At 52.7% G+C, this 244992-nt stretch overlaps 7 protein-coding genes across 8 annotated transcripts; 5 read left to right on the top strand and 2 right to left on the bottom strand.

Moving 5' to 3' along the window:
- The first annotated feature begins 2160 nt into the window (after window positions 1-2160).
- Window positions 2161-16863, top strand: RAB13 (RAB13, member RAS oncogene family). The gene is made up of 8 exons (XM_077321415.1): window positions 2161-2558; window positions 7962-8022; window positions 8242-8302; window positions 10454-10531; window positions 11243-11332; window positions 13731-13796; window positions 14077-14127; window positions 16089-16863. The coding sequence occupies exons 1-8, from the start codon at window positions 2435-2437 to the stop codon at window positions 16161-16163; spliced, it is 606 nt and encodes a 201-aa protein (XP_077177530.1). The 5' UTR covers window positions 2161-2434; the 3' UTR covers window positions 16164-16863.
- Window positions 16864-21124: 4261 nt separating this feature from the next.
- Window positions 21125-28992, top strand: JTB (jumping translocation breakpoint). Its single transcript, XM_077321390.1, has 5 exons — window positions 21125-21268; window positions 25350-25390; window positions 26381-26466; window positions 26872-26945; window positions 28271-28992. The coding sequence occupies exons 1-5, from the start codon at window positions 21207-21209 to the stop codon at window positions 28425-28427; spliced, it is 420 nt and encodes a 139-aa protein (XP_077177505.1). The 5' UTR covers window positions 21125-21206; the 3' UTR covers window positions 28428-28992.
- An 870-nt stretch (window positions 28993-29862) lies between these two features.
- On the bottom strand, window positions 29863-40550 carry LOC143829870 (cocaine- and amphetamine-regulated transcript protein-like). The gene is made up of 3 exons (XM_077321403.1): window positions 39751-40550; window positions 31642-31725; window positions 29863-30165 (listed from the first exon to the last, which is right to left on the bottom strand). Exons 1-3 carry the CDS (start codon window positions 39898-39900, stop codon window positions 30058-30060), a joined length of 342 nt encoding a protein of 113 aa, XP_077177518.1. The 5' UTR covers window positions 39901-40550; the 3' UTR covers window positions 29863-30057.
- Window positions 40551-48917: 8367 nt separating this feature from the next.
- Window positions 48918-65445, bottom strand: CREB3L4 (cAMP responsive element binding protein 3 like 4). Its single transcript, XM_077321378.1, has 10 exons — window positions 65298-65445; window positions 63744-63919; window positions 62036-62288; window positions 61384-61496; window positions 58671-58778; window positions 57509-57615; window positions 56600-56668; window positions 53086-53170; window positions 51299-51395; window positions 48918-50281 (listed from the first exon to the last, which is right to left on the bottom strand). Exons 2-10 carry the CDS (start codon window positions 63915-63917, stop codon window positions 49983-49985), a joined length of 1305 nt encoding a protein of 434 aa, XP_077177493.1. The 5' UTR covers window positions 63918-63919; window positions 65298-65445; the 3' UTR covers window positions 48918-49982.
- Window positions 65446-71167: 5722 nt separating this feature from the next.
- On the top strand, window positions 71168-89267 carry SLC39A1 (solute carrier family 39 member 1). The gene is made up of 5 exons (XM_077321368.1): window positions 71168-71327; window positions 75545-75672; window positions 78715-79116; window positions 82239-82369; window positions 84415-89267. Exons 3-5 carry the CDS (start codon window positions 78888-78890, stop codon window positions 85114-85116), a joined length of 1062 nt encoding a protein of 353 aa, XP_077177483.1. The 5' UTR covers window positions 71168-71327; window positions 75545-75672; window positions 78715-78887; the 3' UTR covers window positions 85117-89267.
- Window positions 89268-97301: 8034 nt separating this feature from the next.
- CRTC2 (CREB regulated transcription coactivator 2) lies at window positions 97302-150525 on the top strand. Of its 2 annotated transcripts, XM_077321345.1 has the most exons (15): window positions 97302-97574; window positions 112349-112450; window positions 117091-117207; window positions 117441-117502; window positions 122113-122181; window positions 126915-127018; window positions 128746-128775; window positions 130714-130796; window positions 132842-132891; window positions 133423-133667; window positions 133997-134032; window positions 134677-135149; window positions 140057-140320; window positions 140930-141143; window positions 148116-150525. In XM_077321345.1, the coding sequence occupies exons 1-15, from the start codon at window positions 97344-97346 to the stop codon at window positions 148316-148318; spliced, it is 2283 nt and encodes a 760-aa protein (XP_077177460.1). In that variant the 5' UTR covers window positions 97302-97343; the 3' UTR covers window positions 148319-150525. The 2 variants fall into 2 exon arrangements, with proteins under 2 accessions (XP_077177460.1, XP_077177471.1); XM_077321356.1 differs by lacking the exon at window positions 122113-122181.
- Window positions 150526-154667: 4142 nt separating this feature from the next.
- On the top strand, window positions 154668-232985 carry DENND4B (DENN domain containing 4B). The gene is made up of 28 exons (XM_077321330.1): window positions 154668-154825; window positions 182941-183257; window positions 190975-191227; window positions 194174-194243; window positions 197129-197298; window positions 200460-200701; window positions 201252-201318; window positions 201882-201940; window positions 202087-202231; window positions 203397-203572; window positions 205421-205521; window positions 206825-207040; window positions 208817-208962; window positions 210720-210859; window positions 212347-212470; window positions 213789-213995; window positions 215345-215473; window positions 217589-217742; window positions 219286-219465; window positions 220330-220757; window positions 220852-220956; window positions 221522-221697; window positions 223747-223936; window positions 224987-225232; window positions 226599-226704; window positions 228113-228278; window positions 230790-230854; window positions 231654-232985. The coding sequence occupies exons 2-28, from the start codon at window positions 182959-182961 to the stop codon at window positions 231797-231799; spliced, it is 4506 nt and encodes a 1501-aa protein (XP_077177445.1). The 5' UTR covers window positions 154668-154825; window positions 182941-182958; the 3' UTR covers window positions 231800-232985.
- The last annotated feature ends 12007 nt before the right edge of the window (window positions 232986-244992 follow it).

Here is a 244992-nt window from a genome sequence, read left to right as displayed (position 1 = left end):
ACTATACACTGCCTCTGACCATGGAAGTTCCATTTTGAGTGGCTGTCATGGAGGGATGACAGTTCTGCATACAACTCCCTAGGGCAGGGGTAGTCAAACTGTGGCCCTCCAGATGTGCATGGACTACAATTCCCATGAGCCCCTGCCAGCATTTGCATGCACATCTGGAGGGCCACAGTTTGACTACCCCTGCTCTAGGGTTACCGGGTTCCCCCTGGCCACTGGCCGCGGATGGGGATGCAGGGTTGCCAGCTCCAGGTTGGGAAACTCCTGGAGATTTGGGTATGGAGCCTGTGGAATACAGGGACCTCAGCTGGATATGATGCCATAGACAGGGGCGGCCGAACGGTGGCTCTCCAGATGTTCATGGACTACAGTTCCCATGAGCCTCTGCCAACACACCCTGGGGCTCATGGGAATTATAGTCCATGGACACCTGGAGAGCCAGTTTGGCCGACCCTGGCACAGAGCCCACCCACCAAAGCTTCCATTTTCTCCAGGGGAACTGATTGTGTGGTGGTTGGGTTCTGCTGCAAGATGGCTGATACAAAATGGTCGCTGCGGGAGGCGTAACCGGCAACAAAATGGCTACCACTATTACGTTTGGTCACTCAGTGAAGAGCTGCATTGCTTTTGTGGCAGGTGTCACCGCAGCACATTTTTTAAAAACTGTGCAACCAAGCGAATCTCCAGTGGCCACTTAGAAGCCTTGCTGGGATCCATACCTGGCTCCGTACATTTCAATATAGGGGTTAGGCACATGAGCACCAAGTTGGAGATCCCTCTTATAACAAGATCAGAACCATAGTCTGGTGACCAAACTGGCTCTCCATATGTCAATGGACTATGATTCCCATGAGCCCCTGCTGGCATGGCTAATTGGCAGGGGCTCATGGTAAGTGTAGTCCATTGCTACCTGGAGAACCACACTTTAGCCACCCACCCCTGGATAAATCCAAAGTGAAAGCCCTCCCAAAATTGCCCCTTCTCCACAACCACTGGCAGATGTTTGTGACCTACAGGGAAAAGAAGTGTTCCCTTCTTATGGCACTTTAAAATATATTAATAGCTTATTTAATAAATATATGTGGTGATATTTTTGTATCCATCAGCCTAGTGGCTTCTCACTACCCCAAAATATCCAGGAATTTCCCACCCTGAAGTTGGGGAACCTGTAAATGTCATTTATCTACCTACTCAGAACTCTCTCATCCCCACCTCCCTCACAGGGTGTCTGCTGTGGGGAGAGGAAGGGAAGGCGACTGTAAGCCGCTTTGAGACTCCTTTGCATAGTGAAAAGCAAGGTATAAAAGAAGAAGAAGAGTTGGTTCTTATATGACGCTTTTCTGTACCGGAAGGAGTCTCAAAGCAGCTTAAAATTGCCTTCCCTTTCCTCTCTCCACAACAGATACCCTGTGAGGGAGGTGAGGCTGAGAGAGCCCTGATATCACTGCCTGGTCAGAACAGTTTGCTCAGTGCTGGGGGGAGCCCAAGGCCACCCAGCTGGCTGCATGTGGGGGAGTGCAGAATCGAACCCGGCTTGCCAGATCAGAAGTCTGCACTCCTATCCACTACACCAAACCGGCTCATAAAACTGAGCCTTGAGCCGGCTGGCTGGGAGGACAGTATAGAAACAAACTAATAATAACCCCCTTCTTCTAGTTAGGGAGAAGGAATTCCTCACCCCAAGGCATGGTTTGGAAACAGCTTGGGGCTTCTCCGGCATATTCCAAGGTTTTACTGGCTTAGCATATTCAGGGATGCCCTCCTTATTTGACTTCGAGTCACTCTGAATTGTGGGGAGAGGAAGGAAAGGCAATTGCAAGCTGTTCTGAGACTCCTTCGGGGAGTGAAAAGCAGGATATAAAACGAAACTCTTCTTCTTCTTCTTCTTCTTCTTCTTCTTCTTCTTCTTCTTCTTCTTCTTCTTCTTCTTCTTCTTCTTCTATCCATCCCCTTTCCCCTTCCTGCTTTATCCCTCTGTTTCCCGCACCTCCTTAGGAAAACACCCACCCCAGTGAAGAACTGGATCTCAACTCCACGGGGAAAAAAAAAGTTTTGTCGACGTTGGAATCAAGTTGCGGGCGCCGCTAAACTTCTGCGCTCAATCCGATCCTCTCTTTCCCTTCCCTCCAGATCTCCTGGCCAATGGAGGGGCCCCAAGATTCCTGGGGGATCTGGGGGTGGTCCGGAGCCCCCGAGCCCAGAGCCGGGGACCAGCCCCTCCCTGCCCGAGGGGAAGGTCCCTCTTCTCCCTCCCTCTGCCCCTTCCCCGGCCCGAGTGGGAAGGCGGCGGGGGAGTGGTCTGTCCGGCCGCCGGAGAGCAGGAGGAAGAGGCGGCGGAGGCGGAGCCAGCCCTGGGCGCTCCCAGCTTTCGGGCCCCGCAGTCCCCTCGCCAGGCCAGGCCAGCCGTGCCAGGAAGCGGGGCCCCGCCATGGCCAAGTCCTACGACCACCTCTTCAAGCTGCTGCTGATCGGGGACAGCGGCGTGGGCAAGACCTGCCTCATCATCCGCTTCGCCGAGGACAACTTCAGCGGCACCTACATCAGCACCATCGGTGAGTGGGCGCCCGCGCCTCGCCCGCCGGGTCCCGCATGATCAGGGCTAGGAGAGCGCTTGGCGCCGTGGCTCCGCGGCAGAGACGCCGCTTGGCGTGCAGAAGGTCCCCGGTTCGATCCCCGGCATCTCCAGCCAAAAGGGGTCAGGCGGTGGGTGATGGGCAGGACCTCCCTCCGCCTGAATCCCTGGAGAAGGACTGGGGCTCAGCGGGGGGAGCCTCTGCTTTGGCAGGCGCAAGTTCTCTGGTTCAGTTCCTGGGACTGGCACTGGGAAAAGATAATCAATAAGTCAATGATGCCAAATGCTGGGGAGTTGCTGCCAGCCTGAGTCTTGAGACCCTAGAGAACTGCAGCTGCCAGCCTGAGTAGGCAATACTCAGTGGCCCAGAGGTTTGATTCAGTCTAAGGCAGCTGCTGCTACCTTTTTATAAATGAATATATTCATTGAAGTATGCATCCCCCCCCATTTCTTCAAATAATCTTAAAACTTTTAAAGCATTGAAACAGGGATTATCTATCTATCTATCTATCTATCTATCTATCTATCTATCTATCTATCTATCTATCTATCTATCTATCTATCTATCTATCTATCTATCTATCTATCTATCTATCGGCTCAGGGCGGTTTATGTGAGACAAGAAAAGGATACAGGTAACATCATTTATAGCAGGGGTAGTCAAACTGCAGCCCTCCAGATGTCCATGGACTACAATTCCCAGAAGCCCCTGCCAGCAAATGCTGGCAGGGGCTTCTGGGAATTGTAGTCCATGGACATCTGGAGGGCCGCAGTTTGACTACCCCTGATTTATAGTAACAGCAAGGTGAATAACAACAATAACATTAACATAATAATAACAACAGCAATAACATTAAATAATTGTGTATACTGTAAGGAGCCTCAGCTCAGCTCTTACTGGGACCCAGTGGGTTGGTCAAATTCGTAGCAGTCGTAGTAGGAGGGGGGAGGCTTGGGGGGCCAATGGGAAGCGATGTCTTTGTTGTTATTTATAACCCACTCAGGGTTCAGGGCTAGTCACAACACATATAATAATAAATCATTTCTTTATCATTAAGCCCTCCCAGAAGGTTGGGAACGTCTCCCTCTCGGCACCTTCCAGCGATCCTTGGCGTTTGGAGATACACTGCCTCAAAATAGGGAGGCTCTGTTGTCAGTCATCCAAGGGAACAGCCTAAGAATCGCTTTGGTGAGGGAGACCTTCCATGGCTTCTTATGCACAGGGGTTTCCCCCACAAGCATAATGTGCCTGACTTCCCATAGCGGTCAGCAGGATGCTTTTGGGAAGTCCAAACATTGGGAATGGAGCTCAGATTGCCCTCATAGAATCATAGAACCATAGAGTTGGAAGGGGCCATACAGGCCATCTAGGTTCAATGCAGGGTCAGCCCTAAGCATCCTAAAGCATCCAAGAAAAGTGTGCATCCAATCTTTGCTTGAAGACTTCCAGTGAGGGGGAGCTCACCACCTCCTTAGGCAGCCTATTCCACTGCTGAACTACTCTGACTGTGAACATTTTTTTTCCTGAGATCAAGCCTATATCATTGTACTTGTAGTTTAAACCCATTACTGCGTGTCCTCTCCTCTGCAGCCAACAGAAACAGCATCCTGCCCTCCTCCAAGTGACAACCTTTCAAATACTTAAAGAGGGCTATCATGTCCCCTCTCAACCTCCTTTTCTCCAGGCTGAACATTCCCAAATCCCTCAACCTGTCTTCACAGGGCTTGGTCCCTTGGCCCCAGATCATCCTCATCGCTCTCCTCTGTACCTTCCTTTTAATACAGTAACTCCCCCATTGACCAGTGTTCAGAAATGCTCGGCTCCTGAAAACAAATTTTCCCTTTTGCTTGCTGACTCTGTGAGCTGCCACCCCCACCCCCACCCCCTATCTAATGAGAATTCCTGGCCTAGCAGTCTTCAAGCAAAGGTTGGAGACACACTTTTCTTGGATGCTTTAGGATGCTTAGGGCTGATCCTGCGTTGAGCAGGGGGTTGGACTAGATGGCCCATATGGCCCTTCCAACTCTATGATTCTATGATCCTGCATTGAGCAGGGGGTTGGACTCGATGCCTGTATGGCCCCTTCCAACTCTATGATTATATGATTCTAAAAGAAATCCACCCTCCATCCCCGAACCGAGCCTGAAAATCCAGCAGTCAGAACCACCAGAAGTTAGGAAAGACCATATAACGTGGTAATTGTAACGTGTATCCTAGGCGTGACAGAGCGGGAAGTGGAGGAGGTTCTACCAAACCAGTTTCCTAACTAGGCCAGGGGTACATCGTCAAGGCTGCTAAAATAGGATTAATGACTCCATAACGCAACTGGGACAGGGTAGGGCTGGTTCAGGCCCAGTACTCTGATCCCTGCCTTGGCCAGCTCCAAACCAAACCCTTGCTGGCTGCAGGGCCTTGATCCGTGTCGTGTCTGTAGATCCGCCGAGGACCGAGCTTGAGGTCCTCGGCAGGATCCTACCCTGCACAGTAATCAGCCAGCGCGTGGCTTCATCCCAATTGCCGGATCCAGTCAGTTTAACCTGGTGGGAAGATCTACTGTTTTGTCTTGTATATAAGTCGAGGATTTTGGAGTTTCGGTTCAGTTTTAGTTCTCTGTACTGTCTAGCTGGGGTCACAATAAAGCGCTGAAATGCACTCACAGCGCCCAGGTCTCCGAACCCACGGAGCTAACCATTTGTGTGGGCAGGATGGTGTCCAGCATGGTGTGGCGGTTAAAAATGGCAGCCTCTAATCTGGAGAACTGGGTTGGATTACCTCTTCCTCGTTCATGTGCAGCCAGCTGAGTGACCTTCACCCAGTCTCAGTTCTCTCAGAGCTCTCGCAGCCCCACCTCCCTCACAGGGGAGAAGAAGGGAAGGCGATTGTAAGCTCCTTTGAGGCTCCTTTGAGTTGTGAGACGCTGGGTATAAAAACCAACTCTTCTTCTTCTGCAGGGGAGCATTTTTCAAAGGGACCTGTAGTAAGTAAACTTCAAGTACAACGATATAGGCTAGATATCAGGAAAAAAATTTTCACAGTCAGAGTAGTCCAGCAGTGGAATAGGCTGCCTAAGGAGGTGGTGAGCTCCCCCTCACTGGCAGTCTTCAAGCAAAGGTTGGATGCACACTTTTCTTGGATGCTTTAGGATGCTTAGGGCTGATCCTGCGTTGAGCAGGGGGTTGGACTAGATGGCCTGTGTGGCCCCTTCCAACTCTATGATTCTATGATTCTATAAGGGAGCACCTTTATAATAGGCCAGGATTCTGTAGTAACCATTCTTCTAGGATTCATTTGCTTTTGCCTGCCTTGTACCTCCTATTCCACTTCCCGTATTCCTTATCGTGTCTCTGCTAATCCTGTAATCCTGGTCTCTTTGCATTACTCACCTCCAGCCTTGTGTTCTCAGATTGCTTGGTTTTACATCCCATAATCCACTTCGCGTCTCAGAGAGAAAGGAGGATGATAAATGAATACATTCTCATGGCTGCTTCATTTAGTCGCTCGGGTGTCTTGGCTGGAGCATCGGTCCTGCCACCAAACGTTTGTAGGTTCCCTTGATGGGACTTTTCACACAGAGAGTCACGAACCTGTGGAATTCATTGCCACAGGAAGTGGGGGCAGCTACAGGCACAGACAATTTCAAGAGGGGATCAGGGAAACGTCTGGAGCAGAGGTCCATCAATGGCTCTTAGCCACAAGGAATAGAGAGGACACGCTGTCTAGAGCAGGGATGCTCTGTCTTTTTGGTGCTTGGGATGCCACGGTGGGATGATAGAATTAGAGGATCAGAGGATCATAGAATCGTAGAGTTTGAAGGGGCCTCCTGGGTCATCTAGTCCAACCCCCTGCACCATGCAGGACACTCACAACCCTATTGCTCATCCACTGTCACCTGCCACCCCCTTGAGCCTTCACAGAATCAGCCTCTCCGTCAGATGGCTCTCCAGCCTCTGTTTGAAAATCTCAAAGGAAGGAGAACCCACCACTTCCCGAGGAAGCCTGTTCTACTGAGAAACCGCTCTGACTGTCAGGAACTTCTTCCGGATGTTTAGGTGGAATTTCTTTTGAATTAATTTCATCCCATTCGTTCTGGTGCAAGAGAGAGCAACTCTGCTCCATCCTCTACAGCAGTGGTCCCCAACCTTTTTATCACCGGGGACCACTCAACGCTTGACAATTTTACTGAGGCCCACTGCCCTAACGCTCTCTGACTCTGGTCGCTATGGTAATGTTTAAACATCCCTTCAAAATAAGATACAGACACGCCACAACAGTGAACATAAGGAAAATTTTATTTTCATGGAAATTTTAACTCATGACAATGACAAATCAATGGGAACCCTGAGCTTGTTTCTCTGCAACGAGATAGTCCCATCTGGGAGTGATGGGAGACAAGGACACCCGAAGTGTGTTGTAAAGGGCCGGGGGGGGGGGGGGAGAAGGCGTTCTTCGCGGTCCACCTCCAATTAGTCGATGGACCACATGTGGTCCGCGGCCCACGGGTTGGGGATCGCTACTCTACAGGGCAGCCTTTTAAATACTTGATGGCTATCAGATCCCCTCTCAGTCGTCTCCTCTCCAGGCTAAACAGACCAAGCTCCCCCAACCTTTCTTCATACATCCTGGTCTCCAAACCCCTCACCATCTTTCTTGCCCTCCTCTGGACACGTTCCAGTTTGTCAACATCCCTCTTCAACTGGGGTGCCCAAAACCGAACACAGGACTCCAAGTGAGGCCGAACCAGAGCAGAGTAAAGTGGTACCATCACCTCCCTTGATCTGGGCATGATGTTTCTGGAGTTCTGACTCGGCTGTTTGACCTCCTGATGGCCCCTGGGTCCTGGCCACTGAGTGACACAGAGTGCTGGACTGGACGGGCCATTGGCCTGACCCAACATGGCTTCTCTCTTGTTCTTATGTCTGAGGATCATGCAAGAGGAAGATTCACCTGGCCCTGCGACATCCAAACAAAACCCAAATTACATGGCAGACAGTTAGGTCTCTGTCTCTCTGTGTCTCTGTCTCTCTCTCTCTCTCCTTTTTCTAGACAAAGTTTCCTTTTCTTCTCAATGAAACTATTTTGTCCTTTTGAGCTGGGTGCTGGACTCCCCTTGGTCTATTTAAACTCTGCCCACAGAGAACCCGATGGCCCTGCAGTGGTCTCGGGCCGTTTGCTTGCAGTGTTTCGGGAAAGGTTGCGGGAGGCCGGAAAAGGAGACACCCACCGCCCCATCCCCGTTTCCACTTCATCCCTGCCTTGGTTGCATGTGCAGTGGAGCTCCGACTGGGGAGGTGGGGCGTGTGCACAATGGAACCGGATTAATTAAGCAGGGGCAAAAGGCGTGATCCCCTACGTGTAGCCTCTAACGCCTTCTCTCCTATCTAGGGATCGATTTTAAAATCCGGACGGTGGAGATAGGGGGTAAGAGGATCAAGCTGCAGGTTTGGTAAGTGTCGGGAGCGTGTTTGTGTGTGTGTGTGGGGGGGGAGAGGGGCTCCAAAGGAAAGTCCCTGCCCCAAGGCGCTTCCCGACGGAGTGTTCAGTTGATCCCGAGGACGTGGTATTGATTCGGGATGAGGGTGAGGAGGAAATGAGAAACGGGATTGGAGGGGAGGTGGTTTTATGGCCTCGAATCGGGGTGACTTTGTATTTCGTTTCCTTGCAGGGACACGGCTGGGCAGGAACGCTTCAAAACCATCACCACGGCGTACTACAGGGGAGCCATGGTACGGAATTATCCCCTGGTCCCCCTCGAGAGCCAGCGTGGCGTGGTGGTTAAGGGCGGCAGCTTCTAATCTGGCGAGCTGGGTTTGATGCCCCGCTCCTCCTCCACGGGCAGCCAGCTGGGTGACCTTGGGTGACCTCTGGCTGGTCACAGCCCTGATAGAAGCTGTTTTCACAGAGGAGTTCTGTCAGAGCTCCCTCAGCCCCACCTCCCTCACAGGGCACCTATTATGGGGAGAGGAAGGGGAAAAAATCAGGGTATAAAAACCAACTTCTACTCACTGAGAAAGAATCTTTCCAGGTGGGTAGGGGATCTCATTTTCACAGGGAAGGGTCTTGAGAAAGCCCCCTATCATCCAAGCTCCGAAGAACAACCTGTCTGTCGGACTGACACCTAGGACCACCTGGGCGGGCTTTCTGCTGCCCCTGCACTTCCCAGAAGCCTGAAAAGGCCGAAAGCCTAGACCTCTCATTTACTTTGTGTTTTCAAGCAAATAGTGGTTGAAGGTAGACTGCCTTGGGACTGGCAGGCTTTTCTTTGCTCGCATGGCTTCAGTCTGTAACCACCCATCTTTTCCCCCCTGGATCAGTCTTAACCCGTTTGTAAAAGCCAACCGAGATAGCAGATCTCTGCCACAACTTGTGGCAGCATCTTCTATGAATTTCATTCTGTTTTCTGCAATGTTCTCTCCTGTCCCCTGAATCTCTCACTGACCTTACTGCTAGAAGACATTCCATGCCTGGCACTTTCTCCAAGCCATCCCTGAATCTTGACCATTCATCGGTGTGTTTTAGCCCACCCTTCCTGGAGGAGCTGTCTGTCTCTCCCTTCCTTCACTTTTATCCTCACCACAACCCTGCAAAGTAGACTGGACTGAGAGGGGGCTTTTGGCATAAAGTGAACCCAGTCAGGTTCGTGGCAGGGGGCACATTTGAAGCTGGGACTCCCCGATCCCAGGCTGGTGATAATAGTTACGTCAGGCTGCAGGAGCAAAATTAAAACAAGGTTCCAGGGGCACCCTAAAGGCAAGGAAATTTATTCCTAGCTTTTGTGAGTCAGAGCTTTACTGATGACACAAGCGCTCCTGCATCTGATAAAGTGAGCTCTGACTCACCCTGGCTTCTGATGAAGTGAGCTTTGCCTCAGATGTCACTACTACAGAGGAAGGCTTAGGGCCTATTAATCACGGGTGTTTTCCCTGGTTTTCCTCCTGCATGTCTGTCGATCTGCATTGATTTCCCTCCCTTTAGCACTGAGAGAGCTCAGACAGAACAGATTGGCCCAAGGTCTCGTAAATCTCAAAGGGGCTTACATTCACCTTCCCTTTCCTCTCCCCGCAAGAGACACCCTGTGAAGGAGTTGAGAGTGAGACGCTCTGACAGAACTGCTCTGTGAGAACAGCTCTAACAGGACTGTGACTGTTCTCCAGTCACCCGGCTGGCTGCCTGTGGAGAAGCAGGACATCATACTTGGTTCTCCAGATTGCAGGCAGCCAATCTTAACCACGGCATCAAGCTGGCTCTGAATACAATTATACAAAAGTAATATTACAATAATAATTCCAATACGATAACAATAATAGAATGCAATAAGCATAAAACAAGAATCAGAAATTTGAAGCAGAAGAAGAGTTAGTTTTAATATCCCACTTTTCAATACGCAAAGGAGTCTCAAAGCAGCTGACAATTGCCTTCCCTTCCTCTCCCCACAACAGACACCCTGTGAGGGCGGTGGGGCTGAGAGAGCTCTGACAGAACTGCTCTGTGAGAACAGTTCTAATGGGACTGTGTCTAGCCCAAGGTCACCCAGCTGGCTGCATGTGGATGAGCAGGAAATCAAACCCAGCCCTCCAGATGAGAAGCTGCTGAGCTCTTAACCATGACACCACACTGGCTTGTGTTTATTCAATAAAAGCAGAAGCCACCCAAGTCTCTTGATGGGGACGGCTGTGATTGTTATGAGAAGCATCCTGAAAGGCACAGAATACAGGCCGCACTTCAAAAGGATAGTCCGGAGAATGGTAGAGCCCAAAGGGGTGTGGGGTTTGGGGGTATTCAAGTGCGTGCCTGGGCAGATAGTGTCAAATGGCAAGGAACGAGACCATTCCTTAACGTGGAGCTTCCTCCCTCCGTAATTCATGCCTTCTCCTCAGGGGATTATCCTCGTATACGATATCACCGACGACAAATCCTTCGAGAACATCCAGAACTGGATGAAGAGCATCAAGGAGGTAAGTGGTCAAGAGCAATGGAGGAATTATGGAAAGACGGTTAAAAATTGTGCATGAAAAGTGGGTGGTTGAAAAGAAGATGGTAGCATTCATGTGGCCACCCAGGCAAGAGGTGGACTTCCCTGATGGAATATGCAACATCTGGGGTGTGCATGATTCAGCAGCATATGTGAAGAATACCCTAGAGGGGGCATCAGAGGAGATATGTAGTTAGCATATTCAGATTAGGGCGCCTTCTCTCGCCTTCAGTGTCTTGATTGGTTCAATTGGAGACTTCCGGCTCCTTTGAGCGCACCTCCTCTCTAGAATCATAGAATCATAGAGTTGGAAGGGATCTCTTGGGTCATCTAGTCCAACCCACTGAACTATGCAGGACACTCCCAACTGTATCGCTCATCCACTGTAACCTGCCACCCCCTTGAACCTTCCCAGGATCAGCTTCTCCGTCAGAGGGCTCTCCAGCCTATGTTTAAAAATCTCCAAAGATGGAGAACCCACCACCTCCCGAGGAAGCCTGTTTTCCCTGCTTTCCTCCAGAACAACAATTAGTCAGTTAGACTGTTAGGCCTATCCCTCTCCCCTCTTCTTCACATGGCTGTTTCTTCTTGTTGCTTCTCAATAAAACGATGTCATTCCTTAAGCAGTTGGTGCCCTGCTCCTCCTTTGCATACTTAAGCTCTGCTGACGTCCCTTTCTGTGCCTCTTTCACAGAACGCTTCTGCTGGCGTCGAGCGCCTATTGCTGGGGAACAAGTGTGACATGGAAGCCAAGCGCAAGGTGCCCCGGGATCGAGCAGAAAAGGTATCAGCACATGGTCGAAAGAGGATATCAGGGTGGGAGAACAGGGTTTCTTTGAGGGGCAGAGTGTAAATGTTGAATCTATACGCACATTTATTTACTTACTAGATTTAAAGCCCGTTGCATCTGTAAATACAATGGGCGCTAGCATCCCCTTTCCTCGGTCCCCCTCCCTGAGCAGCCCTCCCACCAGCACTCCCCTCTGGTCCGAAAAGGCCTCCCTTGGTCTCTCCAAGCCTTGGTGGGCCTTTTGGGGGCAGGGAACTCCCTTCTCCCCCCCCCCCCGGCCAGCTCCACCAATCTCCTCTCCTGGTGGCGGTCAAGGGCAGACTGACCCTTGCCAGGTTCATTGGGGTCCACTCCAGCCTCTGTTTCTGGTCCGCAGGGCTATCAGGATGTGCACAGCAAAGCACAACAAAGCTGTGCGCATCCTGATTGGACCGTGGACTAGAAACAGAGGGCGGACTGGCTCCACCCAGGAGGCCTGCTCAAATATTAAATATTAAGAGAAGCTAAGTGTTAATATATTTTTATTAAGAGAATATTAAGAGAAGCTATTAAATATTAAGAGAAGCTAAGTGTTAAAGATGTGTTTGTTTGTTTTACATTTATATACCGCTTTCCCCTGAGGCTCAGGGCAGTTTACATAGAACTTAATGGAACAGGAACAATACAGAAAAAGATGGCTATAAATAACAGTAATATTAAACAGTAGATATCAATAAACAGTGATATAGTAGAACAATGGAACAGACATGAACAGTAATTCAGCTGCAGTATACTGACGGCCCTGTGGCTGGACAGTTCAGTTGATGATTTACATGGGAGGGAGGCTCAGGAGCCCCAAGGAAGGTCATGGTTCTGGTCGACCTCAACCAAATGCCTGCCGGAAGAGCTCCCTTTTGCAGGCCCTGCGGAACTGTTCTAGTTCCATCAGGGCCCTGATCTCCTGTGGAAGCTCGTTCCACCAGGGGGGGGCCAGGACGAAGAAAGCTCTGGCCCTGGTTGGGGTCAAGTGAGCTTCCTTGGGGCCCGGGATCACCAAGCAGTTGGAAGCAGAAGAGCACGCAGCTCTTTGAAGGGTGTAGGCAAGGAGGCAGTCCCTCAGGGACACGAGGCCCAGACTGGAAGCTGCCTTACACCGACTCGTGGCACAGGGCCATCAAGGTGGCTCTTGTCTCCTCTGACGGGCAGTGGCGCTCCAGGATCTCAGGTCGAGGTCTCACACATTGCCAGGTAGCCGATTATTTAACTGGAGCTGCTGGAGGCCTTCCATCTGGAAAGCAGGGACTCCGCCATTGAGCCTCACCTAAATAGCGGTGGTAGCGGAGATGTTCCTTCTTGATCAGGGAACGAGGCCGACACGGAGGAGGAAAGTGTTGCTGAGTTGTAGCCGACTTTGGACAACCCCTTATGGGGTTTTCGGGACAAGAGGGGAACAGAGGTGGTCGGCCCTTGCCTGCCTCTGTAGAGCAAGCCTGGACTTTTTTGGTTCGCTCCCATCCAAGAAGTAACTCTTCTTAATTTGTGAGCTCTGACAAGATCAGATTAGCCTGGGCCGTCCAGCTCAGGACTCCGCAGCAGCAGTATGGAGGTCCCTTCTTGCTCACTGGAGGAAGAAGAAGAAGAAGGAGAGTTGGTTCTTATATGCCGCTTTTCCCTACCCGAAGGAGGCTCAAAGCGGCTGACAATCGCCTTCCCTTTCCTCTCCCCACAACAGACACCCTGTGAGGGAGGAGAGGCTGAGAGAGCCCTGAGATTACTGAAGAAGAAGGAGAGTTGGTTCTTATAGGCCGCTTTTCCCTACCAGAAGGAGGCTCAAAGCGGCTGACAATCGCCTTCCCTTTCCTCTCCCCACAACAGACACCCTGTGAGGGAGGAGAGGCTGAGAGAGCCCTGAGATTACTGAAGAAGAAGAAGAGTTGGTTCTTATAGGCCGCTTTTCTCTACCCGAAGGAGGCTCAAAGCGGCTTACATTCACCTTCCCTTCCTCTCCCCACAACAGACACCCTGTGAGGGAGGTGAGGCTGAGAAAGCTCTGAGATTACTGAAGAAGAAGAGCTGGTTTTTATATGCCACTTTTCCCTACCCGAAGGAGGCTCAAAGCGGCTTACAGTCGCCTTCCCCTTCCTCTCCCCACAACAGACACCCTGTGGGGTGGGTGAGGCTGAGAGAGCGCTGATATCACTGCTCGGTCAGAACAGTTTTATCAGTGTTGTGGGGAGCCCAAGGTCACCCAGGTGGCTGCATGTGGGAGAGAGCAGAATCGAACCCGGCATGCCAGATTAGAAGTCCGCACTCCTAACCACTACACCAAACTGGGATCCAGGATGCGGGTTTAGTTTTGCCGAGGGGTTAGCGGGGGTCTGGCTCTGAGCGTGCCCCGCTTCGTTCCCCACAGCTGTCCAAGGAGCATGGGATCCGGTTCTTCGAGACGAGCGCCAAATCCAGCTTGAACGTGGAAGAGGTGAGTCCCAAGCGCGTGCAAACCGCCGGGTGGGCGAGGGGAAGATCCTCCCTAAAGAACCACGGCTATCCCTTGGGGTCAGCCCCAGGCTGTGCTGCCGATTAGGGCTGCCAGATCCAGGTTGGGAAATAGATGCATAGCGCTGGAAGGGGCCATAGAGGCCATCTAGCCCAACCCCCTGCTCAGGGCAGGATCAGCCTCAGGCAGTCATGAGAAGCACTGCCGCTTCACTGAGCCCCTCCTGTCTTTCTTTCCCCCTCCTCACTTCTTTTTCCCATAGGCCTTCAACACTCTGGCCCGGGATATCCTTCTGAAAACGAGCAAGAAATCGGTGAGCGGCCATTTCTCGAAAAAGTTTCTCAGTGGGTGGCCCAGCCAAGCCGGGTAGGGGAGAAGCAGGGAGGACTTTTGAGATTATAGAATCATAGAGTTGGAAGGGGCCACACAGGCCATCTAGTCCAACCCCGTGCTCTACGCAGGATTAGCCCTAAGCATCCTAAAGAATCCAAGAAAAGTGTGTATCCAACCTTTGCTTGAAGACTGCCAGTGATCCGACCCTCTGGGTTAGATCAATGCTACCTGAATCGCAGCAGCAGAAGGTAAGTGCCTCAAAAGGCATCTCCCCAAAGTCCAGACTGGTCCTCGGGCTCATTCATTCAAGATTCCATTGTATTGAATGGGCCTTACTCCCAGGTAAGTGTCAACATGCTTGTTTCAGAGGGCAGCCGTGTTTATCGGCAGTGAGACAGCTGGATTCAAGTCCAGGTGGCCCTTCAAGACCAACAAGATATTCCTGGGCATCAGCTTTCAACACTCAAAGCTCCCTCCGTCCAGTTAAATGATCAAGGAAGGACGGCTGTATTTTTTCTGCCCCCCCCCCCCGGAGTCCAGGAGTGACCAAACTGTGGCTCTCCAGATATCCATGGACTACAATTCCCATAAGCCCCTGCCAACATGTGTGGCATGGTCTCGTGGGAATTGTAGTCCTTGGACATTTGTGCTGTCCAGCATGTGCTGTCAGGGGCTCATGGAAATTGTAGTCGATCGACATCTGTGCTGCCCAGCATGTGCTGGCATGAGCTTATGGGAACTGTTGTACTTGGACCTCTGTGCTGTCCAGCATTTGCTGGCAGGGACTCATGGGAACTATACTCCATAGGCATCTGCGGTCCAGAAAGTGCTGGCAGGGGCTCATGGGAACTGTAGTCCATAGGCATAGTCTGAGGAAGAGTGCTTGCCCTCGAAAGCTCACTCCTTGAATAAATCTTTGTTGGTCTTAAAAGTGCTGCTGGACTCTGGACGTCTACTCATTTGAATCTATCGTACGCATCTATCATACACATCTTTGTGGTCCAGCATGTGCTGGCAAGGTCTCATGGGAACTGTAGTCCATTAGGCATCTGGAGAGCCATAGTTTGGCTACCCCTTCTCTAGGTTTCGAACCGCACCACTCCACAGTTGGATCCAGACGACAGATAATCTAGCCTGGCCAAGGGGAGACAAAGCAAACTCAGGTGACAACCATCCAAACTGATCACAGAAATACTGTGGGGTGGGGAGTGGTTCCTCAATAGGCCTGCAAATGAATATTCCGGGGATTGTGTGAACTAGGCTGGAGATCCATCTTAAAATGCAGAAGAATCAGCAAGGGAGAACCAGCCACCATAGGGTCAGAACCCGATAACCCTTTGTGGCATCAGGGATTTTCCTTCCTGCTGGAGAGCTCAGAATTCCAAAGCATGCCAGCAGTTCTTCAACAAAACTGTACCTGCCGTTGTGATCTGGGTAGCCCAGGCAAGCCCGATCCCGTCAGATCTCCTCAGAAGCAAAGCTGATCCTGGCTCGTATTGGGATGGGTGCCCTCCCAGGATTTGGGCTGTCATTCCTCCAAGGAACCTAGGGTCATGACACAGAGGCCAGGCAACGATAAATTATCTCCGAACTATCCTTGCCCAGCTGCCAGACCATCTGCCGATCTCCTGGCTGCACCACCCAAACGCCATCCTACGATAAATAAATAAATGGTATTTGTTTGGTGTGGGCAGGGAGGCTCTGAACCGGGCAAAGGTCCTTGTCAAAGCAGTCGTAAGCTGGTCTACTCAGAGTGCTTCTGAAGTGTACTCCATGGGGCTTACTCCCAGGACGGTATTCTTAGGATTTCTGTGCTGGGAGCTCAAATATATTCTCTCCAGAGGCAGATCACGGCTGATGGGGCCTCCTTGTAACATCGCATTGCTTCCCTGCTACAGCTTGGATCTCACTTCGATTTTCTTTCCCCCTTACCTGTTTCAGGGTCCAATCAACAAGGGGCAAGTGGAACTGAAAGGATCACAGAAAAGCACCAGCAGCAGATGTTCCTTGGTGTAGCGGCCGGCTGCTCAGAAGCTGCTGTTTGCTACTCTACGGCACCTGGGGCCTTGGCATCGGGCACCCGTGTGCCAGTCACTCCCTTCCATTCCAAACGCCTCCAGGTTCTCCCCGGGACAGCACAGGAGGCTAATTTTTTGCTTAACAAAACCTCAGAGCTTGCCACCCAGTTTAGGGCTGGATCTGAGATACTGGCAGATACTCCAAGTCTGGGACTTCCTCCCTTCAACATTCCCTTCTGCTTCCTCAGTATGCCTGCAACTGAATATTGAGGGGGTTGTGCGAACTAGGATCGAGATCGATCCTAAAATGTGGGGGAATCAGCCAGGGGAAACCAGCCACCACAGGGTCAGGACATAGGGGGCTGCAAGTGAACCCCCGGGATTGTCCTCTCTTGTCCCTTAAGCCTGCTTATCTGCTTCTTAGCAGGGTGCCTTCACACCACAGTGCTATCGGGAGAATTTGTTCACACTACAGTTAGGCCGTGTCCTGCACAGTCCATAGGAAAGACTTTGACCTGCTTCTGGATCCTTCAGGGGAGAGGACCAAACTGACTTCTTCCTAGAAAGTCTCTCCAAAAGGATCCTCAAACATGTGCCTTGGAATCCTCAGAAAATGTAACCGCAGACGTGTCGTCTCTTGCTCTCCTTTTGTAATTCGTTGACAGTATTAAATATTTGCAGTTACTTCTGTGCCGAAACCAGTTGGAACCGCAGCTTTGGGGTAGGTGGGAAGAAACACCCCCCCTCCCTTGACTGCTCCTGACAAGAGCTGAGGGAGGGGTTTGGGTGTGTTGTGGAAACAGCATAGCAAGAGGGCGAGGCTAATGCAAAGAGGGGGTTTAATTAATAATTATCTTGTTATTTCCACCACACTGCTCAGAGCATGAATGTTTGGAAGTTTTTTAAAGGCACCTTAAGGAGCTTTAAAAACAATAATAAGACGTTTTTCTTTACAAAGAGCACGCTCAATTCAATCAGTCTTTTTAACGTTGCGGGACAGTTTCAAAAGGAAAAGGTGTTTGCTCAAAGCCATCATCATAAAACAAGGGGTTGTTAGGTGCGAAGTTGTGTCCGACCCACTGCAACCCCATGGCCAATGATCCTCCAGGCCTTCCTGTCCTCTACCCTTCCCCGGAGTCCGTTTAAGTTTGCACCTACTGCTTCAGTGACTCCATCCAGCCACCTCATTCTCTGTCGTCCCCTTCTTCTTTTGCCCTCAATCGCTCCCAGCATTAGGCTCTTCTCCAGGGAGTCCTTCCTTCTCATGAGGTGGCCAAAGGATTTGAGTTTCATCTTCAGGATCTGGCCTTCTAAAGAGAAGTTAGGGCTGATCTCCTCTAGGACTGACTGGTTTGTTCGCCTTGCAGTCCAAGGGACTCGCAAGAGTCTTCTCCAGCACCAGAGTTCAAAAGCCTCAATTCTTGGGCACTCGGTCTTCCTTATAGTCCTACTTTCGCAACCATACTAGGAATACCATAGACTTGACTAAATGCACTTTTGTTGGCAGGGCGACGTCTCTGCTTTTTAGGATGCTGTCTAGATTTAACATAGCTTTCCTCCCCAGGAGCTAGCACTTTTAATTTCTTTGCTGCAGTCCCCATCTGCAGTGATCTTGGAGCCCAGGAAAATAAAATCTGTCACTATCTCCATTTCTTCCCCATCTATTTGCCAGGAATTGAGAGGGCCGGATGCCATGATCTTTGTTTTCTTGATGTTGAGTTTCAACCCAACTTTTGCACTTTCCTCCTTCACCCGCATCAACAGGCTCTTTAGTTCCTCTTTCTGCCATTAGAGTGGTATCATCTGCATATCTGAGGTTGTTGATGTTTCTCCCTGCAATCTTGATCCCAATTTGTGACTCCTCTAATCCCGCCTTTCTCATGATGTGCTCCGCATACAAGTTAAATAGGCAAGGCAATAGCCTTGCTGAACTCCTTTCTCAATTTTGAACCAATCAGTGATTCCATGCCCAGTTCTCACTGTTGCTTCTTGACCTGCATATAGGTTTCTCAAGAGACAAATAAGATGCTCTGGTATTCCCATCTCTTTAAGAACTTGCCACAATTTGTTGTGCTCCACACAATCAAAGGCTTTAGCATAGTCAATGAAGCAGAAGTAGTTTTTCTGGTACTCCCTAGCTTTCTCCATGATCTAGCGTATGTTGGCAATTTGAAATCTAGTTCCTCTGCCTCTTAGAAATCCTGCCTGCACTTCTGGAAGTTCTCGGTCCAAAAACAAAGTGCCGTTTTTAAAAAGATGAGAGGCATTCTCTTCTCTGGGCCAAGTAGGAAGGGAGATTGAAACATTCAGATTAGAGGGTTTACAGACAAATGCCTTGTCCAGTTCCACATCCAAGAATTGGGACATGAGGTCAAAAGATAACGCACAAATAAATTTGTGCAAAGAAAGAGACCACCAGACACATGGCTTCCGTTGATCTCTATCTAGCAATGCCAGCACAGATTTTTATACTACTTCCTGTTCCTTGTCTTCAAACTGGAACTTTTGTTTGGCCATCTAAAGGCCACATATGATATTAACTAGTTCTTATCTATAGAGCATCATTCCGAAAGCATGCGTACAAAGCAGGTTAGAATCGGCTAAGACAAATCTCTTTCCACAGGCTTTCCCATGGCCTTCGGTTTCAGTGTTGTTTTGTCTTCCCCTCCTCATGAACATCTTGATTACAGGCATCTCTTTCTGTGTGCAGGATCGCATGCTCTTAGCTCATGGCCTTTTTGTTAGCAGTTAATAGTGACTCAGTGCAGGATCAGCCGAAAGCATCCAGGATCAGCGTAATACGTCAAAGTGTGCATACATGTGAAAGCTCACACCAAGAATACAACTCTGGGTGGTCTTCTGCAAACCAATATGTCCCCAACATCACAAGATGGTTGCAAAGATGAAAAAGGGGACCGTTAGTGCCTGCTCAGGTTCCTTGGAGAAATGCAAAGAGTGTATCTTTCTGTATCCGACACATGCTTAGGTCTTTTTAGCTTAGGGTTGCCAGCTCTGGGGGGGGAATGCATGGGGATATAGGGGTGAACCCTGGGAAAGGTGGGCTTTCACCAAGGGAGGGTATAATGGCGACAAGCCCCCCCTGCCCACCCCCCCAAAGCTGCTATTTGCTCTGGGGGAACTAATCTTGGTGACCCGGAGAGCAGTCCCAATAGCTGGAGAGCTCCAGATGTCACCAAGGGGTTTTCAACCCTACTTTGGCAGCTGCTTTTAGCAGAAGAAATGCAACCTCACTGTGTGACGGCTCAGAGACACATCCCCCCTAATGCCAAGATTTTATTCAGAAGCCCAGATTTAGTAGCCTTTCTAATATTTCCTGATGGAAGCCCATGTTGACTGGCAAGGGTAAGTAGCAGGAATCTTTACTCCACTGAAGCCCCTCCCTGCCCCAAGCCCCGCCCACTCCCAACTCCACCCCCAAAGTCTCCAGTTAATTCCCAACCCAGAGCTGGCAACCCTAGAGGTTTGCAGGGGAAGGAATACAGTTGCCAACTCTGGGTTGGGGCATTCTTGGAGATTTGGGGGGGGGGAGCTTGGGGGGGAGGGGCCTCAGTGCCATAGAAGCCCCACCCTCCCAAGCAGCCATTTTCTCCAGGAGAACTGATGCTCCCTGGTCTGGAGATCAGTTGGACTTCCCAGAGATCTCCAGGCAGCAGCTGGAGGTTGGCAGCTTGACAGAGTTGTTGAATAAGACCTCCCATGCCATGCAAACCGGCTCGTTTTACCGGTGGCGCATGCATGTATTCAAATTTATGCTAATAGGAAAGGCGTTCCCATTGACTTTTCTAAAAAGGGCCAGCCAAGGGGCGACCACGCCCCGCGGCCTCCGCCGCCATGGCAACGCGCGCCTGGCTTCGAGAGCGCCTATCGGGCGGAAGAAAAGAGGAAGCCCTCCCATTGGCTCGACCCGGGGTACGCAGAATGTTGCCGCTCTATTCGACGGCATCTCTATGGTGGAATGCTTCGTTCATGAAATCTGGAAGGTTGTAGAGATACAATCGTAGTTATTATCGACAGTTCCGGTTCGAAACCGAAATGTGTTCCCTGTACCTGGTAAATAAAAAAAAAAGGCCATTTTCTCGCTAACTAAGCTCCTTTCAGCCCATGGGGGAACTAATCTTGATGGATCCTCCCTGTTTTCTGTAAACCGCCCTGAGCCCTCAGGGATAAAGGTAAAGGTATCCCCTGTGCAAGCACCGAGTCATGTCTGACCCTTGGGGTGACGCCCTCCAGCGTTTTCATGGCAGACTCAATACAGGGTGGTTTGCCAGTGCCTTCCCCAGTCATTACCGTTGACCCCCCAGCAAGCTGGGTACTCATTTTTCCCACCTCGGAAGGATGGAAGGCGGCTGAGTCAGCCTTGGGAGGGCGGTATATAAATATAATAATAAAAATACAAATAAAATAAATGGAAAGCCTGAGGCAACCGTGGGTCCGAACTGCGACCTGAATTCACCCTTTCATTCCTGTGTGGTCAACTTTTATTGCAATTGTGCTAAGACAATATACAGGCTTGGGCTTCGAACGCCGCAGCTGGCTGTGCTTTCAAGACAACAGTTCAACAGGTGTGAGACTCTAGGATGGAAAGGGGAGGGCTGTACCTGGTGAATGCCAGCTTGCACACACCCTCCCTCGGAAGGGCCATGTATATGGCCATATTCTCCGGTCCTTTCCCTCTATGTGCCTCGATTTGCGCAGCTGTATAAAAAAAAAGGAGCCTGTTGGTTCCAACTTTTCGTGCCGGGCTTCTCTTAAACTTCGGTGCAGTCCTTACATAAACTTCTATGTATTTCTACCACCTATGCCCCGCCCATGGCGGCACCCACACGCTGCGATCGGGGACCGGAAGTCGTTATGTGGCACCATCTCTATTGTCCCCCTTTGCGAGACGGCCCGACGTAACCGTTCCTCCGCTCGCGCCTGCGCGGCACCCGATATCCCAGCATGCTCTCTGTCGCCCAAGATGGCGCCGCCCGTGGAGTGAGGCGGAAGCGAGTCGGAGGCGGTCCCGTCTGCAGCGACGATGGGGCCAAGATGGCGTCTCGTGGTGGCGACGCTTGTGGGGCTCCTCGCTCCGCCTCTCGGGTAAGGGGCGCTGGGGCGGGACGCAGGAGGGGCTCAGGGCTCAGGCAGGCGCTTTCTCTTAGGCACCACGGAGGGAAGGTAAATGGGGGGGGGGGGGGTCAGGGGATCTCCTCTGTCGCAATTCATATTGTATTTAGTCGCTTTTTCTCGGCCCGGAGAGCCTCTCCTCCGTTTTCTTTTCGCAACAACCCTGTGGGGTAGGGTTAAGCTGGGAGGGTGTGCCTGGCCCGAAGATGCCCAGTGACAAAGTGGGGATTTGAACCTGCGTCTCCCATAGGGTTGCCAACTCTGCACTGGAAAATCCCTGGAGATTTGAAGGATGGAGCTGGGATTTAGGGCAGGGAGGTGCCTTAGTGTAGTGCCTTAGTGTAGTCAAACTGCGGCCCTCCAGATGTCCATGGACTACAATTCCCAGGAGCCCCTGCCAGCGTTTTGGCAGGGGCTCCTGGGAATTGTAGTCCCTGGACATCTGGAGGGCCGCAGTTCGACTACCCCTGGTGTAGTGTAATGTATGGACCATTCAGAGTAGCCATGTTCTCCAGGGGAACTGATCCCTTAAGTCTGGGGATGAGCTCTAATTCCCGGGGACTGGCATCTCTAGTGTCATGGTTAAGAGGGATAGCGGCCTCTGATCTGGAGAACCAGGTTTGATTCCCCACTCCTCCACATCCAGCCAGCCGGGTGACCTTGGGCCAGTCACAGTTCCTCTTCGAGCTCTCTTAGCCTTACCTCCGTCACAGGGTGTCTGTTGTGGGGAGAGGAAGAGAAGGCCCCATAAGCTGCTTGGAGACTGTTTGGGTATTTAAAAGCGGAGCACAAAACCCCTTTATCTTCCTCTCCTCTTCCAGATCCTAGTCTGACTCTTACAGATCCACTGTGCTGACCTGCTTTATTTTATGAGAGAGATAACCCTGGTCTTAATTGAGTCTGTACATAAATAATAGGAAGTTGCTTGACCTATGATATTTTAAAAGCTAATTGTTATACTTTAGCGTATGCCTTTGTGCCTACTTTGATACATAAAGTTGGTAATGGGCTTGTAAACATAGAAGCCACAGGATGCAGCTTGTGGTGCTCCTTTGCAAAGCTCAAATTTATATAAGATAAATGCAGCGACTGTATAGTAATTAAATATTTGCTAATTACAGTAGGAGACAAATTAGTGTAATGACTAGGAATAGTACTAGGTTTTCTGGTGGATTCTAATTAACAATTGCAAGTCAGAATCTTCCTTAGAAATGTTTGTTGTTGTTGAAGGACTGGGACTTTCATATTATCCTAAGAAATTGAAATGTTCTCACTGGTTTCAAATTGTGGCTGTTTTTTGCATCAGATTTTCGCTTCTAGCACAGGCCTCCTTGCTTGGTGTCAGCTTAGTGTCATGGTCAAGAAAGGTAGTTTCTTATCTGGCGAGCCAGGTTTGATTTCTCTCTTCTCCACTTGCAGCCAGCTGGGTGGCCTGGGGGTAATCATGTAGGGCTGTTCTGACTGAGCAGTCCTGTCAGATCTCTCTCAGCCCCACCTACCTCACAGGGAGTCTGTGAGGAGAAGAAGGGAAGGTGATTTTGAGCCACTTTGAGACTCCTTTGGGCAGTGAAAAGCTGAGTCTAAAAGCCCACTCTTATTCTCCCCTTGCTCTGTGTAATCCACAGGTGGGCATAGTTGGATAAGAGAGGCCCTAAAAGGTATGGCTGATGTGATTCAGGCCTCTGATTTTGTGTCGTAGAGTAGATATGGAGTTGGCAGCCAGCCCCTGAGTTTAGTTAGATGGTCATTTAAAGGCAAAGGCACCAGGATGGGTTTAGTTAGGTGGTATGTGTCAGAATCTTTTGATTACTGCCATGATCTGTGTTTGACCTCAGTGACTCCATCTTGTATTCGTGCATCTGTGTGCCTAGACTTTTCTTAGCCATGTAACTCTGAAATGCTTGTGTAGTGATTTAGTAACTGTTACATTTCTGCCAGACTGTATTATCTCTGCAAGTTGAAATTGTGAAGGTCTCAAAATTGAAGATGGGCCGGTTATCATCCTTGGCCCACCGCCCGGACTGGCACCTGCAGGAGGGGGCTTCGGGCCTCTGGGAACACAGCTGGGTTTGGGTAGGAGATTATATGTGTAAAAGGGGATGCATTTCAACTATTGATCAGATTCGACTTTGAAACATCTAAGGATTCTGAACTGCTATGCAATAAAGCTTTCTTAAAATCAGAAGTTTTGTTGCTAGACTGTCAGTTCCTGACAGTATTTTGGGATTGGAGATCTGTGGGGGTTGTCAGTAGGTGAGGGTACTGCTAGGCTCGTGAGAAGGCAGGAGCGTTGCCAAGACAATATGTTGGGATGATTATATCTGGGAGATGTCACTGATAACAAAAAATGTTCTCTTTGGTGATTGTTTTCCAATGCATGTCGGAACCGCCCCTATCTGGCAGCCAGGCAAGGGATGTTGAGAGGTGATTTGCCATTGCCTGCCTCCCTAGAGTTCCTTGGAGGAACCACCTCCCAATCTTCGGAATTGGGCCATCCAAATACCAGTGCTGCTCTTCTGCTTAACACCTGAGAATGCACTTTGAATGGAAGTTGGGCAGCACAGAGTGCTGAAGAGTGTTTCACAGTGTGGTCTCCATATTAGACATTTTTATATACAATACATATCAGTTGGGAGCTTCACTGTCTAGATTTTTTAACCGCCTTGCAAGCCCTAATATTATAGATTTCTGTACTGTACTAGTGCATTTAAACTTATTTGGCCACTGAGGTTGACCCCTTAAGTGGTCGAAACATGTCTGGTTTTTGGTCCTCTGTGTTAATGTTGATTCTGTACTTGGGAGCACTGTACAGTCTATACAAATGAGATTCTTTGTGTTGTTAACTTGTATTAAAGGTAAAGGTATCCCCTGTGCAAGCACCGGGTCACGTCTGACCCTTGGGGTGATGCCCTCTAGCGTTTTCATGGCAGACTCAATACGGGGTGGTTTGCCAGTGCCTTCCCCAGTCATTACCGTTTACCCCCCAGCAAGCTGGGTACTCATTTTACCGACCTCGGAAGGATGGAAGGCTGAGTCAACCTTGAGCCAGCTGTTGGGATCGAACTTCCAGTGGACAGAGCTCCAGACAGCATGTCGGCTGCTCTACTACCCTGCGCCACAAGAGGCTGTGGGTAACTTGTGTTATGTGCACATAATTACAATTACAAGAGCCTCTTGTGGCAGAGAGTGGTAAGGCAGCCGTCTGAAAGCTTTGCCCATGAGGCTGGGAGTTCAATCCCAGCAGCCGGCTCAAGGTTGACTCAGCCTTCCATCCTTCCGAGGTCGGTAAAATGAGCACCCAGCTTGCTGGGGGGTAATCGGTAATGACTGGGGAAGGCACTGGCAAACCACCCCGTATTGAGTCTGCCATGAAAACTCTGGAGGGCGTCACCCCAAGGGTCAGACATGACTCGGTGCTTGCACAGGGGATACCTTTACCTTTACCTTTATATTTGGTTTGTAAACACAATTTTTGCAGGTCAGCCTTTAGGTTCCTAAACCCTCCATATGCTAGCCAGGGCTGGCCCTCCTTAGCTTCTGAGATCTGATGGGATCAGGCAGGCTATCCAGTTGGGGCTGACTGATGAATAGAGTTGTAAATGGTTGAGGGATTCAGCTGTTCTCAGCCTGGAGGGCTCAGATTCGTTAGTATTTCATATATGTATGAATCGATTTATGTACTGACCCCTCTTGGACTCCCCGTCTCAGAGCAGCGAAGAAAAAGTCAAATTGCATTTAACAGTAAGACGATAATAAAACAATCATCAGCAAGCTTAAAAGCATAATTAACTTCTCCAAACAGGTGGCTCCATGATCCAAAAGTTTCTAAAACTTTTCTTTGTTTGGTGGATGGTTGTTTTTTCTCTCCTTCCAATTGAGGCCCAGTTGAGTCGTGCTATAAGTAGCATGTCCCTTCAGAGAGTGGACACCAATGGACCAAATAATTTCCATGCAACGATTCTCCTATCTGTGCAGGGATGAACTGGCCAAAGAGCCACTCCTGTTTCCCGCAATTCATCTGATGTCTCCTGACCTGTTTGCTCTTCCTTTGCAGATCAGCTGCGGTGGCTTCGGAGAGTGATGGGAAAGTGACAGGTGAGGGGCGGCCGCAAGGTTGCCAATTTTCCTAGGGGGGGGGGTCTGAAAAAGTCTTCTGGTATTACCTCAGAGAGCCAGACTCCAGAGATCAGTTCCCCTGGAGAAAATGGAAGCCAACTGTTTGCCTCCTCTCCCCGTTCCACTTAAAAGATGCCCGCCATTTCACACTCCCTCCAAAGCCTGGTTGAGGCAGGCAGGCCTTGCAGCCAAGATCAGCAAGAAGGTCCCTCTTAGCTCTTCAGGGAGCCTCTCCCACTGAGCCCGAAAGGACCCCCCTGGGATAGATGACCGATAGCTGCCTGATGACCCTAGTTGGTGCTCAGGGATATATGAACACACGAAGCGGCCTTATCCCGGATCAAAGTGTTGGTCCACCAGGGTGAGTATTTATTTACTCAGTCTGGCAGCCAGTCTCCGGCAGAGGTCTTTCCCATCAATTACTGCCTGGTCCTTTGAACTGGAGATGCTGGGGATTGAACCTGGGACCTTCTGCACCCCAAGCAGAGGTTCTCCCACTGAGCCACAGCCCCTGCTGAGACTAGCTGCAGCTCTCCAGAGTCTCAGGATCTGAAGTGGCTCTTTCAAAATGCAGCAACCCAAACCGGGCAAGCAGCTTTCCCATCACCCGCTGCCTGTTCCTTTTTTTAGCTGGAGATGCTGGGCATTGAACGGGGGACCTTCTGCCGGCCAAGCAGGTGATCTGCCCCTGAGCCACGGCACCTTCTGGGACTAGCTGCAGCTCTCCAAGGGCTCTGGGGGAGGTCTTTCCCATTACCTACCGCCTGGTCTTTTTGAACGAGATGCCAGGGATTGAACCGAGGACCTTCTGCAGGCCAAGAAGAGACTCTGCCCCTAAACCCCTCCCCGAGGAAAGAGATAGTCCAAAGCTTCAGGCAAAGCATGGCCTGAATTAATAGGTGTTATTAAAAGTAAAAAAAACCTTTGGGGTGTTTTCAGGAAGCTGAGCTGCTGTTCTGATTCCCACAGTGAACGTATCCAAGGCCCCTGTGTGTTGGCGGACCGAGGACTTTGAGGTGACCCAGCCGTGTGCTCCGTGCTCCAGTTTTGAGGCGGTGAGTGGGGCTTTTCCAGGCTGGGGGTGGGGGAGCACACTGACCACAGTCAAGCAGCTCTGCTACGCAAAAGTTTGCCTCTGCGATCCCTGCACGGACTCGACGGCCGCAGTTTGCTCGATCCCAGGCGAATTCAGAGCTCAGGACTCCCTTGATCAGCCAGAGGAGCCCCAGTCCTTCCCCTTCGTTGGCCTGCAACAAAACCCAGAATCACATTGAGCTGGGAGATACACCAAAGGGCCATCCGGTCCAGCCCCCCACCTTTGTGGGGACTTAAAAATCACACCCTCCTGAGAGGGGCTCATCCAGTCTCCTCCTCAAAATGTCCGATGAAGGCACTTGGGTCTCTTTGCTGCAAGTGTTAATTTATTGTTGTCATTAATAACTACATCCTCTTGGTTGCAGAGGAGGAACCCCGAGTGCCGCACGACCGGCTTCATTGAGCACATCAGCTGCGGCGGGAAGCAGGAAATCAAGAGGTGAGTGCAGCTACCGTGGCTTCCGGCAGCCCTCCGGTATCCTGTCTCTGGCAGCGGTCAGCAGCTGTACTCATGAAGGTGCAGATTCGGGAGCTGCTGCACTGAAGAGAGGCAAAGGGTGATCTCTGCCAGCACTCAGCCAGCCTTCCAATGAAATGAAGGCCCTGGTGCAGCGGTACGCTCTGCCAAAGGAGATCGGAGCCTGGTGGGGCCTCATTCTCAACCAGGGTTATATATATTATATATATACTAGTAAGAAAGCCCATTGCAACCAGGAATGCAATGGGTGCTAGGACCCAGGGGACATCAGCAGGCGCAGATCTCTCTCTCTCTCTGTCACAGCAGCAGCCATAGTAGGTAATCAGGGCTGTTTGTAGCAGGGAATGAGGGCTCGTTTGGGTGGCTCTCTCTGTCTCTCTTTCTGTCTCCCTCACAGCAGGAGCGATAGCAGGTAATCAGGGCTCGTTTGCGGTTTGGCAGGGCTCTCTGTGTGTCTCTCACACACACCCACTGGCTCCTGCAGCATCTAAGAGCAAAGCGGCTAGTCTCGAGGGAGGGCGGGAGCTGTAGGTGCAGGGCCAATCAGGGTGCGGCCAGCTTTGCTAGCTGCACCCTGATTGGCCCTATTCCAACTCAGACAGCCAGGACACTCTCCGTCCTCAGGGCTACAGTGGCCTTGTTGAATTCATTCACAGTAACCAAGGAATGGGAGGGAAGAGCTGAATCTGCCATACTCCCCCTTTTGCTCCTCCTATCCCCCTTACTTAGAAGTTCTTCTCAGAGCTCCACTGGCAGAAAATGGCTGGAGGAAGGCCGTTGCAAGCAAATTATTCCAGTATTCAAGCAGGAGAGGACTAGGTCCAGTGCCACGGAGAATTAATTTGAATTGAAAACATTAAAAGACCCAAAATAAGTATTAAAATTGCCCGTAGTGCTTGTTTCTCTCATGAAAAAGCGGGGTATAAAAACCAACTCTTCTTCTAAGTAATGCTAAAGCACATGAATTAAGCTCATTTGTACTACATCCTTTGTACGCTTAATTAAGCATTACTGCACTGTTGTATTAAGGGGTACTCAAGTCTATGGAAACGTTGCACTCTCTATGAACTGTGTTACGTGCTTTAGCCTGAATTCCATTTGCATTGTAGGGCTAGTCTTTTGTTGTAGACATGGAGACCCTCTCTTTGTTTACTACCTTACACCCCTGCCGTACAATGCACAGTGCAGCTGCCGTGGCTCAAATGGCCGGTATCATCACACACACACAGAAGGTTTCTCCGTGGCCTCTCCCCGGCCCCCTGACTCTTTCCTTCTTTCCTTCCCAGCTGTCGCTCCGTGGAGATGGAGGCCCACGCCTTCTGGAAGTTCGAGGGGGCCATGATCGGCCTGGCGGCCTTCTTCGCCCTGCTGGTGGTGTACCGGCAGCGCATGCTGGACCGGAAGGCCCTGGAGAAAGTCCGCAAGCAAATCGAGTCCATCTAGCCGCCCTTGCGTTTCTCTCGTGGCCGAAGGCGGCTCTGGCAAATCTTCCAGTGGACTTCGGAAGGTGAAAGGGGACCCGTTTCCTTCTTGCAAAGAACTCCCCTTGTGGCCACCTGGGGGCGCCATTCCCACATGCGCAGGGACTCGGAGTTTGAACTGGCCTTGTGAGGGCCTATGAGAACGGACACCCCTGTGCCCCTCCAGAGGACTGCAGTGGTTTCCATCACCGCCCCACCGCACCAAGGGACGAGAACCCACCGCCAAGCTGGCCTGGCGCACGCTTCCCTTGCCATGTTGGCCCTTCTCTGCTGTACCCCCATCCCTATTTATTAAAGCAAAGACCATTGGGGGGGATCTGACGCTTGTCCCTACATTCGGAATGGGAAACGGGGCAAGCGGCAGGTCCTCGTAAACCCAGCTCGTACCGACATTCACCCTTTCAGCGTCCCAACTCGTATCCCGTGATTATGGTGTTTCCGCACAGTATATGAAATGAGCTTCCTCTCCGTCGTTAAGATGTATGCGATTCAAGGTGATAAAACGAATGCTTTGGAGTGGCTCACGAGCACCCAGGCTCCGCTAGCCTGGTTTTTAGCTGTGTGTGTGTGTGGGGGGGGGGGCTTCCAGGGACCCCTAGAAGAAAGATGGGATTGACATGCCCTTATAGAGGGGAGGTGTCCTCATTTATCTCCCGAATTTGAAACCCTCCGGTTGGTTATCATTCCGGGCTGGAACACATCAGCTCCTTTTGTGAATGAAGCTGCCTCATACAGACTGGGTCAAACCCTTGATCCGTCGAGGTCAGTAATGTCTGCTCCGACTGGCAGCGGCTCTCCTCCAGCCTGGAGATGCCAGGGATTGAACCGGGGACCTTCTGCATGCCAAGCAGATGTTCTAGCACTGAGCCACAGCCCCTCCTCATGGCTCTTAAGAGTCTCAAGCAGAGGGCTTCTGGTTGACCTCCATCCTGGTCCTTTAACTGCTGGAGATGCCTGGGATTGAACCAGGGACCATATGCATGCCAAGCAGAGACTCTGCCACTGAGCCACAGCCTCTAATAGACGGACAGCCCCTATTCTGGGTCTAAGACCAAGGTCTTTCCCATCACTTCCTGCCTGGTCCTTTTAACTGGAGAGGCCAGGGATTGAACCTGGGACCTTCTGCATGCCAAGCAGAGGCTCTTCCACTGAGCCACGGCCCCTACTGAAACAAGCTGCAGCTCTCCAGGGTCTTAGGCTGAGGACACTCCCATCACTTCCTGCCTGATCCTTTTTGTCTAGATATGCCGGGGATTGAACCTGGGACCTTGTGCATGCTGAAGAAGCTCTTCTGCTGAGCCTCCTCCTCCTCCTCCTCAATTCCCCTCTCCTTCCATCCCCCACCATCATTGACAACGTGGCCCTCCCCTTCCTAGAAAGCAGGCAATGCACGCTGCACATGCTCAGAGCCTTTTTCTTTTATTAATCTCCATATCCAAAGGCTGCGGTTCAGGAATCCGGGGAAGCCCTCCGTAGCCTTTCAGTCCCAGGGGCGAAGGCGTCACAGTGACTCTCGGAAGTGGGAGAGGGGAAGGTGTTTGGGAAGGGGGACGTCGTGAGACCCATCTCCGGTTGGCTGGCCCCTGTTTTTTTCACAAGCACTTCAGGAGGAAGGTGTTGCAGGCGGAGGCGCGGGGGCAGTCGCATAGCTTGCCGATGCGGGCACCTTTCTTGACAGCACACGGGTCGCCGAAGGAGCACTGCGAGGGAAAGCAGAGCGTTAAGACCAGTAAATCCATGAAATCGTCAGCCAAGAAATCAATTACATTCACAGTACTTTAACCGGGGATGGGGGGGATTGAACCAGGGACCCCCTGCGCACCAAGCTGATGCTGTACCACTGAGCCGCTGTCCTCTCATAAGAACCAGCTCTTGGCACATTTTGACACATTCTTCAGACTTTGCAAAGCTTCAGAATTGGTGCGATTGTGCAGAATGTGGTTGGGAACCTTCTTCTTCCTCCTCCTCCTCTCCATTTGCGTTTTCGCACTGGACTTGGCCCCGGTATTAGGGTTTTGATCGCGGAATGTTAAAATTAATGCTAGGGCTGTAAAATTAAGGGGTCTAGAAAGCAAAACATAACTTACAGGCGGGATCTGTCAGCCACAGTCATTATAGCCAGTAATGGAGCCTCCATGTGCCGTGTGGCTCTGAGTGGAAAATGCCACATACAAATGGGACATGACCACTGTTTCCCTGGAAGGTTGGGATTATCTTCACAAATCTTTTGAGACATTGGTTGGGGGTAGGAAATGTTTTTTGAGAAGGCAGTGCAGTATGGAGGTTGGTTCAGCCTCTTTTTTTACCATTGAGAAACTTTTGACACATTCTTCAGACTTTGGAAAGCTTCAGAATTGGTGCGATTGTGCAGAATGTGGTTGGGAAGCAGAGCTGTGGACACGCCCACCCAGGACCCCTCTCCTTCCCACTCCCCTCCAGGCCCATCATTGGCCATTTGGGGAGGGGGCGGGCAGATTGACATGGCCGTATATCGTCATATCACCCGATAAATTTTTAACAATTAAAAAAAATATATTAAAAATTAATTAACTTCCACAAGCAGGCGGCTTGTGTAGCCTGGAAATCCGGGGATTGCCTGGCAGCAAGGCAAGGGATGTTCGGAGGTGGCCTGCCTCCATGTTCTGACCACTTGCAATCTTTGGAAGAACACCACCCAAATCCCTGGAGGTCTCCCATCCAAATACGTGCCAGGGTCTGACGAGATGGGGGACTGGCTGGGGTATCCAGGTCAGGGCGGTAGGGGCTGTGGCTCAGTGGAAGAGCCTCTGCTCGGCATGCAGAAGGTCCCAAGTTCAATCCCCAGTGTCTCCAGTTAAAGGCAGCAGGTGATATGAAAGGCCTGAGACCCTGAAGAGACGCAACTAGCCTCAGTAGGGGCTGTAGAATGCAGAAAGGACCAGGTTCAATCCCCAGCATCTTCAATTGAAGAAGACCAGGCAGTCACTGGTGAGAAAGAACCTCGCCTGAGACTCTGCAGAGCAGCTGCCAGCCTGAGCGGGCGATACAGGTCTTGACAGCCCCAAGGAGGCCTCAGTGGAGGGCAGCTTCACGTGTGAAGTCAATCGGCAATGCCCCCCGCAGAGTGCTCCCCCCGCCTCTGCCCGTGTCTTCTGTTTCGTCTCCCGCCCCACAGCAGCAGCAGTCGCCTCCCCTACCCTGGGGACTTGGTTGAACTTCTTTTCCCACGTGGAGACGGTCTTATGCTGGAGTTTCTCCAGTACGTTCTGCAGTTCTGCCAGCTGCATCAGAGAGAAAATCAAAAGTTCCCGGGTTAGTAAGCCAGAAAGAGGCCCTGCCAGCCCGTTTGGCATGATGGGCGTGAGCTTTGCCCTCCGCGGTGAGAAGGGGCAGCTTGTCTGAAGTCATTTGTTAGTTACGTACTTAATTTATAGTTCGTCTTTCCTATGGAGACTCAAGGCGGATTACAGAATTATCCAAACTGCTGTTGCACCTGATCTAGAGCGTACGGCACGCAGCGTGGTGCGATGGAATCTGGGCATTTAAAAACCACAAAATCAAAACTAGAGAGGGATAAATTGAGGACAGTATAGTGTGGGCCCATAAAAAGCAACAGCATTGAACTGTAAAGTGGAAGAAGAGAGTAATGCAGTTATAAAAGGGGGAAAGGCAGTGTGATCTAACCCAATTAGAAGGTAAGCTAGGTTGGTAATTGGAGGAGAGACCACCAAGGAAGGCTCTGCAGAGGACGGCTGTGGCCAACCCCCTCTGCTTCTCGCTCACCTTGAAAGCCCCTTGCTGGGCTTGTTATATGCTGGAAGCTAAGCAGGGTCAGTACTTGGAGGAGAGATTACCAAGGAAGGTTCTGCAAAGGGGAGGACATGGCCAATAATCATGGTTCCTGTATATATTTGTGAAACAACCTGGGGAGGGTCGAACGTGTCTGGCTGACCAAGTTAGAATATGGCCAATCAGGGTGCAGCCAGCAAAGCTGCCTGCACCCTGATTGGTCCTGCCCCTGCAGCTCCTGCCCTCTGTCCCTGGACTCTAGCCTCTTTGCTCTTAGACGCGCCTCAGTGCCTGGAGCTAGCAGCAGGTAAGGGGAGAGGGCCCTGGGCAAAGGATGGTGGTAGAGGGCCTGCTAATGAGGGCGTCTTGGCCTGCTAGGCTGGGCCTGCTAATGAGGGCGTCTTGGCCTGTTAGGCTGGGCCTGCTAATGAGGGCGTCTTGGCCTGCTAGGCTGGGCCTGCTAATGAGGGCGTCTTGGACTGCTAGGCTGGGCCTGCTAATGAGGGCGTCTTGGCCTGCTAGGCTGGGCCTGCTAATGAGGGCCTCCCGGCCTGCTGACTGCCTGCTAAGGAGCGCTGTGAGCCTGCTAACGAGATGGCCAGTCCCGCCCCGCACCACTTGATCCAGCTGTAGCCCAAAGCCACCTTAAGCTGCCTGGCTGGGGGCCAGGGGAGGACACCCTTTCAAGGCCCGTTCTTAAGAACGGGCTATCATTCAAGGACTGTCCTACAGTGTGATTATTTTAGTACATTGTCAAACAGAATTGCCCACAAGTAAATTGAGCAGTAGAAACCTGGCCTTCGGGGAGGTGTGCCTGTACACTTCAGAACACCTTCCCCCAGGAGGACTCCCCCACTCCACCCCGGTCGCCCCAAGTCCCTGTTCCTTTAAGCACCAAAGAGGACCGCCTTCCTCCCACACTTAATGCCCTCCTGGAGTGGGATTCATCTATCTCCTACAGAGTCACTCCCGCCTAAGTGCTTTGATGATCTTCTGACGTGCATTAAGGATGTTACTTTTATCTGCTCGCTGCTTTTAGAAAATTGATATTCATTTGATCATTTATTCTGCCTTGAAGGCTGAAAGAGGTGGGACGCAATTAATTCCCAAGTGTCATCCCAGGCAGATCTGCCTCAAATCCTACTCAGGTCTGGGCAGTGGGGTTTACTTCTGGGAAAGCATTCAGCGGATCGCACGGTTAAATGCGTAGATAAAGGTAAAGGTATCCCCTGTGCAAGCACCGAGTCATGTCTGACCCTTGGGGTGACGCCCTCCAGCGTTTTCATGGCAGACTCAATACGGGGTGGTTTGCCAGTGCCTTCCCCAGTCGTTACCATTTACCCCCCAGCAAGCTGCGTACTCATTTTACCGACCTCGGAAGGATGGAAGGCTGAGTCAACCTTGAGCCGGCTGCTGGGATCGAACTCCCAGCCTCATGGGCAGACAGCTTCAGACAGCTTTTCTGCTGCCTTACCACTCTGCGCCACAAGAGGCTCTAAATGCGTAGATACATAACCTTATTCTGCTGGTTCAAGTGGAAGAGAGAAGAATTGAGGTGAGTAAGTTGCCATCTGACTTAGCCACTGTGATCCACATGACGGTCACCTTCAGGCTAGACTACTGTAACTTGCTCTGGGTGGGGTCGCCCTTGAAGCTGCTTCGGAAGTTTCAACTGGCCCAAAAAGCAGTTGCACAGGTGATTATGGGGACCTAATGAAGAGAGCATATTTAACCTGTGTTCTTCCAGCTGTGCTGGCTCCAGATTGAGGACTGGATCAGGGTCAAGATTTTGGTTCTCATCTTCAAAGCCCTAAACCGTCTGGGACCTTCACACCTACGGGACCTCCTCCTCCATTGTGTGCCCCCCCCAAGACGCTTAAGCTCTAGAAAGCAACATTTAAGATCCCCAGCCCCATATAGCAGGGGTAGTCAACCTGTGGTCCTCCAGATGTCCATGGACTACAATTCCCATGAGCCCCTGCCAGCGTTTGACTACCCCTGCCATAGAGGTTAAATTGGCCTCAACTAGGGCCAGGGGCTTTCTATCTTGGCCCCAGCCTGGTGGAACGCTCTACACAGCAAGATCAGGGCCCTGCAGGATCCAGGACAGTTTCACAGAGCTGCAAAATGGGGTTGGTCCGCTAGGCCTTTGCTTGAGGCCTGAAATAATACCAAAATTCTAGCCTCCCTGCTCAAAACACATCAAATTATCTCAGCTTTGAGCCCAGGGCCCATTCCACACACACTGTATAATACACTTTCAATGTACTCTTGCAGCTGGATTTTCCTGTGCGGAACTGGAAAACCTGCTTCTAAAGGGCATTGAAAGTGCATTATCCAATGTGTGCGGAATGGGCCCAGGATCCCCTTAAAGACTAGCAAGATTTTTGGTTAGTATGAGCCAAACTCCATCTTTCAGACATCTGAACTCAGCCGTTGTTATTCCCTGGCTGCAAATAAAGTTGGTTTAATGTGTCTCCCCTCCCCCCTCCTCCCCTTGGACCATGTAAATGAATTATATACTCCAGCCTTTTTCAACATTTTGACCATGGTGGAGCCCTTGAAATAAATTTCCAGGCTTTGAGGAGCACCGGAAGTGATGTCAACTGGCCATGCCTCTCTGCCACACCCCCGGAAGTGATGTACCATCTGGGGTGATGTCACCGCTTGTGTTAACAGGCAGGCTTGAAGAGGACTAGGGGGAGACTGGAGGTGGTTTAAGGCAGGGGTAGGTGGGCAGAAACCATGAGAGACCTCACCCGTGCTTGGGAGGGGGGGGGAGTCATGGAAACAGCCAATTCCCTGGCTTGTGGTTGAGTCCATTAAGGTGGGAGGGTGAGGGCCATGGACTCCCCATTGGGAATCCCTTGTGTAATCTCTTGTCTCAGCTTTTGAGAGCTCGTAGGGTGGAAGGTAACCCCAAAGTAACCATGTGACCGAAACAGTTCAGTGTCATGAGAGGAGTTAGGCCAGGGATTCCCAATAGTTTATCAGCTATTTGCTATTGATCTAGATCCCCTGGTGGCTTCAATGGATCCACATAGAGAAACCGTCAATGGGTAAGGTTGCAAACTGATGATACTGTAATCTTTGAAAGTAATATAAAGAATTCGAGCAAGATGTTGGCGGATAGGGTAGAAGGATTTGGCAATATTTCTGGTTATAAAATTTAGCATTGTTAAAAAGCTGAAGAAGAGAAGATGAGTTGGGTTTCTTTTACCCCGCATTTCGCTACCCAAAGTGGCTTACAAAGCGGCTTACAAAACACCTTCCTCTCCCCACAGCAGACACCCTGTGAGGTACGTGGGGCTGAGAGAGCTCGGAGAGAACTGCTCTGCAAGAATAGCTCTTGAGAGAACTGTGACTAGCTCAAGGCCACCCAGCCGGCTGCATGTGAAGGAGTAGGGAAATCCATTCCCGTTCTCCGTATTAGAGTCCATCGCTTTAAACCACTAAGCCGCACTGCGTGCTCCTGTACAAAACACAGTCTATAACAGGGGTAGTCAAACTGCGAACCTCCAGATGTCGATGGACTACAATTCCCATGAGCCCCTGCCAGCAAATGCTGGCAGGGGCTCATGGGAATTGTAGTCCATCGACATCTGGAGGGCTGCAGTTTGACCACCTCTGGTCTATAATTTAAACAGCCAAAGGTGCAAACATATCTGGAAACCATGTTTCTACAGTTCTTCATAGAAGCACCTAAACCTAATACAAAAGACAAATGTTCAAAGGTTAAAAAGCACAAATTATGTCCATAGGCAGGAACCAAACAAGACTTGGCGAATAGTCTTACCTCAGGCTAATGTGGTACAGTCCTGCACCACTAATGCTTGCCTTCCTCAGCCGAAGGCATCTTCCCCCAATGTATTTAGTTACTTGTTTGTTTGTTGTATTTATATACCACCCTCCCCGAAGGCTCGGAGCGGTTTACATGAAACAACGAAAAAGTACAGGTAATATAATACTGGTAACAGTAAGCCTCTTGTGGCGCAGAGTGGTAAGGCAGCCGTCTGACAGCTTTGCCCATGAGGCTGGGAGTTCAATCCCAGCAGCCGGCTCAAGGTTGACTCAGCCTCCCATCCTTCCGAGGTCGGTAAAATGAGTACCCAGCTTGCTGCTGGGGGGTAAACGGTAATGACTGGGGAAGGGAATGGCAAACCACCCCGTATTGAGTCTGCCATGAAAACGCTGGAGGGCGTCACCCCAAGGGTCAGACATGACTCAGTGCTTGCACAGGGGATACCTTTACCTTTACCCTTAACAGTAAGGTGGTAACAACAATAACATTAACATAATAACAATAACAATTAAAGGATGGTGAAACTGCAAAGAGCTTTAGCTTGACTTGCCTCTGGTGGAAGGTTCTTTGTGCAGGGCACAGCTGCCCACTGGAAGCAGGGCCAATCTGCCAGACCCGGCCCAGTTTACGGAATGACAAAGGGGGGCAGAGTTTAATTCCAACGTTGGGAGTATGATACAAATTCTCAAACTGTTTTGCTTGTTTTAAGCCTTGGCGGTCTCTCCAGGAACCCACCTTATAAAAGAAATGTGTTTTTTAAATTAAAAGATTAAAAGCCCAGCCTTGAATGAAGAACAGACCATAAAGAACAGACCACTGAGAGCTTAAATTAAGAATTTCCAGACTAGTGTTAAAAGATCAGATCCTTTATTAAAAGCCTATCAATATAAAGAGTCATCAAATTCCAACAGACTTATGGTGACCCCCATTCTAGCAAGGCCAATGAAAAACAGAAGGGGATTGGCCATGGCCTTCCTTGGTGGCCTCCCCTCCAAGTACTGACCCTGCTTAGCTTCCAACTTATAACAGCCCCAGCAAGCAGCTTCCAAGGCAAGCGAGAAGCAGAGGGGGTTGGCCATGATCTTCCTCTACAGAGCCTTCCTTGGTGGTCTCTCATCCAAGTACTGACCCTGAGTAGCCTCTGAGATCTGTCAAAATGGATCTGTTTACTGCCTTCTCTCTTTGTGAAAGGGGGCAGCAGTGTGTGGACTTGGTGCCTGAAAGGGAGCAATGAAGGTACCCGGCAAGCCAGAAGGGGAAGGGCATTCCACAGGTAAGGTGACAATCTTGAAATAACTTTTCTTCTCTTTGCTGCCCATCCTTCCCTCTGAAGGCGCCGCACAGAAGGTAGAGCTGCTGAATAGTAGAACGTATAAACATATAAACATAGAATCCTAGAGTTGGAAGGGACCTCCAGGGTTATCTAGACCAACCTCCTGCACCATGCAGGAACTCACAACTACCTGCCCACCCACGCGGACCCCAATTCCATCCCCAAGTGATTCTCCCCTCAGCATAAATCTCCAGAATCCAGCCTGGCCTGCAGGAAATTCTCCTATCATTCCCCAGTGCCGATCAGCAATTCCCTGGAAGGGCCACAAGAGACAAACACTGGCACATCCCTTCCTGCCCAAGTTCATAAAATCTGCCTAAGTTCATAAAATCAGCATCTCTTTCAGATGACTCTCTAGCCTCTGCTTCAAATCCTACAAAGAAGGAGAACCCACCACCTCCCACGAAAGCTGAGGAACTGCTCTAACTGTCAGGAACTTATTCCGGATGTTTTGCCAAAAATCCTTTTGAATTAATTTAAACCATTAGTTCTGGTCCAGCCTTCAGGGAGGAAGTGATTGCTCAAGCGCCCAGGTGCCAATTCCGGGCTTTCAAAGAAAGAACCAGCACTTTGAATTGCATTGGATCCAAATGGGCAGCCCACTGAAATCTTCCAGCTCTAGAGGGATACAATCTGTCTCCCGGCCTCCTGCCCCTGACGGTAGTCCGGCCGCTTCATTTCGGACGTGCTGAAATTTCCGGACCATTTTCAAAGGCAGCTGCACAGAGGCTGGGAGAGGTTAGCTCATCCTGAGTCAGCCGGCTGGCTTCATGTCTGAGATGGATTTGCCTGTCTTCTGGCCGGGCTCCAGTAGTCTATTATCATCAATCTGTCCAAGCAGCTCCTGTCCTTCAAGGAGATAGGAGGCCCATTTCCCTAAGTGGACTCAAACAGCTCAAGTGAGAGTCCTTTCTACTTGTCCTGAGTTCAATCTCCGGCACCTCTAAAGAGAGAGAAGAGGCCGGTGGGCTGTGAACCCTGCTGGCTTAATGCAAAATGAAATGAAAGACAAAAGAAGAGCTGTTCCTTGTTTTGTACCCCGGTGTTTACTACTCAAAGGAGTCTCAAAGCATCTTACAGTCATCTGCCTTTTCCGTCCCTGCAACAGCCACTCCGTGAGGGAGGTGGAGGTGAGAGAGCTCTGAGAGAACTGGGACTGGCCCAAGGTCACCCAGCTGGCCTCATGTGGCTCAATCGCTGACCCTTCATCTCCCCACAGCAGCCGACTAATGAGACAGGTGAGAGAACTCAGAGAGAACTGGGACTGGCCCAAAGTCACACATCGAGTCTTGTGCATCTCAAAGTAACTGACTATCACCTTCTTCTCCCCACCACAGACACCATGTGAGGCTGGTGGGGCTGAGAGAGCTCTGAGAGAACTGGGACTGACCCAAAGTCACCCAGCAGGCTTCATGTGTCTCAAGATGGCTTCCGATTGCCTTCCTCTCCCCACAGCAGGCACATGTGAGGTACGTGAGGCTGAGAGAGCGCAGAGAGAACTGGGACTGGCCCAAGTTCACTCAGCAGCCATGTCTGAGGATTTAAAGCACCATAAGAAGCCATTATGGGATGGATGGGGCAACTCCTTCATAGGTCAGCTTTCTACATTCTCCCCCCTCTTATGTCTAAGGGGAGGAAACAGGAAACAGCTCCCAATAAGCAAACATATCTGGGTGTTTAAAGTCTGATCCAAAAAAGTGTGAATGCCATTGGATGGACATCAGCTGTGCAGTGCCCTATGGGCACTTCAGCCCATCCTGCCCCTTTATGCTTCCCTCAGCCAACTCAGGAAGCTGCCTTACATTGAATATACCTTTGTCTATCAAGGACAGTTTTGTCAACTCAAGAGGGCTTCCCCATCCCCTCCAATCTAATCCTTCTAACTGGAGAAGCCAGGGATTGAACCGAGGACCTTCTGCACTCCAAGCAGAGGCTCTCCCACTGAAACACAGTCCTGACTCAGACCGGCAGTGGCTTTCCAGTGTCCTGGGTAGAGGGTGCATGACATTCGCTATTATCTGGTCCTTCTAACTAGAGACACCGGGATTGAACTGGGTACCTTCTGCATGCCAAGCATATGATCTCTCCTTTCCTCCGCCCATCTGTTTTGCAGAATTGGCACCTGCCCTCTGCCAGGAGTGGCATCCTTGGCTCATTTTGTCCCCCTCTAAACATCCTGTCCCTTTTCCAGGGTTTTTTCTTGTGGGGAGAAGACGGGGAGGTGAATCTCCACAACTGTGGGACTCCTTCAAGCAGCGAAAAGCTGGGTATAAAAACCACAGCTCTTCTTCTTCTTCCCCTTATGAGGTGGCATGTCCCAGGGGGGCCATCAGCACAGATAAAGTTGGGCACAAGGATCCCAGCGAACCCACGTTTACTCACCAGCTCCTTCTCGTGCGCCCGGAACGAATGCTTGGAAGGAAACTCCTGGGGCGGACGAGCGGCCACGTCAAAACCTCCGTGAGCTGCCCAGAGCAGTAAAAAAAGCAGGACCACAGAACCCAAGTGGGACCCCCTCATAGTGGCCGGCATTCCGGGAAACACAACTGAGACCAACTGGGAGCTGTCCGCGGTGCTGAAAGGTGAGTCCCGTCTGCTTCCGACTGAGCTTGGCTCAACAGCCACAACTGAGAGCAACTGGGAGCTGTCCTTGGTGCTGAAGGATGAGTCCTGACTTCCGTCTGCCTCCGACTGAGCTTCGCAAAACAGCCTTAATCTGCCAGCATCTCACCCAGCTGGCTGTGGGAGGGGCCTCCTCTCTAGCCCCGCCTCCTCCCCACCCAGGGGTGCCTGTCCACAGCCGACGGAGGCAGAAACATCGGGGCGGAAAGCTGGGCGCGAGAGAGGAGTCAGCCAGCCCCTCGGGGTGCTTTTCGCGTGGGGGCTGCAGGACAAATCTTGATGAGCAAGAGGTGGGCATTTGGCAGAAGGAGGAGAGGTGCGAAAAGAGAGCGCAGATCTTCATCCATCATCACGGGCCAGACCCAGCAACTGCCCCGAGCAAGAACTCTTCAGGAAGACTCTTCATCTCTGTCCAATTATCTTGCACTCTCCCTGGGTTGTGATCGCTGCAAATCTAATTACAGGCAAGTTTTGCTTATTGGGAGAATTAATCACTCCAGCAGGACATTTTCAGGGCTCAGTAGCACTTTGCAGATTTTTACGGAGTCCTGCTTTGGCCGTGGGTCTTTCTAACCTCTCCCCATCCCATTCTGAGTGGGGGAGCGATCCTACAGAGAGGTAGGTTGGCCTGATCCATGTTGAAATTAAGGGGATTGTTCTTGAGTCCCATTTCTACATGCAGCTGCCTTGTACTGGATTAGACCCTCAAAGAATCATAGAATCATAGAGTTGGAAGGGACCTCCTGGGTCATCTAGGCCAACCCAATACACTATGCAGGACACTCACAACCCTATCGCTCATCCATTGTAACCTGCCACCCCCTTGAGGCTTCACAGAATCAGCTTCTCTGTTTAAAAATCTCCAAAGATGGAGAACCCACCACCTCCCGAGGAAGCCTGTTCCACTGAGAAACCGCTCTGACTGTCAGGAACTTCTTCCGGATGTTGAGATGGAATTTTTGCATTAATTTCATCCCATTGGTTCTTGTCCATCCCTCTGGGGCCAGAGAGAACAATTCTGCTCCATCCTCTATATGGCTGCCTTTTAAATATTTGAAGATTTTTAATACTTGAAGATCTCGGTCTATTAAAGTCTGAATTGTATGCTCAGGCTAGCAGTAGCTCTCCAGGGTCTCAGACTGAGATCTTTCCCATCTCTTCCAGCCCGGTCCCTTTCAGTGGAAGTGCCAGGGATTGAACTAGGGACCTTCTGTGTACAAAGCAGATCTTCTGCCACTGAGCCACAGGCTGTCCCATCCATGTGGATGGAGATTCTGCTGGAGAATTTCTGCATAGCTCCTGTCCACGTGCAAAGTGCTTTCTGCCTTTTCCCTCATTCCCATCCGTTCCTCTTCTTTCCTTTATTTCTTGCATATGCTGAAGGCACTTAAAGGGGTCTGGTACTATGTTCCGGTATGGCTTGTTAACTTTTTATTTAAGAAGCTGTTATAAAACACTCCCTCGGTATGTGACTGTAGATCCCACTCTTGAAGCATTACACAATTCATTAGTTGACATCACGTGGCAAGACAACCCCTCCTGGCCATGGTGACTGAGGGAACCTCCTCATCCAGAGGCAGTTAACCTATGAATCAAGTTCAGGGGAAGGCCTTGGTCTCCCTGCCCTGTTGCTGGCCCTGCAGAATGACTGACTGTTTCTGTGTCTGTTGTGGCGAGAGCTGTTCTTCTGGTCAGGGAAGAACTCCCCGTCCTTCTTTGCACAAGAGAGATCTTTCCCACCCTCCCTATCTGCGCTGGCAGCACATTCCTGGTGTCTCGCGAGTAAACCTTTGCTTCCACCACAACTAGCAAGGGGAAGGTGTGGAGCTGATCTTTGCCAGGTTGCTTCGATGCCCTTCATGTTTTGGCACTGCTAATCCCACCAGCATCCTGAAGTGTGTGTCTCATTATTTTTTACGCCTAACTGGATTTCCTGATGAGTTACGCCTGCCAAAATCAACAATATCTTCTTGCGCACATCCTGGCAGCTATTATAGAGTTGGAAGGGACCTCCAGGGTAATCTAGGCCAACCCCCTGCAGAGTGCAGGAAAAATTCATGATTTTAGGAAGGGGAAGGGCTGTGTCTCAACGGCGGAAGGTCCCAGGTACAATCCCCAGCATTGGCAGCTAAAAAGAGCTCTCCAAGCGGCTGATGTGGAAGACCTCCCTGCATGAGACCCCGGACTGCCTAAACAAAGCTGAAGTGGGTGGACCAAGGGCTACAGAGTGGCTTCTTCTGATCTGACTGGAAAGGAAAGTCATAGAGGGAACACAACTGGGGAGGCACAAAGAGGTTTAATAAGAATATATGATGTAAGGTAGGAAGAGCCCTGCTGGGTCAGACCAGGGAGGGTCCATCCAGTCCAGCCAGTTCCTTTGGAAGGCTGTGGCCTCCTCTTGATGTTACCCCACTTTTCATTCCCCACGGGAGGAATCTCAAAGTGGTTTACAATCGCCGTCCCTTCCTCTTCCCGCAACAGACTCTCTGTGAGGTAGAGAGAGCTCTGAGAGAAGTGTTCTGCGAGAACAGTTCTGAAAGAGCCGCGACTGGCCTGAGGTCATCCAGCAGGTCGCATGGGAAGGCTTTCCAGATTAGAGGCCATCACTCTTAACCACGACACCACCCTGGCTCTCAAAGAGAGAGCGAGAGAGCTCTGAGAGAGCTCTGAGAGAGCGGTGACTGGTCCCAGCAGCCTTAGTGGGGAAGAGGAGGTGGGGAAATTAAAAGGAGGGGGAAAGGCCGCACATGTCATCCAAAGAGTGGGAATAAAGGGGAGAGATGAGGATCCCAGGGTTGTAACAATACACACCAAAGATTTCCGGGACCTCATCAATATACCTTCCTTCATGGTTGGCTTCTCTGCATTCCCTGCCCCGCAGGAAGGGGTGTTTGCAGGGCTCTCTCTCTCTCTCCCTCTCTGACTGACTCATCCGCAGGGAAGGAGGAGCTCCTGCCAGGAGGATGAGGATATTAATCCTAATTCCCCAGTCAGAAAATGGGATTACAATCCAGCCATTGCTTATGTAACCCTCCACGTGTCAGTGGCACGCCGGAGAGGGGGCCTGGAAACAGATCAGGGCTCCATTGGGGAAGGCTCCGGCAGAGGATACCTGCTGGACAGGTTGCAACCTTCACTCCTGTTGGCAGGACAGTGGCCTCTTGACGGAGGCAAGCAGGAATTCAACTGGTGGAGCTCTTTGACCCAGCGTGGAATTGCAGCGATGGGAGAAAGCTTCACCTGTTGAGGCTGGGCTGGACTGGCCACTGGGAAAGTCACAAAAGCCCTGCGGGGATCAAAAGAACCCCGTTTGTTCCCCGATTGTGGTGTATTGTCAGCCTTTCCTCACAGGGTGGGTCCCCAAGCCCCGGCTCATCCTCGTTGCTCTCCTCTGCCCACTCTCAATTATATACTATACAAAAGATAGGGGACGTTGAGTAGAGTTCTTTCACTCTTTGCTTAGGCCTTTTGTAGCCTTGCTCAATGCACAAGGGGCCAGCCTCCTGCAGGGGGGCCACAATCCTAGAAGGTTGTGAACGGCAGCTCTAGCACACACCAGCTATTCTATGCTAACCCCAAATATCCCTTCAAGTTGACAAAGAAACTGGAGAATATAGAATCATAGAGTTGGAAGGGGCCTCCAAGGTCATCTAGTCTAACCCAAATGCAGGAACTCACAACTACCTGCTCACCCACAGTGAACCCAATTTCATGCCCAAGTGATCCCCCCCAAAAAAAAATATCTCCAGAATCCAGCCTGGCCTGGAGGGAATTCACCTAACATCCCACAGTGGCAATCAGCAATTCCCTGAGTATGCAAGGAAGGGCTACAAGAGACAAACACTGGCACATCCCTTCCTGCCCACCCACTCACAAACTGCCTAAGTTCACAGAATCAGCATTTCTGTCAGATGACTATCCGGCCTCTACTTCCAAAGAAGGAGAACTTCCAAAGAAGGAGATGTCAAAATTGTACCCAGTTGCCAATATAATTTCATGGATGCTGAGTAAGCAAAGAGGACCTTAAGTACAACCTGCTCTGGGGATGGATCAGGGGTCACTGGGGGAGTGCAGGGGGAGGAAGCTGTGGATTTCCGGGGTCAGTCTAGATGACCATTGGGGGAACCTTCCGGCTCAGTGTTTCTAAGTCTCTTGTGGCACCAGGCAGAGATCAGCTGGACGGAGACAAACCACTTGCACCTCAGTGGATTCTCATGCTCTCTGTGGCTGGCAGTGTCAAATCCACATTAAACATAACGTCAAGAGTTTAGGACAACGGTGGATGTTAGTCTGGATGGATGACCTTGGGCCGGTCACAGTTCTCTTAGGACCGTTCTTGCAGAGCAGTTCTGTCAGAGCTCTTTCAGGCCCCATCGACTTCAGATGGTGCTGCTTGTGGGGAGAGACAGGGTAGGTGGCCGTCAGCTGCTTTGGGACTCCTTCGGGTGGTGAAAAGCGACATAGAAAAACCCATCCCTCCTCGCTTCTTTCCTTTATCAGCTTAGCCTCCCTACCTCGCAGGGCTCTTGTGAGGATAAAGTGGAGGAGAGCCATCAAGGCTGCTCTGAACTCCTGGGAGGAACGGCAGGATAAACGCTGCTGCGCCAGCACGGGGTGTCTCATTAACGTCTTTGATGTCGCTGCTTTTGCATATCAAAGAGGGCTGCAGCAGCACAGAAACTCAGCTCGTAAAAATACTTTGCATAATTGCACAGTTGCACAGAGAAGATTTGGGGCCTTGCTGGAGTCCTGGATGGCCCAGGGTAGTCTGAGATCTCGTAAGCGAAACAAGTTTGGGCCTGCTTAGTGCTTGGACTTTAATTCGTTTTTCTTTTAAAGATACTTTGGGTCTGCTTCATAATGAGCAGAGAAGCCGCGCGCAAATATTGAAAAGGAATAAAGGGAATTTGCTGGGAGGGTTTCGCCTCTGCAGCGGACAACAGGCGACGGGAAAATAAAGGTTGAGAGTAGAATATTATCAGCGCTTTTTAACCGGGGCACAATTGCAGGGAACGTAAGAAGCCAGGAAGAGCTGGGCTGATGAGGCCAGGGGTGCCTGCAAGACTCTTTGGCGATCCACAGGGCCTGCAAAATGGAGCTCTTTCGCTAGGCTTATGGTTGAGGCTGGGGCAGAGAGAAAGATCTGATTGGGTCCCCGATGATAAGCTGCAGTTTACTATGCGTCACCTGTGCCCCCTCGTCCTACTTCCTCTGTCAGATATTGCTGGGGGGTTTGGAGGGTGGGTTTCTCCACTGTGTTCTTTGGGATTTTTGACTTCTTGTTATGACTTTTATGTCCTAGTGAGTTTTAAGGTAAAGGTAAAGGTATCCCCTGTGCAAGCACCGAGTCATGCCTGACCCTTGGGGTGACGCCCTCTAGCGTTTTCATGGCAGACTCAATACGGGGTGGTTTGCCAGTGCCTTTCCCAGTCATTACCGTTTACCCCCCGCAAACAAGCTGGGAACTCATTTTACTGACCTCGGAAGGATGGAAGGCTGAGTTGACCTTGAGCCAGCTGCTGGGGTTGAACTCCCAACCTCATGGGCAGAGCTTCAGACAGCATGTCTGCTGCTTACCAATCTGGGGCTTTATTATGGACAATTGTACCCCGCCACGAGCCGGTTCCAGGATTGGCGGGAAATAAACTGAAATAATAATAAGAAAAAGAAGAACACAGGAGAGCCCTGCTGGGTCAGACCAGGGAGGGTCCCTCCAGTCCAGCCTCCTGCCTCACACAGGGGCCAGCCAGTCCCTCTGCAGGGCCAGCAACAGGGCAGGGAGGCCGAGCCTTCCCCTCATAAGGACACAAGAGAGCCCTGCTGGGTCAGACCAGGGAGGGTCCCTCCAGTCCAGCCTCCTGCCTCACACAGGGGCCAGCCAGTCCCTCTGCAGGGCCAGCCACAGGGCAGGGAGGCCGAGGCCTTCCCCTCATAAGGACACAGGAGAGCCCTGCTGGGTCAGACCAGGGAGGGCCCCTCCAGTCCAGCCTCCTGCCTCACCCAGGGGCCAGCCAGTCCCTCTGCAGGGCCAGCAACAGGGCAGGGAGGCCGAGGCCTTCCCCTCATAAGGACACAGGAGAGCCCTGCTGGGTCAGACCAGGGAGGGTCCCTCCAGTCCAGCCTCCTGCCTCACCCAGGGGCCAGCCAGTCCCTCTGCAGGGCCAGCAACAAGGCAGGGAGGCCGAGGCCTTCCCCTCATAAGGACACAGGAGAGCCCTGCTGGGACAGACCAGGGAGAGTCCCTCCAGTCCAGCCTCCTGCCTCACCCAGGAACCAGCCAGTCCCTCTGCAGGGCCAGCAACAGGGCAGGGAGGCCGAGGCCTTCCCCTCATAAGGACACAGGAGAGCCCTGCTGGGTCAGACCAGGGAGAGTCCCTCCAGTCCAGCCTCCTGCCTCACACAGGGGCCAGCCAGTCCCTCTGCAGGGCCAGCAACAGGGCAGGGAGGCCGAGGCCTTCCCCTCATAAGGACACAGGAGAGCCCTGCTGGGTCAGACCAGGGAGGGTCCCTCCAGTCCAGCCTCCTGCCTCACACAGAGGCCAGCCAGTCCCTCTGCAGGGCCAGCAACAGGGCAGGGAGGCCGAGGCCTTCCCCTCCTAAGGACACAGGAGAGCCCTGCTGGGTCAGACCAGGGAGGGTCCCTCCAGTCCAGCCTCCTGCTGCACACAGGGGCCAGCCAGTCCCTCTGCAGGGCCAGCAACAGGGCAGGGAGGCCGAGGCCTTCCCCTCATAAGGACACAGGAGAGCCCTGCTGGGTCAGACCAGGGAGGTCCCTCCAGTCCAGCCTCCTGCCTCACACAGAGGCCAGCCAGTCCCTCTGCAGGGCCAGCAACAGGGCAGGGAGGCCGAGGCCTTCCCCTCATAAGGACACAGGAGAGCCCTGCTGGGTCAGACCAGGGAGGGTCCCTCCAGTCCAGCCTCCTGCCTCACCCAGGGGCCAGCCAGTCCCTCTGCAGGGCGAGGAACAGGGCAGGGAGGCCGAGCCTTCCCCTCATAAGGACACAAGAGAGCCCTGCTGGGTCAGACCAGGGAGGGTCCCTCCAGTCCAGCCTCCTGCGTCACATAGGGGCCAGCCAGTCCCTCTGCAGGGCCAGCAACAGGGCAGGGAGGCCGAGGCCTTCCCCTCATAAGGACACAGGAGAGCCCTGCTGGGTCAGACCAGGGAGTGTCCCTCCAGTCCAGCCTCCTGCCTCACACAGGGGCCAGCCAGTCCCTCTGCAGGGCGAGGAACAGGGCAGGGAGGCCGAGCCTTCCCCTCATAAGGACACAGGAAAGCCCTGCTGGGTCAGACCAGGGAGGGCCCATCCAGTCCAGCCTCCTGCCTCACCCAGGGGCCAGCCAGTCCCTCTGCAGGGCCAGCGACAGGGCAGGGAGGCCGAGGCCTTCCCCTCATAAGGACACAGGAGAACCCTGCTGGGTCAGATCAGGGAGGGTCCCTCCAGTCCAGCCTCCTGCCTCACCCAGGGGCCAGCCAGTCCCTCTGCAGGGCCAGCAACAGGGCAGGGAGGCCGAGGCCTTCCCCTCATAAGGACACAGGAGAGCCCTCCTGGGTCAGACCAGGGAGGGTCCCTCCAGTCCAGCCTCCTGCCTCACTCAGGGGCCAGCCAGTCCCTCTGCAGGGCCAGCAACAGGGCAGGGAGGCCGAGGCCTTCCCCTCATAAGGACACAGGAGAGCCCTGCTGGGTCAGATCAGGGAGGGTCCCTCCAGTCCAGCCTCCTGCCTCACCCAGGGGCCAGCCAGTCCCTCTGCAGGGCCAGCAACAGGGCAGGGAGGCCGAGGCCTTCCCCTCATAAGGACACAGGAGAGCCGTGCTGGGTCAGACCAGGGAGGTCCCTCCAGTCCAGCCTCCTGCCTCACACAGGGGCCAGCCAGTCCCTCTGCAGGGCCAGCAACAGGGCAGGGAGGCCGAGGCCTTCCACTCATAAGGACACAGGAGAGCCCTGCTGGGTCAGACCAGGGAGGGTGCCTCCAGTCCAGCCTCCTGCCTCACCCAGGGGCCAGCCAGTCCCTCTGCAGGGCCAGCAATAGGGCAGGGAGGCCAAGGCCTTCCCCTCATAAGGACACAGGAGAGCCCTGCTGGGTCAGACCAGGGAAGGTCCCTCCAGTCCAGCCTCCTGCCTCACCCAGGGGCCAGCCAGTCCCTCTGCAGGGCCAGCAACAGGGCAGGGAGGCCGAGGCCTTCCCCTCCTAAGGACACAGGAGAGCCCTGCTGGGTCAGACCAGGGAGGGTCCCTCCAGTCCAGCCTCCAGCCTCACCCAGGGGCCAGCCACAGGGCAGGGAGGCCGAGGCCTTCCGAATGAGAAAGTTCCCTTTAGTCTTCATGGCTTGTGGCTCCCGAGAGGCCTCTCCTCCGCAGAGGTGAGTAATCCCTTTGAAAGTGGACTATTCCTTTGGCCACATCCTCTGACAGCAATTTCCACATGCTAATTACTATGGGCCCCTGGTTTTCCCTCTACCTGGCCCGCATTGCAGTGTTGTTGTGAGGCGGAAACAGGGACGAGGAGGAAGGGATTGTGTCTGCCTCTCCAGGATCCTTAGTGGGAGGGCAGGAGAGGCTGGATGGAAAAAAGTTGTCTCGTCTGGAGTCCTTCCTGTCCCTTCCCTTGGGAAATAACGTCATCTTGGCGGCTGGGTCTGCCGGCCGATCACTCCTTCTTCACCCGCTCCCCCTCCCTGGTAATCGACACCGATTTTGCACAATTAAAATATATTTTCTTCTTGATGCGTTACAGCCAGAAGCAGAAATGTTGCACGAACGCCTGAAGTTCGGCGGGGAAAACCAATGTGTATTCATCAGTCCAAGCTGGGGGAATCTTTTCCAGGCTGTCCGGGAAAACAAGACGAGTCTCTGAGCATGTGCAGAGTGCAGCATCTCATCCTGGCTTGTTTGCCTGGGAAGATGTCATGTGTCATGCGGGGCTGTGCACATGCTTAAGAGCACTCTTTATTAGTTCACACATTTCAGGGCTCACGGTAATTGCAGACTGATCAACGTATCTTAGAGGAAATCAATTATGAGATTCTAACGTCCCAACTCTCAGCTCCAGCGTCCCTCTGCCCTCTCCTCAAACCCTGGAGCACATTGCCCACAGCTCAATGCCGTCTGTGAGACTCTTTTATTCCATAAAATCCTGCCGCACGTTTGCAAATCCAAGGAAGGGTTTGTTTGCGGGGTTAAAGCATTGCCAGGCGAAACAAAATTGCATGCAATCCCCCGTTCAAAACCCGTTTCATTGGCCCATAAGTGGCAAGGCAAGGCATTACAGCTAACCTTAACCTTCATGCGCACGCATTTCCATGAACAATGCGCCTTAAAGGCAAGATGCATCCACCACAACCGGAACTTAACTCCTGGAGGCAGACCCCAGAAGACTGCAAATCTGTGGAACACAGTTGGAACAACCTTTTTGCCAAAAGGGAAACAAAAACCAGGAGTGTGATTTATTGGGGACAGAAGCCAGAAAATTAGAATCATAGAACCATAGAGTTGTGAGGGGCCCTCCAGGCCCTCCAGTCCCACCCCCTGCTCAAGGCAGGATCAGCCTCAAGCATCCAGGATCGGTACCTATCCAGCCACCACTTAAAGACCACCAGTGAGGGGGGAGCTCCCCACCTCCTTGGGCAGCCGATTCGGACGGTCCCTAACAAATAGGGAGAGGTGGAGTGTGAATAATCCAGTGTGAAATCTCTACCTGGAAGCAGGCTCACCTCCTTCGAAAAAAAAAAGAGATCTTTTTGCTTCACCGGTTGCCATACATAAAGTTGGATGGGATCCCAAAGGGTCATCTAGTCCAACCCCGCAAAACGTAGGGAATTCACAGCTTTTTCTTCCTCCCCAGTGATCCCTGCTCTTTGCTCAGAGGAAATCATTTACAGATGCATTTCCAATCGCGACAGCCTAGGAGGAACTCGAGTTGAAGTAACGGCGCCAAAATGTCCCAGGTGGGATGCTTCGATCCTTGGACGCTTTCCATAGACGCTCTCTAGCTATCACATCTCATCCGCATGTAACTGCTTGGCTGGGTCTCGGTCAGGCCTGGACGTCTCTCTAGCCGGCTGTCCCTCTTTCGGCTCCGTCTCGGAGTTCCCGAGAAGACCCGGGGCAGACGCGTTCCCCAGTCTCTCCCCCGTGCTCTCTGGGACCCCTTTCTCTCTGCGACTGGCATCCGGATCCTCTGAGCCTTTCTGGAGCGGTCCAGTTTCCAGAAGAGCTGGTTCTGGTTCGTCAGCACTGGGGGGCTCCTCTGGGTCAGAGAGTCCACCCTCCGTCAGGATCGTCCTGGAGATGACTGCGGGAGAAGGAAAGGAGCATGAGGAGAGACAGTGCGGGGTAAAGGCCAGACTTTCAGACTAGGATCCAGGTTCAAATCCGCACTCTACCATGGAAGCTCCCTGGGTGGCTTCAGGACAATTAAGTCCTTTCAGCCGGCCCTAACTTGCAGGGTTGTTGTGAAGAGAACGAGGAGGAGAGGAGAACGAGGTAAGCTGCTTTGGGGTCCCCAGTGCAGAGAAATAAGTGCAGTGCAGAGAAGGAGCCAGTTTGGTGTAGTGGTTAGGAGTGCGGACTTCTAATCTGGCATGCCGGGTTCGATTCTGCTCTCCCCCACATGCAGCCAGCTGGGTGACCTTGGGCTCGACACAGCACTGATAAAACTGTTCTGACCGGGCAGTGATATCAGGGCTCTCTCAGCCTCACCCACCCCACAAGGTGTCTGTTGTGGGGAGAGGAAAGGGAAGGCGACTGTAAGTCGCTTTGAGCCTCTTTCGGGTAGGGAAAAGCGGCATATAAGAACCAACTCGTCTTCTTCTTCCTTAGAGGGCTCAGTCAGGGAACAGGCATGGTTTGACAAATGGAGCTTTAGTCTTGAACGCTCCTAGTCCCAACAATCTTGGTCTCTAAGGTGCTACAGGCCTCAAATCTAGCTAGGCAGGGAAAAGAGAACTTGGTAGATTGTCCCCAGATCCTTGCCAGAAACGTAGAGCTGGAAGTTATCCCCAAGGGTCATCTAATCCAACACAGAGAATTGACAGCTACTTCCCCCCACCTTCCCCATTACCTCTGCTCTATGCCCAGATTAGTAAAAATAGACTGCATGGATCGAATAAGAATCTCCGCAGGGCCAAAACCCAAACTAGAATTATTTCTGAATGAAATCCAATTTGGTTCTTTGACTGGTCCAGAATTCTGCCTCAGAGATGCCCTCGGAGATACTCAGAGGTATACTGCTCCTGCATATGGAGGCTCTACCTAGCTTAGCGAGAACCCGACGCCTCTTCCTCCTGCCTCTCCTTCTCCCCCACGTTACCTCCAGAGGGACGGTACCCGTCCTGGCTTATTCGGGTCCCTCCAAGCAGGGAGCTGCAGCTGGGGAGGATGAGAAGTCCAAGAGAGAAGATGAGGATCTGTGAGCAGAAGAGAAAGTTTGAAAAATAATCCTGAGACATCGTAGAACAGCGAAAAGAAAATGAAGAGTCCTGTGGGACAAATTCATTGCAACACGGAAAAGCAGGCGGTTCTAAATAAATATCCCAACAGAAAAAGAGAGAACCTGTCCCAGGCTGTCAAAATCAGTTAACAATATATTTATTTATATAATATAATCTCTATTTTAATGATAAATGAAACAACCAGAACGGACTCTAGATTTTGTTCCGTTTTCAAAGTAGACCTTTCATCGGTGCTTGTTTCCTTCTGTGATTTTGAAACTTATCCTAGAAGTTTTCAATATGTCAACCAACTCCAAGTTGGAATCAAAATTCTATGCATATAATACCGGCCTTCAGCTCGCAGTCTACGGGAGAGCTTTGTCCAGATAATTAAAATAGAGATTATATAAATATATTGTTAACTGATTTTGATAACCTGGGACAGGTTCTCTCTGGACAAATTCATTGCAGCAGGTGCTTTCGTAGGCTAAGGTCCATGAAGGTCTTAAGGCACCCTCCCTGGTAAAATACCTCTGAGAGATCAAGATACTAGGCCAGGGATTCCCCACAGGGGTTCCCCGGCCTTTCCCAGTTCTGGTGGCCACCTGCCATGGTGTGGTTGGTGGGGGGGGGGGCACTGAACAGGGGCTCATGCTGTGTTGAAGATGCCTGTTCTGGGTTAGGAAACACCTGGAGATTCGGGGGGGGGGGAGATGGAGCTTGAGGAGAGTGGGGATTGGGGAGAGAAGGGTCTTCAATGGGGTCTAATGCCATAGGCCACCTTCCAAAGCAGCCCTTTTCTCCAGATGAACCGATCTCTGTCCCTGGGAGATGACTTGCAATACAGAGAGGTCTCTCACCATCACCTGGAGGTTGGCACCCCAAGCCATGCAGATTCATTGTGGTTCTTGGGGATCTCCAGCCCCCCCCTCCCCAAGATTGGCAACTATTATTCCATTAATACCTGACAGTCAAATGTTAGTGGGGTGGGCTTAGACACAGCCATTCAGGCAACACAGGATGTGATGCGGCAGTGGGAGCGGCCTCGTCACATCCAGTGGGAGGGTCTGGGTGACATCACTTCTGGGGCTGTGGCAGGAAGGCGTGGAGTTACCCGGGGACATTCTGCGTGTCAAGCAGAGGATCAACCACTGAGCCATACTCCGTATTTGTGCCAAGCAGAGGCTCTGCCACTGAGCCATGACCTCACCCTACACTGATCCTCCCCTAGGGGTGTAGCCATTGCAGTTCATCCAGATCTGAGCCACGAACTCTCCCTACTGGAGATGCCGGGGATTGAACCTGTGTGCCAAGCAGAGGCTCTGCCACTGACCAACAGCCCCTTCCCTTGAAAACACACATGAAGCTGCCTTGTACTGACCCACACCACTGGTCCACCACAGTCAGTATTGTCTACTCTGGCTGTCAGCTGCTTTCCAGGGTCTCAGGCAAGGGTCCTTCACATCACCTACTGTCTTTAACTGGAGATGCCGGGGATTGAACCGATGACCTTCTGCATGCCAGGCAGATGCTCTACCGCAGAGCCATGGCCTCACCCTATGCTGATCATCCCCTAGGGGTGTAGCCATTGCAGTTCTTCCAGATCTGGTTGTGCAACTTTGACCATGTTCAGCAAGCTCATGGTCTCTTCACACACCCAACTTACCACAAGGCACGTACTGGTCTGGGCGGCCTTGGTGGAGGTCTGCTTGATGAGGCCCTGGAGTCTCCGGAGCTGGCTGACCAGGGACCTGTGGGGAGAAAAAGCATAAGGGGTAGAGGACAGGATGGACCTTCCCTCCTCAGGGTTGCCAAATCCGGCTTCGGAAATTCCTGGGGGATCTGGGAACGGATGCCTAGAGAGGAGAGGGAGGTCAGCAGAGATGGCATTCCATAGAGATTGTCTTCCAACGCTGCCATTTCCTTAAGGACGTAAGCGGACAAAAGGGAAACCATGTTGGATCAGGCCAAATGGCCCATCCAGTCCAACCCTTTGGGTCACACAGTGGCCAAAACCCAGGGCCATCAGGAGGTCCAACAGCAGGTCCAGAACTCCAGAAGCCCTCCCACTATGGCCATCCAAGCACCAAGAACAGAAGAGAAGCCATGTTGGATCAGGCCAAATGGCCCATCCAGTCCAACCCTCTGGGTCACACAGTGGCCAAAAGCCTAGGGCCATCAGGAGGTCCACCCAATGGGGCCAGAACTTCAGAAGCCCCCAAGCACCAAAGAGACAGTGTATCCCTGTCCAAAGCACAAGAACAAGAGAGAAGCTATGTTGGATCAGGCTAGTGGCCTACCCAGTCCAACATTCTGTATCACACAGTGGCCAAAACCCAGGGGCCATCAGGAGGTCCTCCAGGAGGACCAGAACTCCAAAAGCCCTCCCACTGATCACTACCCCAGGCATAAGAACATTTAGAGAAGCCATGTTGGATCAGGCCAGTGGCCCATCCAGTCCAACCCTCTGGGTCACACAGTGGCTGAAACCCAGGAGCCACCAGTGAGGCCAGAACTCCAGGAGCCCTCCCACTGTAGCCCCACCAAAGAAGACAGAGCATCCCTGCCCCAGACAAGATGTTCCCTGTATTGATTCCCTGCTCCTCCACATGCAGCTAACTGGGTAAACATGGGCTCATCACAGTCCTGTTAGAGCTGTTCTGACAGCAGTTGTGTCAGGGCTCTCTCAGCCCCACTCACCTCATAGGGTGTCTGTTGTGAGAAGAGGAAGGGGAGGCTATTGCAAGCCTCTTTGAGCCTCCTTCTGGTAGCGAAAAGTGGGGTCTAAAAACCAACTCTTTGTCTTCTTCAAAAAGACCATAACACAAGACCGCTTGTGGTCTCCTACAGCTCTCCATTCAAAGCAGTTCAATGCACCATCAATGACCTACAACCTTTGCTCACAAGGACTGGGGGTAAAGCTACACACTGGATGAGCGCACGTTCTCAGACGTGGCCAGGGAATGACATACGCGAGAGGCAAAGGAGAGGCAAAGCAGTAAAATGTGGCACTCTCCTGTAACGTTGTCGTTTCTAAAATAACAACTTGATTAAATTCTGGCAAAAGCTCCCTGGGGACACATTGAAACGAATTAGCTGGCTGGAGTAAAAACCTCAGCTGCTTGAAATGAATCCACAAAGATTCATTTCTGAATGGCTTTGTATGAGCCAGGATAGCTAAACAGAACCTTCATGTTCTGAGGCAGTCTACCCCTGAATCTCAGACACTGGGGACAGCGGAAATCTCCTTTGTGTGTGCGTGTGTGTTATTGCTGTTGTCTTTTCCCATGACACGTCCCAAAGATCACTAAGATCACAGAATCATAGAATCATAGAATCCTAGAGCTGGAAGGGGCCATACAGGCCATCTAGTCCAACCCCCTGCTCAACGCAGGATTAGCCCTAAGCATCCTAAAGCATCCAAGAAAAGTGTGTATCCAACCTTTGCTTGAAGACTGCCAGTGAGGGGGAGCTCACCACCTCCTTAGGCAGCCTATTCCACTGCTGAACTACTCTGACTGTGAAAAATCCTGATATCTAGCCTATATCGTTGTACTTGTAGTTTAAACCCATTAAAGGTAAAGGTAAAGGTATCCCCTGTGCAAGCACCGAGTCATGTCTGACCCTTGGGGTGACGCCCTCTAGCGTTTTCATGGCAGACTCAATACGGGGTGGTTTGCCATTCACTTCCCCAGTCATTACCGTTTACCCCCCAGCAAGCTGGGTACTCATTTTACCGACCTCGGAAGGATGGAAGGCTGAGTCAACCTTGAGCCGGCTGCTGGGATTGAACTCCCAGCCTCATGGGCAAAGCTTTCAGACAGCTGCCTTACCACTCTGCGCCACAAAGAGGCTCTTTAAACCCATTACTAGCGGCCAAAATGTGTTCAGGGTCCCAGGCCCAAAGAGGTGAAATTGACCTCAACCAGGACCAGGGTCTGGTGGAACACTCTGCCGAACATGGCCCTGGGGGACTTCAGACAGTTCCGCAGGGCCTGTAAGACGGGGCTGTTCCGACAGACCCACAGTTGGAGCCAGAAATAACACCGAGAAGATGCTGGCCACCCTGTTTGATAGTCTACCTGCAGGCAACATAATATAATCTTTAAACCGCTCCTGCGGAGCGGATTAAATAAAAGAGTAAGGGCTGTCTGGGAGGAGTTAGGGCGGGGCCTGTCTGGGATAAAAACTCGGAGGGCCCAATCAGCTTCGCGGCTCCTGATTGGGCCCTCCGATTGTCCATCCAGGCCCGAGCAGCCAATGGTGTGTGTGGGGGGTGCCTGTGCCGCCTTCTCCCGGCCATTGGGACGGCCGGGATCAGGCCGAAGATCGCCACCGCCTGGGGGGGGGGGCTGCGACTCTAGTGCCCGCTGTATTAACACTACAGCGGGGTTTATTTCTAGTATATAAATAATGATATCTTAACACTTGCAGGCAGAAATCCATCTTAATACTTATGTAAGAAGAACAGGCCATAGGTTTTTGCAATGGGACTAGTTAATTTTAATACATTTTAGATTTTAAACCTAAACTATTTAATTTTTTAAAAAATTACTTTGTAATTAAATAATTAAATTAGTTAATTATTGAATTTATAATACTGACTTCCAGCAGACCGGCTCGGGGCTGGATCCATCCTATTGTCCAACATCAAGAAAGCTAAAACTGTTAAAATCTTTGTTGTAAGGCGCCCTGAACCCTTTTGGGGAATGGCGGGGTGAAAAACTCAATAAATAACTGTTGGATCTGGCTGGTTTTTGGTCCAGTTTGACAGCTCTCTTCTTGTTCCTGGTTTCCAAGTGGGAAATGCAGAGCAGAAATCTGGTCTTTTTGAGCAGGAATTCCAAAACCACCTGATGGCCACAGCTGCAAAATGGCTGCTACAGGAGGTGGAGCCAGTTACAAAATGGCTGCCGCAGCTTACCTTCAATCACAGGCCCTTGTGCTGGAGGGGCAGCTGCTGCCAAAGCAGCGTTTTTCAAAATCTGCACAGCCAATCAAATCTCCAGGGGCCCAAAAGACTCACCCTGCCTCACCTACTTCCTAAAATAATTGCTGGGCACTGGAAAGGGCGTTGGCGGTTGTCATGACGCCTGTGCGCACCACGTTGGGGATCCTTGCTGCACAGAGGAGGCCCAGGCGGCCATGGTTACTCTATGAGAATAACGACACAAACTCACACATTGTGTGTTTGAAGCTCCTGCAGTTTCTTTTGCAGTTCCTGGTTCTGGGCTGAATATGCTGCCACCCTGTTGAGGAATGAACAAAGGAAACAGATGGTTAGGATTGGCTCTGCCCGCCAACAGAGGACCCTCAAGTGGACAAGAAGGTTGCCACCCTTCAGGTGATGGCTGGAGATCTCCTGGGGTTATAACTGAACTCTGGGCAACAATAGACGCATCCCTCCCCTCAGTCAAGGTCTCTTAGAAGCTCCCTTCACAGCAGGCCTGAAGGGAGGGGAGGGGGTGGAATTCTGAGGAAGGGCAGCAACAGGCCCGGGGGGGGGAGTTTCCACCAATAGGAACCTTCGGAACCTTCACGGTGACGATTTTATGTATATAGATATCCTTAAGACTATTTCGCTCCCGTATATATTTGGAAAACAGCCTCGGAGGAGGAGACTGTCCGGGGCCCTGTCCATCCAGGTCCACCCTGATTGGCTCTCCCCCTCCAGCTCCCGCCTTCCTCCCTCCTTGCCTGCTAGAAGCCTTGTGGCTGCGGCCTCCATTGCTGCCCACGAAGAGAGAGGCAGCGACAGGCTTGGCGGCCTGCAGGTACGCTCCTGCTGGGAGGGAACCGGGGGGGGGGGGAGTTTGTGGCCTCAATGCAGGTCGCAAAGCCCTGTTGCCGCTGCTGGGGGGGGGAGCTTCCCACTCCCTTTAGCCCGCTTTGTGGCCCAAGGGGAGCCGCGGCCACGCTCTCACGCCCTCCTGCCTGCCGCCCCTTTCAAAGCCCATTTTTAAAATGGGCTTTTATACTAGTAGTTACATAAGTCTGGTTCTTTTCACATGCTTGAAAACTCCTTGAAAAATGTACATTTTTAAAACCAATAAAGCAGAGACAAGATCGCTCCCCCGGTCTGCTCTCACCGGGTCTCCAACCCATCGATATACTCCTTCTTCCGCCGCCGGCTGTCCTGAGCCGACTGCTTGTTCCGAATTTTCCGCCGCACTTTCTTCAGGACCCGCTCCTCAGCCTGTGCGGGTTTTGGGGGAGGGAGGGAAGAGGAGAGAGAGGGTCTATCATTCACGGGTCCCAGGCTGAGGCATCCTGGAGGACGCTCTTGAATTCTGCACAGAGGCGCCGCTTGCTGGCTGTTCATATGGCTCCCCACCCATGTCCACGGGCAGCAGTCAGCAATGGGGAATCACTGCCGGCTAATGGCAACTGCCTCCTGGTGGTTTTGAGACCAGCGATGTTCAGAGGTGGTTTGACGTTGCCTGCCTGATCAGAAGGGGCTACCCTGGGCCATCTGAGTAAAGGAAAGAGATGCAGAGGTAGTTTGCCATTGCTGGCCTCTGCGTAGCAACCCTGGGCGTCTTCAGTGGTTCTCCTATTCAAGGACTAACCAGGACTGACCCTGCTTAGCTTCCGAGATCTGATCAGACTGGGCTACCCTGGGCAATCTGAGTCAAGGGAAAAGATGCAGAAGTAGTTTGCCATTTCTGGCCTCCTCACAACAACCCTGGACGTCTTCAGTGGCCCTCCTATTCAAGGAATAACCAGGACTGACCCTGCTTAAATTCCGAGATCTGATCAGACTGGGCTACCCTGGGCCATCCAGGTGAGGATAAAAGACATATAGAGATGGTTTGCCCTTGCTTGCCTCTGCTTAGCAACCTTGGACTCTCTTGCTTGTCTTCCATCCAGGTACGAACCATGGCGAACCCTCCTTCCCTTCCTAGAGCTGATGACATCAAGATGACCTGAGCCATCAAAGTCAAGGCAAGATACAGGCAGAGGTAGCTGACTACTACCTGCCTCTGTGTAACTACCTCGGACTTCCTTACAGGTCATCCATCTAAGTACTGACCAGGGCTGACCCTGCTTACCTTCCTAGGGCTGACGAGGTCGAGGTAGCCAGCCATTGCAATCTATATCCTATAATTAATTATTGATTAAATTATTTCTGCAAGCAGAGGAGATGCTCTCTGCTGGGCCTCAGCCCCTTTCTGCCCTGGCTCCACACCTGGACCCTTCTGCATCCCTTGCCCAGCCCTGGCCTCCTCCCTTGCTGGCACGGCCTCTTACCTTCGAGAGGGGCAGGTTACCTTGCAGCGACACGCCTTCCTGGCTCATCAGCCGCTTTTCCTCGTCGGTCAGGGAGAAGCCGGAGCGGTGATGCTGCAGGAAGGAGCCCTGTCCCGCCCACCCAGAGGCAGAGAATGTTAGCCGAGGCATGGAATGGAATGGCATCTCTGGCCACTCTAGTCTGCAGTTCAAACAGCCCTTAACATTGACCAGTTGGGTCAGTGTATCTCAACAAGGACCTTACAGAGCTGAAAGCAGCCTGGAGGAGGGGAACTGAGATGATGAAGGGGTTGGAGCACGTTCCCTGGGAGGAAAGGCTGAAGAGTCTGTAGGAGTTTTTAAGCTACATATGAGCACACGGTGTGATGCGGCAGCAAACAAGGCGAATGTCGTTATTGGGCTGTGTCAGACCCCACCTGGATTCCGGGGGACTGGCTGGCCCCTGGGTGAGGCAGGAGGCTGGACTGGAGGGACCCTCCCTGGTCTGACGCAGCAGGGCTCTCCTGTGTCCTTATGAGGGGAAGGCCTCGGCCTCCCTGCCCTGTGGCTGGCCCTGCAGAGGGACTGGCTGGCCCCTGGGTGAGGCAGGAGGCTGGACTGGAGGAACCCTCCCTGATCTGACCCAGCAGGGCTCTCCTGTGTCCTTATGAGGGGAAGGCCTGGCCTCCCTGCCCTGTGGCTGGCCCTGCAGAGGGACTGGCTGGCCCCTGGGTGAGGCAGGAGGCTGGACTGGAGGGACCCTCCCTGGTCTGACCCAGCAGGGCTCTCCTGTGTCCTTATGAGGGGAAGGCCTCGGCCTCCCTGCCCTGTTGCTGGCCCTGCAGAGGGACTGGCTGGCCCCTGTGTGAGGCAGGAGGCTGGACTGGAGGGACCCTCCCTGGTCCGACCCAGCAGGGCTCTCCTGTGTCCTTATGAGGGGAAGGCCTCGGCCTCCCTGCCCTGTGGCTGGCCCTGCAGAGGGACTGGCCGGCCCCTGGGTGAGGGAGGCTGGACGAGGGACCCTCCCTGGTCTGACCCAGCAGGGCTCTCCTGTGTCCTTATGAGGGGAAGGCCTCGGCCTCCCTGCCCTGTGGCTGGCCCTGCAGAGGGACTGGCTGGCCCCTGGGTGAGGCAGGAGGCTGGACTGGAGGGACCCTCCCTCGACTGACCCAGCAGGGCTCTCCTGTGTCCTTATGAGGGGAAGGCCTCGGCCTCCCTGCCCTGTGGATGGCCCTGCAGAGGGACTGGCTGGCCCCTGTGTGAGGCAGGAGGCTGGACTGGAGGGACCCTCCCTGGCCTGACGCAGCAGGGCTCTCCTATGTCCTTATGAGGGGAAGGCCTCGGCCTCCCTGCCCTGTGGCTGGCCCTGCAGAGGGACTGGCTGGCCCCTGGGTGAGGCAGGAGGCTGGACTGGAGGAACCCTCCCTGGTCTGACCCAGCAGGGCTCTCCTGTGTCCTTATGAGGGGAAGGCCTCGGCCTCCCTGCCCTGTGGCTGGCCCTGCAGAGGGACTGGCCGGCCCCTGGGTGAGGCAGGAGGCTGGACGAGGGACCCTCCCTGGTCTGACCCAGCAGGGCTCTCCTGTGTCCTTATGAGGGGAAGGCCTCGGCCTCCCTGCCCTGTTGCTGGCCCTGCAGAGGGACTGGCTGGCCCCTGGGTGAGGCAGGAGGCTGGACTGGAGGAACCCTCCCTGGTCTGACCCAGCAGGGCTCTCCTGTGTCCTTATGAGGGGAAGGCCTCGGCCTCCCTGCCCTGTGGCTGGCCCTGCAGAGGGACTGGCCGGCCCCTGGGTGAGGCAGGAGGCTGGACTGGAGGGACCCTCCCTGGTCTGACCCAGCAGGGCTCTCCTGTGTCCTTATGAGGGGAAGGCCTCGGCCTCCCTGCCCTGTGGCTGGCCCTGCAGAGGGACTGGCCGGCCCCTGGGTGAGGCAGGAGGCTGGACTGGAGGGACCCTCCCTGGTCTGACCCAGCAGGGCCTTATGAGGGGAAGGCCTCGGCCTCCCTGCCCTGTGGCTGGCCCTGCAGAGGGACTGGCTGGCCCCTGTGTGAGGCAGGAGGCTGGACTGGAGGGACCCTCCCTGGTCTGACGCAGCAGGGCTCTTCTTATATTTTAATGTCTTACAGAACTCACAGCCACAAGATGGGTTTCGATGGGTTTAAAGGGGCAAAGACCAATTGCTGGTTTCAGAGGCAGAAACTCAAAATTGCCAGGGACTGGGAGGGGGGGCAGCCAAGAAGGATGTCTGCTGTCTGTGGTGTCCCTCTTTGAGGGCTTCCTTGCAGCCTTTGAATCATAATTCTTATGTTTGTTTCAAATGCTTAATTTTATTTCACCTCACGAACTTTAGGCCCTTGAAGCTTGCTTTGGAACCTGTCGGTCTGTAGAACTGGAGCTTTCTAGACTTGTGCCATTTAACTTTCCTCCCTCCTCCAGGCATGGACACAAGAGCTCCCCTGACCATGTACAGAATGCCCTTTCCATTGAGAACCCCTCATGTCGCTCTTAGGGTTATGATTCTTCCTGCCCATAGCTGGAAAGAGATCAGCTTGTGCACTACCACCATCTCCTGGCGAAAGGAGGGTGGTACAGAGAAATCAGGCTGACCAATAGGGGAGGCTCTTAACTGTGATAGGTCAGAGCAGGTCACGTGGCACTCCATGGTCGTGGCAGGTTCTCGGTTTGACAGCCTGAGATTTGAGACCTCTCTAGGGCATTTTGAGCCTCTGAATCTTACCTGGTCCTCGGTAACCTCTGCCGTAGTGGGTGGTACCACGTTCTCAAAGAGGACAGGTGAAATTTCGCTTGTAATGTAGGCCTCAGGAGGCATTACTGGGGGGCTCCAGTTTTCTGGGGGAGATCCAAAATGAACAAATTAAATACATAAGCTACTTAATCTTTTCAAGCTGCACAAGGCCTGTTTAATGATCTGGGGGAGAGAGAATCACTACCTCCCTTTTAGAGGGGGTTACCTCCCTTTTAGAGGGGGTCTTCTAAGTTTCTATTATTCCTTTGTGCGATGATATAGGATTAACTTTTTCCTGTTGAGTCCGCTGTAGAAGACACTTTGCCAAACAGGATTCTACCAGATCCTTGTTTGGACTTCAATCTGAACTAACTGCTGCACTACACCTGTTGGACGTCTGCTTTGACTTATTTTGTTGTGGACTGCACCTGTTGAACTTTTACATACCAATGTGCAAATGTATACATTTATTGCTTCTTCTTGCTTAATTAGATTTGATAATTTTTTTTTACAACGTGCGGGGTGGTGGCTGGAACTCTCCTAGTGTTACAATTGACCTCCAAGCTCTACCCCCAAATCTCTAATTATTTCCCAGCTCAGAGGGGGCAAACCTTGTGTGCCCCTTCACCTGCCCCATGCCTACCTAGGTGGCTGGAGAAGATGTTGAGAGGCAGCGTCTCCCCCTCCATCAACCCGGAGTCGCAGATGACCTCGTAAATGGCCCTGGGGGACAAATCCAGGGAGACGGTCTCGTTTTGCAAGGGGGTGTCTGCACGGGGGTCGTCGGAGATGCCGCTGTCACTCTCCGGGGAGGCCAGGGGGCTCCTTGAACTGTAGACGTCGTTGGGGTTGATGAACATCTGCAAGAGGTCTTCCGGGTCACTGTCATTCGGGACCTGGAGCAGGGAGACAAGGTAAGAGGGGTGGACGGGTCTCGGTGGGGTGGCGTTGGGGAGAGGCCATTGGTCTCTGCTGACCTCCACAAAATTCCAGGACCACAGATGGGTAGGAAAGAATCATAGAGCTGGAAGGGACCTCCAGGGTCATCTAGTCCAACCCCCTGCACAATGCAAGAAATTCACAACTATCTCCCCCCCCCCAACAGGGACCCCAATTCCATGCCCAGAGGACAACCCCACCAAGAAAACCAGGATCCCTGGACCTGCCGCACATGTGCGTTTGTGCTAGCAGCCGCGATTCGCTGTCCCCGCCCCCGCTCCCGCAAAAAGAAGCTCGCTGGGCCGCAAGCTAATTGGCCGCTTTGGCGGCCGCTTTGCTTGGGGCCTGGGAAGTTTCTCACTGCAGGAGGGTGGGTGGGGTGAGGGAGCAGCGGCCCGGTGCCGGGGCCTTTGCGCCCCGGCACCGGAGTACGGCCCGGCGGTTGGGGACCACTGATGTAGAGGCTGAGGGAGCTCTGAGAGAAATGCTCTGTGAGAACAGCCCTGAGAGAACTGGGACTGGCCCAAGGTCCCCCATCTGGCTGCATGTGGAGGAAGAGTGGGGAATCCAACCTGGCTCTCCATATTAGAGGTTGCTGCTCTTCAATTGCTACACTGCTATTTGACTCCCACACTGAATCATAGAATCATGGAAGGGACTTCCTGGGTCACCTAGTCCAACCCCCACTATGCAGGACACTCACGTCCCAATCACTCATCTACTGTCACCTGCCACCCCCTTGAACCATCACAGAATCAGCCTCTCCATCAGATGGCTATAAAGCCTCTGTTTAAAAATCTCCAAAGATGGAGAACCCACCACCTCCCGAGGAAGCCTGTTCCACTGAGGAACCACTCTAACTGTCAGAAACTTCTTCCAGATGTTTAGATGGAATTTCTTTTGAATTAACTACGGATTATGAGCCCAGCCTCCCTGGCACGTGCCTTCCCTTTGCCTCCACAATCACTGTTCCTCCTCCTCCTCCTCTTTGCTCCCCAAAAACTCCTCGGTGGGGGGGGTCTGATTTTAGGGCTCCCCACTAGGATTGTCAGGTTTCTCCTGGCAGGGTATGAAGGGGGGGTAGGGTTGCCAGATCCATCTTTGGAAACGCCTGGAGATTTGAAAGTAGAGCCTGGGGAGGACAGGGACCTGTGGAAAGTACAGTGCCCCCCCCCCAAAAAAAAGCATGCATTTTCTCCAGGGCAACTGATATCTGGAGATGAGCAGTTATACCGGGAGATCTCCAGGTCCCACCTGGAGGCTGGCATCCCTACCCCGAACACCTGGAGCCACCCCTTTGGCCAGACTCCACCCCTTCCCAGCATTCCCAGGCCCGCCTTCTTTACGATCTTTGGCATAACCGCCTCGTGCATGTCCCTGAAATGCCCCCAAGATACCTTCACGCAACTCACCTGTTCCCTGCTGGGCGCCCATCTCTCACCAGCCTTCTCCAAGACGCATCCGTAGGCGTGGTCTTGAAGAGGGCAACTGAGGCCGGGCTCTGCTCTGGAGAAGGCGCTGCCGAGGAAGAGGTCTTCCCGTCGCTCAAAGAGAACATCCAGAAGGTCGGAGTCGCCGGGCTCCATGGCTGGAGACACCCAGAAGTCATGTTAGGGGACGCATGCAGCTTAGCGGCTGAGCAACTGAGCTGAGCCACCGATTCACAACTTGGAGTTTCTCTGAGGCTTGCTCCGGTCAGCCGGCGAACAAGCCAGGGTCATGAACCAAGGCTACTCTCTCGTACGATGCAAGACAACTGAGACATTCTTTATAGCAGCTGTCCCCAACCCCCGGTCCAGGGACCGGTACCGGTCCGTGGATCAGTCGGTACCGGGCCGCGGCTCCTCCTCGTCCTCCTCCCTGGCTGCTGCCTCGGGGGCTGCCCTGCCACTCTGCTGCTGGCTCCCATTTGGTACTCTCCAGCGGCCGCCATGGCTGGGGCTCCCCCTTGGCATGGCACTGTGCAGCTGCTGCTGGCAGTGCCCCCCAGTGGGTGGCAGGAAGTCAGGGGCGCTGGCGGGAAAGCAAGTGGAGCAGGGGCTCAGGCGGCGTTGGCAACGTCCCTCGGCGAAAGACAACCGCCCCCCCCGGGCCTCAGTAAAATTGTCAAGCGTTGACCGGACCCGGGTGATAAAAAGGTTGGGGACCACTGGTATAGTATACACCAGTGGATCTCAATCTTCCTAATGCCGTGACCCTTTAATACAGTTCCTCATGTTGTGGTGACGCCCAATCCTAAAATGATGCAAGGGTTCTTTCACAGAAATTAAACCGAAACTGATAAATGGCGTAAAGATCCATTGTTTATGATTGTATATAAATTAGTTTTTTTCCCCCAGGGTTTCTCAGTTCAGTTCTGCCTCTTGTCCCACCATGCCGATCTCGATCTTTTCCGCTGCTCCATCTCGATCTACCTCACAAGACTGTTGTGTGGATTTCCCTGCCACGACCCCGGTGAAAGGGTCGTTCGACCCCCAAAGGGGTCCCGACCCCCAGGTTGAGAACCACTGGTATACATGGTACAACAAGGCTAAAATAGATTTTATCGCTTCTTTTTTAAATTTATTATTAGATTTTTTAGACCGCCCTCCCAGGAAGACAGCTCACGGCGGTGTATGAGGTTTGTATGAAATACTATAATTAAAACAAGAAAATTCAATTTTCAAATTAACGTCAACAAATGACAACAGGTGAAAAAACAGCAGCAGTTCCATCTATTCGAGCCCTTGGAATTCTCCCCAAAATTTCAAGCTGACCTGGGAATGAATAAACGAAAAGACAGATGGACAGGCAGATAGATGGGGACATAAATAGATCTTTTATCCTTTGAGAATAAAAAATAAAGTGTTTTTTTTTCGGGGGGGGGGGGGAGATACTTGGTTTGTTTCGGCCCCAACAGATTAACGTAGATTTCCTGGTGACAAGACGGATCTCCCAAACAAAAAACATCTCTCCCTCTTACTTACTTCTTCCCTCAGTCTTTTTGCACCCCTGAAATGGAAAGGGGGTTCGTCTTGCAAAGCCCAGCGTGGCCCTTCACCTGCATCGTAGGAGGAAACATCGGACGCTTCCGTACAGGATCTTGGCATCCTGGAATGCCCAGGCAAGACCCACCCCCGGGACTTCGACCAATTAAAAGGGCCAGAGGAGAACAGGTACATACCCAGCTCACCTGCTGAGATTGGACAGGACAGGACAAGCATAAATCTACCTGTTTGTGTGCCTTTTCCAACAGGTATTTTTAACAAGGCCTGTTTCCTCAGGGGGACACCCCTTTTAATTCAGCAGAGCTTGTTTCTGAATGAATGTGTCAAGGACCAGATTGTAAGGAACTTGGTTTCCTAGTTTCTCCACCCTCCCACCTGTATATGAGAAAGGAGATTGCAGAAGAGGAGGTGGGAGGGTGGGTGCCAGCTCTGGGTTAGGAAAAACCTGGAGACTTTGGGGGTGGAGCTGGGGGAAGGCGGGATTTGGGGCAGGTAGGGACCTCAGTGGAGTCTAATGCTAGGGAGGCCACCGGGTTGGCACGCTGGGAGGGGTTGGGTGTAAATCAAATTATCAAATTAATTTAAAAATATATATATAAGCAGCTGTTTTCTCTCTGTCTCCTAGAGATGAGCTGTAAAACCAGGGGATCCACAGGCTGCAGCTGGATTAAGGTGACCAGATTGTCCCACTTTTGGAGGGACATCTGGGGGCACCTGGCAAATTGTACGTATGTATAAAAATATATATATATCACAATACTATTTTTGCGTTCTATGCGTTCTATGAAAAATTGTGTTGCTCCATATAGACCAAATTTTAAGCAAGAACCCCCCCTCCCCTCCGGTCAATGGTGTCCCGCTTTACCAATGTTAAACTCTGGTCACCTTAAGCTGGATACCGGCATCCCTAAGTGAAATTTTATGTGAACTTAGGCAGATTGTGAGTGGGTGGGCAGAAGGGATTGTGTCTGAGCCAGGTAGTTGTCCGTTCCTGCATTCTGCAGGACGTTGGAGTAGATGTCCCTGGAGGACCCTTCCAACTCTATGATTCTATGAATGGAAAACAAGAAACTAAATGGAGATTCCACACTATGTTGCAGTTCTACAAAATGTAAGGTGGGACGCCCAGTCTCAAATGCTATCACCTTTCACAATGGCTTTACTGAGGGGGGGGGGGAATAGTGCATGCCTGCAAACTACAGTTGCCAACCTCCAGGCAGGACCAGGAGATGTCTTGGAATTACAGCTAATTTCCAAACTCCTTAGTTCCCCTGGAGAAAATGGACACTTTGGAAGGGGGATTGCATAGCAATAAACCCTCCCCTCCCTAAATTCTTCCACACCAGGTTTGACACTTTAAGCTCTACCGGATGGTTAGCCGAAAATTCTTTTGAATTAATTTCCACCCATTGGTTCTGGCCCGTCTGTCCAGGGCAAGAGAAAACAACTCTGCTCCATCCTCTTTTAAATGCTTGAAGATGGTTATCAGATCCCCTCTCAGGCTAAACAGACCTACCTTTCCTCATACATCTTGGTCTCCAAACCCCTCACCATCTTGGTTGCCCTCCTCTGGACACGCTCCACTTTGTCTACATCCCTCTTCAACTGTGGGGCCAAAAACTGAAAAGAGGAGAGAATCATTTTGATAAACTGATGAAGCCTTTCTGACTGTTTCGTTGGTCTTCTGCCTCCCACAATTCTGACAGGCCACTTTCTCTGTCACCAGCGGGAGGTTGGCAATTCTTCCTTGAGACTTAAGCCTGTATGTTGGAGGTGAGGCAGAGGAAAACCACTCTGCACATGTTCAAAGGCTCACTCAGAAAAATATTATTACACAGATTGCGAGGCTGAGCTTCAACCTAGGCTAAACACTGTCCCGGCCGTCTTCTCCCTCCTCCCTGCTCCAAGACATTTCCCTTTTAAATCCTTCTGAATCTGCCTGGGTTGGACGTTGGCCCTTAGAAAGGTGCGGCCAGGCCAGCTCCTCCTCTCCTAGACGCCTTCCAAGAGAGGAAGTAAAGCACAGTTCCGTGTCCCCTTAACAGGATCCTATTCCGGCAGAAGCCTTTGTGGGCCAGCTCTGCTGTTTCTTTGCAGAAATGCAAAATATTACAGAACCTTGTCTTTAGTTTCCCGTTTCCTTTCCTGAGCCTGACAACAAACATAATATTTTTTCTCAGGGAGTCTTGATCTGAATGCTTCTCCCGTGAACAATCGTCCTAGTTTAGAAAGGTCATAGATTTCTGTCCCTGAATGCCCTCCCTCCAGCTTCCGCTGTAATAAAAACTTGCTTTAAGGTGTCACAAGATGCCTGTTTTTCCTTCAATGGAAGGGGCCGTCCAGGCCATCTAGTCCAACCCCCTGCTCAATGCAGGATCAGCCTCAAGTATGCAGAATCAGTCTCTGTCCAGCTGCTGCTTGAAGACCGCCAGTGAGGGGGAGCTCCCCACCTCCTTAGGCAGCCCATTCCACTGCTGAACTACTTGGACTGTGAACATTTCCCCCCTGATATCTAGCCAATATCATTCTACATGTAGTTTAAACCCATTCCTGTGCGTCTCTCCTCGGCTGCCAACAGGCGACTTTCCCTGCCCTCCTCCAGGTGACAACCTTTCCAATAATTCAAGAGAGCCATCCTGTCCCCTCTCAGCCTCCTCTTCTCCAGGCTGGACATTCCCAAGTCCCTCAGCCTTTCCTCAGCAGCCTTGGTCCCCCGGCCCCAGATCCTCCTCATCACTCTCCTCTGCCCCCTCTCCATTTTGTCCACATCCTTTTTGAAGTGAGGCCTCCAGAACTGCACAAAGGACTCCAGATGCAGTCGGACCAATGCGGTATACATTGGGACAATAAGTCTTTCACCCCAAATTAATATATCATGGATAAAATGACAATTAATTATTTAACAATTCTAAAAAGCAGTTCCAATGAGCATAAAATTCTGGCGGAGGTCTTCTATTCAACAAGTTTGCAAGTTTTGCCATTGTAAACATTTCCCTAAGTTTGTCCAACCATCTATCTAATCCCGGCAAATCTTGGAATTTCCATCTTTGCTGCAGCTGCATGGAAGAAAAATTCTCTGGCATATTTAGGCCGGTCAGTAGGAAGAAAGCTTAATGACATATATCTAGATCAGGGGTAATCAAACTGCGGCCCTCCAGATGTCCATGGACCACAATTCCCAGAAGCCCCTGCCAGCAAATGCTGGCAGGGGCTTCAGGGAATTGTAGTCCATGGACATCTGGAGGGCTGCAGTTTGACTACCCCTGATCTAGATCATAAAGATAGATTCAAATGGGTAGCTGTGTTGGTCTGAAGTAGCACAAGCACTCTTCCTCAGACAAAATGGAATAAGGATCATAAGAGTACAAATATATAGAAAAAAGGCGAATTAGTGGCAAATTAGTAAAATATAATATCCAAATGAAGCCATATGAATGATGCCATATGATAATTCTTTGTTAACATAGCTAATCAAGCCCTTTTGAGTTCAGTTGTGGTTCACAAAAACACTGGAAAAATAAAACTCTCCATGTTAGTAATTAAGGGCAGACACTTTCCCAGTTGTGAAAAAAATAATTAAAAGAGAGGGACACCTTTCCAGCTCCCTCAAGAAACCCCAGGGTTTCACAAAACCCTGGTCAAGAAAACCTGGGCTAACTGGAGCAAAGATGAATAAACAACTAAGAAATAAATATTGCTAAGATTGCATTAGAGCCTCTTGTGGCGCAGGGTGGTAAGGCAGCAGAAATGCTGTCTGAAGCTGTCTGCCCATGAGGCTGGGAGTTCGATCCCAGCAGCTGGCTCAAGGTTGACTCAGCCTTCCATCCTTCCGAGGTCGGTCAAATGAGTACCCAGCTTGCTGGGGGGTAAACGGTCATGACTGGGGAAGGCACTGGCAAACCACCCCGTATTGAGTCTGCCATGAAAACGCTAGAGAGCGTCACCCCAAGGGTCAGACATGACCTGGTGCTTGCACAAGGGATGCTTTTACCTTAAGATTGGATTAATTCAGTCGGTAAAACCTGAAAATAGCAGCCAATTAGCATGCAAATGAAAGTGTTAACATACAGATGTGAGAACTGCCTTTGAGTCATGGGGCACCTTGAAGACCCACAAGGTTTAATTCCGTGTCATTAAGCTTTTGTGAGCATGCACCCTTCTCCAGATACATTGGAAAAAGACTTCCTCAAGCCTTACACAGAGGTAGGGAGAGGAGGGGTTAGTTGCCTGGAAGGGCTAGTTAGAGTTGAGATGCAGAAGTAATTGAGCAACCAGTAAAGCTACAACTGGACTGAAGCATTTGGTAAGGTCTGTAAATAGCAGCAAATTAGCAGAAGTTCCCGACAGTGAGAGCAGTTCCTCAGTGGAACAAGCTTCCTCAAGAGGTGGTGGGTTCTCTACTCCTTGGGAAGTTTTTAGGCAGAGGCTAGAATGGTGATCTGACAGAAATGCTGATTCTGTGAATTTAGGCAGATTGTGAGTGGGTGGAAAGAAGGGATTGTGTCTGAGCTTGGCTCTTGTGGCCATTTCCTGCAGTCTGCAGGGGGTTGGACTAGATGACCGTGGAGGTCCCTTCCCACTCTGTGATTCCATAATTCTATTCTAAATAAATGTAACGACCAAATCTGGGGGCATCTTTAGTACCAACAACATTTAATACTGGGTATGAGCAAAAAGGAAGTGACTGGGCATCCACCAACTGTTTTAGAAAGCCGACAGGACCAGATGGGGATTTTGCTCAGCAAGTTTTCTAATTGATCACTGGGGATTTTATGAGCATGGATTTTTAAAAGCATTGCTTTGGCTGCCATTTGTGTGTGGCTCCCAGGGCAGCTATTTTGGGGCTGTGCCCACCCCAGGGTGTCTGAATTCCAAAGTGGCCCCCGGGGGCTCAAAAGGTTGGGGAACCCCGGAACAGAGGGTAGAAACAGGGAAGCAATAGTGTCATGTATTGGGCCAACTGCCCCTTTAAGGCTTTGCAGACATTTCCCTTGTATTGAGACTATTTAAGTTGCGTGTGTGTTTATCAGTTGCTGGTTGTTAGGTGCCCCTGCGCGGTAATAAAGGGTTTGTGTCTCTCTCACTATTTAATAAATAGAATCTGTATAAGAAATTGGGGGAAAATAAGATTACAGAATTTAGAAAGCAATGCAGTCAAAGCCAGAGAATGCATGCAATAAATAGCCCCTTCAAACCGGAGTTGTAAACAATTCCTTTTTTTTTTTTGAAGGAATTTTTAAAGTGCTTAAAGCAGCGGTAGTCAAACTGCGGCATTCGCTGGCAGGGGCTCCTGGGAATTGTAGTCCATGGACATCTGGAGGGCCGCAGTTTGACTACCCCTGGCCTAAAGACTCCTATGCGCATGTGGGGTAATGCATTTTCAACGTGCTTTTGCAGCTGGCTTTTCCTGTGCGGAACAGAACAAGATCGTTCTAAAGTGCATGGAAAGTGCATTATCCATTATTGTGCAGAACAGACCTTTAAAATGGAATTTAGACAAAAATCAGGGTTGGCCATGACAGCTTAACAGAACCTCCATGTGCAGAGGCAGTGCACCCCTAGCGGTCCGCAGCGGGTTGAGAACCCCCTAAAAGTCAGACTCCCGTGCCGGTAGTTTTACCTTGGCTTTATACTGTAAACAACTCGGGGCAGCTCAGCTTCCCTCCTATTGGCCAAGGCCGCCGCCCATCAACACTCCGGGCCACCCCCTTCCCGCAGGAACCTCCCATTGGCCGAGAAAGAGAGAGTGGGCGGCTCCGTTCTCCGTTCCCCCCCCCCACTTTCTCCCGAACGTTCGGACTTCCGGATGCGGCGCTGGGGCCTCCCATTGGCTGAGCCCGTGCGCCGCTCGTCGTCTTGCCCTTTCGGCCCCGCCTTTTCGAACGTTCTTAGGCGCGGCGGCCGAAGGCGCGGCTCCCATTGGCTGAGCGGCCTCGCTTTCCCCTTTCATGTCCTTCCCTTTCGAATGTTGAGACGCCGGAGTTGGAAACGGAGCAGCGGATCCCGCAGGTCAGTTTCGCTCGGAAGCGGAGGGAATTCTTTTGCGTGCGCTAGTTGCGGATCTTCGAGGCCTGGGGATCCACGCTCCGTAAAGGGGACGTGGCATGGCGCTTGGGCGGCGCAGCTGGACTCCCGGCCCTGTGTCCTTTTTCCCCCGAGGGTAGCGGTGGGCTAGGTACATTTTTGGGCCCCCCTAGCGGGAAGATAAGGGCCGATCTGGCCGCGGGGAAAGGCCCAGGCCAGGAAAGAGATCCCGAAGTGATCAAGGCTTTGAGGGCATCTTCCCAAAGACCCGGCTGTTGACGCGTTGGGGGGGTTTCTGGGACTGGGGAATCCCGTCCCCGGTTCACTTGCGGAACTCCCGGCCACAAGCTGTACGGTCGGTTTGTGATTTAGGCAGCGTTTTAATACGCGAAGGAGCAGAGAGGTCCGCCAGGCAGGCCGGACCCTCCATGATTGGGATGCAAGTGATTGGGGGGGGGGTCACTAAGGGACCACCAGAAAGCAGACCTGTACCCCAGTTTGTGGGCCTCCGAAGGCCGACTGCTCAGCCGGCGTGGAAACGGGATGCTGGCCTGACCCGGACCGTATTTCCAGAGGAACTGAGATGGCTCAAGTGAAAATAGTATGTTTCCGGGCGGGTGGGGTATAAATGGAAGGAAACTCCATTTTTGTGCAAACACCGAGTTTAGCTTATTTTATTTATTATTTATTTTTATTTATTATATTTATATACCGCCCTCCCCGGGGGCTCAGGGCGGTTTACATAATAACACAAGAACAATACATGGAACAGTCTTAGAAAACATTTGGGTAACGGTGCAATAATAACTGATAATTGTAAACAATTATGGAACTCGCGACCACAGTGAGAAGTATGGCTTTCAAAAAGCGTTACACGGCCGGGCCTACCCATGAAGAAGAGTTGGTTCTTATATGCCGCTTTTCTCTACAAGGAGGAGTCTCAAAGCGGCTTCCAATCGCCTTCCCTTTCCTCTCCCCACAACAGACACCCTGTGAGAGAGGTGGGTCTGAGAGAGCCCTGAGATTACTGAAGAAGAAGAGTTGGTTCTTATATGTTGCTTTTCTCTACCCGAAGGAGTCTCAAAGCGGCTTCCAATCGCCTTCCCTTTCCTCTCCCCACAACAGACACCCTGTGAGAGAGGTGGGTCTGAGAGAACTGCTCTAACAGGACTGTGACTAGAATCATAGAATCCTAGACTTAGAAGGGACCTCCACGGTCATCTAGTCCAACCCCCTGCAGAATGCAGGAATCGCACAACTCCCTGCCCACCCCCCAGTCACTTTGTTCTGGGGGTCATGCGTTCCCCAGGGGTTGGAGCTTGAACAGTCCGCACGAGATGCTGCTTGCCATGTACCAGGGAGTCGTGGCCACCCTCTTCTCCACCAGGATGAGCTGGCGCAGGTTGTTGCTCTGACACTGTAGCCTTGGGGCACAGAGACCAGCTCCTTGAAGGTCTCTCAGGTCAACCTGAAATTCGAGATCCACTGATCATCGCTCCATGCAGACTGGACGAAGTTTCGGTGCTTCTCTTCTCCACCCGCATGGGTTTCGGAAAGCGCACTGGAGTGAGTGTGTACCACTGGTGCCCACCTTGCCCTTAGGGGAGTCTGGATGCAGGGGCAGTGCTGGGGACCCTTGAAGAAGGGCCAGTGCACTGACCCTTGGTGCCTTCTACGGAGGTCATGTGTGGTCTTCTGCCCGATGGTCACGAGGGTGGCAGAGATCAGGTTGATGATGGTGCTCACCTGAGCCAGCATGGCCATCACCCTGTGATCCTCCGTTTCCACAGACACCCGAAATGACCCCTCTCCAAGAACAAAGGGTGAGCTGCATGGAAGGTTCTTAAGGTAACTTGGGGTGCGCTCAGCCAATCTGCTGGCGTCGCTGGGTAGAAGACAGGTACTGAAACATGAATTGAGACCACCAAAAAAAAGAATCCGTAAGGGAAATCTAGGAGGATGTTTTATTGTTGCAGCAGATCCCTGTAGCAACGAAGAAGTTTCCTTAAAAAAAAATATTTTCTGGACTAGGGTGGGACGCTTGAGTCCCCAAAACGACCACTGAGAAGGGATTGGTGGCTTTTGTTGATTGACAACCCAAGGAGCGGGGGGGGGGAGAAATGTGCTGTTTACCGTCATGCTTTTCCAAGCAGGAGGCAATGTGCGTTTTCTGCCTCCGTGCGGAAATGGTCTCAGTTTCCCCTAAGAAAATGGAATCATTGTGATGGAGCTCCGGAACGGTGGGCAAAAACGACAAACCACGGAGAGGGAATTCACAACGCTCTGAAGGCCCATTTCAACTGTGGTCACCCCAGTGTGTGGTTTCTCGTTGATGGACCTGACAGAGCGGTTCCTCAGTGGAACAGGCTTCCTCGGGAGGTGGTGGGTTCTCCTTCGTTGGAGGTTTTTAACCAGAGGCTAGAGCAGGGGTAGTCAAACTGCGGCCCTCCAGATGTCCATGGACTACAATTCCCAGGAGCCCCCTGCCAGCGAATGCTCTCTAACCCCTGGGCTAGAGAGTCATCTGACAGAAATGCTGATTCTGTGAACTCAGGCAGATTGTAACTGGGTGGGCAGGAAGGGATGGGCCATTGTTTGTCTCTTGCATGCCCAGGGCATTACTGATTGCCACTATGGGATGGTAGGTGAATTCCCTCCAGGCCGGGCTGGATTCTGGAGATCTTTGGTGAGGGGATCACTGGGACATGAAATTTGGGGTCACTGTGGGTGGGCAGGTAGTTGTAAATTCCTGCATTGTGGAGAGGGTTGGACTAGATGACCCTGGAGGTCCCTTGCAATGCTATGATTCAAAGAGTTGGTTTTTATAGCCCAGCTTTCACTGCTCAAAGGAGTCTCAAAAGAGCTTACAGTCACCTTCCCTTTCCTCTCCCCACAACAGACACCGTGTGAGGGAGGTGTGGCTGAGAGAGCTCTGATAGGAATCCTCGGTCAGAACAGCACTATCAGGGCCGTGACTAGCCCAAGGTCACCCAGCCGGCTGCATGTGGAGGAGCACGAAATCAAACTGGGCTCACCAGTTAGAAGCTGCTGTGTTCAACCACTACACCAAGCTAGCTTCTTTGAGGTCCCATCCAACTCTATGATTCTACGATTCTCAGAATCACTGTAAAATAATAAATCATATAATTAAATAACATACCTTTATTTTGTTTATATTATTTTTTTATTTCAAGCATTACTGCTTTTCTTTCTGAATACATTTGGATCATCTGTTTATTTTTATTTTCTGTTTATATTTATTTATGCACGTATTTTTGAGTTTCTACGATTGTTTTTCCTTCTGACTAACGTTTGTTTATAAATAACCGTTTTGCTTTATAACGTGTATGTCTGATCTGGACATTTTTCCACGTGGGCATTTTTATGTGTGAGCAATTTTCTGCACGCACTTTTTTCTTGTATCAGTTTTCTTTTGTCCCCCCCCCCCCCGTGCTCAGTTTTTCACAGTCTGAGTAGTTCAGAAGTTGAATCAACCGCCTAAGAAGCTTGTGTACTAGATTTCTGTGTGCCCATTTTTCTTGTGTGCATTTTCTTGTAGTTTCCCCCCCCCCCTCGTACTCAATTTTTCAGAGTCTGAGTAGTTCAGCAGTGGAATGGGCTGCCTTAGGAGGTGGTGAGCTTTCCTTCACTGGTGGTCTTCAAGCAATGGCTAGACGGATCCTTATCCTGGATACTTGAGGCTGATCCTGCACTGAGCAGAGGGTGGGACTAGATGGCCTGGATGGCCCCTTCCCACTCTAGGATTCTGGGAGTCTAGTTCAGCTGTGGAATGGGCCGCCTAAGGAGGTGGTGGGCTCCCCCTCACTGGCAGTCTTCAGGTAGTGGCTGGACAGATCCTTATCCTGGATACTTGAGGCTGATCCTACATTGAGCAGGGGGTGGGACTAGATGGCCTGCATGGCCCTTCTAGCTCGAGGATTCTATGATTTCCCCCTGCCTTGGGTGGACTTAAGCATAGTTTTCCTTCTGTGCAAGGAACAGTTTGCATAAGTGTGCAGCTCAGTTGCGTTACGGAGCGGGAGTAAATAGGCGCAGGGCCAATTTAAATCCTGCCCCCTCCTCCTTGGGCTTGTGACGCTGAGCTGTGTGTGAGAATAGCCACACAGGGGATGGGAGCTTTGTCGGGAAATTACAGGCCTGTCTTTTTTTAAATGGCTCTCATTTCCACTTCCTCTTCACAGCTGCGACGGGGGCTCTGTGCAGCTGGCCCACGGAGATCAACCTGCTTTCGGGTGCATCCCAGCCGGCTGCAGAGCCATCTTTCAGAGGGCCTCGCCCCACCCCTGGAACGCTGCCCCACACCTTGGAGGTAAGACTCAGCCCAATCCAAAGAATCTCTGCTGACAAGTAACCCTGAATTCTGTTGGGCTGCCTCCCAAGGAGAATGTGGAAGCTTAAACCCGTTATTTGGGCCCTGGGGAAGGGGGGCAGCGCTTGTGTTTGTAAATTTGCCGGGAGGGTTCGTGGGTCCCCTCCCAAGTAGGAATGGAGGGAGGGGCAAGGCAGCCTTCCTGGCGCCTGGTTGGTGACTCATTTGCTGGTGACATTCGTTCCAAAATAGCTCCTGCGATCCGGGTCAGGGTTTTGTTCATCTGGAAGCTGCTCTGAGAAGGGGCAGGCTGAAGGAGTGATTTATCAGATTCAGATACCTTCATTGGCATATGACAAGAAATACATAAAGAAATGAGAAATAAAATTCCAGGCGAAGACATAGATTATAATGAAAGTGTCTTATGTCACGCAGCCAATCTGCATCAGAGATTGGTCCTTAAGATCGACAGGATTTTTGCAATGTCCACTATCCGTGAAGGCTTCAGGTTTCCCATCAAAAAACCCAGATAGTGATGGTACATCTGAAATTTGGGGCAGTTGAATAATGGGGGGGGGGGGAGTGTGTCCGGAACATCTGGCAACTTCTCTCATTTCGGGGAATTTGAAGGACAAATATTTAAACGTGCAAGGAGAAAAGCCCTTTTTGGGGGCTTATCATCTAAAACTTGTAGGTATAAGGGCATTGATTTGTAGGACCAGGGGATGTCCCAGTGACCAGGTGAACAGATCCTATAAGTTGATGTGCCAATCATTTCAATTTCCTGGTCTTCTGATCTTTTTGTAATCAACTTTAGGACTGTACACTCATCATAACTGACTAGAGCTAGTAGATCTAATCTTAAGCAACGGAGTTTGTGGGAAATTATTTCATTTAAGCCCTTAATAAGTAGGGATCTCCTAATAAATTAGAAGGTAAAGACAAAGGAGGAGGAGGGAAGTGGATTTTTAACCAGTATTTGAAAGTACGTAGTCAGGCTCTGGTTTCTAGAGTCTGTTGACCAAGTTCAGATAAGAGCATAAAGTTTGCAACACATTTTGGCACATAAAAAAGAGTGTTTTCTCGTGCCAACGGGAGGGGAGCAGAAATCTGTTTATCCTAGAACGTCCTGTTTCCCCTGCAGGGGATAGAATAAGATAAGGAGGCTACAAGGTAAGATCTTTCTAAAAATCAACAGGGCATTTGCAGAGGTGGCCCATCTCTGGATTGGGCCAAAGCGAATGTCTAAAGCGGAAACTGTGTTTTTGAGGGTAGCTCTCAGTTGGGACTTCCTATAGGGAAGGGGCATGCTAAAGAATTAGGGTTGCTAGCTCTGGGTTGGGAAGTCCCTGGGGATTTTGGTGATGGAGCTGGGAATGGCGGGATTTGGGATGGGGGGGAGCCTCAGATGGCCTGTGTGGCCCCTTCCAACTCTATAATTCTGTGATTCTATGATTCTAGATAGCAGATCCCTGGTTTGGATTCTGCTCTGATAGGTCAGTAGAACTCTCACTCTGATGTGACATCAGAACATCCCTTCCAAAACCGTTCGCATGGACATTGCCCTTGGATGGACACATCTTTTACCTATATTTGGTAGCAATTACAATACGAAGGAACAGTGATTATCCTGCCTAGAACATAATGGGCCTCTTTGTATTAGTGCTGCTGGATTGCATGAGACCAGCCTCCAGGTGGGGGAACATAATGTCTTTCTCTTTTTTTTTCCACCAAGAGTAAGCTTGGTGTAGTGGTTAGGAGGAGTGCGGACTTCTAATCTGGCGAGCCTGGTTTGATTCCCTGCTCCTCCACATGCAGCCAGCTGGGTGACCTTGGGCTCACCATGGCACTGATAAAGCTGTTCTGACCGAGCAGGAATATCAGGGCTCTCTCAGCCTTACCCACATCAAAGGGTGTCTGTTATGGGGAGAGGAAAGGGAAGGCGACTGTAAGCCTCTTTGAGACTCCTTCGGGTAGAGAAAAACGGCATAGAAGAATCAACTCTTCTTCTTCTTACATAAAGGTGAACCCAAATATATATTGGAAGTGAGGTCCCAGGTATCAAACCCTTGCTTGCAAATTCTTCATCAGTGATGTCCTTCAAACGAATTCCTTTAGTGTCTTTGTAAATTTCAAAAGCCTCCCAATAACCTGATTTAAGCTTTTCCTCATATTCCTATTAATATCACTTTATCTCTCGGCTCATCACCTCCTGGGAGATTACTGGTGGCAAACCACTACCATGATGGGATTCCCAATTTGAAAGCGAGTTTGATACCCGGGACCTCGCTTTGACATCCCGATATATATTTGGGTTCACCTTCACATAAGAATAAAAAGAGAAAAAGATAACATTTCTGCTATTGGACTCTTTATTGTACAGCGAATAGTTTGGATCTTTTTTCCTTCTATTTCAACTACTTATTGGTCCAGTGAATTTCTCCTGGAGCCTCAGGGTGGGGATCGGGGGATCTCCTAGAATGACAGCTTATCTCCAGACAACAAGATTCAGTTGTGCCCGATAACATGGCTGCTTGGGAGGGTAGGCTCCGGGGTTTTGTACCCCAATGAGGTCTCTGTCTTCCCCAGGCTCTACCCCCAAATCTCCAGGAGTTCCTCAACCTGGAACTGGCAACCCTACACCCCCATCCCTGGCCTGTGGCCAGGGTCACATGACAGGAAGAGGAGGAGCCAGAGTTATGGGCAGTAGAGGCTGCAGGAAGTTGACCAGAGAAACAAACCAACAATGTATTCTGGTACAACTTATTGGGACGGTTCCTCTAAATCAGCGGTAGTCAACCTGTGGTCCTCCAGATGTCCATGGACTACAATTCCCATGAGCCCCTGCCAGCGTTTGCTGGCAGGGGCTCGTGGAAATTGTAGTCCATGGACATCTGGAGGACCACAGGTTGACTACCCCTACTCTAAATGACAGCTGTGCATGGTTCCATCTGTGCCAACTGGTGCACCTCAGAATATCTTCCCTCCTTTCCCCTGCTCACTTTGGTTCCTACCTCCTTTTTGCCCTGCTTCCTTCCACAGGGTGAATTTGGCCGGATCTTGGTCTCTTGGTCTCTTGTCTCGCCGAAACAAATTTGGAAACAAAGTAGACGGCGATGGTGCGTGCCGCTTGAAGGTGCCCTCCGGTCGGCTGTGCCGTGGAGAAGAGGAAGAGGGCGGGCGGATAAGAAGCAGAGAGCAAGCCTCTCGGAATCATGGAGGAGCTGGGTTCGAAACCTCTCTCTGGAGCGATGGCTGAGCAAGGGGGACCGGAGCCCGAGCTGCTGGTTTGGCAGCCGTATACTCGGCTTGCAGCGGTCCGCTCCCCGGTTGGCTTGGAGGTGAAGCTGGGTTCGCTGGTGCTGCTGCTGTTGGTGACCCTCGTGTGCGGCTTCCTGCCTCTGTGGGTCTTCCGGCGTCCCGGGAGTGCAACCAGCTCGTCAGGTAAGCCGAGATCAGCCGCTCGCTCCTCCTTAACAGGGCCTGGTATTTTAAGAAGAAGAAGAAGAAGAAGAGTTGGTTCTTATATGCCGCTTTTCTCTATGCAGAGTCTCAAAGCGGCTTACAGTTGCATTCCCTTTCCTCTCCCCACAACAGATACCCTGTAAGGTGGGTGAGGCTGAGAGAGCCCTGAGATTACTGAAGGAGAAGAAGAGTTGGTTCTTATATACTGTTTTTCTCTACCTGAAGGAGTCTCAAAGTGGCTTACAGTCGCCTTCCCTTTCCTCTCCCCACAACAGACACCCTGTGAGGTGGGTGAGGCTGAGAGAGCCCTGAGATTACTGAAGAAGAAGAAGAGTTGGTTCTTATATGCTGCTTTTCTCTACCCGAAGGAGTCTCAAAGTGACTTACAGTCGCCTTCCCTTTCCTCTTCCCACAACAGACACCCTGTGAGGTGGGTAAGGCTGAGAGAGCCCTGAGATTACTGAAGAAGAAGAAGAGTTGGTTCTTATAGGCCGCTTTTCTCTACCTGAAGGAGTCTCAAAGCGGCTTACAGTCGCCTTCCCTTTCCTCTCCCCACAACAGACACCCTGTGAGGTGGGTGAGGCTGAGAGAGCCCTGAGATTACTGAAGAAGAAGAAGAGTTGGTTCTTATATGCTGCTTTTCTCTACCCGAAGGAGTCTCAAAGTGACTTACAGTCGCCTTCCCTTTCCTCTCCCCACAACAGACACCCTGTGAGGTGGGTGAGGCTGAGAGAGCCCTGAGATTACTGAAGAAGAAGAAGAGTTGGTTCTTATAGGCCGCTTTTCTCTACCCGAAGGAGTCTCAAAGTGGCTTATAGTCACCTTCCCTTTCCTCTCCCCACAACAGACACCCTGTGAGGTGGGTGAGGCTGAGAGAGCCCTGAGATTACTGAAGAAGAAGAAGAGTTGGTTCTTATATGCTGCTTTTCTCTACCCGAAGGAGTCTCAAAGTGACTTACAGTCGCCTTCCCTTTCCTCTCCCCACAACAGACACCCTGTGAGGTGGGTGAGGCTGAGAGAGCCCTGAGATTACTGAAGAAGAAGAAGAGTTGGTTCTTATAGGCCGCTTTTCTCTACCCGAAGGAGTCTCAAAGTGGCTTACAGTCACCTTCCCTTTCCTCTCCCCACAACAGACACCCTGTGAGGTGGGTGAGGCTGAGAGAGCGCTGATATCACTGCCCGGTCAGAGCAGCTTTATCAGTGCTGTGACTAGCCCAAGGTCACCCAGCTGGCTGCATGTGGGGGAGTGCAGAACAGAATCTGGCTTGCCAGATTAGAAGTCCACACTCCTAACCACTACAGCAAACCGACAAGCAGCATGAAGAATCCAGCCAAGACAGAGGTCCTCTGAACAGGCTTGTGCATAGAAGGGCAGGTGATGCAGCTCCCTTTATTTGATGGGGTACAATTCTCCCTGGTACCTACCGTCAAAGGATTGGGCATGATTTCCTTAACAAAGGGGGCCGAAGTCACAAAGTTATTTTTCCTTCTGTGCCTGGCGAAGCAGCTTGCACTGTACCTCTCAGAGCCGGGCCTAGCTAACATGATCCATGCAACGGTCACTAGAGTTGACTTCTGCAATTCGCTCTATGCAGGGCTGCCCTTGAGTCTCCTCCAGAAACTGCAACTGGTTCAAAATACATAGGCCTGAGTCCTGAGAAGCAGTGGTCCCCAACCTTTTTATCACCCGGAACCAGTCAACTTGACAATTTTACTGAGGCCCAGGGGGGGGTAGTCTTTTGCCGAGGGATGTTGCCACCGCATGAGCCCCTGCTCCACTTGCTTTCCGGCCGATGCCGCTGACTTCCCGCCACCCACTGGGGGGCGCTGCCAGCAGCAGCTGCACAGTGCCACGCCGAGGGGGAGCCCCAGCCATGGTGACCGCTGGAGACCACCAAATGGGAGCTGGTGACAGAGTGGCAGGGCAGCCCCCGAGGCAGCAGCCGAGAACGAGGAGGAGCCGCGGCCCGATACAGACTGATCTATGGACCAGTACCAGTTTCCGGACCAGGGGTTGGGGACCACGAAGGACTCAGTATGGAGCACATATAACATCGGTGCTCGTTCAGCTGCATTGACTCCAGATTTGGGACCAAATCAGGTTCAAGGTGCTGGTTGTAACTTTTAAAGCCCTAAACGGTTTGAGACCAGCATATCTGCGGTGCCACCTTTCCCCAAGAGCACTGAGATCCTCTGGACAACATGTGCTCAGGGTCCCCGGCTTGAAAGAGGTGAGGTTGGCCTCAACCTGGGCCAGGGCCTTTTCAGCCCTGGACCCTGTCTGGTGGGAGGAACTCCCAGAAGAGATCAGAGCCCTGTGGCACCTAAACCAGTTCCACAGGGCCTGTAAAATGGAGCTATACCTCCGAGCTTAAGGTGGAGGACAGAAATAACATCTACGCTAGAAGGCTGGCCTCACCGCTAGGAGAGGGAGGGAGAAGGAACGCAGAAGATCGACTCCTTCCAAAAACCTCCCCCGTTTGGGATTCTAGTTCGGGGTGCAAATTACAGAAAATTAAAAAATTGTAATAATGTTTATTTTTTAAATTTTACTCTTTGTATTGAGCACGGGAAGGGCGAGATATAAATATAAATGTTTTATTGTTATTGTCAAGTATTTAAAAGCCTGCCATGTAGAGGATGGTGCAGAGTTGTTCTCTCCTGTCCCGGAGGGACGGACCAGAACCAATGGGATGAAATTAATTCAAAAGAAATTCCGTCTCAACATCCGGAAGAAGTTCCTGACAGTTCGAGCGCTTCCTCAGTAGAACAGGCTTCCTCGGGAGGTGGTGGGTTCTCTATCTTTGGAGATTTCTAAACAGAGGCTGGAGAGCCATCTGACGGAGAGGCTGATTCTGGGAAGGTTCAAGGGGGTGGCAGGTGACAGTGGATGAGCGATAGGGTTGTGAGTGTCCTGCATAGTACAGGGGGTTGGACTAGATGACCCAGGAGGTCCCTTCCAACTCTATGATTCTATGTTATTGTTATTGAAAGGAAAGGTGGGGTGCAGGTGTTTTAATAAATACACTTTGCTCTGTGGCTGGCCAAGGGTAGAATCCCTCCGCCTTCTCCTGCTCAACACTTTCTTTCTCTTCTGACAGCGACTCGGAAGAGAGCCATCAGCCTGGTGAGCTGTTTTGCCGGTGGGATCTTCCTGGCGACTTGTCTCCTGGACTTGATTCCCGATTACCTCAGCAGTATCAATGAGGCCTTGGCCAATTTGGGAATCACGGTGAGAGAGGGGGACGACGACGGGAAGTTGGCACTTCTGGCCTTTGGGGAGGATGACACGCCGTCATCTCAGCACAGGAGACCAGCCAGTTCTACCGAGGGGAGGGGGGAGAATAAAAACCACATGGCATGCAACCCTAGAAGTATTGAAGACTTTCATGTTACCATTCTAAATCAGGTGTTATTTGTTGTTGACCTGATTTTGAGTAAAGGGATGGGAGGTTCATACAGTGAATTTCCTTCTGTTAATGGCGTCTCTGAAGTGCTATGGTCATCTCAATCAATGCTGCTCCCCCCCCCCCTTGGGTGTGATTTTCCTCGGACTTCTTTTGAAAAATGTTGACTGCTATAGCACTAAACCAATATAGCATTTCAGGGCTATAGTGACACCATTGAGATGCCTGGACTCCATTAATTTAATGCCACCAATGCCGCTATAGTGCTATAGTGGTTTAGCACTATAGCTCTGAAGGGCTATATTGGTTTAACTCTATAGTACTGTAGCTCTGAAGGGTTATATTCGTTTAGTGCTATAGTGCTGTAACTCTGCAGGGCTATATTCGTTTAGAAGAAGAAGAGTTGGTTCTTATATGCCGCTTTTCCCTACCTGAAGGAGGCTCAAAGCGGCTTACAGTCGCCTTCCCTTTCCTCTCCCCACAACAGACACCCTGTGAGGGAGGTGAGGCTGAGAGAGCCCTGGGATTACTGAAGAAGAAGAAGAAGAAGAAGAAGAAGAAGAAGAAGAGTTGGTTCTTATATGCCGCTTTTCCCTACCTGAAGGAGGCTCAAAGTGGCTTCCAATCGCCTTCCTTTCCCTCTCCCCACAACAGACACCATGTGAGGTGGGTGAGGCTGAGAGAGCCCTGATATCACTGCCCGGTCAGAACTGTTTCATCAGTGCCATGGCAAGCCCAAGGTCACCCAGCTGGCTGCATGTGGGGGAGTGCAGAATCGAACTTGGCATGCCAGATTAGAAGTCCGCACTCCTAACCACTACACCAAACTGGCTCTCTAGCGCTATAGCTCTGAAGGGATATATTGGTTTAGTGCTCGTGCTCTGAAGGGCTATATTGGTTTATCACTATAGCTCTGAAGGGCTATTTTAGTTTAGCGCTGTAGCTCTGAAGGGCTATATTGACTTAGCGCTATAGCTGAAGGGCTATATTGGTTCAATGCTATAGCTCTGGAGGGCTATATTGGCTTGGCGCTATAGCTCTCAACTTAGTATGTTAAAAAAAAGTCCGCAGAAGACCACATAGCAAAAGAGGCAGGGGGAGCAGGATTGTCAGAAGCGCTATGGCCATTGTAAACAGCATACCACAGCAATTCAGAACTGCAACGAAGGGGTATAAAACAGAAGAAAGCAGTTTCCCTCAAAAGCGGCCCAGCACAAGTGGGTTTCTACGAACAGGTAAATAAATCCCGCTGGCAGCAGGTTGCTAAAATCAATCTGTCTGAAACGACGGAAGAAATCCAGGAGCAACCAGTTACTGAAATGGAATTAACACAAGGGCAGTTGCGGTGGTGCTGTCGCGTCACATTTCTTTGCATAATGGCATTCCAGAGGTGGTTTTGCCATTGCCGGCCTCTGCATAACAACCCTGGGCTTCCTTGGTGGTCTCTCGTCCAAATAGTGGCCAGGGCTGATCTTGCTTAGCTTCTGAGATTGCTCTGTTTAAACCAGGGGTAGTCAACCTGCGGTCCTCCAGATGTCCATGGACTACAATTCCCATGAGCCCCTGCCAGCGTTTGCTGGCAGGGGCTCATGGGAATTGTAGTCCTTGGACATCTGGAGGACCACAGGTTGACTACCCCTGATCGATTGACTGGCTGGTTCCTGAATCTTACTTCTGCACCCTCTTCTCAGAGGGGGCAGGGCATCACTCCTGGGGTTCCCCGAAGCTTTAAAAATATTTCAGGGGTTCCTTCACAGTCCGAAGTTTGACAAAAGTCTGCCCTAGATCGAAATGTTGCGAATGCAGGATTTGTGGAGAACTTTCTGCCGAGTCCCCGTCTCCTGAGTCTCCTCTTCCTTCTTTCCTGCAGCTCCTCTTCCCCCTCCAGGAGTTCATCTTGGCCATGGGCTTCTTCCTGGTCCTCGTCATGGAGCAGATCGTCCTGGCCTACAAGGATCCGTCGGGCACCCTGGAGGAGACGCAAGCCCTGCTGGGCTCCCCTCCGCAGAACGCCGCCGTCCAGGAGCGGGGCTGGCCAGACGGGCCCCTGCCCCGGCAGCTGCCCCGGGACGGCCCTCTCCGGGAGCGCCCCCACGTCCACGTGGATTTCAACGCCCACTCGGCCATCCGCTGCTTCGTCCTGCTGCTGGGCCTCTCCCTCCACTCGATCTTCGAGGGGCTGGCCGTGGGGCTGCAGGAAGGGAGCGCCCAGGCCCTGGAGATCTGCCTGGCCCTGCTGATCCACAAGGGGGCCATCGCCTTCAGCCTCAGCTTCAAGCTGCTGCAGAGCCGCCTGCGTGTCCGGGCCGTGGCGGGGTGCCTGATTCTCTTCTCCATCATGTCCCCCCTGGGCATCGGGCTGGGCGTGGCCCTGACGGAGTCGCCCGTGGCCGTGCTGCACGGTCTCTCCCGCAGCGTGCTGGAAGGGCTGGCGGCCGGCACCTTCGTCTACATCACCTTCTTGGAGATCCTTCCCCACGAGCTCAGCTCCTCCGAGCAGCGGATCCTCAAGGTCATCGTCCTCCTGGCTGGCTTTGCGCTCGTGACCAGCATCCTGTTTATTAAGATCTGAGGACCGCAGCAGGGACGGAAGGAGCGTTCCCACCTGTTCGGGAAACAGAGCAGAATGGACTAGAAGCATAAACCACTCGCCGTTCCAGTTTTTCCTCTCTGGTGGGGATTCAGTCCTTCCAAGGGTTCCCCTGCCTCCTTGAAGAAGAGGAGTTGGCTCTTAGACCCGGCTTTTCTCTCCCCGAAGGAGTCTCAAAGCAGCCTACGATTGCCTCTACCCTCTCTTCCCCCACAACAGACTCCCTGTGAGGGAGGTGGTGCTGAGAGAGCTCTGGGAGAACTGCTCTGTGGGAACAGTTCTAACAGGACTGTGACTGGCCCACATTTCACCCGAGCTGGAGGAGTGGGGAATTAAACTGTGCTCTCCAGATTAGGAGCCTCTGCTCTTAACCACTGCACGGCGCTGGCTTGGTTGCTGTTTCCCCCGAGAATCCCTAAACTACTTAACCAGGAGCAAAAACTTGGAGTGAACTTTTCCTTTGCTTCCCTTGGGAGGCTGCGTAGAAACAGTTATCCTCAAAACAACCGGACGTGAACGTTTTAGATCTGCTGTTGAATAGTGCCAACAAGTCCCTCATTTCAAAAGTCTAGTTGATCTCTGAATTGACCGTGCCATGTGATCTCACAACTTGACAAAGCTGGTGCGTGTAGTATTCTGCCTGATTTTACCCAAGGTTCAGATTTGGAACGTGAGAAAAGAGCTGGTTTTATGTATCCCACTTGCTGCTCCCTGAAGGAGTCTCCAAGCAGCTGTTAATCGCCTTCCCTTTCTCTCCCCACAACAGACACCCTGTGAGGCAAGGTGAGGCTGAGAGAGCTCTGAGAGAACTGGGGTTGGCCCAAGGTCACCCAGCTGGCTGTAGGCAGAGGAGGAGTGGGGACGGGGCCAGATTAGAGGCCACGGCTCTTAACCACTACCCCAAGCTGGCTCTCAGGACATTTTGGGACCTCGTTGTGTGTGTGTGTCGGTTTTCCCCCTCAGGGGTTTTTCTTGTGTGAGGAGGAAAGGGGAAATTCGAAGGGTTTTTCCCCAGCTTCAAGACGCGATTTGCTAGTGCCAAAACTTTGGAGCTGTTCCCACGTCTGTCTCCAGTTCTTTGCCTTAACCTCGTGGGTGCCTTGAATATTTCTGTTTTTTAAAGCGTTCAGAATCCTTAAAGTGTGAGAGTGGTGAAATGAGCGAAACCCTTTTCTAAAGACTCTCTGGTTAGAAGTATTTCCGGGTCAGGGATCTTCCACCAGCTTAGTGGTTAGACATCCGTGGGGAAGGCCTCTGCCCCTTTCAGTATTACGTGCCAAAGTGCTCTCTCTCTCTCTCTGGGCCCTGATCCGGCTTTACTCAAGTTTCTGTGACGTTCCAGATTGCGTGTGCTCTCATGACCCACGATGGCTTCTAAACCAACAGAATTTCATGCCTCAGAAAACCCAATTTCGCACACTGTGAATTGGTAACACCTGTGGCTTGTGAAGATTCTGTTATTGACAACACAGAGAAAATCACTCCTTTGTTCTTTGAAGCTGTGCTGGAGAAAATGCATCTGATTTTTAATATTTTTTTCGTTAATATGGAGCTCTGTCATTCCGAACAGAAGTAATTTTGAGCAGGGTTAACACACCAGCACAGAGGTTCCCAATATTTCTGAGCCGGGGGAGGGGACCTTTGGAATTCTGACATAGCGGCCGCAGCCACAAAATGGATGCCAGAGGAGGCGGAGCCAGCCACAAAGGAACCTCTGAAGATTATTTGCCGTTACACCAGGACGATTCTTATGCTGTGGTGGCCACTGCTGTCAAAGCAAAGATTGCACACCCCATCAGATTTCCAGTGGTGAATCAGAAGCTTCGTTGTGCAAAAGGGCCACCCATTCCCCGCCCACTTTTATAAAACACTTATTAGGCACCAGGAAAAATGGTAACATGCACTGTGTGGTGTCCATGGGTGATCCCTGCATTAATACTTGGGGTAGAATCAGAAACCTGATCTCACAAGCCATTTGTTGGTCAAATGAAATGTAACCGTGGTTGGTACTAACTACGGTTAAAGACGCCAGGCATATCTACACTCAAACGGAAGGCCTTGCATGCTTGAAGTCGTGGGTTAGAGCACTGAGTGTTTTCCATGGTTATTGCAGCAAACCGTGGTTAAATGTTGAGCTTCCAACCACTCATTGGATCAAGTGGCAATTTCAGCTGTGTTCTGGCTGGAAAGGGGTGTAGACCTGTGTCAATTGCAGAGCCCTTTGTTGTCTTCAGCCTAGGTTGACACTAACCATGGCTTGTCATGCTAACTCTGGTTAAGATTTCAAGCTGTGCCGTGGTTTTGACTGTGTGTGGCTTCGTTCTGTGGTTTGCCATGCTAACCCTGGTTAAGATTTCAAGCTATGCCGTGGTTTTCACTGTCTTCGTTCTGTGATTTGCTGTGCTAACCCTGGTTAAAGTCCATGGTTTTCACTGCCTGAATCTTTCCCGCTGGAGAGTCTATGAGCCTGCCTGTTTTCTTGCAAGCAAAGCAGCAGGATGCAGAGTAATCTGCTTGATGGTGGTTTGGCAAAGCATTGACATCGAACACAGCAAACCATGGATTGCAAGCTAAACCACGGTTTTACATCCTAGCTTGCAGCCAACCCTTAGCCACAGTTCAAATATTCGTTTGCAGCACCTTTATCCCAGAGCATAGGATCATGGATTTATCCTATGATCCTTCCTTCAAGGAACACACAACAGTGTAAACTGTTCCCTCCACCATTTTATTGTCACAACAACCCTGCGGGGTTGGTCCGGCTGCCAATATGCCATCTCTAGAGCCTTTAGCATTTCCAGCCCTCATGACGAATGGTTAACCAGCAGTTTCTGGTGTGTGCCTGAATTTCCTTTGGTTTAAGCTTGCCTTGATTTCAACAGTAGATATTCCAAAACTTCAGAGTTACCCTGGCTTGGGGAAATCAGCTCCTGATAAAGCCGTTATACCCTATTTTTAGACAAGGAATAGGCCTTCCTCGGCCTAAACTACAATATTTTTTTCACTGAAAACTGAGATCACCCCCCGTTTTCATGCTGGGCATTTTCCTTGCATTTTGAGTTGTTTGAATCTACGTCTACCTGCATTTTTTTCTTTAATCTGTTTTCTTTTTTGTATGTGGGGGGGGGGGTTGTTTTTTGGGGGGTGGTATTTTGCTGTTGACATTTGCCGTACAAGGGAATATTAATATTTGTATACCTTGGGAATAGCTTTTATTGGGAGAGTTGCTAGAACTGCATTTCTTATCCAGGCATGACTGTAGGGCAGCTTTTATTAGCGTTATTGTTACTCAATAAACTCGATATTGTCTTCTAAGCGGATAATCGTCAAAGAACCATCTTCCAGCGCTCGAGTAGAGCTCCTCTTGGCCTGTTACGTTCCCACTGTGTCTGCCTGTATCCCATAAGAATAAGTTCATTTTAGCAATTGACTCTTCTGGTCTGTGGGCCTCCCCCTCCTCCCTGGATTCTTGCTGGGGGTTTCAAACAGGTTCTGCACTTGCCAGAAGAGGGGAGGGCGAGTAGAAGAAAAGCTATTTTTGGTATCCTTCCATTTACCAACCCAAGGAGTCCCCAAGCGGTTTACAAACGCCTTTCCCTTCCTCTCCGCACAGCAGACACCCCGCGAGGCAGGTGGGGCTGAGAGAGCTCTGACAGAACTGCTCTCTGAGAACAGCTCTAAGAGAACCGTGACTGACCCAAGGTCTCCCAAGCTGGCTGAACGTGGAGGAGGAGTGGGGAATCGAATCTGGCTCTCCAGATTCCAGGCCGCCGCTCTTAACCACGACGGCCACACTGGGTCTAAACTCCCCGCTTCTTTCAAAAGACCCTTCAAAAAACTCCGGGGTCCACCACAACAACTGAGTTGATCTTCAGTGTGATGAGACGGATTCAGAGCTACTTTGCACAACTCTGGCATTCCGCAGGGGCCTGCGTGGAACTTCCATTTGCAGCTCAAATTTGTTTCTGTGCAGTGGTTTTTATTCAGGGCGTTGTGCTTTAAAAAAGGGTGTTTGGGCTGCAGAATAACGTTCTTTGTGTGAAGTGCAGGAGTTGGGAGTTGTGCCCATTCGTATCGTGGCGTGCCAAAAGCGGATTAACGAGATGAACCAAATAAAAAGGCTTGCGCAGCAATTTGGCGTGGGTTCGTTTGTGGCCTCCTGTGGCTCTCTGCCACCTGGAAATTCATTCCGTCTGTGTGTGATTTCACAGTCTCGTGATGCGGCGGTTCCAGATCCTTTTCGATACGGACCCACAAGTCTCAATTTACCTGGGGAGGGGAACCAGTCCAGGTCTGACACAAGCTTTTGGGCGCCCTAGGCAAACTATATTGGAATGTACAAGGTTCGCCTGTGCTTTATTCGGCAGTATATGAAGAGCGGCCTGCAGGGGGCATCAGAGGCGATGTGTATTTAGCATAGTTGAAGAAGAAGAGTTGGTTTTTATGCTCCGTTTTTACTGTCCGGAGGAGTCTCAAAGTGGTTTACAATCGCCTTCTCTTCCTTTCCCCACAACGGACACCCTGTGAGGGCGGCAGGGCTGAGAGAGCCTTGTGATTACTGAAGCAGAAGAGTTGGTTTTTATAATTTTTTATGTCTTACTTTTCACTACCCGAAGGAACCGCAAAGAGGCTTACAACAGACACCCTGGGAGAGAGGTGGGGCTGAGACAATATTGAGAGAATTGCTTTGAGAGAACAGCTCCATGAGCACTGTGACCACTTGGCTGGCTCCATCTGCAGGAGCGAGGAATCAAACCCGGTTCTCTGAATTAGAGTCCTCTTCTCTCATCCACAACACCAAGCTGGAGAATTGAGTGGAATGTTTGTTCTTCCATCTCCCAAAATACTGGAACCCGGGACCGTCCCATGAATTTGGTGAGCTATGGATTTGGGATCGACAGAAAGGCACCTTGCGGTGTTGAACCCACAAGGCCCTTGTAATCTCATGAAGGGAGCTTCAGCTCTGAAGCAGTTATGCCTCCCTCAAATTTTTTTTGGTCTCTGAGGCACTCCTGGCCTGAAACCTAGCTTGATTTAACATGCTGGACTCCTGCAACAAGATATCTGACAAGCAATCTTGGACAGCCTGAATTTAAGTTGAGGCAAATTCAAGAAGGAGGGGGAAGAGCTGTCATTCTCAAGGATGGCAAAATGGATCCTCCCTGTTCAGGGGCAGTATACCTCAATGCCGGTCGCTAAAAGGCAACCGGGCAGCTTTTGAGCATTTTGCTGGCCACTAGGGGGTGCCTTTCAGCCGTAATCTTGAGAATCCCAGATATAAGGCAAGGAAATTTCAGAGGAGATGTTATCTTCTGTGGCTTCCCTCCACCAAATTCTCCCAACACTGAAACGTTTTTTTCCTCCAACTGAGGAGGCCTTTCAGCCTTGGGAAAAGTCATTCTTGGGAGGAATCCTTTCTCCCTCGAAGGCTTGGCAGAAGATGGTCATAGGATGCTCTTGAAAGAGTCCTTGAAGCCATCTCAAAGAGAGCATCTCTCTGTGCACCCCCGTATCTTAAGGGCTTGGCTTACGGGATGTGCGCAAGCAAAAGATGAAACCTCGTAAAATTCAGTATGTAAAGCACTAAGTGTGAAGATCAAGCGTGAAATTGGGAGATCATCAGCTCCTCCCTAGGGAAAAAGCAAGATTCTCAGGTTCTGGCTGGTTTTTATACCCTGCTTTTCACTACCTGAAGGAGTCTCAAAGCAGCTTACAATCACCTTCCCTTTCCTCTTCCCACAACAGACACCCTGTGAGGGAGATGAGGCTGAGAGAGCCCTGAGATTAATGAAGAAGAAGAGTTGGTTCTTATATGCCTCTTTTCTCTACCCGAAGGAGGCTCAAAGCAGCTTACAATCATCTTCCCTTCCTCTCCCTACAACAGACATCCTGTGGTTGCCTGGATAGCCTCTTCCAACTCTACAGGAGCTCTGACAGAACTACTGTGAGGACAGCTCTAAAAGGGCTGTGATTGGCCCAAGTTCATCCAGCTGGCTGTATGTGGAGGACCAGGGAATCACTCAGTTCTCCAGATCAGAAGTCACTGCTCTTAACCTGACCAGGCTAGGAGGAGCATGCATTGGCCTACTTATGATACCATTGCTTCAGTTATAAAGCTTATAGCAAGCGTGGTATATTGGTTAAGAGGGGCAGCTTCCACTCTAGTAAGTCGGGGTTTGATTCCCCACTCCTCCACATGCAGCCAGCTGGGTGACCTTGGGCCATTCTCAGTTCTCTCGGAGCTCTCAGCTCCAGTTGTCTCACACGTTGTCTGTTGTGAGAAGAAAGGAAGGCAATTCTAAGCCACTGAGACTCCTTCAGGGGGTATAAAAACCAACTCTTCAACTTCATAGAATCGTAGAGTTGAAAGGCGACCTACAGGCCATCTAGTCCAACCCCCGCTCAAGGCAGGATCAGCCCAAAGCATCCAGGATAAGAATCTGTCCAGCTGCTGCTTGAGGACCGTCCCTGAGAGGGAGCACAACCCCTCCTTAGGCCTCTAATTCCACTGCTGAACCCCTGGGAGTGTGAAACTTTTTTTCCTGATAGCTAGCCAGTACCGTTCTACACATAGTTTAAACCCATTCCTGCAGGTCCTCTCCTCTGCTGCCAACAGGAACCTTTCCCTGCCCTCCTCCACATGACAACCTTTCAGATACTTTTAAGAGAGCCGTCCTGTCCCCTCTCAGCTACTCCTCCCTCAGCCTTTCCTCGCAGGATGATCCCCCGGCCCCAGATCATCCTTGTCGCTCTCCTCTGCCCCCTCTCCATTTGGTCCACATCCTTTTTGATGAAGCAAGGCTTCAATAACTGCACGCAGGACTCCGGGTGGGGTCTGTCTAACATGGTATGCAATGGAACTGTGACATCTTGCAGTTTTGATGCGATGCTTGCCTTGACCCAATCCAACACCGCACTTGCTGCTGCATCACACTGTCTGCTCATATTTAGCTTAAAGGTGAAGGTATCCCCTGTGCAAGTACCGAGTCATGTCTGACCCTTGGGGTGACGCCCTCCAGCGTTTTCATGGCAGACTCAATACGGGGTGGTTTGCCAGTGCCTTCCCCACTCATTACCGTTTACCCCCCAGCAAGCTGGGTACTCATTTTACCGACCTCGGAAGGATGGAAGGCTGAGTCAACCTTGAGCCGGCTGCTGGGATCGAACTCCCAGCCTCATGGGCAGAGCTTTCAGACAGCATGTCTGCTGCCTTACCACTCTGCGCCACAAGAGGCTCTTTAGCTTACAGTCCCCAATTATCCCACAATCTTGTTCTTCCGCATCGCTATCTTTGCCTTAATACAGGGATCTCACAACCCTTTGAGCCTGTGGACCTTTTTGGCATTCTGGTGTGTGGCAGGGGAATCAAAATGGCTGCCGGAGGAGGTGGAGCCAATCGCAAAACTGCAATAGTAGTGCTTTGACACTTCAAGCAAAGCTGATCAAAAGCCCTGTGTGGCCCCAGCCACTTCCTAAAAGCACTCAATAGGACCCAGGAGGTGTGTGTTTGTGGGTGCTCATGAGGACCTGTCCGGGACCTCTGGCTGAACGGAATAAACAAACCACGGCGAAAAAGGCAGGTGGGATTTGTATCAAAAGATGTATCGTGTCCAGATCGTGTGAAGTGATGATATTGCTTTCCTCCACTCTGGTTAGACCTCACTCGGAGTACTGCGTTCAGTTTTGGCACCACAACTGAAGAAAGATATTGAGAAACTGGAGCGAGTCAGAGGAGGACAACAAAAATGTAGACAGGGTTTGGAGACCAAGCTGTAGGGGGAAAGATTGAGGGAGCTTGGTCTGTTTAGCCTGGAGAGAAGATGGCTAAGAAGTGATATGATAACCATCTTCAAATATTTGAGGGGCTGTCAAAGAGAAGATGGAGCAGAGTTGTTTTCTGTCGCCCCAGAAGATCGGACCAGAATCAATAGGTCGAAATTATTCCAAAGGAATTTTCAGCTAAACCTCCGGAAGAAGTTCCTGACAGTCAGAGCAGTTCCTCAGTGGAACAGGCTTCCTTGGGAAGGGGTGGGTTCTCGGAGTTTTTAAGCTGAGGCTAGATAGTCATCTGACAAATGATTTATGAATTTCAGGTGATTGTGGATGGGCAGGAAGGGATTGTGTCCATGCTTGTCTCGTGGCTCCTTCTTGCATGCCCAGGGTAATGGCAATCACCAATTCAGAGTCGGGAGCCAAATGTCCTCCAGTCCAGATCTTAGACAGCCCGAATTTGGGGGGGGGCATCCTCTGGTCATGAAACTGGGGTCACGGTGAGCAGGTAGTTGGTAGTTGCGAATGTCCTGCATTCTGCAGGGGGTTGGATTAGATGACCCCAGAGATCCCTTCCAACTCTATGATTCTTGGGAGATGATAGCTGAGCTGAGAGCCAGCTTGGTGTAGTGGTTAGGAGTGCAGACTTCTAATCTGGCGTGCCGGGTTCGATTCCGCACACTCCCACATGCAGCCAACTAGGTGAGCTTGGGCTCGCTACGGTACTGATAAAGCTGTTCTTACCGAGCAGTGATATCAGGGCTCTCTCAGCCTCACCCACCTCACAGGGGGAGAGGAAAGGGAAGGCGACTGTAAGCCGCTTTGAGTCTCTTTCGGGTAGAGAAAAGCGGCATATAAGAACCAACTCTTCTTCAGTAATCTCAGGGCTCTCTCAGCCCCACCTACCTCACAGGGTGTCTATTGTGGAGGGAGGGAAGGGAAGGTGATTGTAAGCCGCTTTGAGACTCCTTCGGGCAGAGAAAAGCGGCGTATAAGAACGAACTCTTCTTCTTTTTTGTGCCCCACTTTTCTTTCCTGATGGGGTCTCCAAGCGGCTGACAATCGCCTTCCTTTCCTCTCCCTCCGAAGGCACCCTGTGAGGGAGGTGGGGCTGAGGGACCTCTCAGTGAGATGTGACTGACCCAAGTTCATCCGGCATGTGGAAGAGTGGAGAATTAAACCCGATCCTCCAGACAAGCCTTAATTCGAAGGGAACTGAATTTCATGGGTGATCTCTCCATTTGTGAGTCTGACCTGGTGCAGCTCGGCTTGGCAGTGGCTCCCCCCCCCCACCCCATGATGTTTCCTCCTACCAACCCCATGGGGCAGTTTAACTTTGGAAAGTGCCCGACGTAAAAACCTGCCTCTGAACAGACATTTGAACTCGGATCTCCAGCTTCATCTTTCTCTGCACCTCGCTGGCTCATGCGTCCCGCGCACGCTGTTGCACAGACAGGTACGTGTGCTCCCTAGGGCAGATGATGTCCTCTCCTTACTCCAAGCTCGGGGGCACATCTCTCACAGATCTCTCTTATCCCCTTCATGTCTGCAATCCCCCCTTTTAATCCCTTAATCCCGTTTGCAAAATCTCGCTTTTTTTAAAGCCGTTTCTCTCTCTTTTTCTTTTGAAGTTCTGCCCAGGAGATGCCAGAGGCGAGAGAGGCTTGGCGAGAAACATCCTTGCCTCCTCCGGTCTGGAGAAAAAGAAGGAGAAAAAGAAAACCAGCATGCCCGCCCCTCCCAAGCACAGAGAACTACAGATCTAGTGGAGCTTAAGAGGCACAACTCTTCCATAAACAGAGTTCTAGAAAGGAGTGCAACAGCAGGGCCGGGTTACAAAACTTCTACTGTAGAGACAGAGGGCTGGGAGGGACCTCAAGGGTGATCTAGTCCAAAAGGCCAGCGCAGTGTTGTGGTTAAGACTGGCAGCTTCTAACCTGGAGAACTGGGTTTGATTCCCCACTCCTCAACATGTATTCAGCCGGGTGATGTCGGGCCACTTGTGGTTCTCTCAGAGCTCTCTTACCTCCCTCACAGGCTGTCTGTTGTGGGGAGAAGAAGGGCAAGCGATCCGTAAGCCACTTTTGAGACTCCCCCAGGTAGTAAAAAAGCAGGATACAAAATTCTCCGCTCCTCCTCCACATGCAGCCAGCTGGGTTACCTTGGACTAGTTAAGAGTCCTGCTAGAGCTGTTTTCACAGAGCAGTAATATTAGGGCTCTCTCAGCTCCACCTACCTCACAGGGTGTCTGTTGTGGAGAGAGAGCGGGAAGGTAAGCTGCTTTAAGGCTCTTTGGGGTAGTGAAAAGCAGGGTATAAAAACCAACTCTTCTTCTACCCAATGATGTCACCAAGTGGTTTACTGTTGACTTTCCTTCCTCTCCCCTCAACAAACATGCTGGGGAGGAGGTAGGGCTGAGAAAGCTCCCCTGGGTAGTCAAAAGCAGGGTACAAAATTCTCCGCTCCTCCTCCACATGCAGCCAGCTGGGTTACCTTGAACTAGTTAAGAGTCCTTTTAGAGCTGTTCTCCAAGAGCAGTTCTGACAGAGCTTTCTCAGCCCTACCTCCTCCCCAGCGTATTTGTTGAGGGGAGAGGAAGGAAAGTCAACAGTAAACCACTTGGAGACATCATTGGGTAGAAGAAGAGTTGGTTTTTATACCCTGCTTTTCACTACCCCAAAGAGCCTTAAAGCAGCTTACAATCACCTTCCCGCTCTCTCTCCACAACAGGTGCCCTGTGAGGTAGGTGGAGCTGAGAAAGCTGTGACAGAACTGCTCTTGGAGAACAGCTCTAACAGGGCTGTGACTGGCCCAAGGTCACACAGTTGGCTGCATGTGGAGGAGGTAAGCAATGGCTCATCCCTGCCCTGCTCTCTGTCTGCCTAAAATTCACAAGAGGTTTTCATCCAGAGCGGTTAAACCAGATTGACCCCCTTCTGCGCTAAACACAAAGATCTCAGGTTCAGGGCCTGTTTTCCAAGGAGCTGTTCCAGTTTTGACGGCGTAGCCAGGCCAGATGCAACAGTTCCAGGGGACATGGACTGAAAATATCCTGAACAAAAATGTCTCTGGTTTCATTGAAAACAATGAGCCAGGATTAGGGGTTCATGGCACTTGTAGTCCATGGAAATCTGGAGAGCCACAGTTTGGCAATTCCTGGTTTAGACCTTATAGCTACAAAAATATTCTGGCATGCTACCCTCTCCCCTATCTGGAGAGGCAGTCCAGTGTGGTAGTGTTCCTTGAAGTTTAGGAGGGCAAGCACATTTTAGAGCAAGCACATTGAAACCCAGTGGTAAATTTCTGGTGTGTGTTTGATGTACACACATGCCAGGAAAGCAGAGCTTGAAGTTGAGAAGAGAGCAGCTCTCAGAAGAAATGCTGGTTTTTTATAACCTGCTTTTCACGACCAGATGGAGTCCCTGAGCAGCTTACAGACACTTTTCCTTTCCTCTCCCTACAAGAGATACTCTGTGAGGTAGGTGGGGTTGAAAGAGCTCTAAGAGAACTGCTCTAGGAAAACAGCTCTCAGAGAACTGGGACGGGTCCAAGATCACCCAGCAGGCTGCATGTGGAGGAAAAGGGAATCAGACCCGGTTCTCAAGCTTAGAATCCACCACTCTTTATCCAAACACTATAGATAGGAAGAGAGCCATCGGCCAATTGGGGTCACTTGCAGCTGACTCAGATTTCTCACGGTCTGTTTCCTTCCTCTTTCCTCCAGCCTTAGCAGTGCAGGCTAATATATGCTATTCTTATTAAATATTATTATTATTATCATAATCATATAATTCCCCTCTCCGCCCCCCAATATAAAATTCCCATCTAGGACGACCTATGGGGAAAGCACTCTGCGCATGGTCAGAGGCCTACTTGCCCGAGACTCTTGAAAGCACTAACAGGGCTATAAATCCTTCCTTTCAGCCATTGTTAACACTCATTTGCAAACCGGGCCTAGCCCTTCTTTGCAGCCAAGGCTCCGCCTGCCTGCGATTTCCGAGCCCGCGGGCTACAGCCTCGCCATCGTGGCGGCTCCCCACCAAATTAAAGCATGCGCCACTTTCCAGCCCGGGAAACTCCCCAACCCGGGCCTGTGTCGGGCCAGCTGGTTGCAGGGCACGGCGCGCGGTGCATGACGGGGGCGCGAGTCCACCAGCCACCTCCGCAGCCTCTTCTGGGCTCGCGGCGCACTGCATTACCCGGCGTCCCTTTCTCCCCCGCAGCCCGCGGCGCGCGAAGCCCTCCGGGAGCGGTAGTCCCCGCTTGTTTCCTCCGCTGGGGGCGCCTGCGCGGCCGGGAGGTAAACAAACTCGCTTTCCCGTGGTGCTCCGCGCCGGGGCGGCGTGCGGCGGCGCGCGAGTGAGCGAGGCGAAGGCCGCGACCCGGTCGGGGGCGGGGGACGGAACAGGGCGGGTGTGAGGCGGAGGCGGCGGACCAAGATGGCGGCGTCTGGCTCGGGGGCCGCGGCGGGAGCCGGGCCGAGCTCCTCCTCGTCGTCCGCGGGCGGCGGCGGCGCTGCCGCCGGGGGGCCCTGCTCAGCCGTGGCCGCGGCCGCCGCGGCCGCCTCCAACCCGCGCAAGTTCAGCGAGAAGATCGCCCTGCAGAAGCAGCGGCAGGCCGAGGAGACGGCGGCCTTCGAGGAGGTGATGATGGAGCTGGGCACCACCCGGGTAAGGCTCCGGGGGGGGCGGGCTCGGGGGGCGCCTTTGGGGGGCCACATCCGGTCGGCGGACGGTTGAGGGGCAACAACATCCGGCCGGGGAGCGGGGAGGGCGATGGAACGGAGCGGGGGCGGCGGAGCCAATGGGAGCCGGCCTCGGCGGGGGGCGCCCGGTGATTGGCTGGATCCCTGGCAAGGGGGAAATTCTGCCTTGGGGGGGGGGTTGTTGCTCCAATGGGAGAGAGAGGGAACCTCGGGATCATTGAGTTGGATGGGGCCTCCCGGGGTCATCTAGTCCAGCCCACTGCAGATTGCAGGGGGAGGCTCAACTACCTGCCTGCTCGTCCACAGGGCCCTCAATTCCATGCCCTGATGATGGTTCATTCCCCCCCCCCCCAAAAAAAAAAAACAGATTCTCTGGCCAGTCTGGCCTGGAAAATTCATCATCTGATCTCAAAGTGGTGATTGGCATTCCCTGGGCATGCAAGAAAGGGCCACAAGAGCCAAGTATGGACACAATCCCTTCTGCCCACCCACTTGCAATCTGCCTAGATTAGTAGAATTCCTTTTAAATTGAAAGCACTTGGGAGGTTTCTTAAAGGGAAGAGGTTAATGTGGGAGTATTGGGGGCGGGTCTCTAGGAGAAATGTAAAGTTTTAATTTTAAAGCATTTGTGGGGAATAGGTTAGTGGGGGGATATTGGTGGGGAGCTTGTGTTGAATGGGGGAGGGTGAAAATGGAGGGGGGGTCTGAGAAGTGGGTCCCCTGAAGGGGGACATGAAGAGGCTGATTGTGGTTCATTAAAGAGCATTTGGTGGGGAGCAGATGAGAGGCAATTAGGGAGAGGGATATTTGAGTGATACTTTGGGATTGGCCCCTTTAATTTACTTCTGTTCCTTTACAATGTACTTAGGTGTTTTGAAATAACTATTATTATAATTACTCAGTTTCTAGTCCGCCTCTGTCGCACTGGGCTCGAAGCGGTTTACAACACATTAAAATAAACAGGCTGATACTTTATTAATTACATATTAAGTTCTAAAAATTAAACACTAAGATTAACCAGGGGACAGCCTGTAAGTCCACTAAACATGGGAGATGGGAGGGTCTTGGGCATGGCATTCGGCCAGACCATCGGGAGGGGGCTGTTTGCAGAAGAGGAGTGTTACACTGGGGGTGTAAATAGATAAAGCCTGATGCAAACAGAACTTTGCCTGCTACAATGCCACTGGTTGTCTCACCCTGTCTTGTATACTTTGATTGGTGCTGATTATTCAAGAGCCCCGTGGCACCTTTAAGAGCAACACAGCTGAATTCCAGATATATGCTTTCACGTACATGTGTGATTCTTCACACCAACACGGCTACCCACCTGCTTGGTCAAGACTTCAGGTACAAGGTTTTGGGTGTTCCAGGCTGTGTGACCATAATCTGGTGTTTTTAATCCCTGTAACTGTGGCTGGCATCTTCAGGGGGCGGAACACGGCAAAGGTGGGACTCTCTCTGTGCCAAAGGATAGAAGTATACAGGAAGAAGTCTTCCAGATTCTTTCTGTGTTTGGGGATGCTGGGAATGGAGCCTGGGGCTACTGTTAGCAGCAAAAAAGAGGACCCTTAGTAAAGGTGTTTAAATTATGTGGAGAACTATATCGGCTAGATATCAGGAAAACGTTTTTCATAGTCCGAGTAGTTCAGCAGTGGAATCTGTTGCCTAAGGAGGTTGTGGGCTACCCCACACCGGTGGTCTTCAAGACACTTGAAGATACTTCAGATATCCTGGATGCTTTAGGTTGATCCTGCATTGGGCAGGGGGTGGGACTAGATGGCCTGCAGGGTCACTTAGTCTCATTCTGCAGTGGAATGAGCTGCCTAATCTCCCTCTCACTGGCGGTCTTCAAACAGCAGCTGGACAGATCCTGTTGCTGGATGCTTAAGGGTGATCCCGCATGGAGCGGGGGTTGGACTAGATGTCCTGCAGGGCCCCTTCCAGCTCTCGGATTCTGTGATTCTATAAGCCAGAAGGTAGCCTGTGTGGTCCCTTCCATCTCTATGATTCTTCTATGATTCTTGCATGCCAGGCAGGAATTTGGCCACGGGGCCACTGCCTTCTCCGATGCAAAAATAGGCAGGATTGCATCAAGCAGTGGAGGTGTTCTCACAGCAAGGGAAGGTGTCCAGAGGGTGTAACAGCCTGATGAGCCAATGGGGTTGGGTAGGAAATCTGAAAGGAGGGGAGAATCGGGGGGGGGGGCGATTAAATTCAGGCTGAGTGTATTACACCTAGAGAATTAATTTGGGGTTGAGAGGGAAGTACTTTGAGTGGGTCTGATGAAGTAAACAGGGTAGAGTTCATAATTATAGAGAGAGAGCGCCATTGTGGTTTAGGGGTTAGAGAGTATGACTAGCATCTGGGAGATCCAGGTTCAAATCCCTGGCCTGCTGTGGAAGCGCCCTGTGTAATTATGGACCAGTCTCTCTCTCTCTCTTTCTCTCAGCCTATTTTGCTTCATAGGGTTGTTGCATTGCAGTAGAAAAGAGCAAAAGTCCAGCAGCACCTTCAAGACTCACAAAATTGTTGGCAGGGGAGGAGCTTTTGTGAGTCACGGCTCACTTCTTCAGATAGATCAAGTTGGGCAGCTGGGTTGGAATGTCCGCAGTAGGAGACAAGAGCCAGAGTCCAGCAGCATCTTCAAGGCTACGCAGATTGGTGGCCGGGGAGGAGTTGTCGCGAGTCAATAGGATTGTTTGGAGGGTGAAATGGGGATGAAGAGGACAAGGCAAGCCACCTAGGAATGCAGAGTATAAATGAAGTAAGATGCATTATTTGAGGCAGGGAATATTCTAGGAAGAGTAGATTTTTGCTGTTGTTGTTGGGGAGGCCCATTGAGTTAATTGTCAGTACAAATTAGGACAGAGGTTTATTTGGAGGAGGTGTTAAGGGAATATGGAAGCTAGATATGGAAGGAGAAGAGTTGGTATTTATACCCCGCTTTTAACTGCCCGAAGGAGTCCCAAAGCGGCTTACAATCACCTTCCCTTCCTCTTCCCACAACAGACACCCTGTGAGGGAGGGGAGGCTGTGTGAGGACAGCACGACTAGGGCTGTGATGAGCCCAAGGTCACCCAGCTGTCTGTGTGTGGAGGAGCGGGGAATCAAATCCAGCTCGCCTGATTAGAGGCCTCCACTCTTAACCATTATACCACACACTGGCACAGGGATGCTTCTGTAGCCGGGTGAGGACGAGTGGGGATCCCTGGGGATGAAGCAGAGAGGCAAGCAGCCCTACAGGGGTCTTAGTGGGAGCATGTGGCAGCCCATCAGCCACGTGTTTGGCTTCTGCTGCTGAAAAGGGCTGCCCCAAAGCCGCTCACCTCTCCAGGGAGGGTGCAAATGGCACCAGGAGTCAGCCAGGCACCAACATGGAATGAAACTTGTCAGGCGACATCATGTGGGAAAATTCGGAGGAGGATGCAGGGTCACAGCAAGTAGTTCTGTGGTACTTGGAGGCTGGCCTCTTCTGTGCTTTTGCCACACCAGGCTGACCTGGCTGCAGGCAGTAGTTGCTAAGCTGCTTTGCTTGGGGGACAAACTTAGAATCGTAGAGCTAGATGGGTCCTTAAAGGCCATCCAGTCCAGTTCCCCTCAGCCTAGGACATCCCTGACCTGCTGCTTGAAGACAGCCCAGTGAAGGGGACCTCACCCGTTCTCTGGGTGGCCCATTCCATTGCAGATCAACTCTTACCGTAAAAAAATATACATTTGTCTGAGGAAGTTACATGTACATGAAAGCTCACGCCTTGAATAAATCTTTGTTCATCTCAAAGGTGCCGCTGGAATCAAATTTCATGGGCCACTTGTGGCGCAAGGTGATAAGGCAGCCAACATGCTGTCTGAAGCTCTGCTCATGAGGCTGGGAGTTCAATCCCAGCAGCCGGCTCAAGGTTGACTCAGCCTTCCATCCTTCCGAGGTTGGTAAAATGAGTACCCAGCTTGCTGGGGGGCAAACGGTCATGACTGGGGAAGGCACTGGCAAACCACCCCGTATTGAGTCTGCCAAGAAAACGCTGGAGGGCGTCACCCCAAGGGTCAGGCATGACTCGGTGCTTGCACAGGGGATATCTTTACATACAGCGGTCCCCAACCTTTTCCAGTTTGAGGACTGCTTCCGGGGGTGGGGGAGAGCTGATGGCCTGGGCGCCGCGCACGCTCTGCAGCGCTGAACAAATGCGAATGCGCAGGGCTGCCATGCAGGCGCTGCAGCGCCGCGAATCTGCGGAGCTGCCGCGCACACGCTTTTGCAGCAGTTGCAAACTCCACGCAAATGTGCATGCACAGAGCTGTTGCTCGTGTGCGTTTGTGTCCACCAGAGCCACTTTGCTCGCAGCCTGGTGATCTTCTCGCTGCGGGGAGGGGGGGGAGGCAGGCGCGGCCTCCGGCGGCCCAACATCGGGCCGCGGACCGGGGTTGGGGACCACTATTTACATATATAGAGATTCATACCATCCAATCGTGTCCTGTTTGACACTCCCAGACGTCTGTTGGAAGCCACTGCTGCTTTCCAGAGCTCCGAACATCGGCGGACCTCTGAGAAGTAACGGGTTGGAAAATATTATTTTAGCCGTAAACGCTCACCCCAAAAGCCTGTTTTCAAAGAATCTGGGGAGACGCCGACTCAGAGCTCTCCTTGTGGATGTTCTCCTTGGAGGTTGAATATCGGGCAGAGCGCCTGCCCCCATCCCCCAGCAGATCTGGATGCAGTTGGAAAGCTCTCCCCTGGGAAGCTCGTTCCTCAGAGACAGGTTAAAATTAGACTGGGCAGAGTATGGGAAAATGTCTCCGAGAAGCCTGGTCTGCTCACGGGGGATCAATAGGGGGTGCCGTTATCCTGGGGAACGGAGGAGAGTTCGGTTGATACGGTCAGTTCTGGCCCTGGCCGAGGTTGCCGGGGTGCATGGCAGCCCCAGGATCCAGGCTTGGAACTTGGACCCCAGGGTCACTGCAGTGCGACAGAGGGCTGGAGATTCCCGTGCAATGAGCAGAAGATGCTGGTCTGTTGACTGGCCATGGGCAGAAAAGGGGCCAGGTGATTTATATTCTGACTGGGCTCATCCAATCCAGACACTCCATACTGTCCTCCAGTCACGGGGGCTGATGATGCACACGCCTATTCTCCTGTCTGCTTGGAGAGAGCTCTGGGTCCTGTCGGTCAGGGGTAGTCAACCTGTGGTCCTCCAGATGTTCATGGATTACAATTCCCACGAGCCTCTGCCAGCAATTCCCACAAGCCCCTACACGTGCTGTAGGTGAAAGCAGGCTTCAGTTTGCAGAAAAGGCAGTTGCTGGAACATGTTTCTTGCATCCTGTTGACCTTGGGTGAGCATGAGAGGCAAAATCTCAAGGGCTAGCTTCCCGTCTTTAGGCCCCCTGAAAACCACTGGCTTTTCCCAGCCTTACCGGAGAACCGCAAATGATTCTTCTAGAGCAGGGTGGCTCTCCAGATGCCTGTGGACTACCCTTGCCAGCATGGACCAGCAGGGGCTCATGGGACTTGGAGTCCACTGACATCTGGACAGCCACAGTTTGGCCCACCCAAACATCCCCCCCGGCGTGTGGCCGTGTCTCTGCTTTGGTGCTAGACTGTTTGGGATGTGTATCCTCGGAAGCTAAAGGGGAGGGCTGAAGGGGAGAGAGAATCAGCTTTCTGGCTTCTGGTAGAGAGCCCCTTCCCCCAACCCTTTCTGCCAGAGGTGGCAGAACAGCATTTCCCCCTCCAGTTAGGGAACCCAGTCTGTGGTTTGGCGACCTCAGCAAACCGTGAGCCCAGTCCCCTCTTCCCTCCTCTCGAGCCCATTGGCATGCCTGTCAACCCACACGCTGCATGCTCAGGCGAGAGAGACAAAAAACCGCTATGCTTTCCATGCCTGGGAGCAAAAGTTCACGAAGGGCCGTGGGCTGCTGAGCAACCAGTGGGGAAAAATTCACAATAGATCTTTCCGCAAGCAGGGCAGGTAATCAGGCCCACGCAGTATGGTCCCGAGCAGCAGGAAAAGGGGGGGCAGGGTCTCAGGTTGGCTGAAGGAGTCTTGGGTGGCTGAAGGACAGCCTTTTGGGCTGCCATTATCTACTGCAGGCTTTCTCAACCAGGGTTTTGTGAAGCCCTGGCAATTTCTGGAAGGCCCTGAAAAGGTTTCCTGAATGGGTGGAAGTTAATTCAGCCAGGGCTGAAGCAGCTTCAGGTAGAGAAAAGCAGCATATAAGTACCAATTCTTCATCTTCAGTAACATCCGGGCTCTCTCAGCCTCCCTTCCTTCACAGGGTGTCTGTTGTGGGGAGAGGAAAGGGAAGGTGACTGTAAGCCACTTTGAGACTCCTTTGGGTAGAGAAAAGCAGCATAGAAGAACCAACTCTTCTTCTTCTTCAGTAATCTCAGGGCTCTCTCAGCCTCATCTCCCTCACAGGGTGTCTGTTGTGGGGAGAGGAAAGGGAAGGCGACTGTAAGCCACTTCGAGACTCCTTCAGGTAATATCAGGACTCTCCTTTGGATAGAAAAGCAGCAATTGTTCTTCTTCCAGGACAAGCTGAGGGCCCTGTTAGGTCTGTCACAATTCTGCAGGGCCTGCAAGATGGAGTTCTTCCATCAGGCCTTTGGTCGAGTCTAGGGCCGGAACAGTCTTGGGTCTTCCCCCTTCATTCCCCCTTCTTTAGTAGAAGGCCATTAAGACTGACCGCAGACTGAGCTGGCTGACCGGGACTCATGGGAGGTGGGATGCTCGGCTTGTGCCGCCAGTGTTGGGTTTATTGCTATTTTTCTCTATTTTAACTGAGGTGCAGTTTTATTGTATAGGGATTTTAAATTCGTAGCCTGCCACGAGCCGGCTTGCGGACATTGGCAGGAAACTAACTAAATATTGATAGATTTTAAAATTAGTTAAAACATTGGGTGATATGACCATATATAGCAGGGGTAGTCAAACTGCAGCCCTCCAGATGTCCATGGACTACAATTCCCAGGAGCCCCCTGCCAGCGAATGCTGGCAGGGGGCTCCTGGGAATTGTAGTCCATGGGCATCTGGAGGGCCGCAGTTTGACTACCCCTGATATATAGTCATGTTGATTTCCCCCCCGAATGGCCAGTGATGGGCCTGCAGGGGGCTGGAGGGGGAAGGGCCCCAGGTGGACATGGACACAGCTCTGCTTCCCACCCGTATTCTGCACGGTCACATCACTTCCAGGGTTTCTCGAATCCTAAAGAGTCCATCGGGGGTTTCTCAACAGGTAAAAACTTGCGAAAGGTTGATCTGCTGCCTTTATTGCAGTTTTGGATTTCTGACACTGATATTTACCGTCAGCTACTCGTACTTGGATTCAAGGCAGATTGGGCAGGCCAAGCCAATACAATCAACTCAATAAGCAGGGCAATGAGGTTAGGTTTATATAGGGCCAGCCGGAAGTCTAAAACCTGAAAGCATCTGTGTTGACACGACACACGAAAATCTGCAGAATTCTGGGATCTGGGTTCCCACAAGCCACATGCAATAGTGTAGACCGCCGTCCCTGAAGGTTTTTCTAAGTAACTCTGCGAAGCATTTGGAAAGTCCCACGCTGTTGCCTGGCCTCTTGTGTGATTCAGTTAAGCCCCGTTTACGGAAAGGCAGGAAAGCGAGGGGCTTTTCTGACCTCAGGCAGGCCATTCCTCGAGGCGGGGGGCTACCACGGAGAAGGCTCAGGCATTTATCAGTGCTGACCATTGGCAAGGCGGTGCCTGCAGGGGAAACTACTCAGACGAGCAAAGCTGTTATGGCGGAACTCAGGCGGAAAGGTGGCCTCGCGGTTTGTGGGGGTCCAAGGCTATGGTCTTCCCAGTTGCAATGTATGGCTGTGAAAGTTCGACCATAAGGAAGGCGGAGCGTCAAAGAGTTTTGAACTCTGGTGCTGGAGAAGACTCTTGCAAGTCCCTTGGACTGCAAGGCGATCAAACCGGTCAGTCCTAGAGGAGATCAGCCCTGACTGCTCCTTAGAAGGCCAGATCCTGAGGATGAAACTCAAATACTTTGGCCACCTCATGAGAAGGAAGGACTCCCTGGAGAAGAGCCTAATGCTGGGAGCGATCGAGGGCAAAAGAAGAAGGGGACGACAGAGAATGAGGTGGCTGGATGGAGTCACTGAAGTAGTGGGTGTGAACTTAAACGGACTCCGGGGAATGGTAGAGGACAGGAAGGCCTGGAGGATCATTGTCCATGGGGTCGCGATGGGTCGGACACGACCTCGGACCTAACAACAACAAAGTGCTTAAAGACTCCTATGTGCACGTGGGATAATGCGCTTTTAAGGTGCATTTGCAGCTGGCTTTTCCTGTGCGGAACAGGACAAGATCCTTCTAAAGTGCATTATCCAACTTGTGCAGAACAGACCTGTAAAATGGAATTTAGATGCAGCGGTAATATAAATCCCATTATAAATAAACGAATAACTCCCACATTCAGGAAACCTTTCTATGGCAGCCAAGAAACCACAGGGTTTCACAAAACCCTGGTCGAGACGGCCTGGTCTCGAATTAAGATCTTGGGAGGCCCAGGCTGCAATCTCAGCTCTGCTTTTGAAGCTTTCCGGGGGACCTTGAGCCCCTTCCACCCTCTCAACCGCCGGGGTCTTCCCTGAGGGAGAAAGCAGCTTTTGCACGCTGGAGAGAAATCTGCGTAGCAAGCTGCATCGGCCGTTCCAACCCGGAGAAAAGCAGGGGCATAAAGATATTCATCCCAACTGTTTCTGGGCCTGCTCTTGTTCCGTCTGCCCCTGTGTTGTGTAACCACCAGCAAGGATTGCTTCACTATTAAACAACAATCGAGGTTTCCTTTTGGCACCCGAATTCGCCGCCTGCCCTCCGGCGGTCGGAAGACAGAACGTGGACTGTGCTGGCCCGCCCCCTCCCGCACTGCGGTTTTATTATAATAATAATAATATATTATTTTGCAATCTGGTCCGAAGGAGGTCTTCCCCATCCACGCAGCAAACAGCCGGTTAATTTTCAGCCTGCCGTTGGGCTGCCGACGTCTGGGGCTTTGGGCTTTTTAATTCCATGCCCCCCGGGGGACGGGCCCACGTGCTTTGCCCCAACCAGTCCTTCCAGAAAAGTTTGTGGCGTGCTAGATTCCCCAGCGAGATAAAGGGGAGGCAGAGATCGGCCCTCCCAGCTGTAAAAGCGCTGGCTGCCTTCAAAGCTGCTCAGAGCTGCCCCGAGGAAACGAGGCCCCATGCAAGGATGAGAAAATATTTAGTGGCAGTCATTCTTTGCAGGCTGCCTTTTTCCAGGCTGCACCAAGCCTTTTTTGAGCCTCCAGCTGAGACAGTTTGGATGTTCCTGTGTTCTGGCCTTGGTGGGCAGAGCAGCCGAACGGGTTGTCTTTCACGGTTTGCAGCCTGCCTTGAAGCTCTTGAGAGAAAGGCGGGCTGTACAGATTGGAAGTTTGGGCGAAGGACGGTTTCCTTGGGAGAGGCAGGCGGGCCATGCCAGCATGGTGTAGTGGTTAAGAGTGGCGGCTTCTAATCCGGCAAGCTGGGTTTGGTTCCCCACTCTCCCACGTGCAGCTGGCCGGGTGGCCTTGGGCTTGCCACAGCACTGATAAAGCTGCTCTGACTGAGCAGGAATCTCAGGACACAGGGTGTCTGTTGTGGGGAGAGGAAAGGGAAGGCGACTGGAGGCCGCATTGAGACTCCTTCGGGTAGAGAAAAGCGGCATATAAGAACCAACTCTTCTTCTTCAGTAATATCAGGGCTGTCTCAGCCTCACTTCCCTCACAGGATGTCTGTTGTGGGGAGAGGAAGGGAAGGTGATTGTAAGCCGCTTTGAGACTCGTTTGGGTAGAGAAAAGTAGGATATACAAACCAACCTTCCTCCTCCACCTCTTCTTCCTAATCTTCCACTTCCTCCTCTTCCTCTTCTCCCTCCTCTTCCTCTTCCCGTTTGCAATTATTCTAATGGCATCTAACACTGTGCCCTTTCCCACCACCTGACCATCATCTGTCTTCCTCAAACAGCCTTTTCTCGAGGGCTCAAACCTCTTTGTCAGCCTTGCAATGGGTGGCAGCAGCCCTTGTCGTACTGTGGCCGTAGCGCTACGGTCCAGGCTGGCCTGATCTTGACAGGTTTTGGAAGCCAGGCAGGGTCAGCCCCAGTTAGAACTTGGACAGGAGACTTTAAGGCTGACGATGAAGAGAAAAAAGTTCTTCGAGTTTTTCTAGAATACTGCGTGGTGAGGAAATCAGACAGGAAGAAGGTAGATTCTTTATTATTATTATTATTTAATTTTTTTTTTGAAAGGCAGACACCGTGGACCACCAGAGGGACAAGGCAGCGGGTCCTAGATTGAATCAACTGAAAGCCAAAAAGGAAAGGGGAGAGTATCGAACCCAACCTATAAAACCAACTAGGCGCCAAAGTGGTTGAGAAATCTAAAAATTATTCTCATGCCAATACATTAAATGCAGCTCTTATCGTGCAGTGCGTAAGGTCAATTAAAAACAATGCATTAGAATCTCAGTAGAAAATACACAAGAATGCTATGAGCAACATAAAATATGCTCAGATGCTGTCTTTTTTGAAAGGTTGTCACTTAGAGGAGGGCAGGGAGAGGTTCCTGCTGGCAGCAGAGGAAAGGACCCCAAATTAATGGGTTTAAACTACATGGAGAACTTCTACCAGCTAGACATTGGGGAAAAATTCAGTCCAGGTAGTTCAGCAGTGGATGGGCTGCCCAAGGAGGTGGGGAGCTCCCCCTCACTGGCAGTCTTCAAGCAGCAGCTGGAGAGATCCTGGATGCTTGAGGCTGACCCTGCACTGAGCAGGGGGTGGGACTGGATGGCCTGTAGGGTCCCTATGTCATTAGAAGGCAAGATATTATGGCTAAAGCTCACTTACTTTGGACACGTCATGCGATCAAACTCTCTAGAAAAATCATTAATCCTCGGCATAGTCAATGGCAAAAGGAAACGTGGCTGCCAAGCGACCCACTGGCAAGACACGATCAAAGCCAATACAGGGATGACCATGAACCAACTAACAGAAGCAGTCAGAGACGGGGGCACATGGCGAAGACTTTCCTATTGAATCTCCAAGGGTCGGACACGACTGAACGGATGACATCATCATCAGGGTCCCTTCCAGTTCTTGGATTCTGTGATTCTATAAGCCAGAAGTTGGAGGGCTTTAATGCACCTTTCAGAGCATGCTGCCTTAACAGAGGGAAGTTCTATCTAGCTAAAGGTCCATTGATGTTCTAATGCTTCTGTTTCATCCCTTTCCTTAAACTAGGGACAGCTTGTGATTTCTAGCGACGTTTCTCCCCCACCCACCCCCAACTTTGTTGTTGTTGTTAGGTGCGAAGTCGTGTCCAACCCATCACGACCCCATGGACAATGATCCTCCAGGCCTCCCTGTCCTCTACCATTCCCCGGAGTCCATTTAAGTTTGCACCGACTGCTTCAGTGACTCCATCCAGCCACCTCATTCTCTGTCGTCCCCTTCTTCTTTTGCCCTCGATCGCTCCCAGCATTAGGCTCTTCTCCAGGGAGTCCTTCCTTCTCCTGAGGTGGCCAAAGTATTTGAGTCTCATCTTCAGGATCTGGCCTTCTAAGGAGCAGGCAGGGCTGATCTCCTCTAGGACTGACCGGTTTGTTCGCCTTGCAGTCCAAGGGACTCGCAAGAGTCTTCTCCAGCACCAGAGTTCAAAAGCCTCAATTCTTTGACGCTCGGCCTTCCTTATGGTCCAACTTTCGCAGCCATACATTGCAACTGGGAAGACCATAGCCTTGACTAAACGCACTTTTGTTGGCAGGGTGATGTCTCTGCTTTTTAGGATGCTGTCTAGATTTGCCATAGCTTTCCTCCCCAGGAGCGTCTTTTAATTTCTTTGCTGCTGTCCCCATCTGCAGTGATCTTGGAGCCCAGGAAAATAAAATCTGTCACTATCTCCATTTCTTCCCCATCTATTTGCCAGGAATTGACCCCCCCAACTTATGTCACAGTAACCCGAAAAAGGAAGGCATACGCATGGAAACTTTCCCCTCTCGCTGCATGCTTCCCCTGAATCAGGCAAATAAAACGCATTTGGGTGCGGTTCCTTTCTTAGAGTAGTTTCCCCTGCCGCCAAAGGGCTCGGGATTCTCTCGACCCAGCCTGCGGTGGCGAAATGTGGGAAGGGATGGTCAGCTGGGGTCAGATAGCTGGTTAGATACCCAGCGTGATAAGGGCGATGCAGGATTAGGAGCGGGCGAGCGCAGTAGCTTTTTGTCACGTACCGGGGCTCTGTCACAACCTCCGTCGCGTTCACCCTCGCCTCCGTGGTTGGTCAGGTGCCACAAAGCTGTGTGTGTCACGCATTCGCCTCTTTGGCCAATTTTTTTTCTTAAGAGCCAGGTTTGAATCTCACCTTCTTGGCCGCTGCAATTTTCTCGCGTTCTCCTTGCCCAGTTTCGGTTATGGCCATTGGTAATGCCTCGGTGGGGGAAGTGGGAAGCGCCACGTGGTCACAGCTGACATGAGAACCACATAGAGCTGGAAGAGACCCCCAAAGGACCATCATAGAACCATAGAAACAGAGTTGGAAGGGGCCACACAGGCCATCTAGTCCAACCCCCTGCTCAACGCAGGATCATAGAATCCTAGAGTTGGAAGGGGCCATAGAGGCCATCTAGTCCAACCCCCTTCTCAACGCAGGATCAGCCTCAAGCATCCTAAAGCATCCAAGAAAAGTGTGTCTCCAACCTTTGCTTGAAGACTGCCAGTGAGGGGGAGCCCCCCCACCTTTTGGGGGATTTAAAAATCACCCTCCTGACCCTCATCCAATCCCCTCTTTAAAAACCCTAACAAAGGAGTCTCCACCACCTTGTCTCCGAACATATTCTGTCTCCGAACAGCGCCCCCCCCCTTTCAGAAAACGCTTTCTGATATTTAAGTGGAACCTCCTTCCTTGCCATCTGAGCCCCTGGCTCCTAGCCCTTGTCTCTTAAGCTGCAGGAAGCAAGTTGGCCCCCTCTTCAACAGGGCTACCTTTAACCTAGTTAAGGACAGCAATCACATCTTACCGCCACCCCATCAACTTTTCAAGGTGAGAGACAAACAGAGGCAGCTTTCCATTGTCCGCCTTTGCCTAATGAACCCCGTATCCCTGGGCGGTCTCCCATCCCTACGTGAACCAGGGCCGACCCTGCTTAGCTTCCCAGATCTGGCAGGATCAGACTCATCTCCACGCAGACTTCCTTGGTAGTCGCCCATCCGGGAACTAACCAGGACCTATGGTAGTTATTGTCCGAGACCTGGATGTCCCAGACTAGGCCTACCTTACAGGGTTGTTTTACTGCTGCTTCCCTGCAGCTTGTAAGCATCCTCCCTGAGTGATCAGCACAGGCTCCTTTGTAGAATGGCCTCATGTTTTATTTCTTTCCGTCCTTGTGATGATTGCCTACGATTGCACTATGAATGACTCAGCCGTGTGTGTGTGTGTGTTCGTGTGTGGGTAGACCCAAGTACCTTTTCCCTGTCTGCGGGTTACGACGGTTGGTGGACTCTTTAGGCCTTGCAGGGTTTTGTTATGACTTCCTCAGATGCATCTGGCGCCAAACTCTGTGTACGTTGCATAAGATAAGGCCTCGGTGTGTCACAGCATTGCCGAGCAGCTCTCTGCCCACTCCCCCCCCTGCCTCGTGGCGGACGCTCCTGTTCTCAGGCGAGTTCCCAATCTCCCCTCCGTGCCTGGAGATCTCCCGGTGCTACAATGCATCTTCAGGTTACCAAGAGAGCTCCTCCACAGGAAACAGCTGCTTTGGACGGTAGCCTCTATGGCAGCGGTGGCCAAACGGTGGCTCTCCAGATGTCCATGGACTACAATTCCAATGAGCCCCTGCCAGCAGGGGCTCATGGGAGTTGTAGTCCATGGACATCTGGAGAGCCACCGTTTGGCCACACCTGCAGTCTGTAGGATTGTACAGCTCTCGGGTTTTTGTGAAACCCTGGGGTTTCTGGATGGCCCTCGAAGGGTTTCCCAAACAGGTGGGAGTTAATTGATTTTTTAAAATCTTTTGTTAAAGTTTGTTAAATATTTATTTCGTGATATGACCAGATACGGTCATGTCGACCTGTTTCACCCCCTCCCCGAATGACCAAGGATGGGCCTGGAGGGGGTGGGAAGGGGTGGGAAGGGCAGGGGACCCAGGTTGGCTTACAAGCACCTTCCCTCTCCTCTCCCCACAACAGACGTCCTGTGAGGGATGTGGGGCTGAGTAAGAGAATTGCTCTAGGAGAACTGCTCGGCAAGAACAGCTCTAGCAGAACTGTGACTGGCCCAAGGTCACCCTGCTGACTGCAGGTGGAGGAACAGTGAATCGAACACTGTTTCTCCAGATTAGAGGTCGCCGCTCTTAGCCACTCCACCACATTGCCTCTCACACTGGTAGTAGTAGTTGAGCTGTGGAATCAGCTGCCTAAGGAGGTGGTGGGCTTCCCCTCACTGGTGGGCTTCCGTTCCCATGATTACCCTGTGGGATGAAGTCACCGCCAAGAAACTGAGGTGGGGAGCAAACCAAGGAACGGCCGTGACCATTTCAGGCTTCGGTGGGTAGCACTGTTGTCCTGAAGCAATAGAACAAAGTTTGAGTCCAGGGGCAGCTTTAAGGTCTACAAAGTTGGATTCTGAATATATGATTTTGTGCACATGCACTATGTGTATTTATCTGAAGAAGTGTGCGTGCATAGGAAAGTTTATGTCTAGAATTAAACTTTTTTTTGCTTAGTTGCAGGCCCAGAAGCTGCGTTTGGCACACCGACGTGGACCTTACTACGGCGGCTCCCTGCCCAACGTCAACCAGATCGGAAGCGGCCCCTCTGAGTTTCAGGTATTTTGTTCTTTGTTTTGCCGTGTATAAAAATGCATGTCTCACCTTTTCTGCTGCCACCGCCGTTAAGACATTGCAAGTTGCACAACACATTCATGTCTTAAAAACCGTAGAATGAGTTAAAGCCAGAGCTAAAATACGTACGAAATCATTAGACAAAATATTGAGGCAGTAAGGAAGTTTCGAGAAGAGGAATGTCAAATGAAGCAAAATCATCTTTGCCTATTGGTGGAAGACAGTAATAGAAGGGGATGAATGAAGCTAGGAGCAAGGAAGAAAGGGATTGTGGGAGTTTGAGGGATGGGGATATATTGTAACCAAACTCTATCCTTCTTCTCTGTATATCTCTATAAAAATAAAAATTCTTATATAAAAAAGAAGGGGATACAGCGGATCACCCTGGAGACAGATGTTTGGTGCCAACACCAAAAAGGCCACCTTCCAGGTTACCACCGTTATCAGAGCTGAGCAGCAGAGGTCTGACTGCTTGTACCCTGATTTCCGCCATTGCAGGCTGGAGGCTTCTGCCCCTTATAGGGAGATAGATAGAAGAGGAAGAATTGATTTTCATACCCCGCTTTTCACTACCCAAACGAGTCTCCAAGCGACCTACAATCGCCTTCCTTTCCTCTCCCCAAAACAGACACCTTGTGAGGTAGGTGGGGCTGAGAGAAGTCCGACAGGAATGTTCTGTGAGAACGGCTTTAACAGGACTGTGACCAGCCCAAGGTTACTCAGCTGGCTGCATGTGGAGGAGCAGGGAATCAAACCCGGCTCTTTAGATTAGAGGCTGCCATTCTTTTAACCGCTACCTCAAGCTGGCATGCAGGGTAGGCTTGAAGAAAGTCGGCTTCTGTTTTCCAAGGGCAGCCTTGCACGGCTATGTGACGGGCAGAAATTATACAGGGGCAGCCTCCTTTGTGGTTGCCATCTCCATTCTGAGAAATCACAACCGGCTGGAATTTTTGCTCAAAAAAGTTGTACAACAGGAGGCTGTTCGAAACAGGAGACGGGGAGAGAGCCGAATTGCGGCCCGTCGTACAACTCTGAGGGGGAAAAGTGGGGTTGAGTGGGTCTGGTTTTGACGCAGGAGAGGAAAGCCGGAGTTTGGATGTCAGAAAAGGCCAGCGGTTCACTAAATTCCCATCAGTGGGGGTTTGTCAGTTCTGCCATGGGGTGTTGGAGCCGGGCATGAGGAAAAATTTTTACCTCATGATTTTAAATATTAAATATGGCAGCTGTGTATAGGGGATGAAGAAAGGGTTGGGGGCAGCCTTCCTACTGTTAATCTGTATTTCCCCCTCCCCCCTTAAGAGCAGTGGGTTCGAGGGAGGTGTGCTCAGTATAAAGGTTCCCTTTTCCCTTTGAGCTGCCCGTCCACTGGATCCTCTTCCCGGATCCGCTCTGAGAGAATTATCGTGATGTTGTCTTGAAGAGCGGCGGCCTCTAATATGGAGAACCAGGCTCCACACAGCAGCCAGCTCTTCTCGCAGAGCAGTTCTCACAGAGCTCCCTCTGCCCCTCTGAGATACGAGAGGCATGCTGTGTGACCTTGGGCCAGTCTCGGTTCTCACAGAGCTCTCTCAGCCTCACCTACCTCACAGGGTACCTGTTGTGGGGAGAGGAAGGGAAGGGTGCTTGTAAGCTGTTCTGAGAGTCCTCCGAGTAGTGAAAAGCGGGACACAAAAAAAATGGCTCTTCTTCTCCTCTGCCAAGAAGAGCATCTCCCCCAGTGCATGAGATGCCCTTTGTATCTAGAGGAGGGTGGTTGTATTTGGGGGAAGCTCCCACGGGGTAGATTCTACCAGGTCCTGCCTCAAGTCTTCGGATGGTGCTGCCTCTTCTCCTGTCCTCTGCAAGCAGGAGCCTCGGCCTGGATGTCTCAGGTCAACCTGTTCTTGCCAGATCTCAGAAGCTAAGCAGGGTCAGCCCTACAGAAACGTTTTCCAACCCTTTGGCCATGGAGGAGCCCCTGGGATATTTTTCAGGCTTTGAGGAACCCTGGAAGTAGCAACATGCCCCTTCAGAAAAGTGGGTGGGAGAGTAAGAAGGTGCGGGAGCCAGCCAGTCAATCAGTCAACCATTTACCATTTCCATTATGGAGAAAGTGACTTGGCCCGTGGAGCAAGAGAGGAAGTGGGCTCTAGTGATGTCAGCAGCCATCCAAATGTCTGGGAAAGGCTGCAGATCCCCTGGGGAGCTCTTGTGGAACCCCAGGTTTCCCCGGAGCCATGGTTGGGAATCCGTCTCTGACAGGATCACCATAAATCCGCTGTGACTCGAGGGTATTTTCCATTGCCCTGGAAGAGGGGGTGCTCTCAAGGGGCCCTATTGGGAAGGGACTTCCGCCACACCCTTTTTGAGCATGCCCCACAAGCCTTTACCGGATTTCCTCCCTTGGCCACCATCTGCTGTGAGGGTTGGCCGGTGTGGGAATAGTTCTCCCTCTAGAGCCAGCTCAGTGTCATGTTTAAGAGCGGCAGCCTCTGTTCCGGAGAACCCGGTTTGATTCTGGTCAAGGCTGGGAACGGCATCGAAGTTCTGGCCTCCCTGCTCAAAACGTCCATCAAACTATCACCGGACTGTTAATGTATGTTAACATCCGCCCCTCTTACTAGAGGAGAGACGGTGGCTTTGGAATGATTTTATATTAAACTAGGGGGCAATCCCATTGCCTTCAGGAATACACTGGGGGGGAGGGGTGAAAGAATTCTGCAGACGGCCTCCCCCTCCCCCCAGGATCTGGAAAAGCTGCAGGCAGGCAGGGGCAGCTCTCACAGGGCAGGGATCTGCAGCCTCCGAGCCTCAGAGGGAAGTGGAAGGAGGAGGGGGTGGTCAGGGGTGGGGGACAGAAGGCAATCGGCTGGCTGCTGGACAGACAGGCAAGCCAGTTGGAGGAGAAGGCACTCAGGGGCGGGACAGTGCTGAGTGGCACTTAAGCCATGAGACACTCTCCTCCTCCAAGGCCTTACCAGAAATATTATGTGGAACAGTTAAGAGTGTAAACTAATTGATCATGTGAATGTTTCTGACAATGAATGATACTAGTGTGTCATTTTATTGTTATGGAGGGTGTTGACCACCCTGAGCCTTTAGGGAGGGGCAGGTTATAAATTATTATTATTATATTATTCCCCGCTCCTCCTCCAAATGCTGCTGGCTTGGTGACCTTGGGTCAGTCCCTGTTCTCTCAGAGCTCTCTCAGCCTCCCCTCCCGCCCAGGATGTCCGTTTTGGGGAGACGAAGGGAAAGGGGTTTACAAGCTGATTTGAGACTCCTTCGGGAAGTAGAAAGCGGGGTACAAAAAGCCGGCTCTCCTGCGTCTTGAAAGACACAAAGGAATGCAGTGTCTGCATGTCATTAGCCACCCCGGGACTCTTGCTGGACAGTCAAAAGAAATAAATACAGTTTTAAAAAGTTGATATTCAAAAGTTTTGATATACAAAAAAGGATACACAGGATCAAACCATAGGGAGAAAGCACCCCTCGATCTGCCTTGTTGCTGGCTATACGCAAGAATACAAAGGCCTCTCGAAGAAAAGTTTGTCATACAGTTGTCAGCTGAGATCAGGCTTCCTCAACCTGGGGTTTCTTGACAGCCCTGGAAAGGCATCCCAAATGGGCGGGAGGGAATTAATGTTTATATTATTGATATTAATGTTAATGTTATTATTAATATTATTAATTTTATTAATATTAATTATTATTATTATTATTATTATTATTTTGATTTATATACCGCCACATTTCCTCGGAACCCTCGGCGGTTCACAGAATAAAACATTAAAATACAGTAAACCCCCATAAAACCCCAATTTACAAAAAAAACAACAAGCAAGTGGACAAAAACACCAATAATTTATCCCATCCCACCTCGTTCAGACGGTCCAGACGGAGGCGGAGTCGTCTTCCACTAGGAGTGAGTGGGTGCTGGTCTAATAGACTAGTAGACTTTTATAGACTTTGGGAAGGGGGTCTACATTTTTCACATTTGTCAAATATTTATTGGGTGATACAACCAAACACGGTCATGCCGGCCTGCTCTCCCCCCCCCCCCACCCAATGGCCGATGATGGGGCTGGAGGGGGTGAAAAGGGGAGGAGCTTCAGGTGGGCGTGTCCACAGCTCTGCTTACGAACCATATTCTACACAATCGCATCACTTTGGGGGTTTCTCGAAGCCTGAAGAATGTCTCAGGGGTTTCTTAGTGGTAAAAACGTGGAGAAAGGCTGGCTTACACATTCTTTATTCTATTAGCTTCAGTTGTAATATTCTTAGCTATATAAATTACAATCCCCATTTGTAGTGTAGTTACGGGGATCTGCGTTTTGTTTAGTATTCATTCATTCATTCATTCATTCATTCATTCATTCATTCATTCATTCATTCATTCATTCATTCATTCCGATTTTTAAACCGTCCTCCCATACAGCCCAGTCCCCAGTTACATGGGAACGTTATGGGATACATAAAACGTTATACATCAGTAACAGCAACAACAATATGTCAATAACAATTCCAACGGTAAATATAAGTTTAACAGGTGACCATAGAATTAAGATACTTTTCCATCCCTGCTTCGGATGCTTGGTCTGACGCCCTCCCCTAACTCTGGCTTTCCTTCCTCTCTGTCCTTGCAGGGCTCCCTCCACTCGCCTCTGGATTCAGCCCGGGGCACGCGGCACCACGGCTTGGTGGAAAGGGTGCAGCGGGACCCCCGGCGCATGGTGTCTCCGGTCTCCCGCTACATGCGTCAGATATCCTTTGGGTCGCGAAGATGCTCTTCTCCCCTCCTTCCCTCCTGCTTGCTTCCCTGCCCCACACGCCATGGGAGGGGTGGAGCCCCCCCCCAAGCTCCGGGGAATGAAAGAGGCATTAGTGGGAACTCCCTGTGTTGGGGTGTTTGCTTTCTCGTCCTCGCAGCCCCTCCTCCCCCTCCACTCCCGCCCCACCTCTGAGCCTGTGTCTTCCTTAATGCCTCCTTCCTCACGTGGATAGCTCCCCCTACAGCCCCGCGTACCTCTCGCCTCCTGCCGAACCCAGCTGGAGGAGGTAAAGTTAGCTCTGTCTGTATCTGCGGGTTTGCGTGGGTCCCCCCTTTCCCCTCTGCCCAGCTCTCTTTCGATTCCAGCACTTGTTTTCAGCACGAGCGGGGAGCAGGCATTGCAGCAGCGGCCTTCCCATCGGGATGCGGGTCTGAGCTCTCTGAATTCCTGGTTTCAGGACGGCGGGGAGCAGAGAACGTGCTTGCGGGCCCCGAACCCACAGCTTCAGAGGCGGGGTGGCTTCAACGCTCCCCACGTTGGGGTCTGGCCTGGGCTGGCTGACGACACAGCTTAGCCCCAACGTCTCAGATCTCATCCCCCAGATAGTCCTTGGGTTGGAGAGTGGCCAGGAAGTCCAGGGGGGCTAGGGGAAGTGGGCAAAACCACCTCTGAGCATCACGTGCCAGTGTGGTTAGGAGCGTGGTTAAGAGTGGCATCCTCTGATCTGGAGAATTCCCTGCTCCTCCTTCCCCGTGCATCCTTGGGCCAACCTCAGTTCCCTCAGAGTTCTCTCAGCCTCACTTATCTCTCATGGTGCCTCTTGCGGGGAGTGGGAGGAAAGGCACTTGTAAACCGCTTTGAGCAGGGGTAGTCAAACTGCGGCCCTCCAGATGTCCATGGACTACAATTCCCAGGAGGCCCTGCCAGCGAATGCTGGCAGGGGCTCCTGGGAATTGTAGTCCATGGACATCTGGAGGGCCGCAGTTTGACTACCCCTGGCTTTGAGACTCCTTCGGGTAGTTCAGAGCGGGGTACAATACCCTTAACCAGCTTTTCTTCTTGCCTTCAAAACTCCATTTGCTGTAAGCCAGCTGCGACTTGGTGGTGCTCCCCTCTCCCCCCAGCTAGAAGAACCACGTGGCTTCTTAAATCGTTGCGGGGGGCACCTGATGGTAGAAACCAGAGCCCTCGCCCCTCCCAGCCTCAGAGGCAGGACCGGTTCTTTGGCCATGAACATCTGGAGAGATGCAGTTTGGCCATCTTTGTCCCAGGTGATGACTGAATGGCCAGCATCAAAGGGGGCGGAATATTTCCTGCTTGATTTTACCGTCCAATGGGCCTTATCAACAAGGCTCCGCCCTGCTCTTCTTCCTATTGGCCATCACCTGACTCCACCCAGTTGCACCATCTCTGCTTCTGATTGGTCACACACTGCCCCTTAGACTCCTAGGCCCCACCTCCCATACTTTCAGGGATGAGGCTGCTTCCAAAAACCTGACCATCCTACATTCGTGCACGTTTGCCCTTTGTCCTCCCGTCTTGGTCTGGTTTCTCCTTCTAGCTGTCGTTGTAGGCACCTCTGAAGTAGCACAGGTTGCCCAAGGCCTTTTGTTAGCAGTGGGGATTTGCTTTGGGGTCCTAGAAGAGGCAGGATGGCCCTTAAACTCAGCAAGGTGGTCAGCTTCTTAAAGCCCAAAGCTGTTGGGCTTTACGCTGTTCCCTCATAAGGGAAGACGTAATGGCAGGCCCCTCCAGGCCAGCACTCGGTTACACAATGGCGGGAACCTAGGTTCTATCAGGAGGTCTCACAGTGGGGCCAGAACTCCAGAAGCCCCTCCCACTGTTGCCACCTAAGCGGCAAGAAGATAGAGCATCACTGCCCCGTATAGAGCATTACTGCGCCATGTTGGATCAGGCCAGTGGCCCCTCCAGTCCACCAGTCTGTGTCACACAGTGACCAAACCCAGGGGCCATCAGGAGGTCCACCAGCAAGGCCAGAACTCCAGAAGCCCTCCCATTCTTGCCCTCCAAGGACCAAGAAGACAGAGCATCCCCGCCCCAGACATAAGAGCATAAGAGAAGCCATGTTGGATCAGGCCAGTGGTCCCTCCAGTCCACCACTCTGTGTCACACAGTGACCAAACCCAGGGGCCATCAGGAGGTCCACCAGCAAGGCCAGAACTCCAGAAGCCCTCCCATTCTTGCCCTCCAAGGACCAAGAAGACAGAGCATCCCCGCCCCAGACATAAGAGCATAAGAGAAGCCATGTTGGATCAGGCCAGTGGCCCCTCCAGTCCACCACTCTGTGTCACACAGTGACCAAACCCAGGGGCCATCAGGAGGTCCACCAGCAAGGCCAGAACTCCAGAAGCCCTCCCATTCGTGCCCTCCAAGGACCAAGAAGACAGAGCATCCCCGCCCCAGACATAAGAGCATAAGAGAAGCCATGTTGGATCAGGCCAGTGGCTCCTCCAGTCCACCATTCTGTGTCACACAGTGACCAAACCCAGGGGCCATCAGGAGGTCCACCAGCAAGGCCAGAACTCCAGAAGCCCTCCCATTCGTGCCCTCCAAGGACCAAGAAGACAGAGCATCCCCGCCCCAGACATAAGAGAAGCCATGTTGGATCAGGCCAATGGCCCGTCCAATCCACCACTCTGTGTCACACAGTTGCCAAAACTCAGGGGCCATCAGGAGGTCCATTAGTGGGGTCGGAGCTCTGGAAGCCCTCCTACTCTTGTTCCCCATGCACCAAGAACATAAAATAAGCCATGTTGGATCTGGCCAAATGGCCCATCCAGTCCAACCCTCTGTGTCACACAGTTGCCAAAACTCAGGGGCCATCAGGAGGTCCACTAGTGGAGTCGGAGCTCTGGAAGCGAACCTACTCTTGTCCCCCATGACCAAGAACATAAGCGAAGCCATGTTGGATCCGGCCAATGGTCCACCCACTTCTACATTCTCCATGTCACACAGTGGCCAAAACTGAGAGGCCACCAGGAGGCCCACCAGCAGGGCCAGTACCCCAGGAGGCCTCCCACTGCGGCCCCTCCAACACCGCCATCCCAGAAGAGTGAGAGCCAGTGGGGTGTAGTGGTTGGAAGATCAACTAGGATCTGGGGGACCCAGGTGCGAATCCTCGCTCTGCCATTGGCTGCTCACTGGGCGACCTGGGTCCAGCCTGGCATACCTAACAAGGCAGTTGTGAGAAACAGAAGGCAGGAGAGTGATGCCGGCTGCTTTGGATCCCCACCGGGGCGTTAGTGAAGTCAATACCCCCCCAAGGGGGAGGTGGGGCTTTGTGCCCGATCATGAGCGCGCTGCTTTATCCTGCCTCTCCCCGTCCGGAGGCCAAGCCGTGCCGTAGGTTCCGTCTCCAGGTAGCCGTTTCCAAGAGCAGGGCCTTTTGCCCAAGACAGGAAGGCGCTTTCGAAACCCGCTTCCTCCCCTGGCCTCTCTGGGCCAGGAGCCGCTCTGCTTCCGAGGGTAAGCTCAAGGAACGGCATCTCTCCTTCCTCCCCCCACCAAGCACCACCAGTGGTACATTCCGGTTATGTGCCCATGCTGTTCCTGGATGACAGCTCCATTCTCGCAGATCAGGGGGAGGTTAAGGGGGTCAAACCCTTTAGAACAGTGGTCCCCAACCTTTTTATCACCGGGGACCGGTCAACGCTTGACAATTTTACTGAGGCCCCATGGGGGGGGGGTAGTCTTTTGCCGAGGGACGTCACCGCCTGAGGCCCTGCTTCACTTGCTTTCCCATCGGTGCCCCAGACTTCCCGTCTCCCGCTGTGCAGTGACACGCCGAGGGGGAGCCCTAGCCATGGCGGCTCCTGGAGAGCACCATAGGTGAGCCGGCAGCAGAGTGGCAGGGCGCTCCCGCTGCAGCAGTGCCGGAGTAGCTGCGGACCGGTGCAGACTGACTCACGGACCGGGACCGGTCCCCGGACCGGGGGTTTGGGACCACTGCTTCGGAATGCTCTGGGATGATCCTTGGCCTGCTCTTCCTTCCAGAGGGGGAGGGAGGGAGTGTCTTTTGGGACATGCAAGCGGTCCAAACGAATTGGGGTGACGTTATACAGTTTCACATCCTGCAGGATTTTCGCGCTGCATCTGCTCCTTTCTCTTTCCCCCCATTGCTCCCAGACTCCTTCTGCGCTTTGGTGGTGGTGGGTCTGCATGTGCCACTCTTCCTTCTCCTCTTCCTCCTCCCCATCTAAAGATCGCAGCTTTTTAGCCTGCCACAGCTCTGTGGACACAGGACTTGGCAGGGGTCACGTCCACACAACTGAGGGGTGGCAGGGGGATGTCCTCAGAAGGAGGGGAGGGACCTATGGGGAGGCAGAGAGACACAAGAACACTATGGGGCAGGGGTGGACGGACGGTGGCTCTCCTGACTTCCATGGACTACAATTCCCATGAGCCTCTGCCAGTACATGCTCACAGAGGCTCATGGGAATTGTAGCCCATGGACGTCTGGGGAGCCCACCGTCCAGCCACCCCTGCTTGAGACACCTCAGCAGAAGCCTGTTTGTATGCCTCCTTCGGAAGGAACGATCTCCTCTGGGGGGTGGGGCTGGAGGAGGATAGGAGCTCTGCACATCTCATTGCAGGCCGTGGGGCCAAGAGGACTCCAGCTTTGCTCCCCACTTCCTTCTTCTGCTCCTAAATCTTCTGATTCTCCCCTCCCTTCCACCGGCTCTTTCACCCCTTGGCTCATTCCATCTCGCCCTCCTGCCCTGGCGGCCTTTCTGTTCCGCCCCTCTCCTCCTCCTCTCTCTCTCTCTCTCTCTTTGTCTGTGCTGCCAAACTATGAATCCCCTGGGGGGGGTGGAAGGGTCTTCAGTCTGCCTCCCCGCCCCCCCACGAGTAACCCTCCTGTTTTTTGTTGCAAAGGACCATGCCCTGGGGTAAATTTCCCACGGAGAAAGGACACCTGTTTAGGCTGCCGACGGTACTCAACAGGTGAACCATATTTTTGATTCCATGTTTTTTTTCCCCTCCCCTCTTGCCTCTTTCTCTCTCACTCTCTCTTGACCATTCCAAGCAAGCAAGGCTCATGGGTATTGTGGTCCATGGGCATCTGGAGAGCCCCAGTTTGGCCACTCCTGTGGAAACCAGTTCAAGGAACGCTGCCACACTGGACTGTCCCTCCAGGCAGGCACTAGGGAAGCACGCTAGAATATTTTTGTTGCTGTGAAGTCTAGAAACTTGCTTCTCGTTTTAAATGAGAGCAGAGACATTTTTCCCCCCAGGATATTAACATTCCGCATCCCCCAGAACTATTGCCAGCGGAGCTAAAACTCCAGAGGTTCTCCCACTGTGGACCCCCAAGCACTGGGGATGCAGAACATCCCTGCCCCGGGCAGAAGAGCATAAGAGAAGCCATGTTGGGTCAGGCCAATGCCCCATCCCGTCCAACACTCTGTGTCATACAGCTCTTTTTTTTTTTCTGGAGGTGCCGAGGATTGAACCTTGGACCTTCTGCAGGCCAAGCAGTCACAGAGCACACAGTTCTCCGCCAGCTGGAGTGCAGTCAGAGACCAGGAGCCTGTCCCGCATTCGAAAACCAAGCCAGAATCCGTTGCCAAAGGAGTCCCAATCCTGCCAAGGTCTTCAGCCTGTGTAAATTCAGGAAATGTGCATGTTCTTGGCCTGCTCCAGCCAGTTTAGATCAATTCTGCACACGTTGGATAATGCTCTTTCAGTGGGCTTTTCCAGCTGGATTCCCTGTGCAAAACAGGAAACTCTACTTCTAAATATCCAATCTGTGCAGAATGGTTTGACGTCCTTTCCGCGATCCCACGATCTCTGCCTTCTGCGGTTCTGCAGAGCGTCAGTCAGTTGGTGGTTTCAGTTTTACCTTTACAGTCCTGAGGACTAGGAATTTGATTTCTTAAAAACCAAGTACGTTGCTGGCAATCTTGGAAGAACCTGCTGTGGGGGACACCCGAGTTTCCATTTAGTCCAGCATCCCATATTATCTCAACGGGGAAAGTGTGCGGGTTATCACCCCTTGCCTACTGCTTGTGCACGCCTTCACGACTCCTATTCAGTGGTAGACTGCTTTGGAACATGGAGGTTTTACCACTAGCTAGTCACAGGTGTCGGTCACTATAGGAACTGCCTTCCTGGATCGGACAAAAATCTCACCAGGTTCAGCTACCCCTTTGCCACAGATGCTTCCAGGAAGCCCAAAAACCAGTCTTTGAAGATAGCCCTCTCCAGCATGCAGGGACCAGAGGTAGACTGCGCCTGGACAATGCAGGTTCTGTATAGCTGTCATGACGAGCAATCCCCAATAGATCTGCTCTGCTTCTCGAACGTACCTAATCCCCCTTTTAAAGCTGTTCCAAGCATTATTTTTTGTTTGTTTGTGTGTCTGTGTGGTTGCAGAATCAAAGTAGAGACACACAGCTGGCTTATCCCTCCTCCTCCCAAGGGCAAGTGGAAAGCCGAGAGGCCCCCCCCCCCCCCCCCCCGAATCCATGCTCATTCTGCCCGGGAATTGAGAATACAGGATGGCCTTTGCACCCCGATCAGCTCCCATCCTGGAATTTGGAGACGGATCCTTCTAGAAGCACAGAGCTCCCTGCCTCGGTGCGCCTCCCCCTCTCCCTTTGGCGTAGCTCTCTCCCTGCCTGCCCTCCCACCCCGTTTGCACGCCAGACCCCGTTACTGGACAGCCATTGCTTCACGCACCCCCTCCCTCCCTCCCTCCCCAGTTCTCTGCTTGCTTCAGCGGACAAGGGGAATGAAAGCTCACTGTTAAGAGTTTGTTGTGGGCGAGCGCGGCACGCAACTCCGCCTGGCTCTTCCCACAATGCCCCCCTTTGTGGTTCCTCAGGCGATGTGCCGGCCGTTTCCTTTGCCTTTCATCTTTCTTCTCGCCCCCCCCTCCTCCCAAGGCGTCCTTAAAACGCCGGGGCTGTGCCGGGATGGGTGGGGGAGAGGCTGGGTGTTAGAAGCCAGCGTTTGTGCTAAGTGAGCTCCCCCCACCCTGCAGAATAGTCCCTTGTCCCTGCCTCCGGGCGTATTCTGTGATTTTGGCACGGCCTTCCCATCCCCAGCCGCGTCCTCTCTTTGTCATCCTCTCTCTAATTGGGAGCTCGCCGGCGCAGGAGGGAGATGAGTTAGAGCAGAGGGGAGAGGGCTGGGGACTTCGGCGCACCCACCCCGTCAGGATGGGGCCCTTTCAGAGGCGCTCCCCCCTCCCCCCCAGCCTGGTGGAATGCTCCGCCAAGAGACAATCCAGGACAGTTCCGCAGGGCCCGCAAAACGGAGCTGCCAGGCCTATTTCGGTGGCCCGACGCAATATTGAATTTGGAGCCGTCGTTGCGAACTGCGACCTCCACCCTGGAGGGACCGGATTCGGTTCCCCTCTCTTCCTCCACGTGCAGCCTGCTGGGTGGCCTTGGGCCGGTCCCAGTTCTCTCAGAGCTCTCTCAGCCCCACCTGCCTCTCAGGGTGCTTGTCGTGGGGGGGAGGAAGGGAAGGCGATGGTCAGCCGCTTTGCGACTCCTTCGGGCAGGGAAAAGCAGGGGGAGAAAAACCAGCTCTTCTGCTGCGCTAAACACACCAGTCAAATTGTCAACCAACCGTTAAATTATGTTTGCATCGCCCCCTCTAGGGAGAGGAAAGGAGGCGGGTTTAGAATGGTTTTAATTACGATTATTCGGATGATTTTGAGGTTGGAATGAGAATGTTTATGGTGGGTTAGCAGGGGTGGGCAAATGCTGTCCATGGACTACAATTCCCATGAGCCCCTTAGGAGACCTATAGCCTCCTGCCTGAGCAGTTAGGGCTCTCCAAAATTGGAGGGTCAGCCTACAATTTGAGTGGGAGCCAACAAAAGAGTTGCACGGCCCAGCAGTGGCCGAATTGTGGATCACTGTACCTCCATGGACTCCAATTCCCATGAGACCCTGCCAGCATATGCTTATTATGCTTTCCATAATCAAGCTCTGGCAGGAGCTCATGGGAATTGGAGTCCATGGACAACTGGAGGGCCACAATTTGCCCTCCAGTGCAAATTGGGCTTACCCACCCTAAGCCCTCAGGGAAGGGCAATGTGTGTGTGTAAAGGTAAAGGTGTCCCCTGTGCAAGCTCTATGGCAGACTCAATACGGGGTGGTTTGCCAGTGCCTTCCCCAGTCATTACCGTTTACCCCCCAGCAAGCTGGGTACTCATTTTACCGACCTCAGAAGGATGGAAGGCTGAGTCAACCTTGAGCCGGCTGCTGGGATTGAACTCCCAGCCTCATGGGCAAAGCTTTCAGATGGCTGCCTTACCACTCTGCACCACAAGAGGCTCTCTTGTATACGTATATACATATACACACACACCACCCGGCGTCCGCTTGAAGGGAGGGGCGGGATAGAAATTAAATAAAGCACCGTCTGCTGCAAAGGGAGAATGGATTTGGTTGCTTTATTTAATTTCTATCCCTTTCCCCGACCTTCTTAAATACCTGCTGTCTACCCGGAGTGGGGATGGTGAATGAACAGCCAAATCGAGAGAACAAGATCCTGAGATGAGTAGTGGGGACATCACTCCATACCTTGGGCAGGTCACACGTCTGCCCGTTCAGGTAGGGCCAGGGGTGGTCAATCTGCGGCTCTCCGGATGTTCACGGCCTCCAATTCCCATGAGCCTCTGCCCGAGCTTGCATGTGCAACGCACAGTAGCCGTATGTTGGCAGGGTCTCATGGGAATTGGAGTCCATGGGCTTTCAGAGAGTCACATCTCGGCCACGCCTGGGCCATGCAACTCTTTCTTCGGCTGCCTTTCAGACAGATTGTAGGCTGACCTTCCAATTTTGGAGAGCCCTAACTGTTCGGGCAGGAGGCCAGAGGTCCATTCTGCTCCAAACCATTTAAAACAAAGTTTTTTAAAACAACGGAAGATTGCTAGGCAGTTTCGAGAGCCTTGGGATTCCCTCAAGGGAAAATTAAGAAACTGTTAGGAAAGAAGAAATTCGCTTGGCAAACACAATCGACGCATACGCGTCCCTTGGAAACGGAACAGGTCGTGTTGGAGGAGCTTCCGGGACAACTGCAGGTCTCCCAAGTAGTTATGCAGGCCCTGCGGAATTTGGTTAGTCTCGGAGATGCTGCTGGACTCTGGCTCTTTTTCTCCCGCTGCAGAGAGACTCACACGGACGCCCACCTCCATCTAGAACCGGGTATGAATGTGAAAGATGGACAGACCCTGCCCGTTTTGGAAATTGGCGCCATGATCTGCCTCAGGAGGGCCTGTTCAATATAGAACGAGGGGAAATATATTCATTTATTTATTTTATTTAGATTTCTATACCGCCCATTTCTTTGCAGCTCTGGGCAGTTTACATTGAACATTATATAGACTGTAACATCAACAACGTTGAAACTAGCAAGTGCAGCCCGCATTTGCCAGTATAGGGGGGGAGGCTTTCTGTGTTACGCAACTTGAAACACAAGGGGTGCAACACCAAAAGCCCCCCCCCGGCAAATGCGTCTGCACTTTCTAGTTCCGCAGTTAATTTCCTCCCCTTCTGAATTTAGCAGGCCCTCCTGAGGCAGACTGCTGTGCCGCCATCTTGTCGCTGTAGCTCCCCGCCAGCTTCTGTCTCGTGCCTGACCCATGGGGCTTCTACTTGGCTCTGTTTTTTTAAATAATAACAATGATTGTAATAATGGTTTTCTTTGCCCCCCCCCAGAACAAATTCCGACTCTGCCCTGCACACGAGCGTAATGAACCCAAACCCGCAGGACGCGTACCTGGGGCCCTCCCAGGGCGTCCCCCCTCCAAACCGCAAGCCTGGTGAGTCAGTTCTCTTTTCGTTTGTTTGTTTGTTTCTTTGTATTCATTCATTCATTCATTCATTCATTCATTCATTCATATACCGCCCTCCCCGAAGGCTCAGTGCGGCTCACATACAACAGAAACAATACAGATAACTTAGATTAACAATAAAGTGATAACAACAAGCACCATAGAACAGTAGGAAACTATGGAGAACATTAAATGAACGCATTCTGATTGCCCAGTGGATTGGGCGGGACTGCAGTGGGTGCCGTAGGAGAAAGCCACAGGGGGGAAGGCCTGTGGGAAGGGGTGGTTCAGGTGGACCTCAACCAAATGCCTGGCGGTAGAGCTCCCTTTTGCAGGCCCTGCGGAACTGTTCAAGTTCCGTCAGGGCCCTGATCTCCTCGGGAATCTCCGTTCCGCCAAGTGGGGGCCTGGATGGAGAAAGCTCTGGCCCTGGTTGAGGCACAGCGAGCTTCCCTGGGGCCAGGGATCACCAGGAGGTTGGAAGTACCAAAGTGTAAGGCTCTTTGGGGAGTGTAAGCAGAGAGGTGATCCCCTCAGGTGCACTGGCCTCCCACCTAGGAAAAAGGGGAGGGCATAAAATGATGGTGGGGAAGGAGTAGAGCGTAGAAAGAGCTTTGGACAGGGTCTTCCAAACGGGCCCGGCTTTCCGTCCAGCTTTGCACGTGATGGACGAATGCATCAGTGGATCTTTCCGCTCCCGAGACTTGGGCCGTTGAAAAATGAAACACACACCCTTCCCTGGGCAGAGTCAGTTTATGGTTTCCTTCCCGCTTCCCCCTCGGTGTGTTCTGAGGCAGTGGTCCCCAACCTGCGGTCAGCAGCCCGGTGCCGGGCCGCAAAGGCCAGGGCACCGGGCCGCAGTTCCCTCTCCCTGCCCCTCCCCGCAGTAAAAAACTTCCCAGGCCGCAAGCTTGCAGCCCGGGAAGCTTCTTACTGCGGGGGGGAGGGGGGGGAGAGGGAATCAGGGCCGCACCGCGCAGGCGCGATGCGCAGGCGCGGCCGTCGCCCTGCTGGTCCCCAGCCGAAAAAAGGTTGGGAACCACTGTTCTGAGGTACTTACAGCTTCCCGAGTGATGTGCCAGCTCTCTAGGGATGCCAGCCTCCAGGTGGGACCTGGGCATCCCCTGGAATTATTGTTCACCTCCAGGCCACAGGGCTCGGTTCCTCTGGAGAAAATGGCTGCCTCAGAGGGTGGGCTTCATAGCATTATCCTCCGCTGAGATTCTTCCTCACCCCAGATCCTGCCCACTCCTGGCTCCGCCCCCAAATCCCCCAAGATTTCCCAACCTTCCTCTGCACTCAATATTGTCTTTATTATTATTTATTTAGATGTATAGGCCGTCCCTCTTGAACTCAGGGCAGCGTGCAGCATTATGGAGCGTATCTCTGTCCTCGAGGCTAGAACTACTGTAGTAATTCATATTCCTTGGAACATTGTAGCTGTGAGGGCAACGACAGGAGGGGGCTACGACCGATGGGCCCCCCCACGTTCTCATTCCCGCTCAGAAACGGTGCTCCCCTTGGGCAAGGTGCTCGGGGCTTCAAGCCTACCTGGCATGGTTGTTGTGAGGGTGAAACGAAGGAAAACCGTCTACGCCACCCTCAGTTCCACAGGGCAAAAAATAGGCAGCCAAGATTGTCTGAAGGGGCTGCTTGAATAGAAGCCCCGTATTAAGTCCCGGCCCCTGACCATACTCTTTCATCTCTGTTTTCAGGTTACCTGGATGGGGACGTTGATAGCAAAGGTAAGTTGTCAGTTCTAAAGCAATTCCACCGACGTGCCCCTGGGTTTTAGCCGAATGTTGCAAAGGAGGGGCCGTTCACCTGATCCAACATAGAATCATAGAACCATAGAGTTGGAAGGGGCCACACAGGCCATCTAGTCCAACCCCCTGCTCAACGCAGGATCATAGAATCATAGAACCATAGAGTTGGAAGGGGCCACACAGGCCATCTAGTCCAACCCCCTGCTCAACGCAGGATCATAGAATCATAGAATCATAGAGTTGGAAGGGCTATACAGGCCATCTAGTCCAACCCCCTGCTCAGCGCAGGATCAGCCCTAAGCATCCTAAAGCATCCAAGAAAAGTGTGTCTCCAACCTTTGCTTGAAGACTGCCAGTCTTCAACATGGCTTCTCTCTTCTCTTTGGGCCAGAGACCCTCTGTCTTCTTGGTGCTTGGGGGACGACAGTAGGAGGAGGTTCTAGAGTTCTGTCCCCGCGGGTGGACCTCCTGACAGTTCCTGGGTTTGGGCCACTGTGTAACATAGAGGGTTGGACCGGAGGGGACATTGGCCTGATCCAACATGGCTTCTTTTGTGTGCTTTGGGTCACCCTCTCCTGGCTTGCCTTCAAGAGCGCTTTGCCTTCCTCACAGGAGCTGGCTGGGCTCAGTTTTAAAGCTTCATAGCGCCGAAGGCGGACGTAGCCGAAAGACCAAGGCGTGAGCGGAGAAATCCCAAGCTGGCAATCTCACTTGCTGTCCGCCATCGGCCTCAAGTCCCCCCAGACTGCAGTCTGGAGGTATTTGGGGGAAGGTGAAGCAGGGGGACTAGGCTTCCACTAAGATAATAAGCAGGAGAGTTCTCAAAAGCGGTTCATGGAAATGATTAATATCTGATTACGAAGAACAGCTGGAGCCATGGGCAGGAGCAGGGCACGGCCCGGATGCATTTGCTCCACTCCTCCCGGGAGTGGGTTGCATCTGGAAGAGCAGGTTCCTCCCCCCCACCCCACCCCGCCCCAGAAGCCAAAAGCACTCCTGTAAGAAAATGAGCTCGCTCTCCCCTGCTTGAGATCCAGCAACGGAGTCCTTGAAATTAATTTATTAATTCATTCATTTATTCATTCATTCATTTATTCATTTATTTATTACGTTTATTGTTTTCACATTAAAATACTTTCTTCCTTGCTCTGGACACCGCCTTATCTTAGCACGCACTCTCTTAATCAGGGTCAAGATAATATCTTCTCTCTATATAAAGATAAAAATGGTTAAAAGTTTATCGGGTGATATGATCATATATCGACCTACTTCCCTCTCCCCAGATGGCCAGAGATGGGCCTGGGGTGGGTGGGAAGAGGAGGAGCCCCAGGTGGGCGTGTCCACAGCTCTGCTTCCCAACCATATTCTGCACAGTCGCGCCGCTTCTGGGGTTTCTCGAAGCCTGGAGAATATTTCAGGGGTTTCCGAAGGGTAAAAATGTTGAGAGAGCCAGTTTGGTGTAGTGGTTAGGAGTGCGGACTTCTAATCTGGCATGCCAGGTTCGATTCTGCGCTCCCCCACATGCAGCCAGCTGGGTGACCTTGGGCTAGTCACATCCCTGATAAAGCTGTTCTGACCAAGCAGGAATCTCAGGGCTCTCTCAGCCTCACCTCCCTCCCAGGGTGCCTGTTGTGGGGAGAGGAAGGCTATTGGAAGCCGCTTTGAGACTCCTTCAGGTAGAGAAAAGCGGCATATAAGAACCAACTCTTCTTCTTCTTCTTAGTGGAAAGGACTGGTTGGGATTCCACACCTCCCCCCCCCCCCATTCCTCCATATCATTTTTCTCTGGTTTTGACTCCTCTAGCATTTGCAGGGGTGGTGGTGGTGCCAGAGCATGCTGGGAAGTGTAGTTTCATTTCGGTCCCTTTGCGTTTTCCGTGCCTGGCCTGCTGACCGGCTGTCCTGTCTCTCCCCCAGTGTTTGTTTTCCAAGTGCCTTCCATTGAGGAGAGCCTCCCAGACGACGGCAAGCAGCTGCTGAAGCCCTGGGACACCAAAAAGGTGAGCGAAGGGCCAAGCTAACAAAACTCCTCTGGAGTTGGGGAGACCGTGTTGCTGGGGGCAGCGCTGTGGCTCTCCGACCCTAGGGGATCTGTTTGCCTTCAGGGAGGGAAATGTGCAAGCAAGAAAAAGACAACGTAACTCCGTAGATCCTGAGGCTTTCCAAAGAATTTGTTTTCTTTCTCTGCCAGAACAGTGGGGCAGGAGCTCATGGAGCCATCTCCAGTAGCAAACACCCTTCCCCCCCCCTCCCCAAGCATTTGGAACATTCTGCTGAATGGATCTATGCCTAACCCTGAAGCTTCTGGCTTGCTTTTTTGGATATGCATATGGGAGGAGGAGAAGGGAATCATAGAATCCTAGAGTTGGAAGGGGCCATACAGGCCATCTAGTCCAACCCCCTGCTCAACGCAGGATCATAGAATCATAGAATCATAGAGTTGGAAGGGGCCATACAGGCCATCTAGTCCAACCCCCTGCTCAACGCAGGATCATAGAATCATAGAATCATAGAGTTGGAAGGGGCCATACAGGCCATCTAGTCCAACCCCCTGCTCAACGCAGGATCATAGAATCATAGAATCATAGAGTTGGAAGGGGCCATACAGGCCATCTAGTCCAACCCCCTGCTCAACGCAGGATCATAGAATCATAGAATCATAGAGTTGGAAGGGGCCATACAGGCCATCTAGTCCAACCCCCTGCTCAACGCAGGATCAGCCCTAAGCATCCTAAAGCATCCAAGAAAAGTGTGTCTCCAACCTTTGCTTGAAGACTGCCAGTGAGGGGGAGCTCACCACCTCCGTAGGCAGCCTATTCCACTGCTGAACTACTCTGACTGTGAATTTTTTTTCCTGATATCTAGCCTATATCGTTGTACTTGAAGTTTAAACCCATTACTGCGTGTCCTCTCCTCTGCAGCCAATGGGAGCAGCATCCTGCCCTCCTCCAAGTGGCACCCTTTCAAATACTTAAAGAGGGCTATCATGTCCCCTCTCAACCTCCTTTTCTCCAGGCTGAAGATTCCCAAGTCCCTCAACCTATCTTCATAGGGCTTGGTCCCTTGGAATGTTGTGGGTCAGAGATTTGTCTGGAGGTCAGGAGGGGAAGTGTCCAGCAACCACCACCAACCCCCCTCCTCAAACACACACACACACACCAAAGTTTCTTCTGCAAATATAAAATTGTGCCACCAGCAGTCCTTGCATGACTTTGGGCTAGAAACACGAAAGTCCATTTCTGGACAAAACGCAAGCCAAGCATGGCCCTGTCTTCACCTAGAGGGGGGAATTTTTTTCCCATCCTCCTTCAGGATGCTAAATGTAAATATGCCAACGCTGCAGAAAGGAGAAGCAATCGGTGGGAGAGGCTTTCTGTGGGCAGGAAGGGCCAACAGGAGAGAGTGACTGCTTCAGCCAACATGGGCAGCTGCGTTCAGAATGGATCTCTCTGGCTTTAGTCGTCCACTGTGGTTACCCGAATCGGCTCCCACCGGTTCCGAAGCACAGTCTTTTCCGCAGCGCACGGGGAATCTGGCTTCAGTTACCAGGCGGAGAGAGATGCTTCAGTTTCATTGGCCTGCTCGCCTCTGGCGATTAGAAGTGAGACCCAGGCGAGCAGCTGCCTCATGCCGTGGCCAATTAAGTTGACCTTAAAGGTCCAGTTCTGCACGGTCTAACCCGACATGCAGAGTCAAACTGCTCTGAAGCAGATTCGGTATCCAAACATTAAGCAGAGCTCAGACCCAATCTGCAAAGAAGGGCAAGATATCAAATGGAAGGGGGGAGGTATATAGGAATGCCGGTCCTGGCCTACCCCACAGGGAGGTTGTGTGGGGGTCACGAGCCTGGCCACACTGGGCTGTTGCTTGTGCCATTTGTGGAAGTGGCCAAGGAAGTGAAGCTTTTTTATTCTTTGGTGAGCCTTGCAGCTGCTGGACAGCCCTTGAATCAGTGCAGGCTGTGACCATTGGCAGTCAGTGTTGGCGTTGAGAGCCAGGCCCCTGGTACTTGCTTGTAACAATTCCTCTTTTCTGTCTTCCTCAGCTTTCCTCGTCATCCGCCCGTCCAAGATCCTGTGAGGTTCCCGGGATCCAGTAAGTTCCAAGCCGAGGCTCCCTTTCCCCCGGTGGGTAGTGGAGGGGAATGATGTCAGACTCTAATCTGGATAGGCAGATTCTAATCTGGAGAACGGGATTTGTTCCCCGCTCCTCCCCAGGGCAGCCTGTTGGATGACCTTGAACCAGTCACAGTTCTCTCAGAGCTCTCTCTCAGCGTTATCTAGAATGTCTGTTGTGGGGTGAGGAAGGGGACGGTGATTATAAGCCGCTTTGGGACTCCTTCGAGTAGTCAAAAGCGGGGTATAAATAACCAGCTCTTCTTCTCCTCACCCCCCGTTGTTGAGTTCTGTATGCGAAACGTGACGGTTTCTTGCCCCGTAACCTTTGTGAAGTGGTGTGCTGGGTAGGACGGGGGGCGAGCGTGACCTGGATCCGAATCCTGCGGTAGAGCTCATTCTTGGAGGTTGGATCTGGACGTCTCACTGCCGACCAGGCTGAGCCGTGCTGCTTAGAAAGGGGGGCGGGCGGCCGCTGCCTTCCTCCTGAGACGCCTCTCTTGTCTTGCAGCATCTTCCCATCCCCAGACCAGCCTGCCAACATGCCTCTGATCCCCACCACCCTCAATACGGGGGGCTCCCTCCCAGACCTCACCAACCTGCACTTTCCGTCCCCACTGCCCACGCCTCTGGACCCGGAGGAGTCGGCGTACCCCAGCTTGAGCGGCGGGAGCAGCACCGGCAACCTGGCCAGCACCATGACGCACCTGGGCATCAGCGGCAACCTGGGGCTCGGACCCGGCTACGACTCGCCTGGTGAGTTTGCTTGCCTGAGGGGCGGGTTTAGCCTTTGCGTGGGCCTCAGAGTGGGGCTGGAGGGCAGGGTGTGTAGACAAGCCAGGCGCCCTTTAGCCAGCATCTTTTGAAACCATTGCTTGCTTTAAAATGGATTTTTTCTCCTAGGGATCCAACCCCAGTCCCAGCAAAACAGATACCAAATTTAAGCTTTCCTCATTTCACAAAAGCTTTTCTCTCTCTCTTTTTTTTTTTGGGGGGGGGGCGGGGAGAAGGAATTGAGAAGGTTTTGTGCGATCGAGCTTCTTGTGTCTTAAATAGCTGAGACTTAAACCCTTTTTCTCCCACAGCGCAACTGAGGTGGCATACTGTGGGTCCGAAACAAGGTAAAAAAAGAAAGACGGAATTTGCCAATGATTCACCGAGCACAAGGTAGCGAGACAGGGCAAAGGCAGTGTGTCTAGCCAGGGCCGGAGGAAATAGTTCTCTGCCTGGCGAATATTTCGGGAAAGGCCGTTCCTCTGTTGGGACGACACCCCCAAGATGGCCCCGGGTTCATTCCTGTGGACCCCTTCTGCCGATGCAACCCTTCTTGCCAGCACGGATCCCTATGGACCAGCCGCCCATCCAGGTTGCCCCTCGCTTAATCTCCGAGGGCACCTTTCTCTGAAGACCCTTCCTTTGCCGAGGAGGCAGAGTTGACCATAATGCTGCAAGTCCACGCCTCCCATTTCCCGTAGTTTCTTGACCTTTTTGGTAGGACTCCCCATTCCCTCTGCTACGGCCGGGCCGCCTTGGAGAGGCCTTCCCCCCCTGCCACGCCCCACCCCACCTATTGGATGTTCCATTCCATGTTTTACGTTCCCGCCTCCATTGCCGTGCGCTCGAGGCCCTCCGCCGTTCCCCCTTCCCCTCCCAGGCCCGGGGAAGGCAACGGCGGGGACCGAGCGCTGTGTGTCTGTGGGTAAATTGTGGCGTGTGCGTGTGTGTTCACCTTTGGTTTTCTTTTTTTTTTCTTTTTTCCCCACAGGGCTGTGCTCACCAATGCAGAGCTCCCTCAGTAACCCCTGCCTCAAGTCCGCGTTGGGCAACCCCTGTCTGCAGGGCTCCCTCAGCAACCCCTCGCTGCGCTCCTCCCCCAGCAGCTCCTCCATCCCCTCCTCCATGAGCAACCAGTCCCTCCCGTCCTCCCTCAGCACCCCCTCGCTCTCCTCCTCCCTCAGCACCCCCTCGCTCCCCACCTCCCTGAGTGGCCCGGCGGGGCCGCCCGCCCCCAACCACCCCGCCAGCAACCCCGCCGGCCAGCAGCCCAGCTTCAGCGGCTCCCCCTCCCCCTCCTCCGCTTCCTCTCCCGCCGCCCCCTCTTACGCCCCCCTAAACGCCTCGCCCCGGCGCAGGGTACCGCTCAGCCCCCTCACCCTCCCCATGGGTGGAGACTCCAGAAGGCAGCACCCAAAACAGTTCTCGCCAACTATGCCTCCCACCTTGTCCTCCATCACACAGGTATGCATGAGCCGCAGATGGGCGCTCGGGCGCCCCCTCGTGCTCCCTCCCGCCGCCGTCTGTCTGTCTTTTTCTTTCTTTTTCTGTTGTGTCCTGCTACCATCTCATCTCCACTTTCAAGGGGGGGAAGCACCCCCTCCTACACCTGGTGGGTCTCGGTTCTCTGGAGTAGAGGTGGAGATGGTAAATAGTCTTTCCGAGAGCCAGTTTGGTGTAGTGGTTAGGATTGCGGACTTCTAATCTGGCATGCCGGGTTCGATTCTGCACTCCCCCAAATGCAGCCAGCTGGATGACTTTGGGCTCACCATGGCACTGATAAAGCTGTTCTGACTGAGCAGTAATTATCAGGGCTCTCTCGGCCTGACCCACCTCACAGGGTGTCTGTTGTGGGGACAGGGAAGGGAAGGCAACTGCAAGCCGCTTTGAGACTCCTTCAGGTAGAGAAAAGCGGCATATAAGAACCAACTCTTCTCCTCCTCCTCTGTTTTCAGCTACTGCCTCTGTTCGAATGGCCTGTGTAGCAAAGTCACTATAAGAGGACATGAACCCAATATAGCATAGCCAGCTAAATTTGTGTGGCCGAATTTAGGTCTTAGGAGCTCGATGAAGTTAAGTCTCTTTATTGTGTCTCCTTTAAAGAAGGACACGGGAAGCTGAACAAGGTGCTGGTATGTCAGCGACAAAACCCTATGAGGCATACAAAGCAGTTCTAGGAAGGAAGGAAGCTCAAAGGGGCTGCTTTAGCTTTTGCTGTTTGAGCGGTCAGTTTGATGCACTTAAAGCTAGCATAGCTATAGCAGCCCCTTTGAGCTCGCTTCCTTCTCAGGAACCGTTTCCTGTACCTTATAGCAGGGGTAGTCAACCTGTGGTCCTCCAGATGTCCGTGGACTACAATTCCCATGAGCCCCTGCCAGCAAATGCTGGCAGGGGCTCATGGGAATTGTAGTCCATGGACATCTGGAGGACCACAGGTTGACTACCCCTGCCTTGTAGGGCTTTGTTGCTGAGCAAATCTCTTTGGAATAAGGACGTACCGACGCCTTGTTCCGCTTTCAGCCTCAACTTCCATCACTGTCTAAAGGAAACACAATAAAGAGACATTTTATTTATCCTTCCTACACTGTGCCCAATGGCTCGTGTAGCAGTGGAGCTATTGTGCCACCTGCTGGGTAGATGAAGGGAGGACTCATGCATTTTGGCACGCATGAGCTGGTCATGAACAGAGTGCCGGGTTTGGGCAGTGGGGAAACAGACTGTAGGATTGGAAGAAGAGCCTTGGGAACCAGAAGGCAGCTTGTAGTGGCTCTGTTCCACTAATGGTAGTATGCTTCCCTGGTGCCAAGAGGCTCAGAATCCAGGGAAGGATCTTTGCCCATGATGGTCTTTCACTGTTGGCAGATTGGGTACATGGAAGCCAGCCGATTAATATTAGACGGGAGTGGGAGGAGCCTCTGCCACACACAGTGTTCCCAGATCCTGGTGGAGATGGGGGTGCCTCGCTGCCAGGGCCCGCCGTCCCGTCACTGAGGGGAAACTTACCCCCCCCCCCAAAAAAAAGAGGGAAATGCATCTGATGTGCAGTACATGTTTACAGCACTGCCTGCTTGACCTGGAAGTGACATCATCACGCCCAGGTCATCAGAGCACTGTGCTAGGATTTGGGCAAAAACTGTATGGTAGAAGTCAAATTCACCATAGAGTATTTGCTCAAACGAGAGAGGGTCGCTGTTGACATCCCGGAAGTGGTGACGTCAGTTGTGGGTCATGTGATCAGTGGCATAAGCACATCAAATGGGCCTCGCTGCTGCTCCCGGTAAGTCCCCCTCCATCCCGCATCGGTTGCCAGGAGGGACCTGTCAACCTTTGCCCTTTATTAGCCCCACACATTGACGCTAACCTATTAAAAGCATCCCTGCTGTTTTCAGCAGCGGCTTCTTTTGCCTAGTCAGGCACAATAAGCTGATACCAGAGTGAGCAAGGAACCATTTCACTCGGCACACGGCCCTGAATGCCAAGTGTGAGAACCGGTGGGGCTCCTTTCTCTAGGAGGGGGGGGGAACACCATCCCATAACATCATCCCATGGCCAGTTGAGGTCCCCTGAATTCTGGAAAGGAAAAGGAGGCTTTTGTTGATCTCCGCAGTGGGACGAGCTCCCTTGCCCCAGTTGGAGTCCTTCTCATCCTCATAATCCTGATTTGGGAGTAGATCATGGGGTGGCCACAGCTGTCCACCTCCCTTGCAAGTTTTCTCCTCCACTTCCTGGTTTTCGGACAACAACTTGTCACCCCGTCTGAATTGGCCAGTCTGTGGTCAGCTTCTGAGTCCACGGCTGAGTTTCCCTTCTGAGTTTACATGCAGAGCAGAACCAGGGAGGTCGAAGAGGGGAGACAGTCGCATGTTCCCAAACTTCAAGCCGTGGTTTGGAGCAGGGGTAGTCGACCTGTGGTCCTCCAGGTGTTCATGGACTACAATTCCCATGAGCCCCTGCCAGAAAATGCTGGCAGGGGCTCATGAGAATTGTAGTCCATGGAGGACCACAGGTTGGTTGACTACCCCTGGTTTGGAGGATTGGCATAGTTTGCACGTGCCACTCTTGTGCACTTCCAAAACAGGAATCATGAAGCGGGATGGTCAAATGTTCTCATGGACGGAGTCCGCTGGTTGTTGTGGATTTTTCCGGGCAGCGTGGCTGACACTTTGCCAGTGACTGTGACGGGCGTCTTCAGAGGTAGTGAACCCAAACAAGGAGAACTGTAGGCTAAATAAACGTTCTCAAGTATTTATTCATTCGTTTCTTGCAAGCAGGAATGTTTGGAAATGTTTAAACAGAGGCTGGAGAGCCATTTGATGGAGAGGCTGATTCGGGGAAGGTTCATGGGGGTAGCAGGTGACAGTGGATGAGCGATAGGGCTGTGAGCGTCCTGCATAGTGCAGGGGGTTGGACTAGATGACCCAGGAGGTCCCTTCCAACTCTCTGATTCTCTGATTCTATGAGCAGGAGCTGATGTGATATGCAATAAAACTGAGTATTAAGATTAAGAATCTCTGGCAAAGGTGCAGGAAAACGGGCAGGATACCTGGAATGCCGTTTTGGCTGTTGATCATATTTAAGAAATGGAAAATATGAAAATAGATTTTATTTATTTATTTATATTTTTATACCGCCCTTCCCTACGGCTCTGGGCGGTTTACATAAAACATTTTTGAACATTCACATAGATCTCTTGGGACTTTTGTTGATTAATATTGTGAAATCATAATAAAGAAGAAACAAATGAATAAATGCTTTAGAATATTTATTTAGCCTACAGATCTCCATTTGGTTTGGGTTCATTATTTGGAGGAATCGACAGTTCGGCTACCAGTCTTCAGAGGTAGGCCATGGCAAGATGACTAGTGGACTTTCTAATGAACTCCACTCAGCCACAGGAAAAAAAACACTTCCGAATGGACTAGCTAATGAACTTCACCAAGAAATGCTTTCTAGTTGCAGTTCATCCCTTGGGACAGTGATCCCCAACCCCCTGTCTGGAGACCGGTACCGGTTCGTGGGTCAGTCGGTACCGGGCCGTGGCTCGTCGTCCTTCCCAGCAGCTGCCTTGGGGGCTGCCCTGCCACTCTGCCGCTGGCTCACCTTTGGTGCTCACCAGCGAGCACCATGGCTGGGGCTCCCCCTCAGCATGGCACTACACAGCTGCTGCTGGCAGCGCCCCCCAGCAGGCAGCGGGAAGTCAAGGGCACTGGCAGGAAAGCAAGGGAGCAGGGGCTACCCCCTCCCCCCCGGGCCTTGGTAAAATTGTCAAGTGTTGACTGGTCCCCGGTGATGAAAAGGTTGGGGACCACTGCCTTGGGAGACCTCCAGATCAGACAGGAACGTGATGCATTCTAAACTCCTCCCCCAAGAATTATATAAAATACCCAGCAATTGTTTGCACACTCTACACCAGGGGTAGTCAAACTGCGTCCCTCCAGAGGACCATGGACTACAATTCCCAGGAGCCCCCTGCCAGCATTTGCTGGCAGGGGGCTCCTGGGAATTGTAGTCCATGGACCTCTGGAGGGCCGCAGTTTGACTACCCCTGCTCTACACTTTGGCATAGAGGAGATTCCCATCTTGCCACGCCCTACCTCTGAAGACTCCAGCCACAGTTACTGGTGACACATCAGGGTTGACAACTGCGAGACCAGAGCCACAAAACCTGCAAAACCCACATCAACCAATCAGGAAATGCATTTCTGTTTGTGGCTGGGTGGTCTTGAAGGCTAAGGAGATACAGGGCCCTCTTGAGATTCACTTTAGTGTCTAAACCCAACAAATCCAGAGTAGAAATAGGAAGCAGAAAGGGACCGGAAAGCTTTCCATTTCTTTCTGAGGACCATTCAGGTTCACCACGCCAGTTCCATCTCTCCATAACGACACCCCTTCATTTTTGACTCTAGCTTACTTGGGAACCCCCCAGCAAATCCCGATTAATGTTGGAAGGGGACAGGAATGATAGAATCATAGAGCTGGAAGGAACCTCCTGGGTCATCTAGTCCAACCCCCTGCACCATGCAGGACACTCACATCCCAATCGCTCATCTACTGTCACCTGCCACCCCCTTGAGCCTCCACAGAATCAGCCTCTCGGTCAGATGGCTCTCCAGCCTCTGTTTAGAAATCTCCAATGATTGAGAACCCAGGCAGTCTCCTCTCCCCACCCCACCTGGGCTTCTGTCTTTGGTTCCAGGGTGAAATCTTTTTTCTCTCCTACAAGTGTCCTCTAGATGGGGTGGGTGTGGGTGTGGGCTCTTGGCCTCTCTTGGGGCCAACCAAAACGAGGAAAGGAGGGTGGGAGAAGGTCTCCCCGTACCTTGTGCCACAGACTTTCTAACCAGTGCCCCCTGCCGTGCTTTCTCCCCCAGGGGGTGCCACTGGACACCAGCAAGCTGCCCGCCGACCAGAGGCTCCCTCCGTACCCGTACAGCCAGCCTGGCTTTCTCCTGCAACAGAGCCCAAAGCCCCTCCACCACCAGCAGGCCCAGGGCGTGGGGGCCTCGCAGCCCGGGCGGCAGCTGCCCCCTCCCACGCACATGCCAGCGCAGTGCCCGTACCCCACGCATTACCAGCCCAATTCTGCACTTCAGCACCAGCTCAACCAGCCGCTGGGTGACTTCGGCCTGGGCAGTGTAAGTCTTCACTTGGTTATTGGGGTTTCTCATCGAAAGGACTAGGCAGACAGTGGCGGAGAACCCCGGAGGGCTCCTGCCAGACCGAGGAAGCAGTTGATGCAACCTCTGTTTGTGGGCACATCTCACTCTTTCTCAGCCAGGGCTCCCATGGGGGTCCCTCCATTGGCCAGACTTAAGTGTTGAGGTGAGACCTCTGCTGGCCTTGGGTTGCAACTGCTCGATCCGGATTCCCCCTGCTGGTTTTGAGGAGCAGAGAGCAAGGTTGCAGCCGCAGGAAGCAGAAATCTGAATCTGGTCTTCCGGGAGAGGAGGAGGGCGCCTGCTAGACGGGGCAACGGAGCCGTCACACCTGTTTGGCCAGAGGAGGAGGGGAGTCAGGGAAGGGAACCGTGATCGTGGTCCTCCCGGATCATTCAGGCCGTCACGTTCCTCCTGATCGAAACGCACCTTAGGGGAATTCTTGGCTTGAGCAAAACAATACAGATCTCTGCGTGTTTGGGTTTATGAGCGAACCGTGGAGAGAGAGGAAGAAATGTTCCCATGCGGGTTAGAAGAACCCCCTCACCCCGGACCCTTCCCTTCATCTCTCCTTCCTTCCCCACACAGTTTGATCAGTACGGCATGGGGGAGAACACGCCGGGGGGCTTCGGATTCAACAACGCCTTCGCGGACGACCTGAGTGCCTTAAACTACCCCATGGGGGACAACATGGGCCTGTCGGGGGGCGGCGGCAGCAACACGCATGACCCCCACCTGCTCAACCGCCAGAACCTGAGCCACTGCAGCCGCCACGGCCCCATCCCCAACATCATCCTCACAGGTATTTGGGGGGTGGGGGGTTTGAAGGGAGGGGAGGGTCAGGTTTCCACTGGGGGTGGGGGGTCAAGGCAGTGGGTCACGCATTGACTGGGATGGCCCAGGAGAGCCTGATCTTCTCGGATCTTGAAAGCTCACCCAGGGGCCAGCCAGTCCCTCTGCAGGGCCAGCCACAGGGCAGGGAGGACGAGGCCTTCCCCTCATAAGGACACAGGAGAGCCCTGCTGGGTCAGACCAGGGAGGGTCCCTCCAGTCCAGCCTCCTGCCTCACCCAGGGGCCAGCCAGTCCCTCTGCAGGGCCAGCCACAGGGCAGGGAGGACGAGGCCTTCCCCTCATAAGGACACAGGAGAGCCCTGCTGGGTCAGACCAGGGAGGGTGCCTCCAGTCCAGCCTCCTGCCTCACCCAGGGGCCAGCCAGTCCCTCTGCAGGGCCAGCAACAGGGCAGGGAGGCCGAGGCCTTCCCCTCATAAGGACACAGGAGAGCCCTGCTGGGTCAGACCAGGGAGGGTCCCTCCAGTCCAGCCTCCTGCCTCACACAGGGGCCAGCCAGTCCCTCTGCAGGGCCAGCCACAGGGCAGGGAGGCCGAGGCCTTCCCCTCATAAGGACACAGGAGAGCCCTGCTGGGTCAGACCAGGGAGGGTCCCTCCAGTCCAGCCTCCTGCCTCACCCAGGGGCCAGCCAGTCCCTCTGCAGGGCCAGCAACAGGGCAGGGAGGCCGAGGCCTTCCCCTCATGAGGACACAGGAGAGCCCTGCTGGGTCAGACCAGGGAGGGTCCCTCCAGTCCAGCCTCCTGACTCACACAGGGGCCAGCCAGTCCCTCTGCAGGGCCAGCCACAGGGCAGAGAGGCCGAGGCCTTCCCCTCCTAAGGACACAGGAGAGCCCTGCTAGGTCAGACCAGGGAGGGTCCCTCCAGTCCAGCCTCCTGCCTCACACAGGGGCCAGCCAGTCCCTCTGCAGGGCCAGCCACAGGGCAGGAAGGCTGAGGCCTTCCCCTCATAAGGACACAGGAGAGCCCTGCTGGGTCAGACCAGGGAGGGTCCCTCCAGTCCAGCCTCCTGCCTCACCCAGGGGCCAGCCAGTCCCTCTGCAGGGCCAGCCACAGGGCAGGGAGGCCGAGGCCTTCCCCTCATAAGGACACAGGAGAGCCCTGCTGGGTCAGACCAGGGAGGGTGCCTCCAGTCCAGCCTCCTGCCTCACCCAGGGGCCAGCCAGTCCCTCTGCAGGGCCAGCAGCAGGGCAGAGAGGCCGAGGCCTTCCCCTCATAAGGACACAGGAGAGCCCTGCTGGGTCAGACCAGGGAGGGTCCCTCCAGTCCAGCCTCCTGCCTCACCCAGGGGCCAGCCAGTCCCTCTGCAGGGCCAGCCACAGGGCAGGGAGGCCGAGGCCTTCCCCTCCTAAGGACACAGGAGAGCCCTGCTGGGTCAGACCGAGGAGGGTCCCTCCAGCCTCCTGCCTCACCCAGGGGCCAGCCAGTCCCTCTGCAGGGCCAGCAACAGGGCAGGGAGGCTGAGGCCTTCCCCTCATAAGGACACAGGAGAGCCCTGCTGGGTCAGACCAGGGAGGGTCCCTCCAGTCCAGCCTCCTGCCTCACCCAGGGGCCAGCTAATCCCTCTGCAGGGCCAGCAACAGGGCAGGGAGGCCGAGGCCTTCCCCTCATAAGGACACAGGAGAGCCCTGCTGGGTCAGACCAGGGAGGGTCCCTCCAGTCCAGCCTCCTGCCTCACCCAGGGGCCAGCCAGTCCCTCTGCAGGGCCAGCAACAGGGCAGGGAGGCCGAGGCCTTCCCCTCATTAGGACACAGGAGAGCCCTGCTGGGTCAGACCAGGGAGGGTCCCTCCAGTCCAGCCTCCTGCCTCACCCAGGGGCCAGCCAGTCCCTCTGCAGGGCCAGCAACAGGGCAGGGAGGCCGAGGCCTTCCCCTCATAAGGACACAGGAGAGCCCTGCTGCGTCAGACCAGGGAGGGTCCCTCCAGTCCAGCCTCCTGCCTCACCCTGGGGCCAGCCAGTCCCTCTGCAGGGCCAGCAACAGGGCAGGGAGGCCGAGGCCTTCCCCTCATTAGGACACAGTAGAGCCCTGCTGGGTCAGACCAGGGAGGGTCCCTCCAGTCCAGCCTCCTGCCTCACCCAGGGGCCAGCCAGTCCCTCTGCAGGGCCAGCAACAGGGCAGGGAGGCCCAGGCCTTCCCCTCATAAGGACACAGGAGAGCCCTGCTGGGTCAGACCAGGGAGGGTCCCTCCAGTCCAGCCTCCTGCCTCACCCAGGGGCCAGCCAGTCCCTCTGCAGGGCCAGCAACAGGGCAGGGAGGCCAAGGCCTTCCCCTCATAAGGACACAGGAGAGCCCTGCTGGGTCAGACCAGGGAGGGTCCCTCCAGTCCAGCCTCCTGCCTCACCCAGGGGCCAGCCAGTCCCTCTGCAGGGCCAGCAACAGGGCAGGGAGGCCGAGGCCTTCCCCTCATAAGGACACAGGAGAGCCCTGCTGGGTCAGACCAGGGAGGGTCCCTCCAGTCCAGCCTCCTGCCTCACCCAGGGGCCAGCCAGTCCCTCTGCAGGGCCAGCAACAGGGCAGGGAGGTCGAGGCCTTCCCCTCATAAGGACACAGGAGAGCCCTGCTGGGTCAAGCCAGGGAGGGTCCTTCTAGTCCAGCCTCCTGCCTCACCCAGGGGCCAGCCAGTCCCTCTGCAGGGCCAGCAACAGGGCAGGGAGGCCGAGGCCTTCCCCTCATAAGGACACAGGAGAGCCCTGCTGGGTCAAGCCAGGGAGGGTCCTTCTAGTCCAGCCTCCTGCCTCACCCAGGGGCCAGCCAGTCCCTCTGCAGGGCCAGCAACAGGGCAGGGAGGCCGAGGCCTTCCCCTCATAAGGACACAGGAGAGCCCTGCTGGGTCAGACCAGGGAGGGTCCCTCCAGTCCAGCCTCCTGCCTCACCCAGGGGCCAGCCAGTCCCTCTGCAGGGCCAGCAACAGGGCAGGGAGGCCCAGGCCTTCCCCTCATAAGGACACAGGAGAGCCCTGCTGGGTCAGACCAGGGAGGGTCCCTCCAGTCCAGCCTCCTGCCTCACCCAGGGGCCAGCCAGTCCCTCTGCAGGGCCAGCAACAGGGCAGGGAGGCCAAGGCCTTCCCCTCATAAGGACACAGGAGAGCCCTGCTGGGTCAGACCAGGGAGGGTCCCTCCAGTCCAGCCTCCTGCCTCACCCAGGGGCCAGCCAGTCCCTCTGCAGGGCCAGCAACAGGGCAGGGAGGCCGAGGCCTTCCCCTCATAAGGACACAGGAGAGCCCTGCTGGGTCAGACCAGGGAGGGTCCCTCCAGTCCAGCCTCCTGCCTCACCCAGGGGCCAGCCAGTCCCTCTGCAGGGCCAGCAACAGGGCAGGGAGGTCGAGGCCTTCCCCTCATAAGGACACAGGAGAGCCCTGCTGGGTCAAGCCAGGGAGGGTCCTTCTAGTCCAGCCTCCTGCCTCACCCAGGGGCCAGCCAGTCCCTCTGCAGGGCCAGCAACAGGGCAGGGAGGCCGAGGCCTTCCCCTCATAAGGACACAGGAGAGCCCTGCTGGGTCAAGCCAGGGAGGGTCCTTCTAGTCCAGCCTCCTGCCTCACCCAGGGGCCAGCCAGTCCCTCTGCAGGGCCAGCAACAGGGCAGGGAGGCCGAGGCCTTCCCCTCATAAGGACACAGGAGAGCCCTGCTGGGTCAGACCAGGGAGGGTCCCTCCAGTCCAGCCTCCTGCCTCACACAGGGGCCAGCCAGTCCCTCTGGAGGTAGGTGAGGTTGGAAGAGCTCTGACAGAACTGCTTTCTGAGACCAGCCCAAGGCCACCCAGTTGCTAGCTCCCAGTAACCTAAGACCAGGCCTGCTGGGTCAGACCGGTGGTCCATGTAGTCCAGCAACCTTTCTCATAGAGTGACCTGCCAGTTCGTCTAGAGGTCCCAGGCCTTACCCTGATATCCCCTCCTTTCTCTGCGAGTCAGAGACTTAGGGCTTCTGAATGTGGTGGTTTCCCTTCAGCCACCGTGGCTGGCAGCCCCTGACAGACCTCACCTCCAAGTATCTATCCAGTCCTCTTTTCAATCTGTTTATTCCTGCCTGTCGCCCTGGAGGGCCCACGAGCAGAGAGCAAAAGGTATTGCCAGGATTCATGATGCCCCACATGTTTTATCAGCAGCTGTCTTTGGGGGCCTCTGTTACTGAAAGACTTCCCCTGAGTCTGCCTGTGGGTGAAACCCTTAGTGGAGTTTTCAGCTGAGTTATATAATACAATGAGCCTCTTGTGGTACAGAGTGGTAAGGCAGCAGACATGCAGTCTGAAAGCTCTGCCCATGAGGCTGGTAGTTCGATCCCAGCAGCCGGCTCAAGGTTGACTCAGCCTTCCATCCTTCCGAGGTCGGTCAAATGAGTACCCAGCTTGCTGGGGGGTAAACGGTAATGACTGGGGAAGGCACTGGCAAACCACCCCGTATTGAGTCTGCCATGAAAACGTTAGAGGGCATCACCCCAAGGGTCAGACATGACCCGGTGCTTGCACAGGGAATACCTTTACCTTTACCTTTAATATAATACATGACTTTTCCCCCCTGCGTCTGTGGCCTCTGCCTTCTTTTTCTCTTAGTGACTAGTGTAGCCATTCTTTTTTTCTCCTGGGACAATAGCAGCCCTTCCCCCCATGTTGCTGCCTTGTACTGATATCCAGCTGTTTGCCACAGCTGGATGGGAAGACTCCCTTTGCTCTGCATGAAGGACTTTCTCCTCCATGAATCCGTCTGCCCCCCTTCAGAGCCCTCTATGCTTGTGGTTCTCACCCTGCCCTCCCTCAGAAGGCCACTGTTTGAATAACAGTGGAACTCACTGCCACTTGATAGGAGAAGGAACAAATTGGGGAGGGGGCTGTAGTGGCTAAGAGCAGCAATCCCTAACGTAGAGAACCAGGTTTGTTTCCCCACTCCTCCACATGCAGCTGGCTGGGTGACCTTGGGCTAGTCACAGTTCTTACAGAGCTCTGTTAGCCCCACCTACCTCACACAGTGTCCGCTGTGGGGAGAAGAAGGGAAAGCGATTGTACGCTGCTTTGAGACTCCTCTAGGTAGTGAAAAGCAGGGTATAAAACCCAACTTTTCACAGTCAGCGTAGTTCAGCAGTGGAATCGGCTGCCTAAGGAGGTGGGGAGCTCCCCCTCACTGGCAGTCTTCAAGCAACATCTTACTTATCCTGAATGTTTGAGGCTGATCCTGTATTGAGAAGGTGGCAGGACTTGATGGCCTGTCTGGCCCCTTCTAGCTATGACTCTATGAGCATCAGCTGGTCAGACATCCTGGATTCTTGAGGCTGATCCTGCTTTGAGCAGAGGGTTGGACTAGATGGCCTGCACGACCCTTTATAACTCTAGAGTACTACTACTACTACTACTACTACTACTACTACTACTACTACTATTATTATTATTATTATTATTATTATTATTATTATTATTATTATTATTATTTAATTTTTAGACCGCCCTTCTCCAATAGGTCTCAGGGCAGTTTACAACATAGATAGTTAAAACACCATAAAATCCCCATAAAAACCCCAATTAACATCAACCAAAGTTACATATAACATATAGCGGCGGTGGTCACAATTCTGATCTTAGTTACCTGAGATTCCCCCCAAGTTCAGCCTGATTCTATGGACTCGTCATCTTCTTTTTCTTCTAAATGGCCAACCAGTAGGAGTTGAAGAACAGAGGGGAAAAAATCCACAAGAGGCAAGAACTGGAAGGATCGTCTTTCAGTCCAGAAAAGAAAAGAAAAAGATCTTATATGTTATATGTAACTTTTGTTGATGTTAATTGGGGTTTTTATAGGGATTTTATTGTGTTTTAACTATTTATGTTGTAAACCGCCCTGAGACCTATTTGGAGAAGGGCGGTCTAAACATTAAATAATAATAATAATAATCTTTTTGACCATACAAGGCAGTAAATCACGAAAGATACCACTTTCTCTAGAAGTCAAATTGCAAGCCCAAAACGAGCCTGTCATTGGGGAAGAATAGACTCCTTTGTAGTGGGCAAGCCACTAAGGGAAAAGGAAATAGTGAATGAAGATAGATTCAAGTGGGCCAACGTGTTGGGTTTGAAGCAGCAGCAAAAATTCTTAAAGGTCCAGGGGCACCTTTAAGAACACGAAAGCTCATCCCTTGAACAAAATGCGTAGCTCTTAAAGGTGCACCTTGTTCTAGTGAACGAAGAATCTCTCTAGCGATCAAATCCACATTTCAAATTTAAATTAAAGGCTTTTGTTAGGGTTTGTACCGTGCCTGTGCTTCCGCGGAGAGCACTGTTCTGTTGGAACAGGGCTGGCCAAACTATGGACTACAATTCCCACAAACCCCTGCCCACACACGTTCACGGGGATAGTGGTCCATGGACATCCGGAGAGCCACAGCATGGTCAGCCGTGCAGTAGAGCCCACTATGTGCTTGATAGGGGAGGACAGGCCTAAAGTGTGTCATTTAGATCAGGGGTAGTCAACCTGTGGTCCTCCAGATGTCCATGGACTACAATTCCCATGAGCCCCTGCCATGGCAGGGGTTCATGGGAATTGTAGTCCATGGACATCTGGAGGACCACAGGTTGACTATCCCTGATTTAGATTATTGTTGTTGTTGTATTTATTTATGATATATATTAATTCGTTCCATGTATTCCCCCCCCCCATGTTGTTGTATGTCAGGGGTAGTCAAACTGCGGCCCTCCAGATGTCCATGGACTACAATTCCCAAGAGCCCCTGCCAGCGAATGCTGGCAGGGGGCTCCTGGAAATTGTAGTCCATGGACATCTGGAGGGCCGCAGTTTGACTACCCCTGCTGTATGTAAACCGTCCTGAGCCATATGGAAGGGCAGCATAGAAATTGAATGAATGAATGAATGAATGAATGAATGAATGAATGAATGAGGATGTAAGCAAGATTTAAACCCCCCACCCCCCTTTCTCTGTTCCCTTCAGAGGATTCCCCTCCGGGCATCTCCAAAGAGATCGCCAACGTCTTGGCCAGCATGCCCGGTTTCGAAGTGGACCCCTCCCTGGGCCTGGACGAGGACCTGAAGATCGAGCCGCTCACCTTGGACGGACTCAACATGCTCAACGACCCCTACACCCTCCTGACCGACCCGGCTGTCGAGGACTCCTTCCGCACCGACCGGCTTTAGTGGGGGGGAGGGCGGCCCCGAGAACACCCGGCGAGGGCACGCCACCCCTCGCGAGCCGCGGAGAAACAAAACGGACGGTTCCCCCCGCCCGGAACGCCGGGCGTCGGGCGAGCAGGACATTGGGGGTGGGCGAGGGGTAGGGGGGAGGATCCGCGCGCCTGTTCCGACCGCAGCGCCTTCCCTCGAGAGATGACTGTGACTTCTGGCTCACGGCATGCGCCGGAATCAGATTGTACAGATTGCGAGCCAGGATTGCAAAGTACCGGAGGGGCTGGGGTTGGAGGGGATCCCTCCCAGAGCCCAGGTATAAGACCACGAGGAGAGCCCTGCTGGATCGGACCAGCGGTCCACCCAGTCCAATGTCCTGCCTCAGACAGGGGCCAACTAGTTCCTCTGCAGGGCCAGCAACAGGGCAGGGAGGCCGAGGCCTTCACCTCATAAGGACACAGGAGAGCCCTGCTGGGTCAGACCAGGGAGGGTCCCTCCAGTCCAGCCTCCTGCCTCACACAGGGGCCAGCCAGTCCCTCTGCAGGGCCAGCCACAGGGCAGGGAGGCCGAGGCCTTCCCCTCATAAGGACACAGGAGAGCCCTGCTGGGTCAGACCAGGGAGGGTCCCTCCAGTCCAGCCTCCTGCCTCACCCAGGGGAGAGCCAGTCCCTCTGCAGGGCCAGCCACAGGGCAGGGAGGCCGAGGCCTTCCCCTCATAAGGACACAGGAGAGCCCTGCTGGGTCAGACCAGGGAGGGTCACTCCAGTCCAGCCTCCTGCCTCACACAGGGGCCAGCCAGTCCCTCTGCAGGGCCAGCAACAGGGCAGGGAGGCCGAGGCCTTCCCCTCATAAGGACACAGGAGAGCCCTGCTGGGTCAGACCAGGGAGGGTCCCTCCAGTCCAGCCTCCTGCCTCACCCAGGGGCCAGCCAGTCCCTCAGCAGGGCCAGCAACAGGGCAGGGAGGCTGAGGCCTTCCCCTCATAAGGACACAGGAGAGCCCTGCTGGGTCAGACCAGGGAGGGTCCCTCCAGTCCAGCCTCCTGCCTCACACAGGGGCCAGCCAGTCCCCCTGCAGGGCCAGCAACAGGGCAGGGAGGCCGAGGCCTTCCCCTCATAAGAACATAAGGAGAGCCCTGCTGGGTCAGACCATGGAGGGCCCCTCCAGTCCAGCCTCCTGCCTCACCCAGGGGCCAGCCAGTCCCTCTGCAGGGCAGAAAGGCCAAGGCCTTCCCCTCATAAGAGCATCTGGAGAGATCAGGGAGGGTCCCTCCAGTCCAGCATCCCGTCTCATGCAATGACCAACCAGTCCCTCTGGAAGTCCAGCAGCAGGGCACAGAGGCTGAGGCCTTCCCCTGAGGTAGTCCCCGGCACCGGCACCCAGAGCTTGACTGCCTCTGAACATGGAGGTTCCCCTCCCATGGCCAGTAGCCGCCAATAGACCTGTCCTCCACGAATCTGATCTCTTCTTAAAGCCGTCTACCCCCTCTACTTCCTCCCCGCAGCCATCACTACATCCTCTGGCGACGAATTCCGGGGGAAGGGAAAGGGCCCCCAGGCTGCAAAGCAGGGCAAACGCCGCAATCCGTGGTCTCTTAGTCCTGATCCAGGGAGAGATTCTGGCAGTCAAAATCCACCGGATGATGCGTGGGTGGGGTGGGGAGGAATGGACTGCTATCGAAGAGTAGCATTTCAGTCTCCTTGCACCAAGGGATGGGTGTCGTTTGTGTGCGTGCGTGTGTATGCGTGTGTATGTGAGGCCAGTGTCTGTCCCCCAGTCCCAACTGGTTCATGCCATTTCTTTGCCCCTGTGTGTGTACACACGTACACACCTCCACAACTAGCTAGCGACTTGTACGTCACGGGTCAATGGGTAGGGCGGGCGGGAGGGGGACCCTTTTGCAAAATCATGTTTTTAAAATTCTGTACATAACTCTTCCGTCCACCCCGCCTGTCGCCCCGTCCCTCCCTTTCAGCTGCCATGTACAGGGGGGGGGAGAAGGTTCGGGGGGGGGGCGCGTCCTGTAAAGCACTTGTAACTTTGTATTCTTATTGTCTGGCGTCTGTACTTGAGTTGAGGGGGGGGCCGGGGGTGGATGGGGACTGGGGGGAGCGGCCCTCGCCCCCCCCACACCCTCCTCCCCTCCCCCCGCTACGAATGAGAAATCCCAGAGTGATTTTATTATTTTTTTTAAATATATTATATGTTAATTATAATAAGCCTCTGCCGTCGCGTGTGCTTCCTTGGGGCGGGCTGAGGAGATTCTAATAGTTTGGGGGCCGTCGGATCAGAGGTCGGTCCGGTCCTGCTTTCGGTTTACAGCGGAGCTGTTTAAAATACTGATAAGGATAATGAGGAAGAGCTGGGGTTTTGGTCCCCGAAGGAGTCTCAGAGCAGCTTCCAATCGCCTTCCCTTTCCTCTCCCCACAACAGACTCCCTGTGAGGGAGGGGAGGCTGAGAGAGCCCTGAGATTACTGAAGAAGAAGAAGAGCTGGTTCTTATATGCCGCTTTTCTCTACCTGAAGGAGTCTCCAAGCGGCTTACAGTCGCCTTCCCTTTCCTCTCCCCACAACAGGCACCCTGTGAGGGAGGGGAGGCTGAGAGAGCCCTGAGATTACTGAAGAAGAAGAAGAGCTGGTTCTTATATGCCGCTTTTCTCTACCTGAAGGAGTCTCCAAGCGGCTTACAGTCGCCTTCCCTTTCCTCTCCCCACAACAGGCACCCTGTGAGGGAGGGGAGGCTGAGAGAGCCCTGAGATTACTGAAGAAGAAGAAGAGTTGGCTCCTCTATGCCGCTTTTCTCTACCCGAAGGAGTCTCAAAGCGGCTTACAGTCGCCTTCCCTTTCCTCTCCCTGCAGCACACACCCTGCTTGTGGACTACAGTGAGCCCAAGAGAGCTCTGAGAGAACTGAGACTGGCCCAAGGTCACCCAGCTGGGGGAGGAGCGGAAAATCAACTCCAGTTCTCTAGGAGTTGTTAACTACCATTGTTAACCATGAAACCACGCTGGCTCTTTTGGTAGGATTGGGAGCCAGCGACGCCTAAAGGCATCAGGAAAAGCTATGCTGTTGGTGGAAGACCTGCCGGGTAACCTGACACATGTTTTCAGAGTCCTGGACCCTGATTTAAATGCTAGGACTCTGTGTTTGCCCATGTGCCTTCTGGAAGCTGCCCTGATTTAAACCTTATTTAAACCTCAGTTTCTTACTCAGAGCCTCTTGTGGTGCAGAGTGGTAAGGCAGCAGACATGCAGTCTGAAAGCTCTGCCCATGAGGCTGGGAGTTCGATCCCAGCAGCCAGCTCAAGGTTGACTCAGCCTTCCATCCTTCCGAGGTCGGTCAAATGAGGACCCAGCTTGCTTGCTGGGGGGTAAACGGCAATGACTGGGGAAGGCACTGGCAAACCACCCCATACTGAGTCTGCCAAGAAAACGCTGGAGGGCGTCACCCCAAGGGTCAGACATGACTAGGTGCTTGCACAGGGGATACCTTTACCTTCTTACTTAGCACTGACCCACCTGCTGGGCCATGGAGAGCTGGTGTTCCAGGCTCCAATCCAAAGGAGGCGCTGCCGGCGCGGAAGAGCACACGGTGAAAATCTCACCCGTCGGCATCATGTTCCGACCGGGTCGGCGGTCCCTTGCAGCAGAAGGATGAAGGAAGTCGCATTTCGCACGGGCAGCTAACTCAGGTGTTCTGCAGAAGAAAAGGAGCTAGTTTTTAGAAACAGCTTTTCCCTTCCTCTCCCCCCAAAAGGGGCCCTGCGACTTTGGTGGGGCTGAGAGAGCTTTGAGAGAACTGTTCTGCGAGAACAGCTCTGAGAGAACTGACAGGCCCAAGGGCACCCAGCTGGCTGCATGGGGAGGAGCGGGGAATCAAACCTGGTTCTCCAGATTAGAGGCCGCCATTCTTTACCCACATCACCACACTGGCTCCAAAGGCGGATTGCGGAGCGTGCGATGAAGAAGCGGTCAATGAGTTGGTTTTTATACCCCGCTAGTCACTGCCCGAAGGGGTCTCAGAGCGGCTGACCATCGCCTTCCCTTCCTCTCCGTGCCCTATGAGGTAGGTGGGGCTGAGAGAGCTTCGGGAGAAACTGCTCTGTGAGAACAGCTGTATCAGGACTGTGACTAGCCCAAGGTCACCCAGCTGGCTGCATGGAGAGGAGCAGGGAATCAAACCCAGCTCACCAGCCCTGTAGTAGGAACCCTGATCCCAATTTGAAAAAAGCCAAAAGCATTAGACCGATGGCTTCTACAAGGCTCATCGTCCCTGTGATGTTTTCAGGTGGGTAGCCCTGTTGGTGTGAAGCAGAAGAACAAAGCCAGAGTCCAGGGGCACCTTGAAGACTGACCAGGTGTAGTTCCTGGTGGAAACTTCACACAAATTTCAACAACCATTACATTTAAGGGGGGCCAGGAAAGGCTAATTGGCAGCCAGGTGCAGAAGTCACTGAGCAAGAATTATCAATGAGATTAGATTAATACCATTGGCAAGACCTGCAAACAGCCACATATTGCAAACAAATGAGTTAAACGGATGTGTGAGGACGGAATTCGAGTCCAGCAGCAGCTTTAATTCAAACGGAGTTTATTTTTTTGTGTGCGCACACAAATCTTCCGATATCAGGATGGAAAGAAGTCTCACGTGTGGACACAGAATGAGATTCATAGAATTGGGAGTGGGCCTAGAGGCCATCTAGTCCAACCCCCCGCTCAATACGCAGGATCAGCCAAACTGAAGCTCTCCAGATGCTTGTGGACTACAGTTCCCACTTGGCAGGGGCTCATGGAAATCTAAGCAGAGAAGATACTTGTATGCAAGACCACCAAGGAAGGCTTTGCGGAGGAAGGTAAGGGCCCAACCACCCCTGCTTTTCCCTTGCCTTGAAAACTCCTCTTTGGGGTCACCTTAAGTCTAAGGCAGGGTTGATACTTGGATGGGAGCCCACCAAGGAAGGCTCTGCACCTCTGTTTCTTACTTGCTTGAAGGACCCTTGCTGAGGGGCAGTTCTGTGCTGGCAGCTAAGCAGAATCAGTACTTGGAAGGGAGACCACCAAGCACGGCTCCGCAGAAGAAGGTGCCGGCAAACCCCCTCTGCTGCTCGTTTGCCTTGAAAGGTGGAAGCCTAACTGGGTCAGTTGGGAGACCACCAAGGAAGGCTCTATAGAGGAAGGCCATGGCAAGCCCTCTCTGCTTCTCAATACTCCATTGGTGGGATTGGTGTAAACTGGTTGCAACCTGAGGTCATTTCATGTACCTATGAACATTCCCCATGCGTTTGGAGCATTTCCTTGAGAGGCTAATGGTGTGAGGATGAAATCCTGGCTGAAATCCTAGTTCCTACTTCCTCTAATTCCTTCAGTCCGGGAAAAGCTTTGCTTAAAGCAGGGTATAACCCCACAGAGTCCCCCCTCCAAAGCAGCCGTTTTCTCCAGGGGAACTGATCTTGTCCACCCGGAGTCTGGCTGTAACAGTGGGAGATCTCCAGGCGCCACCTGGAGGCTGGCAACCCCGTGGCGGACCTAGGGCCCCCTACCCCACTCAGGTCCCTTCCCGGACTCTGCTTTCCCCATTCCCCAAATCTCCAGGCATTTCCCAACCAGAGTTGGCAACACCCCCCCCCCCCAAGCACGCCAGCCAGCTGCACAATTCAAGCCCTTGAGAAACATCAGCCAGGGGACGGGGGTGTGGGGTTGCCAGATCCAGGTCGGGAAACTCCTGGAGATTGGGAGATGGGGAGGACAGGGGCTTCGGGGGGGGGGGGGGGAATACCAAAGCAGCCGTGTCCTCCAGGGCAGGGGTAGTCAACCTGTGGTCCTCCAGATGTCCACGGACTTCAATTCCCACGAGCCCCTGCCAGCGTTTGCTGGCAGGGGCTCATGGGAATTGTAGTCCGTGGACGTCTGGAGGACCACAGGCTGATTACCCCTGCTCCAGGGGACTCTGAGCTCCGCAGTCTGGAGATGAGCTGTAATTCCGGGGGGATCCCCAAGTCCCACCTGGAGGCTGGAATTCCTGGAGGGATGGGGGAGTAAGGTTGCCAGATCCAGGTCGGGAAACTCCTGGGAAAGATTGGGGGGTCAGAGCTTGGGGCAATGCCGCAGAGTCTCCCCTCCCAAGCAGCCGTGTCCTCCAGGGGGACCGGATCTCTGCAGCCTGGAGAAGCGCTGCCATTCAGGGGGGGGGGGATCCCTGCCTAAACCCCCCCCCCGTGCCAACCCCCCATGTCCTCCGGGTCTCTGATCCGCGCAGCCCGGAGACGCGCTCCATCCATTCCCGCGGCGGCGAAGAAGCGCTCTGCGGGGCCCGGAGGCTTGCTCGGCTCCTCCTCCGCCTCGTCCTGGTCCTGCCAGCCTCGGCGGGGCCTCCCATCCGGCAGCGGGCGCTGGCGGAGGCCGGCGGCGGGGGGCGCGGAGCCAGGCGGGCCGGGGCGATGGCGTGCGCCGGTGGCGGCTAGCAGGAGCCCGGGCAGAGCAGGCGGAGCTCAGCAATCCAGCCAGGCTGCACGGCTGCACAGGTAGGACGAGGAGGAGGAGGAGGGAAGGGAGGGAATGCAGGGGGGGGGGGGCTGGCCCGGCTTGCACCCCCTCCCCAATTCCCCCAAGCCTGCCCTCCCTGCGCCAAGCGGGGCATTGCAACATCCAGCCCGCCTCCCGCCTTGCCCTCCCTGCAATTTCTTGCAAGCCCCCCAGGTCCGGATTCCCCCCCCCAGTCCTTTGGCCCCGGGATCCCCCTCTCCCCCCTGCGGGGCTGGCCTCACGCCCTTTCCCTCCCTCCCTCCCCCCGGGCATTGCGAAAGGGACCCGGAGCGACAGGGCGGTCCCCTCCCCTCCCCGGCCCCTGGCGCTTTGGAGAGGGACGGAAGGCGCCCCCGCCTGCCATTAGGGGAGGAAGAAGAGCCCCAGGGCAGTTTTGGGCAGGCTGGACCCCCCAGGGCTTTGGGGAGAAGGTGGGTCTTATTAGAGGACGGGGACCCTTATGGCATTGGATCCTATGGCAGTTTCGGGGAAGGGGGATCTAATGGCGATTTGGGGGGAAGGTGGACACGGTGGTATTTGGGGGGGGGGGCTGGATCCTGTGTTAGTTTTGGAAGGGTGGACCCTATGAGCATTTGGGGAGGATCCTGTCCAGCCCTCCACGGCTGCCTCTGACCTGTTGTTGCTGAAGACAACCCCCCCCCCCAAGTTCTTGGGCAGCTATAGGGCATCCCCCACCCCTTCATCCCCTTCCATCACTCCCCTTTTTGGGGAAGGGCTTTGGCCTCTTTCGAGCACCTTTCCTGCTCTGGCTTTTGCTTTTCCTTAAGTTCTCTTCCCACCCCACCCCCCATGTTTTCGGGGACTGGACGCTCTTTCCCCGCATTGCCCCGTCAGGATCTGGAAAGGCTCCGTGGGCCTTTCCGAAGATGCTTTGGGGGAGGAATATTTAAGGACCCCCACCCCGGCAAGCGGTAATTTTCCTGCCCTCCCTTCCTCTGGCCAGACACCCTGATATCCCCCCCCCCTTTCCTTCTCCCCATAAAGATCTGGATAACTTCACCGACCTCCCAAATATTCAAAGGAGTTGTTTACCTTTAGCACTACACAGATTTAAAGGAAGAGAATCTAAAGAAATTGGGTGAAAAGCCCACAAATCCTCCGTCCCTCTGCTAAAACATACCTCGCTATAATCATCATTTATATTATTATTAGTAGCATATTATTATTATTGATAGATGTGAGGCATGCCCCTAATTCTTAGGAATTTGCCAAGTTCTATTGCATATCTAAGTTCTGAGCGGAATATTTACACCCTCCCCATCTGCCTCAGCCCACTGGTGCCTGATGATGCCCCGGTTACTGGGCGACTACGGGGCTCCCCCTTCATCTCCTCCCACTGGCTGGACCCCCCCTCTTTCAAATTCCCCTCCCCCTTTCCACTGAGTGCTTTGACTCTTGAAGTCTAGGAAAGCTATTCCGGATTATTTCAACTTCTTTGCCCCGTGGAACTCACTGCCACCAGACGTGGCGGCTGCCGCTGGCTTAGATGGATTTGCAAGGGAGGGGTCCATAGGTACGCCTCTAACTCTGCCAAGACCTGTTGTTTCTGATGAGACCCCAGATACTGGGTGCCCCCCTTCGTCTCCTGCCATCGCTTCCCTTTGGCTGGACCCTCCCACCCCACACAATGCCTGCACCCCGAATGCCCCCTACTTCCTGGGACAGGGCACCCCACCCCTGCCCTGTTGGGTTCCCTTGCATCGTTTAGGGGGCAACTCCCCCCACCCCTAAATTTTTGACAGAGGCATTGATCCCCATCATTCCCCATCATCCCCCCCCCTCCACCAATAATTCTAGCTCCGCAATCTGTTCCTTTATCATCCCCACCAACTCTCACAGGTTTCTGTTCCCTCTTTTGTAAACATTTCCTGTCAACAGAGCTTCGCATATTTAACCCCCCCAATTCTCCCTGGAATACAGATTCCTTAGACCCGTGCCAAACCGGCGTTTTGAACCGTCCCGGTCGCTTTTGAGCATTGAGGCGTCTTGAGTGTGTTGAGTCTTGAAGCGCAGGGAAGCTATTCCTGGTTATTTGAAACCTCCGTGGCTTGTGGAACTAACGGCCACAACATGCAGCCACCACCACAGCTGGCTTGGATGGGTGTGAAAGGGAGCTGGGCCCGTTTGTGGGAGAAAAGATCCAGCAGCGGTGACTAGGCGTGGGAACTCTGGGTCAGCAGCCGAATTCCTCTGTTAGGTTGATGGTGGCCTGTGAGGGTTGCCACGCCAGGGACATTTTGAAACCGCAACTTCCTTGCTTAGGCTTCTGGAATCTGATGAGATCGGCCTAGCTTGGGCCTCTGTCAGACGCTGGGCCAAATAAACAGGTCCTTGAGGCCTACAGACAGTGGCACCAGCTTGTGGCCTCTTCCGTGGTATCTGACTGGCCACGGGAGGTGAGACTTGACAGACCTGTGGTCTGATCCAGCACAGCCTTCTTTGGTAAGACCTTCCGGTCGTAGGGGCTGCTAGTTAGAAGTAGAGCCTCCGTACTCAGAGGCAGTCTACCTCTGTGTTGGCTGAGATCAGGCGACACACGGAAGGGGATGTCTGCTTGCCTTGAGGCCTCCGGGACATGCCTCCTGTGGAGGTGTTCGTCTGGCAGACCGGATGATGGGCGGGATCCGCGGCCTTTCGGACTGTCCCCGCCGGGGCTTTCGCTTAGGGTGATGTGAAGGTGGTTATTTGAACTGCACCTCTGCCCTGAATCCTGGGATTGTCTTGCTTATGGCTGTTTTTTGGGGAAGCAGGGCTGGTGGGGCCAGAGAGACCAGACGGGCCAGGTGCGCGGATGTATGCGGGAGGGCGTCACCGACTTCTGCCTGGTTTTGGGGTGTGGGTTAGCAGCGTACGTTTGCTGTTCCGGGTTCTTTTCGGCTTCTCCTTCCTCCCCCTTTTTTAAATAGCTGCAGCAGTTCCCCTCCACACCCCTTCGTTTCCTGATGTCCTCCTCACTTCTGGATGGGGAAATCTTGGCTGTGAATGACTTCCTCTCCCTCCTTGGGCCTGTTCTTCTCCTCTAAACCACTTCCTCTTCCTACTTCTCCCCCCCCCCCCCCCAGAAAGATCGGACCCAGCCAGCTTTGAGGTGTCCTTGAATTTTCACTTTTAAGGCCGCGAATTCAAGATTTGTTTTCTTCCCCTTGCCCTCCAGAAACTGTGTGCACAGGCGGATAGATGGGGAAAGATACTTCCGTTTTTTAGGCGTGCAGGAATTTACCCTTTGCTTATTTCTCATTTTCTCTGTGGACTTTCTCTTGGCCTGTTCTTGGCACCAGAGAGGAAATGGAAATGCGATGTGCCTTCCGTGGGCCTTGTGACAACACAGTCCAGGACAGGACCTGGCAGCACAGAGCCTGCCCTGTCCCCTTGACAGAGTTCAGGCCACCGAGCAATTTCGTGTTTGGCCGCTGCTGATATCCAGGAAAGAAAGAAATTCCCCTCATAAGGACACAGGAGAGCCCTGCTGGGTCAGACCAGGGAGGGTCCCTCCAGTCCAGCCTCCTGCCTCACCCAGGGGCCAGCCAGTCCCTCTGCAGGGCCAGCCACAGGGCAGGGAGGCCGAGGCCTTCCCCTCATAAGGACACAGGAGAGCCCTGCTGGGTCAGACCAGGGAGGGTCCCTCCAGTCCAGCCTCCTGCCTCACACAGGGGCCAGCCAGTCCCTCTGCAGGGCCAGCCACAGGGCAGGGAGGCCGAGGCCTTCCCCTCATAAGGACCCAGGAGAGCCCTGCTGGGTCAGACCAGAGAGGGTCTCTCCAGTCCAGCCTCCTGCCTCACACAGGGGCCAGCCAGTCCCTCTGCAGGGCCAGCCACAGGGCAGGGAGGCCGAGGCCTTCCCCTCATAAGGACACAGAAGAGCCCTGCTGGGTCAGACCAGAGAGGGTCCCTCCAGTCCAGCCTCCTGCCTCACACAGGGGCCAGCCAGTCCCTCTGAAGGGCCAGCAACAGGGCAGGGAGGCCGAGGCCTTCCCCTCATAAGGACACAGAAGAGCCCTGCTGGGTCAGACCAGGGAGGGTCCCTCCAGTCCAGCCTCCTGCCTCACACAGGGGCCAGCCAGTCCCTCTGCAGGGCCAGCCACAGGGCAGGGTGGCCGAGGCCTTCCCCTCATAAGGACACAGGAGAGCCCTGCTGGGTCAGACCAGGGAGGGTCCCTCCAGTCCAGCCTCCTGCCTCACCCAGGGGCCAGCCAGTCCCTCTGCAGGGCCAGCAACAGGGCAGGGAGGCCGAGGCCTTCCCCTCATAAGGACACAGAAGAGCCCTGCTGGGTCAGACCAGGGAGGGTCCCTCCAGTCCAGCCTCCTGCCTCACCCAGGGGCCAGCCAGTCCCTCTGCAGGGCCAGCCACAGGGCAGGGAGGCCGAGGCCTTCCCCTCATAAGGACACAGGAGAGCCCTGCTGGGTCAGACCAGGGAGGGCCCTCCAGTCCAGCCTCCTGCCTCACCCAGGGGCCAGCCAGTCCCTCTGCAGGGCCAGCAACAGGGTAGGGAGGCCGAGGCCTTCCCCTCCTAAGGACACAGGAGAGCCCTGCTGGGTCAGACCAGGGAGGGCCCTCCAGTCCAGCCTCCTGCCTCACACAGGGGCCAGCCAGTCCCTCTGCAGGGCCAGCAACAGGGCAGGGGGGCCGAGGCCTTCCCCTCATAAGGACACAGGAGAGCCCTGCTGGGTCTGACCAGGGAGGGTCCCTCCAGTCCAGCCTCCTGCCTCACCCAGGGGCCAGCCAGTCCCTCTGCAGGGCCAGCAACAGGGCAGGGAGGCCGAGGCCTTCCCCTCATAAGGACACTGGAGAGCCCTGCTGGGTCAGACCAGGGAGGGTCCCTCCAGTCCAGCCTCCTGCCTCACACAGGGGCCAGCCAGTCCCTCTGCAGGGCCAGCAACAGGGCAGGGAGGCCGAGGCCTTCCCCTCATAAGGACACAGGAGAGCCCTGCTGGGTCAGACCAGGGAGGGTCCCTCCAGTCCAGCCTCCTGCCTCACACAGGGGCCAGCCAGTCCCTCTGCAGGGCCAGCAACAGGGCAGGGTGGCCGAGGCCTTCCCCTCATAAGGACACAGGAGAGCCCTGCTGGGTCAGACCAGGGAGGGTCCCTCCAGTCCAGCCTCCTGCCTCACCCAGGGGCCAGCCAGTCCCTCTGCAGGGCCAGCAACAGGGCAGGGAGGCCGAGGCCTTCCCCTCATAAGGACACAGAAGAGCCCTGCTGGGTCAGACCAGGGAGGGTCCCTCCAGTCCAGCCTCCTGCCTCACCCAGGGGCCAGCCAGTCCCTCTGCAGGGCCAGCCACAGGGCAGGGAGGCCGAGGCCTTCCCCTCATAAGGACACAGGAGAGCCCTGCTGGGTCAGACCAGGGAGGGCCCTCCAGTCCAGCCTCCTGCCTCACCCAGGGGCCAGCCAGTCCCTCTGCAGGGCCAGCAACAGGGTAGGGAGGCCGAGGCCTTCCCCTCCTAAGGACACAGGAGAGCCCTGCTGGGTCAGACCAGGGAGGGCCCTCCAGTCCAGCCTCCTGCCTCACACAGGGGCCAGCCAGTCCCTCTGCAGGGCCAGCAACAGGGCAGGGGGGCCGAGGCCTTCCCCTCATAAGGACACAGGAGAGCCCTGCTGGGTCTGACCAGGGAGGGTCCCTCCAGTCCAGCCTCCTGCCTCACCCAGGGGCCAGCCAGTCCCTCTGCAGGGCCAGCAACAGGGCAGGGAGGCCGAGGCCTTCCCCTCATAAGGACACTGGAGAGCCCTGCTGGGTCAGACCAGGGAGGGTCCCTCCAGTCCAGCCTCCTGCCTCACACAGGGGCCAGCCAGTCCCTCTGCAGGGCCAGCAACAGGGCAGGGAGGCCAAGGCCTTCCCCTCATAAGGACACAGGAGAGCCCTGCTGGGTCAGACCAGGGAGGGTCCCTCCAGTCCAGCCTCCTGCCTCACCCAGGGGCCAGCCAGTCCCTCTGCAGGGCCAGCAACAGGACAGGGAGGCCGAGGCCTTCCCCTCATAAGGACACTGGAGAGCCCTGCTGGGTCAGACCAGGGAGGGTCCCTCCAGTCCAGCCTCCTGCCTCACACAGGGGCCAGCCAGTCCCTCTGCAGGGCCAGCAACAGGGCAGGGAGGCCAAGGCCTTCCCCTCATAAGGACACAGGAGAGCCCTGCTGGGTCAGACCAGGGAGGGTCCCTCCAGTCCAGCCTCCTGCCTCACACAGGGGCCAGCCAGTCCCTCTGCAGGGCCAGCAACAGGGCAGGGTGGCCGAGGCCTTCCCCTCATAAGGACACAGGAGAGCCCTGCTGGGTCAGACCAGGGAGGGTCCCTCCAGTCCAGCCTCCTGCCTCACCCAGGGGCCAGCCAGTCCCTCTGCAGGGCCAGCAACAGGGCAGGGAGGCCAAGGCCTTCCCCTCATAAGGACACAGGAGAGCCCTGCTGGGTCAGGCCAGGGAGGTTCCCTCCAGTCCAGCCTCCTGCCTCACCCAGGGGCCAGCCAGTCCCTCTGCAGGGCCAGCAACAGGGCAGGGTGGCCGAGGCCTTCCCCTCATAAGGACACAGGGGAGCCCGGCTGGGTCAGACCAGGGAGGGTCCCTCCAGTCCAGCCTTCTGCCTCACACAGGGGCCAGCCAGTCCCTCTGCAGGGCCAGCCACAGGGCAGGGAGGCCGAGGCCTTCCCCTCATAAGGACACAGGAGAGCCCGGCTGGGTCAGACCAGGGAGGGTCCCTCCAGTCCAGCCTCCTGCCTCACCCAGGGGCCAGCCAGTCCCTCTGCAGGGCCAGCAACAGGGCAGGGAGGCCGAGGCCTTCCCCTCATAAGGTCACAGGAGAACCCTGCTGGGTCAGACCAGGGAGGGTCCCTCCAGTCCAGCCTCCTGCCTCACCCAGGGGCCAGCCAGTCCCTCTGCAGGGCCAGCAACAGGGCAGGGAGGCCGAGGCCTTCCCCTCATAAGGACACAGGAGAGCCCTGCTGGGTCAGACCAGGGAGGGTCCCTCCAGTCCAGCCTCCTGCCTCACCCAGGGGCCAGCCAGTCCCTCTGCAGGGCCAGCAACAGGGCAGGGAGGCCGAGGCCTTCCCCTCATAAGGTCACAGGAGAACCCTGCTGGGTCAGACCAGGGAGGGTCCCTCCAGTCCAGCCTCCTGCCTCACCCAGGGGCCAGCCAGTCCCTCTGCAGGGCCAGCAACAGGGCAGGGAGGCCGAGGCCTTCCCCTCATAAGGACACAGGAGAGCCCTGCTGGGTCAGACCAGGGAGGGTCCCTCCAGTCCAGCCTTCTGCCTCACACAGGGGCCAGCCAGTCCCTCTGCAGGGCCAGCCACAGGGCAGGGAGGCCGAGGCCTTCCCCTCATAAGGACACAGGAGAGCCCGGCTGGGTCAGACCAGGGAGGGTCCCTCCAGTCCAGCCTCCTGCCTCACCCAGGGGCCAGCCAGTCCCTCTGCAGGGCCAGCAACAGGGCAGGGAGGCCGAGGCCTTCCCCTCATAAGGTCACAGGAGAACCCTGCTGGGTCAGACCAGGGAGGGTCCCTCCAGTCCAGCCTCCTGCCTCACCCAGGGGCCAGCCAGTCCCTCTGCAGGGCCAGCAACAGGGCAGGGAGGCCGAGGCCTTCCCCTCATAAGGTCACAGGAGAACCCTGCTGGGTCAGACCAGGGAGGGTCCCTCCAGTCCTGCCTCCTGCCTCACCCAGGGGCCAGCCAGCCCCTCTGCAGGGCCAGCAACAGGGCAGGGAGGCCGAGGCCTTCCCCTCATAAGGACACAGGAGAGCCCTTTTGGATCAGACCAGGGAGGGTCCCTCCAGTCCAGCCTCCTGCCTCACACAGGGGCCATCCAGTTCCTATGGAGGGCCAGCAACAGAGCAGGGAGGTCCTGACGTTGCCTCCTGGCACTGGGATTCTAAGGTTGACTGCCTCTGAACTTGGAGGTTCCCTTTAGTCACCATGGCTGGGAGCCATTCTCTCTCAGCATCCATTTCCAACTGAGCCGAGTTGTGGGACTGCTTCTGTAAGAACCTAGGAGAAGCCATGTTGGATCTGGCCAGTGGCCCATCCCACCCAACATTCAGTGTCACACAGGGGCCAAAACCCAGGGGCCGTCAGGAGGTCCACCAGTGGGGCCAGAACTCCACAAGTCCTGTCTCATTTGCCCCCCAAACACCATGGATTGAGAGCATCACTGCCCCACACGGAACGTTTCATTTAGAAGGCTGCTCTCCAGTTAGGAGTAGGAATTAGCAGACAGTTGCGTTGTGAATTGCGGCCAGTCAGCATCGCATCCGTGTGCCGTCTTCTGTATCTGCAGCTGCAGGGCTGCAGCTCTTCGATGGTCATATCCTGTGAGCGTTTGTGGTATGCGGAAGCGTGCAAGTCAATTGTGGGCTCTTTCTTACGTGGTAAATACCTCCTGCGTTGAAGTCGGCTTGCTTGCATCATCCTCGTGATGTCAGTCACTGCCTGTGACAGTTCACAATATGCTGTAAACGGAAAGCAAAGTCTCTGCCCCGAGAAACTTACGGTTTGGACAGTGTTTGTAGGTGTGTAAGTGCTGTCAAATGGCTTCTGACTTATGGCTTCCAAAATGTCCTTGCCCCAGGTCTTGCAAACTGAGCTTCCTCGATTGAGTCCATCCATCTCCTGTTGGGTTTTCCTTTTTTCTGCCTTCAACTTTTCCTAAAATTGTTGCCTTTTTGGACAGTGTTTGTATTTGTGCAGGTGCTGTCAAATGGCTTCGGAGTTATGTCGACCACTGAGTGTATAACTCCCAAAATGTCCTTGCCTCTGGTCTTGCAAACTGTGCTTCCTCGATTGAGTCCATCCATCTCCTGTTGGGTATTCATTTTTTCTGCCTTCAACTTTTCCTAGCATTGTTGTCTATTTGGACAGTGTTTGTATGTGTGCAAATGCTGTCAAATAGCTTCTGACTTATGACGACCAATGAGTGAATCACTTCCAAAATGTCCTTGCCTCAGGTCTTGCAAACTGAGCTTCCTCGATTGAGTCCATCCATCTCCTGTTGGGTTTTCCTTTTTTCTGCCTTCAACTTTTCCTAAAATTGTTGCCTTTTTGGACAGTGTTTGTATTTGTGCAGGTGCTGTCAAATGGCTTCGGAGTTATGTCGACCACTGAGTGTATAACTCCCAAAATGTCCTTGCCTCTGGTCTTGCAAACTGTGCTTCCTCGATTGAGTCCATCCATCTCCTGTTGGGTATTCATTTTTTCTGCCTTCAACTTTTCCTAGCATTGTTGTCTATTTGGACAGTGTTTGTATGTGTGCAAATGCTGTCAAATAGCTTCTGACTTATGGCGACCAATGAGTGAATCACTTCCAAAATGTCCTTGCCTCAGGTCTTTCAAACTGAGCTTCCTCGATTGAGCCCATCCATCTCCTGTTGCGTTTTCCTTTTTTCTGCCTTCAACTTTTCCTAAAATTGTTGCCTTTTTGGACAGTGTTTGTATGTGTGCAGGTGCTGTCAAATGGCTTCGGACTTATGGCGACCAATGAGTGAATCACTTCCAAAATGTCCTTGCCTCAGGTCTTGCAAACTGAGCTTCCTCGATTGAGTCCATCCATCTCCTGTTGGGTTTTCCTTTTTTCTGCCTTCAACTTTTCCTAGCATTGTTTCTATTTGGACAGTGTTTGTATGTGTGCAGGTGCTGTCAAATGGCTTCTGACTTACGGCGACCAATGAGTGAATCACTTCTAAAATGTCCTTGCCTCAGGTCTTGCAAACTGAGCTTCCTCGATTGAGTCCATCCATCTCCTGTTAGCCCCCCTCGCACAGATCTTTCCACCTTGTGCACCATGGGAAAGCCTCCTGCCCCAAAGGGTTGGAAAAACACCATCATCTGCAGATAAGATTTGCAGGAGTCAAGAGGCCCTCTCCTGCCATTCCCCTCTCTAGCAGTTAATTTTTAAAGATACCTTGCTGCTGAACATGGAGGTTCCATTTTCTGTCATTGTTCACAGCTGCTTGGTTTCAGTTGGTTTGAGTGCTGTGTGGTTAAGCCCAAAGTCTTATCTGAGGTGTAGCAGAAGAAAGAGGATCTTGTGTGTTGAGTGATAGGTCTTGTTTCGTTTCCTGCCTCTTCCAGGTGGTGTTTATTTTGGGGGAGGGGGGAATGAACAGGATGGATACTGCAGCTTTAGAGAGCGGCTCCTCAGTGCTTCTTTTCTAGCAGAGGGGGTGGCATTAAGCACAGTTTGAGATCTGCTTGCTTGTTTCCCTGAGGTGCTAGTCTTCTGCATTTGGGGACTTTTATCTCTGCGTTCAACAGTGTGACTCCACCCCCCTGTCCTTTAAAGTGGCATAGTCCGAGGAGGACTCCAACCGTGTGTCTGCTCAGTGCAAATGCATTCTTCTTGGTGTGTTTAAACCCCCTTTCCCAAAATGAGAAAGTGACACTGTGAGGGTTGGGCCCAGAACTCCCTTGGTGTTCTCCCTCTTCATGAAACGTCATATAACCTCAGAGTCCTCGTTCTTGGCACATCATCCAATGGCCTTTCCTGTGCTTTCTCAGTGTCCGGCCGTCGCAAAGGAAATTTCCACTCTGGGTCTCGAGATTTAGTTTCAGCTTAGAGTAAGAAATGAAGGGCTCTTTGTGTGGGTTTTTGCTCTCGTGCAGAACAAAACCCTGCAGCGTGCGTAGTCCGCTCTCTACTGCTCAGGGAGCAGTGCCAGGGTAAGAGGCGACAAGATGAGCCTGGGCCGAGGATCCCGAGTTCCAGATCTGACCTGCCGCCACCCTGCGCGATGGCAGGATCTTGACGAACCTCCATTTGGGTCCCTTCTTCCCGCTGCCCAAGTTTTTAGTTTAAAGAAAGATATGATAACATAATAAAGAGACAAAGGGGGTATAGAAAGGAGGAGCTTGTCCAAAACAGTTGCTATAATTATTCAAAGTTGACTTTAGAAGAAGAAGAAGAAGAAGTTGGTTTTTATATGCCGCTTTTCTCTGCCCAAAGGAGGCTCAAAGCGTCTTACAGTCGCCTTCCCTTTCCTCTCCCCACAACAGACACCCTGTGAGGGAGGGGAGGCTGAGAGAGCCCTGAGATTACTGAAGAAGAAGAGTTGGTTCTTATATGCCGCTTTTCTCTACCCGAAGGAGGCTCAAAGCGTCTTAAAGTCAGTCGCCTTCCCTTTCCTCTCCCCACAACAGACACCCTATGAGGGAGGGGAGGCTGAGAGAGCCCTGATATTACCCTGATATCGTTTACACGACGTAGTAAATAAAATAAACAAGAAAAAGGTTCTCCTCCGAAATTTCCTAAATCTGCAGCTATCCTTACTTCAGTTATTATAGATTTTTTGGGTGGGGAGGGGGGTTTGCCATGTTGGTCTGTAGCAGCAGAGGAAAATTTGAATCCAGGGCACCTTTAAAACCAACAAAGTTTTAGTCGAGGTGTAAGCTTTGGGGTGCACCATGTACTTCCTCATAAAATGAAATGGGAATAACAAATTCGCATATGAGGAGAGGTTGGGGGAGCTCGGTCAGTTTAGTCTGGAGAGGAGACGACTGAGAGGGGATCTGATCACCATCTTCAAGTATTTAAAAGGCTGCCATGTAGAGGATGGAGCAGAGTTGTTCTCTCTTGCCCCAGAGGGGCGGACCAGAACCAATGGGATGAAATTAGTGCAAAAGAAATTCTGTCTAAACATCCGGAAGAAGTTCCTGACAGTCAGAGCGGTTCCTCAGTGGAACAGGCTTCCTCGGGAGGTGGTGGGTTCTCCATCTTTGGAGATTTTTAAACAAAGGCTGAAGAGCCATCTGATGGAGAGGCTGATTCTGTGATGGTTCAAGGGGGTGGCAGGTGACAGTGGATGAGCAATAGGGTTGTGAGTGTTCTGCATAGTGCAGGGGGTTGGACTAGATGACCCAAGAGATCCCTTCCAACTCAAGACATATATAGGCAAAGGAGAAGAAAAAGAGTTGGGTTTTATACCTGCTTTTCTCTACCCAAAGGCATCTCAAATCAGCATACAATCGCCTTCCCTTCCTCTCCCCACAACATGGATCCTGTGAGGTCGGTGGGGCTGACAGAACTCTAGAAGAACTGTTCTGTGAGAACAGCACTAACAGGCAGAGGGTGGGCTCTCGGTGGCATCTCTGCCCACAACTGCAGCCTTGTAACTCCCATTTCATTGAGTCTGAGGAAAGCGCACTGCGCACACCACGGCTTAGACCTCGAATAAAACTATGTTATCTTAAAGAGCCAGTTTGGTGTCGTGATTAGGAGTGCGGACTTCTAATCTGGCATGCCGGGTTCGATTCTGCGCTCCCCCACATGCAGCCAGCTGGGTGACCTTGGGCTCGCCACGGCACTGATAAAACTGTTCTGACCGAGCAGGAATATCAGGGCTCTCTCAGCCTCACCCACCCCACAGGGTGTCTGTTGTGGGGAGAGGAAAGGGAAGGCGACTGTAAGCCGCTTTGAGCCTCCTTCGGGTAGGGAAAAGCGGCATATAAGAACCAACTCTTCTTCTTCTTCTTCTTCTTCTTCTTCTTCTTCTTCTTCTTCTTCTTCTTCTTCTTCTTCTTCTTCTTCTAAAGGTGTCACCGGATTCGTGCTTTGTTCAATTATTATAAACAGTCCATTTTACTGAAGGCTCGCGTGGCCGAAATCAACTGGTTGTTGTGGTTTTTCCCAGCTGCATGGCCGGTGGTCTCGTGGATCTAATCCCTGTTTCCCCAGTGACTGCAGCTGGCAGGACATATCAGGATGGGAATCTCTCCGTGCCAAAGTGCGGAGTGTGTGAACAGGAGCTGGGCATTTCTTTTACTTCTTAGGGGGAGGGGGTGTTTGCGCATCACATTCTTGTCCTATCTGGGGGTGGGCTAGAGCTGGGCATTGGTTTTCCTATGCCTGGGCGGAGTTCATTAGCAAGTCCTTTGGAATTCCCCTCTTGCCATGTCCTACCTCTGAAGGTGCCAGCTGCAATTACTGGCAAGACTTCAGAAGCTAAAGCTAGCAAACCACGGCCACGTAGCCCAGAAAAACCACGGCAGCAAGTCAACCTTACCACTATATTTTCTCACTAAATTATTCTTATTTCCATCGTTATTACATATCCCGTCTTACGCACCACATCAGACACTACGTTTGACAACCATGACGGAATCTTTCTGAGGAAGGGTAGAATAAAAGTCGAAAGGTAGAATCATAGAGTTGGAAGGGTCCACACATGCCATCTAGTCCAACCCCCTGCTCAATGCAGGATCACAGAATCATAGAGTTGGAAGGGGCCATACAGGCCATCTAGTCCAACCCCCTGCTCAATGCAGGATCACAGAATCATAGAGTTGGAAGGGGCCATACAGGCCATCTAGTCCAACCCCCTGCTCAATGCAGGATCACAGAATCATAGAGTTGGAAGGGGCCATACAGGCCATCTAGTCCAACCCCCTGCTCAATGCAGGATCACAGAATCATAGAGTTGGAAGGGGCCATACAGGCCATCTAGTCCAACCCCCTGCTCAATGCAGGATCACAGAATCATAGAGTTGGAAGGGGCCACACAGGCCATCTAGTCCAACCCCCTGCTCAATGCAGGATCACAGAATCATAGAGTTGGAAGGGGCCATACAGGCCATCTAGTCCAACCCCCTGCTCAACGCAGGATCAGCCCTAAGCATCCTGAAGCATCCAAGAAAAGTGTGTATCCAACCTTTGCTCGAAGACTGCCAGTGAGGGGGAGCTCACCACCTCCTTAGGCAGCCTATTCCACTGCTGAACTACTCTGACTGTGAATATTTTCTTCCTGATATCTAGCCTATATCGTTGTACTTGTAGTTTAAACCCATTACTGCACGTCCTCTCCTCTGCAGCCAACGGGAACAGCATCCTGCCCTCCTCCAAGTGACAACCTTTCAAATACTCAAAGAGGGCTATCATGTCCCCTCTCAACCTCCTTTTCTTTATCTTTTAAATGTAAATTTAAAAGATATATCCGGGCCCCTCCTCGGGCTACCTGCTTCGTCCTGACGTGGCCAGCGTGCCCCTTTCGTAAACTGTGGAGCCGTGGAAGGGCTGGCTGCCTGCCAGGAGCATTACCTGGCAATTTCTGGGGCCGGGAATTTAAATCGAGAGGCTGGCTATTCCTGCAGCAGAGAGGTGCCGACGAGAGGTGGGAGTCATGTGGGCACCGGGCTTAAAATAGAACAGCGGCTGACGGCAGGGCGGGGAGAGGCCGGCAGGGCCCGTGTTCGAGGGCACGGGGAAGGACAAAAAAAGTTGTAGCGGCCACCCGTCAGCTAGGCCGCCCGCGGACGAGTGTTGGTCTGCTGTAGGGTGGATTCTCTTGACGGGAGCTGCAGGATGCTGGGGGGATCCACCCCCAGGGTATAGACGTGCCGTCTTGCCCTCTTTTTTCTTTCAAACGGCTACACCCTTGGGGGTTGGAGACGGAGGTGCCTGTTGTGGGGAGAGGAAAGGGAAGGCGACTGTAAGCCGCTTTGAGCCTCCTTCGGGTAGGGAAAAGCGGCATATAAGAACCAAGTCTTCTTCTTCTGCAGTAATCTCAGGGCTCTCTCAGCCTCACCTCCCTCACAGGGTGTCTGTTGTGGGGAGAGGAAAGGGAAGGAGACTGTAAGCCGCTTTGAGACTCCTTCGGGTAGAGAAAAGCGGCATATAAGAACCAACTCTTCTTCTTCTGCAGTAATCTCAGGGCTCTCTCAGCCTCACCTCCCTCACAGGGGGTCTGTTGTGGGGAGAAGAAAGGGAAGGCGACTGTAAGCCGCTTTGAGACTCCTTCGGGTAGAGAAAAGCGGCATCTAAGAACCAACTCTTCTTCTTCTTCAGTAATCTCAGGGCTCTCTCAGCCTCTCCTCTCTCACAGGTGTCTGTTGTGGGGAGAGGAAAGGGAAGGTGACTATAAGCCACTTTGAGACTCTCCTCCCTCACGTCTGTTGTTGTTGTTGTTGTTGTTGTTATCATTTAATTTATATCCCGCCCCCCCCACATAAAAACCAATCCCCTAAAACAATAAAAGCACAATAAAACGTAATACAAAAGTTACAACAAGAATGTTATGGGGAGAGGAAAGGGAAGGCGACTGTAAGCCGCTTTGAGACTCCTTCGGGTAGAGAAAAGCAACATATAAGAACCAACTCTTCTTCTTCTTCTTCTTCTTCTTCTTCTTCTTCTTCTTCTTCTTCTTCTTCTTCTTCCTCTTCCTCTTCCTCTTCCTCTTCCTCTTCTTCTTCTTCTGGAATCAGGAGCCAGGGAGAACCGAGTGGGATAAAAATAAATGGTATGGCTTTCTATTTTTGCACCCCGATAAACAGAGAATAATGGAAGCCATTTCGGGACCCCATTCGGGGGAAAGGTGGGGTGCCAGTAAATAAATAACATTAATCCCCGCCATGTCCAGTTAAAAGCCTCAGGCTGGAAGAGATGGCAAAGGTCTCCAGCAGAGTGACTGGAGCACCGCTAGAGTGGAAAATATTGACCTTTATAGACTGTGGGTTTGACTCGGTGTGCGGTTGCGTTGTGTGTTCCTGTACAAGTGTGGTGTTGTGGTTAAAGAGCGTCGGCCTCTATTTTGGAGAACTTGATTTGATTCCCAACTCCTCCTCCACATGCCGCCCGCTGGGTGGTTTCGGGTCAGTCCCAGTTCTCTTAAAGCTCTTCTCACAGAGCAGTTCTCTCAGAGCTCACTCGGCCTTGCCAACCTCTCAGGGTGTTGGTCGTGGGGAGAGGAAGGGAAAGGGGTTTGTCAGCTGTTTTGGATTTCTTTCGGGGAGTGAAAAAATGGGGTATTTCTTCCAAAAAGCTGACAAATTGCTATTTGATTGCATTTCTGTAAATGTGGGACACCGTGCTGGCCATCTATCCATCTTTCCCTGCCCCTCTGATTTGGGGTGGGGTCTGGCAGCATGTTGTGTGTGTTGAATCCCCTCCCTTGCCAGGTAAACCTGTCATTCTTTCTATCCGTGTGTCCCAGGTTCATTGTTAAGTAACCATAGCAACCTTGCCTCCCAGTTCTCCTGTCTTAGGCAGGCGTGTCGTCTAAACCCCTTCCTCTCTGGTTATGCCATGGGGCAGCACCCAAAGAAGCGTTGTGCTGCTCTAGGTGGCGGACACCCCCCAGGGAGGCTCGATGTAGGGGATCTGGGTCCAGATCCCCACTCTTCCATGGAAGATTGCGGGGTCAGCCTAACTTAGCCTAACTTACAGGGTTGTTGTTGGGATTAAATGAAATTGAACTGCTTCAGGTGATTGTTGGAGAGAAAGGCAGGCTGTAAAGGAAGTAAAGAAATACAAAAATTATTGGTAAGGAACTATGATAACATCAGGAGAGCCCTGCTGGGTCAGGCCAGGGAGGGTCCCTCCAGTCCAGCCTCCTGCCTCTCCCAGGGGCCAGCCAGTCCCTCTGCAGGGCCAGCCACAGGGCAGGGAGGCCGAGGCCTTCCCCTCATAAGGACACAGGAGAGCCCTGCTGGCTCAGACCAGGGAGGGTCCCTCCAGTCCATCCTCCTGCCTCACCCAGGGGCCAGCCAGTCCCTCTGCAGGGCCAGCGACAGGGCAGGGAGGCCGAGGCCTTCCCCTCCTAAGGACACAGGAGAGCCCTGCTGGGTCAGACCAGGGAGGGCCCTCCAGTCCAGCCTCCTGCCTCACCCAGGGGCCAGCCGGTCCCTCTGCAGGGCCAGCTACAGGGTAGGGAGGCCGAGGCCTGCCCCTCCTAAGGACACAGGAGAGCCCTGCTGGGTCAGACCAGGGAGGGCCCTCCAGTCCAGCCTCCTGCCTCACACAGGGGCCAGCCAGTCCCTCTGCAGGGCCAGCAACAGGGTAGGGAGGCCGAGGCCTTCCCCTCATAAGGACACAGGAGAGCCCTGCTGGGTCAGACCAGGGAGGGTCCCTCCAGTCCAGCCTCCTGCCTCACCCAGGGGCCAGCCAGTCCCTCTGCAGGGCCAGCAACAGGGCAGGGAAGCCGAGGCTTTCCCCTCCTAAGGACACAGGAGAGCCCTGCTGGGTCAGACCAGGGAGGGTCCCTCCAGTCCAGCCTCCTGCCTCACCCAGGGGCCAGCCAGTCCCTCTGCATGGCCAGCAACAGGGCAGGGAGGCCGAGGCCTTCCCCTCATAAGGACACAGGAGAGCCCTGCTGGGTCAGACCAGGGAGGGTCCCTCCAGTCCAGCCTCCTGCCTCACACAGGGGCCAGCCAGTCCCTCTGCAGGGCCAGCAACAGAGCAGGGAGGCCGAGGCCTTCCCCTCCTAAGGACACAGGAGAGCCCTGCTGGGTCAGACCAGGGAGGGTCCCTCCAGTCCAGCCTCCTGCCTCACCCAGGGGCCAGCCAGTCCCTCTGCAGGGCCAGCAACAGGGCAGGGAAGCCGAGGCCTTCCCCTCCTAAGGACACAGGAGAGCCCTGCTGGGTCAGACCAGGGAGGGTCCCTCCAGTCCAGCCTCCTGCCTCACCCAGGGGCCAGCCAGTCCCTCTGCATGGCCAGCAACAGGGCAGGGAGGCCGAGGCCTTCCCCTCATAAGGACACAGGAGAGCCCTGCTGGGTCAGACCAGGGAGGGTCCCTCCAGTCCAGGCTCCTGCCTCACCCAGGGGCCAGCCAGTCCCTCTGCATGGCCAGCCACAGGGCAGGGAGGCCGAGGCCTTCCCCTGATAAGGACACAGGAGAGCCCTGCTGGGTCAGACCAGGGAGGGTCCCTCCAGTCCAGCCTCCTGCCTCACCCAGGGGCCAGCCAGTCCCTCTGCAGGGCCAGCCACAGGGCAGGGAGGCCGAGGCCTTCCCCTCCTAAGGACACAGGAGAGCCCTGCTGGGTCAGACCAGGGAGGGCCCTCCAGTCCAGCCTCCTGCCTCACACAGGGGCCAGCCAGTCCCTCTGCAGGGCCAGCAACAGGGCAGGGAGGGTCCCTCCAGTCCAGCCTCCTGCCTCACCCAGGGGCCAGCCAGTCCCTCTGCATGGCCAGCAACAGGGCAGGGAGGCCGAGGCCTTCCCCTCCTAAGGACACAGGAGAGCCCTGCTGGGTCAGACCAGGGAGGGTCCCTCCAGTCCAGCCTCCTGCCTCACCCAGGGGCCAGCCAGTCCCTCTGCAGGGCCAGCAACAGGGCAGGGAAGCCGAGGCCTTCCCCTCATAAGGACACAGGAGAGCCCTGCTGGGTCAGACCAGGGAGGGTCCCTCCAGTCCAGCCTCCTGCCTCACCCAGGGGCCAGCCAGTCCCTCTGCAGGGCCAGCAACAGGGCAGGGAAGCCGAGGCTTTCCCCTCCTAAGGACACAGGAGAGCCCTGCTGGGTCAGACCAGGGAGGGTCCCTCCAGTCCAGCCTCCTGCCTCACCCAGGGGCCAGCCAGTCCCTCTGCATGGCCAGCAACAGGGCAGGGAGGCCGAGGCCTTCCCCTCATAAGGACACAGGAGAGCCCTGCTGGGTCAGACCAGGGAGGGTCCCTCCAGTCCAGCCTCCTGCCTCACACAGGGGCCAGCCAGTCCCTCTGCAGGGCCAGCAACAGAGCAGGGAGGCCGAGTCCTTCCCCTCCTAAGGACACAGGAGAGCCCTGCTGGGTCAGACCAGGGAGGGTCCCTCCAGTCCAGCCTCCTGCCTCACCCAGGGGCCAGCCAGTCCCTCTGCAGGGCCAGCAACAGGGCAGGGAAGCCGAGGCCTTCCCCTCCTAAGGACACAGGAGAGCCCTGCTGGGTCAGACCAGGGAGGGTCCCTCCAGTCCAGCCTCCTGCCTCACCCAGGGGCCAGCCAGTCCCTCTGCATGGCCAGCAACAGGGCAGGGAGGCCGAGGCCTTCCCCTCATAAGGACACAGGAGAGCCCTGCTGGGTCAGACCAGGGAGGGTCCCTCCAGTCCAGGCTCCTGCCTCACCCAGGGGCCAGCCAGTCCCTCTGCATGGCCAGCCACAGGGCAGGGAGGCCGAGGCCTTCCCCTGATAAGGACACAGGAGAGCCCTGCTGGGTCAGACCAGGGAGGGTCCCTCCAGTCCAGCCTCCTGCCTCACCCAGGGGCCAGCCAGTCCCTCTGCAGGGCCAGCCACAGGGCAGGGAGGCTGAGGCCTTCCCCTCCTAAGGACACAGGAGAGCCCTGCTGGGTCAGACCAGGGAGGGCCCTCCAGTCCAGCCTCCTGCCTCACACAGGGGCCAGCCAGTCCCTCTGCAGGGCCAGCAACAGGGCAGGGAGGGTCCCTCCAGTCCAGCCTCCTGCCTCACCCAGGGGCCAGCCAGTCCCTCTGCATGGCCAGCAACAGGGCAGGGAGGCCGAGGCCTTCCCCTCATAAGGACACAGGAGAGCCCTGCTGGGTCAGACCAGGGAGGGTCCCTCCAGTCCAGCCTCCTGCCTCACCCAGGGGCCAGCCAGTCCCTCTGCAGGGCCAGCAACAGGGCAGGGAAGCCGAGGCCTTCCCCTCATAAGGACACAGGAGAGCCCTGCTGGGTCAGACCAGGGAGGGTCCCTCCAGTCCAGCCCCCTGCCTCACCCAGGGGCCAGCCAGTCCCTCTGCAGGGCCAGCAACAGGGCAGGGAGGCCGAGGCCTTCCCCTCCTAAGGACACAGGAGAGCCCTGATGGGTCAGACCAGGGAGGGTCCCTCCAGTCCAGCCTCCTGCCTCACCCAGGGGCCAGCCAGTCCCTCTGCATGGCCAGCAACAGGGCAGGGAGGCCGAGGCCTTCCCCTCATAAGGACACAGGAGAGCCCTGCTGGGTCAGACTAGGGAGGGCCCCTCCAGTCCAGCCTCCTGCCTCACCCAGGGGCCAGCCAGTCCCTCTGGAGGGCCAATAACAGGGCAGGGAGGCCGAGGCCTTCCCCTCATAAGGACACAGGAGAGCCCTGCTGGGTCAGACCAGGGAGGGTCCCTCCAGTCCAGCCTCCTGCCTCACCCAGGGGCCAGCCAGTCCCTCTGCAGGGCCAGCAACAGGGCAGGGAGGCCGAGGCCTTCCCCTGATAAGGACACAGGAGAGCCCTGCTGGGTCAGACCAGGGAGGGTCCCTCCAGTCCAGCCTCCTGCCTCACACAGGGGCCAGCCAGTTCCCCTGGAGGGCCAAGCAACAGGGCAGGGAGGCCGAGGCCTTCCCCTCATAAGGACACAGGAGAGCCCTGCTGGGTCAGACAAGGGAGGGTCCCTCCAGTCCAGCCTCCTGCCTCACCCAGGGGCCAGCCAGTCCCTCTGCAGGGCCAGCAACAGGGCAGGGAGGCCGAGGCCTTCCCCTCATAAGGACACAGGAGAGCCCTGCTGGGTCAGACCAGGGAGGGTCCCTCCAGTCCAGCCTCCTGCCTCACACAGGGGCCAGCCAGTTCCCCTGGAGGGCCAATAACAGGGCAGGGAGGCCGAGGCCTTCCCCTCATAAGGACACAGGAGAGCCCTGCTGGGTCAGACAAGGGAGGGTCCCTCCAGTCCAGCCTCCTGCCTCACCCAGGGGCCAGCCAGTCCCTCTGGAGGGCCAATAACAGGGCAGGGAGGCCGAGGCCTTCCCCTCATAAGGACACAGGAGAGCCCTGCTGGGTCAGACCAGGGAGGGTCCCTCCAGTCCAGCCTCCTGCCTCACCCAGGGGCCAGCCAGTCCCTCTGCAGGGCCAGCAACAGGGCAGGGAGGCCGAGGCCTTCCCCTCATAAGGACACAGGAGAGCCCTGCTGGGTCAGACCAGGGAGGGTCCCTCCAGTCCAGCCTCCTGCCTCACACAGGGGCCAGCCAGTCCCCCTGCAGGGCCAGCAACAGGGCAGGGAGGCCGAGGCCTTCCCCTCATAAGGACACAGGAGAGCCCTGCTGGGTCAGACCAGGGAGGGTCCCTCCAGTCCAGCCTCCTGCCTCACCCAGGGGCCAGCCAGTCCCTCTGCAGGGCCAGCAACAGGGCAGGGAGGCCGAGGCCTTCCCCTCATAAGGACACAGGGCAGCCCTGCTGGGCCAGACCAGGGAGGGTCCCTCCAGTCCAGCCTCCTGCCTCACCCAGGGGCCAGCCAGTCCCTCTGCAGGGCCAGCAACAGGGCAGGGAGGCCGAGGCCTTCCCCTCATATGGACACAGGAGAGCCCTGCTGGGTTAGACCAGGGAGGGTCCCTCCAGTCCAGCCTCCTGCCTCACCCAGGGGCCAGCCAGTCCCTCTGCAGGGCCAGCCACAGGGCAGGGAGGCCGAGGCTTTTGGCTTCAGAGGTTGACTGAATGTGGAGGTTCCCCTTAGTCACCATGGCTAGAATTCATCCATAGACCGTTCCTCCATGGATCCTTTTCATGGCCTGTGACCATCGCTGCATCCTCTGGCAGCCGTTTACACTTTTTAATCACTTGCTGGGTAAAGCAGTATTTCCTTTTGCCCATTCCGAACCTATTCAATGTGCTCCTTCTGGAGCAGTAGAGCTGGGCCATGCCAGTTCAGGCTGCTCGGAGAAGCAGACCATATAACACCAGTCTCCCCACCCCCACCCCCTTCCAACTTCTACCAGCATTGTATCATGGCGGGTGTGAAGTGACCTTATCCCGAATCACACCTTGGCCCATCAGGGTCGGCCTTATCTATTCAGAATTTCAGCTGCTCTCCAGGGACTTTCCCAGTACTTCTTGCCTCGTCCTTTTAACTGGAGATGACGGGGCGGGTTGAATTGGGGACCTTCTGGGGGCCTAACAAAGGATCGACCATTGAGTCATCCCCCCTGCCTGATGGACCCAACTGTTGGGCTATAAAGGTCACCATTGCCTGCTCAGACTGGCAGCAACTCTCCATGGTCTCAGGTGAGAGGTTTTTCCCATCCCCCACTGCCTGGTCCTTTTCACCTGGAGATGCCAGGGATTGACCCTGGGGCCTTCCACATGCCAACAGAGGCTCTTCCACAGAGCCACAGCCCTCCCCTCATGTGGCTTGGACCAGGATCTGGGAAATTTGGCTTCCAATCCCCTCTTTCTTCGTAAGGTTGGTGAGAGGATAAACAGAATAACAGAGAACTGCATGTTCAGCCGGGGGCACCTTGGGAGAGGGGCGGGATGCCCTGGCAAACATCCCTGGCAGCGCCAGGGAGAGAACTTGGGATCTTTCCCATGCAAAGTGTGTCGTCTGCCCCCAGGGCTCCCTCCCTTCCCTGCACAGGTGGAGCAGGCTGGGCCTGTTGGGTTCTTGCACGCTGCAGGCTGGGGGAGCTGCAGGCGGGCAGGGCGCCACCCTGGAGAGTCGAGGTAGAGGGTTCGATGCATGCCCTTAATTCTTTCGAGTTGCCCTCCAAGGTGCTGGCTGGAAAGGTTGTTGTTGTTGTTGTTGTTATGTGCGAAGTCGTGTCCGACCCATCGCGACCCCATGGACAATGATCCTCCAGGCCTTCCTGTCCTCTACCATTCCCCGGAGTCCATTTAAGTTTGCACCGACTGCTTCAGTGACTCCATCCAGCCACCTCGTTCTCTGTCGTCCCCTTCTTCTTTTGCCCTCGATCGCTCCCAGCATTAGGCTCTTCTCCGGGGAGACACCCCAACCTGAAGCCCATCCCCTTTACACCCCACTCCAGGCCCATCATTGGCCATTGGGGGTGGGGGGAGGTCAACATGACCATACATGGTCATCTCATTATAAAGGTTTCACAAATTCTAAAAACTATTTTTTTTTAAATAATTAATTCCCACCCATTTGGGAAACCCTTCCAGGACTATTAAGAAACCCCAGGATTTCACCGAACCCTGGCTGAGAAAGCCTGGAATAGAGAAAACCTGTTTCTGAAACAGGACCGTTTTCAAATGCAATAAGCAAACTTCCTTGCTGTCCTTTTCATAATTTTAGTGTGCTTGTAGCAACACGCCGATCGCTTCTGCTAAATGGCTTTCTTCAGTTGTGGTCTGAACAGAAAGCAATTTACGCTATTTTACTAGTAGCAAAAGGCTTATCAGTAACAGTTCAAGAACAAAAACGTTTCTGTAGCACAATCTTACAATATATAAAGAATGAAGAAGACTTCATAGGAATCAATATGTACTAAAGCAATGGTTCTCAGCCTTCCTAATGCCACGACCCTTTAATAAAGTTCCTCATGTTGTGGTGACCCTAACCATAAAATTATGTAAATGTTCTTTCACAGAAATTAAACTGAAACCGACCAATGGCATGAAGATCCTTGGTTCATGATGGTATACAAATTGTTTTTTTTTCTCCTGGGATTTCTCAGTTCAGTTCTGCCTCTTGTCCCACCAGGCTGATCTCGCTCTTTTCCGCTGCTCCAGACAGACGAACGCTCTGTCTCGATCTACCCTGCAAGGCTGTTGTGTGGATGAAATGGAAGAGGAGTGAGGTCGGCCACTTTGGGACCCCCTTGGAGACAAGGGCGGGGTATGAACCGAGTAACAAAACCCAAATGATTTGGAAGAACAAAAACTGAGTCCAGGGACACCTGTAAGACCAACGAAGATTTATTCAAGGCGTGAGCTTTGGTGTGCAAGCACCCTCCCTCAGACAAAATTGATTTGGAGACATCAGTAAAGGGCCAAGCGACAGAGGCAGTGCCTTCCCCCTGGCCAGGCTGCTTGCTCTGCCACAACCCCTGGGAAAGGGTCATTTGACCCCCAAAAGGGATCCCGACCCCCAGGTTGAGAACCACTGTACTAAAGATTATGAAATCTATGAAATCCATTTTTCTGTTAGAACTGTTCCTGTGATAAGCCTTTTGTCACAAGTAAAATATTGTAATTTTCTGAGGCCACAACGTATGAAAGCCGTTCAGCAGGAACGGCCGTTTTGTGCGTCGCTACGAGCAAAGTCAAATGAAGAAAAAGGCAGCCGGCAATTCCTGTTTATTGCATTTTACATCGGCCCTGTTGCAGACACGTTTTTTCTCGGTCGCAACGTTCTACGGTGTCTCCTTGCAGGTTGTAGCGTAAAATGTCAGAAGCCAGCCTTCTTCTTGTTGCTCTCAGTGGCGGCTGCCACAGGAAGCCCGGAGTTTCCTCCCTTCTCTTCTTGGCTTCTTTCGAGCTTCATCTCGGCTTCGAAACTCGCCTTCCTATTCTTAGGCCTTCCCGTGCTTGTGGCAAGCGTGTGGTGATGGTGGTGTGGCCCATTCGTTCACTGCCCTTGGCCACCACTCCTAGGATGAGTGCATAGGTCACCTCGAGAAAAGCATTTCAGGGCCACCCCCAAGCCGTCCGGCCGGCCACTTCCCTTCCTGCCTTTTGCGTAGAATTTTCTCCGTGGGTTCTGCATTATCAGCAGGAATGGCGATTCCTGTTCCCAGCGGACGCTTCCTTCCCCTTTTCGGCCCTGAGCTTGCCTTCTGCCCCAAAGGGATTGAGAAAGGCCAGCATCCTAACCGGCTCCGCTGTTCCAGCGTGATTTGGAAGCACCTGGGCTTTGGCATCTTTGGGCAAAGTTAACGTGACCTCCCAGGCGCGTGTGACTTCTCGCTTGCTGGTGTAAGATTCTGCTCACATGTCCACCGCTGCCGGCTCAGCAATCGCTCGGCTGGTGGCGTGGCGAGGAGGAGAAACAGAACAAATAGTTCCCCCCCCCCGGGAGTAAGCCACCTGTAACGCCAAGCTAGTTCAAGCCAAGTTAGCTGACAGAATGATCGGCTTTTGTTTAGAAGGGGTGGGTTTTAAACCTTATGTTAATTAATTAATTAATTATATTTATATACCGCCCTCCCCGAAGGCTCAGGGCGGTTCACATAAAACAGAACAGAAACAATAACTCAGATTAACAACAGTAATAACTTAGATTAACAATAATCATAGAATCATAGAGTTGGAAGGGGCCACACAGGCCATCTAGTCCAACCCCCTGCTCAACGCAGGATCAGCCCAAAGCATCCTAAGGCATCCAAGAAAAGTGTGTATCCAACCTTTGCTTGAAGACTGCCAGTGAGGGGGAGCTCACCACCTCCTTAGAATGAATGAAGCCTATATAATGAATGAAGCCTATATAATAATATATGAGCCTCTTGTGGCTCAGAGTGATAAGGCAGCTGACATGCTGTCTGAAGCTCTGCCCATGAGGCTGGGAGTTCGATCCCAGGAGCCGGCTCAAGGTTGACTCAGCCTTCCATCCTTCCGAGGTCGGTAAAATGAGGACCCAGCTTGCTGGAGGGTAAACGGTAATGACTGGGGAAGGCACTGGCAAACCACCCCGTATTGAGTCTGCCATGAAAACGCTGGAGGGCGTCACCCCAAGGGTCAGACATGACCCGGTGCTTGCACAGGGGATACCTTTACCTTTAATGGATGAAGCGAAACAACAAGCAACATGGAACAGTAGAAAATGTGGGAAACATTAAATTAACTCATACTGCTTCATGGTCCACCTTTCCCACTGGAACTCGACACACATTACAGAGAGCGAGTCCACACAATCAGCGGGAGGGGACAGTCAGTAAACAGGCTGGTGGTCCCCAGTCTGCAAGAGGTGCGCCTGTTCTCAAGCAGGGGCAGGGCTTTTTCGATCCTTGGCCCTACCTGGCAGAATGAGTTCCTCGAGGAGACATGGGCCCTGGTGGAACTTCCTCAGAGTTCTTCCACTAGGCATTTTGTTGAAATCAGTAACATCTAAGAAGGCCATGTGGGAGAAGCCTGTAAGGATGTGGATGTTGTTTTAGCATTTTGTAGTTTTAACCTAGAATCGTGGCATTGGAAGGGACGTCTGGGGTCATTTGGCCCAACCCTAGAATGCAGGAAATTTACAACTTACCTGCCCACCCACAGTGACCCCAATTCCATGCCCAGATGATCCCTCCCGCCCCCACCCCCCAAAAAACTCTAAAATCTCTGGCCAGTCTAGCCCAGAAGAAATCTGCTTCCCGATCTCAAAGTGGCAATTGGTATTTCCCTGGGCATGCAAGAAAGGGCCACAAGAGCCAAGCACGGACACAACCCTTCCTTCCCACCCACTCACAGTCTTCCTAAGCTCTTGTGTTGTTTTATAACATGTATTGTTTTATGTGATGTACATTGCCCTGAAGTGGCTGGGCCGGGGGGGGCAGTCTTCTAATCTAAATCAAATTATCTGTTCCACATAATATATTTCTGGTAAGGCCTTGGAGGAAGAGCGTGTCTCATGGCTTAAGTGCCACTCAGCGCTTAACACCCACTCAGGGCAGCTGTCCTGCCCCTGAGTGCCTCTCCTCCAACCGGCTTGCCTGTCTGTCCAGCAGCCAGCCAATCACCTTCCATCCCCCACCTCTGACCACCCCCTCCTCCTTCCACTTCCCTCTGAGGCTTGGAGGCTGCAGATCCCTGTTGCATGAGAGCTGCCCCTGCTGGTGCGTTCCCTACACCGGGACCTCCCGCCTGCAGCCTTTCCAGGTTCTGAAAGGAGACAGACCATCCACAGAGTTCTTCCACTACACCCACCCCCAATCTAGCGCCCATTGTATTCCTGAATGCAATGGGCTTTATCCCTAGTAAATAAATAAATGGTGAAATAGGATTTGGGTTGTGGAACTGACCAGACGTCTGAAAACCAGGATGGAAGCAAAGCAAAATTGTCAACCTGACGCATTAAATGAGGCAAAGTGACAACGTAAGATCCAATGTACAGCAAACTGTAGATCTTATAGTGCCTAATAATTTGCCCACAAAGCTTGGTGAATCCTTTAGTGCAGTGCTGCCCAATGGCCTGGGTTCTGCCCAGGGATTTCCCAAGACAGCTATTCCCAAGTAGACCCATGAATACACAATGCTGTTTTCTCTCGAATCAGACCCTGGGTCTAGGAAGGGCAGTATTGTCTATTCAGACTGGCAGCTGCTCCCCATTGTCTCAAGGACCGGTCTTTTCACTGCCTGGTCCTGTTAACTGGCGATGCTCACGAACGTGGAAGGGCTTAAGTTTGCTAGGCGCCAGCATGCTCTTTGGAACAAGCAAGACCCGTACAAAAGAGATGGTCTCCGCTGGTCCCGAGAAGGAAGCAGGCTGCTGGCACTTAAGATCAAGAAGGCGACAGAGCAGTTTTTAAACTAAATCTTAAAGTACTTGAAAGGCTGTCCCATAAAGCAGGGATAGTCAACCTGTGGTCCTCCAGATGTCCAAGGACTACAATTCCCATGAGCCCCTGCCAGCATCTGCTGTCAGGGGCTCATGGGAATTGTAGTGCATGAACATCTGGAGGACCACAGGTTGACTACCTCTGCCATAGATGGAATGGACTTGGTTTTCTGTTGCCCAAGAGGGTCGGGCCAGAACCGAAGAGATGAAATTGAAAATAAGTTTTGCCTAAACATCCGGAAGAAGTTCCTGACAGCTAGAGTGGTTCCTCAGTGGAACAGGCTTCCTTGGGAGGTGGAGGGTTCTCCTTCCTTGGAGGTTTTTAAGCAGATCCTGGATAGCCATCCGACAGAAATGCTGATTCTGTGGACTTAGGCAGATTGTGAGTAGCTGGGCAGAAGGGATTGTGTCTGAAGGGATTGTGTTGGCAGAAGGGATTGTGTTGGCTCTCGTGGCACTTTCTTGCATGTCCAGGAAGATGCTGATTGCCACTTTGGGGGTCAGAAAGTGAATTTCCTTCAGACCAGATTGACCAGTGATTTTTTTGGGGGGATGGGGGGTGGGAGGGGCATCATTTGGGCATGGAACTGGGGTCACTGTGTGAATTTCCTGCATTCTGCAAGGGGTTGGACTAGATGACCATGGAGGGTCCTTCCCACTCTATGGTTCTATTAATAATAATATAACATTTTATTTTTTAGCTTGTCCTCCCTTATTTCGTCTGCATGCCTAGCAGAGGCTCTTCCACTGAGCCATGGCCTCTGCTGAGTCTGGCAGCGGCTCTCCCACGAGCAGGTCTTTCCCATCACCTCCTGCCTCGTCCTTTTAACTGGAGACGCCGGGGATTGAACCTGGAACCTTCTGCATGCCAAGCAGAGGCTCTGCCACTGAGCCAGGGTCCCAGGTCAAGGTCTTTCCCATCACCTCCTGCCTCATCCTTTTAACTGGAGACGCCGGGGATTGAACCTGGGACCTTCTGCATGCCAAGCAGGTGCTCTGCCACTGACCCGCAAGAGCCTCTTGAGTTCCGTGGTTCCCAACAAGGTCATGTGGCCTATAGTTATGAGGAAGTGCCCTTGACTCCAGCCAGTTCTATCGCCATGACAACACGCTGTCCTCCCCATGGTGAACGTTCCGCCAGGAGTTCCCGGGACTGTCATTGGCTGAGGACCCTGAGGGCTTGAGAGGAGGAAGGAGCGCCATCTCCATAGTATCCGCCTGGTGTATCCGTGTCCCTTGTGACCCTTTCGTTTCCCTCCCCCCCCAGATGCCGTGAGCTGCGGCCATGACGGAGGAGCACGTGCCACAGCTGGTGGACTATTTCGTGGTGGCCGGCTTGGCAGACACCTCCAAGCTGCTCGAAGACGAAAACCAGCCACCCCGGCCGGCCCGACCCAGCGAGCCCATCAGTGACGTGGCGGTCATCATCCGCTCTCAGGGCGAGGAGGTGCCCCATGGCTTCACGTGCATCGAGCGCACGACGTCGGGGAACCCGGTGGAGCTCAATGCCGGCCTACTCAACAACCCCCAGATGTACATCTGCTACAAACGGGGGCGGGACAAGCCGCCCATTGTCGAATTGGGGTAAGTGGGCGAGCGGAGGGGCGTCGTTTGTTCTGGGGTGTGTTTCCCCCCACTTTTTTTGAACCAGGCAACTTTGGAATTTGGAAACCGGGTGGTCAGCGCCACTCTGAAATGTCTTCCTCAGGAGACAGAGCCAAACGGAATACCTCCCTCCCTGCTTTGCAGAATAGAGGGAGAAAGATTGGGGAGTAAAAAGAAGGAAGATCTGAAGAGGTAGTCATAGAATCGTAGAAGAGTGGGAAGGAGACCTACAGGTCATCTAGTCCAACCCCCTGATTAATGCAGGATTAGCCTAAATCATCCAGGATCAGTTTCTCTCCAGTTCTTGCTTGAAGACTGCCAGTGAGGGGGAGCTCACCACCTCCTTAGGCAGCCGATTCCACTGCTGAACTACTCGAACTGAGAACATTTTTTTTCTTGATATCTAGCTGATATCCCTGTCCACGAAGCTTAAACCCATTACTGCGGGTCCTGTCCTCCGCAGCCAACAGGAACCTTTCCCCGCTTGCCTCTAGGTCAGCGGTCCCCAACCTTTTGATGGTTGAGGACCGCCTCCGGGGGTGGGAAAGAGCCGGTGGCCTGGGTGCCGCGCATGCGCTTTAGCGCCCCCTGGTGGTGAAAACACGTATGTGCGGAGCTGCCACGCGTGCACGTTTTCACCACCAGGGGGCACTAATGTGCATGCGCATTTGTGTCCACCGGCGTGCCAGCGGCCATGCCTGCCTCTTCCCCCCCCCTCTAGCAGTAAGAAGCTAGCCGGGCCACGAGCGATGTTTTGGCGGCCACTTCTCTTGCAGCCTGGCGAGCTTCTTGCTGCAGGGGGGGGAGAGGCAGGTGTGGCCACCAGTGGCCCATTACCGAGGCCTTCATGGCCTGGTACCGGGCTGCAGACTGGGGGTTGATGACCCCCGTTCTAGGTGACAACCTTTCAAATACACACTTTTCTTGGCTGCTTTAGGATGCTTAGGGCTGATCCTGTGTTGAGCAGGGGGTTGGACTAGATGGCCTCTATGGCCCCTTCCAACTCTATGATTCTACTAGATTTAAAGCCCATTTCACATGCAAATGAAATGGGCGCTAGATGGCCTGGGAGAAGGCCTACCCCCCACCCATGGCTCTCTGGAGCCTTCTCCCCAGCCGTGGCTCTCTGGCAGAAGGCGGCATGGCCCAGACATTTCACTCAATAATTACTTGTCTGTGGCCTAGTTCTCAATGAGGTAGAAGACCTGAGTCTGGGTTTACTGCAGGGTGAGGATTCACATGACCGCCTGCTCCTCCACACAGACAAAACAAACAAACATGGACCTACAAATCAGTGTATCAGGGATAAAGTTAAGCAAGGATCCATATTCCTGACATAATTGATTTTTTATGTGAGGATTAAAAAACAACAGAAAAGCAGCCAATTGTTTTGTGAGCTCCCATGTGCAGCTGAAGTAGTTTATGAAGTAATACTACCTCAGTGAATACAAAGGTTATGAAACTTGTGGGGATGGGGTTGGGTAGCAGAGAACATACACATCTAGCTCCTTTAAGGCTTCCCGGCCCTCCCCCCACCCGAGGCTCTCTCAAGCCTACTCCCGGCCGGCGGAGCAGCCTCGCTGCGTCTCCGGCCGGGAGAAGGCGGCGCGGCTCCCCATTGGCTGCTTGGGGCGGGATGGACACTCGGAGGGGCCAATCAGGAGCCGCTTCACGGCTCCTGATTGACCCTCCAAGTTTTTATCCCGGACAGGGCCCGCCCTAACTCCTCCCACACAGCCATTACTGCTTTATTCAGTCCGCGGTGCTCTGCGCCGCAGGGCTGTTTAAAGATGATTCTATGATTCTAAATACTTAAAGACAGCGGTCATGGAACCAAAAACCCAGGGAAGTTAATAACAAGCTCTGACTTACGATGAACCCACATACTTTCTGAATAGCTTTGGTGGGTACCAGGGGAAGTACCAATAGACACCATGATGCCTGCGGCCACCATGTAGGCAGCTGCCTTGACATGAACCAGACGCTCGATCCATCTTTTTGTCCAAGCAGCTTTGGACAGTGCTACTCTGGTGGGTGCTTTCTGAACCTGAGCCGGACTGTTGATCCAGCTCTCCCAGTCCATTGGCTGCTCTGCCTGCCAATCTCTCTCTAAAGTCTCCAGTGATGATCCCCCTACTACTACTTTTGGGTCTTTGAACTGGAGGTGCTTGAAAAGTTACAGGTTCTCTCACTGAGCTATTGTCCCCTAAAAACAACACCTTCGCGACTGTAATGGACAGCACCCTAGAGAAGGAGGTTTTGAGTGCTGTAACAAGAAAGCCTCACAAGAAGAAGAGTTGGTTTTTATACCCTGCTTTTCACTTCTCGGGGTCTCAAAGTGGCTTACAATCGCCTTCCCTTCATTTCCCCACAACACGGGGTAGATGAGGCTGAGAGAGCTCTGGGAGAACTGCTCTCTGAGCTCTGACAGGACTGTGACCAGCCCAAGGTCACCCAGCTGGGTGCTTCTGGAGGAACGCGGAATCAAACCAAGCTGCTGCTCTTAATCACAACACCATGCTGGTGTAGCCAGGGCAACAGGCTACTCACAGCTGAGTGGGAGCTGTTATACAGGCCTGTGGGCTAGAGCAGGGGTAGTCAACCTGCGGTCCTCCAGATGTTCATGGACTACAATTCCCATGAGTCCCTGCCAGCAAATGCATTTGCTGGCAGGGACTCATGGGAATTGTAGTCCATGAACATCTGGAGGACCACTGGTTGACTACCCCTGGGCTAGAGGAAAGACAATTCAGTCTGAGTTCAGTTTGAGACTGGTCAGAGGGAGATCTGAGGAGAAACTCTAGGCATGGGTGGCCAAACTGTGACTCTCTAGATGTCGATGGACTACAATTCCCATGAACCCCTGCAAGTACATGCTGGCAAGGGCTCATGGGAATTGTAGTCCATGGACCTCTGGAGAGTCACAGTTTGGCCACCCCTGTTCTGACAGTACCGGGTTTTCGATAACTAGGGCAGCCATTAGGCAGAGGGGATTTGGGCAGACAGGTGTTTGTTCCGAAATTAACCCAAAGTGTGAGGTGAAACCTTCTGAGGAAGAGGAGCAGGAAGCCTGCCTAGTTGAAAGGGGAACTCAGGGGAGCATTTCCTCGGTGTGTGCAGCAGAGTTCTGCTCACCTCCGGAAGGGAGAAAGGTGTGGTTCATCCTAGAAGGGAGGAAATGGTGACTCAAGCTCAGTGTACCCAATTTCTAAGAACCAGAGGGTGTTTCAGTGAAATTCACCACGATTGAAGCAAAATAAACGTGTTTTGGGATAAGCCCAGTAGAACGAAAACCCTCTGTTAAAATAAGAATTCATATGATTCCTGGAAATTTGCAGGATGCAGCATGGGGAGGACAGAGGTCACCGTGGGGTGCAGTGGCACACAGCCACACTCTGAAGCATCTGCTTGCTCAACGGACCATGATCTCTGTAGTCTGCAGATGAGGTGTGATTCCAGGGATCCCCAGCATTAAATCCATGGGTTCAGAGGTGGACACAGGCACCAGAGGTTATTTGAGCTCTTTATTGTGACCCCAGCATGAGCCAGCTTGGTGTAGTGGTTAGGAATGCAGACTTCTAATCTAGCGAGCCAGGTTTGATTCTCCACTTTCTTACATGTAGCCAGCTGGGTGACCTTGGGCTCATCACTGCACTGATAAAGCTGTTCTGACTGAGCAGTAATCTCAGGGCTCTCTGAGCCCCACCTTCCTCACAGGGGTCTGTTGTGAGGAGAGGAAAGGGAAGGCGACTGTAAGCTGCTTTGAGACTCCTTCAGGTAGAGAAAAGTGGCATATAAGAACCAACTCTTCTTCTTCAGTAATCTCAGGGCTCTCTCAGCCTCCTTCCCTCACAGGGTGTCTGTTGTGGGGAGAGGAAAGGGAAGGCGACTGTAAGCCGCTTTGAGACTCCTTCAGGTAGAGAAAAGTGGCATATAAGAACCAACTCTTCTTCTTCAGTAATCTCAGGGCTCTCTCAGCCTCCTTCCCTCACAGGGGTCTGTTGTGAGGAGAGGAAAGGGAAGGCGACTGTAAGCTGCTTTGAGACTCCTTCAGGTAGAGAAAAGTGGCATATAAGAACCAACTCTTCTTCTTCAGTAATCTCAGGGCTCTCTCAGCCTCCTTCCCTCACAGGGTGTCTGTTGTGAGGAGAGGAAAGGGAAGGCGACTGTAAGCTGCTTTGAGACTCCTTCAGGTAGAGAAAAGTGGCATATAAGAACCAACTCTTCTTCTTCAGTAATCTCAGGGCTCTCTCAGCCTCACCTCCCTCACAGGGTGTCTGTTGTGGGGAGAGGAAAGGGAAGGCGACTGTAAGCCGCTTTGAGACTCCTTCGGGTAGAGAAAAGTGGCATATAAGAACCAACTCTTCTTCTTCTTCAGTAATCTCAGGGCTCTCTCAGCCTCACCCACCTCACAGGGTGTCTGTTGTGGGGAGAGGAAAGGGAAGGCGACTGTAAGCCGCTTTGAGCCTCCTTTGGGTAGAGAAAAGTGGCATATAAGAACCAACTCTTCTTCTTCTTCAGTAATCTCAGGGCTCTCTCAGCCTCACCTCCCTCGCAGGGTGTCTGTTGTGGGGAGAGGAAAGGGAAGGCGACTGTAAGCCGCTTTGAGACTCCTTCGGGTAGAGAAAAGTGGCATATAAGAACCAACTCTTCTTCTTCTTCAGTAATCTCAGGGCTCTCTCAGCCTCACCCACCTCACAGGGTGTCTGTTGTGGGGAGAGGAAAGGGAAGGCGACTGTAAGCCTCTTTGAGACTCCTTCGGGTAGAGAAAAGTGGCATATAAGAACCAACTCTTCTTCTTCTTCAGTAATCTCAGGGCTCTCTCAGCCTCACCCACCTCACAGGGTGTCTGTTGTGGGGAGAGGAAAGGGAAAGCGACTGTAAGCCGCTTTGAGCCTCCTTTGGGTAGAGAAAAGTGGCATATAAGAACCAACTCTTCTTCTTCTTCAGTAATAGCAGGGCTCTCTTAGCCTCACCTCCCTCGCAGGGTGTCTGTTGTGGGGAGAGGAAAGGGAAGGCGACTGTAAGCCGCTTTGAGACTCCTTCGGGTAGAGAAAAGTGGCATATAAGAACCAACTCTTCTTCTTCTTCAGTAATATCAGGGCTCTCTCAGCCTCACCTCCCTCACAGGGTGTCTGTTGTGGGGAGAGGAAAGGGAAGGCGACTGTAAGCCTCTTTGAGACTCCTTCGGGTAGGGAAAAGCGGCATATGAGAACAAAGGACAAACAAGAATGTTGACTCTCGAATGGAGTCAAGTCTGAGCTGTTCTCCTGCAGACCAGACCAACATGGCTGCCCCTCTGAGCCTACAAATTAATGACCTCCAAAGCCATCCTGGCATGAACAGCCTTGCTCAGCCCTTGCGAATGGAGAACTTCCAGCGCAGCGAATAAACAAATTTTGATATGTTTTTAAAAGGACACAGAACTCCCCGGAATGCAAACGGGGAAGTGATAGAAACGGAAAGTTAAAAACAGTTTGCCAGTGGGGCAGAAAAAATGCCAGCTGCAGCAGAGGGAGTGGAACCCAGAAGTTTTCGGTTGCTTTTGAAAAACCAGGAGGGAAGGAGCGATCGTGGCTTAAAGCAGGGGTGGTCAACCTGTGGTCCTCCAGATGTCCATGGACTACAATTCCCATGAGCCCCTGCCAGCGAACGCTGGCAGGGGCTCATGGGAATTGTAGTCCATGGACATCTGGAGGACCACAGGTTGGCTACCCCTGATCCCAGCCAGCTTGGTTTTGTGCTCAAGAGCAGCGGCTTCTAATCTAGTGAGCCGGGTTTGATTCCCCGCTCTTCCTCATGCAGCCAGCTGGGTCACTTAGGGCCAGTCACGGTTGTCTCAGAGCTGTTCTCACAGAAGTGTTCTCTCAGCCCCACCTACTGTTGCATAAAGGATGGTAAAGGTAAAGGTATCCCCTGTGCAAGCACCGGGTCATGTCTGACCCTTGGGGTGATGCCCTCTAGCGTTTTCATGGCAGACTCAATATGGGGTGGTTTGCCAGTGCCTTCCCCAGTCATTACCATTTACCCCCCAGCAAGCTGGGTGCTCATTTTATCGACCTGGGAAGGATGGAAGGCTGAGTCAACCTTGAGCCGGCTGCTGGGATCGAACTCCCAGCCTCATGGGCAGACAGCTTCAGACAGCATGTCGCTGCCTGACCACTCTGCGCCACAAGAGGCTCTTAAAGGATGGTAGCAAAGCACTTGGCGTGGCCACCTCGGGTGAGCCCAGTTATGTCCAGCTGAGCAACAGCAGCAGGGTAATGGAGTCCTAAATTTTGGCAGTCGCAAACGCAGCTTTTGATTGTTTCAAATTGTGTCCTGTCCTTTCTAAAAAGGTTGACATCAAAAATGAAGTACAGCGTGTCCTCAGAGCCCTTCCCACCCCCCACCCCCCAGAAGGCTTTGGGTCCGCCTCGAGTCCTCTCTTCCCTAACCCTGTCTAGCTGAGCAAGCAAAGGTCTCTTCTTTTCCTCCCCTCGTTTTGTTGACATCCTTGCTTGATATGTAAGCTCTTTGGGACGGAGATCTGTTCCCGCTATATAAATAATCAGTTTGATGGATAAATGGCAACAAGGAACAGAGGAAGCAAAGTGAATTTGGCAAACGTACTGCACAAGATCAGAATTTCTTACTGGTACTTTATTTGTTGAAAACATTTAGACCCCGCCTTTCTGTGGAGTTCAGGGTGGCTTGCAACAATAGCTGAAGAACAATTCCACTTCCTACCAGAATAAAATAACAGAGTCCAATTTTTCCCCTCTCTTCCTCCTCTTAAAAGATGCCTCCTTTATAAAACCCAGTGTGGTATCGTATTTAGAGCAGGGCTGGCCAAACTGGCTCTCCAGATGCCCATGGACTACAATTCCCATGAGCCTGGCAGGGGCTCATGGGAGTTATAGTCCGTGAGCATCTGGAGAGTCACAATTAGGCCACCCCTGGTATACAGTGTCTAGACCAGGGGTAGTCAAACTGCGGCCCTCCAGATGTCCATGGACTACAATTCCCATGAGCCCCCTGCCAGCGAATGCTGGCAGGGGGCTCCTGGGAATTGTAGTCCATGGACATCTGGAGGGCCGCAGTTTGACTACCCCTGGTCTAGAAGCTTGCTGGCTGACTTTGGCCCTTCACCGGGTCTACCTCTGCAGGTTGTTGTGAGGGTAAAATGGAAAATTTTGGCCTTTGATTGTGTCCTGCAGTTTCTCAGTGGAACAGGCTTCCTCGGGAGGTGGTGGGTTCTCCATCTTTGGAAGTTTTTACACAGAGGCTGGAGAGACATCTGATGGAGAGGCTGATTCTGGGAAGGTTCAAGGGGGTGGCAGGTTGCAGCGGATGAGCGATAGGGTTGTGAGTTTCCTGCACAGTGCAGAGGGTTGGACTAGATGACCCAGGCGGACCCTTCCAACTCTATGATTCTATGATTCTATTCTATGAAAAAAGGGAGCATGTTGTAGGTCCCTGTTAGAGAGTATAAACAAAGTAAATAAATTGCCTCAAATTTCACTTAACTTTTATTTTTAAAACAGCCCCAAGTTTCTGGTCCCTAGGACTGTGAAGATATACTTTGTTCTGTGTAACCGTGTCCTCAGCTTCCCTTGTAGGGAGCCCAAAATTGTAGTTCCCGAATTACGAAAGGGACGATTCCCGCCCCCTTTCCCCGCATTCTGATGTTTTTGCTCTGGCTGCCGTTCTCTAGGGTCCACTATGACGGGAAGGACCGCCCCAAGGCGGGCTACAAAATCATTGACACGACTCCCTACAGCCGCTCTGCCAACCTGACATCCGGAGGGCCCGGCCACCAACGCACCTTCCTGACGTATCGGCGAGCTGGCGAGGGCCAAGGTTACAGCACGCTGGGCGTCACTGATCTCTGTCTCATCATGCCAAGCAAAGGGGAGAGCACGCCCCACACCTTCTGCCGCGTGGACCGGAATCTCAATGCCGGCATGGTGAGTCTTGGAAGAGAGGAAGGGAGCTGTGGGGGGGGACCCTCCGGAGCAGCTTGTGTGTTTCCGTCTCATCTTGTGTGTCATTATTTATTTTATGGCATGTGTGTGATATAGCTAGGAGATCTGAGGACTGTCAGGCAGGCAGGCAAGGGACATTGGGAGGTGGCATGCCATTGGCTGCCTCTCTGCCCTGACCTCCAGTGTTCCTTGGAAGAACTACCACCCAAATCCTTGGAGGTCTCCCATCCCACTACTAGCTAGGATCGAGCTTGCCTTGGCTGTCCAGGTCAGGGCATCCTTATCCATTGTTCCTCTTAATATTTGTGAAACAGCCTGGGAGGTGGAACGTATCTGGGGTGTCCGAGTTGGAATAGGGACAATTGGCCCTGCCCCTACAGCTCCCGCCATCCTTCCTTGTATGCTAGCCACTCTGCTCTCAGAGAGAGACACACAAAGACACAGAGAGCCCTGCCAAACCACAAACGAATTCTGATTACCTGCTATAGCTTCTGCTGCAAGGGAGAGAGAGAGCTGCCCCAAACTGAAACGAGCCTTGATTCCCTGCTACAAACACGCCCTGATTAGAGAAGATTATAGGTTAGAAAAGGTTAGAGAAGAAGAGGAAGAGGAAGAGGAAGAAGAAGAAGAAGAAGAAAAAGTAGTAGTAGTAGTAGTCATAGTTCTTATATGCCGCTTTTCCCTACCCGAAGGAGTCTCAAAGCGGCTTACAGTCGCCTTCCCTTTCCTCTCCCCACAACAGACATCCTGTGAGGTGGGTGAGGCTGAGAGAGCCCTGAGATTCCTGCCCGGTCAGAACAGCTTTATCAGTGCCGTGGCGAGCCCAAGGTCACCCAGCTGGCTGCATGTGGGGAAGCGCAGAATCAAACCTGGCATGCCAGATTAGAAGTCCGCACTCCTAACCATACACCAAACTGAGAGAGAGAGAGGGAGAGAGAGAGAGAGGGAGATCTGCACCTGCTGTTGTCCCCTGGGTCCTAGCACCCATTGCATTCCTGGTTCCAATGGGCTTTCTTGCTAGTAAGAATATAACAGAAGCCATGTTCGATCAAGCCGGTGGTCCATCCAGCCCAACCCTCTGGGTCTCACAGTGGCCAAACCCCAGGGGCCATCAGGAGGTCCATTAGTGGGGCCAGAACTCTGGACGCCTCTCCCAGCCCTGTCCCCCAAGTTCCATTACTACCCAAGAACATAATATTGTATGGCGTCTGTGTGTTGTAGCCAAGACATTTGAGGCTTGTCTGGCAGCCAAGCAAGGGTTTGTCATGATCCATAGAGTTCCTTGGAGGAACTACCACCCAGATCCTTGGAGGTCTCCCATCCCAGCACTATCCAGGGTCACCCCTAGCTTAGATTCTGAGGCCTGATGGGATTGGCTTGCCTGGGCTATCCAAGTCAGAGGAACTTGTGTATTAAGGGCCATCAAGTCACTTCCAACTTATGGCGCCCTGTGAATGACATGTCCCATCCTTCCCATCCTTGCTCAGGTCTTGCAGACTGTGAGCCGTGTCTTCCTTGATGGACCCAATCCGTCTCATGTTGGGCCTTCCTCTTGTCCTGCTGCCTCCAGATCTTCCTAGCGTGATTGCTGTTCTTCCAAGGGCCCTTGTCTTCTCAGGACGTGGCCAAACTATGATAGCCACAGTTTAATCGTTTCATCTTCCAGGTAGAGTTTAGGACTTGATTTGCTCTAGAACTCACTAGTTTGTTGTTTGGGTGGCCCACGTTATCTGTAAAACTCTCCTCCAGGACCACATTTCAAAGGTGTTGTGGTTATGAGCACCAGCTTCTAACCTGGTGAGCCGGGTTGGATTCCCAGCTCCTCCTCCACATGCAGCCAGCTGGGTGACCTTGGGCCAGTCGCAGAGCTGATAGTGCTGCTCTCACAGAGCAGTCCTTTCAGAGCTCTTCAGAGAGGAAAGGAAGGTCATTGTAAGCCGCATTGAGCCTCCTTCGGGTAGAGAAAAGCGGCATATAAGTACCAACATTTCTTCTTCTTCAGTAATCTCAGGGCTCTCTCAGCCTCACCCACCTCACAGGGTGTCTGTTGTGGGGAGAGGAAAGGGAAGGCGAATGTCAGCCGCTTTGAGACTCCTTTGGGTAGAGAAAAGCGGCATATAAGAACCAACTCTTCTTCTTCTTCTTCTTCTTCTTCTTCAGTAATCTCAGGGCTCTTTCAGCCTCTCCTCCCTCACAGGGTGTCTGTTGTGGGGAGAGGAAAGGGAAGGCGACTGTAAGCCGCTTTGAGACTCCTTCAGGGAGAGAAAAGCAGCATATAAGAACCAACATTTCTTCTTCTTCAGTAATCTCAGGGCTCTCTCAGCCTCTCCTCCCTCACAGGGCGTCTGTTGTGGGGAGAGGAAAGGGAAGGAGACTGTAAGCCGCTTTGAGACTCCTTCGGGTAGAGAAAAGTGGCATATAAGAACCAACTCTTCTTCTTCTTCAGTAATCTCAGGGCTCTCTCAGCCTCACCCACCTCACAGGGTGTCTGTTGTGGGGAGAGGAAAGGGAAGGCGACTGTAAGCCGCTTTGAGACTCCTTCGGGTAGAGAAAAGCAGCATATAAGAACCAACATTTCTTCTTCTTCAGTAATCTCAGGGCTCTCTCAGCTTCACCCACCTCACAGGGTGTCTGTTGTGGGGAGAGGAAGGGAAAGGTGATTGTAAGCCACTTTGAGACTCCTTCGGGCAGAGAAAAGCGCAGTATAAAACTATTCTTCTTTTCTCCTGTCCGCTTTCCTCATTTTATGCCCATCCACAATAGTGGAGAATGCTACAGCAATAATTAACTTGATCTTCGTCACCAACAATCCATCCTTTCACTTAAGGGATCTTTTCCAGCTCCTTTATGGACCTTGTTCCCCGTCTCAATCTTTTTCTGGTTTCTTGGCTGACGGCTCACCTTACTGTGCTCTTTTCTTCTCCGCAGTGGGGCCCGGCTCTCTTTCTCTGCTACAAGAAGGCTCTGGCCAAAGGGAACACCTTGGTGTATGAAGCAGGTAAGCGGCTGCATGTGATGGGTGAGTGAGTGGGCAGCTCGGGAGGGATCTTGGCTCCCACAATGGATGTTGTTTCTTTGGGCTGCAAGAATTAGCTGGATCGGATGTTCTGACCTGAAATCATTAAGAAAAACTGAAAGATGCTGCTGGTTCTTCCGCCAGTATGGTTTTAGCCATTTTGAAATCCAGCAACAGCTTTGAGACCATCAAGTTTTTAATGGTGTAGAATCCTAGAGTTGGATGGGGCCATCTTGGCCATCTAGTCCACCCCCTGCTGAATGCAGGATCAGCCTAAAGCAGGGGTAGTCAAGCTGTGGTCCTCCAGATGTCCATGGGCTACAATTCCCATTAACCCCTGCCAGCATTTGCAGGGGCTCATGGGAATCGTAGTCCATGGACATCTGGAGGACCACAGGTTGACTACCCCTGGCTTAAAGCATCCATGATCAGTGTAAGTCCAGCTGCTGCCTGAAGATGGCCAGTGAGGGGAAGCTTCCCACCTCCATGGGCAGCCCAGTCCATTGCTGAACTGCTCTTAGTGTAGAATCTCAGGGGCTTTCCGCACTCCTTCAAAATCGCACAATGGTTGCCAATTGAAAACGCTACTGATTTGCCATTATGCACAACGTTGTTGACAATCTGCCACACACCTGAAACCGATCCCCAAAAAGCGCTTCATTGTAGCGCTTTCAGGGAAATCCCCAAAAGTGGATTCACCCTCCGGAAAGCGATACACTCCTGCAACCAATCTGCAACACTAGCGGGAAAGTTCTGTGCGTTACCATTGTTGTGGTTTCTACAAAGTCCCTCCCCCTGGCTCTCGCCTCTGATCTTCCGGCAAAGCGATCGCCATTTTTTTTTCTCTGAGCGAGCAGAGATCAACGCACCGGCGAGCCTCCGTTTAGAGGCTTCCCTGGCTTCAGTCCCTCCCCAGAGCTGTTTAGTCACTAAGCACAAACAACAGAGAAGCCCATTTGCTGATGTATTTTCCCTTTATTTTTCACACTGTTTTCGGCCAAAAATCGCGCCCGTGAGGGGGGGGGGGGATTTTTTTTTCACTCGGGAGGAGCGTGGCAACGATGAAACGGCAGCTCAAACACACCTGCAAGCAGCTCAAACACACCTGCAAGCTGGATGGGTCTCTCCGTTGCAACGAATCTGTATCTGTATTGGTGTGTTTTTTTTTTTTTAACTTTCTTAAAGGGAAAGGGGCTGTTTGGGAGCATGCTAACGGCCGCCCATTGGTTGCTTGACAGCCAGAGGCGGGACGAGCTTGGCAATAGCGCTTCCTTTCTAGCGATTTTTGCCGAGAACGGAAGCCTGTGGGAAACAATACAAAACGCAACTGGATTCCACTACAAAGGCAGGTATGCATAACGACGAATTCCACTATTTTAAATGGCGATTTTTCGTACAGCAAACAATTTGCTACAAGGATCCCGGTGCGGAAAGCCCCTCAGAGTTGGAAGGGACCATAGAGGCTATCAAGTCCAGCCCCCTGCTCAATGCAGGATCAGCCTAATGCATCCATGATCGATATCTGTCTTGCTGCTGCTGAACTACTCAGACTGTAAAAAGGTTTTTCCTGATATCTAGCCGAAACCTCTCCACCCATAACATAAACCCACTTAACTCTTGAAAACTGATACCATGAGAATCTTGTTGGTCTCTAACATACTACTGAAAACAAAACTAGCTCTTTATCCGCAGTCTGACAGGGGGGTCCTCTGAAACCATTTTTATTACATGTGCATGGTGAACTGAAAATTTTAAACAGAGGCTGGGTAGCCATCTGACGGAGAGGCTGATTCTGTGAAGGCTCAAGGGGGTGGCAGGTTACAGTGGGTGAGCGAGAGGGTTGTGAGTGTCCTGCATAGTGTAGAGCAGGGGTACTCAAACTGCGGCCCTCCAGATGTCCGTGGACTAAAATTCCCCTGGTGTAGAGAGTTGGACTAGATGACCCAGGAGGCCCCTTCCAACTCTATGATTCTACGTTCCATCTAAACATCCGGAAGAAGTTCCTGACAGTCAGAGCGGTTCCTCAGTGGAACAGGCTTCCTCGGGAGGTGGTGGGTTCTCCATCTTTGGAGATGTTTAAACAGAGGCTGGAGAGCCATCTGACGGAGAGGCTGATTCTGTGAAGGCTCAAGGGGGTGGCAGGTGACAGTGGATGAGCAATAGGATTGTGAGTGTCCTGCATAGTGCAGGGGGTTGGACTAGATGACCCAGGAGGTCCCTTCCAACTCTATGATTCTATGAGGCAAACGCATTGTTGGAAGAAGCTTTCGACAGAGGGAATTCCGGTTAAGAGCTAGCGTGATGGAGTGGTTAGACCAGCCTTTCTCCACATTTTTACTGTTGAGAAACCCCTTAAACATTCTTTAGGTTTCGAGAAACCCAAGAAGTGGCCCAATTGTGCAGAATATGGTTGGGAGCCATAGCTGTGTACACCCCTACCCGGGGCCCTTCCTATTCCCAGCCCCTCAAGGCTTGTCTTTAGCTCTTTAGGGAGGGGCGGGTTGACAGGACAAGATATGATCATATCACCCGAGAAACGTTTCACGGGAATGAAATGGGAGACGAGAAAAGCCATTACTGCCTAGAAGTGGGGTTTCCAGTGATGCCCACCAACACCTTTCCTGGAATTCTGGAGTTCTGATTAGCCCTTGGAGATTTGATTGGCCATGCAGGCTTTTTTGTGACTGAAGGGAAGCTGTGGCAGCCATTTTGTGGCAGGCTTCGCCTTCTGCGGCAGCCATTTTGTGGCCGTGTCAGAATTCCAAATATTCTGCAGGTTCATGAAGCTTGGGAAATCCCTACCGTGGAAGAAAGGCTGCCAGTAAATACAGAGCCCATCTTGATGCTGTTTTCTCTGCTCTCACCAGGTCTCCTTAGCCGCTACCCGAAAGAGGATGCTGAGAGCTTCCCGCTGCCCGAATCCGTGCCTGTCTTCTGCTTGCCCATGGGAGCCACCATTGAGAGCTGGCCAGCTGACACCAAATACCAACTTCCCGTCTTTTCCACCTTTGTCCTGACCGGGGCGTCAGGGGACAAGGTAGCGTGAAAGGGAGTTCGCAGACCTTGGCCCAGTCGCACGCTTTCAGACTAACCTACCTGACAGGGTTGTTGTGAAGATAAAACAGAGAAGAGGAGAAAGATGTCAGCCTCCTAGGTCCCCTTTGGGGAGAAAGGCGGGGTATACATTCAGCGATTACAGAGACAGTAAAATGAGTGTCTCAGCTAGAATGACGGGCTGGCAATAAAGTAAATAAAAGGAGCTTGGGTGTAGCACCTCAGGGTGGAAGCAAGGGCCAGGGGTGTGGCCTGTCTTGGCAGGATGTTTATCTGGCAGTGTGGGTGGGGATGGCAGACAGGCAGGCAAGTGTCACGATAATAGGGTGCTTCATTATGACCTTGTAATACTAGGGGGCTTGCGGCTCAACGGCAGAGCCTCTGCTTGGCATGCGGAAGGTCCCAGGTTCAATCCCCAACATCTCCAGTTGAAAGGACCAGGCAGCAGGTGATGGGAAAGACCTCTGCCTGAGATCCTGGACAGCTGCAGCTAGCCTCAGTAGGGGCTGTGGCTCAGTGGAAGGGCCTCTGCTTGGCATGCAGAAGGTCCCAGGTTCAATCCCCAGCATCTCCAGCTAAAAGGACCAGGCAGAAGATCATGTGAAAGACTATTCAGAATATGTGTTTTATTAATTTGGTACAATTTCTACCTTACCTAGTAAGATCACGGCAGAGGCGACGTTTCAGTTTCGGAATTTTTACCTCAGATCTTCTTAATTGTACCTCGGTCTCCCAAGCACCTTTGTTTATTTGCTTGAGAGATTTCTGTGCCTCTTTGTGGCGGTTTACAGTCGAAATAAGAAATCGTCAACATAAAAACCACCAGCCGTTAAAACAAGCCACGGGAGATAAATGGCATAAAACTAGCCCCAAAACGTACCTCAGAGCAGAAGCAGATCTGTCAGAGCTGGAAAGATAAAACCCCTCATTAAAACCTCTAATTAGCACATGTAAAGCCCCAGGTTCAATCCCAGGTATCTCCTGTTAAAAAGCTCAGGTATATAGGTCATGTGGAAAACAGCTCCCAGTCTGAGCAGACAATACTGGCTTACATGGGCCCAGAGTCTGTTCCATTGTAAGGCAGTTTCGCGTCTTCACTTGATGTGCGTCATAGAGATATTTGCTAAACCTGCTATTATGTGCTGACCTCCTACCTGCTTGTCCCCAGGTATACGACATGCTGATTGCTACCTGCTTGTCCCTGGGTGCACTGCACGCGTTTACCCCTACCCTCTTGTCCCTGGGTACATGGTGTGCTGACCCCTACCCTGTTATCCCTAAGGTTTGGCATGCTGACCTCCTACTCTGGTGTCCCTAGATATTTATTCATTTATTGCTTTGACTTATATCCTGCCACTCTCCATGGACTCGTGGTGGGTTACACAACAGATTAAAATCCAAATAAAATCAATCCATCAACGCGCCATGCTTACCAGCGTATGTCACGGTGACTGCTGTGGCACATTGCTTTGGGATGCTTTGGGCTGATCCTGCGTTGAGCAGGGGGTTGGACTAGATGGCCTGTATGGCCCCTTCCAATTCTGTGATTCTGTGATTCTATGACTCCTATCTTCTTCTGCCTAAATGAACAGTGCTCTGATTCCTTGCTAGGCCAGCCTTTCTCAACTTTCTTCGTAGAGTTGGTGGGAGGATAAACAGAAGAACAGAGAACTGCATGTTCAGCTGGGGGCACCCTGGGAGAGGGGCGGGATGCCCTGGCAAACATCCCTGGCAGCGCCAGGGACAGAACTTGGGATCTTTCCCATGCAAAGTGTGTCGTCTGCCTCCAGGGCTCCCTCCCTTCCCTGCACAGGTGGAGCAGGCTGGGCCTGTTGGGTTCTTGCACGCTGCAGGCTGGGGGAGCTGCAGGCGGGCAGGGCGCCACCCTAGAGAGTCAAGGCAGAGGGTTTGATGCATGCCCTTAATTCTTTCGAATTGCCCTCCAAGGTGCTGGCTGGGGAGGTAGAGATGTAAAATGTCGGAATAGAGCAGCCTTTCTCGACTTTTTTGCCACTGAGAAACCCCTAAAACATTCTTCAGGCTTCAAGAAACCGCAGAAGTGGTGCGATCGTGCAGAGATATTATTATTATTATTTATTTAATTTTTTTAACCACCGCTCCCATGACTGGGTCATGGCGGTTAACAAAATAGAATCATCCATAGAGTTTAAAATCCCCAGCCCCATAAAACAATAAAAACAATTAAAACCAGTTTATAGCATATAGCTGATGGCGGCGACCTAATATAACCATCCCCCCTATTCCGGGTATCTGTCAATGTTGATGAAATAGCAACTGAAAGCATTAAAAAAGATGGAATAAACCAGCTAGAGGGTGAAAATAAGCCCCTCAACAGTCTAGCCCTGCAGGTCAATAGGGCCAGGGGGGCGGGTTATGGTTGGGATGCAGAGCCGTGAACACGCTTACCGGGGGCCCATCCCACCCCCTTCCCTTCCCCCCCTGCCAGGCCCATCATTGGCCATTTTGGGAGGGGGGTCGACATGACCGTATATCGTCATATCACCCAAAAACTGTTTGGTTTAACCAATCTAAAAAAAAATCACAAATTAATTAACTCCCATTCATTCGGGAAACTCTTCAAGGGCTGTCAAGCAACCCTAAGGTTTCATGAAACCCTGGTTGAGAAAGCTTGCCCTTGGTGTACAGCACACTGACCCTGACTCTGTTGTCCCTAGGTGTACAGTGTACTGACCTCTACCCTCTTGTTCCTAGGTTTACGGTGTGCTGACCCCTATTCTCTTGTCCTTAGCTATATGAGAGCCAGTTTGGTGTAGTGGTTAGGAGTGCGGACTTCTAATCTGGCGAGCCGGGTTTGATTCTGCGCTCCCCCACATGCAACCAGCTGGGTGACCATGGGCTAGTCACAGCACTGATAAAGCTGTTCTGACCGAGCAGGAATCTCAGGGCTCTCTCAGCCTTACCCACCTCACAGGGTGTCTGTTGTGGGGAGAGGAAAGGGAAGGCGATCAGAAGCCGCTTTGAGACTCCTTCGGGTAGAGAAAAGCAGCATAGAAGAACCAACTCTTCTTCTATGGCACCCTGACCCCTACCTTCTTCTCCCTCAGTGTATGATGATGAGCTGACGGCTACACTCTTGCCCCTCGGTGTCCCTTTCCCCCCTAGGTGTACGGTGCCGCTATCCAGTTCTACGAGCCCTTCCCGCGAGAGCTCCTCTCCGAACGGCAGTGCCTGTGGCTGAACCTGCTCACGGTGGTCGACCGGCGCCCCATCACCAGCAAGTCCGTGCAGACCCGAAAGAGCATCTGTGTCCTGTCTCACTGGCCCTTCTTTGACGTATTCTGCAAGTTCCTCACTTTCCTCTACCGGTACAGCATCTCGGGCCCCCACATTCTTCCGCTTGAGGCGTAAGTAGCCGTATTGTGAGATGGAGCCCTCCTGATCCTTCCCTTCCACTGCTTTGGTGGTGGACACGGGAATAAACAGCTTTCACTTTGGGTCTGATCAGGGCAGCCATGATAGAATTCTGCCTCCTCTGGCTTCACTCACAGTCCAGGTCATAACTGAAAAAGCCCAGGGCTTCTCCTCCAACGTAGGATTATCCAACTCTCTTGCCCCAGAGGGACAGACCAGATCCAATGGGATGAAACTAATTCAAAAGAAATCTCCTCTAAACCTCCGGAAGAAGTTCCTGACAGTCAGGGCGGTTCCTCAGTGGAACAGGCTTCCTCGGGAGGTGGTGGGTTCTCCATCTTTGGAGATTTTTAAACAGAGGCTGAATCTGACGGAGAGGCTGATTCTGTGAAGGCTCAAGGGGGTGGCAGGTTACAGTGGATGAGCGATAGGGTTGTGAGTGTCCTGCATAGTGCAAGGGTTGGACCAGATGACCCAGGAGGTCCCTTCCAACTCTATGATTTTTTGATGTTATGATTGACTTTTTCATTTTTCGCTTTTTAGACACATCTCCCACTTCATGCATAACGTTCCGTTCCCATCTCCGCAGAGGCCTCGGATTCTGGTTCAGGTAAGGACAAGGGGTCACCTGCAGCTGTTGGCTGGCTCTGATAGGCTGGGATGTGCCTGGGTGTGTGCATGCCTTCTTCCTGGTGCCTTCCTGGGCAGTTTTTATACACATAAAACTCTAGCTTGTGCTGATTGGATGTATGTCGGAATGGACAGTGGCCAATCTATGCCTCAGAACAGAGACTCCTTTTGAATGGAGTGTTTTTGAACTGGACATGGTTGGATAGAATCATAGAACCATAGAGTTGGAAGGGGCCACACAGGCCATCGAGTCCAACCCCCTGCTCAATGCAGGATCAGCCCAAAGCATCCTAAAGCATCCAAGAAAAGTGTGTGTCCAACCTTTGCTTGAAGACTGCCAGTGAGGGGGAGCTCCCCACCTCCTTAGGCAGCCTATTCCACTGCTGAACTACTCTGACTGTTAAAAATGTTTTCCTGATATCTAGCCTATATCGTTGTAGTTTAAACCCATTAAATCCCATTAAACCCATTAAATACAACAACAACAATAATAATAACAACAACAATAAAAAGACTGATTGCATTATTTCTCTATCCTACCAGATGTCTTCTTACGACAACTTGCTCTTATGCCAGCCTGTCTCTTCGCCGCTGCCACTGAGGTGAGAAGGGCTGTGAGGGGACAGGGCCTGAGGCAGGAGGGCCAGTGCTGGAACACACAGGCATCTTAAAAAGAACACATCTCTCTGGTGTGGGCCTGCTAGAGCGGCAGCAGTCAAACCGTTCTTTGTCTGCCCTTCCCCTACAGCGGAGCCAGCTTCCTGACCCTGTTGCAGACTCTGGGCCCCGAAAATGCGGTCGCCCTCCTCGTGGCAGTCCTCACAGAGCAGAAGTTACTCATCCATTCTTTGCAGCCGGACGTCTTGACCAGTGTAGGTGAAGCCCTGGTCTCGGTGAGTTTTGTTCTGTTGGCGAGGGGATGCTCACCTCCCTAGTTTGCTTGCCCTTCTCTTGGCTCATGAGAATGTAAGAAGAGTCCTGCTGGGTTAGACGAGGGGTCCATCTAGTCTAGCATCCTGTCTCTCACAGGGGCCTCAACTGGTTCCTCTGGAGAGCCAATAACAGCACAGAGACTGAGGACTCCCCCCCATAAGGACACAGGAGAGCCCTGCTGGGTCAGACCAGGGAGGGTCCCTCCAGTCCAGCCTCCTGCCTCACCCAGGGGCCAGCCAGTCCCTCTGCAGGGCCAGCAACAGGGCAGGGAGGCCGAGGCCTTCCCCTCATAAGGACGCAGGAGAGCCCTGCTGGGTCAGACCAGGGAGGGTCCCTCCAGTCCAGCCTCCTGCCTCACCCAGGGGCCGGCCAGTCCCTCTGCAACAGGGCAGGGAGGCCGAGGCCTTCCCCTCATAAGGACGCAGGAGAGCCCTGCTGGGTCAGACCAGGGAGGGTCCCTCCAGTCCAGCCTCCTGCCTCACCCAGGGGCCGGCCAGTCCCTCTGCAGGGCCAGCAACAGGGCAGGGAGGCCGAGGCCTTCCCCTCATAAGGACACAGGAGAGCCCTGCTGGGTCAGACCAGGGAGGGTCCCTCCAGTCCAGCCTCCTGCCTCACCCAGGGGCCGGCCAGTCCCTCTGCAGGGCCAGCAACAGGGCAGGGAGGCCGAGGCCTTCCCCTCATAAGGACGCAGGAGAGCCCTGCTGGGTCAGACCAGGGAGGGTCCCTCCAGTCCAGCCAGTGGCCAGCCAGTTCCCCTGGGGGGCCAGTAAGAGTCCTGTTAGAACTGTTCTCACAGAACAGTTCTATAAGGCTCTCTCAGCCCCATCTGCCTCACAGGGTGCCTGTTGTGGGGAGAGGAAAGGGAAGATGATTGTAAGCTGCATTGAGACTCCTTATAGTAGAGAAAAGTGGGATGTAAAAACCCCATCTTCTTCGTCAGGACCATGAGCTCAACAGCTTTGCACAGCTTATTGTAATCAGGATCCTCTTATGGGCTTTCCGTACCACTTAAATGCGTCTTGTTGATATTTATGTGATTCTTCTGTTATTTCTGGGGTTCTGCCTCTGTCTTCTTTCTCTGACTGAGCACCAGCCCTGGATCCCGTTCTCGGTGTATTCTTGCAGATAATTTTCCCCCTGCGTTGGCAGTGCCCGTATATCCCGCTGTGCCCCCTCACCCTGGCCGACGTCCTGTGCGCCCCGGTGCCCTTCATCGTGGGCCTCCACTCCAGCTACTTTGACCTTTACGACCCGCCTCATGATGTCATCTGTGTTGACCTGGACACCAACACTATCTTCCAGTGAGTCTCCCCTGCAGGTGGGACCTGGGGGTTGGCCACCTGTCCCCCTCTTCCTGCTTGGGGATCCCCTTCCTTGCTTGTAGTGTGTGTGTGTGTGGGGGGGTCAGGGTGAGGAAGTATCCCTGTATTGCGAAGTTATGAACCAATCGCTGGTGTCTTTCCAGAGAGGCACCGTTCCTCCAGGTACTTGCTAGGTGGATTTATGGGGGCTTTTCGCACGCCTTCAAAATCGCACAATGGTTGCCAATTGAAAACGCTACTGATTTGCCGTTATGCACAACGTCGTTGACAATCTGCCGCACACCTGAAACCGATCTGCAAAAAGCGCTTCCTTGTAGCGCTTTCAAGGAAATCCCCAAAAGTGGATTCACCCTCCGGAAAGCGATACACTCCTGCAACCAATCTGCAACACTAGCGAAAAAGACCTGTGCATTAACATTGTTGCGGTTTCTACAAAGTCCCTCCCCCTGGCTCTCTCCTCTGATCTTCCGGCGAAGCGATCGCCATTTTTTTTTCTCCGAGCGAGCGGGGATAAACGCACCAGCGAGCCTCTTTCTGTTTAGAGGCTTCCCCGGCTTCAGTCCCTCCCCAGAGTCACTAAGCATAAAGAACAGAAAAGCCCGTTTGCTGATGTATTTTCTCTTTATTTTTTACACATTCATTCAGCCGAAAATCGGGCCCGTGAGAGGGGGGGGGGGATTTTTTTTTTTCACTCGGAGGGAGTGTGGCAACGATCAAACGACAGCTCAAACACACCAGGCAGCTGGATGGGTCTCTCCGTTGCAACGAATCAACACAGATTCGTTGCAATGGGTCTGTTTTGTTTTTTTTTTTTAACTTTCTTAAAGGGAAAGGGGCTGTTTGGGAGCATGCTAACGGCTGCCCATTGGCTGCTTGACGGCCAGGGGCGGGACGAGCTTGGCAATAGCGCTTCCTTTCTAGTGATTTTTGCCGAGACCGGAAGCCTGTGGGAAACGCTACAAAACGCAACTGGATTCCACTACAAAGGCAGGTATGCATAACGACGAATTCCACTATTTTAAATGGCGATTTTTCATTCAGCAACCAATTTGCTACAAAGATCCCGGTGCGGAAAGCCCCATGGTCTCAGATAAAGCTGCTTTCTCCTGAATCTGCCCATCAAGTTCAGCATTGTCGACTCAGACTGGCAGCAATTCTCTGGAGTTTTTCAGGCTGAGGTCTTTCTCATCACCTACTGCCAGATCTTTTTAACTGGTTAACTAGAGATGATGGGGATTGAACCGGGGACCTTCTGCAGGCCAAGCAGAGGCTCTTCCACTGAGCCACAGCCCCTATTGAGGCTAGCTACAGCTGTCCAGGGTCTCAAGCGGTGGAGGTCTTTCCCATCACCTACAGCCTGGTCCTTTTAGCTGGAGATGCTGGGGATTGAACCTGGGACCTTCTGCGTGCTGAGCAGAGGCTCTTCCACTGAGCCACGGCCCCTATCCGGTCTGACTGTGGCTCTCCAGGCTGAGCTACTCTACGACAAAATATTTTTCCTACAATCTAGCCAGTGCCTTTCTGCCTGTAATTTAAACTCTCTCCTCTGCTGCCTACGCTGGCTCTCTGACTACATTTACTTGGGAGCAAGTCCTGTTGAGTTCAGCAGGACGCCCAAGCTCACGTACGTCGGATCCAGCGTCAAGGCCTCGCCTCTGGGACCTGCCCCCCCCCCGGTGTGACCCTCCTGCAGGGGTCGCCATCTGCTTGGAAGAATCGCGGGGAGCCTCTGCCTGTGGGGGAGGGGAGGGGGCAGGGGTGGGCGTGTCAGGCGGGGGGTATTTGCAGGAGGCACTAACCGTACGGGCAGTTTTCCTCTGCACACAGGAGTGAGGAACGGAAGCTGCTGTCCCCGCGCTCCCTTCCCCGGAAACCTTGCAAGGTGTTGCTGGCGTCGCTGCACTCCCAGTACCAGCAGCTGGATGAAAGTGAGTAAAAAGGAGATCAGACCTGCCTCGACCAGGGCCAGGGCTTTGTCCGCCCTGACCCCGGCCTGGTGGAACGCTCAGCCAAACAAGATCCGGTCCTGCAGGGCCTTTGAGCGTTCTGCAGGGATTGCAAAACAGAGCTGTTCAGCAGGGCCTCTGGTTGAGGCCGCCGGCCTGTCCGTCCGACTCCACCAAGCTAAAACTCCCATGAGGGCTATTTTGTATGATCCTGTCCCTCTCCTGTTTTCCAGCATGGTGCAGTGGTTAAGAGCGCCTGCTTCTAATCTGGTGAGCCAGGTTTGGTTCCCCCATTCCTCCGCATGCAGCCAGCTAGCTGGGTGACCTTGGGCTAGTCACACTCCTGATAGAGCTGTTCTGACCGAGCAGTGATCTCAGGGTTGTCTCAGCCTCACCCACCTCACAGGGTGTCTGTCGCGGGGAGAGGAAAGGGAAGGCGATCGTAAGGCGCTTTGAGACTATTTTGGGCAGTGCAAAGGGAGGTATTAAAACCAGCTCTTCTTCTTTGTGTTATGGACAATTTTAATATGTCATTTTGTGTTTTAGTGTCTTAAGTCTAGTTTCAATCAATGTAAATTTTATTTGTATTTCTGGAATTTTACGCGTGTGTTCTATCTTAGCGTCATCCGCCTTGGCTTTCTGAAGATAGGGCGGAATATAAATTTCAAAATGAATAGAAAGGAACAGGGGAGAAATCGGATGGGTAAGGTGTGTGTGGGGGGGGTTACAGGAGCAGATTTTAGAGCTACAGGCTATGGTGTCTTAAAACAGGAGAATGCAGAGCTGGAAAACAGTACAGAAGAGGGCGACCAAGATGAGGAGGAGGCTGGGGCACCTTCCCTGTTTGAAGAGTCAGGGACTTTACACTTTTGGAGATTAGATAGACTCATGGGGGGAAAGTCTGTCAGTGGATACTAGCGATAGGGGCTGAGGGGAACCTTCACATTCAGCGGTACTAAGCCTCTGAATCCCAGGGTCAGAAGGCAACATTAGGGGAAGGCCTCAGGCCTCCAGAGGAACTGATTGGTCACTGTGTGAGGCAGGAGGCTGGACTGGATGGACCACTGGCCTGACCCAGCAGAGCTCTACTAATGAAAGGAAGGCCTCGGCCTCTCTGCCCTGTTGCTGGCCCTGCAGAGGAACTGGCCGGCTCCCCTGTGAGAGGCAGGATGAAAGGCAGACCCCTGGCAACCCTAGTCACAAGGGATACAACAATGGGATGTTTGTGATCTCTCTGCCTCAATCTCCTCTCTCTCTCTCCCTCCCTTCCTCCTTCTCTCTTAAGTGTACAATCGGCCGGTGGAGGAAGCGTCTCTGGAATTTCTGCTGACCGACTATGACGTCATCTACGGGCGACGGAAGCAGCTGGAACTGGACATCCAGGCCGCCTTCCTCCGGTTCATGGCCTGCCTCCTGAAGGGATACCGCACCTACCTCCGGCCCATCACCCAGGCCCCCTCCGAGAAGACCCGTGACTCCAGCAACCTCTTCTACCTCCAGGGTACGGCGGAGTGCTCTTTTCGCTGCGTGGTCAGTGACAGCCTCTGGAGAGCCCCCCTTCTCCTTCATGCAAGCGGGAGGGTACCCCTCTTGTCCGCCTCTCTGCATCGGAGTGGGGTGGGCCTTGAACTTCCCCGTTTGGAGCGGGAACAGTAGAGACTCTGCTTGGCATGCAGACGGCCCCAGGTTCGATCACCGGCATCTCTGGTGGAAAGGATTAGGTGGTAGGTGATGTGGAAGAGAAGTCCCCAGAGAAGTCAGATGGGCCTTTTCTATCTGACACGGGGCCAGTCAAGGAGCTGCCAGCGGAGATCTGGGCCCTGTTGGAGATAACAAACTTCCCAAGGGCCAGCAAAATGGCACTCCTTTCACCAAGCATATGGTTGAGGCCTATATAAGCACATAATTGCTTATGTCCCCCCCGCAGGGCCCTTCGCTCTGCGGGTGCAAACCTACTGGTGGTTCCGGGCCCTCAGGATGTTCGGCCCTGGCCCCAACCTGGTGGAATGAGCTCCCAGAAGAGCTAAGGGCCTGGCCGGAGTTAGCAGCTTTCCGCAGGGCCTGCAGGACGGAGCTCTTCCGCCAGGCATATGGTTGAGGCCAGGGCGGGCGGTCCCGACATTAGATCTGGGCTCTGGGTTCATCTGGGCTCCCTGGGTTCATCTGAATCTTTAAGTATTCATCTTTAAGTATTTGAAAGGTTGTCACTTGGAGGAGGGCAGGATGCTGTTTCTGTTGGCTGCAGAGGAGAGGACACGCAGTAATGGGTTTAAACTTCAAGTACAACGATATAGGCTAGATATCAGGAAAAAAAATTCACAGTCAGAGTAGTTCAGCAGTGGAATAGGCTGCCTAAGGAGGTGGTGAGCTCCCCCTCACTGGCAGTCTTCAAGCAAAGGTTGGATGCACACTTTTCTTGGATGCTTTAGGATGCTTTGGGCTGATCCTGCGTTGAGCAAGGGGCTGGACTAGATGGCCTGTGTGGCCCCTTCCAACTCTATGATTCTGTGATTCCATGAATGATCTGATTGCCTCACTCCCATATTAGCAACCTGATGTCCCTCGGCTAACGTGGGGCGGTTTGGGGGGCGGGGTTTAGTGGGGTTAGTTAGTGCTCGCCTGTTGCCTTACGTTGATAGTGCGGGTTGGTTTTAATGGTTTTAACTATGTGTTTTATTGCAATTTTTATTTTGTAAACCGCCGTGAGCCTAAGGGAATGAATGAATGAATGAATGAATGAATGAATGAATGAATGAATGAATGAATGAATGAATGAATGAATGAATGAATGAATATCAGCAGATCTGGCCTCCCTTCTCTCCTCTCTGCCTCCCCACCACCAGAATGGGGGCATGATTTGGAACAATAAACTGTTTACGCCCCTATCGGGATGGCCACACCTCTAAATGGAATTCCATGATGTCAGCGATGTGGCTTCAAAATCAGAGGGTCTATCAGTCATGCAGTTCAAAAATCCAGCATTCCTTGGTCTAGACCAGGGGTAGTCAAACTGCGGCCCTCCAGATGTTCATGGACTACAATTCCCAGGAGCCCCTGCCAGCATTCGCTGGCAGGGGCTCCTGGGAATTGTAGTCCATGGACATCTGGAGGGCCGCAGTTTGACTACCCCTGGTCTAGACAGATGATGGCGGACCGCCTCCGAACGCCCCTTGCCTGGCTGCTAGACAATCTTCAGATCTCCTGGTTCAACCACAAGCTCTGTACGATAAATAATAGGTAGACCCCTTTTAATGGCTCCTCCCCACGTCCTGTCTAGGCTTCCTGAAATCGAGAGACCGGGCCTACCACAAGTTCTACGGACAACTCTTGCGCACCCAGCTCTTTACGCAATTCATTGAGGAGTGCTCATTCGTCAGCGACCGGCATACCTCTCTGGAGTTCTTCGACTCGTGCGTTGAGAAGGTAATTGGGGAAGGGTCTCGGGAAGGGGGGCTGTGCCTGACGAGGGATAGAGCTGGCCACTGAGCAAGGTGGGGCGGGGACTTGCAACATCCTGGTCACAAGACTGAGATGGGATACACGCTTCCGGGTAGCAGTGGGTGCGAACGTGATCTTGGGGTACTTGTGGAACATAAGCTAAATAGGAGCAGACAGGGTGAAGATGGCAAATGCAGTCTTGGGCTGTATCAGCTGGGGCATCACATCAAAATTACAAGAGGTCACAGTCTCATTGTAGACCACTTTGGTCAGACCGTATCTGGAGTCCTGTGTGCAGTTCTGGAGGCGTCCCTTCAGAAAGGACGTGGACAGAATGGAGAGGGGGCAGAGGAGAGCGATGAAGAGGATCCAGGGCCTGGGGACCAAGCCCTGTGAGGAAAGGATGAGGGACTTGGGGATGTTCAGCCTGGAGAAGAGGAGGTGGAGAAGGGACATAGTGACTCTCTTGAAGTATTTGAAAGGCTGTCCCTTGGAGGAGGGTAGGGAAAGGTTCCTGTCGGCAGCAGAGGAGAGGACCTGCAGGAATGGGTTTAAACTACATATAGAAAGGTACCAGCTAGATATCAGGAAAAAATGTTCACAGTTAGAGTCGTTCAGCATTGGAATCAGTTGCTTAAGGAGGTGGGGAGCTCTCCCTCTCTGGCAGTCTTCAAGCAGCTGCTGGACAGATCCTTCTCATGGATGCTTGAGGCTGATCCTGCATTCAGCAGGGGGTGGGACTAGATGGCCTTTAGGGACCCTTCCCACTCTGGGATTCTAAGTCTAGTTCAGCAATGGAGTAGGCTGCCTAAGGAGGTGGGGAGCTCCCCCTCACTGCTGGTCTTCAAGCAGCAGTTGGACAGAGACTTATCCTGGATGCTTCAGGCTGATCCTGCGTTGAGCAGGGGGTTGGACTAGATGGCCTGCATGGCCCCTTCCAACTCTATGATCCTTTGATTCTGTGATTCTGTAAAAACACCGAGGAACACTGGGTTATAGTCCTAAAGTAAACGTTAGGTTTGTAACTTTACTTATATTTGTCGTAGATAAAATTGGAAGTCTTTCCTCTATATCTGTACCTTTCTCTTCCCCCCCCCCACTTTTTTCTCTCTTCCTTTGTCTTTAATCTTAAAAAAAGAAATCCAGTATTTGGGGGGGGGGCATGGGCTTGCAAAGTTGTTACATTAGGAATCTTCAGGAGGAAGCGAGTGTGAAACCCTGTCCTCAATGTTTAACGCAGGGGTAGTTAAACTGCGGCCCTCCAGATGTCCATGGACTACAATTTCCAGGAGCCCCTGCCAGCGAATGCTGGCAGGGACTCCTGGGAATTGTAGTCCATGGACATCTGGAGGGCCGCAGTTTGACTACCCCTGGTGTGACGTTTACACCCGTGATTCCCAGTGGGCGCTACCGCCCCCTGGTGGCTGCTGTGGCGATGGGCCACAGGTGCATTTGGGGGCGATGAATAACTATTAAAATAAAAAAAAATGATTTCCAGGGCGCTGAGTAATATTTTTTCTGGAAAGGGGGGCGGTAGGCCAGATAAGTTTGGGAACCACTGGTTTATGCTTTGAGACTCCTTCGGGTACGGAAAGGCGGAGTACAAAAAATCAGCTCTTCTTCCTCTTCTTGGAATCTGCAGCTGCCTTTTCCAGCCAGAATAGAGGTCCGGTGGGCAGTGCCGCTCCTGGGTCCCCCCCCCCTCGGTCTCTGTGCGGCATCTCCGTATTGTCCCCCCTCAGGTGCAGGTGGATCTTGAGAAGCCGGAAGAATCTCCCCTGATGGAATTGGACGACTCCCATGGCAGTGAGCACACGGTATTCATCATGCCCCCTGAGGAGCCGACTGCGCCCGACGGGTCCGAATTGCCCCCACGGTACAAGTGAGTCACGTCTCCATCGCACTCTCTGCAGCTCTCTGCTCCCCAGTCCAGCAGCTCTCCAGCACCGGTTTTCTAGAATCTTAGAATCATAGAGTTGGAAGGGACCTCCTGGGTCATCTAGTCCAACCCCCTGCACTATGCAGGACACTCCCAACCCTCTCGCTCCTCCACTGTCACCTGCCACCCCCTTGAACCTTCCCAGAATCAGCCTCTCCATCAGATGGCTCTCCAGGCTCTGTTTAAAAATCTCCACAGATGGAGAACCCACCACCTCCGGAGAAGACCTGTTCCACTGAGGAACCATTCTGACTGTCAGGAACGTCTTCCGGATGTTTAGACGTAATTTAGAATCCTAGAATCATATGGTTGAAAGTAACCTCCTGGGTCGTCTAGCCAACCCGCTGCACTAAGCAGGACACTCACATCCCTCTCGCTCATCCGCTGTAACCTGCCACCCCCTTGAGCCTTCACAGAATCAGCCTCTCCGTCAGATGGCTCTCCAGCCACTGTTTAAAAATCTCCAAAGATGGAGAACCCACCACCTCCCGAGGAAGCCTGTTTCACTGAGAAACCACTCTGACTGTCAGGAACTTCTTCCGGATGTTTAGATGGAATTTCTTTTGCACTAATTTCATCCCATTGGATCTGGTCCGTCCCTCCGGGGCAAGAGAGAACAACTCTGCTCCATCCTCTATACGGCGCCCTTTTAAATTCTTGAAGATGGTTATCAGATCCCCTCTCAGTCGTCTCCTCTCCGGGCTAAGCTCCCCCAGCCTTTCTTCATACGTCTTGGTCTCTAGTTCCCGTAAAAAGGGGACAATCTCTACGAGACGTTCTGTAACAGTAGGCCTGATGACCCAGGCAAACCCAGTCTGCTCGGGTATCAGGAGTGAAGTAGGGTGAGCCCTGTTTTGCCCTTGGAGGAGAGACCACCAAGCAAATCCAGGGCTGGTACACAGAGGCAGGCAATGGCCAGCCACATCTGAAGTCTCTTGCCTTGGACTCCCTCCCGGATCGCCTTAAGTCGGCTTCAACAGCTTGGCCCTACCCCCCCACCACCACCACCACTCCTGCCTAGACTGAAGGGATGGCCTCAGATCTCAGAAACTAAGCAGAGTCAGTCCTGGCTAGTGCTGGAGAGCCAGTGTGGCGTAGTGGTTAAGAGCTGTGGCCTCTGATCTGGAGAAGAGGGTTTGATGTGGCTGGTGCTGTATTCTCCAGATGCCCCACATTGATCACCCCTCAGGCCTTGAGCAACTTCTGTTTATGCCGCCTGCAAAATCGGAGAGTTGGGAAGGGGACCTTGCAAATACGGGGGTGGGGGTCTTCTGAAGAGGGAGGGCTCCTGGAGTTCTTGCCCTGCTGGTGGACCTCCTGATGTCACCTGGGTCTTGGCCACTGTGTGACCCAGAGTGTTGGACTGGGTGGGCCATTAGCCTGATCCAATATGGCTTCTCTTATGCTCTTACGGCCTTCCTCTCCCTCAGGTACGACGTTTTCCCCGTGCTCCAGGCCAAGCTTTTTGAGCGCCCCCAGGACCAGCTGATGCCCTCGCTCTGCCAAGCTCGGAGCAGCGCCCCCAGCAGCCCAGCACCCCGCAGGACCAAACAGGTAAAAGGGCCTGTGCAGGAGCACAAGAAGGGGGTATCGTTGCTGGGTGGGGGAACCAAAGGGTGGCTTTTTAGCTGGTTCTTCCCAGGTCCTGCATGTTGGGTCCTCTTAGACCCCTTCCGCTAGCTGTCTGTGGTGCTACGTGCAAATGACATCTGACCCAGTGGGATTAAGGGCACAGTGCAAATGTATTTATTTAATTAACTAGGGTCCAAGCCAGTTGCATTCAGGGATAATACAATGGGTGCTAGATTAGGGGGGTGGAGTGGAAGAACTCTGGGATGGCCTCCCCCTCTCCCATGGGCCTGGAAAGGCTGCAGGCAGCTGTCAGGGAACTCACCGGCAAGGGCAGCTCTCATGTGGCAGGGATCTGCAGCTTCCAGCATGCTGGCAGGGGCTCATGAGAATTGTAGTCCAGGGCCACCTGGAGAGCTGCAGTTTGGTCACACCTGGTCTATACAATAGATCAAAGACACAGCAAAAAGTGAGATAACACACACCAGCAAAAGAATGCATCTTTCCCAGACCGGAGCTATGAAGCCCCCTCCCCACAGAGAGCCTGTTTGGGGTAGTGGTTACGAGTGCAGACTTCTAATCTGGCATGTCGGATTCAATTCTGCACTCCCCCACATGCAGCCAGCTGGGTGACCTTGGGCTCGCCACAGCACTGATAAAACTGTTCTGACCGAGCAGGAATCTCAGGGCTCTCTCAGCCTCCCCTCCCTTACAGGGTGTCTATTGTGGGGAGAGGAAAGGGAAGGTGACTGTAAGCCGCTTTGAGACTCCTTCGGGTAGAGAAAAGCGGCATATAAAAACCAAATCTTCTTCTTCTTCTTCTTCTGAAACCACAACGGGACGCTATCTTAGCCGAACCTGACATACCCACCAGATGAGTTTCTTTGGTCGATGGGACCTTCAAGGTGGCCTCCTCCCTTGATCTTAATTCCCAGGTTGGATTACATGGGAGAAAACAGTCCTTCAGTTACCCTGGTCCAAAGCTTTGTATTACTTTAAAGAGCAAAAACAACATCTCGAGTTGTGATCCGGAGTAGATCAGTAGGCAGTATAATTGGGGGAATCACGTGATCCCAGGAAATGGCCTCCACCGCAGCATCCTGCACTGGCTGCAGCTCCTGGACACTCTTCAAGGGTAGCCCCAAGTAGAGTGCATTACAGTAGTCTAGTCTCAAAATAACTAAAGCGGTGACCACTGTGGCTAAATCCCTTCCCTGCTCACGCCATGGGTAGAAGGTAACGGGCCAGAGCGAGGGGAGCCTCGTGGTGGACCAGGAATGAGATCAGATGTCTTCATCCCCAGGAAATGAAGGTAGCCCAGCGGGTGGCCCAGAAGTATTCGTCGGTGCCGGACATGTGGGCCAAATGCCTTCTGGGGCACTGCTACGGCCTGTGGTTCATTGCTCTGCCCACCTACGTGCGTGCTGCACCCTCCAAGGTGCGGGCCCTGCAGACGGCCTACGAGGTCCTCAAGCAGATGGAGACCAAGAAGGTGGTGCTGCCAGACGAGGTAATGGGCCCTCGACATTACCTCTTTGTCCAGGCCTCACCCCATGCTTTAATCCTCCCTGTCCTTCGAGATGAAGTGTGGGGTGGCCCATAGAGCTGCAGGTTGCGACTCCGGGTTTGAATCCCTGCTTCTACCATGGCAGGTTGCTGGGGGACCTTGTGTCCTTTGCAAACTCTTGGTCTGGCCTGCCTCACAGGGTTGTTGTGTGATATGGCCACGCGATACGGCCGATTGCTCAGGAAGAGTGTATGTTGATAAATGCTCAGTGGGAAGAATGAAATGGGAAAGCGGTATAAAAATCTAAATAAATAAATCCAGAGGCGGGACCTGGTGTCCCCTGGAATTATAGATCATCCCCAGACTAAAGTAACTAGTTCCCCAGGAGAAAAGGGCCATTTTGGCTGGTGGACTCCATAGCATTATACTTCACTGAGGTCTGTTCCTGGCCACAGTCCTGCCCACTCCCAGCTCCACCCCCAAAGTCTCCTGGGATTTCCCAACCCACAGATGGCAAGCCTAAATGGAAGCCACGCTGACTTGTGGTGAAATCCTTGAGTTTTTTTTACTGTTGAGCCAAAGGGGTGTCATGGTTAAGAGAGGTGGCCTCCAATCTGGGGAGCCGGGTTTGCTTCCCTGCTCTTTCACATGCAGCCAGCTGGGTGACCTTGGGCAAGTCACAGTCCTCTAAGAGCTGCTCTTGCAGAGCAGGAATATCGGGGCTCCCTCACAGGGTGTCTGTTGTGGGGAGAGGAAAGGGAAGGTGATTGGAAGCCGCTTTGAGGCTCCTTTGGGTAGAGAAAAGTGGCATAGAAGAACCAACTCTTCTTCTTCTTCAGTAATCTCAGGGCTCTCTCAGCCTCACCTCCCTCACAGGGTGTCTGTTGTGGGGAGAGGAAAGGGAAGGTGACTATAAGCCTCTTTAAGACTCCTTCTGGTAGAGAAAAGCAGGGTATAGAAGCATAAAAGGTAACAGCTCAGAGCAAGGCTAGCCTCATGGTGGAACAGGAATTAAATCAGATGATCTATCTTATCCCACCAACTCTTCTTCCAATTTGGAAGTGAGTGTCCAAAAAAGGAAGGGGAGAAGAAGGGAAGGTGAATGTAAGCCGCTTTGAGACTCCTTCCGATATTGCAAAGTGGGTGCCCTTTAGAAGTGGGTGCCCAAAAAATTCAGTCAATTGAGAAGCGAATTCTAGATTAGACAGACCTTGCTAGTTTCCTTCAGATCCCGTGACCCTCATGGCATGACAATACCCAGGGTTTCTGGTGTGGAGGGGAAACGGGTTTCCTGACTTGAATGGACCGGGGTTCTGCCAACCCTTTCATCCCTCCCCCTGCCCTGCCTCCAGGTTTGCTACCGGATCCTGATGCAGCTGTGTGGGCAGTACGGCGAGCCCGTCCTCTCGGTGCGGGTCTTGCTGGAGATGAAACGAGCCGGCATCGTGCCCAACACCATAACCTATGGTTACTACAACAAGGCAAGTCAGCACTCAGTGTTTGCTCGGAAAGGAACCAGCTGGATTCCTGCGGAACGCCCTCTGATTGCCCCCCCCATGGTCTCAAGAACCTTTCTGGACACATAGAACCATAGAATCATAGAGTTGGGTGGGACCTCCTGGGTCATCTAGTCCAACCCCCTGCACTATGCAGGACACTCACAGCCCAATAGTTCATCCACTGTCACCTGCCACCCCCTTGAACCTTCACAGAAGCAGCCTCTCCGTCAGATGACTATATAGAATAATAGAATCATAGAGTTGGAAGGGACTTCCTGGGTCATCTAGACCAACCCCCTGCACTATACAGGACACTCCCAACCCTATCGCTCATCCACTGTCACCGGCCACCCCCTTGAGCCTTCACAGAATCAGCCTCTCCGTCAGATGACTATATAGAATAATAGAATCATAGAGTTGGAAGGGACTTCCTGGGTCATCTAGACCAACCCCCTGCACTATACAGGACACTCCCAACCCTATCGCTCATCCACTGTCACCGGCCACCCCCTTGAGCCTTCACAGAATCAGCCTCTCCGTCAGATGACTATATAGAATAATAGAATCATAGAGTTGGAAGGGACCTCCTGGGTCATCTAGTCCAACCCCCTGCAATATGCAGGACACTCTCAACCCTATCACTCATCCACTGTCACCTGCCACCCCCTTGAGCCTTCACAGAATCAGCCTCTCCGTCAGATGACTATCTAGAATAATAGAATAACAGAGTTGGAAGGGACCTCCTGGGTCATCTAGTCCAACCCCCTGCACTATGCAGGACACTCCCAACCGTATCGCTCATCCACTGTCACCGGCCACCCCCTTGAGCCTTCACAGAATCAGCCTCTCCGTCAGATGACTATATAGAATAATAGAATCAGAGAGTTGGAAGGGACCTCCTGGGTCATCTAGACCAACCCCCTGTACTATGCAGGACGCTCACATCCCTATCGCTCATCCACTGTCACCGGCCACCCCCTTGAGCCTTCACAGAATCAGCCTCTCCGTCTTCATGCTCTTTGCTGCTGCCACAGACAGACTAACCTGGCTGCCCGCCTTAAAATAAATAAATGATCATAAACAGCTTCAACCGGGCATGCTCAGAGCTTGAGCTGTATCCGTGCGCTCCAAAAAACCCCAAAAGACCAGAGTTCTGCCAGCGGCCGTTTTTCATTAAAAATTGTACCCGCCCCTTTGGCCCCCAAGAAATCTCCTTAATACTTGTTGTCGTTCCCTCCTGATTTGCACAACAGCTTTTTACTTCTCGCGGAAAAATAGGCATTTTGCTTGGAAGATCTCCCGATGGTACAAACTGAGCTTTAAAGAGAACAGTATTTAAATGGCCTTCTATTTTTTTTGGCAATAACTTTGTTTTGGCCAAGGGACCAAGCCCTATGAAGATAGGTTGGGGGACTTGGGAATGTTCAGCCTGGAGAAAAGGAGGTTGAGAGGGGACATGATAGCCCTCTTTAAGTATTTGAAAGGTTGTCACTTGGAGGAGGGCAGGATGCTGTTTCTGCTGGCTGCAGAGGAGAGGACACACAGTAATGGGTTTAAACTTCAAGTACAACGATATAGGTTAGATATCAGGAAAAAAAATTTCACAGTCAGAGTAGTTCAGCAGTGGAATAGGCTGCCTAAGGAGGTGGTGAGCTCCCCCTCACTGGCAGTCTTCAAGCAAAGGTTGGATACACACTTTTCTTGGATGCTTTAGGATGCTTAGGGCTGATCCTGCGTAGAGCAGGGGGTTGGACTAGATGGCCTGTATGTCCCCTTCCAACTCTATGATTCTATGATTCTATGATCCTGCGTTGAGCAGGGGGTTGGACTAGATGGCCTGTATGGCCCCTTCCAACTCTATGATTCTATGATTCTATGATCCTGCATTGAGCAGGGGGTTGGACTAGATGGCCTGTATGTCCCCTTCCAACTCTATGATTCTATGATTCTATGATCCTGCATTGAGCAGGGGGTGGGACTAGATGGCCTGTATGTCCCCTTCCAACTCTATGATTCTATGATTCTATGCTTGTGTGTGTGTGTCTGTTTGTATAAGAGTTCTATTCCTGCAATATTCTCTCTTCCCCCATCCTTCAGGCCATTTTGGAGAGCAAGTGGCCCTCGAGTACTCAGGGGGGCCGTCTCCGCTGGGCCAAACTGCGCAACGTCGTGCTGGGGGCGGCCCAGTTCCGGCAGCCTTTGCGCCTTCGCCAGAGGGACGCGGACGTGCAGAGCATCAGCATCCAGTCGGGTACGAGGGAAGGGCCGACTTCTAACGTGATCAACGGGAGCTATCGAGAAATCATCTTGCGCGTCTAAGTTGGGTGGATTCCACAGCTGTGATGAAGCACTGACTGGGAGACAGGCCGGAGGTGGTCAAGGGGGTTTGCAAGAATTTTGAAGAAGGGTGGCGTATGTTATGAATATGAATATATATGTTATGAATATATATGCTTTAGGATGCTTAGGGCTGATCCTGCGTTGAGCAGGGGGTTGGACTAGATGGCCTGTATGGCCCCTTCCAACTCTATGATTCTATGATCCTGCGTTGAGCAGGGGGTTGGACTAGATGGCCTGTGTGGCCCCTTCCAACTCTATGATTCTATGATCCTGCGTTGAGCAGGGGGTTGGACTAGATGGCCTGTATGGCCCCTTCCAACTCTATGATTCTATGATCCTGCGTTGAGCAGGGGGTTGGACTAGATGGCCTGTATGGCCCCTTCCAACTCTATGATTCTATGATCCTGCGTTGAGCAGGGGGTTGGACTAGATGGCCTGTATGGCCCCTTCCAACTCTATGATTCTATGATCCTGCGTTGAGCAGGGGGTTGGACTAGATGGCCTGTATGGCCCCTTCCAACTCTATGATTCTATGATCCTGCGTTGAGCAGGGGGTTGGACTAGATGGCCTGTATGGCCCCTTCCAACTCTATGATTCTATGATCCTGCGTTGAGCAGGGGGTTGGACTAGATGGCCTGTATGGCCCCTTCCAACTCTATGATTCTATGATTCTATGATAATAATAATTTAAAAATATTTCTATCCCACCCTTCTGGATCATTCAGGGTGGGTAAGAACAGTTAAAGCAGCGAACAGGGTTAAAATTTAAAAAACAAATCACAATTATCATACCGCATAAAAAGTGACTGATACTTCCAATAACATGCCAGCCCTCTGATTGGCCCTCACGGGGGAGGGTTCTCCCCAGTGAGGGCCACTCAGAGGGGCTGGCATGGCATTGAGAAATGCCAGGGATCTCTGATTGGCCCTCAGTCAGGAAGTGCCGGGGTCTCTGATTGGTGCCCTCCGCTGGCTCTCTGTTGACTGTTAAAGTGAACCTCACCCCTCATTACAAATAATACCCTCGACTAAAATTCCCAGACTGGGCGGTCTTCTGACTCTCTTCCTCCTCCCAGCATGGAGGCCCAACCACCATGTTATTTTAGGCCTCGACTCTAAGCCTGGTGGAACAGCCCCGTCTTATAGGCCCTGCAGGGCCCTGATCTCCCCCAGGCTGGAGTCAGGGCCAAAAAAAGCCCTGTCCCTGGTCAGGGCCAGATTCATCTCCTTCAGGCCAAGGACCCTGAGCAGATGTTGATCCAAAGATCTTCAAGCTCTTGGGGGATTGTAAGAGAACGATCCCTTCAGGCTGGGTTGGAAAGATGTAGCTGAGGGGTCATTGCAGTTGTTAACAAAATGGTGGCAGGTTACCACTGGCTGACAGACCATGACAGCATGACCCCTCAATGTTGGGGGATGACTGGAAATGGGGCGTCTCCATTTATGTTGGCAGAGAGTGGCAGAGGCGCAAGGACGCCAGCCTCCCGGTCCCGATCCAATCTACAGCGGCAGACAACATGGTCCGGGTGCAGCTTGCGCGACAGTTTGCCCTCGACGTCTCTGGTGAAGAGTGGCAGCCTGAGCTTCCCTCAACATGAGGAGGCCTCAGGAGCAGATGCCAGCATGAGCCGTGGTGAGTTTGGGGAGGTGGGTGAAGAAGAGCCACATTTGGAGGGCCAGTAGCTAACAGCTGGAACTTCCATTGTGGGAGCTGAGAACAGGGCAGGGAGGCCGAGGCCTTCCCCTCATAAGGACACAGGAGAGCCCTGCTGGGTCAGACCAAGGAGGGTCCCTCCAGTCCAGCCTCCTGCCTCACACAGGGGCCAGCCAGTCCCTCTGCAGGGCCAGCCACAGGGCAGGGAGGCCGAGGCCTTCCCCTCATAAGGACACAGGAGAGTCCTGCTGGGTCAGACCAGGGAGGGTCCCTCCAGTCCAGCCTCCTGCCTCACACAGGGGCCAGCCAGTCCCTCTGCAGGACCAGCCACAGGGCAGGGAGGCCGAGGCCTTCCGCTCATAAGGACACAGGAGAGCCCTGCTGGGTCAGACCAGGGAGGGTCCCTCCAGTCCAGCCTCCTGCCTCACCCAGGGGCCAGCCAGTCCCTCTGCAGGGCCAGCCACAGGGCAGGGAGGCCGAGGCCTTCTCCTCGTAAGGACACAGGAGAGCCCTGCTGGGTCAGACCAGGGAGGGTCCCTCCAGTCCAGCCTCCTGCCTCACCCAGGGGCCAGTCAGTACCTCTGCAGGGCCAGCCACAGGGCAGGGAGGCCGAGGCCTTCCCCTCATAAGGACACAGGAGAGCCCTGTGGGTCAGACCAGGGAGGGTCCCTCCAGTCCAGCCTCCTGCCTCACCCAGGGGCCAGCCAGTCCCTCTGCAGGGCCAGCAACAGGGCAGGGAGGCCAAGGCCTTTTCCTAATGGTGCCTCAGGACACTTCTGAATGTGGCGTTTCCCCTTCGTTTCCCCTGTACACTCAATATTTGTGGGCCTTTCTTCCTTACAGCCATCAAGCCGTTAAGCGGTGTGGATCCCAGCAGTGACACGCTCCCCGCTGTGCCCCCCTGGTTGCGTGGCCTGCGGGACGGCCCCAGCAGCTCCGAGGACGGGAGCCTGTCGGACATCAGCAGCTTCCTGACGGACGAGAGCGACCGCTTGACCCTGAGTAGCGTGGACGCTCAGTCTGAAGCATCCAAGTCGGGGCAGAGCCATGCCTCCGAGAACCATGCGGGCGGCACCCCCCGGAGGAGCCTGGCTGCAAAACTGCAGCAGCTGCTGTCCCCGATGAAGCGCCCCTCCCTCCGCCATGCCGCCAGCGTGGAGCGGTCGCACGCGCGCCGCGGCTCAGACCAGCGCGAGCCTCCGCCTCGCCACAGCCCCTTGGAAAGTCACTTGCTGCTTCCCCGGGAACGGCCGGGCTCCACCGCCTCCGAGGTAGGCCTGTGGCAGACGCAAGGGTGCCGTGAGGACCTCTTGTCCGATTCTCAGTGCAGGCCGCTCACCTCCCACGGTTTCTCTTCCCCAACAGAGCTCTGTGTCCTTGGGCAGCGAGTACGATCTCTCGGACACCTCCGTGTGCAGTTTCAACCTCCGCAAATCCACTGACCGGCTTTCAGAGTCCCCGGCGGTTGAGGTACGTCGCGGCTACCTCGGCTTTCCTGTTCGGCCTCTCTTCCTTTGAAAACTTGTGTAGGCCAGTTTGGTGTAGTGGTAAGGAGTGAGGACTTCTAAATCTGGCGAGCCAGATCCTTTGGGTAGGAAAAAGTGGGCTGTTGTTGTTAGGTGCGAAGTCGTGTCCGACTCATCGCGACCCCATGGACAATGATCCTCCCGGCCTTCCTGTCCTCTACTATTCCCCGGAGTCCATTTAAGTTTGCACCTACTGCTTCAGTGACTCCATCCAGCCACCTCGTTCTCTGTCGTCCCCTTCTTCTTTTGCCCTCGATCGCTCCCAGCATTAGGCTCTTCTCCAGGGAGTCCTTCCTTCTCATGTAGTGGCCAAAGTATTTGAGTTTCATCTTCAGGATCTGGCCTTCTAAGGAGCAGTCAGGGCTGATCTCCTCTAGGACTGACCGGTTTGTTCGCCTTGCAGTCCAAGGGACTCGCAAGAGTCTTCTCCAGCACCAGAGTTCAAAAGCCTCAGTTCTTCAGAACCCCAGTTCTTTTCTGATCTCCCCTCCCCTCCTTCTCTCGCTCAGGTGTTGCTCTCCAGCTGTTCGCGGTGCCAAGCCTGCAGTTCCTTGGCGTACGACGAGGAGGTGATGGCCGGTTGGAGTTCAGACGACTCCAACCTGAACACCACCTGTCCCTTCTGCGCCCGCCTCTTCGTGCCCTTCCTGAGCATCGAGATCCAGGACTTCCAAGCCCCACCCAGGTCGGGACCCCGAAAGCTCCGCCTTTCCAAGCCAAGTATCGACTCTGCTATGTGGGGAGGCATGTTCTTTGCCCTGAGACAACGCTATAAAATGGGTTTATTATTATTATACTCTGCAGTCCCTGCTCATCCTCTTTTTTTGGCGGAGTTTAAATTTGCAAAGAGGGCCCGCAGCACCATGATTGCGTAAGAGAATAAAATAGGATTGTTAAGAAGAGAAAACTAAACTGTGCAGAAAGAAGAGAGGGTTCTAGCCAGCTTTTCCGTTCTGCATCTATTCAGTCTGTTGTGGTGGTTCTGGGACAGGGAAGAAATATGCTCACAGAAGCAAGAAGTCTTCAAATAAGCCAGTGAGATCACTGGAGGGGAGGACATTTGAAAAATATCCGGAAGATCCTGATGGGACTGTGCTAAATACACATCTCCTCCAATGCCCCCTGTTCGATCAGGCTGGGCAGCCCTGCTGGGCCATCCCTGCTTGGGCGGGTGGTTGAGACCGAGGCGGGAGGCAGTCCAGGGTCCAGTCCAGGGGGTCGGGAGCCAAGGGAGGCAGTGCACTCGGAGGGAGGGGCAGGGGACGGAGTCAGAAGCCAAAGCCAAGGGTCAGGAGCCAGGGATGCTGTCAAAAGCTGGAGTCAGGAACCTGAAGACAATTGAGCAGAGCTTCACCATACAGAACCGGGACACGGAGTGCCTGGGAAGATGGGCAGGGAAACACATGCGCTGCACCCTCGGAGGACCTTTCTTGCTGTAAGGTCCTCCTTAACCGGGTAGAGCAGATCTCATCCAGAGGAACTGAAGTGTGTCTAATCCCCGTCTGAGGAAGGAGCTGCTGTTGACGACTGACAATCGTCCTGCTCTTCAGACAGCCGTCAAGGTGGACTGATGGTGCTGCCACTTCCGCTCCGGCAGCTCCTCAGGGCTTGAGAGGGTCTTTTCCTGGGCTTTCACATAGATCTGGGAGCAGCCTGGATGGGGCCAGGTTGCCCATTGCCCGGTGGATTGGGCAGGCCCTGATCCCCCTCCAGATCCTCTGTGTCCGACACCTCCCCTCGAAAGCACTTCTGCTCCCCACTGCTCAGCTGGTTTTCATGAAGAGCAGAAAGCAAGGGTTTAAAGGCTCCGAACTCCACAAACGACCTTAAAATCCATGGACGTTCGTGGCAGTTCTTCAGTTCTCAAACTTCAGTTTGCAAACTACGGTTTGCAGCCAGGGTTCATCATAAACTTTGGTTGGTGAGTTGGTTTGTGCCTATCTATACTTAGAAATTCATGTGCCGTGCACACACTCAGACACAGGATCCAAGTTTCAGCAAGCTAAACACAGTAGTGCATAGATCACGTTCCCTAATAATTTATCCAAGGAACTTTGTGAATCACATTTAGTGCAACTCTATGACCTTTATGGAAATGTCGTTTAATGAGAAAAGACAGTTAATGTAGACCCTTGGGGACATCCTTCTCTGTGTGCAGTTTTATTACTTTAAGCAAGTTTCTAGCCCTCCTTGGCAGTCTTTCAAGCAAAGGTTGGATACACACTTTTCTTGGATGATCTGGGGCCAAGGGACCAAGCCCTATGAAGATAGGTTGAGGGACTTGGGAATGTTCAGCCTGGAGAAAAGGAGGTTGAGAGGGGACATGATAGCCCTCTTTAAGTATTTGAAAGGTTGTCACTTGGAGGAGGGCAGGATGCTGTTTCTGCTGGCTGCAGAGGAGAGGACACGCAGTAATGGGTTTAAACTTCAAGTACAACGATATAGGCTTGATATCAGGGGAAAAAATTTCACAGTCAGAGTAGTTCAGCAGTGGAATAGGCTGCCTAAGGAGGTGGTGAGCTCCCCCTCACTGGCCGTCTTCAAGCAAAGGTTGGATACACACTTTTCTTGGATGCTTTAGGATGCTTAGGGCTGATCCTGCGTAGAGCAGGGGGTTGGACTAGATGGCCTGTATGGCCCCTTCCAACTCTAGGATTCTATGTTTGCAAAAGATCCATGTGGCAAGCTTGACCCAGGGACAGGTGGTAATACCTTCTCCCTCCTGCCCACCTAGCATCACGGACAGCTCCGAGACCAGTTCCGTCTCCTCCGACTGGCCGCGAGACAACGAAGCGCCGGCCCCGGGAGGTCAGGGCCCCGTGCTCAGCGACCGGTACCACTGCCTGTCCCTGGATGAGGCTGAGCCAGAACCTGAGAGGGAATCCAGGGCCGGCTCACTATGCAACGGCTTTGCTGAGCCTCAGGTATGTTTCTCTCCTTGACTGCTGGATCCTCTTTAACAGGGGAGGATGGAAACGGCTAGGAAAAGAGACAAGGGGAAAGGGGCATTGCAGTGCCAGCTAGGCAGAGTTTGAGTTTGGCCCTTCTGTGACACTAAATCTGACATTTTAAAAAATCACAGCGCTGAAAAACCGGGACATTCCATTGCGGACCTGAGTACGGCAGTCCTCCGACAGAGAAGCTTCAAGGGGAGACTGCAGCGTGAGGTTGCTGAGCTTGATTTCATTCACAAGTTCAGGACTGAGTGGACTCCCCAGGGCAGAGTAGGGACATAGGAGTCTTATCTCACTCAAGATGCTAAATTTTCTGCCCTTAAACATTTCCCTCCCCTGCTCCAACTGAGCAGTTTTTTGGATTTGTACTATACCTTTGCATCTTGAGTTTGTTTTTGCGCAACAGCTCCTCCCGCCTTCTGCATGGAATACAAGTACTGGGGGATCTCCATTCCTGGTTGTATCTGATGAAGGCAACGTTGACCTCAAAAGCTCGTCCCCCTCCAAGCACTTGTTGATCTCTAAAATGGCTAAGATTCTACTCAGCTGTTCAAAGCCAGAACTCAGTTTTGGAAGACCCAAGGCTCCCTTGGAGCTCCCACAATCCCCTTTGGGTCCTCTGCAAGCCCAAGAGAACCAAGAAGTGCCCTGTGCGGTTAAAGTAGGGAGACAAGCCAAAGGAGTAGGAGAAGAGTTGGTTCTTATACTTCACTTTTCACTACCCGAAGGAGTCTCAGAGTGGCTTCCAATCACCTTCCCTCCCTCTCCCCACACCCATTAAGGTAGATGGGGCTGAGTGATTCTTGACAACACTGCTCTATGTGGACTATCAGGACTCTGACTAGCCCAAGATCTCACCCAGTTGGCTACCTGTGGAGGATTGGGGAATCAAACGCGGCTTGCCAGGTTAGAAGCCACCGTTCTTAACCACTACAGGAAACTGACTCTCTCCCTCTCTCTCTCTCTCCCTCTCTCTCTCTCTCTCTCTCCCTCTCCCTCTCTCTCTGTCGTTTCATCCAGGCCCCTCGAGGCCCCACCCCTCATGTGGAGCACATGACCTTTGCCTACCTGAGCCCCTTGGTGCTGCGCAAGGAACTGGAGACCCTGCTGGAGAACGAAGGGGGCGACTTCCTGTCTCAGCCGGAGCTGGTGGACAACCACCCCATCATCTACTGGAACTTGCTGTGGTACTTCCAGCGACTGGGCCTCCCCAGCAGCCTGCCCCAGCTGCTCCTGGCTTCCAAGCACGTCCAGGCTGCACCCCAGGTAGGGCAGCCAGGTCCAGGTCCATTAGACCAGGGGTAGTCAACCTGTGGTCCTCCAGATGTTCATGGACTACAATTCCCATGAGCCCCTGCCAGCAAATGCTGGCAGGGGCTCATGGGAATTGTAGTCCCATGGACATCTGGAGGACCACAGGTTGACTACCCCTGCATTAGACCAAGCAAAAGAAATGACTTTCATGCTGGCGATGGCAGATGACAGTTTATTCTATTGTGAAACAATTTCTCAAACTTTCCAAATCATCAAAACGAACTCCTAGGTATTTTCCATTTTCGATATCTTCGTCCGTGAGATGTGATACTCTTAATATTTCATCAATAAATCCTCTTTAAATGAATTCTTATCAACGATGAACATGTAAGAAGAACATAAACGTAATCCTATGGTTGGAAGGGGCCATACAGGCCATCTAGTCCAACCCTCTGCTCAGAATCAGAATCACAGAATCATAGAGTTGGAAGGGGCCATACAGGCCATCTAGTCCAACCCTCTGCTCAGAATCAGAATCACAGAATCATAGAGTTGGAAGGGGCCATACAGGCCATCTAGTCCAACCCCCTGCTCAACGCAGGATCAGCCCTAAGCATCCTAAAGCAATATGTTATGTATATGTTAGTGTATATCAGGGGTAGTCAAACTGTGGCCCTCCAGATGTCCATGGATTACAGTTCCCATGAGCCCTTGCCAGCGAATGCTGGCAGGGGCTCATGGGAATTGTAGTCCATGGACATCTGGAGGGCCGCAGTTTGACTACCCCTGGTAAATATGGTTCACTCTCCAAATAGTTCTATAGTATCCGATATAGAGTACTGAAGAGCATTTACACTTTGTGATGCTAATATGTGTCGACCTCTGCATACTGGATACTCTTGCCTTAATCTGGTGCCCCGGCGGAATGTGCAGCATAGCCTAATTGAAGTTTCAATCCCCGCTCAGACACAAAGCTTGCTGGGTGGCTTTTGCCCATTCTCACCTTTTGGGCCTCGCCTACCTCGCAGGGTTCTTGTGAAGATTCTCTTCTGAGGCTTGTGCTCCTGTCATTTTTTATGGCCTTTAATGTAGGCTTCTTTGCGTTCCCCCCGCCCCCTAGGATCTTTTTAAAAAACCTGAGTGAATGGCTCAGGTGGAGGTCTTTCCCATCACCTGTTGCCTGATCTTTCTATCTGGAGATGCCTGGGATTGAACCTGGGACCTTCTGCATATCAAGCAGATGCTCAGCCATCGCCTTCTCATTGCAGCCAGATTGACCTATCCAACTGGGTTTGTTGGGGACTGTTCCTGTAAAGCCTTGCTTCTTTGCCCTGGTCTTGCAACCTCCCCCTCTCTGTTCTTACTTCCCCTTTGGCAGGGCTCAAGCCAAGAGGGACCTTCGGTAAATGTGCGTTTGCTGTGGGATGTCCTGACGCCGGATCCCGACAGCTTCCCGCCGCTCTACGTCCTCTGGAGGTTGCACAGTAAGTCCGTGTGTGTGTTCTGGGGGTGCTTTATATCTCCTTATTATGCCGTCTGATTCCTTATGCCACTTAGAGAGCCCTTTGTTCTGCAGATCTGAATAGATTGGTGATCCTTGACCCATGGGGAATGCACCTAGCCTCAGTCAGGGTCAGGGCCTTTTCGGTCCTGGCCCCTACCTGGTGGAATGAGCTCCCGGAAGAGCTAAGGGCCCTGTTGGAGATATCGCAGTTCCGCAGGGCCTGCAATACGGAGCTCTTCCGCCAGGCATTTGCTTGAGGCCAGGGCAAGAAAGATCTGCTGGGTCCCTCCTCCAACAGCCATTGAGTCTGTTGGCGGGTGGGATTATTGGTCTGTAGGGGTTTATGGGTAGACACATAGAATCCTAGAGTTGGAAGGGATCTCCAGGGTCATCTAGTCCAACCCCCTGCACAATTCAGGAACTCACAACTACCTGCCCACCCTCAGTGATCCTAATTTCATGCCCAAGTGATCTCCCATGTGGGAATTTCATTTTATTTTATGGCCACTGTTGTAAACCACCACGAGTCAGCCAGATTGAGGGCGGCGCTCAATGAATATAATTAATTAATTAATTAATTAATTAATAATAATAATAATATTAATATTATTATTTATTTATTAATAAATAATAATATTAATATTATTTAATAAATATTTAATAAATAATAATATTAATTTATTAATAATATTATTTATTAATAATAATAATAATAATATTAATATTAATAATAACATTAATTAATTAATTAATTAATGATTTGGCCAGGTCTGATTGAGATGAGGTGGGGTAAAGTTATTATTATTATTATTATTATTATTATTATTATTATTATTATTATTATTATTATTATTATTTAATTTTTAGACTGCCCTTCTCCAAATAGGGCGGTTTACAACATAAACAGTTAAAACACAATAAAATCCCCATGAAAACGCCAATTAACATCAACATCAGTGCAAGGCATTGGAAAAGAGAAGCTCCATAGTCAAGAGAATCTGAGGGATAAAGCCACGTCCCCCAAAATAGGCCACTTTCATTTGCAGTTAGGTAGGAAGATACGTTTCATCTCGTCTGAAAAACGGGAAAGCATTCAGATTCCTTGCACGTAGAAAACGAGATGGTGAAGAAGAGAGTCGAAGCCTTCCCTTTCCCCAGTGTGCGGTTTTTTTGATCCGCAAGAAGCGGTCCGGCCCGGGAAATACATCTGAGACGTGCAGAAAAGTACCATGTGCTTGAAGCTAGCTGGGGGGAGTCAAAGGCATCATGCCTGAGCCTCTGCCAGCACTCAGGGTGGGTGGGGGGGTGGCACCAGGGTGAGGGGACAGCAAGGCTGTGTCCGGCCAATGAGGCCCTCTTCGTGTGACCACACACTCGTCTTCTTCCAGGCAACATCCCGACTCGATTGCAGTCCTGGAGGCGACATAACCACCCCTTCTCGCTGGCTTTCCTGGACGCCGTGCTGAACTCCGTCGGGGTGGGCGAGATGCACAAGGCCATCGCCCTCTTCCTGGAGACGGTGGCCGGACAGCCCAACCTGGCCTACGTGCAGAGGTATGGCTTCTCTCCTCCAGTCCCCAACTTAGAATCAGAGAGTTGGAAGGAAAGGACCTCCAGGGTCATGTACTCCAACCTCCTACAGAAGGCAGGAAACTCACAACTAACTGTCCGTCCACAGGGACTCCAATCCCAGATGCATGTCCGCTTTGGGTATGCACAGAATTTCATGCTCACCTGAAAGCAGTTGCATGCAGATGGCCATGCTGGGTTTAGTCGCTGGGTTCATGCCTGGAATCTGGGCTGGGAACCATCTTGGGGGGATCAGCCAGAGATGGGCATGACTGTATTATAAGCCAACTGAAGTCAGTTTGGTCATTTGTTGTATCATGGAGAGGGAGCTGTAGCGGCCACGTTGAAGGGCACACATTTCGGAATTTGAGTACGCTGACAAAAAGGAGAAGTTGTGTGAGAACATAGGTCAGGGGGTTCCAAATCTTTTTAAGCCTTCAGGCATCCGTGGAATTCTGAAACAAGGTGGTGGGGTCCACCAGAAGATGGCTGCCAAAGGAGGCGGAGCCAATCCCAAGATGGCTGTCGCAGAAGGCGGAGCCAGTCATGAAATGCTTACCATAGAAGGCAGAGCCAACAACAAAATGGCAGCCATCGCTTACCTTCAGCCCCACAAGAGAAGACCCTTGTGCTGTGGTGACCACTTTTGTGCCATTTTTTTAAAAACTTGCACAGTCAAATTTCCAATAAAATCAGAGTCCAGTAGCACCTTTAAGACCAACAAAGATTTATTCAGGGCGTGAGCTTTCGAGTGCAAGCACTCTTCCTCAGACTGTGATCTTCTAACATGACAGGGAATATATAGCAAAAATCAGTTCTTCTACATCAGTAGACTGTGTCACAACCAAATACAGCCAATGATAATCCTTTGTCAAAACGACCAATCAATCCCCTAGAACAGGGGTAGTCAACCTGTGGTCCTCCAGATGTTCATGGACTACAATTCCCATGAGCCCCTGCCAGCATTCGCTGGCAGGGGCTAATGGGAATTGTAGTCCATGAACATCTGGAGGACCACAGGTTGACTACCCCTGCCCTAGAATTCAGTGTGCTTTACAAAAACACAGGAAGAGACCAAACTGCCTTTTATCAGTGATCAAAGGTTCTCACTGCCCCATACGTTGCTTGCTCCATCTGTCTCCATACAACATTCCTCCCAGGGAATTGCCGGTAACTATCCCGAGTACACCACGAAAAAAAAGGGGACGGTTCAAAATTATTGCAACAGAAAACAGAACCTATCCCGGGCTATATTAAACAATTTCACAATGAATACAAATAAACATTTCTTATCTCTTCTTTTTTAATATATATATGTATATAAGCACAACCAGAACGGCCTCCAGATTGAACCGTTTTCAATTGGGCTTTCCTCAGTGGTTGTCAAGTTTTCCTTTTAAATTATATATATGTGGCCTTTGGCTCTCAGGTTTGGGGAGGTCTAGTCAAAAGACTATCGGTAACTATCCCGAGGCCAGGAAAGGTGCCAGCAGGGGATGTGGCTGGCAGAGACACCACGTTGGGGGGGGGGGGGGTCCTGCTCTAGAGAGGTTTCACACGTGACAATTCAGAGCACTAAAGCCAAAAGGTTTGTGCTTGGCCCAAGGACAGCTTGTGTGCACTTGGTGTGAGGCCAGTTGGATTACATGGGGAAGCGTTTTCTACTCACTGTCCGAGTTCACGCTGCATGTCGCGGAGGTCCCAGATGTAGCTCCTGTCATTGTCAGTTAAAGAATCTCGGACAGGAGATGCTGGGGAGTGGCTGAGTGGAAGAGGGGCTCATTGGTACGTTTGGCATGCAGAAGGTCCCAGGTTCAACCCCCGGCATCTCCAGTTGAAAAGACCAGGAGGAGGAGATGGGAAAGACCTCTGCCTGAGACCCTGGGGAGCTGCAGCTGGCCTCAGTAAGGGCTGTGGCTCAGTGGCAGAGCCTTTGCTTGGCATGCAGAAGGTCCCAGGTTCAATCCCCAGCATCTCCAGTGAAAAGCACCAGGTGGGAGGTGATGGGAAAGACCACCGCTTGAAACCTGAGCGGCTTCCGGTCTGAGTAGACGAGACTGAACTTGATGGACCTAAGGTCTGATTCAATATAAGACAGCTTCATGTCTGTGTTACGAGGGGAGGGGCTATGGCTCCGCGGCTTCTGCAGAAGGTCGCAGGTTCAATCCCCGGCATCCCCAGTTAAAAAGGACCATTAAAGGTTAAAAGGACCTTGGAGAGCCATTAAGGGGAGGGGCTGTGTCTCAGTGGCAGAGCCTCTGCTTGGCACGCAGAAGGTCCCAGGTTCAATCCCAGGGTCATCCCCAGTTAAAAATATCGGGTAGGTGATGCAAAAGACAGTGCTGACCTTGACGGACCAATTAATTCTAAGACAATTTCATTTCTTTGTTGCTGCTGGACAAGTGCGAACTAAGAAGACAGGGCTCTGACTTCATCCGTCCTCCTCCTTTTACGAGTCTTAATACGAGCCCCACTCCCTCTTCTGTTTCCGCCCAGGAGTGTCTACCGGGAGATCCTCTTCCTCAAGCTGGTGGCGCTGGGCAGAGACCACGTTGACATTGGTAAGGGGAGGAAGGGGGCAGGGATCTCTCTCCCCCGGAAGGGCGGGATGGGGGGACTCATCCAGGGCTGACTTGGGATCCTTCCATCCTGGGGGCAGCCAGACAAAGCGACTACTTTTCTAGCTCAAACTCCAACTTCTGGAGGTGGGACCACAGAGGCTGGAAGCTAACCAGGGCCGACCCTTCCTAATATTTGGATGGGAGACCTCCAAGGATGGATTTGGACGGAATTCCTCCAAGGAACACCAAGGGTCATGACGCAGAGGCAGGCAATGGCAAACCAGCTCTGAACATCCCTTGGCTGGCTGCCAGACCATCCGTGGATTCCCTGGCTACACGGCACACACACCATGCGATAAACCATCACATGGCGAGGAGGGCTGCAGATGTGGGGGGAGCCGCACAGTGTAGCAGTCAGGGTGTGGGCCTTGGGAGATCCAGGTTGGCAGTGATGCTTTGCATGCTTGGTGCCTGGGGGGGCCACAGTGGGAGGGATTCTGGAGTTCTGGCTCTGTTGGTGGACCTCCCGATGGCCCCTGGGTTTTGGCCACTGCAAGACACAGAGTGTTGGACAGGATGGGCCCCTGGCCTGACCCAACATGGCTTCTCTTAGGTTCTTATGTCTGTGGCAGTGATGCTTCTTGTTGCTTGGGGGGAAACAGTGGGAGGGATCTTGGAGATCTGGCCCTCCTGGAGGACCTCTTGATAGTTTCTGCCCCTGCGTGACCCAGAGGGTTGGACAGGATGCGCCACTTGGCCTGACCCAACATGGCTTCTCTCCTGTTCTTCCGTTCCTCAGTGGACTTCGATAAGAAGTACAAGTCGGCCTACTCCAAGCTGGCCAGCAGCCTGGGCAAGGAGACCTTGAAGCAGCAGCGGGCCCAGCCACTCACCTCCAAAGCCATCGACTGCCGCAAGAGCTTCGGAGCCAACCTGGAGTGCTAGAGGAGGACCGGCGTCTCTGTGCGATGCCTGCCTGCCCGCCCGCCCCGCCCCCGCCCCTGCCCGGCATGATTCCTGCCGCATAGGAATAACCCAGGACAGAACTGGACGCGATACCAAATTGCAGGAGGGCCGGGGGGACAGCGGGACGTGGAGAGGCTGTACTCTCCGGGTGGGGCTGTCCGGAGTCTCCGCCTCCCCCCAGGGGGTAGGGACGAAGGGCCAACAGGTCCTCTTTGGGTAAAAGGATCTCCATGGACTCCCTGACCCCTTGGTATCAGTGGCGAATGGGGAGCGTCAGGTCTGTTTGGAGCAGAGGGGCTGTCTGCAGTCAGCCAACCTGGCAGGATGGGTGTGGCGGGTCCTGAGGACCACGTGTATATTGGGGGGTTGGGGTGGGCGGGGCTTCTCGTCCCACTCTCCCCAGCCCAGCGCTGCACTCTGCACGTGCATGCCACGGCCTAGACCCCCTCCCTTTCCCGCACCTTCCCCCGACCCTAGATTGTCTATTTTCGTGCAGTGTTATTTCCGGAAAGGTAGCTGGCCACCCCTCTCTCGATAATGGCCACAGCCCCCGCCCCCAACCTTCCCCCCTCCCCCGCCACACCCCGATCACGGCCGAGTTAATTTGGGAGCGGGCGATCCCCCACCCCCCGCTCCCCCACCGAAGTTGGTTTATTTTTTTACCAGTCAGTGTTTAACAAAGAAAGAAAGAAAGAAAGAAAAGAAAAGCTATTTTATAATTTATTTATTACCGAACCCTTTCCCCCCCTCCTTCGGTGTCTGTTCTCACCCTTGTCGTTCGTGCGGAAACCCTAAAGGTGGCCAGCCCTATAAGTGGTAATGGCGGGTCGTTTTTTCTTCCCGTGCCCGTTTCGGTCCCAACCACGGGGAGGGGGGGGGCGGGACGCAGCCCATTGGCTGGACATTTTCTTTCTGGTGCCCTGGGCTGCTTGGTATGGGAAAGCAAAGCACGGAAGCAGGTTGGGCTTGGGGAGATGTCGGTTGCCCATAGTCCCCCCCCCCTTTTTTTTCTTTGGCCAGGGCCCAGATAGTGCAATACGGAGTCACGTCTCTATCCAACCCCCGTCCCTTCTCACCCCTCCCCTGGCCACGGTTGCGTTCCTCTGTTTGTTTCGTTTCAGTGTTCTTGGTTCTGTAAATAAAGATGCTGCTGTATTTTCTTTGCCCCGCTGCCATCTGGCTTCCCTTTCGTGGGGGGTGGGGGTGGGTCAAGGACCAACCTGGACAGAAAGACGGTGAGCGGTGGGCGTTCAGAGCCCCGATCTCTGTTCTGTTTAGGGCCGCCGGCCTCCGGGTGGAGCCTGGGGATCCCCTGAAATTACAGCTCCACTCCCGACCTGAGAAATCGGTTCCCCTGCAGGAAATGGATGCTTTAAAAGGTGTACCCCAATCAGGGCTGGTACGATAGCGACTGGTTGTAGTTTTGTAAATTTTGCATCGCTTTTAATTTCATTGCTTTGATTCCGTTTTTAAATCATGTAAACCGCCCCGAGACGGTATTCCGAAAGGGGAGGTACGTACATCCCTACATAAATAAATCAATAAGCCCCTCCCCTCTCCAGGCCCAACTCTTCCAGAGTTTCCCAACCTGTATCTAGCAACCTCATGAGAAGGAAGGACTCCCTGGAGAAGAGCCTAATGCTGGGAGCGATCGAGGGCAAAAGAAGAAGGGGACGACAGAGAACGAGGTGGCTGGATGGAGTCACTGAAGCAGTCGGTGCAAACTTAAATGGACTCCGGGGAATGGTAGAGGACAGGAAGGCCTGGAGGATCATTGTCCATGGGGTCGCGATGGGTCGGACACGACTTCGCACCTAACAACAACAACAATCTAGCAACCTTACCCCTTTGTCCCCGCCAGTGGCCAGGAGGGGGCTGGCCACCCTAGTTCTGACACTTCTCTTTGACAGCTGGAATTGAACCCCGTAACACAGGGGTAGTCAAACTGCGGCCCTCCAGATGTCCATGGACTACAATTCCCAGCGAATGCTGGCAGGGGCTCCTGGGTATTGTAGTCCATGGACATCTGGAGGGCCGCAGTTTGACTACCCCTGCCGTAACACGTCACAGCATTAATTGTCAGCTTTCTTTAACCCTGAGAAACCACTAAAACATATTTCAGCCTTGTGCAGAATATGGTTGGGAAGCAGAGCTGTGGACACGCCCACCTGGGGCCCCTCCCCTTCACACCCCCATCCAGGCTGATCATTGGCCATTTTGGGAGGGGGTGGCAGGGCAACATAACTGTACACGATCACCCAATAAATGCTTAAGCAATTTAAACTATATATAACACATTAATTAACTCCCCTGCAATAGGCGAACAAGATTTTGCCTCTAACGTGGGTGACAGGTGCTCATGGGAATTGTAGTCCATGGACATCTGGAGAACTACAGTTTGGCCACCCCTAGTCCCTGTCCTTTTACCAAGGCATATTTTTTTAAACCACTTTGTGCCAGGACAGCACAGTGACCCGTGACAGTGTGTGACTGCAATTTAAAAGGCTAAAACCTAAACTCCTGCCCGTTTCTCTTATACTTGCAATTCTTCTCTTATACTTGCAATTTATTGATGACATTTTTTTTTATCATGGGGACACATGGTCATTTATTTTATTTATTTATTTTTATATTTGTATCCCGCCTCTCCCGGCCTGAGGCGTCTCACACTAAAACAGTAAAAACAGCAGTCAGAAGAGATCAACGATTAAAACATCCCCAACCACAATTAAAACAATCTAATGTATTTTTTATTTTATTATTATTATTATCATGGAACATTCAATAAAACAATCTAATATTAAACGACATCGAGATGGCGGAATGGTACCAAAAAGAAACCCCATAACTCCACTGCTCCAGCCACAGTCGCCCCCCCCCCCCAGGTCTCATGGGGCGAGATCTTCCATAGCATAATCTAGAAGAAGAAGAGTTGGTTCTTAGATGCTGCTTTTCTCTACCCGAAGGAGTCTCAAATCGGCTTACAGTCTCCTTCCCTTTCCTCTCCCCACAACAGACACCCTGTAAGGGAGGGGAGGCTGAGAGAGCCCTGAGATTACTGAAGGAGAAGGAGAGTTGGTTCTTATATGCCGCTTTTCCCTACCCGAAGGAGGCTCAAAGCGGCTTCCAATAGCCTTCCCATTCCTCTCCCCACAACAGACACCCTGTGGGGTGGGTGAGGCTGAGAGTGCCCTGATATCACTGCCCGGTCAGAACAGTTTTATCAGTGCTGTGGGGAGCCCAAGGTCACCCAGCTGGTTGCATGTGGGGGAGCGCAGAATCGAACCCGGCATGCCAGATTAGAAGTCCGCACTCCTAACCACTACACCAAACTGGCTCTCCATTCTATACCTATAATAGGGCAGGACCCCAAAATTGTGATTCTGGGATGAAACCCTGGGCACTTTTCACCAGGCCCACAATGACTTTTGCCCACCATCAACCTGACAATGAACCAATCTATGCAAGAAATACATTTTCGGGATACTACTGGGAAAATAAACAATGGATGCCTAGAGAGCATCTTATACCAAAAACCTACTGACCACTACTGATCTGCATGCCTCTAGCTACCATCCTGAACATAGCAAATGATCCAATGTGTACAGCCAGGCTCTACGCTACGACCGCATGCATTCCAATCCCACCGACAGAGATTCTCACCTGAGGGATTTACAAAACACCTTGGAACTAAAGTACCCACCCAAAGAGGTCAAGAAACAGATCAACAAAGCCGGAAGGATACCCAGAGAAAACTCAGAGAAGACAGACCCCAAGGAGACAATAGCAGAACACCACTGATGGTTGCATCTAGCTCTCAAGTCAAAACAGTGCAATGTATTATCAGTGATTTACAACCACTACTGGATAATGACAGTTCTCTTTCCCAAGTACTGGGGAGCAAACCTTTTCTTGCACACAAACAGCTCCCCCAATCTCAAACAACTCCTCACCCACAACAATACAACATTGAATTTGAAGATGGACACTGGCACCAGAGCTTGCAACAAACCCAGATGCCAACTTTTCTGCCACCTGGACAACGCAGTCACTGGAACTAACACCATCACCAATACCATCAAAGGCTTATTTACTTGTTCATCTTCTAACATTGTGTATGCCATTACATGCCAACAATGCCCCACAGTTCTCTACATACAGCGAACAGGTCAGGCCCTCCGCCAGAGGATAAATGGACACAAGTCTGACATCAAAAATCACAGGACTGAGAAACCTGTAGGGGAACATTTCAACCTTCCAGGACATTCAGTGAGGGACCTGAAAGTAGCTGTTTTATTGCAAAGGAACTTCAAGGACAGACTGGAAAGGGAGACAGACTGCAGAAATGTTATTACATTACAACACACAAAACAACGAAATTCCCAGGACTCAACAGGGACATTGGTTTCTTGTCTCACTACATATGTTTCCATGCTTGGGTGGAGACGGATGGGACTTTCAACCGTCTCTTTCAATTACTTCTTTTCACAACTGGGAAAGCGTCTGCCATTAATCACTAACCTTCACATTTTTATATCCCCTTTGTTGTTGTGAACGACAACTGAACCCAAAAAATCAGATTTTGTTATTCTAGCAAGGAAGTATCCAATCTTCAGCTATTTACTAATTTACTTCTAATTGACTCTCCCCTTATATCTGCATTCTTGTCTGAAAAAGTGTGCATGCACACAAAAGCTCCCTGATTAAATCTTTGTTGGCCTTCAAAGTGCCATTGGACTGCAATTTTGTTCTGCCAATAAAGGTATTCTGACCTACATTAAAAATAAATTAACTCCCACCCATTCAGCGAAACCTTTCCAGGGCTGTCAAGAAACCCCTGGCTTTAAAGCAACCCTGGTTGAGAAAAATCTGTTCTAGAGGGACGGAGCCCTCTAGGAGCCCTCCTAGGCTTCTCCAGAGAAGTAACCTTGCTTGCTGCTCTCAGGCGAGGCTGATAGGCCAAGAAAATAACGTCATCCACATGGTGGGGTGTGTTTGTTTTTCCCCTCCCTGCTTTGCTGGTCCCCTGGGATGACCCAGCCAGGCAACTGAAGCGCACCAGAAATAGCCTCTGGAGGAAATCAATACATCCTTTTGCTTTTTTATAATCTTCGGTTCCACCTGCTTATTGGCTGCCCTGCTCGGTCTTTTCACTGTCCTGGGAGAGAGCCGGCCTATCGGAGCGGAGTGGGTCGGGCTGGCAGTCTCGGCCGTCACCCGCTGGCAACCGCTGCGGGCTGGAGGAGAGATGAACCAGAGAGCCAGGCCTGACTCCAAACTGGCTGCAGTCCAAATTTCCTTTTGTACAACTGGCAGCCATCTCCAGCCAGGGCAGGAATGGATTTCGGGAACTGCTGGGTAGTCCGAGCCCCCCCTCCCCTGCAGCCGCCGCCAGCACATACACATATGCTCCCTTTCCATGATGCTTTGCTTCTAGCTTTTAAGGAAGCCCCTTCCTGGGGAGCGGAGAGTCCAGAAACCCTGATTGAGCCACTGGATTAGAGGATTCATAGAATCACAGAATCATAGAGTTGGAAGGGGCCACACAGGCCATCTAGTCCAACCCCCTGCTCAACGCAGGATCAGCCCAGAGCATCCTTCAGGGAGACAGAGGCAGGGTATAAAATCCTACTTTTCTTCTTCTTTTCTTTTCTTCTTCCCCCTCAGCTGTAAGCGTTCTTCAGGAAAGCAGACCTGCAGTTGCCCACAAATTAGCAGCATCCAGGTCAGACTGCATCCAGGTGTGGTAAGTGGGGAAAGCCTTTGAAGATCCGTATCCTGGATGCTTGAGGCTGATCCTGCCTTGAGCAGGACTAGATGGCCTTTATAGTACCTTTCCACTCTGGGATTCTATGAGTCTAGCTCAGCAGTGGAATGGGCTGCCTCAGGAGGTGGTGAGCTCCCCCTCACTGGCTGTCTTCAAGCAGCGGCTGGACAGAGACGTATCCTGGATGCTTGAGGCGGATCCTGCATTAAACAGGAAGATGGACTCGATGACCTGTGTGGCCCCTTCCAACTCTGTGATTCTATATCCTGTTTGTGGTCTGCACAGAAAATGGGGAGGTTATTGGGCTTGCTGCAATGAACCCCCATCTGGTCTGTTTCTGGGCCTGATCCAGAGCACTGGAGTTCCTGTAAGGCCTTAACGGCTTACGCATAGGGCTGCAGCTGGATATAATCCTGGTATTACACAGCTGATCTAGACGACCCCAATCAGTTGACCTGGAGGAAATGCCTGCTTTGGAGGGCAGACTCCCTCCTGAAATCGTACCCTCCCCAGGCTCCACTCCCCAAATTTCCCAATATTTCCCTAACTCAGAGTTGGCAATCCTACTTTGACCCCCATTGGTGGGCTTCTTCCCTGTGTAGCTTTCTGCCCTTTGACTGTTTCCGCACTAGCAATATCGTTCAGATTAGCATTTTTAAAGGGTCAACGTTTTGAGATTTAGTGTTACTGACTTCTAGGGGCAAGCAACTTCCCCCCTGCCCAAATGGTATTTTTGGGGGTTTGGGTATATTGAACCTGAAAAATATCGGTATTTCCTGATATTCCTGAATCCCTATAGCATGTATGGTATTGGGATTCGGCAAATAGTTTGGGAATGCCAGTTTGTTTGTTTTTTGGCTTCATGAATCCAAAGCCTTTTATGGGTTCTCTGTCCATTTAAATGCCTTCTTCACTATCAGCCATGAAGTTGCAGCTTAAAGTGAACATTCTTCTAAGGCATTTAAAGGGCTCTAAGTCCCTTTAAATGGCTTCTGCAAGTTGACTGTTAACTCGGAAGGAATTTAAAGGGATTGCCGTCTTTTAACTGCAGCTATCCTGCTGTCCTGAAAAAAATCCTAAATATTTTCCGGATTTTCCAGGCTCAGCCAGATGCTAGGGTGTCTGTTGTGGGGAGAGGAAGGGAAAAGGTATTTGTCAACCACTTCGGGACTCCTTCGGGTAGTGAAAAGTAGGGTATATATAAAAAAACAGCTCTTCAAACTTTTTTAAAATTACTAAATAAATCTGGCACTTGCAAATGCTAAAACTGTCATACTGATGATCCTTTTCTAATGTTTGCTAGATCCTTCTTTGTTTCTGAATTAAAAAAACGGATAAATGTTTTTGCTCTTCCTTCCTCAAAAGATTTGCTGGTAGCGTGGGAAAGAGGAAGACCAGCTCACCCTCATAGGATTCTGTTCCTTGCATTTGGGGCATGAGTCACTCTGCCAGCCTGTGATTTCAGAGCTGGAGGAATACAAACCCAGAGCAGAGACTCATCCAGAGAGACAGCAGGTGTCTCTGAGAGCAGGCCGGTTTTCCTGAGCTGCCCCTTGAAAAATCCATTCAAAACTCACATCCCACGTGAGGGGAGTGAATCCTCCTCTCCCCATTCTGTATGGAAAGAGAAAGGCTAGAACAATGATTCATACAGAGAAGCGACATCCATCAGCTCCCATGGATATGAGCTCAATGTAGCGGTTAAGAGCAATGGCTTCTAATCTGGCATGCCGGGTTTGATTCCCCGCTCCTTTACATGCAGGCAGCTGGGTGACCTTGGGCTAGTCCTGATACAGCTGTTCTCACGGAGCAGTTCTCTCAGAGCTTTTCTCACAGATCAGTTCTCTCAGAGCTCTCTCAGCCCCAACTAGTTGTGTCAGGTTGTGGGGAGAGGAAGGAAACGCGATTGTCAGCCGCTTTGAGACTCCTCCGGGTAGTAGAAAGCAGGGTATAAAAACCAACCCTTCTTAGTAGTAGTAGAGCTTAGTAGAGAGCCAGTTTGGCGTAGTGGTTAGGAGTGCGGACTTCTAATCTGGCATGCCGGGTTCAATTCTGCACTCCTCCACATGCAGCCAGCTGGGTGACCTTGGGCTCACCACAACACTGATAAAGCTGTTTTGACCAGGCTCTCTCAAGGCTCTCTCAGCCTCACCCACCTCACAGGTGTCTGTTGTGGGGAGAGGAAAGGGAAGGCAATTGTAAGCCGCTTTGAAACTCCTTCTGGTAGAGAAAAGCAGCATATAAGAACCAACTCTTCTTCTTCTTCAGTAATCTCAGGGCTCTCTCAGCCTCACCTCCCTCACAGGGTGTCTGTTGTGGGGAGAGGAAAGGGAAGGCGACTGTAAGCCACTTTGAGCCTCCTTCGGGTAGGGAAAAGTGGCATATAAGAACCAACTCTTCTTCTTCTTCCCTGATCTCTTGAGGGAGCTTGTTCTACCAGGTGGGGGCCAGGACCGAGAAGGTCCTCGCTGGCCCATGTTGAGGTCCGACATGCTTCTCTGGGGCCAGGGATCCGCAGCCAGTTGGAGATGGCAGAGCGTAATGCTCTTTGAGGGGTAGGGAAAAGCAGTATATAAGAACCAACTCTTCTTCTCCTTCTCCTTCTCCTTCTCCTTCTCCTTCTCCTTCTCCTTCTCCTTCTCCTTCTCCTTCTCCTTCTCCTTCTCCTTCTCTTCTCCTTCTCCTTCTCCTTCTCCTTCTCCTTCTCCTTCTCCTTCTCCTTCTCCTTCTCCTCCTCCTCCTCCTCCTCCTCCTCCTCCTCCTCCTCCTTCTCCTTCTCCTTCTCCTTCTCCTTTTCCTTTTCCTTTTCCTTCTTCTTCTTCTTCTTCTTCATTGATTTCTTTCGGGTGATCCTCCGCAGTTCAGGAATTCCTGCTCCGTCAGGTTTCTCGTCTGTTAAGGGCTGGTTTTGTCTCCCTCTTCCAGCTCCGCCCGCCCGCCCCTTTCTAGCACTAGGGCTCCTTGGCAGCTCCAGCGATATTTCTGTCAATCGCGTGATCTTGCCTGTTTCTCCAGCCTCCCACCGCCTCCAGCCGCCCGCGTGAGAGATTTGCAGCTTTTCCTCAGATTATCTCCAGGTTGTGACAAAAAGCGCCAAGGTGCGAATTGAAATCCAGATGGCTGCAGTAATGAGTCTGTTTGCTATCTGAAGGGGGGGGGGAATGTGTTGGTTTTCTTCCCAGTCTCTCCCCCCCCAAAAAAAAACACACACACACACATTATACCAGGAGGGGGTCCCTTTTTGTTTCAGGGCTCGCCTTGTGTTTTAGAGCGATCGTCTGCAAAGCTGGACAAATCCCAATAGGGATTTGAATTGCATATTTGAAACCCGGATTCCTCACCCCGCCCTGCTTGAAATCCATATCGGATCCCTTTTCTGGTGCGCGGTTGAAAGGCTGAAGGCACAATGCAATGAAATGTCACATCACGCCTTTGCATGTGCTGAATCTGCTTGCGTGCACGAGTGGGGTGGGTCAAGGATCCGTTCCCAGTGGGTGTCCGTTTTATTTGGAGCAGCTGGCTGGAGAGGCCAGCCTCCGGGTGGGACCTGGGTGTTGTGTCTGTAGTAGTCCTGCTGAGGACCAAGCTTGGAGGGCCTTGGCAGGATCGTCAGTCTGCACTGCAGTCAGCCAATGCGTTACTGGATCCCGTCTGCGGGATCCAGGCAGTTTAAAGTGAAACTGACCAATAGGAGACATTGGCGGGAAGATCCTCATGTCTGTGCAGGTATAGAAGTTGGAGTTTTCAAGGGCGGGGGGCGGATTGGTTCAGTTCTTCTTGTACCATGCTGGGGTCACACTAAAGAGCTTGAATAACTTCAGCTCTGGACCCACAGATTTAATGGTGGGGATCCCCAGAATTATACCTCATCTGCAGACTACAGAGATTTATTGATTTGTTTATTTATTTATATTTTTATATCACCCTTGTGGCACAGAGTGGTAAGACATGCAGTCTGAAGCTCTGCCCATGAGGCTGGGAGTTCAATCCCAGCAGCCGGCTCAAGGTTGACTCAGCCTTCCATCCTTCCGAGGTCGGTAAAATGAGAGCCCAGCTTGCTGGGGGTAAACGGTAATGACTGGGGAAGGCACTGGCAAACTACCCCGTATTGAGTCTGTCATGAAAACGCTAGAGGGCCTCACCCCAAGGGTCAGACATGACCCGGTGCTTGCACAGGGGATACCTTTACCTTTACCTTTACCTTTACCTTTACCTTTACCTTTACCTTTACCTTTACCTTTACCTTTACCTTTACCTTACCACCCTTCCATACAGCTCTGTGCAGTTTACATGGACCATCACAGGATAATTGCATGGAACATGGTAACAAATATAACAATCATAACGTAACATGTCAAACAGAACAATATTTTAATAGGAACAGTAACATTGACAAGACCTTGGGTAAGTCAGATTGTTTGCTCATGGAAGGGGGTTTCTGGGGGGGGGGACCAGCAGATGTTTTGAGTCGGTCAGCCTCAAGTGAATGCCTGGTGGAAGAGCTCCCTTTTGCAGGCACTGCAGAATTGTGGAAGTTCAGGCAGGGCGCTGATCTCTTCAGGGAGCTCGTTCCACCAGGTGGAGGTCAGAACTGAGAAGGCTCTGGCCCTTGTTGAGGTCCGACATGCTTCTTTGGGGCCAGGGATCCGCAGCCAGTTGGAGGTGGTGGAGCATAAGGCTCTTTTGGGGGTATAGGCAGGGAGGTGGTCTCTCAGGTACACTGGGCCCAGACCACGTATGGCTTTGAAGGTAAGGACCAAAACCTTGAGCCTGATTTGGAATTCAACTGGGAGCCAGCTGAGTTGTTGGAATACCACTTCCTTCAAATGCTAATTGGCCCAGCCAGGAAGCAGGTATCTAGGGGGGGGGACTTCTTCCCAGAATAATGTAGGACACAACAGAGCTTCCTGTGGGGGGTGGGTGGGATGGGACTTCTTGTTCCCAGAAGGACCTGGGGTAGTCCAGGTGAAAGGGAACAGAGAGATACTATCTCCTTGCTGACCACAGGCAGTGGCTCATTCACCTGCTGCTCAAGGAAGTAGGAGGTTGCCATGATTTAAGAAGAAGCAGAGGTCATCTTGGACCATGTGGCTGCCAGGTGATCTGAGGAACTTGGAACCCCTGCAGCAAGGTGCCTACTTTTTATTTGACATCAGGTAGAATATGTTTTATAGAGCCTCTTGTGGCGCAGAGTGGTAAGGCAGCTGTCTGTAAGTTTTGCCCATGAGGCTGAGAGTTCAATCCCAGCAGCCGGCTCAAGGTTGACTCAGCCTTCCATCCTTCCGAGGTCGGTAAAATGAGTACCCAGCTTGCTGGGGGGTAAACGGTAATGACTGGGGAAGACACTGGCAAACCACCCCGTATTGAGTCTGCCATGAAAACGCTAGAGGGCATCACCCCAAGGGTCAGACATGACCCAGTGCTTGCACAGGGGATACCTTTACCTTTTAGGATATGTTTTGGCAGCGGGACAGAATGACTGCATTTCACCCAGTCTCTTTTGACTCTTGCTCAACTCTATGCTGTGCTCTGCTTGTCATCCTTTTCCTTTTAATAAATCCTTTATAAATTTGAAGGGCAGTGGTTTTCTGGTTCACATCGTGCCCCTCGGTCTCGGAAATGCCCAGAGCAAGGGAAGGAGCTTGGCAAGCAGCTACTCCCAGGAGTGTACCCTAGTGGCCTAGGAATATCTCTGACCTTCCAACCCCCAAAAAGGAATTTTGTATTAGTTTTTAAAAGAAAGAACCCAAAAGTGGGCTTCTGGTAGGGATGCTAGCCTCCAGGTGGGGCCTGGGGAACCCCTGGAATCATAGCTCACCTTCAGACTACAGAGATCAGTCCCCCTGGAGAAAATAGATGCATTGGAAGGTGGGCTTCATAACATTATATGCCATTGAGGTTCTTCTCTGCATCAAATCCTGCCCACTCCCAGGTCCACCCCCCAACTGTTCCCAGATGTGGGCTGCTGGGAGGGGCTGTGGCTCGTTGGTAGAGCCTCTGCTTGGCATGCAGAAGGTCCCTGGTTCAATCCCCAGCATCTCCAGTCAAAAGGTTCTAGCAGCAGATGATGAGAAAGAGCTCTAAGTAAGACCCTCAAGAGCTTCTATTGGTTAGAATAGTGGGAATAGCTCAGTGGGAGAGCTTCTCAGCGGGAGAGCTTCTCCCTGGAAAGCAGAAGGCCCCAGGTTCAATCCCCGGCATCTCCAGTTAAAAGGACCAGGCAGGAGTTGATGGGAAAAACCTCAGACTGAGCGGCTGCCATCTCTGGGTGTAAAGCAAGGGTTCCTAAGGAGTATGGGAATAATTAGTAATTTCCTATGTTGTGCAGAAGTTAGACTACTTGACCTTGCATAGTTCTTTGTGGGTCTGACTCCTGTCTCCTTTTTGAAACATCTGCCAGGTGTCTGAAGCCCGGACTGGTGCACCTGGGTCAAGCTGCCTCCTCCGGAGCAGGTGGGGCAGGAATGCTGCCCTCTGGTGGCCCATTGCACAGTCTCAGCCACACCTCTTAGGTTGCCCAAGATGGGAAACTCCTGGAGATTTGCGGGTGGGGCCAGGGGGAGGACAGGAACCTCAGTGGGGTACAATTCCACAGAGTCCAACCTCCCAAAAGCAACCATTTTGTCCAGGGGAACTGATCTCTGTAGTCTAGGGATGAGCTGTCTTTCCTGGGGACCCCCGGACTCCTCCTGGAGGCTGGCATCCCTAGGAGGATGGGAGGTCGGGTTGCATGATTTAGAGTGGGAAATTCCTGAACATTTTTAGGGGGAAACTAGGGGGGACAGGGGCCTCAGTGGCATGGAGTCTTTTCCGCAAGGCCTCTGGGTGAGTCCTAAAACACCATTGAATTATCCCAGCTTCCCTATCAAAGCACCAATTATAGACTTTTTATTTCAATGTTTCAATACATGAAAGGAAGTTAAGAGAAACAGGTAGGACTTTCCTCTCCCTCCCTACCTCCCTCCCTCCTGCCTCCCTCCCTCCTGCCTCCCTCCCTCCTGAGGCATTTAACAGTAGGCAACAATTCAATTGTTTTAGCTTGCTTTAGACCTTAAATGATAGTAATGTGTTATGCTTTTTTTTTATATCTGTTCCTCTTAATATTTCTGGTAAGGGCTTGGTCTCATGGCTTAAGTGCCACTCAGCGCTTAACACCCAACTCAGGGCGGCTGTCCCGCCCCTGAGGGCCTCCTCCTCCAACCGGCTTGCTTGTCTGTCCAGCGGCAAGCCAATCGCCTTCCGTCCCCCACCCCTTAGCATCTCCTTCTCCTTCCAGTTTCCTCCAAGGCTGCTAGGCTGCAAATCCCTGCTGCGTGAGAGCTGCCCCTGTAGGCGAGTTCCCTGCCTGGGGGCCTCCAGCCTGCAGCCTTTCCAGGTCCTGGGGAGAGGGAGATGCCATCCACAG

Source organism: Paroedura picta, chromosome 1 (assembly GCF_049243985.1).
Source record: "Paroedura picta isolate Pp20150507F chromosome 1, Ppicta_v3.0, whole genome shotgun sequence".
Classification (NCBI taxonomy): domain Eukaryota; kingdom Metazoa; phylum Chordata; class Lepidosauria; order Squamata; family Gekkonidae; genus Paroedura; species Paroedura picta.
Note: the sequence above shows the minus strand (reverse complement) of the source record. Positions and strands in the feature narration are given on the sequence as shown.

Bases quoted from the DNA above. Each gene is read 5' to 3' on its own strand.
- RAB13 (XM_077321415.1), top strand. From the start codon at position 2,435: ATGGCCAAGTCCTACGACCACCTCTTCAAGCTGCTGCTGATCGGGGAC. The intron at 8,303-10,453 runs GTACGGAATTAT...CCTTCTCCTCAG, and splicing joins CGTACTACAGGGGAGCCATG to GGGATTATCCTCGTATACGA. The intron at 14,128-16,088 runs GTGAGCGGCCAT...TACCTGTTTCAG, and splicing joins TGAAAACGAGCAAGAAATCG to GGTCCAATCAACAAGGGGCA.
- JTB (XM_077321390.1), top strand. From the start codon at position 21,207: ATGGGGCCAAGATGGCGTCTCGTGGTGGCGACGCTTGTGGGGCTCCTC. The intron at 25,391-26,380 runs GTGAGGGGCGGC...TGATTCCCACAG, and splicing joins GAGTGATGGGAAAGTGACAG to TGAACGTATCCAAGGCCCCT. The intron at 26,467-26,871 runs GTGAGTGGGGCT...TCTTGGTTGCAG, and splicing joins CGTGCTCCAGTTTTGAGGCG to AGGAGGAACCCCGAGTGCCG.
- LOC143829870 (XM_077321403.1), bottom strand. From the start codon at position 39,900: ATGCCGGCCACTATGAGGGGGTCCCACTTGGGTTCTGTGGTCCTGCTT. The intron at 31,726-39,750 runs GTGAGTAAACGT...TCTCTGATGCAG, and splicing joins GGGCGCACGAGAAGGAGCTG to CTGGCAGAACTGCAGAACGT. The intron at 30,166-31,641 runs GTAGGGGAGGCG...TTTCCCTCGCAG, and splicing joins AGTTCAACCAAGTCCCCAGG to TGCTCCTTCGGCGACCCGTG.
- CREB3L4 (XM_077321378.1), bottom strand. From the start codon at position 63,917: ATGGAGCCCGGCGACTCCGACCTTCTGGATGTTCTCTTTGAGCGACGG. The intron at 62,289-63,743 runs GTGAGTTGCGTG...TCCCTGCTCCAG, and splicing joins GGGCGCCCAGCAGGGAACAG to GTCCCGAATGACAGTGACCC. The intron at 51,396-53,085 runs GTAAGTTGGGTG...TTCTGCTCACAG, and splicing joins AGACCAGTACGTGCCTTGTG to ATCCTCATCTTCTCTCTTGG.
- SLC39A1 (XM_077321368.1), top strand. From the start codon at position 78,888: ATGGAGGAGCTGGGTTCGAAACCTCTCTCTGGAGCGATGGCTGAGCAA. The intron at 79,117-82,238 runs GTAAGCCGAGAT...CTCTTCTGACAG, and splicing joins GAGTGCAACCAGCTCGTCAG to CGACTCGGAAGAGAGCCATC. The intron at 82,370-84,414 runs GTGAGAGAGGGG...TCTTTCCTGCAG, and splicing joins TGGCCAATTTGGGAATCACG to CTCCTCTTCCCCCTCCAGGA.
- CRTC2 (XM_077321345.1), top strand. From the start codon at position 97,344: ATGGCGGCGTCTGGCTCGGGGGCCGCGGCGGGAGCCGGGCCGAGCTCC. The intron at 112,451-117,090 runs GTATTTTGTTCT...CTGTCCTTGCAG, and splicing joins GCGGCCCCTCTGAGTTTCAG to GGCTCCCTCCACTCGCCTCT. The intron at 140,321-140,929 runs GTAAGTCTTCAC...TTCCCCACACAG, and splicing joins GTGACTTCGGCCTGGGCAGT to TTTGATCAGTACGGCATGGG.
- DENND4B (XM_077321330.1), top strand. From the start codon at position 182,959: ATGACGGAGGAGCACGTGCCACAGCTGGTGGACTATTTCGTGGTGGCC. The intron at 212,471-213,788 runs GTAAAAGGGCCT...CTTCATCCCCAG, and splicing joins CACCCCGCAGGACCAAACAG to GAAATGAAGGTAGCCCAGCG. The intron at 230,855-231,653 runs GTAAGGGGAGGA...TCCGTTCCTCAG, and splicing joins CAGAGACCACGTTGACATTG to TGGACTTCGATAAGAAGTAC.